General features: G+C 38.5%; 12 protein-coding genes and 3 long non-coding RNA genes across 43 annotated transcripts in view; 6 read left to right on the plus strand and 9 right to left on the minus strand.

Annotated features, from left to right (window-relative positions):
* The first annotated feature begins 2,146 nt into the window (after positions 1-2,146).
* On the plus strand, positions 2,147-14,282 carry LOC105384571 (collagen alpha-1(I) chain). The gene is made up of 24 exons (XM_048621669.1): positions 2,147-2,303; positions 2,659-2,703; positions 2,812-2,847; positions 3,202-3,339; positions 4,566-4,741; positions 4,922-5,039; positions 5,260-5,384; positions 5,512-5,718; positions 5,810-5,908; positions 6,045-6,341; positions 6,433-6,900; positions 7,039-7,200; positions 7,286-7,483; positions 7,691-7,835; positions 7,931-8,191; positions 8,395-8,528; positions 8,779-9,048; positions 10,922-11,137; positions 11,306-11,594; positions 11,809-11,994; positions 12,181-12,402; positions 12,663-12,835; positions 13,164-13,385; positions 13,719-14,282. The coding sequence occupies exons 1-24, from the start codon at positions 2,147-2,149 to the stop codon at positions 13,863-13,865; spliced, it is 4,491 nt and encodes a 1,496-aa protein (XP_048477626.1). The 3' UTR covers positions 13,866-14,282.
* Positions 14,283-14,422: 140 nt separating this feature from the next.
* On the minus strand, positions 14,423-27,164 carry LOC105385999. Its single transcript, XM_011556470.3, has 5 exons — positions 26,919-27,164; positions 25,588-25,741; positions 16,628-16,836; positions 15,962-16,207; positions 14,423-15,702 (listed from the first exon to the last, which is right to left on the minus strand). Exons 1-5 carry the CDS (start codon positions 26,950-26,952, stop codon positions 15,521-15,523), a joined length of 825 nt encoding a protein of 274 aa, XP_011554772.3. The 5' UTR covers positions 26,953-27,164; the 3' UTR covers positions 14,423-15,520.
* On the minus strand, positions 19,816-21,372 carry LOC125488619. The gene is made up of 2 exons (XR_007266353.1): positions 20,872-21,372; positions 19,816-20,518 (listed from the first exon to the last, which is right to left on the minus strand). It is a non-coding gene; the product is annotated as an uncharacterized LOC125488619 (long non-coding RNA).
* A 361-nt stretch (positions 27,165-27,525) lies between the features above and the next one.
* Positions 27,526-38,612, minus strand: LOC105384570. The gene is made up of 13 exons (XM_048621815.1): positions 38,503-38,612; positions 37,232-37,483; positions 36,280-36,485; positions 35,788-35,931; positions 35,319-35,403; positions 33,329-33,531; positions 32,990-33,136; positions 32,716-32,782; positions 31,800-31,961; positions 29,302-29,341; positions 28,903-29,071; positions 28,264-28,407; positions 27,526-27,642 (listed from the first exon to the last, which is right to left on the minus strand). Exons 1-13 carry the CDS (start codon positions 38,507-38,509, stop codon positions 27,556-27,558), a joined length of 1,713 nt encoding a protein of 570 aa, XP_048477772.1. The 5' UTR covers positions 38,510-38,612; the 3' UTR covers positions 27,526-27,555.
* On the minus strand, positions 32,648-33,103 carry LOC125488598. Its single transcript, XR_007266326.1, has 2 exons — positions 32,990-33,103; positions 32,648-32,782 (listed from the first exon to the last, which is right to left on the minus strand). It is a non-coding gene; the product is annotated as an uncharacterized LOC125488598 (long non-coding RNA).
* Positions 38,613-41,165: 2,553 nt separating the features above from the next.
* LOC105384552 (glutathione S-transferase 1) lies at positions 41,166-43,573 on the plus strand. 5 transcript variants are annotated; one of them, XM_038119549.2, is made up of 5 exons: positions 41,166-41,271; positions 42,014-42,162; positions 42,426-42,626; positions 42,779-42,984; positions 43,429-43,573. In XM_038119549.2, exons 2-5 carry the CDS (start codon positions 42,022-42,024, stop codon positions 43,538-43,540), a joined length of 660 nt encoding a protein of 219 aa, XP_037975477.2. In that variant the 5' UTR covers positions 41,166-41,271; positions 42,014-42,021; the 3' UTR covers positions 43,541-43,573.
* An 89-nt stretch (positions 43,574-43,662) lies between these two features.
* On the minus strand, positions 43,663-49,127 carry LOC105384553 (glutathione S-transferase 1-1). Its single transcript, XM_011554818.3, has 5 exons — positions 48,975-49,127; positions 46,501-46,642; positions 44,947-45,147; positions 44,387-44,592; positions 43,663-44,008 (listed from the first exon to the last, which is right to left on the minus strand). Exons 1-5 carry the CDS (start codon positions 49,076-49,078, stop codon positions 43,906-43,908), a joined length of 756 nt encoding a protein of 251 aa, XP_011553120.3. The 5' UTR covers positions 49,079-49,127; the 3' UTR covers positions 43,663-43,905.
* Positions 49,128-53,372: 4,245 nt separating this feature from the next.
* Positions 53,373-56,071, minus strand: LOC105384550 (pyrroline-5-carboxylate reductase 3). Its single transcript, XM_011554816.3, has 5 exons — positions 55,859-56,071; positions 55,494-55,750; positions 54,998-55,219; positions 54,299-54,510; positions 53,373-53,976 (listed from the first exon to the last, which is right to left on the minus strand). The coding sequence occupies exons 1-5, from the start codon at positions 55,953-55,955 to the stop codon at positions 53,913-53,915; spliced, it is 852 nt and encodes a 283-aa protein (XP_011553118.2). The 5' UTR covers positions 55,956-56,071; the 3' UTR covers positions 53,373-53,912.
* Positions 56,072-56,580: 509 nt separating this feature from the next.
* Positions 56,581-154,183, plus strand: LOC105384569 (protein lap4). Of its 18 annotated transcripts, XM_048621750.1 has the most exons (39): positions 56,581-56,918; positions 57,985-58,102; positions 77,075-77,243; positions 88,668-88,788; positions 90,537-90,829; positions 91,077-91,322; positions 91,630-91,799; positions 94,243-94,329; positions 95,208-95,320; positions 99,319-99,495; positions 102,518-102,661; positions 103,674-103,820; positions 107,016-107,097; positions 119,774-119,982; positions 125,643-125,776; positions 127,606-127,687; positions 127,973-128,186; positions 129,140-129,330; positions 129,852-129,963; positions 130,328-130,569; positions 130,843-130,932; positions 131,275-131,529; positions 134,523-134,633; positions 134,994-135,056; positions 135,430-135,546; positions 137,427-137,585; positions 137,976-138,119; positions 139,802-139,897; positions 140,111-140,197; positions 140,435-140,554; positions 146,791-147,897; positions 148,316-148,421; positions 148,635-148,746; positions 149,355-149,402; positions 149,767-149,887; positions 150,393-150,488; positions 151,224-151,403; positions 152,050-152,093; positions 152,572-152,709. In XM_048621750.1, the coding sequence occupies exons 1-38, from the start codon at positions 56,760-56,762 to the stop codon at positions 152,065-152,067; spliced, it is 6,240 nt and encodes a 2,079-aa protein (XP_048477707.1). In that variant the 5' UTR covers positions 56,581-56,759; the 3' UTR covers positions 152,068-152,093; positions 152,572-152,709. The 18 variants fall into 18 exon arrangements, with proteins under 18 accessions (XP_048477707.1, XP_048477697.1, XP_048477701.1 ...); XM_048621740.1 differs by lacking the exon at positions 152,050-152,093 and having other exon boundaries at positions 152,572-154,183; XM_048621744.1 differs by lacking the exons at positions 149,355-149,402; positions 152,050-152,093 and adding an exon at positions 148,837-148,912 and having other exon boundaries at positions 148,635-148,715; positions 152,572-154,183.
* Positions 154,184-155,238: 1,055 nt separating this feature from the next.
* Positions 155,239-157,745, minus strand: LOC105384548 (putative inner dynein arm light chain, axonemal). Its single transcript, XM_038119624.2, has 6 exons — positions 157,599-157,745; positions 157,083-157,214; positions 156,484-156,633; positions 155,913-156,041; positions 155,464-155,661; positions 155,239-155,274 (listed from the first exon to the last, which is right to left on the minus strand). Exons 1-6 carry the CDS (start codon positions 157,683-157,685, stop codon positions 155,239-155,241), a joined length of 732 nt encoding a protein of 243 aa, XP_037975552.1. The 5' UTR covers positions 157,686-157,745.
* A 231-nt stretch (positions 157,746-157,976) lies between these two features.
* LOC105384547 (mediator of RNA polymerase II transcription subunit 4) lies at positions 157,977-161,289 on the minus strand. The gene is made up of 5 exons (XM_011554813.3): positions 161,138-161,289; positions 160,882-161,062; positions 159,930-160,081; positions 159,305-159,483; positions 157,977-158,496 (listed from the first exon to the last, which is right to left on the minus strand). Exons 1-5 carry the CDS (start codon positions 161,203-161,205, stop codon positions 158,321-158,323), a joined length of 756 nt encoding a protein of 251 aa, XP_011553115.1. The 5' UTR covers positions 161,206-161,289; the 3' UTR covers positions 157,977-158,320.
* A 1,989-nt stretch (positions 161,290-163,278) lies between these two features.
* LOC105384546 (peroxidase) lies at positions 163,279-178,184 on the plus strand. 2 transcript variants are annotated; one of them, XM_011554811.3, is made up of 13 exons: positions 163,279-163,581; positions 165,519-165,628; positions 165,714-166,014; positions 166,128-166,365; positions 166,555-166,717; positions 166,999-167,195; positions 169,631-169,826; positions 172,895-173,092; positions 174,221-174,507; positions 175,113-175,268; positions 175,850-175,970; positions 176,835-177,015; positions 177,497-178,184. In XM_011554811.3, exons 1-13 carry the CDS (start codon positions 163,457-163,459, stop codon positions 177,642-177,644), a joined length of 2,421 nt encoding a protein of 806 aa, XP_011553113.3. In that variant the 5' UTR covers positions 163,279-163,456; the 3' UTR covers positions 177,645-178,184. The 2 variants fall into 2 exon arrangements, with proteins under 2 accessions (XP_011553113.3, XP_011553114.3); XM_011554812.3 differs by lacking the exon at positions 163,279-163,581 and adding an exon at positions 165,127-165,433.
* Positions 178,185-182,098: 3,914 nt separating this feature from the next.
* LOC105384545 (peroxidase) overlaps positions 182,099-288,358 on the plus strand; it is a 112,262-nt gene continuing 6,002 nt past the window's right edge. The window contains exons 1-15 of one of the 6 annotated variants that reach the window (XM_048633613.1): positions 182,099-182,259; positions 201,348-201,401; positions 246,542-246,587; positions 256,709-256,908; positions 261,222-261,269; positions 262,913-263,103; positions 264,161-264,337; positions 265,837-265,887; positions 267,367-267,563; positions 270,619-270,817; positions 273,332-273,529; positions 281,461-281,611; positions 282,050-282,226; positions 282,640-282,790; positions 285,028-285,229. In XM_048633613.1, the coding sequence (XP_048489570.1) occupies positions 256,712-256,908; positions 261,222-261,269; positions 262,913-263,103; positions 264,161-264,337; positions 265,837-265,887; positions 267,367-267,563; positions 270,619-270,817; positions 273,332-273,529; positions 281,461-281,611; positions 282,050-282,226; positions 282,640-282,790; positions 285,028-285,229 (1,939 nt within the window). In that variant the 5' untranslated portion in view covers positions 182,099-182,259; positions 201,348-201,401; positions 246,542-246,587; positions 256,709-256,711. Of the gene's footprint in view, positions 182,260-201,347; positions 201,402-224,230; positions 224,250-246,541; positions 246,588-253,636; positions 253,780-256,708; positions 256,909-261,221; positions 261,270-262,912; positions 263,104-264,160; positions 264,338-265,836; positions 265,888-267,366; positions 267,564-270,618; positions 270,818-273,331; positions 273,530-281,460; positions 281,612-282,049; positions 282,227-282,639; positions 282,791-285,027; positions 285,230-288,358 lie in introns of those variants that run through there. The other 5 variants (XM_048633616.1, XM_048633615.1, XM_048633614.1 and 2 more) reach the window with 5 other exon arrangements.
* On the plus strand, positions 184,271-186,997 carry LOC119692770. The gene has a single exon (XM_048621816.1). It carries the CDS (start codon positions 184,271-184,273, stop codon positions 186,995-186,997), a length of 2,727 nt encoding a protein of 908 aa, XP_048477773.1.
* LOC125488597 lies at positions 222,454-223,925 on the minus strand. Of its 2 annotated transcripts, XR_007268337.1 has the most exons (3): positions 223,374-223,925; positions 223,073-223,193; positions 222,454-222,618 (listed from the first exon to the last, which is right to left on the minus strand). It is a non-coding gene; the product is annotated as an uncharacterized LOC125488597 (long non-coding RNA). The 2 variants fall into 2 exon arrangements; XR_007268336.1 differs by lacking the exon at positions 223,374-223,925 and having other exon boundaries at positions 223,073-223,367.

Here is a 288,358-nt window from a genome sequence, read left to right on the forward strand (position 1 = left end):
AATTGAAAAGTGTTCGAGTGAAGAAAGAGCGAGTGATCGGGATCGCTATAACATCTAAATACATTAGTTCGCGGCCTAGTTATTAGCTGAAACAGGGACTCCCAACTTTATAGTCTAGGGGCTCTGAGGAAATTCGGAATTTGTCAAAAGACCTCGGACTGGTCTCTTACTTATCTAAAGGTGGCTCGGTGGCTGGTGGTGGAATATTTGTCTGCTTCCTAATGCTGTTAGTTTAATGATAAGTAATTTCCTCAGGTTCATCACTGAAGTGGGTAAGTACTTCTTTCATCTGTTTTTCATTATTCAGTAGCCACTGCTGGTTAGCTGAAGAATGCAATGTGTCTATCATTTTCAGAGATTCGTGGTGCTACAGACACATCAAGCTTACCCATTATACCTAGTAGCACCGTTACTTCAGTCGGGTATAGAAAAAGATACGTCCAAAAGCCCCATGTAAGCTCCCCTGGGACCCTAGTGTAGTGGTCCAGCGCGTGCGCATATTTATTCGTTATCTCCGGAGAGTGTTGCGCATTCGTCGCGGCGCAGGCCGGCGGCGATACCCTCCTTCAGCACTGAACAAAATTTTGGTAAGTAACTATGTATATAATATATTTTTTAAATAAGCACTACAGGTATCTCACATCAATATAGAATATATTCTTTTGTATCGAGGATTGCAACAACATATAATAATTATGAGGTTCCTATGGTGTGTTAGTTTCAGATACCTAACAAGTAAATAACAAAATTTAGGTACTAAGTAAACCATGAAATCGATACCTATTAATTTCTGAAAGTTTTCAGTCATGGTCGATGCGTTCTCTATACATAGTTAACTTTACTGAAAATAGGTAGCTGCAGAGCCTCATTAAGCATGATTCTAACGTTTGTAATCCTGCTTAGAATTATGCTAATCTCATAATCTAAGTTAGGTATGAAATGTATGAAATCTTGCATTGCGATCGATTACTTATATTATATTTAAAACAGTGCAAAAGAAGTAAGAATCACATGTTTAAGTACAGGCTTGATAGGTCATAAATTCATAATATTTCATTATATTGGCAATTTTAAAAATATTAGTGACTTTCTCAAGTACCTACTTTTGTTATAAGTAATTCTATTACTTAACTTATTAAGTTTCGGTACATGTGAATGTCGAACCAATGATGTGAAGTGTGTTATCAAAGGTAGGTAAGCCAAAATAGGTGACTCAGGACAGCATCAGGAATTCATTTGAAAATTTGCGAAAATTTTATTTTGCTTTGCTATGAAAACTGTTTTGGTCACGTGACTTTTTTACAATGACCTACATTATTTTTACTCAAATTACCTACTTAGAAGTCGTAAAACAAAAGTTATTTAGAACGACCCCCTGAGTCACCCCCTATCAGCTTGCCATACCACTTTTACAACCGTATAATCTATTAAGTAACTTAAACTAAACTTATTAAAGTACTTTCTCACCGAGATGTTTCTGCTGACGTAGTAGGTACCTTTATTTCTATAACTGAAAGGCATAGATCTCAACGTAGCACTTATGTCAATGCAATAAAAGCAACGGCCCCATAACTATTCATATCTATAACCCATTAAAGTCATTCAACCGAATAGCTACCGAAACAATTAAATTAATGGTGAGTGCCGAAATAGCGCAAACGAAAGTGTATCGTCCTGACAATTTTATTACCAATTATTATTGTCACAATAAACAATCAGAGCTAGTTCATTCACATCGTAGTTGCACCATTAGATCGGTTCGGTTGCTAAAATTAATTACACCGTAGCCACAAAATGGTCCCAAATTGGTGTCAAATCTATACAGAGACCTAAATATTGTGAGGGTCAGTAGATATTGCCATCGAATATAAATAAATATACAATAGTACTCAATGATCGATATTGCAGATTGATTCATCTAGATTCTAAACAGTGCAAGGTTTCGAGGCCTTATACCTACTTATATTTTTTGTCGTTGCAGAAATACCTCCTTTGATGCTAATAATTATATCCTAGATCTAGATACAAGACACTTATTTTCCCAAATTTCCTAAAGCTTTTAGAATGACCCCCTCAGTCACACTCTTTTGTGGCTTACTAATGCGCATTTGCAACACCTATACATCTGGCTTTTCCACCAGATATGATGCAGTGGCGCCTCCTCGTCCCCGGTCTGGCGCTGCTCCTCCTGCCGGCAGTGGCCAAGGAGCTCTCTGACGATGGCCACGACCAGCCGCAGGCGCAGCAGCCGGATGACGTGGCTAACTATGATGATTACGACCCTTTGGGGGAAGATGATAACGGTAAAAAAACATCCTACTTATTAATATTATAAATGCGAAAGTTTACGAGTATGTATGTTTGTTACTTTTTCACGTCAAAAAGGCTGAACCGATTGTAATGCATTTCGGTATGGAGCTGATTAACACATATTCTATTTAATTAACACATATATATACGACCATGGAAGTAGAAAAAAAGATATCTTTTAGAAAAAAAGATATCTTTTTTTCTACTTCCATGTATACGACTTTTTATCGGGGAATTCCCACGAGAAACTTTTTAAAGCTACAGCGGGAACAGCTAGTAATTACTAAAATATTAATAATGATGAATTGGAACGTTTGTTTTCTAATAATGACGTCGTCTCTTTTGCAGCTCTCTTGGCTGAAACTGATTTTAGAGCATCCAATATACCGCCAAGTAAGTAACTACATCGTGCACAGTTTGTTTTGAACGTATTTCTATAAGTATGTATAACAATTCGAGCTCTATTTCTACAAAAGTTTAATTTAATGTTATTTTTTGTAGATCCTCGGAGACCTTCGCAGTTTGCGACAGAGCGAGGTATGTAACTTCAAACTAGGTACTTAGAATCACCATCACCGTCATCAAGTCATCAGTCAGTGATCGATGATTGGTTAGTTATACCATTAATGATACTGATGGTTTTTGGGTCTTTTTGTTTATCATTATTGGCCATTCACTATGTTTCATCACAACCTCCATTGTCATCTACTGGCCTAGCATGGAACGCAACACGCGCACACCAAGATGTGACCAAAGTTCTCATCGATGTGAGTAAGCACGATGCAAAACTTTTGATACTTCTTACTACGTGCTAGCCTTGCAGACTATAGTATTCATTAACTCATCCTAAATTTTGATAATATCATCCTAATAAACTCACACTCTGCTCAGCGCCGGCGCCTGCTCCAAGATGTGTAGACCTGGGCCGCTACTGGCCGGAGGGCGCGCGGTGGCAGCGCGACAACTGCACCCTATGCCAGTGCTTCTCTGCCCGCATCAACTGCTCCGTGCTGCCGGCTTGCCTTACTGGTTAGTGGGATTGTTAATCCTTGATATTAGTGACGTTTATAAATACCACAAGGTCTTTATTGAACGTAGCCCGCTCGTATGGAAATAGAAAACTGATGGTGTAATATAGCATCCGAACAGTTTCTCGGTCCGTGAGTAAAGGTCCGTTATTTGCCTTTATCCAAAAAAATATTCAGAATGAGAAACAAAGTAGGTAACTTAAGGTAGGGGAGACCGGGGACAAAAGTAACAGTTTGTAGTTTCTGTCTGATTTCTCGTTATTAATAACATTTACGATAAAATAAATATAGTCACATAAAACTTTCGTATATAGTCTACAAATATCCATTATTACTTTACATAATACATCTCGAATTTTAGCATTTCTAAAGCCTCAAAAAAAAAAGGGAAATCGTTACTTTCGACCCCATGGTCAGGACGAAAGTAACAAGGCATGGGTCGAAAGTAACAACCCATAAATTCTGCCCAATGTTAAAAATACGATTCAAAAGAAAGAATCAAAAAAACAATCAAATTATTTAGTTAAGAAAACTTCTTAAAAAACTATCGAAACTAAAAAGAACTTATGACTTATTGACAAAACTAAAAAAAACTTCTTAATATAAACTGTAAATGAGAACCATCATTTAAACTGACTAACTGATAAGAAGTTGTTTTATTTGTGCCATAATATACAATATTATGACACAAATATCTAATCAAAACAACAAAAAATTTAAATTTATAATGTGACATGGCAAACTTACGTAAGTAATTCGTTACTTTTGTCCTGCCACGAGCTGTTACTTTTGTACCCATCCCCATTTTTGAAATATCAGGCGACATAACTTTAAAACAGCACGTGTTATTCGAAAACAATTTATGACATGCTACAGACAATCTTATAATGAATCAATGAACAAATAGTCATATGGTTTTTGGCATCTTAATTCTACGTAAACACTAAATGAATAAACACCAAAAAACTTACTTTGGGTGTGTAAAATCACGAAATGCTCACTAAATCAACCTTGCACCGCGGCACGGGCGCGGAAAATGATATGATGCGTGGGGGGCATCGCATGCTAACTACCAGCTGTCGCTTGGGACGTTAAGGCTATTGGGGAAGTCTACAGAGTCTTTGTTACTTTCTACCCGCTGTTACTTTTGTCCCCGGTCTCCCCTACAAGAATTTGTATATTTTGTATTGTATAACTTGTTCATTAAAATGCCCAAAACACCCACAGCTTCCACAACAAGACGTCCCACCTCCTACGGCGCGGGAGCAGCCCAGCTGCCCCCGGTGCGGGGCGCGGTGGGCGCGGCGGGGGAGGCGGGGCAGGCGGGGCCGCCGGGCGCTCCCGGGGCCAGCGGGGTGCCCGGCGCGCCAGGACTGCCCGGGAGTGCTGGACCTATGCCTGATGTGAGTTACAATTAATACTGGTTGTAGGAAGATAATATATATTCTAAATTAAGAACAGCCCTGCAGCTTATCCTTGACGTTTCGGCGGTGTTTCGACGATTTCACACCAAATAATTATGTGTGTCATAATATTTATACAAAGTCCTTGGCGTCATATTATTATTCGTTTATATGTTTTAGGTAAATGCCTATTTGTCACAACTGGCTGCCAGCTCCAGTGGAGACAAAGGTCCAGCATTCGACCCCTACCAGTACATGCAAGCTTCAGTCGGTGCCCCCGGAATTAGAGGAATACCAGGTAAAAAAACACAACCATTTCCATAGAGCTCTTCATTGACAATCTCTACCCCAAGTACCTATTGCATTTCCTTCTTAGGATATCTTCTAGATCAAGATCAAGACTCAAAAGCTAAAAATCTATAGACAAAGAGGTTTCAGGAAGTTACATTCCCTAGTAACCGTTCCACGAATACTTACTATTCTACATCCATTTCTACTCCCATTTTCTTTCCCTCCAGGACCTCAAGGGCCGCCTGGTCCGCAAGGGTTCCAAGGTCCGCGCGGGGAGCCGGGCGAGCCGGGGCTGCCGGGACCGCAGGGGCCGCAGGGGGAGAGGGGACCCGCAGGGGTGCCGGGGAAAGATGTGAGTGATCTTGAAGCTTGGTAGGTTGCAGACAGAGTCACATTGCCATTGAAGGATTGTTTTTTTTACGTTTCCGAAGGTTTATAATAAAGCGTTCACAAATCTTATGATTTATTTTTACTTTCAGGGTTCTCCTGGTGAAGACGGAGAGACGGGCCCTCAAGGAGTCATAGGTCAACCAGGCCCTCGAGGCACCCCGGGAGTACCAGGCATACAGGGGCTGAAGGGTCATCGTGGATTTGACGGGAAAGACGGAGCTAAAGGTGACCAAGGGCCCCAGGGAGAGAAAGGACCCACCGGATTACCTGGCCAAATGGGACCGACTGGACCTGTTGTAAGTAATTTAATTCTACATGATATTTAGGTATGATAAAACTGTGGTAAATGAATAGATGGCTATAATACCTTATTTTGTTTGATTCTAGGGTCCAGTAGGGCCTAGGGGTGAGAGGGGACGGGAAGGGCCATCGGGTCCGCCAGGAATTCGAGGTGTTGATGGAGCTTCCGGACCACCAGGACCTATGGTATGTAACTAACCTACAAAAAAATATTATTTATATTCATTTGGTATAATTCGTATTGTGCCCAGTCCAGATGATATTTTTTTACAAAAATTCTTATTTTAACAATGAATTACTCTAAACTGATTGTAATTTTTAGGGTAACGTTGGTAAACCCGGACCTCCCGGTTTTCCCGGCTCCCCTGGAATCAAAGGAGAACTAGGCAGTGTTGGGCCGAAGGGCAGTCAAGGGTTACAAGGTCCCCGAGGAGAGTCAGGTCGCCCCGGACAGCCCGGTGAAGCTGGAGCCCCAGGTCTTGCTGGAAGGGATGGGGTTCCCGGGGAAAAGGGAGTTTCAGGACAAGCTGGACCTCCGGGCCCCCAAGGGTTTCCCGGTCCTAGAGGAATTCAAGGATTAGCTGGAGACCCAGGTATACCTGGTGCTAAAGGAATGCCTGTAAGTACTTTGTTCAATGAAACGTTTATAACATTATTTGCAACTCAAACATTTACTTACTGTTTCTTTAATGCAAAAAAAACTATTTCAGGGTCAACCAGGAGAGAGAGGTCTTAAGGGTGATTCGGGAATAAGAGGTGAAAGTGGTTCTCCTGGGCCTCGAGGTTTACCAGGCTCAGTTGGACCTGAAGGGAAACGAGGCAAACGAGGTTTGAGAGGTCCTGCTGGTAGTGTCGGCCCTCAAGGTGAAAGAGGCCTTCAAGGCATGAGAGGCATACCTGGATCAGATGGACCAATGGGTTTGAAGGGACAACCTGGAGACCGAGGATCAGTTGGACTTCCGGGACCAAAAGGGAGTACTGGCGATGCGGGAAGACCAGGTCCGCAAGGGTTACTTGGACCAAGAGGTTTAGTTGGGAAACCGGGTATTGCGGGGAAGACTGGGCCTGCTGGAGAAAGAGGCATCCCTGGGGCTGATGGCAGACCGGGAGAACAAGGTCAGCAGGGAATACAAGGGCCGCCTGGTCCTATGGGATTGACTGGAGAACGGGGTCTGCAGGCAAGTTACTTTATAATATTTCCTACAGTATTATAAATTTGAATCAAGTATCGAGTAATTCCAGTACAAGTAAATATTTATGTACTTAATTATTTTAAATCAAAATTACTGAAGGTCAATAACATATTTTTATTTTAGGGAGAATCGGGTAAAGACGGCGAACCAGGGCAAGCTGGGCCGAGGGGACCTAAGGGTGATGCGGGGAGGGACGGTAGCCCCGGGCAGCAGGGGCCGCAGGGCGCGCCCGGCTCCACGGGAGAACGAGGACCTACCGGCCCTACTGGGCTTACTGGATATCCGGTGAGGATTTGGTTCTATTTTGATATTTTAGTAGTAGGCATGTCCATTTCAAAATACTCTAATCGTAAAACATTGATTTCTCCAGGGTTTACCCGGCTCAGCAGGTCAACCAGGGTCTCCGGGCAAGGAGGGTGAGCCGGGTGCAGCCGGACCAGCTGGACCTCCGGGAGCATCCGGGCCTAGGGGAGAAAGGGGATTCCCTGGTGAAAGAGGTCTGCCGGGACTGGTGGGGACGACAGGGGAGAAGGGAGAAGCTGGTGCGCAGGGTCAGGACGGACCACCGGTATGTTATGTTATGAAATAAAAGTATACATACTTCTATAGATTTTAATGTTGAGAATTATAAAAGGACTTTTAGTTCAATATAATTTAAGTACCTACCATGGCGTTTTAGATTCAATCTTTGTTTAGATTCAGTACCTACTATCTGAAAAAAACAATGTATGATTATTTGCTTATTATCTAACACGTGTGTCCGTTGTTCAATCAGGGCCCAGCCGGTCCTCAAGGAACGAAAGGTCACCCAGGTGCGCCGGGGGCCATGGGCTTGCCGGGACCTCGGGGCCTGACGGGCATGGCGGGAGACAAGGGAGACAGGGGTGGCCAAGGACCTCAGGGCAATGATGGACCTCCAGGTATGTTAGCGTGAAACGTGTTGAGTGTACATAAAGGCAGAAATGTGTAATAGAAACCCTTGCAATAATTTAACTTTCGTATTTCATTCCAACAGGTCGCCAAGGTGAACAAGGACCTCAAGGACCAATCGGACCATCTGGACCACCGGGCGAGCCGGCAGAACGAGGCGAGCCGGGTGTGGCCGGGGTCCCTGGAGAATCTGGGGCACCTGGCGCTCCCGGGGAGAGGGGGACCCCTGGTGCACAAGGCTCCCCAGGGTTCCCTGGACCTCCGGGGTTGACTGGCATGCCGGGGCTGAAGGGGGAGAGAGGATATGCTGGCGCGAAAGGAGAGCAAGGATCGGCTGGTGTTCCCGGTAAGTTGTAATTGTGCTATTTCATGAAAATATGTTTGTATGTACGACGGTCAGTATGTTTGTACGTAGACCCCCCTCTCATACTAACAATGCTACTGAGGGGGGTCAGGTTTATCTGCCCTTTACTGTACTTGTATTCAAGCCTAGTCTGTAACAGGTCATCACGATTAACTTAAATGAAACATCCTCACAATACTCACCAGGCAAGCAAGGAGAGCCGGGTCAGCGCGGGCTGCGCGGAGAGGCCGGTGCGAAGGGAGCTCGCGGGGACGCCGGACACAAGGGAGACGCGGGTCACGCAGGATTACCGGGACGACCAGGGGACTTGGGACCACCGGTAAGCACGACATTTAAGCAAGTTCACGTAGTCTGAGGGAATTGGCTTTAAATCGATTGGTAAAGATGGTAGAATTCGAGGTTTAAGTATAAAAATATTAGGTATATGGGACATTATGGGTTCCCAAAATTTGACCAACAATCCCAAGGAGGCAAAGTATTTACCCAAGTTAACAATATAATGAGGTGGGCATCAGCAATTTATTATCATCTACTTTAGGAGTAATAATAACGATAACATTTTATTCCAGGGTCCCCAAGGAAGTTCTGGCCCAGCTGGTACCCCGGGAATTCCTGGTGCTAAGGGAGCTACTGGAGACTCAGGACGTCCAGGACCTCCCGGCCCTATAGGCTTAACTGGCCCTCAGGGTCCAGATGGTCCTAAAGGTGAAAGGGGAAGCGAGGGAGAACAGGGCGCTCAAGGGCCCAGTGGACCAGCGGGCCCGCCCGGGGAAAGAGGCCCGAGTGGAATGCCGGGACAAATGGGACCGCCTGGACAGCAAGGGCTCAGAGGGCCTCAGGTAAGAAATAAAGAAGAGCATTAACTGTTTTTTGACAATGGTCTGAACTGAACCAAAGCTTAAATAGTTAATAAGCCTACATTGTTAATAATTTAATTAATTACCTATAATGTATTTTTTGGGAACACCCAAATATTCCGAAAAACTTTTTTCCGAATTTGATAACCCCGAATATGTAATTTACGAAATATTGCAATACCGATTTTTTAAAATACCGAATTATAATAATCACGAAAATTATAATTTCGAATATTATAATCACGAATATTGTTATTACGATTGTTAAATATACGAATGTTAAAAAATACGATTACTTAAATATACGAAAAATAAAATACCTATTTATTATAATCACGAAAAAGTCAAATCCCGATCGGAAATATGATAATTCGTGATTTTGACAAAAAAACATAAACGTATTTAAAACTTCAGAACCAAAACCAAAAGATAGGTGCGACGACGAGCAAAGCGAGGAGGAGCGTGTTAGGTGCACATAGATATCGAAAAACAAAGCGGAGCGCAGCGAAGCGGAGCGGAGCGTTTCAAATATAGAGCAAAACAATTGTTAGGATTTTTATGGTGTTTAAACTTAAAAACCTTAGGACCTAAACCTAAAGATAGGTGCGACGACGAGCAAAGCGAGGAGGAGCGTGTTAGGTGCACATAGATATCGAAAAACAAAGCGGAGCGCAGCGAAGCGGAGCGGAGCGTTTCAAATATAGAGCAAAACAATTGTTAGGATTTTTATGGTGTTTAAACTTAAAAACCTTAGGACCTAAACCTAAAGATAGGTGCGACGACGAGCAAAGCGAGGAGGAGCGTGTTAGGTGCACATAGATATCGAAAAACAAAGCGGAGCGCAGCGAAGCGGAGCGGAGCGTTTCAAATATAGAGCAAAACAATTGCTAGGATTTTTATGGTGTTTAAACTTAAAAACCTTAGGACCTAAACCTAAAGATAGGTGCGACGACGAGCAAAGCGAGGAGGAGCGTGTTAGGTGCACATAGATATCGAAAAACAAAGCGGAGCGCAGCGAAGCGGAGCGGAGCGTTTCAAATATAGAGCAAAACAATTGCTAGGATTTTTATGGTGTTTAAACTTAAAAACCTTAGGACTTAAACCTAAAGATAGGTGCGACGACGAGCAAAGCGAGGAGGAGCGTGTTAGGTGCACATTGATATCGAAAAACAAAGCGGAGCGCAGCGAAGCGGAGCGGAGCGTTTCACATAATATAGCTTAAAAAATATTGTTTTTATACGCATTATGCTGCATTATTCATAATAGATAACCATTTCTTGTTAACTAAGAAACATTCGGGAATTTGTATTTTCGGAATTTTAAAACTTCGGGATTCGTAATTTAAATAATTTGATATAATAAAAATCGTACTTTTGAAACATCGAAATAATAATATTCGGAAAATTGACTTTCGTCATTTTAATAAATGTGTTGTTTGAAATTTCGTTTATAAACTATTCGTGATTTTCGTTATTCGGAAACTTAAAATTCGGGATTGTGAATTATTCGGAACTATGAAATTCGAAATTTAAAAAATCGTTATTTTCATATTCGTAAAAAAGTAATTCGGAATTATGTAGTGTACCCGTATTTTTTCTTACTTGTCATAGATTTTGAGCAATCTTGGAGTGTCTTTTTATTTAAATTAATTCAAAAACTATGTTATAAAATAAAACATAATGCCAAATGAAATACTTACAAGCAAAAATGATTGATTTCGTAATAAAACCATTTATTTTGGCCGTAGTTTATTTGTTTAATAGTATTTTAATTAAAAAGACACACAAAGATTGTTTACATTTTTCGCCAAATAAGAATGAATACAGTATACACTAATGTCTTTCATCTTACCCAGGGTGACAGTGGCGCACCAGGGAAGCCTGGAGCAGATGGTTCACCCGGTCCGGTTGGAACACCAGGGCAGCAAGGACCACCCGGACCAATGGGTGAGCCGGGGCCGGAGGGACGGTCCGGGAAGCAGGGCCCAGCAGGTCTGTCGGGCAGGCCGGGAGACAAGGGGCCTATTGGGGCGCCGGGGCAGTCTGGACCTCCCGGACCACCAGGGTTGCAGGTGAATATGTTTTATGGATTCTCAGTATTTGAGAAAGAAAATAGTTTGCGCTCTGCAAAAATGCAAATCTAGTTCAACGTTGTTAACTTATTCAAAGTTATACTTACAGTTGTATGAGTTTATACTCTTTCATGCTACTAAAGTTTAATGTATTAAAATACTTCACAGGGTCAACCGGGTACAGCTGGGCCCCCAGGCCAGGCCGGCGAGCGCGGGCCCCGCGGTGAGACCGGGCCAGCGGGTGTGGATGGACCGGCCGGGCCAGCCGGTAAACCCGGGGCTCCCGGGGTCGACGGGGCTAAAGGAGACCGGGGAGAAATGGGACCGGAAGGACATAAGGGACACGCTGGGTTCCCCGGTCTACCGGGTATGGTTGGAGCCCCGGGCAGGCCTGGCGAGAGAGGCTTGCCCGGGCCGAGCGGGCCGCCTGGGAAGGACGGTGACACTGGAGCTAGAGGTTAGTTGACTGACTGGTGACTCTTTTGTCTTATTTTCTGGTAGGCAAATTATTTTAAACACTACGTACTTCTGAGTTCCTATAATAGAACTGTTACACTAAAGTTGGGTGACGACATCTAGGTAATATGAACATGAACAATAATGAAGTACAGTAAACGGGAAACATGTATTTTCAACACGCATCAAACTAAAACCCGATTCCATTGACCCAGGTGTACCAGGCCGCGACGGCAGCCCGGGTCCTCAAGGTCCACCTGGCCCTCAGGGCGGGCGCGGTCCACCCGGTGACGCGGGCCGCCACGGACCCCCCGGTCCATCCGGGCCGCCCGGGCCGCCTGGGCCCCCGGGCGAAGGACTTGCGTACGATGCCGCTGCCATCGCTGCTATGCTACAACAAGGTTAGTTGGCTGATTTCATTTTATAATTTTGAGGCTCCCATGATTCTATTATCTTTCATTATATTTGCAGCAGACGATGCGACTTCGTAACTATTAACGTACCAATTTGCACATTTAGAGAAAGCCTTCCAATATACTCCATTGTTCCGTAATTTAAATAAATAAATATTGTTTTTCATATTCTAGGTTCCATCAAAGGTCCTGACCCAATGGGCGATGATCCCAACTCGATGCCAGCGCGATTCTTCAAGGACGATATGACAGCTTCGGAAAGAAAGGAAATCGTGATGAAGGCTTATGAAAAACTGAAGGTATCGCTGAGCAAATTCCTGAAACCGGATGGCACAAAGGAAGCCCCGGCAAAAACATGCGGCGACATGAAACATCATCACCCAACCTTTGAGAGCGGTAAGTTAACTTTAGCTTAGATAAAATTGGGGTAGCAATCAGCAGAAAATTATCTTTATGTCGTAACATAATCGGTTGGAAAAAATAACGGTAGCCACTAGTCAAGGAAGGCATAGAAAAAAAAACTGGTTGTAGTAGGAAGAGTACTGCCAAAAATCAATACTCTTCCTTTAAATATAGACTGTCCATTTAGCTCCCGTAATATCTCTGACTGTAAAACAAAAGTTTCAAGTTACCCATTTCATATCGATTTCCAACAGGACAATACTGGATCGACCCTAACGGAGGCGACACAGCAGACTCGATCCTGGTGCACTGCGACATGGAGACAGGCGCCAGCTGCGTGTACCCCAAGCCGATGACGTCACAGGACATCTCGTACAGCGGCAAGGAGAAGGAAATCTGGCTGAGTGAAGTTGAGGAAGGATTTACGGTAAGAAATATTTTGTGTCTTCTGTCGGACCGAAATAGTGTAGTACGGCAAGCATGCAAGTATTTTTGCAAATATTCAACATGGATCAAAAATAAATATGAGTAACAATAACAAAGCTATGTCTTAATTAAATTGATTGGAGTAACGGTAGGTTGGTACGTTTGTAGTTAGGTACCATCTGGAAAAACTCGTCAACTAACGTTCAACAAATCAAAATATATTTATTGTAGGCAGCTATTAAAAATGTGCCCGTATTGTCCCTAGTAGAGACTCCCTACTACCATCCTAATCTGTAATACATATCAACATAACAATATTCTTCTTCCAGATCAATTACAAAGCGGACCAAAACCAGCTGACATTCCTGCAGCTGCTGTCGACGCGGGCCAGCCAGAACGTCACGTTCCATTGCTGGAATACCGTGGGCTACTTCGACCCTCAGACCAACAACCACCGCCATGGAATCAAACTACTCGCCTTCAACGACGCAGAGATCCTGCCGAAAGCCAATAATAAGCTGAGGTATAAGGCGCTTCTGGATGAGTGTCAGGTTCGTATTTTGTTTTTTTAGGATTAGAAAAAAATTTGCCCCGATTTTTTTATTTTATTTATTCTTTATGGATTCATTATACACACTAGACGACCCAGGATTCAGGGCTGAAAAGTCTAGTAAAACTGCTATCTTCTAACAGAAATGGTTCGTTGTAATTATTATCATTACCATAACGGTCATGTGTTACGCGTGTCGCTTTGTGTTATTATCTACAGTGATCAATTTTATTGTCTTCTAGATCTAAACCCAAGTGGTCGACATAATCCAGTGTAACTCAGAGACCTCAAATTAAACCAACTATTTCTATAACCTCCGTCTCTCCTTCAACAGTTCAAGAAGCAGGAGTGGGCGCGGACGGTGGTGCAGTACGACACTGACAAGTCGAACCGCCTGCCGCTGACAGACGTGGCCGTCAGGGACCTGGGCCGCCAGCGCCAGCAGTTCCGAGTGGAAGTGGGCCTCGCCTGCTTCAGCTAACTCAAAGGATATTGATGTACCTTGCGCTGTAAGGGACGGATGGTGAGAGGGGCGTAAATCGGCTACGAAAATAGTGCTCTCCACTTGATTGCATACTATCTATTCCAAGGCGCAAAGTATACGTACTTTCGACTTCATTGTATTAGTTTGTCACCTTGTCAAACTCAACAAACTTACTTTGAATCAGTTTGCGATTTTGACAATGTTATGATTAAGTAGTTAGCTAACTGTAACAAACTTAAAATTACAGACAGGAGTATCATAAATGATTGGCGGAACGTGGTCGATCGGACGAAAACGTTCGGCCAATCATACGACGAAATCCTTCATAATAAGCCCCAGTATAAACAAATATATTTCAGCGGGGCTGTATCTCCATTGCGATTGAATGATTATTGGGCATATTAAATGGGTAGTGTAGAGAGATAGGTACTGTAGTACAAAGTAACGATAACTAGGTAGTTACAGTTGATTGAATAGTACTAGAGTTAATTGGATGATTAGTTCCTCTTTAATAGTATAATCGAATTTACCTCGGAGGGTTCTTTAAATGATTTTTTTAATTAAGTACGTTACGTTTTTTACCACTTATGACTAAGTAAGCAACCAAAAAGATGATTGATAAGGGATGCATTTATTTTTACTATTTCTAAGTAAGTACCTAACTAGCTGCGTTGAATAGTTAAATATAATTTTAATTCTAAAAAGCTTCATATTAAAGCTTGTTATAATATTAACACATAATTATACGTAAACATTGTCAGTAAATAGTAGTAAGTAATAAATAGATCAAAGTGTAGCGTAATTAATTTACAAATATCTACTTTTGATTTGAAAGAGATTGTATAAAACTAAGTTAAGTCTAGTCTCGATAAGTACAATATAGATAAGAGTCGCAACATCCTTAAGTTTTAATTTATAAAGGTCATCAAGGCTGTGTACATAGTGTAAATAGATTTAATTATAACTAAATACAAAGATATATTTTTAATGTTTTTAACTTTTTATATAGCAAATAAATATTAAAGGAAACAGTATATGTAGCCGTATCACTATCCTTCAGGATATTCCTCATCATCGTCAGTCCAGCTCACCATCACAGCATGCTTTGTTTATTTTTATTATGAGTTTAATAGGTAATACTTATCCGCTTAGTTAACGATATTAAAATCGTCAGTAGAAAATGGAAGAACATAACTTTTCAAAACCGAAAGATCATCAGGTAAAAAAGCTTCTAAAATCCATTTCCCATAAACGGTGTTCAGATTGGGCACATACCTACTTTAAATACAGTAAATATTTATACAATGACTTTCATAACCAGAAACAGGCGGATTTATTTACTTTACTACAGCCTACAGCCAACATTGCATCACTGAGTAGATTTTATACACAGACTCATCTATCACGAGTTTCGCCGAACGCCCAACGCAGGCTAAACTAAGTAAGTTCAAGTTAGTTTAGCTTAGCTCGCATGATTGAGCCAGTTTTTCATATATAGTGCATAGTTTGCGGTGGACGCACAAGTCGCACATGTATGAAAAACTGGCTAAACTATGCAAGCTAAGCTAAACTAACTCAGTTTAGCCAGCGGTGGCCGTTCGGCCATCAACGCCGCCATAGACCTAGTCGTTGCAAGCGGTCTGCTTCTCCCCCTAGTTGTCGCAAGCGGTCTTCTTGATGCACGTGACGAAGGGCGGCACCTGGCAGGTGCAGATGGTGCAGGGCTCGTCGGCCACCAGCTCGTCTCCAATGGCCAGGGTCATGTTGCCGAAAACACACTCCGAGTCCGCCGCGCGCACGTTCAGGCCACGGATGATTTTGGACTTGGGCGTCTCTGGAAGAAACAGTCATAGTTAGGATTTGAACACTGAACGTGTTTCTCCCAACCACAGGTGTCTAGCGTAGAATCGTATCAAGAGGATTGTAACCGTAACCGACACGATAGAAAGTGAGAAGAAAGAAAATATTAATGTGGTTCTCTGGAAGAAATTCGGTACATTTAGTTAAACATTCTGTTTTGTGTTTCTGTTTGTGTGCAATACAAAGTATGTTATCGTTAAGTATCTTTAAAAATATCAAATTGTAAAACTTACGGCACTCAAAAGTGAAGGGGCATGATCGAGCGTTGACGAACACCGGCGCACAGCGGTTCATCAGCTTGTCCTGGTAGTGGATCTCGATGCCACAGTTCACCTCCCGGCAGTCGGCGGGGTTGTCGGTACTACCGTTCCACTGCGCTGAGCAGACGCAAGTCTTGTGCGATTTCTTGAAGGTCTGACCCTCGAGATAGACTTTGCCGTCCACTTCACATGTGCTCAGATTAGCGATCGCGTCTTTTCCTGGAAATGGTTTTGGGTTATGTTATGAGGAGTAGAGAACGCGTTGGTCTATGAGAAAGTTAAAGATGATAATGTATCGATCCGCCAATAATGTACGTACAGCGATATTTATATTGCTAGTGCACATGGTATTTAAAGATTCTCCAGGAAACACTTATGGTAGGTACCCAGTTAATAATGTGATTGAAAATTGAAATAAATTATGCATTAGGATGATACCATCGTTTCAGCCCATTGTTCCGCGGGAGGTAAGACAATACCGTCATAATAAATTTATAATAATTATGATAACCATAAGTAGCGCATATACGATCATCATGTTCTAGAACCTAAACGGTCAGTCTAAGTTTGATATGTAATGAGAAAATCAACCTCATCACTTATGCTATTTCGAATTGGTAATCAAAAGTTGCCTCTTACCACAAACTTTGGCCGTCGGACAGCACTCCATGGGCTGATACGTGTAGATACATTGCTCCTTCTCGTCAGAGTTGAAGAACTCTGGGCAGTCGACGGCCACGCAATGGAACTGTGGCGTGACGTCACGCAGCGAGCAACTGCAGTACATGGAGCAGGGGTTCCTGACGAGCGACTCGGGGATCATCGCGCCGTCCTTGTAAGCGACTCCTCTGGAAAGAGTTGGTGTTTTGATTGAGTTTTCTTTAAAGAAACTGTTATAGTCGACACCTAACATAGCTTTTTTTGGTCTGAAAAGTTTTGTCGTGGAAAGAGGATGAAAAGTACCCAATCCATTTAATTTCAAAATATTATTTATTTATTTAACTCTTTATTGTACAAATATTACAAATAAAAGTACAAAGGGTGGACTTAACGCTAAAAGCATTTTCTGCCAGTCAACCCGCAGGAGGTACAGGAAAAATAGGTAATAAGGTGTACAAAAAAAGAATTTAAAAAAAGGAAGAATTAAAAAAAAGGAAAAGAATAGTAAACCTAAGTCACTTAATATTATACCTAATTAACATATATAAATATGTAATGTAGCAGCTCGGCAGGAGCTGGTCTGGATCACCGGGGAGCGACCCCTGCTGGGTGATTTTCTATCTCGGGTGTCATGGACTCGCGATTTCCAACCGTATAAATCTATGATGGGTTTCTGACCATCTTTTGGCATCGGCTATCTCGGTCATGATCACTAAACGAATAGTGGGTATGAGATTTATCGATACACTAGAGGTTGCAAAATTTTTGTGAAAATATTCTGTGATTTGGTTAGCCGACTAAATGAAAACTTCATTTCACTTCAAACTACGACTACTGCATTTATCAAATCTTTAGTTTGCCGCATTATTTAGAAAAATGGTGATACTGGAAGCTATTGTCAAATGATTGTCAAAACAAACTGCAAGGAACCATGCAAAACAGAGATTGATTTTGGTGTGTGTTTTTTTATAATTACTTACCTGAATCCTGTATTTTAATTGTTCATTATATCTAAGGTAAGTACATAATTAACGTATTACTATTAAAATTTTAAACTTAGTCATACACAGAACGAAATATGGGAATTTTTTACAAAGTCGTGAAAAATGAACATTTATTGTTCTTAATAAAAGCATTGAGATCAATGATTTCTAGTACGATACGATAGTAATATAAGTCGATGATTGAGATCTAACACTTGGTACTGGGAACTCAGTTATTAAATGTAGATTGATCACTGAGCCATTAAATAATCTTCATATTTGTGCAGGTTGTGCTTGTTAGTAATATTTTTGTGAGGCATATATCATGTGCCAAGAAAAAAGATTGAATAGGCAATTAATATTGTATTTTATTTCCAGGATGGCACCTTTAAGAAAAGTCTCAGATCGACAAATGGACAATTTGTTGGAGTTCGTTGAAAGACATAAAGAGCTTGCTGTTGGCCGGTTCCCTCCCGGCCCACCAGGCATACAATCAGCACGTCGGCTATGGGGCAGTGCAGCATTACAATTATATGAATTATATTCAATTGGGTCTGGAGTTACAAAAACTGGTCAAAAATTCTGACGGGCATTCACATGTAAAGTGGCAATGTGCAATCATAACTTAAAGGTTAAAGTAGAAAAAATATTTTAATAATGATTATAGTAAGACTGGTAGAAGCAAAATGTGATGGAAAGTTTTGTGATTTAAAATCAAAAATGAAAGCCATTAATATAACTTGTGTTCTTTATTACTAAATTATACATATACAGCAAAAATCAGCCTATCAGAGTCAGGTTATTTTAGTTCCTTGAAATTCACAGCCTCTGGACAAGGTTGGCCCTCATGCGCCCTGCATCTGCATCAGCAGCACCATAAGCCACGTTACCAATATGCTGCACCCGAATGTTACCAGCAACAGGCAAGTTGTCGTCACTGGTATATTGTGTGCATTAGCTATATTCTGTAGTACACAGCAGTCATTTACTATTTTCGCAGCTTTGGTGGGCTCATAGTGAAGCACACGGTGTGCCAGCAAACATCTCCAGCGTGTTCTAAGGGCCCCAATGCACCGCTCCACAGTATTTCTGACACGGCAGTGTAGATCAGTGTAGTGTTCTTCTGGGGATCCTACAGCTGCATTGAGGATAGGTGTTAACATCCACGGCCGCAGAGCATAACCAGAGTCCCCTGAAACCAATTTTAAAACAACAGTTAGGTACCTATACTTACTGAAAAAAAACAAATACCTACTGAAATAATTTCCTTCTAACTAACTAATTACTTACTACGAGTATTTACTAATTATGGAAGACCAAAAATTTGCAAGATTCACAAAACAAACATCAAAGAAATATTATTTTGTTCAAGATCATAAGAACAAGAAAGAAGAAGAAGCCTCACAATTAAAAAAAAAAACGTTATTTTCTACATTCTATGGTGACTCTATGGTTTAAAAGCTACTATTTACTAGTTGCCCAAGACAAGACGGTTGGCCAACCCAAATTAGTACTTATGATTCCAACTATCCGATACAAAATACCAATCTCGGGTTTCGATAAAATATTCGCATACAAAATTTTAACAAGATGGCGGCCGGTGGGTATTGAAGCCCATACCAACTATGACGTCATTATTCAACCCCAACCGAACATACACAATACGAATAGTGTCAAAATTTGCTTTTTGACAGTAAGATCACGGTGAAGAGAGTTGTCAACGAGATAGAAAATAGCCCAGCTGGGCGAATCGACCTGCCTGGCCTTCCCCGAGAGTAGGGGTTGGGTGCTATATTGTAATATGATACTTACCCTTATGACTAACGTCCCTAGTGCTTAGGGCTGGTACCTACCTAATAACTCTCAAGTAATATGTACCGGGAAGCGGTCTTAGGCTAGCTCAGCTTGACGCCGGCCTCTGAAGGAGTGCCCGGTCGCCTGGGGGATCTACACTGACCGTGAAGCGGTCCTAACTACCCTGATCTTGGTCCTGAGGCCCCTGGAGGGAAATAACCTCGGTAGGTGTACGGGGTGAGAATTAATAATGCCGATTAATTAGTGTAACACAATTGAGGCGGCACTGGACCCGCTTTATTTACAATCAAGTTAACTTATATATCTAAGGTAGGTACTTACAGCTTACGTACTTAATATTAACACACTACACAAATGCACAAATACTTATCACGATTACTGATATTTATATTGGTCGGGCCCTGAAGGGGCCTACGCGGATGTTCCTATCTTAATAAGGGGAAGGATATAGGGTACAGGAGGTCGGGCGAATACCGGTGGTGCGTGTGGACTTGTTCCAGGGTTTGTGGAGTGTATTTGTGTCGACAAGAATGTGGCTGAGGGCCGGTGTGTGTTCGGTGATTGTATAGTTCGGTACTTACACAGATGCTTTAAACTAGGCAACCCAGGCATCCATGTACGTATCCGGGGGACCTCGCTCCGCTAATTAGGCAGCCCACTGTGTCGGGTCTAGTCGGGTATACGGATGCTTTAAACTAGGCACCCCAGGCATCCGTATAACCGAGAGGCCTCGGTCCGTTGAGCAACCTACCTCGCGGGGAGACCGGTGATGTGAGATTAGTGTGCGTGAATAGATTACTTGAATAGATATGGGTGCGGGGAGGGATCTCGGGAACGGAATGATCACTCGTCGGAATAGGAGGTGGCGAATGGTGCTCTAGCGGCGGTCCGGCGGCTATTTATAGGCGGGTCGCCCCGCGCCCCTTGTATTCTCCGGAGTCGTCTGTGTGGTGCCCCGCCTCGTCTCGCACACGCCGGGCGCTCTTGTGGCTGCGGTGTGAGGGTAGGTGTGTTGGACGGTTGGTTTGTAACGGCTCGTTACATTCTCCCCCCTCAGCAGAAGAATTTTTACCTGGTAAAAATTCACAGGTCATGTAGATACATACAAGGAAAAATTAAGAGAACGGTGCGTGTAGTGGTGCATTTGTTTACAAACGGGTTCCTACTTTATCATCTGGATTCAGGATATATTTTATTTACTTAGATATTTATATCAGGTTAATTTTACACAGTATAATATTATTAGCTTTGGTAAAAAAAAGTTACACGGTGTTGTCCATGAGCATTTCATCCCTGCTTGGTGCCGGTAAGTTCGGACGGAAACGGTATATTATATTCGGGATTCTTTTCTACATAAAAGATGTGAATATTTTGTTTTTTTACAAGACATGAGCAAGGATAAAATGCATGGTTGGTTTTACTTACATTGTAGGCTATGTGTATATTACTTATTGTGTACTGATATACATTTTCCTGTTATTTACATTAGGTATACGGTTTTAGCTTTACGGTTTTAAATTGTTTACATATCAAATAAATTAAAATTTATACGGCATGTGCCCTTGCGCTGAAATTTACTCGCTCGGTTTGACACTTGACATTGACTTGACAACTAAAATTCTAACCTGTGTACGTTCACAGAGTAACGTATTGGGCTGCGTTCAAAAATATAACAATCTTTATTCTAAGTCTGAGCAAAATTTTTACTTGTGACTTGGATGGAAAAAGGTGGATGTTATAAGTTTAACATGTCTGTGTGTCGATTATTTACTTATATTATATTATACTACGGACGGACGGTGTAAAATGTGTGCATTTGCGTTTACATTTTTACCTATTTCTATATTTTCAATATAGATTGCGGTTTTTCGGTTGTATATCTATAATTAAATTACAAATTATACATAATAAAGTTTTATGCGGTACGGTACGGGATGACTAGGTCATAAATATAAAAATGTTTAAACTTTTTATGGCTATTTGTCCTCAATCTTCATTATGTTGATGATTGAGGGTAGGTTTGGAATAATCGGTTCGTTCGGCATCGCATGAGTACCGCGGCTAGGCACATCTGGCGATGGGTGATGACGTAGTCGGTAGGTTATTACTGCTTCGGTTCGGTGGAATTTGGTTGCAGCAAGTTTGATAACAATGATTTTAGGCGTTCTTTGTACTTTTTCATGTGATGAAGAACATCTTTGTACATCCCGGGCCAATAATATGTTTCGGCAATGCTTTTTAGGATTTTTCCCGTGGTCACGTAGCCTGTTGTTGTCGGTTCATTAAGGTGTTGTTCGATAATCGACCTTCTCTTCAGTGTCGGAACGCATATTTTCCACTGCGATTGTGAATTGATCTTGACCCCGTACCTCGGATTTACAATTCGTTTATGGAGTGAGCCGTTTTTGATTGTAAATGTTGGGTCATTTTCTGGTGATTTTCGGGCTTCGGACATTTTTCTCTCGAACCATTCTTTTCGTTCCTGGATTGAAGCTGTGTCGGGATATCTTGGTGGCTGTTGTTGGTTAGGTTTTTTCTTTTGCTTGCGGGATTTTGATTTTCTAGGGCCGGTCAATTTATTATTGTTCGGTGGTGTTGTTTCTGGTGCGACGACTTCGGTGACTTTCGGTGTAGTTTCGGTGTTGTTGTTCCAGATTATTGTGGCTCCTGCCTTTCTTAGGAGGTCTATCCCTATGATAACTAGGTTTGGCGGTGAATAAGCTGGTAGCACGAAGAGTTCGTGTATTATTTTTCTCTGCCGTATCTCGATTTCTGGGTCTATTCTGAGCTTCACGTCCATGACTCTGCCGTCTGCGACGGTTACTCGCATCCCTGTTACTGTTTCTTTGTCGGCGTTTGTCGAGTTCTCTTCATAAATGTTTCTACTTATGTATGATCTGGTGGAGCCTGTATCAACTAACGCTCGGTATATGATTTTACCTATTTTTACGTCTTCAAAAATTCGTTGTTCTGGTCGGTTTTCTTCGGCGGTTATGTTCGTGTCTCCGAACTTGGTTTCTCTTCTGCAGCAGTTGCGCGTTAGTCTCCCGAGGACTCCGCATTGGCTACAGAATAGTACTTGCCTGCCCCGGCATTCCTTATGTGAGTGGCCTGCTTTGCCGCAGTTCCAACAGCATGTGGTCTTGTCGTATTTTTCATGTATTTTACGCGGTTCTGGTGATGCTTCTGGATAAACTTTCGGTGTTTGACGGTGTCGGTCTGGTCGGTGCTTCCACTGTTGAGGTGAGGATTCTTCTGTGATCTGCTCGTACTCGGCTGCCTGTTTTATTAATTCCCCGAGGCTGGTGAAGTCTTGCTTCTTGATGTAGTACTTGTAACTCGCGGTCATGTTCTCGTATATTCTTTCTTCTTTTTCTGTTTTGGTCATTTTTCCGTACCTTCTCATCAGGGTCTGTATGTCGGTCAGGTAATCGACGAAAGATTCACGGTAGTGTTGTTTTCGTGCGATGATCATCTCGAGCAGGTTCTTTTCGTATCCCGCCGGGTAGTAGAATAGTTTGAATTCATTTAGGAAGTCTTCCCACTTTTCCCAGTTGTCTGAGTTGTTTCTGTACCATAATAGCGGTTTACCTCTTAGTACCTTAGGTAGTACCTGGAGTAATCGGTCCTGCGGGACGTCACCTGATGACGTCAGTTCATCCAAACGCTCGATGAACTCAACCGGGTCGCATGCGGTGTCGAACGATATATTCCATTCCCTCACGATGGATGACAGGTTCAGCTGGCTCGCGGTTCTGGTCTGGTCTTCGGATGTCATCTCGAATGTCTCCTCCTCTTCTTCTCTGATGTAGTCGGACAGCTGCTTCCTCAGCTTGTCAACGGTTAAATTTACGGTCGGTAGCTTCCTTTCCCTACTTTCCCTTATTAATTCCTCTTTACTAAGGTTATAAATCCAAGAAGTTGGCATTTGATGCTGTATATTTACCTAATATAAAACGGGGCCAGTTTGCAATCGGTTACTACAACTTAAATAAAAATGACCAACAAAATTTTATTTGCTCTTTACTTTTGAATTGTAATTTTTGTGAAACGGGGTCGGTCGGTCGGTTGTCGGTCTATTTTTAGAATGATTACGGGTAGATATTTAAGTTGAACGGTTAGTCAGTCGGTTGGTTATTTCTAGTGAATTACGTGTTATTACGGGGGGCTAAATAGTATTAGATATTAATGAGAATATGTGGATTTTTCGTTGGGCGCCAAATGTAATGTAGCAGCTCGGCAGGAGCTGGTCTGGATCACCGGGGAGCGACCCCTGGGCGAATCGACCTGCCTGGCCTTCCCCGAGAGTAGGGGTTGGGTGCTATATTGTAATATGATACTTACCCTTATGACTAACGTCCCTAGTGCTTAGGGCTGGTACCTACCTAATAACTCTCAAGTAATATGTACCGGGAAGCGGTCTTAGGCTAGCTCAGCTTGACGCCGGCCTCTGAAGGAGTGCCCGGTCGCCTGGGGGATCTACACTGACCGTGAAGCGGTCCTAACTACCCTGATCTTGGTCCTGAGGCCCCTGGAGGGAAATAACCTCGGTAGGTGTACGGGGTGAGAATTAATAATGCCGATTAATTAGTGTAACACAATTGAGGCGGCACTGGACCCGCTTTATTTACAATCAAGTTAACTTATATATCTAAGGTAGGTACTTACAGCTTACGTACTTAATATTAACACACTACACAAATGCACAAATACTTATCACGATTACTGATATTTATATTGGTCGGGCCCTGAAGGGGCCTACGCGGATGTTCCTATCTTAATAAGGGGAAGGATATAGGGTACAGGAGGTCGGGCGAATACCGGTGGTGCGTGTGGACTTGTTCCAGGGTTTGTGGAGTGTATTTGTGTCGACAAGAATGTGGCTGAGGGCCGGTGTGTGTTCGGCGATTGTATAGTTCGGTACTTACACAGATGCTTTAAACTAGGCAACCCAGGCATCCATGTACGTATCCGGGGGACCTCGCTCCGCTAATTAGGCAGCCCACTGTGTCGGGTCTAGTCGGGTATACGGATGCTTTAAACTAGGCACCCCAGGCATCCGTATAACCGAGAGGCCTCGGTCCGTTGAGCAACCTACCTCGCGGGGAGACCGGTGATGTGAGATTAGTGTGCGTGAATAGATTACTTGAATAGATATGGGTGCGGGGAGGGATCTCGGGAACGGAATGATCACTCGTCGGAATAGGAGGTGGCGAATGGTGCTCTAGCGGCGGTCCGGCGGCTATTTATAGGCGGGTCGCCCCGCGCCCCTTGTATTCTCCGGAGTCGTCTGTGCGGTGCCCCGCCTCGTCTCGCACACGCCGGGCGCTCTTGTGGCTGCGGTGTGAGGGTAGGTGTGTTGGACGGTTGGTTTGTAACGGCTCGTTACAAATATATATACAAATATACCGATACATACAATATATTTTACATAATATATACACATAAGTATATCTAATACATACATAATAATATATACCTATAAAAATATACCTAAGCGGTTCAGGTTCATTATTCTTTTGTTTTAGGTCCTAATTGTTAGGCTTTGTCACCTTCAACTGTTTTAAGATGCATTATTACATAACTGTGTGGCTCTGGCTGATGTACTTAATGCAAACTCAGACCGACTCAGACTTTATAAAGTGTATGTATACATGAATCAATGCTATTTGTCTTTTTTAAACAAACTTGTAGGTAGGTTTCTCGGAGCATCTTGGAGGCCGAGTTTCCACATCGCTGGAGGAGGTCACGGTCCGATTTTGGTATTTGCGAACTTTTTTGTTGACCATTTCATTGGAAGGCTATTAAGTTTACTGATTAGGTGAAGGTGTGAAAAAACAAGGAGAGTGAGTTGGTTTTATTTTTAATTAAAATCAGCGATCCGATGAATATAGCTTAGCCTAAGGCTGCCTTATATGCTGTAAAGCTTTAAAGATGCTCTCGATCTCTTTAGTGAGTGAGATAAGTAAACGCATCACAACAATAAATCATTATACCTTGTCATTTGCCAGAATGACTGATGATTTGTCAAAAACCAACAGCGTGAAGTACTTAAATGGATTCTTCCTTATTCTTTACGACCAAGGGCAGTTGGCAGTCAGGAGTTTTTTATGATCTTTGTGTTATTCAGAGGGCACAAACCTGTAATAGCACATGGTGGGGTCAGGGTGCAGGTCGGGGCAGGTGAAGGCCTGCGGGCAGGTGCTGTTGTCAGCGGCTGACGGCGTGCAACCCAGCTCGAGGTAGAACGCCGCCATGTCGCAGTCCTGAGACATGTCCGAGTAGGCGCCGCCAGCTGGGGATATGTAGATTTGTGATCCTTTTGTTACGGGCTATCCAAATCTCAAAACATCCTCTCCTTAAACTGTTGGAACTGGCATAATTCGTAAACCGAACACTCTTTAGTTTTGCCTAAGATGGTTCAATGAACAACAAACAATTTGTAGGCATCCCAAGGATTTACTTAATTCAATTCCCGATAAATATTTTTCTCATTTTATTACATATTTTTCTATGATTTTGGGATATGATGTTTTGAAACGTATCTATAGCCCGTTTTAAAAGGTGTGGGATTTGATTGAAAGTATTAGTAGGTAAGTAACTACTTAGTGATTGGATGTATAAGACCAAGGTGGTGCTTATATTGGTAGCTATAGTATATGCAATAAAAATTTATATTAAAATAGTAACGTGTTATCTTTGATGTGCTTACTTTATAATTGTTAAATTATCAACAGATACATACTAGTTACCTTTCCGGTTCTACAATATGTTACCTTTATAACTGACCTATGTATAATTTAATAGGTTCTATGTATAACAGACACTCATCCAACACCTTATATCCTGCACCACCACAAGTAATCCTATATGCTGGTCACGACTCAGACATGCAGGCACCAGGTGCGTTATATAAAGCAAATTTATTATGTTACTCTTCCCATATTTCCAAAAGTCCATGATCCTCAAATTTTGTCTTCATGTAACTAAAAATTGGAACCTTCCAAGCCGCTGGGTTTGGCTTGGAAAATTCAAATTTTGAGCTAGTTTAATCAGTTCCTCGATATTGAAGTTAAAATGTGCTCAACCCTGGATCATCAACGTCAATACATCGGCCAATAGTCATCAATTCGTCATGAGAAATCCCGATTCCGTGATTAGATAGGTTACCATTACCTATTGGCCTATTGCTTCATTTGTTTAAGTAATCTTACACCAAACTGCGGTGCGACGTCGTCGCATAGCAAAATTTGCTCTGAAAAACTGTCTAAAACAGTCGCAGTTTTTTGCGATGCGACGTCGCAACGTAGTCCTGTGTACAACCCCTAACAGCTACCTATCATATTCATGACTATCCTCGCAGTATGGAGAGGCAGGAAGCTGAGCGGAAGCGGAAGGTTTCTTTCAACTGGTGTAAAATAAATTATTTGATTCGAATTTCGAACTATACAGAAAAAAAAAACAACACTTACCACACAATAGCAACAAAACCACTAACACCTTCATTTCAATGTTGACAATTTTATTATTCGCCTTCAACTCTACAATGTCAGAGGTAAACAATGTTGGGTAATATTGCACAAGATGCGACCGCTTCGGTCAACGTCTGAGTGTCGAGTGACCCTAACTACCGGTGGCGCGGCGCGTGCGCAGGAAAGATTTGTGTTTGCAGTGGTCCAGCCTTGACCGTGAGAAAACCAGTGGCTTCACAGTGAATCATGCTCATCCACCGGTTCGATTGTTTCTTTAATTCGTAATGGAAAACCAATTTTATTGGTTTTGGTTTCTACCAACCTACTTACTTACGTTTTATGTAACTACTTACTTATTCGGTTACGGATGAAATTCATTTTCAAGTTGGTTTGTATTAGCTAAAGTTTTCTAATTTGACAAAAACTTAAAAAAATATGTAGGTAGGTACACCTAGCCGGTAGTGGCTGGATGAGGAAGGAAGACAGAGTGTTATGGCACTTCTTGCCATAACACTCTGGAGAGGCCTATGTATGTCCAGTAGTGGACGATTACGGCCTGACTGATATAATGTCGATGATTGGTTTAAAGATAATAAAATAGAAAATGTGCGGGTAGCATTTGTTTTTATTGTATGTCTTATGTGTACACGAGCACTTCGTATTCCTTAGAGCTCATTTCCTCTCCGTTGAACGGGTAGTACACGCAGCCGTGCGATTGGTGAACCTGGAAAATACAATTAAGATTGATATAGGTAGTTAACTATATCCATATGAGTGATTGGTTCTAGCTATAATATAATAGACAGCTCTATTATCTTTACGGATTACTTAATGATTTATGACTCTAGATAAAATGTATGTGGTTCATGTGGTAGAATAGATTTTTTTAAGAATACATGAAAGAGTTTGAGTTATTTACTGAATTCAATTATTTTAAGTAGGTATGCATGAAAACGTAGGAGTGCACGAAAGGATAGTATCCCGGAGTGACCTATATATATGTATTATCATGTGCCTAACGTGTTCAGGTATGAAGACCCTGCGGGCAGTTATTGTCTGTCATATCAATGACTACTAATCTGACTGTCTCCTTCTACAGGTGACAAACACTACCACCCCTAGTGTCAGTCACGCATAGAAAGACACAGTGAATTTTACAATCATCAGCTCTAGTCTCATCCCCATACCTTCCCAGGCGTGATGCAGCCGTCGTGCAGCACCCGGCCCACGTACAGGGTCTACACGTACAGCATAATAAGGGGCAGCTTTTTAAGGGTGTTAAAAGGGGGTGCCTCAAGGAGTCATTCTGAACCGCTTTTGTTCCATGACATGAGTTACACGTTACCTTCCCAGGCGTGATGCAGCCATCATGCAGCACCCTGCCCACGTACAGCGTCTCCCCGTCGGCGGTGGTGCCGGCACTGATGGCGCCCTGCGGCACCGCGCCGTTGTCGCACGGCTGCCAGGATAACATGCCGGCTACCAGGAGCTGGTGGGAGAAAGTATTTTAGCTGGAGGTAAGGAGGAAGGAGGGCTTAAGGTAGGGATCTTCAAAATCGTGTAATAATCTCCCACCGCTAAAACTTGGAAGATTTTAGAGTCCTGTATGAATTTTGGATGGGTGCAAATACTTTATTTTTACATAATATATATAATATACGTAGTCATTACGAACTTAAGAACCTACAAGACACTATGTTCTCGGGCTTCCTCATCTAACTTCTACTAGCAAGCTAGAACATGGCCGAGTGGTGTGGCTAGGCGACCAAATGCCCAGCGGTTAGCATAGGAAATAAATAAGTCAGCAGTAATATTAAAATGTAGGACTTCTAATTAAAAATACTTAAACATATTCCGCGTGCTTATTTCGCTTCACAGCCATCTCCATTTGTCTTTGTAACTCCGTGGCTATTAACCAACACCACCAACACCAAACCACATCACACCACCACTAACCTCCCACAATCTCCTCCCAATCACTAACCTCCACATCGTCCTTGAACACCTCAGCGCCGTTGAAGGACACGTAAGCAGCACTCTTGGCGGGGATGACCTTGGCGGTGAGCAGGTCGCCCTCGTGCTGGGCGCGCCCCACGTAGATCTCGGAGCCGTCCGCGTCCACGCCCGCTGAGACCGCGCCTTGCGGGAACGCACTGGAATTGCAAGTGTGGGAGATGTTTAAATATACTTAATGCAGATTTAGGAGCGACGACTTTTAAATGAGCGCATTCAGTACTCTACTATAATAACTATATGGCCATGTCCATAAAGATTTAGCTTTGTACTAAAGTATTCCCTTCTCGCTTGTGGGGTAGACAGCGAGGTGTATTGTTGCATCTACTCATTACTTAAACCGCTATCTTAAATTAACTACAATACTCACACCCGCGAGTAGACGTTGAAGGGAACCCATCCGTATGCGGCTGAAAATTTATAACACACTTTAATTATTGATTTAGGAAAGTGATTCTTCTTCATCATCATTATTATCATCAGTCCACTGCTGGTCAACATATTAAACGGCAACCCTATCTGTAAAATCTTATTCCATTTAAAGTTGATAAAGTGGGGACCGGAGGCACGTCAGCTTTTTAAAGACATCAGCATCAGACTAATAGAAGTCTCAAGGGACCCTAGGGCTGGCTCTTACCTCGCACAAAGGCTAAGCATCGCTATACAGCGGGGTAACGCGGCCAGCGTCTTGGGTACCCTACCCGACAGTGGCAGCGATCTGGCCAGCATTTTCTTTTTAGTTTAATTTTAATTTTATATTAGTTAGTTTTAGTTAGGCATTAATTATTATTAAATTCTTTATTGCACATAAATTAATTTTGTACATAGGCGAACTTAATGCTAAAAGCATTCTCTTCCAGTTAACCTTGGGCGTTGTGGAGAAAGTGATAGGTAGTGCGAAAGACAATGAGGACAGTTTAATTTTGTTTAATATCTATATTGTGAAACACTAGAATATATACTTACTTATACATAATATTATAAAATAAACGTATACCTACATACATAATTTAAATATATAGTTACTATAACAAAAAATAATAATATCATCGTCTCACTTACATACTACAACAAAAACAGATAAACTATTTATTAGATCTGCTGCTGATTGTTCTGCTTCTGGAGGTAGTGCAGACGAACCTTAGACTTAAAGGTTTCTATGGACTGCGATTGCCTTATATGCAATGGTAACTGGTTCCACAAGCGAACCGCTGACACGGTGAAAGAATCCGAATACCCTGCCGCATTATGCTCTGGGGTACGAAAGAGCAAATTTCGACTTGACCGTTGAGGACGGTCAGTAAAGTCAAAGAATGAAAAGCGATCAGTTAAGTAAGAGGGGGCACAAGGATTATAAACTATACCATATACTAGGGAAACAATATGAGCATTCCTTCGATGACGGATGTTGAGCCTCTTGAGTTTATTACGAAAATCGGTGACATGGTCATACTTACGCAGGCCAAAAATATAGCGAATGCATAAGTTGAGCAGACGGTCGAGTTTATCAAGTAGCTCTTCGGTGAGATCAGGGTAGCACACATCTGCGTAGTCAATGATAGGGAGCAACAAGGAGTTGACTAGCGTAACTTTGGTCGAGTACGGCAGGAAGTTCTGCAACCGTTTTAGTCCATGCATCGAGGCATAGATCTTGCGACTAATTTCTGAGACATGCAATTCCCATGACAGGTTATTCTGGATATGAAGACCAAGGTTTTTAACACTGTCACAGTAAGGCAAAGTAACCCCATTGAAGATTACAGGTGGTAGTGGGCCGTTTCGCAGTCTAGCTAAGTGATACCTGCTGCCAACAAACATAACTTGGGTTTTAGAGGGATTGACTAGGAGACCGTAGTTTGCTGTCCAATTTTTGACTGCATCAAGATCAGCAGTCATCCTGTCAATAGCCTCCAAAACATCACCGGGACCACAGGAAACATACAATTGCAGATCGTCAGCGTACAAGTGGTAAGAGGTGAACTTAAGAACGGAGACAAGCGTATTGATAAAAACTGAAAAAAGGATAGGGGAAAGGACACCACCTTGGGGCACGCCGGCTGTGACATCACACCAGTCCGATTCAATGTCATCGGACCGGATGCGTTGTCGGCGACCGCTCAAGTAGGAAGAGAACCACTCGGCTACTGAGCCAGACATATTAAGAGAACGGAGTAAGGACAAGAGGATATCATGATCGACACAGTTGAAGGCGTTGCTAAAGTCAAGAAGTGTAAGGAGAGTAAGTTGGCTATCGTCCACGGCCTTACGAAGGTCATCAGTAATTTTAATGAGAGCGGAGCAAGTACTATGGGATGGACGAAATCCCGATTGAAGGGGGTTTAGGAGATTGTTAGAGGAGAGAAAATTCGAGAACTGCCGCAACACTACGCGTTCAAGCGTTCAGCAATTAATAATAATTTAACTAAGAAGTAGTATGTAAAATGAAGAGATTTAACCATTTAGATATATTGAACAGTGCAATAACCTTATGATTAAAGTGTCTATTTTATTTAAAAAAGTTGATAAATGTTATTAATTATAAATTAATTTTGCTTTATAAATTGAATTTAACAAATCGATTAAGTAGGATACGTGTACTAATTATACATATATAATTATGTGTTTCAAATGTTTGTAATTGTAACATTCGTAACGATACCACTTAGGTATTTTTGCACAAATACACAGTTGTGGAGTGATGAATCAGATTTACACGTAAGATAAACTATCGACCACTTTAAAATTACATCGATTTTCAATCGGCATTAAGTACCTAACTTGTTTTTTCATCTAATTAGAAACTCAACCACAAATTGCACTACAATCACTAAATATATAAATTAATATAACAAATATTTTTAAACTCACCAGCCATTTTTGACAAAGATTTCAGTTCGACTGATAGAGTTGTGAGAACGATTATCTGTGCAGCACCTAATTTGGATTCCGATAATGTGATAACGATAGATAATATGAAGTACTTTGGTAGGCTTTTAAGTATACCAATCGATATAAAATTGTGCATTAGAGCTTACTAAAAGAACTACTTAATGAAACATATACTATGTTTAAATAGCTCAAAAACAAATGGTGTAAAAGTTTTCAGAAAGTACCTATGTCAATGAATTCATCATACCTTCTAAAAAAAGTGGCTTTCTAAAATTATTATTTTAACACGTTTGATTCAGTTTCTTAAATTCCAAATTGCCTATTTACAAAAAAAAAGTCAACACTTATTACCTTTCTCATTACAATATAAAAAATATATACTTAGGTAGAGGCAGGGAGGGTACCTATTCCTCCGAAAATTTTCTTTGCTTCAAGAAATCCATCTTGGGTGTATTACTGTATTGTATGTCATACATGTTATCGGAAATGTTACATTTCATTATCAGATAAGTTAAGTTCCTATAACACTAAAATTATCTATCGGTCGCAAAAACTATGAAATCATATATTTCTTAGAAACAATCATAAACAACAATTATTATTCCATACAGTGATAAAAATTTGAAACTTATTTGTAAGTAACTAAGTAATTAAATTTATATTTATTAATCCCAAATTCTGTGAAATGGTTAGTTTATATACTTCTTCGAGCAATATAATCAAAGATATACTTATAGGGTGTTTGTATGTAAGTGAGTATAGGTCAGACCAATAATCAATTAAAAAACTATCATTTAAAGCCTCGTAAAAAATAATGAAACAACTCATCATAGTTATTACTGTATCATGAACAGATTTTATTTGTTCAATAAAATATATTACACGACGACGAGACACTCGTCCTCTGCCCTCCGCTCCTGTCCGTCGTAGGGGTAGTAGAGGCAGCCGTGAGACGGGTGCACCTGAGGACGAATATTATATCGAATATAATCTTCTTATTCGTGTGTCAGTGACCACTATGTAAATAGTAAAGCAAGTCTAGTCTAGGCCGGACGTATACATAAAGCACAGTTGATTGATACATCTCTCTTCCTGTGAACCACCCTTACGATTAATGGCAGTCCAAAATAGACTCACACAGCCCGTATAAAGAATTCCTAAGTAAGTACCTTCCCAACAGTAACAACTCCATCATCATGCGTGGTCCTGCCGAGGTACAGGGTCTCTCCGGCGACGGTGGCGCCGGCGGGGATTGCCTGCGCAGGCACCACGCCCCCGCTGCTGGGCTCCCAGGTGAACTTGCAGGGGACCAGCACCTGGGGTAAGCATCACGGATTAAATCAGTATGGAGGTACTTGAGTATGAAGAAAGATAATAGGAGAAAGATGGAACAATTAAAAGTGGCTATAACATCATGAGATTGACTTGTTGTCACGAAGTTTTGTCCCATGCTGTCGCTTTACTATGGGACGCAAAAAAGTTTCAACCTTCCCAAACCTACTACCCACCTCAACGTCTTCCTTAACGATCTCCTCGCCGCTGTAACAGACGTACGCGGCACTCTTGCACGGGATGACCTTAGCGGGTAGGCAGTCTCCCTCGTGTGTCGCTCTGCCCGCGTAGATCTCTGAGCCGTCGGCGTCCTTGCCGGCTCGGAGCGCCCCGGAGGGTAGGCGGCCCGTGCGCACGTTGAATGATACCCAGTTGTATGCTAGGGGCAATATTTAAAAAAGGTTTAAGTATAAGTAGGTACAGTTATAAATATCATTTGAATTAACTGCTGGTTGGATATTCACTCTATTCGCACTGTACAGTGTGCATATACGGGTACATGCACGAGAAGTTGTAGGTACATAAATACAGGATTATCAGTGATTTGGTCCCATGTGCTAGTTGGTTGAAACAATCCACTAGATGTGTTTTATGTTTATATCTAAGTAGGTACTTACTTATTTAATTAATGGATTAGGATTGAATTTATTTAATTAATTAAAAACATAGAAAAACATAATTAGATATTATACAAAATTATACAAATAGCCCGCCCCAGGACGCACCCGACCCAAAGGTTCCCATCACGCTGGCAGCATTACCGCGCTGCACTGCGAGGGAGATCCTCTGCATCAAGTACGCCCCAGAGCGCTTGTCATGTCCTCGATCTCTAAGACGACGCCCTAACTCTTTTATAAATGCCCTGCCCTGTGTTCCCCAGACCCCAGTTGTCTCCAATGCCAGAGGAACAAATGCGTATGTGGTCATGAGTGCGCGGTATTTGCCACATTTCTGCCTTGCCGCTGCCTCCGCTGCGGCACCAGCGGTTGCTGCAGTGAAGACTACGTGTGACTGCGCAAAAGTGCAGACACATGTCGCGTCCCACAACAGACATCGCCCTCTTTCCCACGGCACCAGCGTTAGACCATCAGGACGCTTGCCATCGGTACGTGACAGGCCGGGTGGCTCAAGCACGCTTGGAATGTTCGCAGAAACAAGAGGCCTCCGAAGTATGTCGTTTATGGAGTGGTGGCGCGAAAATCTGCCTGCAATTCTGACGCAGTACAAACCGTGATGCCCCTGTGCGTCCACCCATGCGCCGCACACACAGCGATGCGGTTCGCAAATGTTGCAGCCCAAATTAATTATAATAATTTTTTGTAATTAATGAATCATTCAATATTTACCGGCCATTTTCACTGTTGGACTGGATCTTGATAAACTCGTAGACTAGATTTGGGATTGACTGATGCCCTGCTTCTACTACACCATGCATTAAATACTAACTACTGACTCACCGTATGGTCTAGGTAATTAGGTATATTATGATGTTATTAATTTGTGGTAAGTATAATTTTTCAGGATCCCTTAGTATGAAAGTTAAACCATTTTAAATCCATAATATCTGGCTCCTGCAAAGCTTCACCACAAGGTGTTGTAAAGTACCTACATGCAAGATTATAATGTTTCTCATCCGGGAACTAAAAACAGAGATGTCATAACTCATAACTTCTGTTAATAAATAGCTGAAATTCCAAAGAAATCGAACAGTGGAATCCACTGAGAGGTTTTTTTTTATAAATTGCCTTTACCACGATTCGTCAATACGTTTTATAAAAATGTATGCGTTTGACCACAAAAGGTACCTCTATGACTGATTTATGTCGTATCTACTGAGTTTTATGAGGTTTCAGCATTTACTAGTGCCCCACGTATGGGTACATATAGGTATGTAGGTACTTAGATTAAATCCTAACAGAAAATGCAGGTAGTCAATTAATGAAAACTGAGTATTTTCATAATACGTAGGTATTTATAATATACTTACTTAAATTATTTATTTTGTAAGTATCATAAACATTATTGAATAATTAATTTGTTCAGTGCTCTAAATTACGTTTACAGCCAAATTGAGCTTTTTACTTAACAATAGTTTCATGTAAATCGGATATTGTGTTTTAAAATAAATAGTTGTTATTAAGATAGTAATATAGGTATATAAGGTCTACATTAGAACTAGGACTTCGTATTCAGAAGAGCTCCTCTCTTCTCCGTCGAAGGGGTAGTAGCAGGTTTCATGGGACGGGTGGATCTGAAATCACGAAACATTTTGATTAAATTTCCGAAATCTAATGTGTTAATCTCTTGGACATTTCCAATGAGCGAGTAATATATCGGTATGTCAGCATCGATCATCTCTTTTCAGTCAAACCTCACACTGCTTAAATCTTAACTTTGCCGTTCTTCTCAAGGTCGCTTTCCAGATCTAAATTTACTCATAGCTCTAGTATAATTTTTAGATTTATTTCTTTATAATCCGCCGTTATTTTACGGCCTGTATTTCCTGCCTACTGACCAGAGTAGCAGGACCTAAACCATTTTCTTTTTGTTTTAATCTTTCTATTTATTTTTGCTATGAGGTATCGGACACCACACTGATTCTTTTCATCGATCACGGTCATCATTCCTTCCCTACCTTCCCAGGAGTGGTGCAGCCATCGTGCGTGACCCGTCCGTAGTACAGCGTCTCCCCGTCAGCCGTGGTGCCGGCCACCACCGCGCCAGGAGGCACCGCGCCGTTGGTCGAGAACTGCCACGAGAACATGGCTGGGACTAGCAGCTGGAAGAGAGATAGAGACTGATGTAGATTATGAAGGTTTGTAGGTATAGTACTCTTATACTTTCTTATTCCGCTGGCATAGACTTCGCAGCTTTGCAGGTTTGACGTGAGTCACCACGAAGGCTTATAAATATGATCTTGCCATGGATTTTCGCCTGGATTTATAGGAGTACGAAGGTCATGGGGGAGATGAAAGGAAGATGTGGATTGATTTTCTATATACCCATTCTAGGATGAACCAGAAGTTCTGATACCACTTCATTACAATGAGCTGACTGACTGGTGTTGGTTGAACAGTCTACCAGCACCATAACTACAACAATCAAACAAAACAAAAAACAAACGAACCTCAAACTGGTCTTTGAAGACCTCCTCGCCTCCATAAGAAATATAGCAGGCGTTCTTCGACGGTATGACCTTGGCAGGTATGATGTCGCCCTCGTGGTGGCAGCGGCCGGCGTAGATCTCGGCCCCGTCCGCGTCCGAGCCCACTCGGAGAGCTCCGGGGGGAATGCTGCACTGGCTGATGCAGCCGGGGACCCAACGGTATGTGCCTGGAAACGGTATTGTGTTAAACAATGATCTCAAGACTTAAGGAGTCGTTCCAGTGCAAAATGAGAATGGCTTTCTGGAAAGACGCGCATGGAATCTTCGCGTATGTTTGTAGAATGGTCAGGTTCTGTAGCAAGTTCCGGTAAATGATTGTGGTAGTGATTGAGAGACTGGATACCATGTACAAGTAGCTTGATGATAAATATGATGCAAGCTATAAAATTTAGCTCTAGAAAGACCAAACCTCTGCACGCATTTTTTAACGTAAAATAAAGATCGTTTAAAGGTTCTACGTGTAGTAATCCTTAAAAAGGTAAAGGGAAGACATGAAAAGGGATGGGAAAACATGGAGAGACTTGGCCCAACTATCGCAGACAAACACCAAGCATGCAACGAAAAACGAATCATATTTTATCGGATTCAAAAGACAGCCACGTTATTTATATTTTTGTTTGCCACGTCAATTTACATTACCTACATTACTTCTGCAAAATAAAATTATCTTGGGATTAGGACTGTTCTGATATCGATAACCAAGATTTATGAGCTTCTATTTTCACTTGAAATTAAACACATTCCAAAAAAATGCGTACGTTAAACAAGCAAGCGCATACGCTCACGAGCAATGAAAAAGTTCCAGCGACATATGGAACATCAATAGCCCAGGTGGAACGGTTTCATTGCTCGTGAGTGTCGCTTACGAGCGAGGTGTGAGCCGTCTTTTGAAACCGAGTGTCTCAAGACTTACTATACGGCAGCTCTACAGTTTCACCAGGCAACTCGGGCACCATGGGTGCAGTGTCATCGACGATAGTGGGGCCGTGCTCTATGTTGGTTGGGGGTTGGTAGGGGGGGTAGAAGTAGGCGGGGTGCACAGGGTAGAAGGCTACGGGGGGGTACCCATAAGCGGGGGGATGGGGATAGCCCTGGCCGGGAGGAGGCACGGGGTAGGAGCCCGGCGGCGGCGGTGGAGGCCCACCGAAACCGTAATAGGGACGTCCTGTATAAGGGAAAATGCGTTTATTTGGGATGTCGTAATTACAATAAGAAGGCATATAATAGTACGTACTTTTTGTACGTAATTAAATTATGAATTTGCGACCGGATATGGCAATGAAAGTATTTATGATAGTGGCGATTACTATTTGATAAGAAGGAGTTTTGGATTGATAAACAATAAAAATAGTTTGAACATTGAACATAAGTACCTACGTTTTAAAATTTATTAATAGCTTGAAAAAAGAATGTACATTTAGCATAACTATCCAACATTCCGTGTGCGTCAAATTTTTTATTTGAGTTAATGCTGTATGGTACTATATCGAATAATGTAGCGTTGTTTGTTGACATGATAATTTCAATACAATGTCATCTGGGTATGTAGTGCTTTGTTCTCAGATATAGTATTCATTGCTAGCCTACCTAGGTACTTAATTTTGCAGCAGATTTCACGCTGACTGAAAGAAACCTAGACAAAGACCTACCTTGAAGCGTTTAGTATTTGCATGATAATGATAATACCCACTAGGTAAAGTATTTCTAGAGATTTTAGAAAAGTAATAAGTAACAATGTAGGATCATTAAGTATAAGAATTGGGATACACTACAATTGCAATAATAGTTAATTAGTTTATGTTCAGTAATAGAAAGCAACAAACAAACTAAACTAAAGAAACAACTTAATATTTTTTCAGTAAAATTAAAACTATACCTAGGTAGTTTATAGATTTATACGATTACGAGTGAATGGAGTCTTGCGCTCTTATAATAAGATACTTAAATTTATACTTACATATTAAACATAACTGTAAACTCTAATTGCTAGTGGATAAGACACATATTTATTATATTTGGATATGTATTACATTACCTAGTACAAACGATAATTTATGTATATTTCGTTATACTTAAAAGTTTTTTTTATAAATTTATTTTATAAAATAGAGGAGATTTTTGATTACAACACCATCATATTGTTCTTATCACTGTTAAAAATTATGATCTCAATTTTCCACTCACCTGCCATATCTCTGCTTCGACTGAAATCTGACTGATGTATCAACTTCACTCTACACGACTCGAGAAGTTTTATAAATACTTACACTTACACGCTGAAACTTTCAGACAACTAGTTGACTCTTAACATGAGTATCGTAAGGCCTAAAGTCGGTGTTCTAGAAGAAGTAGAGCTGATAAGATACTGGTTGAATGATAACGTGCGTATGACGATTACAACCAACTTGTGACTCACTGAAATAAGGACAATGAGAAATGAGCCTTTGCTGAATATGAATGGCTGAATTTGTTGTGTCTTATGTTAAGTTTGCATTGCATCAGCCAAGTGAGTCAATAAGCAGATAGGTTTTATGATTCTATCGTTTAAAATAGTCCTCAACAGTATACCTGAGGTATAGGTACCCTTAAGTGTAACTAAACCTAGTCAAATAGGTAGATGACCTGACTGAAGGCTTATACTTATGCTAATCTAAACCACTATTGTAGAACCGCTCTGGTGTGTGTCACTGACACGCTGAAGTGGAAGGATATCATACAGAGGTGCAGCTGTAGGTACGAAGTATGTAAGTTTCATAAGAGAATGAAGTTTCAGTTTCATGGAGAATGAAAAATTCTTGGAATTCCCCACGGAAATTACTTATTTTCATTTTCCCCTGATAGATATCCATCGGCCATAGCCGTAATACTCACTATCATACAGTTCTCAGAATTACATAGGAGTTATGTGATATACAGGGTGTCCCAAAAGTCAACGTCATCCCTTAAAGGGCTGATAGGTCAGCTCATGAGAGGCCAGAATATCACAATATGACCTTAGTAAAAACTCGATAATTATCGAGATATTGACACTTTTATAAATTTGCTGAAAATCGACACCTTGGATCAGGTTTTTGCGTGCCGCCGGTACAAAAATCCATATTGTTAGAATTTGTTTGGTGTTGCTTCACCCTGTATAGCCCTGCTATTGATCGCAGTAAAAAAATATATCGAGTAATGCTGTATGTTTAAAAAAAACACGGTTTTCAAAGTCATAAAAGGTAATCGTATTTTTTATAAACAACTTTGACTCTACATACTGTAAAAAAAATATACCACGCAAACCTGGCACCTTATTTGAAAAGATTGCTCATTTAATGCAGTTTCCAAAATGGTATGAAACGTTGCTATTGTTTCAATTAACAAAAAAGTTATTGCTATTTTAGTACAAAACGACCTCGATGTAAAATTGTTTGAAGGAAATTTATCTGACTGAATTTATTAAGGGTAAGTCAAGTTGGAATGAGTAAAAGTAAAATGGGTGGTGGGGTCAGCCGTGGCAACATAGATGACGCAAAAATAGCTAAGAAAAAACTTACCAAACTCTTATAAAACATATTTTGCGTTTTTTACACCTTATTTAAAAACTTCAAACATTTATTGACTTTTATTTTTATTTCTCAAAATTATAACATAATTTTGAGAGTTTGGTTTTGTTTAACAATAACTTTAAAATAAATAACAAGTAATTAGAGGGTATGTTAATGACAAACTGATCTGTCCTTTTTTTGGATACTGTGGGTGTACAATGTACACGTGTAAGCGTTTTACTTGTACAATATCACACATTAGCACTACTCAGGAATGTACGTTACCATGTGCTACATTTATGGGGAATGTGGAGTTGCTATAGTCCACTTTTCTCGAGAAAGATATTCAAAATGCGTTTTTTTAAATTCTGTGACAACGTTGTCTCTTTTCCCACTCCCGGCCACACCACCTATTTTACTTTTACTCATTCCAACATGACTTACCCTTAATAAATTCAGTCAGATAAATTTCCTTCAAACAATTTTACATCGAGGTCGTTTTGTACTAAAATAGCAATAACTTTTTGTAAATTGAAACAATAGCAACGTTTCATAACATTTTAAAAACTGCATTAAATGAGCAATCTTTTAAAATTAGGTGCCAGGTTTGCGTGGTATATTTTTTTTACAGTATGTAGAGTCAAAGTTGTTTATAAAAAAATACGATTACCTTTTATGACTTTGAAAACCGTATTTTTTTTAAACATACAGCATTACTCGATAATTTTTTTGACTGCGATCAATAGCAGGGCTATACAGGGTGATGCAACACTAAACAAATTCTAACAATATGGATTTTTGTACCGGCGGCACGCAAAAAACTGATCCAAGGTGTCGATTTTCAGCAAATTTATAAAAGTGTCAATATCTCGAAAATTATCGAGTTTTTACTAAGGTCATATTGTGATATTCTGGCCTCTCATGAGCTGACCTATCAGCCTTTTAAGGGATGACGTTGACTTTTGGGACACCCTGTATGTACCTAAGTATCTTATCATTGGTAGGCATAAGCATAATACCGTTTCGTACATTAAAATTTACAAAATAGTTTAGTCTAGATACCTAGGACTTACTCACTTAGGACTTTGGGCTCTTCATGTATAAAACGGTTATTACTTATCTACCTACAAAAAAAATGTTATACTTACTTACTTAATTTATTTTTGCCCGTTCAGCGGCAGCGTCGTCAATATTCTATTCGTTTCTAGTGAAGCGCCTCCTGTAGATATTGATGTAGCAAAGTCACTGATTGTAGCTATGTAGAACTAAAATAAAAGGGCGCTGTTTGGTATGCAATGCAATGCAATGCAGTCCACTTATTGAGGTCATCGATCAATCCGGTTTCAGTTGTCGTTCTTGGTCGCAGGAAATACTGTCGTAGATAGTGCATGGGACTGTGCTTATTTAAATACTAATAACTATAAAGGTATACCTAATAGGTAATACTTATTATCTATCGAGGACGTAACTAGGTGCATGAATATTATGATATTTCGTACTTACTTTTTATGATATACCTAAACTGACCTAAAGTAAGTAGTTAGGTAGTATAGGCATGTCTTAAATGATTGGTAATGAGTGATTTGGTATAAATTTGGTGCCTCATTCATATTTAATTATCATTTCTTTGTCACAAAAATCGTTTTTATTTCATTCATTCCCTATCAACTCGTTTCAAGGTCTAACCGGTTCAGTCAGTGTTGTACCACTACGTAAACAAGTGTATCTTTGAGCCGGTAAGATAAACTATAAACTAACACTGTAGTTAGGTACCCACTTATTTACTCAAATATTTATACTTTTCTATATTTAACACTTTTAGTTCTTTAGATACTTGCCAGTATATAACTTGCTAGAGTGGGTGCATTAGCCGGTGAGTTAGAGTTATTAATATTGTTCAGATAAGTGGTTAGGGACTTTACTGTGTTTGTGGCTCATTGTTATTGTTTGTTATATTTTCTCAGGACCTTCCAAGTGGTAAGTAGGTAATGGAAGTCTAAAGTGTGTAGTCACGGAAAAATCACAAAGCAAAACACTCCTCCACAAAACACATCAACTCAAAGGTCATTCTAGAAAAAACGAGTGCCCAGCAAATCATTAAAATGCCGGCCGGCCGGATTTTTTTGTCTAAAGCCCTCTTTCTTGCTGACTTGTCTGGTGATCCACAGAGTTACAAATGGCGATAGACCTGTACCTGACGCCGGGGTCGGCCCCGTGCCGCCTCGTGCTGCTCACGGCCGCGGCTCTGAACATCCAGCTCAACCTGAACCATGTCGACCTGAGGGCTGGCGAGCAGTTTTCTCCCGACTTTTTGAAGGTATTTTGGTTGTGTAGTAAGTTCTTGAGGATCTAAATTATTTTTGTTTGGTTTTTATACTTACCTATAAAACCACTAATAATTTTAGAACCTAACCTAAGTGAACAGCCCCCGAAAAATTATTAAATAGTGCCAAATAGTAATTTTTTGAAACATGCAACGACATGGAAAATTCCCTCTAAACCCCATTCAGTTTCAGTTAAAAATATTTTTATGTTGTAAGTTTTTTTTTAAATCTTCATTACGACAAATTAATTTTCCAGTTGAACCCGCAACACACAGTACCAACAATAGTGGACCAAGGATTCGCCCTGTGGGAGTCCCGTGCCATCAGCCGTTACCTCGTCAACAAGTACGGTCATGGCAGTACCCTGTACCCTGAGGACCCACAGGCTAGGGCTTTGGTGGACCAGCGACTAGACTTTGACCTGGGAACACTGTATCCCAAGTTTGCGGACTACTTCGTAAGTCTATCAGAAGCGTCAGACTCTGTTTCATATTATGTTAACAATAATTAGTCTTGTATGTTTCTTTGAAAACTTAAAATACTTACCTCTTATCATAATTTCAATTGATAGGTACCTAAATCAATTAAATGCAATTTATTCATCCCCAGTACCCCCAAGTATTTGGGTCAGCGCCAGCAGATCCAGAGAAACTGAAGAAGCTCCATGAAGTGTTGGGATTCCTCGACATATTCCTCGGAGATGAGAAGTATGCCGCTGGCACTGACCTCACCATAGCTGACCTCAGCCTCGTGGCCACAGTGTCCACCATTGAGGCTGCCGGCATCAGCTTGGATGATTTTCCTAATATTCACAGGTACTTATATTTTTCGTATATTAATCATTATTGATGATGTGATGATTTTAAACATACTTTAATAACCCACTGCTGTTACTCACAAACATGTAGAAATTTCGTAGAGTACTTACTTACCTAGAGTTATTTCTAGAATCTACAAATTTGATTGCAATTTAGTTTAGATTAGCAATTGAATCTAGTAAACGCTGTGTCCTAGACCTATAGATGGTGCCAGATATCCACACGCAAGACATCAATAAATGTACGTACCTACAGGTAACTGAATGCAATGTATACACGTAAGAACATTAACCACTAGGTAGAACACGAGAGAATTAATGTAGCCATGACCTAATGGGACCTAACTAGTCATTTGTTTTATTACCTTTGTAGTTAGGCTGTTCAGTGATACATACTATTTTATTGTTTAGCAAGTAATTTAAGTAAATCTTGTGTTTTCAGGTGGTTCGAGTTGGTCAAATCTACTGCACCTGATTATGAAAACGCGAACGGAAAAGGTATCAAAGCATTTAAAGAATTAGTTGCACAGTTGAAGGCTAAAACTGAGTTGTAAATATATTTTGTACCATTTGTGACCTAGGGTTTTGTACACCTTAGGTGTAACAGTGAAGAAAGATTTGGAAAGTTACTGTGGGTTTTTGTTAATAAATGTGTCGTCTCAAATAAACAAGCAAGCTTATTGTATTTAAATTAGTTTTATTGTGCCTTAATTATAGTTATACTAGCGTTCAAAATCTTACAAAAATTCAACATTTCAGTAAACTCTTTGAACAAAGTGTCAATAAAAATAGAATCACATACGATAAACAGACATGGCAGTTACAACGTAGCAAAAATATTTGTGCAGCTGAAAAATACCGATATAGTTTTTGTGCTACACACAGGAACCGAATTGGTGTGTTTGACTTTTTTTGTTTTTTACTTCTTCATGATGCTGTTGACAAGGCCCTTGAAAGCCTCCAGGCCCTTGCCATTAGCCTCTTCGTATCCGGGAGCTGTCGCCTTAACCGTCTCGTACCATCTGGAAATGTTGATAATGTCATATGATAAGAAAGAAAAGAAAGAAAGAATAACCGTGCCGTGGTATTTAATTCTTTGATAGAACACTTGTTTATTAAATATTAAAACCTATGATGATGATAGAGTTATGTATATCTATGAATGATCCTTAACTGTAGAGGTTCTTGGTAGTATAAGATAAGGGCTGATACGGTAGATACTATCTTGCATCTAAAGTTTTATCAATATTGCTCTGTTGTTTACTTCATTTTCAATCGGGCGTTTTACACAATATTTTAGCATGTCACTTTATGGTGCATATTATTAAAATAATGCGAATTGCAACATCTAAATCTACATCTTTGGACCTAATTAAGGCATACTACCAAATTCAACTGACCTTTTAACATTCCCGTACTTCAAGAAGTCAATGTTGGCGGCTTCGAAGCTGGACACGCTGGCGACGAGACTGAGGTCGGCCACAGTCAGGTTGTTGCCGGCAACGTACTTCTGTCCCTCAAGGAAGGTGTCCAGGAACTTCAGGGCCTCGTCTACCTTGGCTAACTTCTCCTTGTCCTCGGGAGCGCCTCCGAACAGCTGCGGGTACTGTATGGGGGAAAGTAGTGGGTTATTTATTGCTGTCATGCTTGCCAAGTCGTAGAGATAAATGGTATTTCTACAGAGTTATGCGTCCTGTATATTTGACGTATTGTAAAAGTTGGAATTGTACCTAGATGATGAGCTTGACTTATCATTCAAGATGTGGGCGTGGTTGTTATCGGTGTGGAATACAACTGGTGTCGGATTAAAACATCTATTTTAGTGATTACATAGATATGAGTACAAGATACGTTATAGCTTTCTGTTTGTTTATTTGATAGAATTGGGGAAATCCCAACATTTTCGTTATTTATCATGCTTGTATCCACTTTAGCAGTGATAGTTTAGTCAGGTACTTACAAAGTAGTCTCCGAATCTTTGGTACAGAGTTCCGATGTCGAAGTACAGTCTCTGGTCTACTATGGCCCTGGCTTTAGGGTCTTCTGGGTAGAGTGTGCTTCCCTTGCCGTATTTGTTGACGAGGTATGTGAGGATGGCCCTGGACTCTGCTATGGCCAGGCCGTCGTCGACCAGCGTGGGGACCGTGTGTTGAGGGTTGAGCTGCGGAAGAACAGGCACAATGATTAATAATTATTGAAAAAAGGGCGGTAGTTCAAATTATCTATGAATGAAATCACGTTTTATTCTATGAATGAAATCTCGCCATATTATGACAAGTGAGGCCTATCGGGAAATCCAAACAGGAAATACCTAATTAGTGTTAAATTCAATCGTTATTCATTAGCCGACTTCAAAAAAAGGAGGTTCTCAATTAAGTAGGTATACTTATGTATTTTTTATGTATAAGCCAGCAATAGATTTATATAGGTACGTATAAAGTAGTTTAAATGTTCTCTACACTACACGTCAACCTAAGTGCTAAGTAAATAATTTAATCTGAGCAAGTAAATACCTAAGCAAGTTATTACAATACTTAATACTTTATCTCCAGTGTGTGGGTACTTTACATCAAGTTAAATAACAGCACCAACAACATAGAGTGCATTGACCGTAAATTCCAACCAGAGATTACATCACTTGAAATATTGTTAGCCCTACATTGGTTAGTGGTACCAGCGACTCAAGGCCCATCTATGTTTAGTTAAAACGAGATACAATTTCTAGACCATAAAGTTCTATTTACTTTGAAATTATCAAGACTTTAGCCTTTTAAACTCTAGAATAGGATGACGGGAAACGCTGGCAAAATGCCATGACTATAAATGTACCTACTTATACAAGTTATATTTAGTTAGGTACTGTAGATTTTGTTAAGAACGCTTAGTTATAACCCATGTTTAATTAATTAAGTTAGTACTCGTAAGTACCCATATTTACTACAGGAAAATACTTTAATCATGTGTTCGTTAAACTGATTCCATTCTAAGCACAAAGACACAAGGAAAGGAAAAACATAAATCAATATAGTATATAAATATTTGATTCTATTTAAACACTATACCAACTATGTAGGTAAGTAATAAAAATATATATAAATTATTGTCTAGTTGTTCATGATTAATTACTTAATATTTTAACCACCGACACTACCAATGAATGTTCTAGCTAACTACTTATTTAATTCTAATTTATCAGAAATATACTTAGTTATAGGTTTTTCCTCTTGAAATAATGTGTTTGGTCGTTAAAATAGGGAAACTGTTCATAAAAAATGATGTTAGAGTTTATCTGAATAAAATGTTCGCAACGCTACCACCTTAGCATGGTGGTACCAGGTACATGAGCAGACCCTATAAATATTCCTTGCACTTGGAGATGTAAGTACATACAGTGTGGAATTTTATCCCTGGATCTCCTGCCAGCTGTTCAACGTCGCCGCCTTGATGAACTTCACCGATGATATATTATTCTCCGATAACTACACCTACCAAAATGAATCCCTCCAAAGCTTACCTTCAAGTACTCCGGCTTCATCTGCTCTCCATGGTGGAGGTCTACCAGCTTGAGGTTCAGGTTGAGGTTGAGGGCCTTGGCTGTGAGGAGCACGGCGCGGCACGGCGCTGACCCGGGCACGTAGTACAGGTCTGGCATTGTGCTGGTGGATAAAGGAACTCATTATAAACAGCCGGCAGCCGAGACACTAGTTATTATTCTGTGGTCGAGAGTAAAAAAAGGTAATTGGTTTGCCCGGTGCGCGGTGGTCGGGAGAAAGTTGGCCGTGGAGGTTTTTTTGGAGGAGTTGACTTGATGCTGTTCTGTCGATGTCAGTGAATATTTCGATACTTGTATCGGTAACGGTAGCTTGGTGCTTGTGATTGTAGTGTAACACAGTCATGTTTTCTCGTTCATGCGTAGACTGCAATGTGTTTCCTTTTGGGAAGTCATCTGACTGAGGTGAGGAAAGTACTGCTGATTAGATGCCTTCCTGAATGAAAGCCACATAGGTGGTAGCTGTTGTACTTAGGTACACGTATAAAAATTGTAGGTTTAAATTTTGAATATACTTACAGATAACTGTAAGGTTTTAAATTAGAATAAAAACTACTTATAAGTACTAACCTACATCTAACTTAGAACCCGTAGGTTTTAAATATAAGAAGAGTAGATAAATGCTTGTGTGTCAATAATTCAACACATAGCCAGTCTGTCTGTAATTAACTCAATTAAATTCCAACTTGCCGATGCGTCACTACTTCAGGGCATTAATCAATAACGATATTATTATTATGAACATCTTAATTATTGCAACTAATAACGGGAATAACAAAGGTTCTCTGGAAGAGATAAGCATCTGTAAGCGATAAGACTACCGTAAGTATATACTTTGTAAGTACTTAATTTGAAATTCGGTTAAGTACCTACTTACTGTTTTATAGTACCTACTTAACCACTTGTAGCTAACTACACCTATTTACTTAAGCATTCGTTATAAGTAATTTGTCGTGTCATGGTAGCCAGACACAAATTTAATCTTAGGGCAGCTTTTTAAAAACAATGTGTTTTATCTCACGCAATTGACGCAATACACAGGAATCATGGATGAATATTATAATAGGTACCATCGACAGGATTTTTATCGAAGTCTGGACAGTGGGCAGCACTATTGTTTAAAATTATGCGTTTTCGTGATGCACCTTGACTTGATAGTTGATTACTTTGGCCTTGGCTGATGCGTTAAGGGAGGCGGCTTAATAACGTTATGTTGAATAATTATTAAATAAGTACACAAAAAATCACTGCAGTATTCTAATTTGGCGTGGAATCTAAACAACTTTGGAAGGTGATCGTTCGTGGGAAGTAGTTAGAGTCGGTACGTGAGTAGCATGTTAAAATTTGTCATGGCATGGAAATGGTATGCAGTGAAGCAAGTGATCCAGATTCTGGCCTAAGAGTTTCCTTTCACTTTTGCACTTTATGAAACAGTGGGAGTCGGTTAGCGATCGACTGATAACAACTGACAATCAACTCTTTCTCTTCGCAACTTTCGATTCAAATAAGAATGAACTTGTTTATTATGGACTACTTTTATGAAAGCTTTGTTAGTGATGTTGAAATAATTAAATATTTACTTGTCAATATCACTAGTAGCTGTGGTGTTTTGGGATGAATAGAAGGAGAGCTGAGGTATCAGAGCATATGATCGGATTTACTGACTCCGTTGGTCTATAAATAAAACTATTTATTGATTTACTTATAATAAGTTCTTACTTACGTGAAACGTATTATTATTCACTCGGACTTTATGGGAACTACAAAACCTGACCTATATTTGGAACGATCGATGGGAAATAGCAGAGTTATGTAAACTGTACAATATACTTATATCAATGAAAAAAAAATTACAGTGGTAGTATTTGTGTATTTTGGATTGCAATTTTCTTAGAGTAGGTATATTTAACTATATGTATCTAGCATTAAATCAGGTATAAGTACCTATTTAGCTACCTTGTTTTGTGTAAGCTACTTAACTATAAGTACCTAGGTATACTTATTTTCTTATCTATAATTGAATAGGTAAGTAACTGAAGACAACAAGGTAAAGGTATACCATTATCATTTTCTTTGTTAGATATTGTACATGACTAGGTATACCTAACTATCAACTATGTAGTTTGGTACCTGAACTTCAGTTTGAATATTGCTAGATACCCTACTTATCTATAAGTAGCTATAATGATATAACTTTAAAGATATTTATTACAAAAAATGCCGGTTAGAAGACCGGTCTGTTTAGATAAACCTTTAATTTATTCACAACAACAACAAAAACTATCGATGAAAAAACATAGTTAACAAACGTGGCACAACACTATTCGCCGGCTTTAGCATAAGTTGACAAAAACACCTAAAACTATCCAAAGAAGTCGGTAGTTACTTAGTGCTTAATAGGTAAATAAATAAGTAATGAATTTGTGTGTAAAACTCACAGTTTAGTTGAAGGATAAATGGGGAGTGTGGAGACGTGGAGCTGGCGCGGCTCTTGCTGGACGACTGACGGTGACGGCTCTTCGCTCAACTGTTTTATTTCCATCGCCGGCCAAACGGAACTGATGCGATTCTACTAAACTAAATTTGACTAATCAACATGCGGGCGAGATTGAGATGAGCCAGCTAGGGAAACGAATTTTAATCATGTTAGTGGGCATGCAATTCCAATGAGATTTTCAACTATAAAATGGTATTAAAGGTGCTATAGGTACCTATTCAATATAGAACCATAAAATATGATGTAGGAGTAGCATTAAGTATATGCGTAGTAGAAACAGAAATGGGGCCAAAATGGTCAAACTTAGTATAAGTACCTAGGTACTTACCTATTTACTTATAAATAATACTTATTCATATATCTAAGTTCTGTTGTATTTGTAAATGACATGCTCCCCGTATCATTTGATGATCAAACAAGTTTCCTGAACCAATCTGAGTGGTTCACCATTCCACTACGGTAACAGCACTATCGTTACCGCAGCTCTACCTAGTGTTCGTCAGACACACGCTAACTAAGTTAGTTAGTAGAATGGGGCCATCGCGCTGATAAATGACTAATCAACAACAGATCCAGTTTTCCCACTGAATCAGTGCCTTCATACCGATTGCGGCACAACTGGCAAAGAATTATGAAGATATTTTGATAAGAAACTGCTGATTCAGACTGAATATGTCCTAAAACATACCTTCCTAGAAGTTGGAACTTTATCAGTGAGGTTCCCGTTGCCTATTCAATGTAAACAACATATGAAGGTTACAGTTGTAGGCTTACCTACTGAGCTTTATTATTATGGGACCATTCAAAGTTTATCAGTACTTAGGGACGTCCGGACTATTAGGTGCTATGTCCTATCCTATAAGTACCAACGGAAACGTCACAGTTGATTATTTTTCCTAGTTTTCCTAACTAAATATACCTAGTTAGGAAAATTTGGAAAAATAATCAACTGTGACGCCCATAATTTACGAACACCTCTTTTTGTACTACAAAGCGACCTCTACTAGCAGCAGTGCTTGGTTACCTTCTTATATTATTCAGTAAGTAAGTACCTATTAATTAGGTCGTATTACCTATCTGTGCCAAAATTGGTAAGTACCGACCTAATTAGTAGTTGTGTTTGATCTACCAGTTCCACGCCATCCTGTAGTCTAGGAAGGTGGCAGGTAGGTATACTTAACTAGTTAGTTATGTAGGTGCCTTATGAAAAACTACAAGTAGGTACTTACCTATCAGAATCTAGGATTATCTGCCTAGTTACTAGATAATAGGTATCTAATCTACCTGCTCTCAGGAAATAATATCATAGCGCATCAGACCGTTAAACTGAAACAAAAAACAAAAAACCATCTCACTTCATGCTTTTTGCACGTACCTACATAGGTGTAGGTATCTATAGCATTGTGTTCCACCTATTTCGTTAATAAAGGGATCCACGGGTGGTTGGTTGGAAGACACTGCCCTTGCGGGGCTCTAGGTCTGGGCTATTGCCTCGAGTATAGGGTTACAGTTGTATGGAACCAGTTGGATTCAGCGCTTTCAGTGACCGTGACGACATTTGTTATGGAAAAAATACAGTCGTGACACGAGTAGGTAGGTAAAGTAAGTAGCTACTCTTTCATAGGGATTAGTTTCAGAAGTGATCGTATCAAAACTCCATACTTAACTAGAGCTTCTGGGTACCTAACATTATATCTAATCCCTCTAGCATTTTTTATACAAAAACGATATATATTTGCTTTTGCTATTAATACGAATCTTTACTTTTACAAATTATAGATTTATCTGAGAAAATATCGAATGGATTAAGATCACGGTATTGAAACCGGCTGAAAGTTAGTAAGAATCTAGCATTGCAGGCATCAGCAAACAGTCTCGTGCACTCAGTGGCGGATTAACCTATAAGCACGACAAGCACGTGCTTGGGGCCCCGGGCCTCCAGGGGCCCCCATCCTCTGCTGCTGTTTCATTTTATGTTGTTGTTGTTCCTATGGCACCAGAGGTGCAGAGGGTCTCATTTTCATTTTATACATACATTTTATTCATCCACAATATGTCCGATGTAATGAGTTTGCTCTGATTAAAGGGCCTACCACACGCGCAAGCATCACCACAGTTTTGCCTGCGCAGGCCGGCTTAAACACGGATTACCGTGCGTGTGGTTGGTAAAGGGCCTACCACACGCGTAAGTATCACCACACGATACCCATTTTCGAACTACGTGATATATAGTGACCTGTAATTCCCGACGACTTAGTCATAATCTACAGGCACTATACCTTCAGTCAAGTGGCAGTCTGACATCAGGGATCCATGGAGCAGTGGATCTAGCCGCTGCAGCGTATAACCACAGTACTCACAAGGAGAGTCGCCTCGGGGTGGTGAGCGCCTGATGTCCTGACAGGTGCCGGAGCTGTTGATGGCACGCTCATTTCCCCTACTCCATCCGGATCCGGAGCACTCGTGTTTGGATCCACACTAGGGACAATGAAGAAGCCATTTGCCAGATCTCCATTCTGGTACCGGAGCTGTAATGCGCGCTCACCTCCCGACATGCAGACCTACATGTCTACCCATGGAGCCTACACAGCTGGGTCGGCCGGCGCATGCTATCTGTCACGCACTTCTTGATATCCAGTCAAGCACCGGAGATGTCGGTCCAACTGAGGTCGGACCAACTATAAGGGAAACTCACGTGCCCTGTGACTCTTTCGCATCAACGGCCCTCGTCCTAAACCGCTACTTGAGCCACTAGCTACGGGGAAGACGACCGGTGACAAGCTACCGGGCAGACGAACGTTGTCCCCCCCTGTAGCTAACCACGCGCCACTACGAATCCATACCCAAGTCCGGATCCACTAACAAGCTAGTGGAGGGCTCGAGATCCGGACGCCCGTAGTACCCTGGTCCAAACAGCCGGACTCGTAATTCCGGCTGCGCAACCCCGCACACCTCGGGTCCTGGTGGTGGGTGATCACCATTATCACCAGTATCACCACAGTTCCCAACTGCACAGGCCGGCTTGTACTGTAGGTACATGGAATACTATGGAATGGGTGGAAAAAGTGTATACCGCGCTAACCCCGCCGATTTTTGGGTATAGCAGGCAACTAGACTTTTTTCTATTGAAAAAACTCTAGTTGTTTGCAAACATTGAAAATATACCAGTAGAAGAAATACTTCCTCATTGGGAAACATTGTTTCCTGTTTCCACGCCGACGAATTTGACAATAAAATAATAATTTTTAAAAAATGATTGATAAGTAGTGGTTTTATGAAGTCGATTTTTTTTTAATTATTTAAGTATTATTTTATTTTATTGTTTTTAGTTTATTTGCAATAAAAATTGTCAATCAAAAGTAAGATGCAAATAAGTTCTACTAGTCAATACGAATCATTCAAGCCTAAACACGAGGTAGTTGCTATATACCGTTGAGGAGTTCCCTTGACTGCCTTCCGTTTCCATCATCAGATCAGCTCAAGGTCACCATAATATTATTTTTTAAAAGAACTATATTTACGTTCTAAACTTTATTAGAATCGGTTTATAGGTGCTCAAAATGGAAATTCATACCCTGTTTTTACCCCTTTACCCACCCTTGCGGGTAGAATAAAATTCTGAAAAAAGGGACCACCCCTGAGCTCAACCCAATACATCGAAAAAATAATTTTCGAAAACGGTCTATAAACGGCGGAGTAATCGGTAAACATAAATAAAAAAACATACAGACGAATTGAGAACCTTCTCCTTTTTTCGAAGTCGGTTAAAAATGAGGCTTGCGCGTACTTAAATGTGCCGTGTGATAGCCCGGCATATCTGCCATACTATCATATATATCATATCATATATATCATATCATATATATCATACTATCTGCATATCTGCCCGGCATATCCCGGCGTACCTGCGTAGTTGCAACTGTGGTGATACCCGCGCCTGCCGTAGGCCCTTAAGGCAAGTTCTAAATTAGGGGCCTACACAGGCTTTGTGCTTAGGGCCTCCGATGCTCTTAATCCGCCACTGCGTGCACTACTGGAGAAACGCACTGGAGTCGAGGACAAATTTCTAGAGATACTTTCGTTTCAAGACTGTTTTCGCCCTTTAGAAATAACAGATACCTCGGTCTCGAACAGTTGACTGTTCTATGTATACATATACCTACCGCTGGAGCAATGAAGTCGTCGGCAAGGATCACCGTGTACTACTGGCAGGCGACTGGAGAGCGACCGACCAACTACCGTACCACCACCGACACATTAGGAATTATCTGGCTATGTAAACAAGAAACGAAAACTGCTAAAAAAAATTAAAAGTAAAGGAAATGATTAAAAAACAAAAAAAAATATAACATCAATATTTTATTTCTTGTAATTTAATTACATAGTACGCTACTGTATACGCTACATAAGATTATTCTTATTTCAATATCGACCACATTTTGAAAATAATGGACATACTTAAGTGTTCAAAATTAACTTAGCTACTTTATAAGTATTTTTTTAAATCTTAAATAATGCAAAAGCATATAATAGCTAAAAGCGTATTAGTGTATGCAAGCCTAAAAATAACTTTCAACTAATAATATCGATGATTGAGCTTATTTTTTAAACGTACTCAGGTACTTTCCTAGTCAGCTATGCCAACCTTTTACATAAATACAAAAGTTACGCACTGCAATGTACTTAATAATGAACAACAATATTCCTAGCACGATAAATAATCATTAATACAAGAGAGAATTCAACAGAGGTAGGTTGTAATTATGGATTATATGCACTGGTTATAATTATTGTAAGTAAATGTTATGATAAAATACTATGTCAGAATACTATATAAAACATGGCTGAGGTTTTTCATCAGATCTTTGGTATTGTATATTCATTTCTTTCCCATTTCTTTATTTCTTTGTGTAGCAGCTTCCACAGCATTAATCAAAGTTGCTCTGAAAACATAAAAAGAAATGAAATTATGTATGAGTATAAGATGAACTTATAAGCATTATGTTACCGTGTTAAATAGTAAAAAGAAAATAAAGGCACTTATTTGTCATATCAGAACTAACTTTTTTTCCTAACATACTTAGACAACATTATTGAATCAGTCTATTTTATTATTGAATAGCCTATTTTATTATTTTTAGCCGGATATAGCAACAGCTGCTGAAGATTCACAAAGTGCTACTCTTTTTCTAACAGGCAAACAAGAAGAAACTATGAAGTCTGCATAAATAAAGCAAGCATACAATAAAAACCTAAAAAATATACCTGATTCCCCCATTCTCCAAAGCGGTGACTCCACATATAGTGGATCCTCCCGGCGAGCAGACCTCATCCTTGAGAAGGCCCGGGTGCTTGCCGCTCTGCAACACCATCTGTCCGCTGCCAACCACAGTCTGAGCTGCGAACCGCAGCGCCAGGGCCCGTGGGACGCCCTGCTTCACTGCACCATCCGCCAATGCTTCTATTATTATGTACATCTGGAAATATAGGTTAAAGTCTTTTTAGGAGTGAGCAAATTTTTTTTTGTTGTATATTGTGTTTTTTTATAAATACAGAATATTTACCACTGTTTTCAATCTTATATTACCTCTTTTTGTTTGTGGTTAAGAGAATGAATTTTATCTGTCTTTATCGGCAATCATGGGTGGCTTGTTTGTTATAGATAAAGTTTGCATAGCATAAATATTTTCGTTTTGTTCCTTGATATCAATCAGTTCAGATAACTGTAGTAAAATTTGTAGTGTAATGAGCACAAGGCATGAGTCACATGATGTCGTAATTTTACCAGACTTATCTTAACTTATATAAAAAATATCTTGAACACTACTAGGTAAGTACTTAATATTAGTGTTTGAGAATAACAGGTCAAATTATTCCTTTTGAAGTCTAATGCTGATTAAGTATACTTCCAGGAATATTTTTTACACTATGTAAGTGTAGTTAAATGAAATGAAATGAACTTACAAATGCTGGTCCACATCCACTGACTGCCCCGAGTGAGTCGATGAGATACTCGGGAACTCGCTCACATATTCCACAGCTGTTGAGCAGCTTTTCAACAATCTGGCATTCGTTTGCAAGCACACCGGCATCAGGGGTGTAAAGGCATGCCCCACTCCCAACAGCCATAGGGGTGTTAGGCATGGTCCGCACTACTTTAAACTTGATTGGCAGTATTTCAAGTGCCTGTAACAAATTGTATGATGATGATATTTGTTGATGAGGTTTACTTGAGTCTTGTGACGATTAGTAGATGTGTGTTGTAATGTTTTAGCCTTTGCTTAGCGTACAGTAGTGTAGACTTTGCGGAATGTACAAACAAGATAATAATCATACTTGAAACATAATGAGACATTGACACGGATTAAAGCATACTTTACCATCGGGTATATGAAAGCAGTTTGATGTTTGATCCAAGCATGAAACTTAATGAGCAAGAATGTCAATGCATCCCACACACCTTTTTCAAATCATCAATACAAATCCCAGCCAACATTGAAATAAACAACACATTCTTAGGAGATTGGTTATTGAAATCGGTAATACAGTCAGAAACAGCCCTGTGTAACATATTTGGCTTTACACCCAAAAATATGACATCACATTTACTGAGTAATTCACCATTTTTGTTTGTAATGTTAGTTCCCATCTGTTTCCAGTGTTGCAGGTTCTCTAGATGTGGTCCAGAAACCCATATTTTAGATGCAGGGTGGGTATCTGAAAGGTTTCATTAAAGTTTGAATTAGTACAGTATTTAAGAACATTTTAAAATCCACAAATATCTATAAAAGCTGTGCAAAAATAATCTTATAACTATTTGAGTACCATTTTTCAAAACTCCTTTGACGACAGCTGTGGACATATTTCCACCTCCTATGAAGCCAAGATTAAAATCCATTTTTAGGTCAAGATTAAAATCCATTCTTAGGACACAAATATACTGTTGGGAAATGAAATGGAAAGTTTTCAAAGATGTAAAATATAAAACAGCAGAATTTGGATACCCCTGCCTGCAAAATCAACACAATATAAAAATGACACTGACAGTGACAGGTCACTGACACATGCGTCACTGTCATATGTCACAGAGGCGGGAGTGACAGTGACGTTTTTTAACGAAGTCTCAGAACAATAACATCACTTAAATGTAATGCGAGGCTTGAGAATACGTTAAACACTTTTTTAAAATAAAATTAACACGGTTTCGGTTATTTTTCAGCTTATTTTGATTATAAATTTACATGATTTTATGACCCACACGCCACGTAGACATTAGACTTTTTATTTTACCTCTTACGCAACAGACCTAGCGGTTTTTAGTGCTGCCAGTATTTTAAAAATAATCTACTATTATTTTGAAGGTATCACTTTACTTTAACAATGTATTTTGTCATATACTATACGTATTTTAAACCTAGGTATTATAAATATTACTTAAATTTATGATGGTGGTGAGATTTATTTGAGTTTAAATGTTTAAAATTGATAGATCATAAAATCTCAACTTTTTAAAACGCCTCGTTTAAATATGTGGAGTAAATTATAGCAACACTGTCAGTTTGTGGCTTCACTTTCCGAGGGCGAGGTGCGGGATGTATTTTTACGTATTATTTTGATAACGTGATAAAAAAACGCTAAATCAGTGTTACATTCTTTGAAAGTGCTCAAATATGTGTGGTGTCAGTGCATTGTTAAAGTATAGTTTGTTTAAAGTGTAGTGTCCATCATGTTTCGGTGTATACCTTTGTTCAAATGTAATCGCCAAGTGGAATGTGTAGACAAGCGGCATTGCTCCTTGCCAACAGTACCTGAAGAAATTTTGCGATATTCCAGGAGTTTAGAAGAATTGTTTCTGGATGCTAATCACATACGGGATTTGCCGAAGGTAAGTGGTAGTGACACGGTTTTGATATTGTTAATATTTTGGCATCCGTGGGCGTTTGCCTTATCAGTGGAACGTTAAACAGGTGTAAATAAAGCATCCACGCAACTGTTGCATTAATTTTTCACGATTGAGGTGTAGATAAAGATGAAGTTGTACACCTTTGAGATTAATCTGTATGATTACCTGCACCGAATGTTTAGTAAATGCAATTCACTGATATGAAAAGTAAATATGCATTCAGTATTATACACATAGCATCAATCACTAAACAACAGTTTGTGATAACTGCAATTCTACCATTCTTATTATCCTGCCCTGTTTACTGGTACTGATCACCGCACTCCGCACCACAACATCACCTACACAATGTCTTAGGAATAAGTACCCTAATCTTCCATTGCCATTGTCCAGCAGAAATTAAGTATGGCATTCAGTGCCATGATTTGCTCAATTGTCATTCAGCAAGATCTTAGTTGATGCTTTGGTAGATAGGTATCTTAAGTGAGAAACTTATATGTTTTTTTAACATTAATGTGTAACAGAATCAGTATGAGTGGCGTTTCATGGTGTGTGGCATTGCAGGCACACACTCCCATCATGGGGTTGCCTTCTGATTCAATGGTCCTAAACTGTCCCTAATGTGCTTGCGTTGCAACTAAGCACTTTACTGCATACAGGGTTTAAAAGTACATCTAGGTACTTACGGCCCCGTCTCATAGGTCCCTTTATTCTAAGAGGGGACATTTTGTTCCTACATGGTCACTAGAATGGAATTGATGTGACTTTAAGGTGCAAACTTCCATTTTAATCCTGGATAATTTTCTTCTATTCCGCCAACAGCCACTGCAACTTGGTGGCTCCCTATGCTGGCACTGCAACTTCACATATCTAAGAGTTTTGATTCTTCTAGATTCTATGGCATATTGTCCATTTTTTATCTCATCAATTTTGTTTGGTGTTAGAGAGATGGTATTTCATATTTTTTTACAGAGTACTAAATAACAATAACAGTAGGTACTAAATAAAAATGAAAAAAATAAAATATAAAATTATTATTTTGTTTCAGAATTTCTTCAGACTCCACCGATTGAGAAGACTAGGACTTAGTGATAATGAAATACACAAACTTCCATCAGACATACAGAATTTCGAAAACTTGGTTGAACTTGATGTGTCACGAAATGGTAAGTACTTTATTTATTTGTATTTACTTACAAATGTAAACAATAAAAAAAAACAAAATAGAAAACCCATCCCTACATTCTTAGTTATCTGTTCATAATTGCCTCTAGGAATGACTAATAATAGCCATCATTACATCAGTAACTGCCCATTATGATTCGACAACAAATCAGTTTTTGTACCTACATACTACCATAATGGCGTACTTCCGGTCATAGTTCGGGGAAAGTGGTGTAATGTCCGTCTATCCGTCCCGGCCGCGGCTGAGGGTTACTCTATATGACGAAAATCTAAGTGTCGAAGCGCTGACTGAAGCACGACTTCATCTAGTTGTATTGAACGATTGCACGACAGCTCTCGTTCGTAATTTTTTCTTCAGTATAGAGTAACCCTCCTGGTTACATCAGGTCTGTGTCGTGACATGCCCCGGGCACCTCGCGCTGCCTCGAACTAGCAGACACGCTACCAGCCATTACCCAATGTAGGCCAGACGCATTTACTACGAACACTTAATCCGGTCTGAAATTACGTGTAAAAGATGGAGCGGCGGCATTGAAATGTAACGTTTGGGGATCGTTTTCCAGGGTCAACTGGAAACATGCCTAAAGAAATATATTTAAAGAGCTTCCGTATGACGGTGACAAATCCTAGTCTAGCTGTTTGTCACCGACACGCTAAGAAGAACAGGCATATCAGTATTAATTAATCCTAGCTTACTGACCTAATTTTGTTTGTCCAATCTACATAATCCCCCGTAATCCTGCGCGTATCCTTTGTCCCTATTCCCTATGTTCTATGTAAGCTGCACGTTTATACATAATCCCTCACATCCTTGATTGGATTGCCTAGTAGAGGTGCTATTTATAACTGTAACCGAAACCTGGTCATGCATATCATAAAGTACAGGGTTATAACTGTAATCAAGAACTGGCTTTGTCGACATATCTTTCGGCGTTTGAAATTGCATCGACGTTGGCCGAAAAGCTCCGATCCTTATAAAAAGGAGACATGAGGGCTACTCTTGACCAAACACGAAGTTTCGGCTTCCATCTGCGATAAACACGACTCTATCTCGTAGCATTACAGCTTACCAAAACTTCAACACTGTTTCGTCCAACAAGAGTAGCCCCACTGCTTCATCAGCATGCATGGCGTATGGTCGTGAGCTACCGGCATACCTCCACGTGCACAGGACAGGTGCAAACAGGGAACATGTTAGCACTACCCATTATGGCTGATAAAATGTCTCTGTTGTATTTAATTAATCATATTTTTTTCCTGTTATTTAGATCAGATTCTAAGCATTAGAGTTAGAGACGTTTGTTTTAAATAAAGCGAGCGAGACCCTAACATATAATTAAAGTAGTATGTATTGCCCGGCTCCTATGAAGGTCCACGTGGGATTAAGCCCAAGCTCAGAGGTAATCTCTTAATAACCTGGAGCTACAGACTTTTATGAGAACACTAGACGCTCTGTACAATAGGCACCCAAAACCTAGCGTTCATACTCAGGGCATACTAGCTCGTACGGCGAAAGAGCTAAGATCGCTACACATAAGGTTCAGAAACACTACATGAATACCCTTAGGCGATATGTGACCGTACAATATCGAACTTATTAACTGAGAATGCGACCTACTTACACCCAATGTATTTTTATAGTAGCTGTGAAATCACTTGATAACTGACTGAACCAAACAACGAATTATTAGTTCCTGAGAACAGTTTCATATGTTGATACAATTTCGACCAAACGCGGATTTCTCATGAATTTATATTAGGTACTTTACTTTATATTCCGTTCAAAAATAGCGCTTTATGAGTCACTCTATACCGTTAGCTCCGTTCGGATACGATGTTGCGAAAATCCGTGTTGAACATTAGTTTTACAAACAAGCTTCTGTTCCCAAGCTGAGTGTAGGCAATAACAGTGATCAAAATGATGCTTGGAGGCCCAATATGTCAGTGGTAATGACATGTTATTAGATGCTTATGCTACCGTGAATGAGTTTGATATTGAGTTACGGATACGGTCAGACACGTTAGTTTCAATGAGATCGATTGTGTACATATGAAGTTACATTCTACATTCATTATCCGACTGGGTCAATGTAGGAAGGTTTCAGTTTTTCGATTGTAGGTATGTTTGGTAAGAGTACAGTCCATCTATAAAGTCATGAAAACAGAAATGGATACTATCTAATTATTTACATAAGCGGTGTTTTGTTGATTTTCTACCTTTACTTAATAACAAATCTGTTCAATTATTTACCGTATTAGGAACACATACAATGCTTTTATTAATTACAATTCATAAGATACGATTCATTCATACAATATTATTGTAGATAGGCAAATTCGTTCGTTTAATTTCAATATGGGATATCTATAAGACAGTGCCAATTTCTCCATTGTCGGTTATCTAACCGACAGGGATTGATTTATAAATTAAACGTCATCTCCTTATAAAATTCATGACAGATGTGTAAAAAGTTATCCACTACTCCCTGGTGATGCTCTAACCGAGAATGGAGAAATTGGCACTAAAACTCCAAACATCACAGGAATAATCGTAGCTGAATGGTAGTATAGTGACGTAGCGACACGTCGTCTGCAGCAACCTCAGTCGTCCGCAACCAATTTCCACCCTAATGCTATTATTACATGTGTGTGTTCGCATGAGCCGTGGTTAGGCTGCATTATCGCCCTCGTGAGGTTTCTGCGGCGGCCTTGCAGGCGCATCGCTCGTGAGTTGTGCGTCAAATCTTCACGCCGACGCGACGCCCCTAATCTCTGCTCAATAATAAACAGATGTATGAATGAAATAAAGGTGTTCTATACTATTCTAAAGTACGTAGTACTATAGTATTTATTTCTTTTTTTGAATTTATTATAATTGACTATGAATACATGCGAGATATAAATAAACGTAACTAATTAATGGTAATCACTTAGACATTACAAAACATTTTATTAGATATCTGAAGTTTTGATTTATGACCATAATTTGAATTTTGGCACTCTCGGAACTTGGGAATATAGAAAATTTAAGTAACGCAGCAATCATTAAAATTCGAACCAAGAATTTGTATTTTATTTGTTTAACTTCTTATGTGCCGTTTATACCTCTAGTTTTGTATAGAAAGAACATACCTACAACTCACTCAGTCCGACATGTCACCGACAGCTCGCAAACAAACGAGCATCACAACAGCCATTTTCCTGTCGGTTTATTTTACATCTCTATTATCTTTAATTAGCGCATTCGTTTTGTTGTCATAACGACCCAAATGAATGCCATAATCGGTTAACAATGGTGCTTAGAGCGACATTTTGCAAAGTTTCGAATAGGTGCGGTGCATCAGGCTTTTCACGTAGGTACTTCTAATTTAGTTGACCATCCATACCTACATTGCATAAGTATTAAGTATTTTATGAATCTCCAACCTCAGAAGAAGAGCTTTGAAAGTTTTACGTGTTATTGATGCTCCGTAGCTTTTACTTTTTCGGATAAGAATTTCCTTTGTATTTAAGCCTAGAGATAAAGCTACTGTTTCAGTTTATTTTTCCACCCTCAAACACAATTAGAACATGGCTGTTTGTAGAATCCCGCTAAAGGAAATGTTTTCCAATTCGTTTGTTTAATTTACCCCAGTTGCTTTCAGTCTTGTCTACTGAAATTGTTTAATTTGTGCACAATTTCTGTAGATAAAAATCTAGGACGTCTTTTTATATCCACGTTTGTTTTAATTTCTAGGTTTGTTTCCACTAATGTATGTTTGCGGAAATCGTTATTTGAATTTATGAATAACATAATAAGTGGGACGAATTCGCAACATTGATTTAGAAACGGGGCGATAGTAGGTACGCGACAGAGTTTTGAATCTTGAATCGATTGCAATCAGTGTTGAATAATGAAGCTCGCAGCCGCAGCCCCGACGCCGTCTGAATGGCTTCAAGAACTAGTAACTAGTAAGTTTGCATGGATTCGCGTCTCCTTCACACGGCTCGCTAAATGCGGCCATTTAATATGCAGACTGTGTTATAAACTGTGTAGTTCTGCACAGCACCGGTATACATTGTACATGTACCGTTTCGCCTAGCGGCAAGGTCTCGCTGGCGTAGCAAAACAAAGCGGCAACGTTTTATTTAATTTCCAAATGGGTTTTCCACTTGCACAGTCCACTTGTACGAGTGTTGGGGCGAGTGTTCCCGCTAGCCCGTCACGGTGTGCGCACTGGGCCATTGTACTCAAAGTGAACACGCTAAACATCTTTCCCACATTAAGCGCTTACAGGCTAGACCAGGGGTTCTTAAACTTCCCTATAACGTTTTTTCTTTATTTGCGCTAATAATAATATGATTCTTCGGCAGGGGCAAATACAAGTAGGCGTTCGATGTTAAATATTTGTATTGTGTATATTTCTAACCCGTATGCTCATTATGGCAAAAACCCTCCAGTCTTGGAGGAGGCCCATGTCCAGCAGGACTTTAACGACGTATCATACCTAAACGTTAAGAGTAAACTAACCTACAGCGGGACCCCATACACATTTCTGCGAACAGGAATCCTTACAAGAGGTCCATAGACCACACTTTAAGAACCCGTGGTCTGGTGTCGTCGTACAATTAATGCACAAGACGAGGTGTGAGTGTCACGTTGAACAGGCCCCCGGAGCCTCATCCTCGCACGAAGAGTAATTCGCGCTAATTGCACGCTCATCTTGATGCCTTCACGTATGGTTTGCCCTAATTAGTTGTTTATGGTAAACTGTGCTAGGTTCAACTTACCGAGGCCCAATATAGGTAGATAGAAGACAGTAAGTATAGATAGATAGAATATTCTTTATTAACACAAGAAAAGTATTTAGAAAGCTTATTATACAAACACATAGGTACTTCTTATAAAATATTTTAACGTTTTATTTATTAAGGGGATCCCTAAAGCTAAAATGCTAAAGTCGGCTTGATATACTTGATTAGATTGGAAAAACGGTGGCTTCTATCACATTGATAAAAATATATTTTGTAGCAGAGGGTATACTGAACATGTTAGTTGCTTATAAATTGGTGCAGGATTATAATAAGTATGTTAAAAAAAATTGCAAACACACCATGTCTTTTGCCATTTTTTGACTTATTATGAAAAAACCCTCGAAATCAGAGGGCCCATTTTCATGGAATCTTATATGTATGTGTAGGTAATTAAATTCTTAACAAAGTTACCTTAAAGAGTTGGATTTAATGGACCAGAAGTCAACTTTTTTTGCAAAAAACTAATAAATTCCGGTTTAAAAATGATGACACCGTGACAGATTTCAGATTTCTTCAGTCGTCGCCCTGGTGGCGGCCTGTTAGGAGCGATACCCACGCCATTTTATTTTTTATCAAATATTTCACAAAAACTGATTAAATCAACAAATTATGACTACAAGTATTATAATACATATGCATTTGCTATGGAAAGTTAATTTTCTAATCATTTTAGATGCAGAAAAGCCGAAAATTCTTAGAAAACATTTCGCCTTTTCGATTTGTTTACATTTTTTACTATAGAGTTACAGATGCATAGATAAAGGTAAACATTGCACATAATGACACTTATTAGATTCTCCGTATAAGAACTATACGGTCAATGCAGTATGCCAAAGCGCGAGCCTGTTTATATTCTGAGGGGTAATTTATTTTATTTTAACTGTTGTGTATGGTAGGTAAGCTACACAATATACAGGGTGTTGAAAAGTAAGTTCATGATTTGTTTTATTTGAAACCAAAAACCGTAGTTAATTAAAAATATATATATTTTAAGATGTGGTAGTCTGTACACTACAGGTTGTTAAAAATAAGTAAGTATTTTTAAAAATTGAAGATCTAAAATTTACATAATTTTTTAAATCTATTTAACAAGCTTTGCAAAAAAGCGGTTAAGTGCGACTGTATCTCGCCATGAAAAAAATGAAATGTTTACTGTAGCTATGAATTTTATGCGTTACAAGTGGAATAAAATACCGCATATTATTATGTACAACTATGTAAGAGCCTAGTTTAAAAAAAAAAAAACTCATAAGAAAATATTAAATACACAGGTTTTTTAACCCCTGAAGGAAATAGAGGGGTGTTATAAGTTTAAAGTAAGGGCTGAATTTTTTTTTTAAATTAGGGTGATAGGTAATGTATATTTTTAATGATTTTTTCAAATAGATAAATGTTATACCATTTTTAAATTGCCATAAAATTACCTATAGTTATAGTTATAGAAAAGGGCAGGGCTACCAGTGCCCATTCGCCACTGCAACCTAAAAGATCTATAAATTATGACTCCCCATGCCGAGTCTCACTCTACAGGCCCAGGTCTTTTATAAACCTGATATTACCTATACAGGATGTTGCAAAAAGGGTATACTGTGCCGAAAGGGTTTGACTCAGGGGTTATTCTGAACAACTTTTGTTCTCCAAGTTTTGGAAATTCTCGAAAAATAAATTCGGTCTCTATAGTAAAAAGTCACGTGATCGAATAAGTTTCTATGTAAAAGGTTTTGTTACGTGAATTTTCAAAATTGTAGAAGAAAAGTGGATCAGAATGGCACCTAAATCCACTTTTGGCTAAGCTTTATACCCTTTTTTCAATACCTTGTATAAAATATCGTCAGCGTCACCTTAGATCGTAATCATCGTAACTCCTCGTGACCAAATTTTAGAGGAGACAAAAATACTGTTTTATTTGTAGTTATAGTTGGCATACTACCCACCTAAAGTTTTTTTTAACTAGCCTAAAAATGATTTGTTTAGACAGTCTATCTTCCTGTTCAACCGCAGCCTGAGTGCCAGTGACTCAATGACTGAAAGGAGGCCATTAGTGCTCCTAAATAAATAAAGCAGGCCTGTAGATTATCTTTCAGTGTACCGACACATCTGATTGCTGTAAGAGCCTGATAAGCTCTTCGAACGAGTCATACCCCTGTGGTGGTACGGTTTCGACCTTTCGGACAGTCAGTTTGGCATCCGAAATGCGGATTCGAATAGTGGGTACAATACTTTGCGTTCGTTCACTGTCGGAGCAGGATAAGAACCACGGGCGAGTTGTTGCGCTGGCTGTTTGCTTAAAAATAGTAACCGCGTTCAACTCTATCCCCTAGAGGGCGAACCTTTAGGGCGGCTCTTGTATACCATCACTTGTCTTCTTATCTGCAGAAAATTGACAGAGGTCATACGTGTCTAACAAGTACATTAAGGATGCGAAAAGAGAGGGTTTGTTTTCACTGAAGAAGTTCAGTTGCGGAGTTCCACAGCGGTAGGTCTTGGACCCCTCTGCTGTGGAACTTGGCATACAACGCGGTCCTGCAAATCAAGCTCGCAAACGGCGTTAGCACAGTGCATTTTTCTAATGTCACACAGGTCGTGAGGTAGGCTGAGAGCCTCCTTCGGGGATGACATCCCAATGATTCATTACGAAAAAATTGCTGCAGCTGTGCTCGCCATGCAGTGCATGGGCTACTTCCGAATCTGGGGGGCTGTTGCAAAGGAGTCCGTTGCCTCTATACGGTACGGGTTCCGTGCGATCTATGATCCTTCCGGGAGCACCTGTCTTGTCAAGTCGAAGAGAATGGCTCGTATTCGACGCAACCTGCAGTACTGGTGGGATTGGTTGGAGGACAGGACAGCAGGAAGCTGCAGCAGCCGTCATGCTGTGATTCGACGCATAAATGCAAAAAAAAGTTGAAAGTAACTTCATGTTAATAAAATATTAGATCTTAATTTAACAACATAACATTGCAAAAAAAAATTAACATTGTTGAGTAACATACTCAACAATGTTAATTTTTTTTTGTTGTTGTTAATTGTAATTTACTAAAGTAGTAATAAAAACAAAGGCTTATTGCATAGTTTTCGTTCACGTTCGCCTACATCGCACGTTGTATATGAGAATAAAGGGTATAATTACTAAGTTTTCTTGTTTAAAAATCACGGTTTGGGGTTTAGAGGAAAACAAATGGTAAAATGCGGAATACAGTTTTTTTTTTTCGAATAAAGAGGAAAACATGTGAATTCAAAAAACGTTTCTATTGACACCAAAGAGTACTTTTCGCCGAGAAAAGTGGATTTACAATGTTTGCGATCTAAAGTGATGATAGAACTAGAACTTATTTTTTCAGTTCACCTGCTGTTGAGTGAAATCGTAATTAGGTAAATGACTCCTTGACATGAAAATAACTTTTTTTTTATAATCGTTATAACAAAACCGTTTTTTTTAATACAGCAATATTTGTAGGTGTACTTACAGTGAGCAAAAGAGCGCAGCAAGGTGTAAATTTTTTGGTTTTTAAGAAACAAAAATATTATTTCTATCATATCCCAAATACACATAAGTACTTAAAAAAAAAATACACACTCTCGCCTTGTACTAATGTACTCCCTTGCGGGGGTACTTACATGTTATTATTTTTCTGGTGACCTCCCCATATCCCTTTGCCAGCTACGTAACCTTTTGTGACACCCTGTATATGCAGAGTTCTGCAAACTACTGTTCTGCTTTTGAAACACCAAAAAAAAAACAGGTCGTCTAACTAAAAGGTCACGTGACCAAAAAAAAATTATATGAAGAAGCGATTTTTTCATGAATATAAAAAATTACGTAGGATAAAAGTTTTTCAGAGTGACGCCTGAGTAACGCCCTTTCGGCTAACTATACTTTTTTTATTACACGGGGGCAGAGTTTAATACAACACCCTGAACTATTAAACTCTGATAATATTTTCGCGATTTTTTTACATTCTGATTTCATTTCCTGGCTTAGAAATAACATCAATAACATGCTGCACACGTAGGTTTCGGCATAGTATTAAACCCTTTTTGCAACAACCTGTATAAATATCGGCACGGGTACGACTTTATATATAATTAATTATTAAATATTAAAAATACTTTCAAATAAAAATAAATATTTTCGTATCACAAAACAATATTACTTACTTAGTATATTTTTAACAAAGTGGCATGTCTTCACTTTTATGTTTTCGAGTACTATGTTAAAATTTCATGTCATTGTCCGTAGAACGCCCCGCATACCTCAACCCCCCCTCACTAGATTTGACAGATTCTGATTTTCTTCCAGCTTTAGTGACAGCCTTAAAGTGTAATTGTACAGTATCGATTGCGCTATTACTTGGTGTCTTTTTCGTCGATAGCATAAGCAGAAGTAGAAAAGGTCCCCAATGTATTTGAGACAAATTTACATGTACTAAAATGATGAGTATGGGGTATGGATGATGATGAACACAGACCTAACAACCCTTTTACGTGCGCTGTGTTCTGTGAATAGTGGAAAATTTTATGTCCTAGACGTTGATTTTTTCTGAAAGAATAATAATATTATATGAAAATAATGTAGGTATGAGAGTTGTTGAAGGTTGTGGGAATATAAATAGAAATCCTTTTATGTAGTGAGCCTAATTGCAAGAAAATTGTTTTGTTGCTGAGAATTTACTTCACAATTTTGCAGTAAGTATCTTTTTTCTTGGAAAATCTTCTCATTGTCTGCGTAGTGGGTGTTTCAACCGAACCGGGTAATTTTACCAGCGACCTTTTATTTGTATTTTATGTTTTGATGCGAAAATTTTCCATTTCATAATTTTTCCATAAAAATCGAATCAGATTTTGGAAAATGTATTGTAATGTATATTTAATTAATTTGCAAAATATTGCATTGTATGAGAACTCAATTAAAATCTGTTCCAAATAGCTTAGCGGCGGCTATGACCAATGAGACATTCCTAGTCTTCCAAGTATTCATTCTTCGAAAACTGCATTATTGTTAGCTGCTGGGAAAATGTTAGCGGAATGTAGCTCGCATCGCATACACCGGCGCTCTTCTTTTGTTCTACTGCAGAATAAAAACACACAATAAAATAATATTTGACCCGGTTTCCGAACCGGCAGCCAGTGTACTCTGCTCCCATTGTTGCCAATTACAACTACCCGGTTGCCTTGTATTGTTTCACAATGACACATCAGAATTCAGGCAGCAGCGAATGGGAGCATCTAGATACGTGAACGAAATGGCCTGGCAAATCCATTATTAAGTCAGATGCAGCTACTGCCGCGACGCCGCGCTATCGCACCGGCAACGGAAGGCCCGGGCCCGGCGCAGACTTCGCTTCTACAAGTGTTACGAAACAGATAACGCTAAAATGTAGATAAAAACAACCGCCTTGCGTGCCAGTAAGCCACGACTTGCATTCCAAGATAAACTTGCCATAGAGCTCTGTGCGCTACCTGCCACATTTAGCATTCACTTCAGCTCGAGTAATTAAGCACCACATTATTCCATATGATTAAAAGCTTACTGCGCTCAATAGAATACGACTAGTACCGTCTGAAGTCAAAGCAAACAAAGCGAATATCTGCAAATAAGAGCTGATAGTGTCTAACGTTTATTATCAAAGGGAGCATCGTCTTGGTTGGCGGGTGTCTGGCCCTCGCTCCTCGATGGCTGATCACGGCTGTTGACCCCTCGCCCATTGTCCTGGCGGTCCCACGCCGCGGCATGCATGCCTGCACCCCGCCTCACGTCACATAACAGTTTCACCTACATTTTTAGAATAAAGCCGTGCTTCAACAAAGCCTTTTAAAAATGGAAACGGCTATTCTTCAGCTCAAATCTCGGCAATGACGTCATCCCGCGACCGGTTACTCTGAGCTCCTTTTTATTTTACACGGCTCGCGTACTTCGAGCTTCTTTTGAGGTGAATTTTGTGAGCTGAAAAGTAAATAAGCTTACGCGATGTTTCGCTCTCGAACGTTTGAATGACTATAGTCGCAGTCGTGAACTTTACATGGCGGTCATGGCTATCAATTGCTCCAGACATGATTGTATAGCATGTCTAGAAAAGAAAATGAATATTTCTCTAGTTGAATGTAAATCAGAATACTGAGATATTCCAACTTTTTCCATTTACTTACTGAAAATACTTTCATGCCAATGTCGCTTGCTCTTAGAGATTCTTGGTCCCGTCTGGATGGCTGGTTAATATGCGCCCCCGGTTGCGATCCCGCTAAAGAAATTCTGCATTGAACGGACATCCCCGTTCGGAGTGCAAAAGATAAATTACTTAATAATATTCTGGAAAAGCTACCTGAAAACTTCCACCGGCACCGTTCTCATTAGAGATTAAACTCGCAGCTCACAGTGAAGTTTATCTCTTAGTTCCCCTCAATCGTAAATATTATAATTAGTTTTACTACTACTACGAAGGAGAGGCATTAAAATGGCGAATTGGGGCGTTGAAATTAATAACTGTACGTCATCGGGAGTTCACTGCGCACATTGGCAGCCGCAGTGTGTCTGAGGCATACTGTTTACGAGCTATAATAGTCGCCACTGTGTCTGTACTGCATACTCTAATTGTAACATCAATATGAATCAGGCGGGTTATCACTAGTGTAAGTGTCTACCTAATTGTATAATTATTATACTAGATTTCTAATAAAATATGAATTAGGTATATTCTGCTATAATCAGAAGTTATGATAACATTGATAAGTGAACAGTGAATTCCGATTGGTTGCGCTACATAGTTTGCCAATTTCTCCTCGCGGCTAATTGGCGGCGGCGGCGGCGGCGGCGACTGCGCGCGCGCAAGTCGTGCAAACAATCCGTCGTCGCCCGCGGATTTGTTTACACTGACCGCTAGCACCTAGTGTTTCTTATTTTAAGTTTTTATGTTACCGCAGCAGTTTGCTCTATCGTTAAATGCGCCAGTTATGTTTGATGTGAGGTCGTGGGATTTGTTTTATCTTATGGAAGTTCTTTTTATTATTAATGAGTATGATATTTAGATTTTAATAATCAGTCTTACGTACAAGTTCACCCAAATCCAATATGTCAAAGAAATACATAATACATACAACATAAAATGATAAGCTCCATCGACGGCCTTATTGCTAAAAGTAATCTCTTCCAGACAGCCACAAATACATGGAAAATAAAGTTAAGAAAATTGGTAAAGTGAGAAGAGATAGCTATTTTCATGTGGAATGCGTAGCTCGTTCAAACTAAGTAGGTATTCTCAAAGGATTCCAAACAATATACATAGTTTCCCAATCGCTAACATACAACGGGAAGTTTCCATAAACAACTGACACGGATCTCATTTAACACCTCACTGATTCATGATCATGAATGTGTTTCGTGCGATTTAATCTGCAGGTTCATGCCGTTATTTACAATGCACACCCAATAAGCATACCTCATTGTTGCTTGTTACTGGCGAGGTTTTAAACAGTTTTCATAGGCGCTGACATTTTGGTTAGCTCCACAATGGATGGCCGATCGTTTAATTAAAGTATCAGGCGTGCGGGCTGCGTGTGGGCGATGGCTTTTGCAAATAGGAATTGAGAAGCCCATGTGCCGGCTGTGTGCGGACTATTCAATTACCGCGGGGGCACTGGGCCGGCACTCCGCCGCCCGGCCCTTTGTGCTTCGCCTCAAACACTGTAATGGGATTCGCAGCCACTGGACAACATGAACAGCGCCCCGATAATGCAACCTTTTTTACAACGCGCCCGGTTTACGAACCTTTAATTAATTCCTCGTTTATTTAATACTGCGCCATCGAGCTGTCCAATGTAGGACATCCAATGAATAATTAAAGAGGAAGGGAACAAGAACAGTAATAAACAGGCTCTGCAATAACGCTTTACTGTTGACGCTCTTTGAATCTGTCACCCGAGGAGACATTCGGGGCTTGATTATAGACATCTATTCAAAGTTGGAGAACATTTGATTATGGTTGATGTGTACGGAGCGACGAAAACGTATTTGTTTCGTTCGTAACGAAACAGTCAGCTGACATTCTGGAACGAGGGCCTTATCAGTTCAATTGCGAGACGCCATTAATCTGATTGAAGCGGAATCAGCGGCTGCCATCATCGATGTGTGCACTAAGAGGCCGGGGCTGCTTCCCCCGAGGCATTTCGAGATTTTCAATTTCCGGTTAGACGCTCAGACGAAGGAGCTCATAATGTGCGAAGTTATCGCATAAAGTTCTTTGCAGTTGTGCACCGCTAACCCGGCCCCGCGGGCACACTTATTACTTATAAGTTCTTCAAGTTGTGTTTGTAGAGTAAACAATACAGTCTGCTCCAGTGCGGCCTCATTCCGCAGAGACAGCAAATTGTTTCCGTACAATATTCTATCCACAAGCAATTTCCAACATCCAACAGCGTCGGTAACCTTACGGAAATTGTGTGCGCCGATGCCTCCGTATGATTGTGCCAGATGTTAATAACATTTCAGTCATGTTCAGCTGGTGGTTTGTGTGGAAATTATGTCGCTTGTTTAGCGACAACGACGACGCGGCGACGCGACGTGACTTTCAGTAATAATAAACATCACACGTTTGTCGAGCTGTTAGCTCGTTGGCTGTCGTATCATCCGCAGATTAATTCACAGAATTCGTAATTTGTTTTGCAGACTAATATATAGATTGACTTTTTAATTACATATCTAAGCTAAAATCAATAGTTGCATGCGATTTCTAATGTCTCAATTAGCCCAGTCTGCATTTGTAATCGGTCGTCGCTCTTTGGCACTGTTTTTTTTTCGGTAGCCGGATATTATTCGTGTCTAACTGTCTGTGCGTCCATCCGCTGCGGCCACCCAGGCGCGACGCCACCACGGGCCAGGCTCTAGGTCACCGATCGCCAAGATCAATCATTCAACTTGCGGGGAGCAGACCAACAAAACTATTCATTTTCCGTTCCGGTCTATTTAACGTCACAATTGGCTGCATCATCATAACAATGTCTGCGTCGGTTTGTTTCCGCGTGAGAGGGCAGAATTCACAGTTTACAGCGATCAGTCAATGTGACGTCCACACAATCCAGTGGGCACGATATAATACGATTTAATTAACAACGACTGCAGATGTAGAAGTTGCTTGCCACAAAATGTAAGGAATGCCTGAAATAAATACGGCAGTGGAGCTTCAAAAGGAATAGCGCAAAGCTATAACCCTCCGGAGCATTCTCTCCCTGAATGAATGGTCCGTTGCACCCGCCTCCTGATAAACAAACATCGGCACTTACTTTTACATTCCTGCGCCGCATGCTTGGCCCAAAATAGACATGACGACTCGGATGTACTTACATTAATTACCCACTCGTTTTAAATCGTAATCAGGTTTTAAAAAAATCCTGAGTAATGCAGCTGCTCCTTTAGGTGTTTCTGTTTTCGTTTTTCTAACGACGCGTAATAAAATATGTTTTATGTTGAAGAGTAAAACCACGTCAGCCTATAAGTATTATGCTCTCGACACATTACTTCTAAACAGGCGTGACCGGGCAAAGCTTACGCGGCTATATTTAGTTCAGCTTTTATTTCCTCTTCCACGAATGCATCCGTTTGACCTGAGTGTTCTGACATACTTAGTCGTTTGTGGCGTTAGAAATTATTAACAAACCTTGTACCATGCATGCTGGAGGCGTACAACGTATCCTGTGGCCCAGCGACGTACTAATTGATGACGTCACGCCCGGAATGTCAACCCGCGAACCGGAAAGCGGGCCGCACTACCGTTACCGGACTGGAAATTAGAAAACCGGTTTCGATGCGCGAATTAAAATACAAAGACTTAGTTTGTTTTACGGTGGTGCGTAATCTTTTAGAACGCTCTTCGGAACTAGGTTATCAGACGCCATCAGCCCGCTGTTGGTAACTGTTTATGTGCATTGTTGCAGCGAACATTGATCCACGGCTCACTTGCTCGTGCAGCTATAAACTCCAGATATGCATATCGGAGCCCGCAACCAATGTTAGCTCTGTCAGACTATTAAATGCAGTTCGTGTTTGCTCCACGGCTACAGTTTGACCTTTCCTATTAACTTGTATGTTACTGGGTTACGCTAACATGACATAACATAATACTCGATTGTGGCGGAATTTAAATTCATTTACACTATGTTTTTGTAGCCAATATGGATGTGACATTGCCGAAGAGAATAGGCGTCAGCGAAATTTATCGTCTTACGACAATAGCTAATTGAAAAACATTGATTCTGTGACGCACGGTATTTAATGGTTCTGTGTCGGATCGGTCTAATAGTCGCGCGCTGTTTCGACAACAGTTGAAATATGTATCCCCTGTTCTGTGTATGACGGGATTATAATCAAGTTTTGGAGACTGTCGTCACCGGAAAGGCGTATAAGCGTGGGTAGATACTTCAATAAGCATGTTTCAGGGAATACTTCCCCTTTTAGTATAGCTATATTTAATTTATTTAACCTATGACCTATTTAATCATGTTATCTTCCTAATTACGAGCAATTATCCACGAACATTAATAAGGTTGAAGGTTATATTTTGCTACCATTTAAAAGATTCTGAGTACATTATTTGTCTTCCATAAAGGTTTGATACCATTGTTATTTCAAAGATGAATAATTTTGAGATGTACGCCGTACGGTGCGGTGTGTTTGTGAAGCGCTGTATGCTAATTAGTGGCGACCTTCGTGGTTGGCCCTTAGGTAGGTACTTGTCGAGTTACCTACATGGTGTGCTAGGACCTCGACCGGAATATTCCCATCAATTTGGAGACTTTACAGAACCTAAATGTTGAAATTACCATACAAATGAACCATATTCATTCGGCATTCTATTATACTCAAGCCAAAATCTTAAATAAACTTTGATCGTATTATTAATTTGGTTTGCCTTATTTTCATCTCTCCTTTTACCAACCTAATTGGAGATATTTAATTATGTGAGTCCTGAAAATTACTTTATCAGTTAGGTTTCAAGGAAATGTTTGCTTAGAAAATTATACCGTATAATTTCAAGAATGTTGAATGATCAGCTATCTATATCTTCAAGTCATCATAGAGTGTCAGACTTAAGAGCCCATGATTTTTTTCAATTAAATAGCCTCTAGTATTAGCATATATATATACAATCGTTATGTTCCTTGTATATCTATTCTTGCTTCCTATAATTTTCCTATATACTTAACACTGTCATCATCACTCTTACAAAAACGTAGTTTTAATTATACACTCTGATTCTTACGTTGAGAAAATCTCATAGAACAGTAAAACAGTGCCTTTGGTTGACAAGTCGTGATGAAATGGAAGGGCATACGACCCAGAATATATTTCATGACCCTCTACTAAAGCCAAGTTTGGATTTTCAATGTCTTTTAAAATTTCGAAATGCTCCGTCTGTACTCGCCCTTTGGGCAGTGCCTTCTCAACTGGTTTCATATTGCCTGCACAACGTACCTTGCTTCGACCCCAACGTTGGAAGCTTGCATAATACGCGTGCTATTTCTGACGGGCATTGCCAATTATTAAACGTATCGACTGTTGACCGTCTTTATGTTGTCAGATAGAGCACAACACATTGGATGATCTGTACCAATTGCTGCTCTATTTCGAAAAGTTATAGGTAATTATGTCAATTAGCAAAACATTCGCTAAAGTGATGTAAAGCAGACATTCCGATTGCAAAATTAGCCATGGCCATTCATTACGCCGGTTATGTTTTGTATACATACAGACACACATACTGGTGTACTCGTAATAATAAAGAGCTAACAGTGCACATAATTCCACAATGAGTCGTCATTACCGAGTCGCTGGACTGACAACAATAACGGCTCCATAATGCCCTTTATTGCCACAATAACTGCGGTAGTCTAGTCGCACGCGACGCCATCGCGCCACGGCAATCACACCGGAATACCTCTCAGTCAAAACACTTATCTTCATTTCTCGGGGCTCCTCAAATAGCGTCGATTTATGCCCGCTTTTGATTTGACGCCCAAATGGATGTGAGATAGGGACTGACAACAATAACGGCTCCATAATGCCCTTTATTGCCACAATAACTGCGGTAGTCTAGTCGCACGCGACGCCATCGCGCCACGGCAATCACACCGGAATACCTCTCAGTCAAAACACTTATCTTCATTTCTCGGGGCTCAAATAAATAAATAAAAACGGTGATTACTGATTAGACGCTGTACCCTGAGGGGATGCGTGTAGCGTGGGCTATGGGAACGTACTTTCACGTATCGTAACACACATGTGTGTTACATTCCATGTTTTTATAACATTGTAATGTAGAGTATTGTATAGCTATGAGGCGTTTATGTGAAGAAGCGACTCCAAAGGTTATTTTATCATCATTTCTAACTTCCCTGAAGGCTTTTTATTCCAGAATTCCCACAGGGAATCCTTTAGAATTGACGGAAAAGAACGCGCGGTAAAGCTGCCTTCATTATATCTATAATGAACTGTGGTGTGGGTACTGAAAATATATATGAAATAACAAGTAGGTAATGGGATATTTGACCTATTTCTTACGATCAATTTCACTACAGTAATCTTGTACTTTACGCGCAGATTACACGAGTTTAACTTGCCCCAATTCGGTGTCTAATGGAGCTGAGGCTGAGTAATACTGTGGGGTTACTGACCCCTATAATTGCGAAGTAAAGGGTGCCTATAAAGTTTTAGAAAATATTTCCTCTTCATATCGATCGTGGCATTCGTGCCCAAATAGGTCAAACGTACTATGTACACTCAAACAGGTAGGGTAGGGTTTATTTCACCAATGGCTTGTATCAACAAAGGCTGAGCTCAACAAGTGTTACTACGGATAGAGTAAACCACACTAGCACTCGTTTCTAAATCTGAAACGTGAGCTTTTGAACACGAAGCTGCTGTGTAGGTATTCGTTACCTTTTAGAACGTAGTTACATTAAAATATAGATATAGGGTAGACATACATACATTTATTACATTTACAAACTATACATATGCCTGTTTCACAAAGTCTGAAACAGGACAGGTAAGATTTCAATAAAAACCAGAATTTCGTTCTACGGTAATTGGAATAGGTTACCTAACCAAATATTTACGTCAAAAACGATGTGAATAAAGTTTCATAATATCCACGACATTTTTAAACTACCCGGCACTTTATATAGACATCGTGAAACTGGCACATATAATTTGAAAATGGCGTTTGATAAATTACTCCGCGCAGCTACCGTGAAAAGTTAAAAGTGGTTATCTCTTAGAAATATACCATGAGGTTCAAACAAGGGCGGGATAATTTTCCTGAGAATTAAACGACCGTGTAGATTTTAAACCTCTTTCCGCTGGTTGGTTCACGGTACCTACAACTTGGGAACATTGCTACACAAAAGTTTTATCTGGCACCACCCATTGCTTCAGTTCAGACTACCGAAAAGTTTGGTGGGATTCGTAGTGTAGTTTAGTTTGTTGTTTCTCCACATAGCAAACAGCCCAAGTAAACAAAACTCCTTGTTCCACCTTGTTTTACACGTTGTTCCGTGCATTGTACTTACTCGTAAATATAAATATACTTAATTACTCCCTTGCAGAGTAGGCTTAAATGTAATATGTTGTAGTCCCATGACACCAAAATTTAATAGGACCAGACCCTCTGCACTTTTGGCCTCGCTCCAGCTGAGTCCAGACGTAACATACATAATACCCGCAATTTGTTGCATTGTTATGTCAAGGCTTTTCAGAAGCCTATTGTAGGTACTTTACAACAGTGGATTGTTGGTGGCTGATCATTATCAATATCCAATAAGGCCCTCCTGTCATCTTTCAGGCTCATCCAAGACCATACAATCTTAAAACATACACGTATTTATACACATCGAAATAAAGAACAAAGAAAATCGTATTTACAGGGTGTTGCCAAAGTGGTACACTAAGCGAAAAGGGACCCTTTCGGAGTGCCCCTCCTGCCATTCCCCTCAATAGATCTGAACAGTTTTTGTTATACGTCTTTGTAAATTCCCGAAAGAAAAGGTTCTCTATAGTAAAAAAGTCACGTGACTACCAAATTTTAGGGCGTATAGGGTTTAGGCTTAGTATACCACTTTCGCAACATGTATAGTCCTCAACGTGCAACAAAACCTAACACACCCTCTCCCCGCAGACATCCCGGACATCCCCGAGGACATCAAGAAGCTGCGCGCGCTGCAGATCGCGGACTTCAGCAGCAACCCCATCCCGCGGCTGCCGGCCGGGTTCAGCCAGCTGCGCGCGCTCACCGTGCTCGGCCTCAACGACATGTCGCTCACCAGCCTGCCCAGTGATTTCGGCAGGTCAGTAGAATGAGCGTCAGGGAACCAGAAGCGATGGGAGGCGGGCGAGTACTGTAGGAGCTGGTTCACATTGGCTTCGCGGGTGCGGTAGCGGGCGAGATAACCTAGCCATACGTTGTACGTGAAAAAATACATATACCGTCATTATTATATTATTATTTAGTATTTCGTAAGTTTAACGCGAATGAGCACTAGGTATAGGTATAGTATACCTACGTCTAGCGCACACTGGGCAGTCAGTGACAATTTACTTGTTTGAGTAATTCTTTCACCGCACCCGCTACACATAGATAGTTACACTTTTAACCTTCAAGCCGCGAAAGGGGTTGTAAATTGAGTTGTTAGAGGCAACCCACTTTTCGAGTCACATTATCCCTCCGTGTACCTGTAAAAATAGGTTATTTATTATATATTTTACTTACTAAATTAGCAATTCACCATCACCCAAATTTTGATTGGTTCGAACAGCATTTAATTTGTTTATTGAAATTTCTACAGATAAACTTTGCATTGAACAAAGCCAAAGGGAAAATACAATCAATTACAGCTAATCGACAGTTCACATTCAACAAAATAGTAGATGCGTCAAAGAAGTCTTGGAACAATGGCGGCTATTAGTCTTTCTACGCGGACAACCTTTTGTTCCAGCCTGTGCTAGTTGTAGTATATGAATGTTAATAGCCGCTTTTGTAGATAGGCTTTTATGTTGGCTAAGGTCGTATATTTAAACGGAATGAGTTACAGAGATTATGCAACTTATCTGAGCCGGGTTAAGGCGACAAGTAGAGGATGACTCATGAATTGAAAACAGTGAAAATGATGGCAGATGATGTTTTTATCTTAATGTAAATGTTCCTCACATTGCTAGGCTTCAGCAAAACTTATACATATTTACAAGGTAATAATCTACTTTCGCCTCAAACAAAATAACGATACAGAACGTGACACGTAGAAAATCTCATTTGGGGCATGAATATAAAATGTTTCTTATGAGGAGGCAATATTGCTACATTTCGTATTTTAAATTATTCAATAAACACCCTTAAGAGTGCTTGGAATACCTACAGGTACTGTGAATCTCATAAAGTATTTAGGAGCGAGCAGAATGCTCCCTTCTAGGAAATATCGCAATATTGCCTCTCGCAATATGCTAAGAAACTTTTCTAACAATGTTTTGCAATAAACGCTGTAGTACGTTCTTTAGAATAGGACTATTTTCGTTCAAGAAGTGAGTTTACGGTATTTTTTCTTAGAGGAGTTGGTTTCTTACTCACTGCTGTTTACTTTGAAGTGCTTCCTTCGCTGAGAATTATAAAATGAAAAGAAGCCATTTCTCTACATAATTTCCTTAATTGGTGCAAAACAATGTCTGTTTACTTCGTTCTGGTTTTCTGGATGGTTCTATTTTTAGAAATTAATTAGGATTCTGGTTCTGAAGTATTGTGTTGGGCTGTGAATGTGAGAATATTCGTGGAAAAGGATGAATATTTAGAGCATTCCGTAATTCCTGTTATTCTAGTTTGTTTACTACAAAACATACAGAGGGTACTATATTTCATAAAAGTTTGAGCTTTTTTATACCTAATAGCTATACCAGCGACCGCTGGTACATATCTACAGTTCAGACTAAATGCGATGAAATTTTCGAAGATTCCATATTGGTCTAATAGTAGGTATGGTATAGATAGGTTCGGTTCTTTCAATGGATCAAGTTATCGTTAGTTGAATCATTGTAGTGAGTCATCGCATTTGATGATAATTTTGCTTAAATTTCCTGATATTTTTGTAAACTGTGTTGAATTAGTTCAAACCTTGACCTCTTTTTAGTAATCATTTTATTTTCAATTACCTAACTGTTATAAAGTTTGATTACCCTAATGATCAGGAATAAAATCATCTGCTGATAAAAAAATGAGCGGTAAAGTTTACTTATTCTCAGGCTGAGAATCTCAGCGTGTCAATGACAAGCACTGGTGAACCAGGGTTTATCATTTTCTTTTGTTTTCCGTTTTGGTGAGGGGATTGGCCAGTCCAATCAGTATCACTGGAAGTTTTATTAATGTGGTCGTCAGTTTTATTACAAGTATGGTATAATATAATAAATTGACCAACATGCCTATTAGAGAAATGCTCTGACATTCGCAGCTTGATGACTAATGTTGTGTTTCCCTAGGATTACGTGTCGTGACCTTTGAAGGCATCCAATTACACAACCTCAATGACAAATATGCTTATAGTACCTAAAAGAAATATATTAGAACACCTATAAATGGACCATAATAATTTCATAAACAACGTGTCAATGTCCACTGCATAATATACGTCTATGCTGGAGTTATTAACAAAACGCCATAATTACTAGGAAGGTTGGTGATATTGACCTATCACAATTAAAAAGGGGGCAAGATGCAACCTATGGAACAAGAGGCAGTGTTGCTAACCGCTCTACCATCCGGTCATGATATTATATTTTTCAACGCAGCAAAATTTTGTATTTGTATAAAAACCTCTAGAATAAGAAAGAATCTCCATAACTAAACGCTCTACCATCAGATCATGATAGTATATTTTTCAACGCAGCAAAAATTTGTATTTGTACAAAAACCTCTAGAATAAGAAAGAATCTCCATAACTAAATTAAATTGATAAATGATTTATTTAATTTAGTTCGATTTGGAGCACAGCGCCAGACTAATTACAATGTCTAGGCTACAGTTAATAGCCTCGTTAATTCACTGCGAACCTATCAAAAGCTTTCTCACTGTGTTGGTTATTACAAAATGTAATTACTTTATTTGGTTTTAACAACTCAATTACTGATAAATATTGTTTGTGATTTCAAAGCTGAAATGATGATAATATTTTAACAAATATTCCTTTACTAAGATTTTTCAATAGATCGATAATACGATAGTTGTTATATGTTGAATCTCACACGCACACGTTGGTGTTAGCAACTTACTTATTAAAAACAATCTAATATGAGTATTTAAAGGGTTACGTGCCATACTTACTCGTAAACTCAGTTTAGGTACATTGAGTTTAAGCGTCAATTCACACGTACCACAACCACACCACGTCGCAGCGACAAAATGTGGTCAAGCTGTGGTTACGTGTGAATTGTGTGACAGCGGCTTTTTGCAGTTGCGTTGTGGCAGCGACAAAATGTCGATGTGGTTGCGTTGTCGCTGTCATTGCGATGTGGTAACCACGTCGTCGTGTGCAGTTAATACGGAAAACAGGTTGCCGCGGTGCCGCCGCCGCGTGGCGGCGTTGCCGTTGCGATGTGGTTGCGTTGTGGTTGCGATGTGGTTGCGATGTGGTCGTATTACACAGGTGGTCGATAACAACGGCAAAATGTGGCACGTGTGAATTGGATTATTCAATGTCAATACAAAATATACGCCCGACCACACCGCGTGGTTGTGGTGTGGTTGTGGCTGTGGTGTGGTTGTGGTACGTCTGAATTGACCCTAAGTTCAGCTAAGACATGGCTATTCTATAAAAATATCGTCGTTGAATTATATGATTTATAGGTGTTTAGCTATGTATAGACGAGGTATGCAGTATGCACTGAGATTAGTTAGCCGGTGGCAGATCGATTGCGGTAATAATTATGTACTCATACGGTGTCTTGGCGCGTGTGTGAACGAATCCAATCCAATCATATATTATTTACTTACCGACTTCCTTTTACTTTTCTGATTAAACTGATACATTTTACACTTATATTTTCGTTAAATTTGTACATACATAAGTGTTTAATTTTATTATGTTGTGTTGGTTTAGCTCCTCAGAAGGTGTTAATATTATATTATTCAGGATTACAGGTATCTCAGCTTTTCATAGTATTGGCATTGTTTTTATGTACAATTTAAGATTTTATTTTTACAATGATAATTATTAGTTCTTAAATAATGCATAAGACATCGGAATGCAAGCGTCTCTGAAACGGGGCAAGCTTCACGGTAGCACGGCGCCACTACAAAAAATTTACTATATGTCTGTACAGTGTACAAGGTTGAACTTTATCAGTCATTTACACAAAAAGTAACAGGACTGAAATAAAAAAACCGGCCAAGTGCGAGTCGGGCTCGCGCACAAAGGGTTCCGTAGCAGCAAAATTACTGTTAAATCAACCTATCTCAAAAACTATAAGAGATACTTTGATCAAACCAAAAATCGTTGAAAGAGTTAATTAGCATGCATCACCTCTATTTTTTTTAGAATTTTATACCCCGTAGTTATAAAAATAGAGGGGGGGGGACATACTTTTTACGACTTTGAGAGCTGATATCTCAAAAACCGTTCACTTTAAGAAAAATGTTTTTTAGAAAACTTTATATCATTTTAAAAGACCTTTCCATTGATACCCCACACGGGTATGTACATCGAAAAAAAAAATTTCATCCCTCAGTTACATGTATGGGGGGCCCCACCCCCAATTCTTTTTTTTACTATTTAGTGTCATATTTTTGTAGCGGTTCATACAACACATATTCCCATCAAATTTCATCACTGTAGTACTTATAGTTTCCGAGTAAATCGGCTGTGACAGACGGACAGACGGACAGACGGACAGACGGACATGACGAAACTATAAGGGTTCCGTTTTTGCCATTTTGGCTACGGAACCCTAAAAATACATATAACTTGTCTCATACCTTGTCTTGTGATATGTTTAGTTTACTTTGCTTTTTTACAATGTTCTTGGGCTTGCCTTCGGTTAAAGCACTGATAAAATGCCACCATGTGTGTGTATTATTATGTTATGTTACGAAGCCTTATCTGTAGCTTCACAGCCAGTGAGCAAGACGGTCGTTCGCTGCTGCGTTTGTTTTTATTTTTGTTTTAACTTTATTATTATCTCATACTCCCCGTATATACGCAGAGACAGTTTAACTTTGTAAGAGTCCTTATATCGTAAGCGGAACAGCTAAATTTAACTGCTTCTGTGTTAGTGGGTCCTCAACTGAACCAATTTAAGTAGCTAAGCGTGGTATCATTTCCTCTGAGTAAATGTAGTGACCAAGATGAGGATTATTGCACAAAATAAATAATTAAAACAAATATATTTTATTTAGTTCTCCATATTTCATTCCTGTTACTCCCATGTTGGTTAACCTGGCATAGCTTTCATGATCCCTATATTTTCTGCAGAGGCAGGAAAATCCAGAAGTTTTACCAACAGTAGGACACAATTACTATTTAAAAAATCAGTATCAGAATTATTTATTAAAGAAAGTGAAAGACACAAGGCTCGACAAATATTACAAACATCATTTGTGTTACACAAATCGCGATAGTACACGTATGTTTAAGTTTACATACTTTACTGCTAAGACGACATCACCTGAGGAATGCGGCTCCAAGGTCTGACAGCAAAGCGATTTCGTATTATCAGTAGACTCTTGCGCAAACACAACACAATACACATTTCAATTACAAAAGGTTCACCAATTATCCACGTGGCACATTATTATTAGGACGAAAACCATGATGAGTCGTCGGTCCTTGCCATTGTTTATGAAATTATGGGCGTGGCATGTTAGACATATTATAACGTGTTTATCGGTATGATATCATGGTACCAAAGATTCTGCTAAATAGGAAAAAAATAGCAGGTTTAGTCGTAGAAATAAAATGTCTGCAGGCTGGAAAACCTTAGCTAACTCAACACCGTAAATCTATATAATTAGGTAAAAAGAGACTTACAGATTTTGCAATTGAAGAAGAAGCCAAAATTCGGTTCCATATTAGATGTAATTTAAACTGCGCCCAGTAAAGCAAATTACAAAAAAAACAAGCGGATCGCGATGCTTGGCACGCGGGATGGATTGGCTTATTTAACTTTGCCCGTTTCAGTTGGAAACGCTCTCCGTATTTTAAAGAATTCTCATTTTGTAAGCTCACGGCCACCATTACGGAAAATTGAATTGGCGCGTTTCCTATTAGTCAAAACAGATACTTTATCTGGATGTTAAAATATGATTATAATATTATGTTGGAATTGGATTCTCGCTCTTTATCGAGTGACTGACACTGAAAAAGTGAAGTGGGGATTGTGAATCAAAGTAATTAGGACTCATGTACCGAAAGGATTATTATCACCCCCGTGCTCTGTACGTAATATGAAGTTGGCCACTGCTTGATATAAAGGGAGGCCGTTAAATGAGATCCCGTTGTATTAGTAGCAGAACTAATTATTGTTAATATTAATAACACAACGGTTCAGTCAGTTACTAGTTCACTGCGCTTTCAAAATAATTGAAAATACTATTGTGATATTTTATCTGTTATCAAAGCATAGCGTGCGTGCGTTATCAATGCAGGGCAATAGGTAAAGTATTGGTAAAACCGATATATTTCCATAATATAGTGATTATTATTAAAAATTATTGCTTGTTATATGGGCTGTTGCTATCACTATGATAAATTTAATGTGAAACGTAAGTAAAAGTATCGTAATCTCGAATATGTTAAGGTCACGTACCTACGTTAGAATGTCGACTCGTCCTTTTTTCCCTCTAGACAGTAGACGTGGAACCTGGTAGTAAAATACGAATTATGGCCGATCGGGACACTAAAAAAATCTGTTTCTAGAATAAAACTTGTATATTTTCACCTCACTACATTCTCTACATTCTTACACTCTGTTCAATAAAGGCTTAAGGCTTAGAAGAACAGGCCGTTGTAGGCGTTGTAGCCACAGCCGCAGCTAGGAATGACGGGGGCCGGCAGGTTGTACCCGCACCCGCAGCTCGGCACGACCGGCGCCGCTACGTTCACGATCTGAGGCAGCCCCAGGGGCAGCTTCTCGGCCAGCAGACTGCTGACAGTCAGCAGGGAGAGGGTGTCGGCTAACGACCCGGCGATGTCGGTAGGCGGCAGGGCGACCACGCTGGGGGCGGCCTGGTACACGCTGGGCACGGTCTGGATGACATTCGGCACGGTCTGGATGACGTTGGGCACGGACTGGATGACGACGGGAGAGGGGCCGGCGCACGGGGCCGGGGCGAGGATGGGCAGGCCCAGGTTGGAGCCGCAGCCGCACGACTTGATGTATTGGCCGAAGGCGCCCTGCAATATTCACATGTTTAGTTTCATTGCTTAGTATATTTTTACGTGCAGTTAAAGAACACAAAATCGTTTAAAATTGTACAGGAAAGTTGTGCTATGGGAGAATTCAGCTGTAGGTAGGCTAACTATAATGATGATGAGAATGTAATTTTTTCTAATATATTTTGAAAAGAAAGAAAAAAATTGTTTCACAAACTTACTTGGAGAAGCGCAGCCTGGGCGAAAAGGACGATGAAAGCGAAGGATTTCATTTTCAATGTTACTTTGTCTGAGACAAAATGAGAATGTTCATGTCAGGATTCCTTTACCTATTTATATGAAAATAGTTTCAAAACAATAATTGTGTGCTGTAACGAAATTTTGCAAACAGGTGCACTATCGATGGCCTATTTCATAAATAATTTCTTTCGATAAAATGATCAGGTGTATGCACTTTGTGTACAAAACAACGGTCGTCTAGACTCTAGACGCAAGCGGCCGTGTTGAAATGATAGCTATCGAAGAAGGTATGCACGCACGGTGGCGCCCTAAAGTCCTGGATATTTAACAATACACTATTCTTATAAGCAAACAGTATATTCTATCAATTTACTTCGTCATAATGAGTTTTGCTGTCGGCTAGTTGGTTCATTAAAATTAGGAACGATAGAGGGTTTAACTATGCCGAAGATTATTTCACCGGAAAAATTAAAACGCCGCCCTTGTTAGCGATGTTAAATCGATTCTGTCCACCGAAACCATTACTACACCCATATTGAATCCCACAGCCGTATTGCCATCGATATTGTTTATTGTGCCCTTATTTAGAATACATTTACACTTAATACGGTGGTATGAAACACTCTGTTATGATAATGGTCGATCCAGTATTCATCCATCTCAATAAGGCTGCTTAAACATCTGTTGCCACGAGCATTTATTCTTAATAATACATATTCAACTACCTGTTATCATCCCTTAGTGGGACCTAAACAACATTCCGAAACGGTCAATTTTCTGTCTGCCAGTTGCGTGCCGGGTAAAAATTATCCACGCCAATACTAAAACCGGTTTAGTTAATAACTAGTTCTAGATTGAACCCTGCCTCATATTATGTTGCAGCATCAGTATATTCAGCCACAACCGCCGACCACATGACCGTTTGTGCGATAACAGCTCTTAACCTCATGCGGTAAGAGCGTGTATCACCGTAGCCATGTTGTGTGGTTAACCTGTCCCAAACTATGTAATTTGAATTTCGTCAGGATTTAGATTAGAATGTAGAGATGTGATTTGCCACAGGAACTATGTTATTTATGAACTAACTTTTTAAGCAAAAGGAAGGCATGGCTTCCTTGTGTTTGTAGTTTTGTAAATTTCAGGGTTTTTTAAATTTTTTTTTTTGTATAAGTGTTTCAGTTAAAATTCTGCCTCAACTCTCGACGCTGATTAAATTTACTACATAGGTACCTAATTTCAGTTTTACACGCTCAAAATAATTACAACTATGTTACGCTCAGTTCAATGTTCCCACCAATCCTGCGTTACTGTGACGGATATTGACCTAACAGCGACAAAAAATATACGGATATTAATGTTTCGTGCAGTCGACGTCAAACCATTCCACTCATTACTTTCTGTGAGGTTGTCCGCGAGCGTGCAACCGAGACTGTCGCTTAGAGCAACTGTCAACTATAAAAATAAGAAGCACTTTTCTGTACAGCAACTTAAATGTTGTGTGTGTCTTCCGCGGCACTCGAGCGGCTAAGTGCCGTATGCAGGAGCACTTTTAAACTGAACAAACCTTTTAACTGGAGGTTGTTAAAGAAATAACTCGAGCAGCGACCGCAGTTGGCGACATTAAAGCTGTATAAAATAATCTCTCGTAAAATATTATTATGCGTCTTTCCTTATTTCGCTTTTATATGCGTGAGGAGTCTGCCGAGTGCGACAGAGATTCGATTCAATTCGAAATGCATATTTGAATATGGAATCGGATCGGGCTGCTCTCGAAAATTCCAAGTATTTGTCAAAGGTATTCCAACTCCAACGTTCACAGCATAGGTAGTAGGTACCAAGCGGTAGAATAATATGAACAATTCAGATCGTCGCAGAGTAATAAACTGTTTAGAAATTCATGTAATTTAATGTTGGCGCCCTAGAGGGACGGATATTATTATAGCTCTATGGATAGAGGAATAGAAAGTAGTTTGAACCTGCAACATTCGATACAATTTAACTACTATCAGTTGTTTGTTGTTTAATGTTAAAGTAATGGCGGTATTAATTAGTTTCATTTCCCTTAACATCATAATAGTATGCTACTATCTAGAGCTTATTAAAATGAATAAATAATGCAGTCTACATTTAAGTTTTATTTATTTCAACTGGATTTAAGTTGTAATACTTATTGTCATTATTATTATGTTATGTAGGACAAACTTACATAACATTATAATAAAATTAATGGGAACTATTGAAGTCATCATCACGACCCATTACGTCCCCACTGCTGGGGCACGGGTCTCCTTCCAATGAAGGAAGGGTTTAGGCCTAGTCCACCACGCTGGCCTAGTGCGGGTTGGTGGACTATTGAAGTAAGCTTCTAAAAATCATTTTTGTTAAACCTCTTGACCAGATGTTACTGCATAATTGAGTTGTTATATCTGTTGATAGGTCTGTCTCCGAAACAGGTGCTATCTAGTCTTCCACAGACAGTGCATAAATTTTATGTTAGCTAGTAGCCGCCTGAATGCAACATTAGTTAAACCCGAGTGAAACTCAGTGGGAAATTCAATAGAATTTGCGTAGTCCAGGCCAGGAGAAAGTTCAGTTGCAACTAAATTAAAAGCCAATCTGGGAAATGGTGTACTAAAAGTGTACTTAATTGAGCTTCTGATGATGTGGAGGAAGTTATTTTTGTTTACGACTGCGCCGCCAGAATGATTTCGGAGCTACGATGACACAAACACATAGGTACTTCATACTTATTCACACCCTCACAGTCGTGAGAAAATTAACACATACTTAATGTTTTAATTATATGTAGGTCATTCAGTAGCCTTAGCAAGGCTACTTTGAATTAACTTGAGATACATATATATATAATGTGAATATGGTAGTAGAATTAGAAACCTTCTAGGTATCGAATACGAAGTTTTGACCATTTAGATCAGAGGTAGGTACTCTATTCTATACTCTATGTATTAAGTACAAAAAAGCATGGTCTACTATTATAGATACACCGTTGATCGCGCCCCTTTTTAGAGTGTTGTTGTTGACAAATACTAGAATAAGACTAGGGTTTGCTTGGTGAAAGGCATAGGCAGCCAGATTAGCTCACTCGCTCAGAGATGCCTCTGAGGGCCTAGTGAGAGTTTTTATCACCGTCCTAGCAGGGTTTCTTCTTTTTTTATGGCGCAGAAGTACTACAGATGCGTCATACAAAGCGCTTACTTTTCACTCCCCGAACGGTGTAAATATGTTATAGTGTTGCAGTCGCAGTATGAATCCGTAGAGATTATAACACTGAGGCCGCGGCCTTGCAACGTTGCAGTGGAAGCCACGACGGCGACGTACTATTGTGTTTCCACGTCGTCTGCCCGTCCCGTCAAATTACATCTTATGTCATATCCATTTGAAGGCTACACACGCTGGGTTGGGCTGGGTGACTCGTATTAAATTGTGATTGGTTTGTTGGGTTGTGTTGTGGACTTGTGGTTAAGTGAAGGTTGAAAGCTATGGTGTGTGTTTTAGTAGTCTACTTTTCTGGTTTGTTATTTTATTTCGAAATGGTAGATGTTAGTAAAGTACCTATGTAAAAGATCGAGCAAACAATGTCATTCCGGACCTTGCCAATGCACTTTTATAGTACTTATACACAATATTATGTACTATGTACCATTATTTCAATTAGTCATACACGTGTATCTCCATCCAATACCACTTTACTCGATACTGATAAATTAAATTCGTTTTGATTTAAATCTGAAAATACCTGTAGCGTATACCTACGATGAAATGTTTTCGTAACGTAAAATATTGAAATTAATAAAGAGTATTTCGAGATAAATTTTATTCAAGGACTCAAGGCTACTTCAGTTTTTTTATCGAAGAAAGCTTTGCTTTCGCAATATTACTCGTACCTAATTAGTTACTCGTCGATTCCATCAAAGATTTAGATAGAAGATTAAAAATGCAGATGTGCAGAAAATATAAGTATTATAGAATGACGAATATCAACCATGCTACTTATAACGATTGCTTTACATGCCTTCTGTACAGGTAAACGTATTCCAAATGTGAGCTTTAGCTTATAGTTTCAGACATATGACGTCACTACAATTTTGCATTCATTTGTTTCAGTCTGATGTCGCTGCAGTCGCTGGAGCTCCGGGAGAACCTGCTGAAGTCCCTCCCGGAGTCGCTTAGGAACCTCACGAAGCTGGAGAGGCTCGACCTGGGAGACAACGAAATCGAAGAGCTGGTAAGTCATCATCATCACAACTTCACAACCACAAACGTGCTGCTACTAATATGTATCTGTGTTGAATGAAGGGTTTTGTATACTTGTACCCGAGGTAACAGTTTTATTGCTGTTTTAAACTTTTACTATTACTTTTTTTAAGGAAATCAATGTATTTGGGATTTTTACCCAAATTTTGCACCTGAAGTTTACCCTCCACCTGTAAGAGCAATGCAAAATTATTGAGTACATAATAACAAATAGCAAAGAAAATACTAGGAGCAGCAGATAAATATACTCCTTTCTAATGATGATAGAGAATTTAGCGAGTAGATTGGTCATCAATGTTATACGCCCAACTAGATAACAATACATAGAATAGATTCACGATGTAATGTTTAGCTAAATCACGGTTTTGCGAATTTGTAAGTCACGATGTAACTCTCGCTTCCATCTTTAGTATTTCTCATCTCATTAGCTGTTGAAGTTATGCCTAAGCAGCTTTCGTTTGGTATTTAAATTAATTATAAGTATAAAAAGCTCGTATCAATTATTCATTTGTGTACGTTTACTACGATTTAATTATACACATCTAGTGCCAGGTACCGTTCGCTCGGCTTTTGTTTCTGACAACCGGTTGTTAAGCTCCTTCCTATCAAACGAAATGATTTAAAATTAATTGCTATGTATTTAAATTGTGTTTTAATGTCGGGAATGGGTGGCACGAGTAAACTGTAAATTTCAGTACTTATTTTATAACTATGAAGGATAAAGAAATCTTCCTGAGTCACATTGTTTGTTGAAAAATGTTTTATGTAGGTCCTTAGGTAATAAAAGTGTTAGGAGGGCTCCTATTGCCAACATTCGGCCAGTGACCTGTGATAAAATATAAGTACATCTAAACAAAAAAGCTTCTAGCCGCAAATCAAAACCTGTACCTTCGGCGTAGCATCGTGTAGTGTTTTACCCTAAAATTTCTAATTAATATAGCTTTTGTATAAAGCACTTGTGATCGCGACATCACACCCGGTGATTGTTACGGAATCATACACCATAACATGTTGCAACGAACTGTATCGTTTCGTATCATATTCCGTAACTACAATACAATCATATTGCTTCCGATCTAATGATAATACATAATAGAAGTGAACTTTATTGTATTTTAATCAGCAGTGGGGAAATCTTGGGCTGGCACAGCTCTTAACGTATCACGAATAAAACCTACGTCTGTGGGTCGTTTAGAAGCTTAACAAATTCATGATAAATTAATTAAACCTTTAGTTAGTTAACTTATGTTCATGACGCTTGTTAAAATCACGGGTATACGGATGAATAATAATAGTAACGTAACGAAATGTTTGATAGGAACTTTATCGTGGTTAGCATAAAACCGCTCCGAAATGTTATTTGCCATGAATCATAAACGGCGGAAAATTTAGTTAATATTTTATGTAGACCTTTGCTTGCTAAATAATTTAATAGGTACATTATGTGGGGAAGTATAAACGTAACCTTATTAATAAATGTAAATTGATATTGAAATTAGGTCTATGTTCTGATAGTGTTTAAATGAGCTGGAAATGTATATTGTCTATTGGACTTTAGGGTCATACCGTATTAAAAAGCAATGTGATATTGTCTTTCAACTTTGCTGAAAGTATTCCTTGGTATACCTATTTAATTAATACCAAAAAAATTAGATTAATTCTGTATTTTTCTTCGAACAGATCCATTTTTTTAAACTCTTATTCAACCACTCATTTCAGCCGGGCTTCATCGGCGAGCTGCCAGCGTTAGAAGAGCTCTGGCTGGACCACAACAAGCTGCAGTACTTACCCCCAGAGATCGGCAACCTCAAGGCTCTCATATGTCTGGACGTGAGCGAGAACAAGCTGGAACGACTGCCGGAGGAGATCGGCGGTCTGACGTCACTGACGGACCTCCACCTGTCTCAGAACATGCTGGAGACTATACCTGATGGGACGGGCGATTTGGAGAAGCTCTGCATTTTTAAACTAGACCAGAACAGGTTGCATACGCTGAATGAGAGTGTTGGCAGGTAAGCGTTTTCAATACTCCATCGTTTGTTGCATCCATATCCACCTGCGTTGAATTAGGAACTTTATGTCTGTGAGTTTTGGTGAGGAAATTGTCAAGACACTGCATTGACTTGGAAAAATAAACTACAAATTTAAGAAAATTACTTTAATTACTTTTGGAGAGTGACAAACATTAAGATTAGTTACTTTCCGTTCGATGTAATTTTTTTACAATAACTATTTAACCATTACAATTCTCCTTTCCAGGTGCACAAGTCTCCAAGAGCTGATCTTAACGGAAAACTTCCTGATGGAGCTACCACACACGATAGGAAACCTGCAAGAACTGACAGTACTTAATGTAGATAGAAATTCACTCGGCGAGATCCCGCTAGAGATAGGCAACATGGGTCTGCTGGGGGTGCTCAGTTTGAGGGATAACAAGCTGACGCGGCTGCCTAATGAGCTGGGCAACTGTAAATCTTTGCACGTGCTCGATGTCAGTGGGAACAGGTGAGGATGGAGAGAAATTATTATTTTTCATTTCACAATATACTTTTAATGATTTTTCGATGGAAAGAAAGGTTTAATCTACAGTCAAAAGAGGGTGGCTTGGGGATTAATGTAGTTGTTAGCATAATAATTATGCATGAATTGTATGATGATGTTATTGACTATATTGAGAGTTGTGGACTCGTTGGGCACATAGTTTTATTGCATCAATCCGTTAACAGAAATTCTTCAGATATCCTTGAGATCCTTCAGATTTTTTTCTGCAAGACCTCTGAATCAATCTAATCCCAACTTTCTCCATTTACAGACTGCAATACCTTCCATACACACTAGTGAACCTCGAATTAAAAGCCGTGTGGCTCTCAGAGAACCAGGCGCAGCCTCTACTGACCTTCCAGACTGATAGAGACGAGACGACAGGAGAGAACGTTCTCACTTGCTTCCTACTGCCACAGCTGAGCTACACTCAGCAGCCAGGTATGTGGAATAAGGGAGTGGATGGCTGCTTGTGCATTTTATATTTGTTAGAATGGATTAATATTGATAAGTTGGTTTCTTTCACTGTACTGTTAACTTCTGGAATGCGTTCGCTAGATACGAAGTCAGATTTTTGTTTTTGCAAAAATATGATGAAGAAAAAATATGGATTTAAATTCATTGTGAACTGAATTCATTTAAGACCGTTGATCATTGTAGTAGATGAAATGTTTATCTAGCGGACGTATGTACATAAAAAAATTGAAAGATACAATTTTTATCCTGTTTTATTTAATGTTACATAATTAACAAAGTACTTAAAGTCTAGATTTTTTCATTTCGTCGTTAGACTAACTAACTATAGTCAATGTTTTGTTGTATATTTACGTCAAAAAATAATTTCAACTACATAATTCAACTCTCTAAAAATCTTCCACAATATGTGAGGCGAAAAGCCGCTATGTGGTTAGTTACTGTTTCATTTTATCTACAAGGCATACTTTACGATGCCATACGGTTTTATGGCCAAGGATGACCACAAATCTTCCTACGTCATCTTTTTATACTGTGTATATTTTTCTATTTCTCTATATTGACGCACATGGCTTGGATAATTTTAGACTGTATTATAGTTAGTATAATTCTTCCTGGTATTTATTGTGCACACTCTTATATCTAGCTGCTGGTAATAGGGTTAGGCGACTTGCACCATCTAATAAAATGGATTTAATGGGATTTTACGGGGACAGTTATGTGCTGTGATTTCATAAATTCTAAACTAAAGATTTCTTTCCAAAAGTTATACCTGTTTTATTGATAAGGAAGAGAGTATAAATCTGGTATTTTATCCGGGAATAAATTGAGTGACTAGCTGAAATGGCAGCCTGCTTATTATCATATCCCAAGAGAGTAATAAAAGTGAAAGAACATACCATTCTAAGTTTCTCAACAGTAGTTATTTTATACTATAAAGCAACTGCACCCAACAAACTGTTGTATACAGAAGTCTCTCGTACCAATGCTGGACATCGAGCTCCTATTAACCGGATATGCCAATCTCACAATGACAACTTTCTGTCAGTAGACTTGTTTAGCGTATCAAAAAATCGTTTAAAAAATATATTAAACGAACAATTATGCGGGTAACTCGTTATTTTGAAAAAAAAAAAATATTTTTAAATTCTCATTTTGAAACTTAATTCTTTTTATAAATAAGTATTATATATTGTTATGTACCTACTTAAGACTGCAAACTTTTTACTGTATACAAAAATCTTTATTCCATTTGATTTATGTTGAGTGTGTAAATCCTTATCTTTGATCGAGTATCGTTAGTCTATTTACAAAAATATTATGTTCTTAGTGGTAAACATATAAGGTAATAGACTAGTTATAAGATTATGTTTAGCTGTTAAGTTTCATGGTGTCTATTACTGTCGTTTATCCAATAAATAAAATAAAATAAAATAAAAAATAAAATAAACTGCAATTTTAAACTAACTCTGAATTCTGATAGTTTAAAGTAGTAACATAAAAGTTTAAACTTCGTCTTTCATTTACCGCGCAGCGTGCACGTCCATCGAACATGTAGTCACATATCAAAAAAAGTATATTTTGATTTAATTATTTAAGTGAACGGCTTCATCGAACTACAATAATGTGAACGATTATGTATTTCAGTATATTTTAAAGCTTTTACCAAGTTCGCATATTATTATTGCATTGCGGTAGGTTCCCATACCAGGCTTCTTTCAAAGGAGATTCCTCCATCAATCATCTCGAAGGTCAACATACTGTCAAACTGTTGATTCGTGTGTGTCAAAGCGATTTGGAACTTCGCCAATAATGTTTAGTGGACGTGTACGCTCCGCCATTGTTGTCAGTCTAAATGTGCATATGTTTTGGTATTTTTTGCATATGCTTTTTTGTGCTTCACTTTAATTTTGCCGGGTTCACTGACTGTTCCGTGTTTGTGTGTGTCGACTCATTAGTTGTGCGACGAATCGCGACTGCTTGGCTATCTGACAAGCGGAGTTGCGGTCAAAATTTACGTGCCATGTTTTTTTTTCATGATTCAAACTGACTTGATTGCCTCTAAAACCGATTGTAATGGATATTCAAGAATAGTATTTTTGTATTTTCCATTGCAACGTGTCTTCGATCATCGGCATTCATTCAACCAATCAGCGCTCACACATGACAGTCAGTAAGCCCAGTCGCCGTACCACCATCTCAAAGCGATACAGTCAAGATTCAACTTTTATCCTTTGCATATTGGGAGTACAGAACATGCATCCCGTTCATCATAGTTTTAGTAACCCATTGAGTTAAGGGCGCAAAAGCTCCCCTCAAGGCTTAATTCGCAGACAGATGGTGGTACGGTGGCCGTGTGTTTTACTTTGCCGTGTACATATTAATGAACGCCACACTTGTACAATGTTAGAGCTGGAACACGCGGACGTGGGCAGCTGCCACTGGCTCAGGGAGCACAGGTTTAATTCACAGTCGCAGGAGCTAGATAGAATACGAGGTAAGGATCACAGCTTTTAGAGCTTGTACACATTAGGAGTTTTGAAGCGCGCGCTTGGTTACGTACGCCTCTGATAGACTGCTATAATCTAAAGTGCGCGCTTCAAAACGCCTAATGTGTACCTGCTCTTAGGCGAGGCCCCATTGGTGCATTGAGTCGTCGCTGTCTAAAAAATTACAGTTTATTTGTGAAGACGCAACGCAGTAATGGGGCCTCACCCTTTGTGTTTGTAGTTTGCACCTTTGTGATTGATGTTCGCCCGATTTCTATCACGGATTCAGTTCATTTGAGTTTGAAGCGAGAGAGTGTAGTATTCCTTACACTCCTGAAATAAAATAATGAATATCAAATGCTACTTTAAACTTTACTCAAAGGTGCAAACTATCACAACACATATGATTTATTTTGTACACAATTTGGTTTCACTCACTTCTATACTTAACACACAATATATTTTAAGAAGCACTTTGAAATAGTGTATACAGTTTACACTATTGTTATACATACACTTTGGGAGGTATATTCGATACTGCTGGCATTGAAAATACACATTTTATACTGTGGTTTTGGGGAATCATCATCATATTCATTCATCATAGTATGAAGACAAAGTGTAGATGAAAAAATAGGACCTGAAAACACATGATCTCAAATCCACCAGCAGCTTTTGTTTGTTTTCTGTTCAGCTTTCAATGGTTCTGTCTTGTATTTGTGATAATTTATTATGTCTTTAGGTAATTTATAGTCCAGTATCAGGTGGTTTTATAGCCAATCAGAACAGAGTTTTTACGCCCAAGCAGCAGTGGCGCCCTCTGCAACTTTCTAACTTATGATTATTCTAAGACCAGACGATATTAACGCATTTACCCATTTAACAGAAGCAAGCGGGTCCCGCGAACAAGACTCTGACAATGACTCCAACTGGGAGGAGAAGGAAGCTTCCAGAACACACTCCGTCAAGTTCAAGGTCGACGACTCAGAGGCCAAAGAGGTGAGCTACTGTTGTGCCATATTCCCCAAACGATACTCTAGCATTAAGAACCCGGTAAAGACTGGAAAACTACGCTTGATACTGACCGCTAGCAAACTGCGTTGTCAAATACGCGATAGGGCTAGAGAATTTGGTGTAGGTTTTACAAATAGATGCCGCAATGGTAGGGCTTGGCTGAGACGGAATGTTACTGAGAAATTGTCGAGGCAAAGAGCTTACATGGCCATGAGTTCGTTATTAGTCGCTTTAGAATAGTGTTTTATTGGTTAATTTCTGTTGCCATAGTGATACCTATTTTGTTTCTAACTTTGTTGAACAAATTGCTCGACCTGTTTTTTTTTGTTTTCTGTGTATATTATGATTTTTCAGCACTGAAAAGTATTACTAGTTGTAAGGTAATATTGTATATTATTTTTAAATAAAACTTCCTTATGTGTATTTATGTTTTATTTTACTATTGCACGTATTTATGTCTATTAGAATTAGATTGTTTAATTTGTTTGAGTAAAAGTGGCAAGAACGATACCAAATTAATACAATTCCAACAAAATACAAAGTTGGCTAATATTATTAGGTATATACTGTATATTAAACTAAAAATTCCGCACACCAGTAATTAGTTTCAAACAAAGCGACAGGCAAATGCGCTTACACCTTACACCGGCTCAACATCCGCACTTAAGGCGCATACCTCCTAGCCTTTTCCTACATTTAAGGTGCAATCGATCCTCGACGCCGAAGAGGACGAGGACAAATTCTGCCAGCTCGAGTCGCAGAAGCGGCTGTCCCTGGCTGAGCTGAAGCATCCCATGAGTGTGGTCCGCAAGCTGGTGTCGGCCCAGCGCCGGACCTCGCTGCAGAGGCTCAGCGGCTCTGTGACCAACCTAGCCGAGGTACCCGGCGTCGAGTGCGTCCACAAGGTTGTTGTTTACGCTAGGCGTTGTTTGTTGGCTCGTAGGTAGTTGGTTGAGCTAGGGGTTTGAGGGGTGAACTACGGTTCTACCGCCTAAAATGATTTAGATTAGAGTGCTAGTTATTGATACTGCATTATTCGATATGCCACATAAGACTGATCAATGTAAATAATGGAATTATTCTTATTTACTCTAATTAAAAAAAACTTTTATTAAATAATTTACTATGGGTATTGTACCCTTTACTTATACATATTATTATTATTTATTATTTATTTATTAACAAACACATATTGGTACATATAATAACAGTATACAACACCACATAAGCCTTCAAAGGTTTGTGTGTGATGCGATTTTAATCTACCATACAAATGCTACATTAAATGCTACATTACCATATAAATGCTACATTTTCTCGGCGCTAGTTGGCCGTTGTTCGCCCCTTAAGCCGTGTGCGTTTAAACCTCCTTTCAACAGATACGTTTTCATTTTGTTAGTCATCTTGCCTATTGATAGTTACTTTTCTCGTATACTTACGTAGCTTATCGCTGGCGGTAGCTAGATTGCTATATAATTTACTTAGTACTCACCTGAATAAAATGTCAGTTGAAGATCAGTTCGGTTTTATATGTATTTATTGATTTAGGGTTTTTACTACTACCACTATGGATATGGTTAATGATTTGGCACGGATCTAACGCGGGTGACTAATATGGATAATTGTACCAAAAACTTACATGAGAATGAGCCTCTACATATAAACAACTCAAAAATATGATTGGGATAATTTAAAATACAAGCATAGTTTGAATTTATTTATTTATGTGTAATTTAGTAATATATCTTCCTAAATTATACTACATAGTTTAAATGAAGTAATTATATTTATGTAAAATGATTCACTGCAGAATGAAAGTGCTGTCCTCTTTGAACCCCAATCAATAGTTTCTTTTTGGGAAAATTTAGATGATCCTACCTATACCTAAGTACTGTTGGACCTCATATACATTATAAGCCAACTACCGCTAGACACAGCTAAACTTGAAAGCCTCCAAAGCGCCACCGCTATAGATACGTGCCGTTACCTGATCATATTTTTATAACACATACCTATGCATAATAATATACTCTACCTTCATGCTTTGGTTTTTGAGTCCGTTGTCAAATGAAACACGAAATATTCTGAAAATAAGAAATTATAACGTAGCGTAATTACTTACTAATTACAAAAAAAATGCTGTGACATAATCATTTCCGCGTTTCTGCTAAGTAGATTTTAAGCTCTTCAAACTTCTTTATCAGTGGGTAAACAATTTAAGAGATGGTGCCTTAAATTGCGTCAATCTGGCAAAATAAAACTGTAGGCCATACTTAATTATACTTACGGAGAGTTTTGTTACAAAACAAGCTTTGTGGATGCACTCCAAACATAAAGTATATTCATTAAATGCACAAACCGCCATGTTAGCTTTAGCTCGTTATAGTGATAATAAAATGTAATGTGTATTTAGCGATTAGTCCTTTTATTTACGCCGTTATTAGAGTAATGCAATTCTAGATAATTTCCACAGCATTATGAAACCTTTTCGAAACCTCCGATGAGACGTGCATTTCCTTCTTATTTTGAGAATGTATAACTTATGTAAGATTTCCGAAATTCTTATTGTATGTTAAGGACTTTTTGCACCATAGATTTGTTAAAAATTACGTTTACGAGTTATGTTAAATTATGAGGATTACGATTAAGTATTAATTTCTAGACAATTTGTTATATAGGTACTTACATAGATAGGTTTTCCTATTAGATTTTCCTTTCCAGCATGCGACAATACCTGGCGATTGAAAAAGTCAAATTAATAACATTAAAATACTAAATATTACTTGGATTAGCCCAAGATACCCATGATGTCATGAAATCAATCCTTGTCTGGACCTTGACACTAACAATTATTAAGTAATTAATATCACCAATTATAATGATTTGCCAAGATTTAAATAATTAATTAACAAATTTACACTAGCAACAACAAAGTTAATTTTTATAAACGATATTGCAAAATATCCCAAATTACACATCTGAAACTATTTTTTTTGTAATCACACCACAATTTTACGTTTTTCACTGCACATAGGTGATAAGATTCTACGATACGTGTGTCACAGGCAGAGATTCAGCAAGGTGTGATATCATGTTTGCATTCCTCTCCTGTCCTAGGCCTTCTGAATCACTCGACAAATACATGACAAAGATTACTAGGTTAAGTGCCTGTTAACATTTTTGAGGTCTGCCTTTTGAACTCGATTTTTGTGATGCTCTCTTAGTTGACGACAATTGTAAGTGGCCCTAGTGTGTTGTGTGCGTTTTTTTTACAGATTTTTTGTCATAGAATGTAAGCTGCATAGCTGATATGCCTATACTGTATTTTTATATCGACTTGTGCATTTTAGCTTTTAAGATTTTTTAATATATCGACTGTACTAAACTAGACCTAGATGAATCGCATGTGCATGTAGTTTAAAGCGCATATTAAGACTAGTTACTTTTCTCGTGTTAATATCATATTTATACTTGTGATAACGTAGCGAAACGCTGCTCGATCCTATGCTATCAATCCGACAAGATATCCGAGAGATTAAAATATAATTGCATCTGCGTGATCCATATTAACTGTTGATTTCCGTCCCGTCAAACCGCAATATTTTCTTATTAAAATTATATGAAACAGCCGGCGAACGGTGGGAAAACTAAATTATCAGATGCCGGATTAGAAATATTCCAGACACGACAAGATTAAATTGAAAAGGAAATTAACTTTCTGATCTATGAGGTGCATGTAATTGGTTGCACAGATTTGCGAAATTGAATGACCTATTCCATCCGTTTATTGGTTTTATGCATTTTTTCTTCTCGAACTATTGCATATCTAGCATTAGATGACGTAATATTACCTAAAACACTAGTTTCCGCTCAGCAACCTTCTATCAAGCTAATATCATCTATCTTACCTTACATTCCAAATAGCATCGCTTCATCTCCCAACCTTTTACACCTCAGAATACTAACTCAACTTTTATCCGCAGACGCCATTCGTCCGTCAAAACACGCCGCACCCCAAGGACCTCAAAGCCAAGGCTCACAAGCTACAGCTGGGCCGGTCTCCAGAAGCGACGCAGGTGGAAGCCAGCCACGTGAATGGTCTACCCACGTCGCCACCAGAGGTCGTCACTGCTGTGCCGGAGAAGATTGAGGTTGTTGAGGTTAGTTGAGATGTTATAGAGATATACATTCAGGGTGTCCACTTTCTGGAAAGTCAGGGATAGTCAGGGAAAAGTCAGGGAAGCTCAAGGTGTTCAGGGAAAGTCAGTGAAATTTATGAGCAATCTGGAAAGTCAGGGAAAATGACTTGTAAAGCATTTTATTTAGCAAAATTGTAGTTCTTTCCTTTACTAGTTATAATTTTCCTTCTTCTATTTTAAACGTAAAATACATAAGTAATAAAATAAAATCTCGTAAGCCAGATTCAAGACTCGGTTCATAGTTTGTCAAATAGTAAAATGATGTCCCCTTCATTCAATTTCTTTCAAAAGAGTGTGCTTCACTCAGCTTGCCACAACTTTTGTTTTAAGACTTTTAGAAATTCGGGATGAAAAATAAGTGCTCGTATAACGTGTTGGTGCAGACGCACTGTTTTGGCGCTCATTTCATCGATCAATTCTTATACTTTGCTCCTGCAGCGGGAGCGCATGCAGAAGCGCTGCCTCCACTTGTCACCTAATCAAAATTTTTAAGGCGTCGCGCCCATACGAAAATATTTAATTTCGGTCAAATTCAAATTCAAATGGTTTAATCGACGTAAAATTTTACAATTATTTGTCGATAGTCATCTACCACCATTTCACAAAGGCCCCGTCATTGAGAAGGAAAGAAATGGCGAAAGAAACTCCTCGAGCATCTTTTCAACTTGTTCCTTATAATCTATTACAATTTTTACTTATATCTAGTACCTACAATTTTACTTAAGTACCTATATCCATTTCATTTTTTCAATAGCCTTAGCTGAGGTGGACAAGACCACGCGTTTTTGTCGTTTAAATAATCATTTATACTATAGTAAGCTTTACTACATAATGTAGCTTTAACATAATTCTTAAATTTTTGCTCAGTAAGGTTTATTGCTTCATTTGATAATTTATTATAAAAACGTATACAGTTCCCCATGAATGATGTGTTTGTTTTCGAAAGTCTGAGTGTGGGGAAAAGCAACCTATTTTTGTTTCTGGTCTCAATACCGTGAGTGGCTCCTACTTTACTAAATGAATTTAAGTTTTTACTAATATACATAATATTTTCATAGATATATTGGCATGGAACAGTTAGTATACCTATTTCCTTAAACGTATCTCTTAATGAAATTCTAGACCCTAATACATATATGGCTCGAATTGCTCGTTTTTGCAGAACAAAGATTTGATTAATGTCAGCCGCTCGTCCCCACAATAGAATTCCGTAAGACATAACACTATGAAAATAACTAAAATACACAAGCCTGGCTGTATCTACATCTGTTAACTGTCTAATGGTTCTAACCGCATAAGCTGCAGAACTCAATCTACCGGCTATCCTCTCAATATGGGGTCCCCATTGCAACTTTGAGTCGGTTGTTTCGGTTTTGTTTTAACTAAATAAAATACGGTATTTTAAAAGCTACACACGCTTTATTTGAGTAAAATCGGTTTTGGAGGCCCTTAGATTACTGTACGATATACTACCTGCCACTAGTACAAGTTTTATTCACAAAATTAAAGAGTTAATTTTATCTAACTGCTTCCAACATTACATTTTTTTAAAAAATAAATCCGGAGCCGTACTTTTAAAGCGTCCTGTACTAATCCTACCATCAATAAAAGTGCTGTAAATTGTTCTAACTAACGTCTTTTGAAATAATAACCAATGGATCCCGCTTGGGTTTCCAAAATTTGGATGACTTTTATCAGTTTTATCAAAAGTTAAATTTCATTTTGAAAATTAAAAAAACATAATATGTTTTGATTGATTGTACAACAAAGATTAAATACGTTTATTTTGCCATAATGTGTAATTCTTTTTTGTATTTGCGAAATTCATTAATTTATTATATTAATGAATAATAATAATAATTATTAATATTATTAATTAATATATTATATTAATGAATAATAACATAAACACATTATGGCAAAATAAATGTATTTAAACTTTGTTGTACAAAAAAATCAAGTAGGTACTTATGTACTTATTTAAACTTAACCTCTCCTATGCTGAATCAACGACATTCTAAAGGTTAATCATTATTTTTTATATTATAATTTATCATTGCTTTCTATCCAAAATGTTGCAATAGTGGTGTACATAGCCGAAATGGGGTCTATTCTATTCTATTCTTTTTTCTACGAGTTTTTGAAATTTGCGAATATTTACAATAAAATATTTACACCAAAGGAAATAATACAAAAAAAACAACTAATAAACTTAAAAAAAAAACAGTTTAAAGGCGGCCTTATTGCTTAAAGCAATCTCTACCAGACAACCATTGGATGGAAGATTTGTATTTATTTTGTTTCTCAATATTAAAACTTCACCTGGCCATCAAAGTTTGTGGAAAAGCATTTTTTTTTCAGGAATTTTATGTCGCTTAAAATTACCTGCCCGAGTCATTCTCTTTGGCCTTAATATACACTTATTACAGCCCCTTGTATAAATAGTTATGCAGTCATTGATTTTTTAATAAGTATGAGGCAAATGAACGAAAAACTTACAAACCAAGCTTTTGTTTATTTTGATCTATGGTCAGGGAAATTTTCTGAAATGGTCAGGGAAAGTCAGGGAAAACTCAGGGATTTTTTTTGAGAATTTTGAGTGGACACCCTGACATTGCTTTTATGCATAAATACATAAGTGAGTTTACTCACGGCTGTAATCCCCGAAGGGGTAATCAGAGGTGGCCAAGTAAATGCATTCTAAGGGGCTATATTCTAGTTCTCTAGTGGAGACCACGAACAGGCAAACGCAGCGTGGGACGCCCTCCTGCCCGCTGGACTGACGACCTTAGGCGGGTAGCCGGTAGTGGTTGGATGAGGAAGGCCGAGGAACGAGTGTTGTGGCGCTCCTTGGGAGAGACCTATGTCCAGCAGTGGATGATTATTGGCTGATGATGATCATGATGATATTCTAGCAAATGATATGTCCATCACAATTCCTAGTAATTTACCAACATAGCTAACATTCCCACCTTCCCCCCAGCCTAAAGCCAACAACATCGCACCACCTCAACCCGAGCCGACAGCCGCCGAAGACAGCGACCGCGCGCCGAGCGCCACCGAACGAGAGTCCGACTACGAACACGAAGACATGGACGACTCCGCTGATGAAAGAGAGATGGAGGAGGTAAGAGATATAGTGGCCTCTCTTTCTTTCAACTTACCTCATGTGTGATGACCAGCCTCACAAGTAGCTATACTACTACTACTTGTTAGTTTGACAATCTACAAAACTGTATAGCTACTTATGTAGCTAACCGTACGTCATAGATGCGTAATGTCTAAAGTAGGGTCAAGGAACATACTTACTACTTTTCTTATGAGAGAAGGGTAAATTTTTGAGGCAACATATGACTGAACATTTCAAATACGTAAGCATATTTTTGGAATATAACATTTGCAATGTTTACCAATTTCACGCAGGTAAAATGGAGTTAAAGGGTTGCAAGCAATAACTTTACTTTTGTAATTTAAAGTGTAAAAAGGGTGCTTTCGCTATTAAAATTATAACTAGCTTTGAATAACAACAGTAGATATTTTATTTAACGTATTATATTGGGATCATTTAATTAACAATGCCTATAAGTAACTACATTTATGAATATGATAATATAACACCACTATAGTTTAAAGGGCACTTATGGGAGGTGTTTACATTGAATAGGATCCGCCTTAGTTTAGTTTTGGGTGGATGGATGTCATATCTGTCAACATAAATAAGAGTAAATGTAAGATAACTCTTATAGGGCAAGATGTGTTGGTTTCACTATACATAACGCCAACAATTGGGTCACATTTGACAAACTCGTCCTAGACGTCAAATGTGGCCTTTGCAATGGCCAAGTTTGTATTTATAAGCACAATACTAAGAATACTCCAGAAGAGGCTTTGAATGAATAAGACTCAAATATGTACCTACATACATTTCAATATAACTGAACTTCTCTAAGGGCCTCCTATGCGTTCAGCGGATACGCTTATCCCGTTGCAGAGATCTTTTTTCGTCGCCTGCGCCGCAGACAACATCAGCAGAAAATAGACATTCTGTACTTGCTTAACCCTTCGGAGGCCCAATCAAAGCTCAACTTAACCCTCCACCTCAGTCCTCTCTGGAGCTATTCTAACCCACTACTAACCAGGGCGAGGGACGGCGCGTGGCGTGGCGCGCCGGCGTCGAAGAGCCTCAGGTCGGGCCGCGCCTGCATCGCCGCGACACCCCGCACCATCTGAAGAACAAGAGGATCAACCAGCTCGACGCGAGCCGCGCCCGGGATATCATAGCTCAGGTGTGCGGTTACTAGGTGGTGAAGAGGGTGGCTTCGAATTTGCCGCGCGGAAGCAGCCGCGATACGGTTACAGTCCAACTATAAGTCAGGAAAACGGGAAGTGGATCCTTCCTAATTGTTGAAGACCGTATTTAATCGATAATATTTATTGAAGCACAAATCCGTAAAAAAATCAATCGGTATTTTCCTTTTAAAATGTAAATAACTGACAATGATAAATTGTTTGCAAAATGGGACTCTTTATTTTCATGACTTTATAGTTGGACTCTACTACCTATACTGTACATAATGCGCGATTCTTAGTTCATAGTTCTATTCTCAAACCTAGCGAAGGCAGCGCAACGACGCGGCAAATTTGAAGACCCCCTAACAATCAGTTTGCTTTATGTGCTTGACGCTCGATTAGTCATTTAACTAATTACTTTAATATCACATTTTATTTTATATATCTCAAAAACTAGAGGATCAAACAGCTGGAAGCGAGTCGCGAGAGGGATGAGATTGCTCAGGTGCTTTGTTGTTGCAGTTAGTTTGCTGTGTGTGGTAGATTGTGATGATAATGATGTCCATCTGCACGAAAGCCTTAGCCTTCATATTGTGTCACCTTAGAAACTATATTATAGAAAAGATCATCCAACTTGCTTTTACGTTGATTGTTTGCCATATAATTATACCTAGTTTTAGTAATTGTGTGTTAGCTTAGTGTACCTAATTACCTAGTTTTACATCAGCAGTTCATGCACATTTTATTAAAATCCTCGTGGAAAATGACTATCAACATAATAAACCAACATTTATATTCTAAAAGCCATATTTTCCCTCTTTAAGAGCCATAATGTCGATTACATGGACATTGGTGCATTCGATGGACTGTAACTACATAAAACATCATGTGGTCGTAACTAATCATTATTTGTGGGTTATATATAACTTACGTATTCATAGTAGGTGTACATCTTCATTTATCTTAATCGAAATCAACTTTACAAATAGTAAAAAAGTACTGAAACATAATTTATAATTACACAGTTTACACCCGTGTGTAAACCTGCAGCAATAAATGGTAAGTTGACTGGCTAAAAATATCCAAGGGAAAGTATCTTCATGGTTATATACATATTTATATAGAATCGAGGTATTTAATATCCATGTTTTCCAAGTACCTATCTTCTCAGAAATTATCATATTTTATATTACACACTTTACATTCCATAGATAAACGATGATAGCTTTTATATCTTGATCGACACCTTGTCAGACGCAAGAGATGTTAAAAGTGAGTGTGAGAGAAAATTGCCATAAAGTAACGAGCTATTACATGTAGATGTTAAGATAATAAATAAGTAATATTTGGGCATAGTAATATTAAACAACGGATAATTTGATGGTTCTCAATACATAGAGAATACTTTATTATGGATTTAGTTTAATTTTACCAGATCTTGTTCATCTTTTCTTCTCGATAAGTTTGTTTTATTCTATCAAGTCTTAATATGTTGTTTGAAATTATTGTATCTTATGATTTCATTAATTGCTGGCCTGTTTATTATGAATAATGATTATTTTATTTGCTTGCTTTACATAAACGGTGCATGTTGAAACATTTAACGGATGGTAGTCTTTGTTTTGCATGAGTTCCTTACTAACCTAATTACTGCTGTAGGTACGCGATAAGGGGAATGTTTTGATTTAAACGAATCTTGTGGTTATATTTATGTAACTACGGTTCGTTCATTGGTTATATGAAATGCTGCGGCTTTTCAGTTACAGCTAATTGATTTATAGCTGTGAGTAAATTTTATAGCTGTTACGAGGCACAATTGTGCATGGTGATCGTATTTATGAGTGTTGCACAATACTGTCTGGAAGATAAATAAAATATTTCCTGTAACAATATTATGAAAGAGTGCAGATGAGTGACGGCATCGGTATTTTCCATAGGTACTCGTAGAATACTGAACTTTTATAACTCAATTTCTCGCAACCTCTAATGAGTCGCGTTGATACGGATACAAAACAATGGGGCATTATTCTGATTTAATATAATTGAATGAAAATCAATATTGAAACTCCCATGTAACACAAACGTTACATTCGTGTATTTGACCTCAAACGAAAAGTTCGTCAACAACACCTTAAAACCTCTTCGTAAAGTAGAATAATGGTGATAATAAATTAAAAAGCGCTGCTCATGACCGTCAAGATGTAATCTGCACGTAATTGAAAGGGTAAAAGCGGCGTGTGTATCGAGTGTTGTGTTGTTTCTCGGAGAATCACAGACAATGGCGGCGTGAGATCTGTCTCACATCGCGCAGAGGCTACGGTCATGTTGGAATTATATTTATTTACTATCAAATGATATTTAGTTAAAGGTGTTAAATAATAATTGAAAATCCCGCCTGGGACTAACTAAGGAGCTTACTTTTCTACAACTATATTTCGCCGTTGTAACTTAGACCAAATATAGGGAAATCATATTTTGTATACAACTTAAAATTGTCATTGTGCTCAGTAAAAAGTAAACTACTTTAAAGGTTTCGAGAAGGTTACAGTATGCAAGTCATGTTCTGCAGCTTCCAATTTACCGCTCCGCCTTCGAAAACGACGGCCACTTACCCTTGTTACAAACATTGAAAGTAAATATTTTCCTCATCAACAAAACGGTTTCCCATCAATACAACTAGCTCAGCTATTTCAATTCACGGTCGCAGCATAACTCATAAAATTTCGGTGCAAATGAAATAGTCGTTTAAGTATTTGTGTGAGGTAATAAAGAGGTTTGAAAATCGCTTGACGGTCCGCTCTGCTGCCGTGGCCGCGGCGTGCCTCTGTAATTGTTGTTACGCTCTTGTGCCCCGGCCCTCGCACCTTACTGCTGCCCCGACGTACTAGTGTTCGCGGCTCCGTGGCCAGGAATGTCGCCTCTCATAGTGAAATGAGGTGCTTGAGAGCGGCCGGGGGATGGCTGGCGCGGGTGAGATAACGACACATTCCCCGCGAGATTTCAATTAAGATTCGGAAACATTTCGTGTGCCGCGCTTTGCATTGTGCATTTAATAACGTCCGTGTATTTGTAATGTAATTTGCCCCGTCGTTGTCGATGTCGTGATAAATTTGTCCGTTTATTGGCTGCATGGCGCTGATTCTAGTTAAGATTCGCTCGTAGCGGTGTTTTGAACGGCGGTTCTGTTGCAGGCGATAAAGAAACGCGACCAGCCCGAGCGGGAGGAGGCCAAGACTGATGATGATGAGGAGCTGGCGGAAGACACGCACGATGGTGAGTACCTTGGCTTTATACATTTTCAGACCATTTTCCCGTATACTTTCTAAATGTCAGATGTGTTTGTAGTGCACGGGACATATGCAAATAAGAATCTACTTTGTATACTCGTGTACTAATGATCCTAGACGGCACCTAACGGACATAGACAAGAATCCTTCTAACATCGTGTAACATGATACTTCCCGCGACGTGCGCCGTACTCAGACAGTTTTTATACCCTCGCCGGTAACACTAGATACAATCTCCCCCCGTTTCCTACATTCCCGTTCTCTTTTACGTGCAAAGCTGTCTATTACTATAAACAAGACACGCTCGCTAGTTTAACACTCAGTGCAAACCGAGTCATGCTCACGCCGTTTGAATCAATTAACAGGCAACGAGCACCCCTAGTCGTAGCCCGCTCTCAGTTGCACCACTATATAACTCGCTCGTGACTGCAGCGATCACGAGCGTGCATCGCATCCCTCCACACTGTGCCATCTCTATGGCAACGAGAGAACCACGGCACTGTGAGAACGCAAAGCAGCTTTCTTTTCGGCCCCTATAGGTATACGTGTGTTTTGGAACGCAACACAAATAAGGAAGGCATTACGATCACGGCGATTATAATCTTGGCTTCGGTGTTTTGGTTTCGCCTCACGGTTATGGATTGTCTGTCTAGACGGATGACGTAGCTTTTTGTTCGGATAATCTCGCCCAATACGGCTCTGTCTAGAATGGATGCCAATATCTCTATTGATTGCGGTGCACTTGGCAAACATTAGTTGGCTAGGGAGAGGGTTGCCCACAGCTAGTAGCGCGATCAATATTGGCGAATAGTGTTGCCCAAATTCAGTCTTGGTCTTGCAGTCTTGGTCTTGTTCTTGCGTTTTTGCAAGACCAAGACCAAGAACAAGACCGCGTATTTTTAGCAAGACCAAGACCAAGACTGACCGTGCAAGACTTGAGCAAGAACAAGACATAGCCTGCAAGACTCTTGCGTCTCGCAGAGCGCTATTTCACTGAGTAGTTAGGTGTAACAGTTCGGTGTATAGGTAAGTACGCTTAGGAATTCTATGAGATGCAAAAAACTGTATCAAAGAAAATGAAAAACTGGACCTATGCGCATTACGACTAATACCATAAACATAGCGAATAAAAAAATATCTATTAAAATCAAAAAGTAAACTTTAATAAATAGTAATAGACTAATAGGTAATTGCAAGACTTGCAAGACTCTTGCTGCAAGACCAAGACCAAGACCAAGACCAAGACCAAGACTGGGAGCGCAAGACCAAGACCAAGACCAAGACCAGGTGTTGTGGCGCAAGACCAAGACCAAGACCAAGACCAGGTGTATTGGCGCAAGACCAAGACCAAGACTGGCTAAGTCTCGTCTTGTTCTTGCATTTGGGCAACACTATTGGCGAAAGATAACCTACAAATCCCGACTTCCTGCCGTGAGTAATCGGTTGCTCACTCGTTAAAAAAACACAATCGCGAGTTTATCAGCTTATCAGCGCGTGGCGCTGCTCGCCGAATGCGAAGCCCCGCAGTCCCCGAGCCTCCACCGCGACACACACATCCCTGGTTTGTGAAACGTAATAACAGGTGGCTATTAGTGTTCAAGGCGCGTGACATATGGTCGCCATAGCAGAAACCTCTTGGAGTGTAACCGGGCTACCGAGTTGGTTCTCTCAGTGTGTACGACGAATGCCCTAAATTACAGTGCAATGTCCGAAGAATATTCCTATGTTTAAAGTGCGCTTGTGTTTTGAATCGTATTTGCATAGTGCTGGAATTAGATTGCTTTGTTTTCGTTGTCACCGCGTCGCGTCTAATTTGATTACTTTAATTGCCAAGACCATGTACTTATATTTAGTATTTTATATATCAATATACAACAAAACATATTTATGATCGTAATGAAAATGTAAGTGATGAATTTCCATAAACGACGATAATTTTCATACCTGTATGATGAAACATTACAGTAGTTGTGCTATGTTGACGTATGAAGGTCAAGCGCATGTATTGTTTCATAATGTACATAATGTAACTACGGCCGTCGTGTGCTCGTTTACAGCTGAAAGCAAGATTTGAATAATCTGAAATACGCGGCTAAAGTCCACGGAATTTCCACCCAATAGTTAAAACTGCTGTTTCAATGTCCTACTGTGTGAAATAGATACTTCGTTACCTTGGTTAACGTATCCTATCTTATCAAGTATCATGTTGAGTTATCATAGGGAATCGATCGTCACGTCATATGACAAACTCGAATCCACACAGGACGAAGTATGTACCTACCTAGGGTATCATCCACTTTATACTTTATTTCCAATCTTAATGGCACTATAAAAAGGTCTAGAGTGAATACCACCCATAAAATCTTATAGCTACTCTCCATCCATATTATAAAGTAATTCAGATTATTTAACCGTAAAGTGCTCATGACCATACTATACCGATTCACAAGCATCTCATTTGCATAAGAGAGAAAGCGTTCGACAAATTTCGAGATTCTACATAATTGGAGCAAAAATTTGGAGCCCTGCAACGCAGCAGTGGCGATCCTTTGGACGAAGATAAGATTGGTAACAAACATACCATATAAAACTCCGTTGTGTCGAAACGTTTACATTTCGCGCTTGTCTGATACGCGATAAAATTCTCATGCTGATACGCCATTCATCATGCTTTATACTCCTAAATGGGTTAACTTCAATGCTCTAGTAGAGTCTTGGGCTTCACTTCCCATAACATTCCTTTCATTGTCTGTGTTGTTTTAGATACCTACGTACAATTCATTCTGAAACATGTGCCAGCTCCAGTAATTAATGGTCATTAGGCGGAACACGCAAAACGGCGTTCACACAATAATACGAACAAATAGTTCTAATGAGGCGGGACCGCACTATCAATGAGATCTGCGTGCACGGGTTATGTTGAGGTATAGAGCAGACAAGCGCTTGCCGTATACTTCATTGTACAGAACACAGTGGATCCTTGACCTACAAGGTCGGTTTTCCTCTAGTGACGAACCCAAGGAGTCTCTGTGCAGGTGTTCAGTGTTGACAAACGTGATCCACATTCCGATTACTTGTGGATTACAAAACAATAACAGCTAAACATTGCATTATAAGAAACGGTAGGATGTACCCGGTATTGTATGCATTTATTTGCTGCCGATACGAGTTATTGAACTGACGGCATTATCTTATCGACCAGTAATAATGATGATTGGTGAGCAATACCTCTGTTGCTTCAGTTGAGGACTGGACGTTACCTAAGCGAGTTTCGGGCTAGGATTCTAGTGGTTTATTTGTGTTTTTTTTTCGCGTGCGCTTTAAAATTTATCGACTCATAGTCTGACAGTTCAAGTATTTTATCAGTTGAATCTAAATAATGCGTGCGGGTTTTTTGCTACGTGCCTCTTGACATCCATCAATTTCTAATAAAAAATATTAAGTTTTCTTTTTACGAAGTACATCGCACAAATTGTTTTCTTTGGTGTATCGCTCGGCCGTATTGTTATTTTGATAGCCGTGGCCGCGGGACGACTCTATCGATTACTTTTTGCTGTCAATTTCATACAAATTTGTCGGTGTGGTTTTCGCTGAGTAATAGTGGAATGGCGCCGGCATTGTTGCGGCGGAGTGCAGGCCGAGTCGGGCGGTCTCACGAGGGAATCGCTAAATGCTAATACCATCACGATCCACATTCCATAATTTCTCCCGTCAATTTCACATTGTTACCAACATGCAGCTATTGACAGCCTCCGTCGACCCATCGTGTGTTCCGTAACTCCTCTAGCCTCAATTAACTCGGACACAGTGGTGCCGTAACCTCCTGATCATTCACTAATGCGTCTACGGTCATTACTCATCGGCCACAGAGCGCGCTGTTAACGTCATTTACTTTCTTCGAGATGATATGTTACTTTGTTACATGATGTATACGCTGTTATTTATAAATAAAGTGTAATGCTCGAAAGCGTTTCTAATTCCAGCACTTAAAATGTCAAAGTGTGATGTATAGAAATTAGCTAATGGCCAGTGAGTAAAATTGTTAATGATGAAAGACAAAAGACTGGAGGTTAAGCTGAGCGTGCGGGGGGACGGCTCTCTGTCTAGAAACCACCTGAGGAGCAGCAACCGGAGTAACCGCAGCACTGAGAGCAGCCGCAGTGAGGGGCTTCCTGTCAGCGAGATATTCGCCCTGGACCGCTACGGCGCCCCGCACAAGCGGCCCTTCGACGTCGTCGACCGGTACCGAAGAGTATACCCCGCCCAGAGCCTCCAAGCACTCAACCAGTACGACGAGCGAGATAACGGCTACCGACTGCAGAGAAGCATCCCGAATATTTACGAGGAAGAATCCAGGTTTCACGAGCCCGGAACTTTCACACGCCAGTATGAACCGTATTCGCGGCGGCAAGACCCATACGATGGGCCACGACATCAGCCGTATGCCGGCCAACATGAGCCTTATTCCCGGCAGTATGGCCCTGGAAGCGTGTATGCAACATTGCCGAGGAATGCCCAACAGTATAGACCGCAGGGAAACGAGGGTCTCTACACCCTGCCCGCCAGGCCTGGCCCGCGCCGCGTCAGAATCAGCGAGCTGCAACCGACTGTTTATGGTATGTTGTGTACAGTTACATCCGTATATGCTAATACTATGTCGCACTTTGTTTCTCACTATTCTGAATTCCTCTAACATATTGAGAAAATACTTATGTATTTTGCAGTCTAGCATTTCCGTTATGATAAAATGTATATTAGGTGTATTTATTATAACACTACAGGTCGATATAGCAGTGAAGTGCGAAGATTTTAGTTTTATTAGAAGCTGTTAAAGTTGAATGCGCAATTTCCCCCCTGAGGAGAAAACTACGTTGGAAAGTCACTTTAAATAGATACCTGTGAACTAGCCAACCCGCAATACATCAGGCTAACAAGACTATGCGTCCGCCCACTACGCCACTTGCAATTATTTAATCTTAGGTTCTAATTAAATTTCTCATAACAATAACAACATCTATACATATTCCCGTAAGATATGTATTTTTGTAATCTAAATGTCGTGTTTAAGCTTAATTTTAAAGACCCGTTATTCAAGCTACAGATATGTATAAACAGAAGAACACGTTTTGCTCATTATAATCCGCACTGTCGCGAATCGAGATACGTGCTACCCGTATTTATTTATCTCTGACATTTAGCGGGATTACTATTAAAATATGAAGCTCTCTGTCAGTACTGTCGTCCACAAAACAAACACCCATCAATCTTGTCCGATTTAAAATTTCTCTCCTTTCATCGAGCCAATCGATCGCCTCCACAAGCAATATGCAAGTTGCAAGTTTACTTATGATAATGAAAGGCAATCTCCATGTAGCAGTTACTTTACAATGTGCATAAAAACACCGACTCCACATGCTTCGCTTTAAACTTCGATTAGACGACATTCTGTGTCTAGAAAATGTAAATTTCAACCAATAGACGAGGCAGCAAAAAGTGATGTCCGCAATCTTAGTCCGCATCGCTGTCTGATAAATAAAACATTGTGCGGCATTGTGGAGTGTGCGTAACTGGGGCGACGCGAGTGGCTCCCCCGGGACCGACAACAATAGCAGCATCAGGAGACGGCTCTCACGCCCTCCGCACACTGTTGCGCCTCACTGAACCACATACCGACGCACTGCCTACAAACACATCCCTGCCGCAAGGACACACGGCTCACTTTGCCCCGTGGCGTCCGGTCCACGCCTGGTCAGACTTCACCTCCTCGGGCCCGCACACCCGCCCTCGCTCACAGTATCACTTCACACCCAGTGACAAACACTAGACATGATCTAAACACGTATCGGTTCTCACGGGCCCTCGCGATGGCGTTGACGAAGTCAGCCGTCCGCGGCATCATGTGCTCCATCATGGAATTCACATTCAGAGCAAGTAAGATATTTTACGCAAAAAAAGAGAAACGTCCATTGTTTTGATTGCTATTCAAATTTCTAGCTGATTCTGTGATTGTCTTTAATTTCTCGTACAATCTGTCTGATGCCGTTACAAAATTACGTTCCGCTTGATTTTAGAAGTCATCTTTATGGTATCTGCACAAAAGGTATACATACCGGTTTCGAGACATATGCGGCCGGTGGCTGATTTATAACATGTTTGTATTCGGCACGACTATTAACTATTAATGACGTTCTTCTGAATGGGCGTCTAATTTTATTTTTATTTCTCATAATCATTCTTACTCTTTGACATCGAGGCAGACGCACACAGGCCGGTCAATTGTGCTAACGTTCTTAGCAACTTGTAAAGCAATCATGTCCAGTATAATGAGATTATTGTTGTGTTTGACGTTATCAGATAGAAAGGCCAATAACAAGAGGTTTAGGTCCGTTGTTGAGGGAATTGTAACGGATGATGGTTCGTGGGGCGAGCGTGCGCGTCGTGCCTCGATGGCCGATAGACGCGCGCACGACCAGCGCACCTCCAGCCCCAGCTCCACAACCATCCTACTTCATCGCCTTGCCATTTTAACCTGACACTTCGTGAGAGCCACCGCACAAGGATGCTCTAACTGGCTACAACTTACGACCGCCGCCTTCGAATTCAACACTATTTGTATAACGGTCCGTGTTTAAGGCGCGATCGCCGCAGCTCTGGTTTAAATTGACCTGTCAAGCCGTATCACTTACATGGCCAATTATCGGCTCCACGCGACGCATAATAATTTCGTATTTACAATAATTATGTGATACACAAAACACCTTTCTCTGAACTATAATTACCTTAAGTACAGTTACATACTGCACTCACTTTTTTTTTCGTTATCTATCATCGCTGCATCCGCCTCTTATTCAACATCGTGAAAGTATTCTTTTTGTTAGCCGGACTTATGAGCTCATTGATTAGATTTATTATCATTACATTAGCCATTACCGTGCCATGTAATTACGTACAGCTTTCTGCCCTTAGCGCGTTCCAGCCACATAGCGTTGTGTTCTCTCTATTTAATTATAATTATGTGCGCGGCTAATCGAAATGTTGTATTTTCATTCAAATCACTTGTACTCCACTACTTTATAGTCTCGGCTAGACAATCGGCTCTTCATCAACTTTCACCTTATTGTCGCAATCATTAGATCCAGCTGATTGATGAGAACGAGTAATTCTATTACAATATCAACATCGGAAACCCTATCTCGAGTTTCTCCTTCGGCTTTCATGAGATCGGAAGGCCTGACCACAACGCCGTGTTAGCACACAATCAACATCGAATGCAATTCACTGGGAACATTTGTTGTTTGCGGTTTCTCGATCACCCCCGAGTGTTCGCCCGCAGAGCTCGAAAGTGAACCTGTGCAGAGTACATGAGTTATTGTACCGCGACGCAACGCGATACTCACGAGACACGACTGCAAATTAATAATAACCTACACCAGCCCTTTATCTACTTCCTATAAATCATTTAGATTAACTATCTGCGAGCTCCTTGCCGTTTAATTAATATTTTATAACTGTAACAGTCGGTCACGATTATTCCTAACGATAGCTTATTGCACTTCATCCATTGTGAGTTTAACGGGTTCGACTCGTTAAGTTTTGGTCTACATCAAACGATGATCTCACCTATATGATATGAGGTTTCCTCTCAATGACCAGTTTGTGCCAGAAAGTAGTCGCAAAAAGCAAGTTTCTTTTACATAACGCCCACGCTTACCAGATGCAGCCTAAATCCTTATTTTAATTCAATAACATACCTACATTAAGACATTCACTTTAAGTGTCCTCACATTAAGTTAAGTAGGTATATATTAATCGAAAAATACTGACAGCGATACCTGAATAAATGCTTCAATTTACATACATTCACCAAAAGAAACTACGTATCCTTTACCAACACGTTCTGCTACCATAAGTGAGCAATAGGCCTGTCGCGTGCCGTATCTAATTGGCATCTTTGCATGCATTAATCATATGACCTGGTAGGAGTGCATAAATCAGACCTGCATGTAGATCGCCACTTGCCCGCTTGAAAGCCGAGATCCCCCCTGTATTACACGCAAGCCCTTTCTTAATAGACAACTGTTAAATAGATTGCATTGCGCCTATCGAGATCGGGCTCTATTTTCTTTCACTCGGCGCTCTAGTAAATTGACGGGCATGGCAATTTTCTGTAGCACATTATCTACAGAATGAAGAAAATTGGTACTGCAACCGTGTGGGCTACTACATTTTTTCCACCTTTCTATTGAGCTTTAATAAAGCTCGTGCATTTTCTCTCGCGGGTCTTCAATCACTTTCAAAAGCGTGCCGTGTCAATAAATTCTTACGTGACGTGAACTTTACTATTTTTGTTTATTTCGGTCGACATTTAGTCTGCGATCGTATCGCATAGTCTATGGGCCTCGTTTTGGAGATTAACATCGAGAATCGAAAGTGTTGCGGCGGCGATACGGCATCGAAGCGATCTATCGCCGCTGATAATGGGCAGGTATCTCGGGGGTAAAAAGAAAAGGAGTGCGGCTTCGGGTTGGTACTTTCTATTTTTAATGCGGCGGCGCCCCGTTGCCGACCCCGGCGCCGCAGCCTCCGCCCGGGCCCGGTGGAGCGCGCATTCCGCGACTCACAGCGCCGCGGGCTGCGCGTACGCACGCGCCCTTCTCGATTAGATCATTCCGTGTTTGCGTCCGGAGCTTCGCGCTTCACTTTTCGTTTCGATCGTCCCTACCGATCGATTTAAACTTTTTCAACTCAGTGCAACCACTTTATAAACTTTAAATAGCCTGTAGATTGCACCAGGCTATTATTGTAGTTGGACAATGACCGTAGCGGTATGCGGCGGGAAGTACACAAGTGATCTCCGGCCGGCACTGGAAGTTGATTGACGTGCGATATTGTCCAGATACGATCAGTCGGACGCCAGCCCGTGGGCCTCCACTCTCGTCACTAACCCTGCCTTATCGGGAACCGGCTGTTAGCTCACGCACGAGGAAATGGGCGTAATACGCAGGAAAAAGCGTAAGTTCACTTTCTTTCAAGCTTGTTATAGCATTTAATCGCCTGTTACGGGAAAACTTAATTGCAGCGGCGGTACTAATGAAAAATTAAACGCCATTTCCTTTTTATAATGTTCGCTAAGCTGTTAAAACTATTTCTGTAATCTGCTGCCCAGAAGCTTATTAGTTAATTCTTCGTGGAAGGGTTTATTAACTCTTGGTTTTTATGTTATTGACCAATGAGTGTTTCTACTGTTTATTACGTATTTCACAACCAACCAGCTTTGGTCCAATCATTTCAAATTGCATCCCAAAGCAGTATCGTTAAATTCATGGTCGACTAAGCTAAGCCAGTTTATATTCTGATTCAAACTTGTATTTGCACCGGATATTTTGACCCAATATTATGCAGAAACCGATTCAAGGTGCCTTAGGTATTGTTTTTCGCGGAGGTTACTGCGATATGCAAATTATGTTTTGATTTGCGCTCGACCGTTTAATGAAAGGCTTTGTGCTCTATAAATTGTGACTAAACCATCACTATTACCTCTGGCCACTATTGTTGCTTCGATGCAGTCTGGTTTTATTTATTTCAATCTCCAGCCATAAAGAAATACATCCATCATGTTCTATCTTAAGCCCGAGCCATATCTGTAAGCTTTAAAGCCCTCTTAACACAAATAGCGCCTTAAAGTAACTTCATTATAGTTTTCTGCCATATTTATTACGGCAAAGTTGTCTGGTTGCATTTCAATAGCCTATGTACATGTTATGTTTTATAGCCTTCGCTCTAGAATTGCCATCCTCGTGCGAAGGTGAACAGTAGTAAACAACACTAGATACTATGTATGCTATGCGGTCATCGATTATGAATTTGGGCGCGACCTGATCTCAACAGTCACAAGTACTTCTGGTGTTTCGCAATTTGTGTTTGCAGTCACGTTATTTATTGACGGCGTTATTTAACCGGCTTCGACGCTGCCTTACTTCACTCGGAGATACTAATTGGGTGACCTTCTCATATTAAATCATCGTTTAGAATAATCCATGTACTTGTACTCTTGAAATTCCGTCCTTCACGGTCAAATGCGATAATAAAGTCCTTTAATGATGGCCGAATGTTATGATAATATTTTTGCTGGGGAATATTCAAATAAGCTAAACTGGTAGGCACTCGATGTTATTGTCATTATTAGAATAGTGCTGTCGGCTATGAAGTCATCTCAGTTTATGGCTCTTGCCACCGACGAGGCCACTTGCACAGCACAAGGTGTACTTATGTACCTTTTCAATGAACGTTTCCACATTAGGTACGGCTGCCTCTATTAAATGATATCATTTCGCTAATTCAACTTTAACTGTACATTTCGAATTAAGTTCATTTCACCCATCATGGGAACAATTTCTATGATTGCGACTGCTTTCCTCCTGTGAGATATGAGTGCCTATCATGCGCGCACCGTTGTAATGCAATGCAGATACAATGCACAGAGTATTATTTATGCAAATAGTCGATAATGTCACCGACAAGGCTTTCACCTGCAGTTGAGCCGCGGCTAGATTAGATAAATTCTCAATATGCTGCAATAAAACAGTCTACTTTAGAGCGACGTTCACGAATCCCTTTTGTGCTTTATCACGACTTGTTCAGTTACAATCAGAGTTCTGTTAAATCGTAGTCGTTATTCCATTAAGGATGCCCGGGTGAAAGTATCTGATTGGCCATTATGGCGGCGGCTAGGGACGCCTCGACGCGTCTGGATCTTGATTTCTCCGGGACCCATTCATTCGTCTTGACATGTTGATTCTCGTGCGAATGTCGAGCGCGGTTCACACTCATTTGTTTGTTATTCAATTCCATTTGACGAGTGCGTTATGGTTTCAGAAATAGAAACGGTGTTTTTCCCCATCTCTTTGTTTATCACGTTCGTTCCGCGTCTCATTATTAGTCTCTAACACAATTACGGAACCTGCGACGTGCAATTTGTTTGCGTCTGGAGATGAAGAAAACGATTAACTTTCGTCATTCGTGAAGTCGCTCCAAACTTTGATTGTATCAATTCAAATGTCAGAGGTTTACGATTTTGGCTTTTGTGCAGTCGTGAAAGTATAAATGGGCGAGTAAATGGTGAATGGTGTGTCACGGTAATTCGTGACAATAGATTATTTGCTCGCGATGACGGAATGTCGGGCGACCTTGCCACGTGCAGCATGTGGATGCAACAGTATGTTGCGCAGTAGCCGCTTCAATTATTCGCCGGCTTTTTTTGTACACCCACCGGCAATTATCTCAAGATCGTGGTCATGTGGCGCGGCCGGCCCTTGTTCATCTCCCTAATGAACATCCTGTGTTGCAAGCTCGCACGCACTGTTACCGTTACTACATACTCTTCGATTTTATATTCCCTTTAATTGTTTATAGCTGATGAAGTTATGTTAACTGCCGCCTTCTATCATTCACTCAATGTACTTAAAACAGGTTCTGCTACAGTAGCAAACAGTGGTTCAATACAGTTGTTAGTAAGGTACCTTTTATAGGAAAACCATAGAATTTACCTGACCTTCGCACATGTAAATGCGCAGTAGGCTGTGTGCCCAACCAATTGTATTGAACTACGTAAAGAGGCTGTGGTTATCAGCAAGAAACAATCGCGTTACATAATTCACGATAACAGGTTGTATTGAGAAGTCTGTTACGATTGTTATATTTACTCGTCATTGTTTGCGTAATCGGTATTTCGGACACACATAGACTGCCCAATGAAGACTATTATTTCCGACGCCGCGGGCTATTGCGAAATGTTATTAAATAGATGAGTAATAACAGTACCCTCCGTTTTGATGCGCCGTTTTTTCGGTATACAGCTTAATTGGTTTCGCTTTCGGATAGTCACGAACTTAGGTAGGCTGCGTGTTGCAAATATGCAAAAATAATACGTAATTTACATACGTAACCATTATAGGATCTTGTAACTGTGTTTTTGCTATACGTTTGAAATTTATAAACGTGGCTATAAGTATCGTTGATTTATTGGGTGTCAATAAAGTGTATTTTATGACTCCTAAATGTTAATGTGAGAGGTGATGGTACAGGCACGACTTCTCAAGAACCAGTCTGTCGGCCGAAAAGCCATTGCACTACGCCGCCAGTCTCTTAGCATAACAACTCTGTGACAATGGCGGTTTCGCGGATTTTCGCACAATATTCTCCTTATCTTAAAAATATATTCATGATAACGATAAGTAAACTTGAACTGTTATACCTACATAATAATCTATACTTAGTAGGTTTGGTAAAGGTTAATCATTGTTTATATGTGAATTTTTTTTAAGTCGCTGTGCCACTATAACATTAAACAACCAATTCAGAGCATACTAGGTATCTATTATGAGCCATACATTACGTTACGAAAGACGTTATTATATTTATATTACCTTCATCATCTTACAACATGGTGCACAGTGCACACCCATATGGAGCGCCACAGCACTGTCCTCCACCCTTCTCATCTATATCCATATTATGTTATTCTATGTATCTTATGTTCATATTTTTATTGGCAGTCCTGCCAGGTAAAGATGGCTGGGTCCGGCTTGTCGAGGTCAGGACTCAGTCCGGTCGCTCCACTACCGCTACCAGCAATACCATAACTAACCCATGACTCTCTCCAGGTGAATCCGTGATATCTGAGCGCGCGGACAGCGAAGCTCGCGTGGTAAGCGACCAGCGATGCATCGAGGTCCGCATAGCGCGAGCTGCCGGCGGCCTCGGGCTCAGCATAGCTGGCGGCCGCGGCTCCACGCCGTACGTCGGCGACGATGACGGCATCTTCATATCGAGGGTCACGCCGAACGGGCCGGCCTACCTCGCCGGGTTGAGGGTGAGTTTTGAACGTGTTTTTAGTGTAAAACTGAGCCATCAGCATCATAAGGCTGTTTTTAACAGCATGCGGATTTTATCACGCACGCGGGATTGCCCCGCATGCGTTCATATATGAGTATTCATTGTAACGCGTGGAATATGCACACGAGACGCGGGAAAATGGCATGCAATCCCGTGTGCGTGATGAAATCTGCAAACTGTTAAAAAGAGCCTAAGCCCGTAGTCTTCGTGTGATGAACATAATTATGTAGTCTTTTCCAAGGAACGCCACAATATTGTCGTCGGCCTTCCTCATTCACCACTACCGTCTACCGGTCTTACACTGAGTTGCAGAAAGGATCTTTAAGTTAATGTCGGCATTAAATGTATTGTTGCCTTGCTTTGACAGTATACGGACAGAAAGAGACAGACATAGATTTAATGTCGACATTAGCTTAAAGTCCCTTTCTGCAACTCGGCATTAAAGTACTATCTGGGCAAATCCTACTCAACTTATCATAAAGCCTTTGTGCAGATTTACTGTGTACGTCCTCTTAATTGGGGCCTAAAATATCACCAGCAGTATATTAATTATTAGTACTGCAATTGCAATATCATGTGCCATATTCCGCTTTGAAATCTCAGTTAACTGCCATTTAAGTATTCGACCCTACACGTAAAATCGATTAAGGGCCCGTACAGGGTGACGTGCCGCGCCAATTTTGGGTTTTCAATGCTCTTCACACAGCACACGCAGTGACACGCACACATGTAAGTTTGCACAGTGGGTCGATAAACTTTTACTCGCCAACTTTATTGACAATTATTTTCAAGTAGTGATTTGAGGGTAAGTTTCATTTTTAATTACACTGGTAAGCACCAGGAAAGAGTAGAAATTAATAGGGGTGCCACTTTTCTCCATACTCGGAACCCGATTAGATTTCTAAACAAATGTGGTACCTATTTACTTGTAGAAAGGTAACTACAGGTATTAAAGTGTAGATAATAAGTTATACTAAGGATATACTAAGCCCAAAGGGGATGACTCAAGGGGTCATTCTGAACAACTTTAGTTCTACGAGTTTTGCAAAAACGCGAAAAAAAAAAATCGTTTTCCATGGTAAAAAGTCACGTGTCAACAAAGTTTATATGATAAAGGTTTTTTTTGGTTAATTTTTAAAACTCGTAGAACAAAAGTTCAGAATCAGTCTCACTTGTTTTAACCCGACTGCCGAAGGAGGAAAGTAATGTTTTTTGATTGTATGTATGTATGTTTGTAAGTATATTTTTTGGTGGCAGAATAATATTTTTTCATATTTTTAGAGTTTTGTACCTCAAAAGGAAAAAAGCAACCGTTATAAGATCTCTTTGTTGTCCGTCTGTCTGACTGACTGTCTGTCACTGCCCTTTTTCTCAGAAACGGGTAAAGATATCAAGCTGATATTTCGCATGGATATGAGGAGTACCCAAAAAAAATTGGGGTACTCCCTCTCCCATACAAGTAAATTGGGGCTGATATTTTTTCCGGTTATTTTGATGGTGTAGGTAGGGTATCGTTGAATAGGTCTTTTAATATAATAGGTATAAAAAAAGGTTAAAATATAATTATTTGGCTTTTACCCTTAAATTTGGGGACCACACCATAGACAAATCCTAATTTAAAAAATGATTTCAATAGATGGCGTGATTTTATGTTGGGTAACTCAGAATAAGAAGTGATGATATCTCAGAATAATAATGGTTAATGGTGCTATTCCGCTGAGCATCGAAACCGGTGGGACGCTGATGAAAAGTGGTCATGGAAATGCACCAGGGTAGACCCTGCTCCTAGAACAAGGCATGAGTTTGTGATTTGTGTGCGTGAAAAGCGAGGATGGAAACTTTGGATATTTTTTATTATTGATGCAATAACATATAATTAGTATTATTCTGAGTTACCCACCGAAGTCACCCCGTGGCAGGTTGACTAGATAGGTACTTTTGCAAATCACGCCATATATCGTTGTTTTTATTAGTGGCTACTGTCTATAGAAGAAATTCCGTCATTGACAATTTTACGTTACGAATGAATTTAGTAAACCCAGTAAACCTAACTAATCCAGAGGAAACCTAAAATATCTTTCTCTCTCTCTTTGAAAAACATACTTAATAGCCCAAACTCGATTCTATTCTATTCTCTGTGGGGGTGTAAGTACCTGCACCTGGCTCTCTCGAGTGGAACCTTTGTGCATATCCCCAAGGTCTAAACTGCCTTCCTAAGCTTGAACCATTTCCCACCACGCTGGTCCACTGCGGGTTGGTGGGTTCACATATCTAGATGTGCTAAATCTAGATATGCAGGTTTCCTCACGATGTTTTCCTTCACCGTTAGAGCGATTGTATACATTGTACTTAAGTTAAAAGAACTCATTGGTACATGTCAGCGCCGTGATTCGAACCCGCATCTCTTGCGTGAGAAGCGGGCGCTTACCCGACTGAGCTACCACCGCGCCCAAACTCGATGCTTTTAGCTATTAAATCTTTGAAATAAAATTCAGTCACCTCCGTGTTACTGCCCTCATCAGATCCTCACGAGACCATGCCTCAACCAGCACCATGAGACTGTGTTTTTGAATCCTAACCTAATCTTCCTACGTATTGTCATCACTTAGATCCATTCACTATATTCCTGCTCCTCATCCCAGGGCCGTGGGGAGGCACGTCAGCTTTTTAAAGACATCAGCAGCAGACTAATAGAAGTCTCAAGGGACCCTAGGGCTGGCACTTACCTATCACAAAGGCTAAGCATCGCTATATAGCGGGGTAACGCGGCCAGCGTCTTGGGTACCCTACCCGACAGTGGCAGCGATCTGGCCAGCATCTTCTTTTTAGTTTAATTTTAATTTTATATTAGTGAGTTTTAGTTAGGCATTAATAATTATAATTTAATCAAGAAGTACCATGGACTTAACTAATAAAAAACATTATCATTTAATTTATTGAATATAGTATAAGAATTATGCTTCCTCAATTTCAAATCAAATTATGTTGGTGTCATAAAAGTTGAAAAAGTGCAATGACAACCAATGTGCAGTGATTTTGTGTCTGTACACAATTAGATCGCGAGCTGTCAGTGCCGCCTAAACCGACGTGACCCTTCTTTGGAGGCCACCGGCCGACTGAGTCAAACGTCGCTTGTGTTTATGATTTTATAACACAGAAAGCCGCCATAGATATTTGTATGAAGATTTGAGGGAAAAAAATTGCTCAAGTTTGGGATTAATTTACACAAAATAGGTGTGTGTTTATTAAAAAACAAGGTATTTAGCGCCTAGTCCAAGCATTTATCTTTATAATTTGATAAGAATCATATGAAAATTCTTGATAATTACGACACAGTTGTTACAATACGGGAGTGTGATTTACTGGTTTTTCGTAATTAATTTACAGTTATCCATAAGCATTTACTTAAATTCGAATGATTCAGCACCTAGCTAGACTCTTCGGCTACCTGTGTGATTTTTTTCAAGGCTGTAGAGCATCATTTACTACATAATTCTATGACAATGCCAACCCTCGATTGCCTATTGCCGACCCTTAAGTTGACACGAGATCGTTAAAATGATGCATATAGATAGTTAAACAAGCAGGCTTTCGACAAATTGGTTTATTTTATGGCTTAAGCCTACACGGATTTGTATTTATGTATGTAGGCGTTGAACCGTTGCCCCGTATGCAATATTGTACTTTATTTTTCATACACTTCATTTACCTTTTTCATCGTAAGCATTTTCATTGTGAAATATTTCGATTCTTCCGTTAGATTCCTATTTAATCTAACTTTAGTGGTAACTTATTCGTAATGCAATCTTCCAGTTAAGTACCTGCACGATGGCAATAAAATTAAAATTACCAATAGATTTACAAACTGACTGGCTGTTAACTTTGTATAGTGCGGTCATAGTTAGTCCTCCATTACATAGTATATGTTTAAGTATATAGGTACATTACACATGTAATCATGTCTTGGTAGTAAGGTAGTATCTAGCATACAAATCCAATTCGATAGTATTATAATGTTGCTTATAGTTAGGTACTCAACTATCATTGAATAAAATACTGTATTTTAAAATAATGTTGGTAAGTAATATTTATTTTGAGCGGATATTAAACCATTATATCCTAAGTTTTTGTCCCACACTCACTAAACTATATGCATAGGAATCCTATAAATAAAAAATCTATAACAACTGGTTTATAAAACTAATGCCCGAAGTCATAGCCTACGGATTGTGCTAAAATATATGTTATTTTCCGTGTATAAATAACATAAAGATAATAACATTATGGTTTGTAAACTTTAGTTTTATGAATTAATAACACTTAACGATACGTTTCAAACTAGACCAAATGATAAATTGCCATTCTCCTAACTATAACAATATTATTAAACACTTTTAAATGTTTTCTTTAACCCCACAAATCATTGGATGAAAGTTCTTTTAGATGAATGAGTTAATCGCTGGCTTTATTGTACCAACCGAGATTGACACCCGAATGGCTTGAATTATGTAATTATGTTGGTCTACTATGTAATTTAACAATTACAATGCGTGGTTACTGTACGTAATGGTAACAAATAGTAATTCTGATGACAGATTTGATACTGGTAAATGGAAAGTATCTGCAGTCTAAAGTATGGTTTAAAAAATCGTGCATTACTTAATATCCACTCGTAACATTGATAAGGTATACTATTCAGAACCTTCTAATATCAGATGCTGGTACAATTACACTTTTTATTATGACTAGATATTTTGCGCCCGACCCTACGTAACTATGTAATCTCAAATGTCAAGAAATGGCCAGTGATACTTATCTTTAAAATAGATTAGAAAGTGCTTAATAAGTGTACCTCTGCAACAGTAATGATACATCTCCGTATTGGCAATTATATTCTCGTATATCACCCCGCGATGCAATCTCCGAATATAATAGCTGGCTTCTTATTGAGATTAGTTACATATTACATGTAATTGGGACCCTTTACCGCTCTTATATCTGGCGTCGTAAGAGTTAAATTCAACTGTCAGTGTGGGATTTACAGTGGCGTCTACCGTGGGTAGAGTGGTAATCTATTTATCATTATTTTATGGTTATCGCATCTTGCTACTGGTATGCCGTCTAAGTGTGGAAACTTTATAGTGCTCATCGGCCATTTGATGCTATCGAGTGTTGTTACCAACTTTGTAAGCACTCTTTCAGACTACCGTTACATCCGTATGGACTATACAGATTCCTGGTTTACAGGTGAAATTGGCCACTTTCACCAATTATTTTATAATTCAAATTTATCACTTGTGCTAATTAAGTATATAAGTACAATCGCAATATCTATGCTGGCCTTATTTTTAAATATTTCGTGCACAACTCTATCTACAAAATATTCATATACCATCACTAGACCTCCCAAGCAGCGGCAAAACACTATCCTACATCATATTGTACAATGTACAATATGATGTAGGATAGCAACGGACGATTACAGGATTCTTAGCGTGTCAGTGTCACACACCAGGACTAGAATTTGTCACTCAGTGCCTGTGAGAGGACTAAGCCAGGCACATCAGTTAACCCGGACGTCTATAAGTGGCCGGTGATGACGATAGCCAGATTATAACGCAATACTTTCCTTCCCAGGTCGGCGACAAGGTGCTCTCAGTGAACGGCACGTCGGTGGTGGAGGTGGACCACTACTACGCCGTGGAGGTGCTGAAGGCGAGCGGCGCCGCGCTTACGCTCGTCGTCACCAGGGACTCGCCCAACTCCACCAGGTAATGAGACTGTAGTGACAAATAGCGAGCGGGTGATATAGCGAGCGCCAATAGCGAGCCACCGCGGCATAGGACGCACCAATCTGCTGATGCTGTAGTGGCCGGGGTATATAGAAGGATAGCGAGCGGGCGACATAGCGAGCCCCAATGGTGTGATATCTGCAGCATAGCGCGCACCAATGATGACGCTCCGTCTTGCTGTAATAGACTAATAGCGAGCTGGCAACATAGAGCTTACCAGTAGAGTATCTCCGTCTTGAAATTATGGTAAAATAGCGACCGGGCGCGCCCGCCTGGGCGGTATGGCGTGACACAGCAGCATAGCGCATACCAATGCTATCGCTCCGTTTTGAAGAGACTGGAGTGTTTCTCTAGCTTGACAAAAACCATCGAACGAAATCTGTAGAGTTACTCACGTCTTGACAGTATATTGTCCGAAAAGTGGTTAACACAAACTACACCATTAAAGATCTAGTCGGAAATTGCGGCACTAAATCATTCTCTCTTACTCATAGGTATTTACTATATTAGGGCTATCAGTCGTCTTTACAGCACATAACAGTTTCACGACTCGCAAACGACATCATACCAAGCCAGTGACAGCTCGTAACATCAATATTGAATGCAGAGTGGGCACCGACGCAGACATTCGAATTTATTTGATGCGATTTTAATGCACTCCCATAAAGCCACCGATAAATCCTATTTGAATACGCTCAGCAATCCAATATACAGAGGAGAAAGCGCCCTTACAATACAGTAAAAGAAAATCTATTTTCAGAAGTGGCTAAGTGGGCAGCATAATAAATATGCACTTATGACCACGTTTCACCTAATCCCTTAACTTAAATGGGTCTTAAAGCATTGCAACGTGTACTTAGAGGCACTTTACTGGGCTTAGAAAGTGTGCACTGCATCCGTTAGGTTATAATCCCCATGAAATTAACAGTGGCAAGTTGAGATTGCGAATGCTCATTCAAAACTAGACGTTAGGATCGCATGACTTCATGTAGCTGTATAGAACGCGTAATCGGATAAGATTCGTCGGTCGTTGAACTCTTTATGCAGGATCCAGGTTTTGTTTTTATTGTTATAATCGTCGATGATTGGTCAGAGATTGCGCTTTAGCCGTTAAGATGGATTCCTTGCAATTAGTCGGGTTGTAACTCAGTTTATTGAATTAGACTCGGTTTGCAGAAGCAAGTGATTGTTTTTAATTGTCGTTACGTTGGTTTTAAATGTTTTATTAATCCGTTATATTATAATCATTCGTAGTTTATCGAAGTATAATCTATCTATGACATAACATAACATAACATAACTGTGGCATAATTAAATACTGTAACTATAGTTTATAATAGGTAGGTATGTTTAGGGAAGATGTGAAACATGTCAACCTCTATCATCTACACTACAGGAAACGTTGTGATGTTAGGGTCTCTGCCCAAACAATACCTGTCTTTCGTATCAATCAACACAATGCCATATTCAGGACAACTCAGCGATTCTGAAGTGATATAGTATCCTTAATATATTTGCCAGTGCCCACTCGCAAATCAATATTTGAGGGTCGGCCTTGTACTTCGAAAACAATACGGCGCATACCTATTTCCGCCTATATTTTATAAATGATGTCCACTCACATAATTATTTTATTATAACCACCCCACATGCCCATAACATAATATTCAATGTTCAATAGATCTTACCGAAAACTTTCCGCTTTCCACGAACAAAATTATTTCCACCCGAACACGTCCGCTCTATCGTGTCCACCTGTCATGTATTTGTCTACAACTTCTATAATAAACATGTAAATTCTCTCACAGAACCCACAGCAGGGCGCCGAGTGGCGCGAGCCATCACTCTGTGAGTACTACGGACACCGTGTCTACGTTGGAGAATGGACAGGTTGGTCAAATACTTGTATATACTTTTATAAATAAATTGTATTATTCCAATCCACGGAACTCGTCACTATGAACAGTTCTTATCACCCTGTATGACAACCTGAAAATTATTTAATACAAAATGAAAAAATTGAATTGAATACTATACCCACTCAAGACAGTTATGGCGATTTTAATTTGCTTTTCTGTTTAAAATGAAAGTTTTAAAATATTATATTCTCGTACATTTTGTTATGTTCGTCGATAATCTTTGAGGTAGATTTCAATAAAACATTTTCTCTTGCAGATCCCAACCGGCCGCGGCGTGCCCAAGAAGAACCTGATCATCAGCAACCAATACGCGCAAGACTACGAGGCCAACATCAAGGAGGTGATCAGCTCCGCCACGCCGCTGGTCATCACGAGCCAGGCCAGCCAGCCGCCGGTCAACTTCAGTGGACAGGACAATAGGCTGTCGCAAGCGTCGCCCACGCCGCCGGTGCAGCCTTATGTTCCGCCTAGTGAGTTTGTTTTTTCAATAACTTAATGGTAGCTATTCTGAAGGCAGAAATGCTAATTTTAAACGCTGTAAAACTATAAATTTTGCAAGCAAAAAATGGGATTTACGTTGACACGCATAGAGACAAATTTTAATTAAAGAAATTAAGGTTTTGACAGAACCAGAATTTGTGCCTTTATAAACGACATCATTGTATGAAATACTGGTAGTTGTGAATAAGTTTTTGAAAAGTCAAAAAGGTCAAGTTTTTCATTAAAAACAGGGCAAAATATTGGTAGAGAGGCCATATAAATACACCCTATAGACAAATGTTATGGTGGAACAGGTATTCCAAGTATTTTTTACAAAGCTCGCGTTGAGTGAATGAGAATGATTTTATAATTATTGAACAGACAATGCCAATACGATGCAAAATACAAGGAAAACGGTTTTGAATCACTGGCTCTTACTTTAAATATGCAGAACAGTATCAATTATAAGTTTGAAGTGGCATTATGGCTTCAGATTAAATATCTCTAAAATCTAACAATGCTTAATTACAACTTGGAAACAATATGCACTTAACATTTTATGTTCCGATGCCGACAGTAATTATCTCTAGATCTCTTTTCCATTGCACATTAGAATGTATGTACATGAATGAATCGTCTAACTATGAATTACAATTGAGTTTGCCTCAATAAGCCACTGCCTTGACATAATATCATGGACATTGACCTAGTTTGTCATTTTTTTCCTACATAAACAAAAGGTGTAAAATTACAATATACTTAACTATTTACCCTGTCAAACGTCAAATTTAGACAAAATAGTGTCTACGAAATTCAGTCATAAACCGTTTTTTTTTTGCAACCAATCCTAGATTATCATAATAAAATGCCAATTAATCTCTGTTCTCCAAATTCATAATTGCATTTTACACACTCATACTCACCTCACCCCTATCCCTTCCAGCGTACCAACAAAAGATCCTAGTCCACACAACTCTAATCCGCGACGGGGCGGGCCTGGGCTTCAGCATAGCCGGCGGGAAGGGCTCCCCTCCGTACAGAGAGGACAGTGACGCCATCTACATATCCCGCATCTCACCGCAAGGCGCCGCGGCTAAGGATGGCAAGATGATGGTCGGGGATAAGGTTGTTTCGGTGAGTGAATTGGTTAACTGTGATGGTAGATTATGTCTCGATTATTATTTACAAGTACGCGAGATGAGCGTGAGCGATTGGGTAGATACTTGATATAAGAATTCTAATTATAGCAACGTGGAAGCGCGTCGCAGTGAATTTGAGTCTTATATCATAAGTGGTATAATTGATAAAAGTTCTATTAACGTGAAGTTAGATACAGCTTTATAGAAAATTCAAAATTGATAGTAAGACTGAATGAAAATACACACATAGGTATATTGTTCGGTATTATAATTTGTATAATATGGCATTTGTTCTATGACGTTTCATTGAGTCGTATGCTAGGTAAATAAAGTTGGTTTTCCCTAGAAAACGAACAAATGAAAAATAAAAGGGATTTGGCAGCTGTCATAGGGCTCATGCTATATTTGTATAGTGATGCATTCTTTGAACATTAGTCTTAGGTCCGCTTCCATCTAATAAATGTAACAACAAACAACTTTCAACTTTATTAACACATACAACAACGCTCATTCCAGATCAACGGCGTGGACATGGAGAGCGCGCGGCACGAGGCGGCTGTCGCGCTGCTCACGGGGCACGAGCGGTTCGTGCGGCTCGTGCTGCAGCGGACCGTCACCGGCGAAGCAGGTAATATTGCCAGAAAGTAATAGTAGTTAATTGGTCTTCGAACATCGACAGCAAGGTCTTCAGCTATTAGGGCGTCTATAATCGGGATTGCCCCGTACGCGTGACAAGCCCAAGTGTGCTTTTCATACAAGTAGTCTTTGTAAGTTACAATTTGTAACGCGTGCGCGACTAAACCCGCACGCTATTAAAATGCCCTATAGGCGAGCCTCCTCTACTTATCTCCCATTTCTGTGACTTTCAGCATTCAGCTGTATGTAGCGCTCGATAGTCGTAATAAGTCGCCATGCACAGACTCTAAATTCGTTTCTAATTCATTGTCTGTATTGGAGCGTAGTAATATAGGTAGATAAAATCTTCTCCCCAGGACAAACGCCGCCAAGGAAATCGACATCAGAAGAAGTGAGAGAGCCAATCAAGACGAGCGTGCCTTTGAATGCAGTGCCGAAACCGACGGCCAATCACGTCGCACCCACCGCACCGTCCACCAATCACAACGCACCGAAAGTGTCGCACATTACCGCACCGAAACAAACGAGCTTTGCACCGCCCCCCACTGTCGTGCCACCGCAGCCGGCGCCCAGGAAACTGAGCCAAACAAATGGGCAGGTGAGGGCCGAAGCTTGAATAGTAGTGCTATAGCTTAATGTCTAAGAAATTTGGGGTATTTTGGTATTTGGAGATAGTATAAGTTGTTGTATGTGTTGAAGGGTTCCAAGGTTTGCACAGTTGTTTAAGTAATCGGTTGTGAAAGTTACAGTTATGTCGATTAAGTGTAAAGAAACCCCGCATAGTTAAGACGTTAAGTCACGGCACGAATGACCCCTTTACCAAGCATCAGAAGCCCAGCTTACCCCCATTCTAACGTTGGCCACTCCGCAGGCGTACCCGAAGCCAGCCACTAACAGCACCAACACGCCAGCCGCCAATAACGTCCATAGCTCAGCCGACGACGTGTTCGAGGATATCCAGGTAAGCCGCATCCAAACTGCCGCATCCACACGCATCACACAGGTGTTGGTCCGTTTAACACGTTCACATCCGTGCTTATCGTACATTCCGCTTTACCATTTTAGATTAGGCTGTCTTTTTTGGTTTTTGTTTACACACTTGTTTTGTTTGTTAATTGTTTTTGTCTACACAGGTTTTTCTTTTTGTTTCTGTTTCACTCATTTGTCTTTAACGTCGAACGTACATATTTTCGTAAAGTACCGAGCTCATACTTTACGACGATTTTGCGTTTGACCTTAAGCATCACTCACACAAACCTCACCAATTTAAAAACCAACTGATGTGAGCGTGTTAAACCGCTAGCCGCGGCCGATCACGAACGAGGACTTCGTCGCCATGATACCGGCGCACTTCCTGGGCGGTCCGAGGCGACCGTCGCCGTCGGTGGCCGACGGCGGAGTGCGGGTGACAGTGGAGCGGCCCGGCGCCGGCGTGGTGCTCCCCCCGCCCCCCTCCGCGCTCGGCCGCGTCACCGAGACCATCACCAAGTCGACCTTCACCGAGACGACGGTCACACGCATCACGGACAACCAGCTGGTCGCGCCCGTGATTGTCGAAGTAAGAACTGTTGATGTTGAGACGCCAAGAGTGGGTTTGTAGTGTAGACGGTTTTTTTGTTTTGTCTGGAGGCGGGTGAAATATGTATGTGAAATCTGAGGTGTGCACGGCAGTGCACTTCCAAAAGTATACTTGCATAGTCATTAATGATCTAACACAGGTTCAACATTAGTTGACGTTTAGTGCTATCAAATATCTTATGAACCTAAATTACTTAATTATTTTCAGTAACTTTATCAACACCATTATTATATTGTTACATAGGTATATACCCCATTTAGTGTTATTCCAAATTTTCTCCCCGTATCTAATATTTTCATGTGTTACATTTTCACTCGCCTCACACTCACATAAGATGAAAGCAGGTTCAGGATAGTCATATTTGAAGTGTTTTTTGAATCATAAATAAATATGTATTGCAGTGTATACCTATATATTGCTGTCAGATTTTGTGTATACTTACGTATTTTGTGAATTTAAAATTTATATTGATGTACATATTTTAAACCTCAATAAATAAATAGTGTATTTGTTTTTTTATGCGTGATGTATTTATAATACTTTTATGTAGGTATATTTCTGTAAAAAGTACTTTGTGTTTCCAAAATGCACATATTGCACTTTATCGCCCAGTTACAAAAGCTTAAATTTTTTTATAAAAAGCTAAACAATATTTTGTACGAAGTATCCACGCCGATTAATGACCCTTATGGAAATTTAAATCTTACTTTAAAGCCTTACTTTATTGCTATTGCTTTCTGTCTGTACATAAAATCAAAGGGCCTAAAGAAACGGAAATATTTTTTATGACTGTTCTTTTGGGACGACGCGATGCAATGCACCAAAAGGGCCTCACTCGTAGCTCTCCTTAAATAAATCTGACCGACAGCAATGTATACAAAAAGCTTATATATTATGTATATTACACGATATATTTATAAGGACACATTTATTTATAAGCACATTATGGTTGATGGCAGCTGAAAATCACAGGTGTAAGTTAGAAATTCCATGACAATTAGAAATAAGTTCAGCAAAAACTTATTGTTTCCGACCGAACAACTTCTTTTGTGTTTCATTTACCTACCCAATTTCTTGAATATGAATTATGTACAATACTGAGCTTACATTTCTCGTGCTATGTCCATTTTATGATCGTCATAATCTTGTAGTTTTTTATTCATAAAATCAGAAGACTAAATACATATTATTATATAATACATAATATTCTAAATACATATTTGTCACAACCGTGTAAACGATCCTTTAAAAAAATATATACATATATAATTTTGTTCAATCATTCATTACAAAATAAGACTTTAAATTTTAATTAATTTTGACCAATAACTGAAGATTCGGACTAGATGTAATTAACGGTTTCAGTTATTAAATAAATAAATATTTTACGACCACTTCTTGAGTCATCTAAGAATTCACGCCTAACGTTGAACGTATTTTTCTCTCAGATGCCTATACAATATAGGTATCTTCGGCTATTTTCATCGAACGAGCAACCTGCCTACGTATCTCTTTAAACTTTTGATACCCATCCCTTTTCATTTTCCCCAGCATCCTATGATACTATATTTTTTTGAGACTGCCACTTCTTCGAAGTTCTAGTAGAATATCTTTAGTTCTAGGGAAATTGGGGAAATACACTCACGGGCAATGAAAAGATTCCACTGAGAAAAGCACCAAATTACTTCTAAACGGAAAAGGCTAGCTTAATGCCGTCTTCTGCAACATTGAAGTACATTTTACAGAGCATCAGGATATTACCAACTAAAATCGGTAATATTTTGTTACAATTTTAAATTAAATCTTTGATAAAATGGACAACATTTCATTTTCTTTGCCCTATATTTTTATTAGTTATTCGGAAAGTTTATAGAAAATTAGTGGAACCGTATTTTTTTATTTTGTATATACATAAATTTTTGCATGTTATTTTTAACTTTAAAGTTAATTATTTTAAAACCGGAAGTGACGTCACATATTAGGCTCAATTTTTATTTTTGTCTATTGCCTGAGTCTCAAAAAAAACATAAATGACACTGACAAGTGACATTTAAACTTTGTTTACATGCCAACCAACAAATGGGTCATTTTCAAATGACCTTGATATTTCTGATGATGGAAAGTAGGTACTTATCATGTAAAAAAATAAGCAGAAGCATTTTTTCAGCTGTGTAGGCAGTGGCATGCTCTGGGACATATTATATAGAGGTCATCTCTTAATAATAAATAAAAAAAATGTCAGAAAGTGTCCGAACCGAATTAATGAAAATGACCCAAATAAACAACAACGTCACGATAAAACGTCAACGTCAATCAAAAATGAAAGTGACAGTTACTTTGTTTTTAAATCTATAGGCTTTGATCATCAAAATGCATCGCACCTGATGCATGACGTCATCAGCACTTTTTTACTATTTTATGATTTTCTCGAAAATGATACATCCAAAAAATACAAAACCATTTTTTTTGTGGCCTTTAGAGCTAAATCTCGAAATGGTTTTCGATTTATAGCAGCTTTAGTTTTTTGAAATGTTGTCCATTGGGATCATTTGTTGTCGCCATTTTGTGAGTGGAACTTTTTCATTGCCCAGCAGTGTAGTATGTAACTGACCATAGCAAATACATAGATTGATAACCATATTACATTAGTCGGTCTCACTTCATGGAATTTCATTCTTACGTTTGAGCTTACCTGTGATTTCACGATGTACATATTGCTATTTAGTTTTAGATAGGAAGCTGATTTGATAGATACTGATCCTGAACACTTGAACAATATATTGTCAGTACCGAGGGAAAAAACTGAAAATTATTTAGACATATTCTTAACTATTTATTCAGCATCTTTCAAAGTAGCTGACCTATTATTAAATTAAGGTGTGTACAAAACAATCATTCGCTTACCGCCTGATTGCTCGCCATTACCACCGCATATCCCACTTACTGACGTTCAGATGTATCTTTTGTTATAGGAAGTTTCACTACTGAAGGAAGGCGGGTCTCTAGGGTTCAGTATCATCGGAGGCACGGACCACTCGTGTGTGCCCTTCGGAGGAAAGGAACCCGGGATATTCATATCACATGTAAGTTATAGTTGGATTTAGTGTGAGAATGTAGATTGAGAAGTTTTGCAGGGTATTGCATAAGCGGTATAGTAAGCTGAAAGGGGGTTCTAAGGACTCACGAGTTTGAAAAGTCGTAGAAAAGAATTTCGGAATGAGCCGCTCTCAGCTTTCTATACCACTTTTGTGAGTAAATGAGTTAGCGTTCGCTCGTTAGCGAGATGCAAAAGAACTCAAACGCCCAAAGGTACAAAACCTTTTCGTATTTTTTCTTGAAAAATGTATGAATTGTCTTCAGATTGTCTTCATGGCATCGTCATGTCGGATCAAATCACTAAATAACAGTGAAGTTGTAGTTGTATTATGCTTGATGTTCTACAGGTGGTGCCCGGAGGCGTGGCGGCGCGGTCAGGGAAACTCCGCATGGGTGACCGTCTCGTCAAGGTATGAAAAGATTTGGACACTGCTAAGTTCTGTAAAAATCATGAATTATGTTGGTGTGTTTTACTGGAGAGTAGATAAACCACTATTCTTCCACTTAAATATAATTCAGAAGATATGATGTCTAGGCGACTAGGTAGTAGTGCTTCTAGTTAGCAGTAAAAAAAACGCTATTGTAAATGGCGTTTCACAGGCAACTGTGCTTGAGCCTGTACTATTTTCTTACTACATAAAATAATACATTATAATTTTATTTATGACTTGTCCCCAAATATAACGCCAAACAGTATATTTTAATCAACCCTTCCTTTAAAGAAAATGGACTCCGCAACTCCTTAAAACAAATACATATCATACATCTAACACATGTTCACAGGTAAACGGCAACGAGCTAACTGGCGCCACCCACCGGGACGCTGTCCAGTTGCTGCTCCAGCCAGGGTCTACTCTGACGCTGTCCGTCCGGCACGACCCACTGCCGCAGGGCTTCCAGGTGAGGGGATAAGTCAATGTTGGGGACGGGAGCGGGTAGTTAGGGAGCAGTGGAGTGGGAGTGGCTGGTCTTAGGGTTTAGTTGTGATTTATCTGCCGTCTTGTCGTGTGTATCAAATTCTGTCAAACTCAAATTATAGGCGGCGGTAAAGCTTCGTTTTTTTAATCCCACCCTACTGCTCCTGTATTGCCTTGCTTCAACAATAGGTCTGATATTATTGCTCGATCTTGAAGATATTTTGGAAGTCGATTGACCGAATTGAAAATGTGTTACGATTAATGATGCGATGGTTTTATGTAACAGGTTGAGATTACAGCAGATTTGATTGCAAAATGTATTGTTTTATGGAATTTCTTATAAGAAGCGAGGAATTTTGATGCATGTTTGATATGACAACAGAAGAGAGTAGATTAAAGTGTCAAAAACACAAGGTATAAAGTCAGAGTAGAAAAGTTGGGATCTTTGTCGCTTAACGTAGTATTTGGCGTACTAAAATTGGAAGAATGCAATAACGCTTTGAATTTGAGTATACGAGTATATATTTGTATGGATTTAATTACGCTGATAGGCTGATGATCGTGTATATCTAATATTATTATTGATAGAATTAAATAATTATAAAATATCATGTCGCATTTGAAAATATATTTACTTACGCCATTCACATATATCTATATTTAACAGTGTAATACAACGTACATAATAATATATAATTTATAACAAGAAAGTTGAAATTATCATAATTTTTGCATTAATTTTACATTATTTGTTTTGCTGAAGCAATATTCGAGATCGTACTAATATTTTTCCTCGCAAAACTCGTGATAATTTCGCAAACTCACACCAACGAAATTGATATTTTATATGCATATGCCACCAAATATATTTGTCAAAATTGATGAATTGATCACCACATTAAAACACAAACCGTTTCTTTCCACATTCGCGTCAACGGCGGCCACTCAGGGTCTCATACAAGTTGAGATTGTTAACACAACTGTAAGTGACCGGCGAACGATACATCTGTGTGTTTAAACCAAAATCGACAACCCTAGTCCGTGTGTCATACGAAATCTGTGGTTCTTCTGTAGCGACCAAGCTTGATCGAGTCTCAAGTTTCTTTACGTAGTTAGCCCCCATTTCGATTATACCTCCCCATCTTTTAAGCTTCGGTAATAGAACCCCGTTTTTTATCGAACATTTCTGATACTCCCCTGTTTACTATAAGCTAGGACCCCTATTCTTTTATCGCTAGGATAATTGAGAAGTTTTATCCTATATGTATTTTAGTTATATGCATGAGAGTTTGCTTTGCATGTCAGGTGTGAGTCCTGTATTGTAACTGTTGTCAAGTGATTGTAAGTTTTATTGGTAAGGAATTTTAGTTTCGTCACGTCTCGATGTGTTTTATTTAATGAAACAAGGTTTTATACGTCTTTTACAATTTTATTTCTTGTATTTTTTCCGGAAACCTCTTTGAACGCGTACATACCGTTGTTTATCATCTGTGTTTTCTAAATCGACCCATCTATATTTTTATTATGTCTTGAAATTTTCTTCTAAGTAAAATATTTCTTCAACCACAACGATTAATTTCACCACAAAGTACTAAACTTGTTAAGAACCGCAAATTATTTAATTTTAAACTTGCACCAAACATTTAAACATCTATTGCTGTCCTGCTCTGTCAATATAATATGAGAGCAAGAGAGAAAAAAGATTTAATTTCATTTAAATGTCTGGTCCAAGTCACCCAAGTTATTAACTTCCGCAGTTTCCAAAAGTTATCGTAACTTTGTTTTTTTTTAATTTCTGGTGATGGATACCAAACCAAAAATCCCTTTTTAAATCTTAAACTAATATCCCTTGAACACAACCAGGACTTGACGATCGTGAAGCAAGAGGGCGAGAAGCTCGGGATGCACATCAAGGGCGGCCTGAACGGGCAGCGCGGGAACCCCAACGACCCTAATGATGAGGGCGTCTTCATATCCAAGATCAACAGTGGAGGGGCGGCTAGGAGGGACGGTAGACTGAAGGTACGTCTTGGAGTTTCTATGGTTTCTGGGTCTAGCTACACAATGATTTTTAAGTTCAAATATTACATATTCAGAAGCCAATAGCATAATGGGTACCACATTGGTGGTTAGCCAGCGATTTTCTCCCATTGCATTATTAAAGGGTTAAGTTTTGTTGCTTTGAAAATATCCAATTGGAACTTCTAATATATCCATTATAAGTATAATGTATCTCAGTATCCATTACGCCTTTAATGTATCCATCATACCTCTACTGTGTGCATCGTATAAGTATGTACCTATGATACTTAATAGGTATAATGTATCCATAAGCATGCCGTTACCGCCTGTTGATTCAAACTCCAAATTCACCCAATGTTACAATCCTAACCCAACCGTCTATTCTACCAGGTCGGCATGCGTCTACTAGAAGTCAACGGCGTCTCCCTCCTAGGAGCCACCCACAACGAGGCGGTGAACGCGCTGCGCTCGGCCACGCACGCGCCGCTGCACCTGGTCGTGTGCCACGGCTACGCACGCGCCGAGAAGTACACTGTGAGTATTGAGTGCAATAACTACCAGGAGGGCATGCGTCTACTGGAGGTGTCGCTACTGGGCGCGACTCACAACGAGGCGGGGAACATTGAGGGGAATAACTACCAGGAGAGCATGCGTCTACTTGAGGTCAACGGGGTATCGCTGAGAAATGATTTTGATGACGTTTGTACTGGCCGGATGATTTAAAATCACTGTACAAGATATATTCTGGGGATTTCTATGAAATATTGCTTCAAAAATGAGGTTATTCTTCATAGAACTAAATATACAGTATTGTGCAATTTAATGTGAACACGAATGAAAATTAGAAAAAAATACATTTATTAGTTCTAAAATAAAAAAAACAGAGATATATTAATACAATTTAAGTTGTTTTAATAGAAAATGTGTCCTCCCTGGTTTTTATAACTTCTTCAACACGTTTTGGCATAGAATCGACAAGGTTTTAACAGTTTTCTGATATTTACTGGCCTAAAAAACTTGTATGAATTACAGCCTCAATCATTTTAGTTTTTCTTGTGCAATCCATTTTACGAAGTCTAACTTTCATGATGGCCCACTTATTTTCAATGGGATTAAGTGCCGGTGAGTTCTCTGGCCATCCAAAGGCATGATATCTTGTTGTCCTTGAAATATTTAAGCATAATCGTGGACACGTGGAATGGAGCCGAATTTTGTTGAAAAACGTATTGACCGTTATCATCAAATTTTCTTAGTTCAACTTCTAATCTCCGTTCTAGCAAGTCACTGTATTTTAGCGAGTCCATCATCCTTTCGAAGGGCACAAGTCATTCGGTACCTATATAAGAAAAACAGCCCCAAACTAAGAAAAGTTGATGCTAACGGTCAATAAGTTTTTCAACATAATTCGGCTCCATTCCACGTGTCCACGCTTATGCTTAAATATTTCAAGGACAACAAGATATCATGCCTTTGGATGGCCAGAGAACTCACCGGCACTTAATCCCATTGAAAATAAGTGGGCCATCATGAAAGTTAGACTTCGTAAAACGGATAGCACAAGAAAAACTAAAATGATTGAGGCTGTAATTCATACAATTTTTTTAGACCAGTAAATATCAGAAAACTGTTAAAACCTTGTCGATTCTATGCCAAAACGTGTTGAAGAAGTTATAAAAGCCAGGGAGGACACATTTTCTATTAAAACAACTTAAATTGTATTAATATATCTCTGTTTTTTTTATTTTAGAACTAATAAGTGTATTTTTTTCTAATTTTCACCCGTGTTCACATTAATTTGCACAATACTGTACCCTTAAAATTTGTGAGGTGTAATGGCAGTTGGTCTGTCATTTTTGTTGGAGAACCTATAAATAATTCTTGGGCTAGATTAGTCCTCGAGTTGAGATGACGCTGGAGTGACGACCTAAGACAGCGGAAGGCCATGTCCAGCAGTTGATGATTATTGGTTGATGATGATAATGGCCCGCCTATGAAAGCCGAAAAGTAATACTTTATCAGATGAAAATGTTTCTATATTTGTAGCGTTTTTGTAGCTGCATCACAGCTTTAGATGCTAGCCAACACTCTTGCAATCCACAACACGTTGAAATTCACGCTATATATTCATAACTTTCTAGATTTTCACCCTTTTTACTTTGCTCGCATATATCTGCCACTTGCTAGACAGAGATAGCTACAGCACGTATTTTAAACAGACCGGCAGCGAGAGCGGGACAGCTGATACCGGCGGTTCTCTGTCGCACTCAACGTCGAGCCTGGATCGGGAAGAAACGCTGAACCATTCACAGCAGGTGGGATTTTCAACCTTAGCTAAAAGCTTATAGAGTCTAATTTAGATGGACCTCATTGTACCTAATATATGCAGTAACATTCAGTTAGATTCATGATTAGTATGCTTGTTTCTAAGCTATTTTAATTTACAAACACGCAAAGCACTTTTTTTTTATTAAATTTTCCATTATTTACCTACCTTTTTCTAACAATATTTTTATTGTTTTGATTAACAGGAACAGCATTTCCAACAGGACTTAGTTGAGTATGAACATGAGAAGGAAGTCGCCGAAATCAGAGGAAAGACCACTCCTGAAAAGGTCAGCTTTTGCAGATGTACTTATGTCGACATAGTATATTCAAAAGATAAGTGTGTAATACCCAAACCAAGAGTAAGAAAGGCATAAATCGTTAAACATAATATCTTATTATTTAACCTCAAAACTCAGTCGGTTGACCCTAGGTTTAACGGATGGCCTCATATTGTGCAAACTTTTTCAACAAAACCCAATGGACTCTAGAAGAGAAAGCTTAACACAACGTAACCCCGTCAACAGGTGCTAGACATAGTGCACGCGGTGGAAACCATGGCTCTGGAGCCTGCGCCACCCACGTCGCCAGAACCGCACCACAAGACTACCACCGTCGTCATGAGCAAACACACACTCCAACCTCAGGTATGTACCCCCTAGCGACCGCGGTACCGCCTCTTATACCATAGAGCATTTGATGCTATAACCCTTGTGTCCTGCACTCGGGAAGATTTGCCGGAAGGCCAATAAAAATGCCAGCAAAGAAGCTTTTTGGTCTGGAAAAATTTAGTTAGCATTCACGACACTAGATTAGAGATTAGTATGGTCACTGACTGGATAAGTGGATAGGGTGCGCCGGACGTATGTAAGGTACAGTTGATACGTCACTCCTTAACTTCTTATTTGATCTGGAGAGAGTTTTCATATTCATGTCTGATACATGTCAAATGTTTATTCCGGATTTTTCTATGAATCTATATTTTAGTTACCTCCTTGCTATTGATGTTTTTCGTGTATATCCTTATAGTAGAATAACGAACTTCCTTTAAAATACACGTAATTCTACTAAAGAACCTACTTATTCTATGATGCTAGTACTTATGTGCGCTTACGCAAAGTGAGATTACATATTTATGGCTGCATCCAAATCATTCTAATGTTGTATAAAGTACCGTAAAACTCACTTTTCGTATTCGCTGCCCCCTTCCCAAAGTAACGAATTCTGCCCCTTTGTAGTTATTAAGTATGTATTTAGATTATGTTTAGTCTTACCTTTTGAATATTGCCCCTATTCTATATCCAATGTGCATGCATGAGTTTTATTTGGATCGAATATTTTGTAAACTATGGTATTTTCTGCTTCATATTTTGTAACTTCTATTTTTGAGCGAAGCATGGTTGAGTGTCTTTGAATTAACACTTTAATACGGTAAAATTACTTAAATAAGTATATACCTACTTATTTTATTATATTTTGAAATTTGGAAGCATGCCCTTTGTATATATCTGTAGTTTGAACCCAATGCTTGCATGAAAATATACCTACCTACTTACTATGAAATATTTATTCGTAAATCGAAACCGATATTTTTATTTTATTATTTCTTCCAAAATAAATGTTACTACTATATTATTATGCTATAATTCTTAACTGTAGATTGTCCTGCGCCCGGGACGGTGGCACTTCCTATTAGGAAAAACCTAATTATTTCCAACACATAAATATATTTAATTAAACCGATTGTAATTCTGTTGTCATCACTATTAGCGTACCTACTTTATGTTTGTTACTTTGCATGTACAATCATGTTTTAGACTAAATAAACGGTAGCTTTAAAAAAAAATATTGTTCATCTACGGAAATAAGATTGTATTTAGGTTTGCTGTATTCAAAGTGTAAACTAGTTGTTTTGTTAACACTATCCAATACTATCTATAATCATATTTCCGTAGCGTATTTAAAGTCAATGACTTTACTGATAATACTTACTTTCTTTAAATATAAGTACTTAAATGTTCCAACAATCTGTTGTATGTAGCTTTAGATAAATGTCGTCATGTGTTAGCTTCCGTATTGGTTGTACCCTGCTTGAAACATATGAGGAATAATGTTGAGTTACACCTGTAGGGATCACAGCAGAGGTGAAATGATGGCAGATATATTTTGCTAAGAAAGTACATCATTTTAGTCTATAAATGCAAACATCGCACCTCTATACAGTAACGACCTAACTCAAAAACCGGCTTTTTGGGAAAATACTAAAAAAATATACAAAGTAATAAGATAACTACTTAAGTGAGTTTAATGACGGTCCAATCCAAAAAACTAAATTTAGAGTTGAGTCGATACTGTACCAAAGTTGCGATGTTCAGCCTGAGTACTCAACTGAGATCCCGACAGATATACAATTGACGTAATGTATTCGATCGTTACAGAGTCCAGATGAACATGAAAAGAATCCATAGTACGTCAGAGACGCAACTGTCCATATTGTGTAAATATAAGTTAAAGACTATAGAAAATAATTATTAATATGATAAAACGTATATTTCTTAAAATGCGTAAGTGTGTGAATGTTCGAATCAAGTAAATGTTCTGTGTAAATTCAGTGTTCATAATTATTATAGCATTATAAAAGTATATAAGACAGAAGTGAAATATTCAAATTTTATTCAACGTTTAAATCTGATCATTCAGTAAGTTTCGTATCAAATACATAGATAGGTATTACTTGTTTAAATAAACAGTAGGACTGTGTTTCAACTTTGCCTCATTCTAAATGTCCAATAAATATGACTGTATTATTACGTAACTTTTCCAAAACTTCATTGCATCTACCAAAATCATAGTGCAGACGAACAATAGGCATTATTTCTCTATTGTCATTAAACTCATTTCTTAAGTGCCAAATCAGAATGTAATTTCAACAAACACTTATATATCAATCTGTTTTTAGTATCCTTCGTACGTACTATCGCATTTTACTACTAAATGTGATAAATAGAAATCTGAATAAGTAAATAATTTAAAAATCCGTTGTTGCTAACTAAACAACTTTGACCTAATTCAGGTTATTCTTATAAATAAGAAATCGTTAAATTAGATAACAAATAATTGAATTTCTCTCGAAAAAGGGTATTAAACCTAAGATAAAAATTACTAATTAATTTCGTGGTTACATAGATTGATTCAGTTTGAATAGTAAAAAATATACTTATAATAGTTATCAAATCAATTGCACTACATCGTACGCCTTCTGTTAGTGTAATATTTAATATATTTTATATTAAAATTAACACCTGTCTTGTCGTCGCGGTTTACAAATATGAGCATATTTATTATAATTATAAATAATGAAATTATAAATGAAATCAAGCTAGCTCGCTAGCCATCGCTATAATATCTGTAGATTTATGTGTGTTCACTATCAAAAACTTATCTGTGTATGCAAAAAAGTATTATTTTTCGAAGGAGTCATGTATGTATGAATGTGTAATGTGTTATATGCGTGTGACATACCCGAAACTTTTATACTCCAAATGTCTGATCTTTGTCGATACATCTTTATATCTTAGAGGACTTGTGAACGGCTGCATTTTGCATGCATTCAGTATATGCCAGTGCTGCTTTATCGAAATATAATTTTAAATTGAAGTAATTTTTTTATTTACTTCAGTGTGCAATTTGCCTGTACGTTATTTGCGGTAAGTTAACTGAATCGATTTGTTGTGGTTTTCCCTTTAGATTCACTACGGTGGGAATAATTGAATGTGGGATAAATGGTGTAAAATGTAGTCGTCTACAAGGTTCACTCTATACCTTCTGGGTGAAATTTAAATGATCACAAGTACGTATTTATTGGTTAGGACTTCGTTTTATTTTAGTAACACTAGCAATTTATTGAGTATACATACACTATTTTTTTATCCACACTACATTAACGTACTTTTGACCGATTTCAAAGTCGGTGTTTTTATCCAATTTTTATATAAGTTAGTAATTTCCAAAAACGGTTAACATTAACATTACAATGAAGTAGATAGAAATTTGCATGAGACGGGCAATGTAATGTTTCAGTACTTTCAGTGTTGGAGTACTCGGCTGTCCCATTTTAAAACACAGTAACAGCCATGAGACAAAATGTTCAGGAGAGCCAAAAAACATTTTTGTCCCTTCATTTCAATGCCCTGGTAAAACTATGACAGATATCTGAACAAATGTAAGCTTAAAAGAAGCGGCAGAACCTAGGCTTTACATACAATACTATTTCATTTAAATATAACTAAAATTGTTGCTGTAATGCACAAAAGAAAACACTTACTAGGTTTTATTTATTTATTTATTTATTTATTTCAACTGGAACACCAGCAGCTTATACAACTAACATTTATATGGTTTTCTCACCCTAAAACCGCCCTCACTGACCATTTCAAAACCTAGTAAGAGCCATTATTGTGTAATTTAAGACAAGTTAAGTATATTGAAATTGCAATAATTGCGTAATAATTTCATTTTTTATATGTTTGGGATCCTTCACATATTATAAATCCAATTTTGCAGCACTTTTACACGACGGCACTATATATAAGTAATAGCTGAAATACGGGCATATTTTTATGTTTTTTTTTTGTTTTATGTAAATGAATTAAATAGCCATATTAAGAAGGCTCTAACATGAAAATTATTTATGGCTGCCTTCAATTAGACAATATTTCCTAAATTTCTATCTAAAAATCAGTTTTCTCTTATTTATAACTTGTTTTTTTTTTTGGTTTATGCAAAATAGGGCTAGTAGAAAGGTTCTGACGAGAAAGGTCTCTATGGCTTTTATATAAAAGACAAAATTTACTTATGTTCTACTTTTAATTCAACTCTCTAGGTCTCATTGGTGCAAAGATACAGGTTCTGAAATGTCTGATATTTTGTTCGAAAAAAGTGTTAGTAATAATGTATGCCATTTGTGACTTACTAAAATTAACGGACGAAAATTGTCCTTTGCTGACCATTTCAAAACCTAGTAAGCGCCATTGACCATTTTAAAACCTAGTATTAAGTCATTTTCACTTACTGTGTTTTAAAATGGTTGGTGGCTCTTACTATGTTTTGAAATGGTTTTCGTGGCATTTTTGATTTCGCAGGGTGGAGTTACTAGGTTTTTAGAAATTTTATTTTCGTTTCTAAGCGGTTTTTTGATATTCTGACAATGCAGTTTTGTGCGGAATCGCCTAAAATAATATATAAATCAAAGACCCGTTTTTTTTTAAAGTTGGCGGTTACTGTGTTTTGAAATGGGACAGCCGTACTTTTGTGATTATTTAAATTTCGCCCTTTAGTTAATTTTGTAAGAATGTTCTCATATACTGTACTGAGTAGCCCTTTAGTAGGAGGAGACCAATTTTATACCATGATGTACTCGTATTTATCAATTTTATAACCCAGGTATTTAAAAAAGGGAATGAAACATATTTTTTGTCTTACAAATACAAACATTTAGGGGATGTAAAAAATATAACAATGACACTTTTTAAATCACTGGGTTATTTATTATATATAAACAATTAAACAGTCTTGTATCAATCCATTGTCCTACTATACACATTATAATTCATTCGTAACATTACGTCAATTTGATTGAATATCTTTATTTTATTAAAAGTTTTTAAAATCATGAGTCTCATTTCAAAATTTCAATGTATTAAACCCATAATTATAATGTTATACAGCATTAATTACATTGTAATAATAATTGACAACATTTCAAAATTTAATACAGTTGAAATTCGAAAACCATTTAGAGATATGGCTCTAATATTCACAAAAAAAAATGTTTCCGATTTTTCTATTGATTTATTTCAGAGAAAAACATAAAAATCTAAATTATCATTCGTGACATCACGATGTGGCATAATAATTAAACGCGCTTTTACTTCTAAAACATGAACAACAAAAAAACATGTTATGTCACTTTGACAATGACAATGACAAACATCACTCAAATGTCTGTCACTTTTATGTGTCCTTGTCAATGACGAAAGTTCGTGATTGGTTCTTGCCACAAAATAAAGTTGAAGTTGAAGTTGATTGGTCCTTGTTCACGTCAAGTTAATGTCATCCAACATTTTTTTTTTTAGGTTAGGCAAGCAACGAAAATATTTTTATCCCAAGCCTCGGCGTGACGTCACTCATATTATAAATATTTTGAACTTTGAAATTCAAAAAATATATTAAAACATAAAAATATTAAGAAATAAAAAAATACGGGTCATCTAAATTTGTGATATCTCGTCGAAAATAAAATAAAATCGGTGAGCATTTTATTTGAAATGTTGTCAATTGACCGAACAGAAATTATTTATATAGGTACATTTTCATCTTGATTCCCGCTATCCTGTCTTCTATTTTCTTATTATCCTGTCTCCGTGTATCAAAATGAATGCTTAGTATGTTTGTCGTCATTTTATGTTTAAAATAAATATAGGTACTTACTTTAAAAAACATTGGCCAAATTCAGTGTTCACAACTGCCAATTGATATTTTAAGGTTTGATAAAGAACTGTACTCTATGAAATTAAATTACATTTAATGTACAAACATATTCTAATTGGCGTTATTGTTTATGGTGTTACCTTTAAATACATGATGTTTCTGAGAGCCTTTTCGTTTTATTCATATTATTTTATGTTTGTACCAGTCGACATTTATTTTGGAAGAATTTCAGTTGCCTTCGGTTCGGCTTTGTTTAGTTTTAAGTTGGCAGGTACATTTAATTTTACTTACAACTATGTTTTCGTGCAAGGACATACAACTGGAGGTAAAAAGTGAGCTAGAGAAGTAGCGTGTAGTGAGCTAAGCTCGTGTAGTGACATGATGGTTTGGTCAGTCGTCTAGTACCGGGGCGCCCCCGTCGCCGCTCCCCGCGCCCTCGCCGCCCGCCGCCTCGCCCGCCCCGCCGCCCCCGCCCGCCCCCGCCGTAGCCAGGAAGGCCCCGCCCCCACCGCCAGCCAAACCCAAACCCCAAGTGCCGCGCAAACCGCAAACGAAACGAGTTAGTTTCACGCAAGACGACCAAAGAAAACCCACCCCGCCGCCGCATGAAGAGACGAAGCTTAAAGATACCAAAGATACTAACCAAGCATGCGGGAAGCCCGGCTCTCCACTAATCCGGCCGACGAACGCGCCCCCCGCGCCCCCCGCCGTCCCCGACGTCATCATCCCTCCTCCGCCCCTGTTCGATACGAACGTAAGTGAGGCCGCAGTGCTGCCCCCTATCACCGTGGTGCCGCAGCGGCTAGTGCTGCCCGCGCCCGCCGAGCCCGAGCCAAGCGTGCAGTCCACCGGCTCCACCACCTCCCCCGAGACTGAGCTGCCTCCGCCCGTCAACTATAGCGCTCATCCGATAGTTGCCTCTTTATCTGTCCCTCTGGATGCTTCCCACCCGGTCATATCCGAGGTGCCTCCCACACAACTGTTCCGGCATAGCGGGCCGGACTCCCTCTGTAGCGAGGAGTACCGTGAACTCTGTGCCAGCCCCCGCCTCCCGGCTGACCCGCCGGAACTATTGCACGCGCACTACGGAACCCTGCCCACCGTGTCGCACGTGCCCCGCTCCCCGTGCTACCTGCACCCCGACCAAACCTTCTCCGAGCCGGAATACTACGTCCCCTCACCCAGATTCTTCTCGGAGAGCCACGAGAATCTTCCAAAGAGTGTGACCGCAAATATGGTGCATTCGGCGACGTATCCGTCGATAAATCCGTACCCTTGTTTGACGACAGTCGCGGGCACGTACAACCCGTATACCTGCGAGCATCACGTGTGCGCCGCCCGCGCCCCTCTAGTCACTTCCTCGTCCCCCGACCCTCATGGTGCCAAAACTGAGAGAAGAGTCCGCTTCGGCGAAGCGGTGGCCACCGATCTCTCGAACATTCCAGAAGAGCTGGCGAGGCCCGCCTGGAGCAGCCAAATAAAAGCCTTCGCCATCGGCGAGGTAATGATCAGTGTACGGCACCTCACCCACACACACATGCTTCTTATGATTGTGTTCGTCGACTGTTTAATGAACATCCCAGATGTCACTAAAACCCTCTGTCCTTATATCTTCTCCCATCCCTAAACACTCCCATACGATAATCCAATCAAATTATGGTACAACTAACTTGCAGTTTATTTTTATTTTGCATGTTTAATTTACATATTCATATTTGCTGATATTTTAATATATTTTTAAAGGTTTTTGATTGCATGGTTTTTACAGATTAACCGCTTGGAGAAGGGTTTATGTATGTACGATTGCTTGTAAGATATCATATTATGCTTTTTACCTCATGTCCCGTGTCATTGTTCATCGTTATTTGTATCGATGTGTTTGTTTATATTGTTGTCGTAACTTTTGAATGATTCCGCAGGCTTCCCCACCTCATTCTGGGAATTTAGTGAAAGCGTCTGTTAGCGATAAGAAAAAGTTCTTCGAGAATGCCATGGAAGAAAGTCACAAACCTTCAGCTAAGCAAGGTAAGACTACTTTTATCTCACATTCTCACTCTATTTACATATATTATTACCACCGCAACTCGTGTCTCGCTGTAATGCAAATAGGATGATGAGAATAACTTACATCGCGCGGCTTCGAGTGCGAATGCAACGAAAGCTTTAGTGCTAGGCCTTCTGATCTTTATATGTTTTTTGTGTTTCGTATACTGATAAACGATTTCTTACCCTCCACAGACAAAGTATTCACGTTCCTATCAGCGGATGAGGTGGAGAAATTGAAGCAGGAAGAGGAACGGAAGATGGCGTCCATGACCCGCAGCGAGCTGTCTTGGTCCGGGGAGGACCACGAGCCCAGCGAATCCGACGACGAGCCGCGCGAGAACGGACACAGGTGAGTGTGCACCTTATTGTCACACGCGCAGGGTCGCTTGTTGCAGCAGCGAGCTGTCCTGGTCCGGGGAGGAGCGCGAGCCCAGCGAGTCCGACGACGAGCCGCGCGAGAACGGACACAGGTGAGTGTGCACCCTATTGTCACACGCGCAGGGTCGCTTGTTGCAGCAGCGAGCTGTCCTGGTCCGGGGAGGAGCGCGAGCCCAGCGGCGACTCCGACGACGAGCCGCGCGAGAACGGACACAGGTGAGTGTGCACCCTATTGTCACACGCGCAGGGTCGCTTGTTGCAGCAGCGAGCTGTCCTGGTCCGGGGAGGAGCGCGAGCCGCGCGAGTCCGACGACGAGCCGCGCGAGAACGGACACAGGTGAGTGTGCACCCTATTGTCACACGCGCAGGGTCGCTTGTTGCAGCAGCGAGCTGTCCTGGTCCGGGGAGGAGCGCGAGCCCAGCGAGTCCGACGACGAGCCGCGCGAGAACGGACACAGGTGAGTGTGCACCCTATTGTCACACGCGCAGGGTCGCTTGTTGCAGCAGCGAGCTGTCCTGGTCCGGGGAGGAGCGCGAGCCCAGCGGCGACTCCGACGACGAGCCGCGCGAGAACGGACACAGGTGAGTGTGCACCCTATATTGTAATAAGATGAATCTTTAAGCAGCAGATGGCAGCAAAATTTTATGATAAAAAGCTGCCCAAGTGTCATATTCAAAATCATAGATCCTTGTGCTTTCCATACATCAGTTCATCAGCGTTCCATAGAATATCTGTAACAATTTGGAACCACGCACAAAGTGTAGTTATATTTATTTGTGATCCAAGACAGAATGAGCCCCTTATCCGAACACTCTCCGTTTGTAAAAATTGAAGTCCATCAGAAAAAATTATATTTATACGATGAATAAAAATTTTGAAAGGTACAAGTCATAGTACATAGTACAGGTCACAATCAACTAAACCTCCCCTATCTATACATTCCAGTGTGTCTTCAGCCAGCCCGTCAGCCAAGTCGAGCCGGCGGCGCGGCGACCCGGCCGACGCCGCCTCCCGCGCCGCGCGCCGCGCCGCCTGGCGAGCCGCGAGGCTGCGCTCGCTTGAACAGGTTAGTCAATTACTATAGTATGTTGTTTATTTGTACACACACATGAACATAATTGACTAAGGTTATATAGAATATTATTTATTTGTTCACAAACAGAAAAGAAATGACAAAACCTATACTAACCACAAAGGTACAAAAATAGCGGTCTTATAGCTAAGTTTTTTCAAGACAACCCCAGAGATTGTAGAAGCATATTTTATTATCAAGGTTAGCCGTAGTGTATTCAAGCAATATTTGACCATACAAGCTGTAAGAGCCCTACCTCACTAGGAGTCCATGGCGATGTCGCCAGCTACGGAATAAGTTAAACACAGGGTGGTGTACCATACATTTCAATGCTAACTGTCTAGATACCGGCGACGACGTTATGTCAGTATTTTTTCTTATTTTATACATAGGTACATATAAATGGTTTAAAACTTTTGACCAGGACTATGATCGGTTACTTGCATTTAACGTGCATACCTACACCCAAATTAACTTCTTTCCATCCATTACTTTTCAGGAGGCGATCCAGTCACAAATGATGATAAAGAACATGGTGGGCCCCGCCAACGACATCATCGGCGAGTCCCAGCGCCGCGACCACTCGCCCTCCGAGGTAAGCCGCTATTCTCATACACGCTGAATGTCTGTTGTTACATGTGAGGTGCAGAATAACCCCACTGCTGCAGGTGGAACGAACGAATGCATTCAAATGTTGACTTGAAATTCCCCAGTTGAGATTCATGTTTAATTCGTAGCGTAAACTTTGCAATATAAACTTGATTACAGACTAGGATTTTGAAAGTGGAGATACTTACAGTAGAATATTTTGCATAACGTGGCAGTAAAAGTACTTTCGTACAAAGTTATATAAGTACTTTCAAAATCCTGTGAAACCTATATTGTCTAAAAGTATGCTACAAAAGGCTTACTTAGGCACTGGGCGGGTATGGTCACGCCAGCTGAACATTACACTGCGCTGTTTGCAGAAAACAAAATTTAAAAGGTCACGCTGTACCTACAATGTCCATTTGTAATAAATAGATCATAGCATGATATCTACTATGCTTCTTTCTTTCCACCTGCCCCTGAGAATGTTGTTATGTTCTAATAACTTGTTTGTACTTGTAACCTATAACATCCATGGTCATTAACACTATACATGAAATACATATTGGTGTTTCGACTCTCTGGCAAAACGAATACAGTTCGACAAAACTTACCTTCACCTGTCGAGTCCTAATCGTATGTTGTGCCTTAAACTGTAATGTGTGGTTAATCAATGTATGGGTACGGGATCCGTCGCTTCGTGTCTGTCCATACTGGGTGTGAAAATTGGCTTTACTTATAGCAATGGCCCCTGCCGCGTATCGCGTTGCGTACAAAGCCGGGCCAGATACTCGCCGTCAAGGAAAAAGAGAAACTGTTAGACGAGCGAATAACGTTCCGAGCCGAGGAGTATGTTTGCCCGACCACCGGCGAGACCAAACTACGAACCGTCGAGTTGATCGAAAAACTTATCGAGAAAGAGGTATGAGCGTCAAGCTCCCACTGTATAAACCGCAAAGCCGCTGTACACAAGCAACGCTCTTTACGTGTGTGGTGTTATTATTTTTATGTCTGTTTGTATTATTTGTTTTTTTTTATGACGAGGCTTAGCTTTTACGTGCATCTAGATTTTGACGGGACGATTTGAAACGACTATATACGACGAAATGACGTGACAACCGAACCGTGACAAGAATACAAAGACTTGACTGAGAATTACGTGTAAAATATTAATATAATTATGATAATGATATTTGGGGTCCTTACGCACAATATCTGGCACTGTGAAACATGAAACACCATAGATTGTACACAAGTAGAGAAAGTAGATACCATACCTACATTACTAATTCTAACATTAACATTAACAAACGCTTTCAATCTTTTATGTGTTTATTTCGCAGTAGGTGAACGTTTATTATAGAATTCCTTATGTGTTATTCAATCCCATTATAATGTTATGTAACAGGAAATGACACTTGCATTTGCAGTACCTATACCTATCATACAAACTAAAGTCATATTATTTCTTCAATACTGGCCCTTTTTATATATTTAAATAACTTCCCTCGTGTGTTGCATGACAATATTATAGGCATGGCATGCTAATTTTACTGTGTATTTGTCAGACCATCCCCGGATACTAGAAATGGCCCCTTCACCAGTCACTACGGTTTGTGTCCTTTAGCTTATATTTAACTAACAATTTCATTCATTTATTCAAAGCTTACTAAGCTAGACTGTCTTAGATACTTAAAATTTCAAAAGTGTCCCTAGAATTGTAGAGCATAAAAGTTAGCATACAAATAAGTAATTACTAAGGTCTTATTGCATGCTTATCCGGGAATTAACAAACCTTAACATATCTTCCATTTTACTAATCTTAACAACACTACCTAATAATTGAATGTGCATGGTGTGTTGGAGTTTTTTTTACTAACATTATTTTAAACTTTTTAAAAAATACCTATGGTAAGATATCATTTTTTTTATTCAATCTAAAATAAAATTTAATTAATAAAAGTAATATACCTACCAAAATTTGAGTCGTTCATACTTGGTAGGTACACTTCGAAAAGGCAACCAAAAACAACTAACAGCTATCCCTCAATCCCCCCTATATCTACCAATAACACCACCCATTCAAACAGGTGGAGACCACGCAAGAGAAGATCATATCCCTCGAACTGACCACCAGCCCTAGCAGCGAGACGGCCCCGAGCGAGCTCGACGGCGCAATGAGCCTGGGGGAAGGGGAAGGGGAGGGCGAGGGGCACTCTCTTCAGCCAGATATAGTGCAAGTGGTCAACCCGCTGCTTGACGGGGGGGCTGGTCAAGTGACGGCTATAGCTGTGGGACCATCGGAGCGAGTGACGACATACACTGAAACCGCGCAGTGAAGGGAACAACTGCCGCAATCTCCGCATGTTTGCTATTGGTTACATTGATTATAACTACCGAGTAGAGTGGCAATTGCTGGCCGCTCATTGGTCGAGGATCGGCATGTGTCACTCTGCACGGTAGGTGTAACAAGGGTAGTAGGGTGGTCTGAATTGGACCAATAAGAACTCGACAGTAGATTTCTTCAATACGAACCACGATATTTCCATATTTGTTTTGTTTGTCGTAAACTGTGATAATAAGTTTAAAATTCCACCGACTTATTTTTATTATGATGATGATTGTAGAACTGCATGCGTTGAAGAAATGTACTAGCGAGCGGCTGAAGGCATTTTTTATTTTATCGCAATCACAATTTTATTTTTCTATTTCAATTTTGCAACGGAGATTGTAGTTTTACTTGTAGACAATTATTATGCTATTTTGATAAATGTTTTATTCTTTAAATACTTTACGTATTTTGATTATTTCCATTCCGTGCGAGTTTTTTAATGTTTTGACTATTTCTTGGATAAACTGTGTTTTAAGTATTTATTGATGCTGTACCTGGTAAGAGAAGATGTATGGAATACGACTGGATAGTTGACATTTTGAGATTATATGAAATGTACATACTACGTCATAAAACACAAGAATGTATGTTCAAGGAGATAATTAGATAAATTATGTACAAATGAAAATTTGCATCACATTTTGAAGGACGTGACATAGGTACCTATTGTGTAATGGTTGAGCTTATTCATAATAAATTAATAAATATTAATTTCTAGATTACTTTAATTACATACATTTTAACTGTGAAGTGTTAAATTACATGCGGTATTTTTGTTTTACTGATGTATTACGTTTTGATATAATTTTACTAGTTTTTATTTTTTATGTATGTGGTGCCTTAATTTTTTCTCAAATGGATTTATTTAATGTTATGATTCAATTCTGATTGTGTTTTTACGTTCAATTTAAGTTCTGTGTATCCATGCGAGTACCTACTTAATGATATTGTGATTGTAGCCTTATTTCTATATACATTTGTATGTGAAGGCATTTAGTTTTATTATTTTGAAATATATTGACTATTTAAACAAATTGTAATCCGTGCGTGTTATCTCGAAATATTGTACATTTTCATCACTTTTTGTATCAAAAGAAATTGTATTCTTCAGTGTTTAATGTAATAATTATAACGAATAGAGCGAACGATTTTGTATTGGATTGTATTGAAGTGGCGACCGGATGAATCATTTATGGTATGCGTGTGTCCTTTATACATAGTAAGACCCTTAGATATGTGAACTGTAAACTAATGAAAATATTGTATGTTTGTCCCAATTAAATGGTTTAATATATATTTTAATAAAATTATTTCAATGTGTTTATTTCATCTCTTTCACAGAGTTATATTAGTATACCCTTTATCAAAAGCCTTAAATTAAGTTGTTGGGGTCGAAAGGTGATAATAGTCCTTTAGGTACGTGCACAATCAACAGATGACAGGTACAGATAGATGTTGGATGTCACTCATCTACATACTGGTAGTATGTAGATGAGTGACATACCTATAGTGTCACAAACTTATCTGTTCCGGTGAGAGCTCACGTAAATGTCTAATATTTCTTAATTCTTTAAGATGTTAAGTTTTCCCGTAATGGTAATTTACCCTTGCGGTTTTCATAAACCCATCTAATCTATATCAATATATAATTTATTAGTAAATAATGAGATATGGACCAATTTAGTAAACTGTCACCGGAACAGATAAGTTTGTCGCACTCTACCATATTTATTTCTATCTAATTCTATGGCATCTTGATGGCACCTTATAGAAACTGCGGGTAGATCATTGACAAAAGAATAAAGAGGACTTGGCATAAAAATCGGTACTTAAAAATATATCGTCGTCTCTTTTTAACTTATTGGTGTTATCGTACGTAAAAAAGGACAACAGTAGTTTTGTCTTTGCCTAAAATTACAACATTGCGATCGGTCGCCATGTTGATTGACCAAGATTGACATCCAAACACAAGGTACTTCAGCTGTCAAATAATTTGTTTGTTTACATTTTTCAAGAAAAAAGCCGCCATTTTAATTGACACCAAAGTTTAGGTAAGCGCATTTTTTTCGTTGAATTTCGGTTTATTCTTTTGTCAATGGGGTAGATGGACACTAGCCGGTGACAGCTCGTGTCATCTACGATCCTCAACGGCCACCCTAGTCCCTAATAATACATTTCCTCACTTCCTTGCGGAAATTTTCGTCCATAAGTAAAATAAGCAAAGTTTATGAGTGAATTTTATTGTGAGTGGTTTTTGAACAATGCATAAACAAAATTAACTTTTAATGATAATTATATGTGACAATTTAAGTAAAAAACTTATAATTAGGTAACATTTTGGTGGTTATGGGGTCACAAGACTTGTTCACTTCTTTGGAGCTATGATACCCTCCAATTGAGCCTGAAATTCAAGTAAGTACAATATTATACATATCGTTATTAATGTGTAGGTAGCGTATTACAATAGCAAAGCAGTTTATAGAGCTTTTAAAAAAATACTTAAAGTGCACAGCTCAGCATTTTGACTCGATAGCCCCTGAAGGCATAACAGTAGACCCAAGAACAAGACAGAGTAAAACAGAGAACCCACCTTAAGCTGAGCATTAGTCTTCTTCAAAGCCAGTAGTTCTTCCTGGTGACGTTTCTCTTCAGCCGCCCTCAACTCAGCGGCGCGACGCTCCAGTTGCTCCGTCTTTTGTTTCAACTCTAGACTCGTCTTCTCTAGCTCGGCCCGTTCAGCCTCGAGTCTTGCTACCTGGTCCATGAGGTCCGATTTCCCTTGCTCCGACTGTGGAGAAATGTTAGTGTGAACAAGAGTTTTAGGTAATAAAATTCATTATAATCAGTTCAGTTCATAATCATTAAATTATTTCTCCCGCATTCGGCCAGTGCCTGCTACCTGTCTAAGGCCGTTAGTTGGTCCCTGGTTAGATACGCTAAGCTATCCATATCCTGTAGGTACTTCAAGGGGGCTCAGACCCCAACTCGTCGTAGTTTATTGTCACCTGTTCCCGCTACACGAGTCCGATTTATGCTGACCTGCAGTGCCTTCCTCATGCCGAACGCGATGGAGCTGCAGTACAGCGTCTGGTACGCCTCCATGGTGACTCGGGCCTCGTCGCGCACGCGCAGCAGCAGGAGACCGCGCTCGCCGCAGTTTATTGTCACCTGTAAGAGGATACAGCATGGAGGTAACATTGGAATTTCCATTCGGTTAATCCTACTTCCTACTAATATTATAAATGCGAAAGTTTGTGATGTATGTGTCCACGCAACGACCACACGTTGTCCACGCAACGACTATGAGTTACTATGCGTAAGCAATACGACTTCTTTGGTCAAAATTCAACCGAAAACGAGGTTAGACGAGTTGTCTGTTGAATAACCCACGCGTTGGCACCGCGTTGTCCACTCGTTGACACCGCGTTGTCCACTAGTGACCATTGGGTGGATCAAATAGTTGACTACTCATCGAGAGTGTAAGTAGAGTTGCTGCCGCGTTGGCGTGGAGTTGTTATAATGTGCGAAGACCTTAAGACACAACGAAATGGTGTCCGTGTGAGCTTCATCAACCTATCTATAATCCGTTCTTAAAGCGGCAACCTCTTACCTGTCTAATAAGTTCATCGAAGCACTGCGTGTACAGCTGTCTCCTGACGGGACAGATGCCGGTCTCTCGCGCCTGGCGCTGCTGCAGCCGCGTGTCCAGCATCTCCTGCAGGTTGATCACGTCGAGACGGGTGGCTGGGGTTGAGGATATCTGGGGGTGGTGGAAGCTTTGGATAAGCGATGACTTCGAGTCTAGCTGTTAGGCCCGAAGTGTAGTTACCGACCTTCCTAGCTGTATTATCGTGATCATTATAAGTAAGTATATTTTTTTCTAAATAAGTTGTTCAAGATGTGGAGATTTAAATTGACTTGGAGAAAGTACTTAATAAGTATCTTATAAAATTCCAACTTATATATATTATATACTTAGGTACTTAAATTAAAGCAAAACTTTTGTCTTTTATTCTTTCTCGTAGCAACAGAAGAGGGTAGTGTACGGTAGGTAGGTTATGTTAGTAGGCAGTTTCTCTAGAATGAGATTCCTTTCCGCAATAGGTACCTACCGATTCCATATTCACTAGAAACTAGAAACCTAACAAAACACTAACATATAATATCGCCTCACTAAGAATAGCCAACAAATTAAATTTATACAATTACCTTCTGCGTCCATATCTGCCCCTCCTCCTCCCACTCCTTGGGCGGCAGGATGGCGTCGAGGATCTCCTCCGTCTCCCGCTTGGCCTCCGTCGGCATGCACGGCGCCGCCGCCGCCGCCCCGCGCGGGGAGAGCTGTGGAGAATGGAAATCATAGGAGAAACATAAAATAAATCTTCCAGTACCATACCTACATACATAACGATCACAACTGTAGAAGGGGCCACCATGACCATCCCCGAAGGGGTAGTCAGAGGTGACTCGCAAGAGTCATCTTTGTGAATTTATGAGAGAAACAAAGCTTCATAATTAGGGCTCCCACACATTAACAGGATACGTTGCGTTGTGTAAGATCCCCTATCTCTGTGGTCCAGGCAAATCGTGGGCTATACAATGTCTGCTGGGTAGTCGGAATATAGTAAGACATGCAGGAATTAGGAATCCTGCGGCTTTTAGAAGTTCTATTAGATGGTAAATCAGATAAGCAAAGCATGGTCAATGGAGTAAAGTACAACTTACCTCTTTATCAGGTTTCTTCGTGAGTAACACCGGGTTATCATACCGAACTAGAGTGTCCTCAGTAGACGATGATGTCCTTTCAGCCATTTTACCGTATTAACACTTCTTTTACAACTGTGCGAATCCCGGAAGGCAAAATTGTTTACTTTTTAATGACAGGTAGCTTCTTTCATATCAAAACAATCAACAGTTTCCATGGAAACGGCATCAAATTGAGATTGGTTTATCAACCACAGCATAACATGGATAACATGCAACTAATCGTTATTCTGATGTCACTAATTAGAACAGGAGGGATTTTATCAGTGATCAATCGAAAGTCCTTTTTTTTCGTTACATTTTCATGAAATACTAACTTAAATAATAAATAAAAAGTACTTTCGTAGCAAATATTTATTTACATTTCTTAAATGACTAACTTAATATCTATCTTGTTAACTTAAATTACAATAACAACTAATATACAGCCTTTTCAATTTACTGTAACTTCAACCGTACACATCAGACGCCGCCGTACCAGTATTTCAAAGCAATTAAGTTTCGATTCGTATGATATAAAAGTGGGAATTTACTTAAGTCTTTGCACTTACAGTAAGTATTCTTAAAACTTATGTGAACACACATTAAGTAATTAGACCCAACTTTAAATTACCACCACTCAACCACTACAAGTTGGCACGGGGCCATTCTACTACCCACAGCCCCACTCAACACACCCCGTTTCACTGAGAATCGCTGCTAGAGCTGGAACTCGAGTCAGTGGACATGACCTCGACATCTTCTTGCCCTGGCCCATCCTTGCTGCGTCCGTCTATGGCGACCGAGTTGCCGCCCCCTACTGACATGTGGAGCTCGCCTGAGGGGTGCCACGTGAACTGGCTCGCAGCTGATGCCGCCACTGCAAGAGGGATAGGTGGTTAGAGGAAATAATAAAGTTGTATTGTGTGTGTGTGTGTGTGTACGTGTGTGTCAGGAGGAGGTATGTAAGTTACAAATATAAGGTAGACATATAAAAAGTTACCGGCTTTTGGATTAGGTATTTAATATCAACAATTTTTTTTTAGTTAAAATGAATACCCATTTAGGCATTTTAGGCGACGCGTTTATTTATAACTTACGTACGCCAGCATTGGCCAGCATTACCATTTTTAAACGCTTAATAACAAATTAGTTTAAGTAGGTAGATATTAGTTATCATTGTAGGGTATAAGGTTGACCAAGCAAGAATTGAGTCATCATAAGTAACTCATTAGCATCCAACCACAAAGACATTGTCTTTAGACTTGAGGAAGATACAAGAAATAATATTGCTCATATAAAATTACTTCACCTAAACAGCTGTTGGAAAAACACAGGCGTGAGTTGGTCACCTAATTGTTGGATAAAAATTGTGACTACATCAACAGTAGCAACTTCAATAAGTAGTGTATGCTGTTGCTTATGCTGTGTATGTGTATGCTGTTTGTGTGAAATATAATTATGTTGTTTACGTTGTGATATGAAACAATAACTTAGTCTGAGCTTATCGCTTATAAGTGTCAGTACCAATAACACATTCATAAGTATAATAAGCTCCTCAGTTCAACTTATATTGTGAGTGTAAAGTGCATAAAGTAAACCAGAGTGGTTGTTGTTTTTCCTCTAACTGTGGAAAGTGTTTGTGTCATACAAGTGAACATCCAAAAACAACAAGATCATCCACATACCTCCACCAGTGGTGATCCTGTGCAGCTCATTCAGTGTAGAAGGTGTATGCCCGTTGAGGGGCAAGTCGCAGAGGCGGCCAAGCATCCCAAGCCTCATCTCCAGGTCGGTGGGGTACGGCCGCCGAGGGTCCCCCGGCTGCCACGATAGTGGGGCGCTAACTGCGTTGGATGCACTGATTCTGAGGGTTGATGAGATTCCCGGGTCAGTCAAGGTAAGAGTTAATAGAAATTTTCAAGTTTTACTGTGAGGAATCAATTATATTTTTTCCAGAAACTATCTTCTTCTTAAAGTTCCTCTCCATCATTGGAGGTTGGCAGTCAGTTCTTTGCAGGGCTCTCTACTATGATTAAGTTCAATGAATTTATTCCCAATACAAAGTTCTATAACTCATTCATTGGTGAATGTATCAGTTTGATGAATTCAGTTGTTTGAGCCACCAAGAGTAGTTAGACCAAGGAGTAACTAACTAAAAAATCCTTACATAATAAGTGCAATAAAGTATCAAATAAATAAATACATCATGATGGTACAAAATATCAATCAAAATACAAACACAAATACCCTGAAATACTGAAAAGTTCCATTAAGTTGGCCTCAATAAGACATAGAACAATAATCACTAACCTGTGAGCAAATTTGACCAGCTCTTCAGAGGGCACTGGCCTCTTCCGTGACTTGACAATAGATGCAAGCTTCTGCCTCGCCTGGTACAGCGACGTGGCGAGGATCTGCTCTGCTTCCTTCAGCTGTCTCTGTAGTGTGTAGATGTCTTGATCCTGGAATTTAAAGGTTATGGATTTGGAGCTTATTGGTAGTTCCTTCTTCTGATTGTATTGGTGATAATCAGCTAATTGTAGATTGGGGTTTGTCTCTGTGGTGTATGAATATTAAGAAAAACTTTAACATGCCCTGTCAGGTCTAAGGGGCCGTCCATTAATCACGTGAGGTCGTTTTTCTCATTTTTTGACCCCCCCCTCCCCCCTGGTGATATTTGGTGAGGTTTGGGACAACCCCCCCCCCTTTCCCACCTGAATCACGTGTATTTTTTTGGTAAATGATAAGTCTGTGTAAAGGCTATTTTTGACTAGATTTTTTTTTTCGAAAATAGCGTTTTGAATTGAAAACATATTTTATTTACACATTCATAATGTGTATTGGCAATAAAATTTATTATTTTAGAAAATTTTGTGCCGTTCAAAATTTTGGTTCAGAAATACCTAGTGCTTTTTGTCAAAAAATTAATACGCGTGATGTCTAACGAGACCCCCCCTCCCCCCTCGTGATGTTAAGTGAGGTTTTCCGGACCCCCTCCCCCCCCCTTTGAGCCTCACGTGATTAATGGACGGCCCCTAACTATGAACACCCTCATATTGGTTGAGGGGTTGAAAATAAGGCAATGACGACGTATACTTCAGATAATATGCTTAACCAATATAGATAATAAGTTACACTAGTAGCTAAGTTTTTTTGTTTAGGTATTATAAATGTAGTGTTGGGCAAGAATGAGGTTAAGTCACTTATTTTGAAACTAAATGCATAATATAAATGATAATGGTGTTCAGGCCATCAATTATACCTTACTGTCTACTTCTGCCTTCAGTTCATTCATCTTTTGCTGTATCTTGGCTTGTTCTTCAGCTAGTTCCAAAGTCTTCTTTAGTTCAGCGTCTTTTGAAAGTAAGAGATCAGTCAACTGGGCATGATCTGCAGCTGAAAGCTTCTGAGATTTTGGGGCTATTGAAACTTCTATCATCTCTCTGAAATCAACAAGAAAATAATAAAACATTTCTTACTACAGCTTTTACAGTTACCAAGTTTATTGTGTTACTCACTTCGCGATTAGCTCTATATCATCTATTAGAGATAGTAGACGGTCTTTAGTGCTTAAGTGGGACGCCATTTCTTAATGTTTATAATATAAATAATAAACTAAATAATCTTTATTTTTCAACTTTAGAAATTTTGCGGTCGAAGATGCGAAGCGAAGCGAAATTTAGCGAAACATAAGTTGTCAATCTTGTCAAATTTTACGAATACTTGAATAAAGATACTACACAAACGTTGCATTAAACAAACATTATTTCGAAAAACAAGACTATCTGTTTTCCAACAGTTGTTTCAACGTTCGTTGAGTATCGTCATTTAACTGTCAAGTTGTGTGACGTGACTGTGTTTTTTTTTTTTTTGGTAGGTGACTGTGTTTACAGTGTAAAAAAAATGTTGTCAAAGCCTCAGAATACTAATATTACAGGCTGCCATATTATCGTTATTGATGGCATTTTGATGGTGCCTTACGCGGACTCGGTTGACCATTCATACTCAATGGTGCCTGCGCTTCTTGAGAGAAGATTTTTTTTCTGGTGTATGCGTATACCCGGTCCACATACGGTTATCCATGTCGGTGCCTGAAAACCTATATAGAGCATAAATCAAAAGCGGCGTACCTTTACATCGGGCGCACAGGCCCGTGGACTTAGGGTTTCCTGGCAAGCTATGAGTGACGCACAGTTCACAAGGCCTCGCCCGGTTGGCAATGATGCTATGACTACAGATGAAAAAAGCGTGTATGGCTACAACCTACAACGGTGCCTTTACCATTATGGTGAGGTAAAGTGGGGTGATGCCTTCCTCAGACTTCCATAGAATAGACATAGACTGACAGAATCCCATTATAAAGAGATCTAGAAGGCGGATTCAGCTGAGATTAGGGCTGCCATCCGGTAGAGATAGCCAAATTTTGGACTGGATCGAACTAAGTGTTCCATGTCGGTTGGTACTCTGGGTTATATTCAACAGCGGGCGATCGAGTGCTGGGGCTGGTAGGTAGTTAATGTAGTGATGGAGATGATGATTTTATTGCTTAAGTACTTACCTACCTACCTATGCAAATACACCTAAGGCTCGCAAATCTACTGGTTGGCTGAAATAGCATAATGTTTATAAAAACAATCGAGCCTTGAGTCTTGAGCAAACCCGCATCGCATGTCTGTTATACTATCCGACTAAGGTAAAGACCACGGTTACTGGACCTATGTAAATCAGCCAGTAGGAATTCCAAGATAGGTCTTGTTATTCTGGTCGCGTGGTATTTGCGATCATAACATTCAATGTTATGCCAGAACCGGCTTTTTAGCACGCGGTGGAAGCGTGATCAGCTGAGCGGGCGTCGGAGGGGGGCGGCGGTCAGAGGGGCGCGGGGGGCGACCACGAGGTGAGCATGCGCACTACACGTGCTCAAGAGACTTTATTCGTGTGCATTTTATTTATTGACGCTGTATTTATTGAAGCTAGAAAATAACTTTACATTTTTTTTCGCGATTTCGATATGTAGCTTGTTGGCCGTAGTCGTGCAGGTTATACTTACTGAAAATGGAAAGTTCCTTGATAAAATTCCACACTCTAAATTATCATAGAAGTATAGAAAACGTAAGAAGGCATAGGCCGCTCCTGTGACTTGGTTAATAGTGTTAATACTTGAAAACAAACAGGTCACTGGCTAAATACACTTTCGATCTTAGTTTTCGCTTTGAAAGCTACCATTACACATACCAAAAATATATGAAAGCTTTCTTCTTCTTCTTCCCTACCTAAGTCGAATACACAATCACATTCAACTTGTTATAAGTATTAACAATGCTGAGTAAGAAAAAAGGCTCACTAATAAAGGTCCCCGGTACATTCTAGAGTCCACAGACTAAAAAAATGCAGTACCCAAGACTCGTACTACTCCACGGATTTTGACTTTAAAATTAACTCACAACTTTAGAAAGCGTTTTATTCATCCCGTTTTACGCATTAAACGTATTTATCCTCGTACAAAGTTAAATTTTAGACTATTTCCAGTACTTTACCTGCAGTTACTGTGGTTACCGCTTTAAACATAACAATAGTTTTTCTAGTCTTTGGTATAGTTTCATTCAAGTGAGTGTACAGAGGGGCGGCGGCGGGTAGCGGGGGGTGCCCCGCGCGGCGGCCGCGGAGCCACCGCCCCGCGCCACTCAGTGCAAGCTTGGCAGTAGAGGCGAAATTGGCTCCTCTGCCAATCTAATGGAAAATCGCTCCTACCAAGTGCCATCGCCAGTGCTAAACAAACCCAACATTCGCCACAAACGAGACTGCTGTAGGAAACAACAGATCCTGCTGCTGCTATTATGTTGTTTAAACGGTTCATTGAAGGAAAGTCCATGTTGAACGCGGACGCTAAAAACAAAAACAAAACAATCGAGAAATGTTCTAGAAGGAGGTCGGAATGCGACGGCTGTGTCGAGCACTCCACGTAAGTTTCAGCTTCACGAACTTCATGGAGCTTTTCAGATTACTTACCTACTGACATACATTACATAGATACTATGTAAGAATCTCTAACAACGAGTCGCTTCTCTTAACTAACTAACTCTTTAAATGACACGCTTTAGTGAAAGGGTATTTTCGAATCGCACACTTTCCAATTACTTAACTTGACGGAGCGTTAAATAAATATTGATATCTACTGCTTAACGCTGCCGCTGCGTCTATAAGTACAGCTGCTCTTCTCTGGCAGTTTGCAGTGTAACTATTAATAGATGCTACATAAGTTAGTTATGCACCACTTACTTAATCAAGTAAGATTTCAACGTAGATTGTATGCCTCTATTAAGTGCTTTAGGTAACAGTACCTAATTAAGTACAAAAATATTATTATAATTAATGCAAATAATATTTATTATTTTGATTGATCGTTGGCATATTGCTATCACGAATACTACTGTAGGTGCCCAGATAATTAAGTAAAATGATTACATGGTCATTAACTTTTGCACGTAAATAACAACATTAAATCCGAAATTAACGCAAGGTAGTCTAAGAAAATCTGTCAATACTTCAACAGGCACCCTGACATAGCCAAAGTCATCATAACTTTTGAAATCGACATCCCTTTTCTTCAAGTAAGTAAAGGTCGGAATCCTAACCCTAACGTATCAAAAACTAATACTAATACTTGTATACTAACATGTCGGTAAATACTTGCTAATTGAACTAATATACTAGATATACATACTTATATCCATAAGTGTAGCATCTAAACTGTAACGTAAATATTTACAAATTTTCAAAACCCGATCTAAGGAGGTCACACACCTGATTGTTGTTGTTTGAGGTCGTGCACCTATCCCAAACATTTTGGTTTTCATAATCCGCACATGGTAAAGGGTCAAAGAACTGGAAAACAAGTTTTTAGCATCAGTTAGTCCCCGTTAGGGCTGTGCTAATATTGGAGATGCAATATAAACCGGTGCATAGGCTGTTTATCGCACAAACCACTTTTACCTGTCCCCATTGCAGGTCCTTCCTTATCCTTTGCATTCGCGTTCTGTTGTCCTCTTTCATTGTTTACTCGTACGCCTTAATATTGCAGGTGAGGATAGTTTTCATTTTTATTATTGTTAAACATCACTTAATTGAGTGCTATTTTTTACGATCCGATGTTGCGTATTTAACTTCGAAAATGTCTTAATTTCCAAACAGCTGTTATGGAAATGTTATGGAATGAAATCCAATCCATAACATTTCCTGTTGGAATCATTGTTTAAGACCATTGTTCCAATTCTAATAGGTATGTACCATGTATAGACTACTATCCACATACCTGTATACCAGCCTACCTAGGCACATTAGATCTGTAAATGAATGATAATTTTGCAGGTTAATTATATTTACAAACATGGTACAGTGATAATGATAAGAATATGCTTTCTATTGACTTATATCATTTCAATAAATTATGTTATCGCAAACACACACAACAAACCAATCAGACAATCACTTCAAGAAACAACAACGCAGAATCTAAATAAATACTCTTATCTAGCCATAATTTCTAGAAAGTGAGCTCACACATCCAGAGGTCTTTATCACGGATGTGGGGGCTTGGCCTAGCGTAAATAAGACACCCACTTATACATCGTGACGACACAGATAAAACCCCGACAGTTTTAGGGTCAAATAGCCAAAGGTCTCCCTGATACCCTCAGTCAATATGGATCTTTATATAAACTACTTCGCATCCCATTTACCAGCAGTTTATCATCATCCTTTCAAGGGATACGTTGTTGTCAATTCTACATGTGGACAAATAGGCAGAGGTTCTGGTTAGTGGTCAGCAAACAAATCACGTATTTATGTAAATGGATCTCGCAAATGTGTTTAAATATACGAGTCTTTGTTTTGTTGCAGCATTTTAGAAGAAACCATGAAGATGGTTCTACTGGGAGTGGTCCTGTGGGCTGGGGTGACTTTTGGAAGCCAGGTAGCTCCTTACCCCTTCAATCTGTTCATGTCAAGTGGTACGTGGCCGAAAACTTTTCAGTTTATTATATTTTTTGCACATTGTTTAAAATAGTTATGATAACATTGAACTTTGTGTTTTAGACATAACCCACCCGCCGCCGATGTATGACTTCCCATTTCCAAGTGCACAAATGTTGAAAAGATTACCCCCTGTGACAACAGCACAGACGAACAAGTCAATCACCATAAGCAAGATGACAATATCGATGTTGAAAAGGCTAGAAGAAAACCTGGACGTATCTGGAATCAAGCCAAAACCTGGATCCGCTGCTCAAGGTCTCCTCATAAATGGATATCCGTCAGACGATGCAATGCATTATGAAAAATCATCGATGACGATCACAAAGGCATCGCAGAACCTAGTTGTCACAAGATGTACAAGGTATGTACTTCGTTAAAAACAGTATAAGGTATTATGATATGTAACTTCCATTATGGTTCTCTGGATTGCAAAGGGGTCAACATTTTAATAAAAAAAATATTTTTTCCAAATAGGTATGGATTGCCCAATGATGAGTGTGCGAGCTATATCAGCACATTAAATTTGCGTGAATCTGAATATGGAGGCGAGTGTGCTGCGTTGGAAAGGTTCACTTGTCGAACGCAGAAGACGTCATCCAAATACCGATCATTTGACGGTTCCTGCAACAACCCCATGAGATCGTCTTGGGGCCAAGCACTTACTGGCTACAAGAGGATCCTTCATCCAAGATACCACGATGGTATTGAAGAGGTAGGTTTTTGAAACACACATTCTATAAATATGGCAGTTCTAGTTGTAGGTCAATCCGCAAAAATCGCAAAGCAAAATCAAGACCCAAAAATACTTTCGCTTAGCCTTATTAAAATGTTGATTTATTCAAAACTCTGTTCCTTATGCAATTTTCTGATTAGTATTTAAACCAGTTATTTAATTCTGTAGCCGCGTCGCGCGGTGAGCCACGGTCCGTTGCCCTCGTCCCGAGTCATCAGCATGAAGCTCGGAGACAACCTGGATGTGCCCGAGGAGAAGAAAACTATGGCCTTAGCTGTCTTCTCTCAGTTCATATACCATGATCTCGTCCATACTCCAGTGAGGAAGACAAGTAAGTATTTGATACTTGGTAATAATACTCACTAATCTTATACCCATGTTAGTAATTTATAAGACCTACATAAGGTACTCAGATTGAGTTAGATACTTGTTGACCTGCTTAGAGACCCAGTTGTTTATTATCTTTCAAGGTAACTAATAACTTGATAAATATCAGTGAACTAAAAATATATAATGTCATGATGACTCCAAAATCCGCATTTTCATATTTTTTTTATGTTTTTGCAATTACTTCTATAAAAGTATCTATTATTAACTCATCTTTGTTCACAGTCCACACAGACAAGCCAATCAGATGCTGTGAAAACTCTGGCCACAACCTGACTCCGCGTTACATCCACCCGAGTTGCATGCCGATATCCATACCCTCTGATGACCCTTTCTTCAAGAGCAAGGAAGCGACCTGCATGGAGTATACTCGCTCGGTCACCACCTACCGTGGAGATTGCACCTTTGGAGCTGCTGAGCAGGTAAGAGTTCAAATGGTATATATTTCTCCTAGTATGTAGTAGGTACCATATCCTAAGGTTTTTCTGCAATGATCTTTCCGAACTTAGTCTCGATGTCTCGTATCTTGATTTGAATGCCTTTAGGGTCCTTGACTTTAAGGAGTCCTGTTTGTTACGTCGTATGCGTTAAAGTGATACCTGTACCGTTTTATTTATTTTGGGAGTACCCCAGTACTTAACGGTAAACGAGGTTTAAGGGTATTTACCTGTAGGATTATATTTAAGTAAATATCATTACTAACGTGCAGTGTAGTAAGTTTGCTAATTACTTTGAGCTGTTATGCTTCTGTTTTTCCAGTTGAATTAATGAAAAGCTATGATTTAGTCGGTAGTTATATTTTACTATCTAACAGTAAAATAATGGTTATCTATTATGTTTATAATTCATCAAATCTTCAAATAGACACAACAAATATATTCTCAGTACTATATCACAAGTGACAATAGTATTTCTTGTCTTTCTCATTATTAATTAGATAGTTAATTAGCTATTTATTTGTTTATCACCATTCATTTAAGTCTGCACGTGCCAATACGATTCTGAACTCTCATACTTGTGATATCTTGGACATGTTTATGTTGTTGATCTCATTTTGTTGTGTTTTATGAATTTCCTTGAATACATTTTACATTGATTACGAATCTTAACGATGTGTTGTATCCGGTTTGAGAATTCATGCATTTACACCGATCGTTCAGTTTGTTATTGTTATTGAACTTAGCTTTTCCGTTTTATATCTTGGCATACTTATTTAGCTGATTTTATAATTCAAAAGATATTACATACAGTATTTTAGTAAACATGATTATTATTTCACTTATTTAAACTGCGAATAGAGGAGTAGGTTTATTTTTATGCATTAAGTATTCATTCAACAATTGGTATTGTTGGTACCAGTTAATCATTCTATTCACGATCACTATAAAATTTGAGTAGGTAGGTATGTAGATGTAGTAGTCTTAATAATTCAAATAATTCTTGTGTGTAATGTATAATTGATACCAATATTTAAGTATTTAGTTATATCAATTTATTCATTTTATAGGAATTGATATTGATATGCGGCCTATGACATTGAAAGATTATTCATAGTTATGGTTTGTTTGAGAACGTATCTTTCAAGGTGAGTCGACTTGGTGGCTAGGGCTGGGTGCGTCACAGCTTCTTTGTTACGTAAGCAGCTTACTTAAGCCTGATATTACATTAGATTGTATTGATAACTCTCTGTTTATTATTTTAATTAAGTAGGTACTTGAGTTGTATGAATGAATCTATGGTTGCATCAAATCGTAATCATAATATTCCTTGAAACGTTTTTTATTACGTGATATTATTGTAGGTTTACAATCTAGACTATCATAATTTATAATCATACAACGGAAAATCCTATGAGGGTTTCCATTAAACAAATGCTTACGTGTATATCAACACGTAGCTTCATTTTAATCTCACTATAGTTTTTCATTCATGTAACGGACTACTCATGTTTTTATTTGAACTTATTAGATACGTTTCAATAGCATATTTTAGTACGTATAGGTAGGTAGGTACTGTTTGTTTTCTTTTTATTTAGTTCGCTTTTTTACCGTCTATTTGTTAATGAATTAGTATGGTACCTAGGTACCAACCTGTTTCACCTAAGTATTTCTAAATTATAAACATTGCCATATCGTATTACGTTATTAAAGTATTATACAAAAGATCTCTTACTCAAGTTGACCTTAGAGTTGTAAGCAGGATAAGTTAACAAAGAATAAAGGCGGAAAATCATTGGACAGAGCAGAAATACCTATATGACCAGTTTTGGAAAATTTTAATATGACGTGTAGGTACTAAATGGGTAATCATTGTATATCATTCTCATATTGATTTGTGGATGCACGGTTCTGAAACAACGAACGGACATTCAAATTGCTGCATTGTTTTCACCGCGTTTTCATCGGTAGCACTCAAATTACACTGTTTGATTAATAGATGAGCATTGTGGGCCTTGATCAAGCAATCAATTTGTTTTTCCAGACTTTAGACCTTACGAAGTTCAATTGATGAAGTCCCTATGCACTAATAGAAGGTACTTGGGGTAAAAGAGTTCCAGAGTTTAAACATCTTAGTCGTATGTTATCCAGGTTTTTGATCTTCATTCATAGGTATCTAATAGATGCGATTTCTTGAATTTTGATTTGCATGTACCTACGTGCAACTGTACTAAGTACTATTCTATTCTATTATAATCTATTCTACTGTGTGTCGGTCATCGCTAATCAGACCTATAGGGTAGGTAGATAGTCATCCATGTAAATTCTGCGATAAACAAGACAAATTACGCGCTTACTTGTTTGGTCAGAAGGTTTTTTTGCGATATCAGGATATAAGTAAACCAAAATTTTGTTTCCAGATGAACCAAGCCACTCACTTCCTGGACGGGTCTCTCATCTACGGCACCAACAGCCGTGAGGCGGCGGCGCTGCGGGAGACCAGCGGGGGCCTGCTGAAGACCTCCGTCATTGATGATGAGGAGCATCTTCCACTGGCCGCCAACCCCGCCGAGAGGTGCCTGGTGCAGGGGGATGCGGCTACCTGCTTTAGTACTGGTGAGTGAGGAGTGAGATCCCTTTTTCTACATCTCGGCATTAAGATTTCTTACAGTTTAATAACCGTTTTGTTTGATACAAGCATCGGAGTTTGATTTGGTGGAATTTTACATGGTTTAGTAAGCAAACTGTTGAAAATTGGCTTCAAGACCACAACCTTAATATAAATTATAAAAAAACTAAAATAATACAATTCAGATCTTACCAAAAACCTAATTTAGACATTAACTTACAAATAAAAAATACAAACATTGACACAACAAATTCATTCTGTCTACTAGGCATCAATATAGACACTCACCTAAATTGGAAGAGTCATATTCATAAAATTAAATCCAAACTATCGCAATTCATATATGCATTGTATCAAATAGAACGTAGTACAGATTACAGATACCGCCACGGCTCTGACGGCGTACTATGCGTACGCTTACTCCCTGCTCCGATATGGAGTCATGCTGTGGGGAAATAGTGTAGATGCAGCAATGATTTCAAAAGGAAGGATAGGCCCTTCAGAACATTTTACTCAAACCTTCTTCATACAAGCAAAATAACTGTCATCTGTCATAATTTGTTTGAACTATGTCAGTGCCTAGCAACTATCTTGACGACGTAACCTTGTACCTGCGTTAATAATTTACCATCCCGGACATTGTTTTATTATTTGCAGGCGCCATATCAATAATTTAAGACAAATCCAACTAGGTACCTACTAAAATTAAAACTGTTTTGGGCTGTAGACCTGTAGAGCGTCCCGTACAAATGGACTAAAAACCACGCTCCAAAACGTAAGTGTGTGCAACAAAAAAATGTTCTCGGAGGATTAAAAAAAAACACGCACTCACGCCTTGTACTAATGTACTCCCTTGCGGGGTAGGCAGGGGTGCATTGCTGCACCCACTTTTCGCCAGAGTGTTATGTTAGTCCCAATGTAATAGGGGGCGGGCCTATTGCCATTTAACGAGCACATCCAAGACCCGAGAACAAATATCTGCCCCAGCCGGGAATCGAACTCGGGACCATCGGCTCAGTAGTCAGGGTCACTAACCACTACACCATTCGGCCGTCTCGGAGGATAGTCAACAAAAAATGACGTCCGCACAAGGTTACAGCGCGCGGCCATTGTAGACTTTGGTAGTAAAATAATTATCACTTTATAATGTGTTTATTACTTAATTTAATGGTAATTACCGATGATACGATATTCGATGTTTCTTTTTGACCTTCGTATAATGGTTTTTGCAGCCTTTCACAACACAACTACATATTTATCACAAGATTCACAAGACCATCTCTCGGCCACAGACAACTGTCGACTGAGGAGCGTTGGCCCTAAAATTACGATTTTAGGGCCAACGCGCGGGTGCCATTTTTTTGAGTCGGAGGCCCTGTCCTTACGCTAGTAATATATATGTCAATGAGATGCAGACCAACTTTTTATAATCCAAAAGAAAATCATCCGAATAATATCCCACATAAAAAATACACAAAGCTGTAAACCGTATTTCAAAAAACTACATATTCTTACTCTTCCATGTATTTACATATACGATATCAGTACTTTTGTATTTAAAAATAAAGAAAAATTTCAACAGTTTCGTGATACACACAACATTAATACCAGGAACAAAAACAAACTCTATCTGCCACCTTCTAGAATAAAAATGCTTAACGAGAGTCCATATTATATGGCTATCAAAATATATAACAATCTTCCCATAGAAATCACATCCGAAACCAATAGCTCAAAATTCCACAGTAGACTTAAAACTTTTCTCTTAGACCGTTGCTTCTACTCGATCCAAGATTACATAAGATATAAAAGTTCAGATAAATATGATGTACTCTCTTAATAAGTTGATTATCTAAATTTATTATATGTTTTATTATTGTGTTTACATTGAATTGTTCTTTTTTTTTTTTGTTAGATTGTAAATGCTAAGTATAACTATCTTCTTTAGATATAAGGACAGACAACACTGTCACTTTGCAGTGCCCAATATGGGTAATCAAGTATTAAGCACATCCCTATATTGAAGATCTAATGTACACTTGATTGCAATAAATATTTTGATTTTGATTTTGAACCTTTGATCACGTTATGATAAAGTGAGTAGCTACAAAAATGCATGAATTTGTCAAAAATACGTAATTACTGACGTCTTCGCTTAAAATTGTTTATTGTTTAATTTATATTACGTTGCTTGTTTGGTTTGAGATTTATTCCGCTGAGCTGTAGGTGATTTGAAGAATATCTACGATAATAGTTTTAGTTTCATGTTTTTGTATGCTGTGTTATGTTATGATGATTAGGTACACAGTCTAGCCTAGATTTGACATGTACTTAATGAGGATACCTACCTACTTAAGATAAAACTTTGATAACGATAAGATAAAGGTGTAGGCAGAATAAAGTATAAAAATGTAGATAAGTACCTAAACATTGGGTGTTGGTACTTTCTTAATAAATTTACACCAGAACTAGCAGCCAAGTAAGTAAGTTGTACTTAACTAGTGCCTCTATTATTTCCATTCGAAGTAGGTACCTAATGGTCTTCCTATAAATAAACTTGGATGCGGTGCGTTCCCTATAAAGTTGCTGACTGACCGGTTTAACCGGTTGTGGATCCCTTACGATCTAAGAATAGCCCAGGCAAGCCTATTCTACTAAGTGCATTCAACTGTTAAGTTAGCTATGCCTTGCGCATAAGTATTTGCACTAGATAGGTATGTAAGTCCTCTTTAAGATACTTACCTAACTACTGGTAGGTAACTAAAAGGGATACAAATACAAAGCGTAAAACACACGAATATCTTAATTTAATCTTAATACAGTACTTATATGTAGAAGCTCTAAACTTTGTAACAATATCCACCAATTGTTAACCTGATTTGAGTTAAATTACAAAAAACGAAACCAGCCCGCTTAACTATCGCAATGAAGGCTCGAAATTTTGTTCCCACCTAAACAATATTAGTAACGACTTCTAAAAACGCTCCCTTTTACTCTTGTTAAAAACTAAATATATTACTTACCACTTCTAAAACCCTCCCTTTCACCCCCCCAGGAGACTCCCGCTCCAACCAGAACCCGTGGCTCTCCAGCCTCCACGCTCTCTGGGTCCGGGAGCACAACCGCGTCGCCCGAGCCCTGGCCAGCCTGAACCCGGGCTGGGGCGCCGACAAGCTGTACCACGAGGCTCGGCGCGTGGTGGTGGCTGAGCTGCAGCATGTGACCTACAAGCACTGGGTGCCGGCTGTACTTGGTAAGTGATGGTGGTTTACTCACTCACGTATAAACTGCATTCATTCTTACTTGACACACAAATATTGTTCACCTTTTGTGCCAGGTAAGGATAAATAAATGGATTATAGTTACTTACTTCAAAATTGCAGACGGGGCTTCATAAAATGGCCTCCTCCGTTTAGGAGTAATTTGGTGCCATTTGTCATAGGAACTTTTTCATTGCTCGCGAGTGTAGTTTAATATTTCAGGAAGTTAAAAAGTTAAGCGTTCCTAAAACATTTTATCGATTGAATTTTTGCATTATTTGTTAAGTGACGCCACTGAAAAGTATGAAAAGTCTCTATGAGTATAATTTATTATGAATACCTAAGTAGATAAGTACTTAAATAAATATGTATCAATAGGTATAAACTGTAGGTACTTACTTATACTACATAAAGACTGAGTCAGTGCCATCTTTGTGTTTATGTAAATAAATAATTGAATTCATCTGATGAAGCTACCTACTTATAATAATTTTGCAATTTATGTGCAATCAATTTTAGTGTTTCATTGGTAAGCAAAATAAAACTTGGCTCATAAATAGCATCTTATCTAGGTAAGTATCTACTAATCTTCATGTTACTTACCATGAAATTATAACGTAGATGTACCTACCTAGTTACCTAGGTTCTTCCACAATAATAAATACTGATAAAGCTATATTTCTTATACGTAGCATATAGGGACCTATACCTACATGCTTTTATCTATGTAAAATATAGTACTAACCTATTAACTCCGTCGTAAGCTCGTGTAGAGGGCCACGTGGAGCGATGGTGCAAAGTCTCGTATTACATTACAATGTAACAATGTTTCTCTTGATAGCAATTAACTAACGGCATTATTATGAAGTGTACTAGATCCATAAATAGATTGTCTACATAATTGATTGGTATAGCCATCGATTTCTCCCCTTCTTTGCTATTGTGTGCTATAACAAACATCAATACTGACTGGTTATTCTGACGCAGGTGTAATAGTCAACAATTACGAGTACCTTTACCTCGGCTCAGAGGCGTGTCCTGCCCTTCAATAACATCAATCAATAAAAACATCAATCAACAAACAAACTTCATGTTCATGACACCTCACATCTAACTTGCAGGCAAACAGTTCGACGACCTCTACACCAGCTATGACATTGGCTACAACTCGGAAACCGACCCGACAATCACCAACTCCTTCGCTACGGCAGCCTTCCACTTCATCAGCAGTCTCATGGATAAAGACATCACGCTGATGGATGGACAGAACCAAGTGACGGGGACCCATAGGCTGATGAACTACTTCTTTAACCCAGAGCTGGTGGCCAAGAAGGGAAGCTTGGAGCAGATCTTGAGAGGAATGGTCAGCGAGAAGAGTCAAGGGTTGGACTTCAATTATGATGATGATGTGAGTTGTGTTTTGTTTATAAAAATACATCTTATGAGGCAGAAATCTGAGAATACTTACTAAATTGTTGTGGTGGTAGCTACTTTAGCAAAAAAATACGAATGTGGAATAAATTTCACAATGAAATGGCCTGATGTTTTTGGAAATGGTTATTCAGCGATTGTTCGAACAATGGCGTCTGATTTTTGTCCTTTTGTTATTGTAATTTACATTTTATTAGTCATACATAATTTTTATTACTGCTGTTGACATTGACTGTTTTCTTTATTCATGCCTACCTAAAATGGTAATACACTGTTTTATGTCTTCCAGATAGGTACTTCCAGGTTATTGCTATTGCAGCCAGAGATAACACTCACTATTAGCTAGAATGTTCATAAGTCATAAGGCAATAGCTGATTTACCTATTCCTACTCTACTTATCTATCGTCGGTCAATTTCAGTCAACCACTATCGGCTACCTTAGGATCCTACTATAAGAACCAGCAATACGCGCGACGTCACGCTACTCCTACCAATCACCTAAGAGAGGGAATGAGACTAGTATCCTAGAGGGCTTATCGAACTTCTTTCCTATACTAAAGTCACCCTTTCCTTCTCATCAGATCCGCCACCACTGGCTCGGAGGTCTGGACGCCCTGGCTATAGACGTGCAGCGCGGGCGCGACCACGGGCTGCCTGGCTACATCCAGTACCGCACGCTCTGCGGCCTGCCCTCCGCGAGCAGCTTCCAGCAGCTGGCTGATGTTATACCTGAGGAGGTGAGTGGGTTTAGAAGCTTTTAGTTGGAATTCTGCCATATAAGCTTGTGATCTCTATGGGCGAGGTAGACTTATGCTTTAGCTGCTAAGTATAAAGTCTATTTATATGCATAATCTGAGCTTCTGTGAGCTACATATCTACTGCACCTTATATATCTTACGCAGTCTGGGCCTGAAGTGCAGCGTGGGTTGCATCCAGTTTAAGTCCAAGTTCGCTATAAATGTCTTATTTGTTATATTGTACCGAATGCCCACACAATAAAAGTGCAGTTTATGAATGAGGATATGAAATTTTCGTCAAATATGGCGTCGTATACGCCTTAAAAAATATTTTTTGAAGTAATTGTCTGACACGGAAGTGTTACCCTTCCTGTTGACCATGATCATCTTCATATAAGGTTTGGCTCATCAAAAGTGAAATGGCTTGTAGGAAGCGCTGTTCATGTCGAAAGTATGACGTAGGTAGCGGTTATCGATTTTCCTTATAATCCCCAATGTCAAGCATCCGACAAGGCAATCCACCAAAACTTACCCGTATTACCACCCCACAAGGTTTATAACCTTCCTTCTTCACATTCCAGTTGGTAGAGAAGCTGTCTCAAGTATACGCTGATCCTCACGACATCGACCTGGTTGTTGGAGCGATGGCGGAGAGGCCTCTACAGGGCGCGCTACTGGGACCCACGTTTACTTGCTTAATTAGTAAGTAGTTTGATTTGATTCTTAAAGTTATTTATTGACATATATCTAAGTAGTACAACAGTACAACTTAAGACCTAGTTAATATTTTTTATCCTAAGTTTAAGTAACACTTGGTTAATGTTTTTAAGCACTGAAGCTTCTTATAACTTAAGTAAGTAAAGTAGTTTAAGAGTTACTTTGGATATCTGTGCGGACTGATATAAATAGATGCTGATTCTGTTGAACAAAAGATTAAAACATTTGAACTAATACAGATGCGCGGTGTAAACAGCTCACGTGATTATGAATAAGTACCTACATAATGATATATTTTACATTGTATCCTTTTCCATTGTACCAATGGTAGACCAATCTTTGTTATTTTGTCTTTATTGTTAGTATTTTGGTCCTCGTCCTTATCTTCACTCAGCAACTAGGGGTTACCTATCTAAGGTTGACGGTCCAGTAGACCGAAGGGCGTCCCACACTACGGTTGCGAGTTCGTAACCTCCACTCGAGAACTCACTTCTTTGCTTAATTTCTGCCTTTGAATTAAACTATGCCACCTAATTCACAACTAAGTACATTTAAATTTAAATTTCAAATTGTTAAACTACGCTACCTGACTATATTTAAACAAATTGTTAAAAACCTCTTTACTGGCTGTCCACGACACAGGCCTAGCCTAGTGTGGAAGCCCTTGCTATATCACCACCTTTAAATAGTTACCAAACACTGCAACCTGTATTTTTTGTATCATAATCTTAAATTGAGATAAATATTTTTTCATTTTTTTCATTCTAAGATAGAGAGCTGATGAGTAAAAGAACGAATATCCACAAATCCTTCCACAAATCCCCAACTAACCTCCCATCACCTCCACAGAGGAGCAACTCTGGCGTACTCGCATTGGTGACCGCTACTTCTACAGCCACCCCGACGAGGCCGGCAGCTTCTCCAAGAAGCAGCTGGTGGAGGTCCGACGGGCCTCGCTGGCGAGACTGCTGTGTGACAATGCAGGGTTTACGAGGGTACAGAGGGACGTGTTCCAGCCCGCTTCTGAGAGGTACGTTGCTGTTGTTAACTTGTTATTAGCAGACTGTGGCGCCAGCTATAGGGTGCCTGTTCACCAGAGCGGAGTGGGGTAGCGGAGCGGTGCAAAAATCTACCTATTAAATTGCATAAAAACTTTGCTCCTGCAATTTCGTTGGACGATTATTGCCTCGCACACCGCTCCGCTAGCCCGCTCCACTCAGTTAGACAGGCAGCCTTAGCAGCGTATCAAACAAAATAATTAAGTTATGTATATTCATTATACGTTTGGCGCTCTCTGGGAAACGAATTTGACCAGCAAATCTTTTAACATCGTGTAAATCCCTTTATCTAGGTGAGCATGCTAGAAAAATGAGATATAAAATTTACAGATCTACAGAGAGAGAGTGTTATTCCCATCAGTTAGACAAGAAACACAATTACCGATGCTCCCGATTTACGGTCGAATTATCTCTTCATTAAACAAAACTGAACTTTATCTTTCTTCTTTACAGCAACCCAGTAGTCCCATGCGAGGAAATCAAGAAGGTGAACTTAGAGGCATGGCAAGACCCGGCGCAGCGACCAGACATCCTGACCCGCACCAACAAGTGGATCAAGACCAAAGTCAGCTCCGACAAAACTGGCAACGACACCAAATAGCCATCCCCTAACTGATCCTTCGAGCCGCAGCAATAATAGTTCAGTTTGGCTTAAAGGAGAGGATCTTGATTCAGCTTACGTGAACGTAGCTCTGTGTGTGTGTTTTAGTTAGAGTATTCTGTTTGCATTTGTATAGGGATTTACTCGGACGATTTATCAGTCGATTGTCGTATTTTTAACTAGAATTTGCAGAAGCAGTTTCATAGAGTAGAGCGATTGTTTCAGTATTGTGTAGGAGGTCGAAGCGTGCGTAGATAAGTAGATAGACTTCATACATTTGTGTAGAGTTAAGTGTTTAGTGATAAGCTCAATAGGACTTAAAAGTGTCCATACGAGAAATAGTAACTCTAATCACCATGAATTGAGAACCGGAAGTGGATTACTGCTTTTCACCTCTTCTAAATTAATAATGAAATGGTCGATGATAATGAGAAACGTTGGTTGAAAATATTGTATGGACATACGCACCAAAAGGCTGTGATGTGATACGTTGAAATTGAGACTAGAAAATTAAATGTGATCGTTTAGAAGTCCTTTGCTAGCTAGCTAGTCCATATGTTAAAAGTTGTGAAGGACTTCGAATCATTTGATTAAATTTAACCCTAAATATGGGATACTTATTGATTCTAAATTCATATAGGCTAGAGCGGACTTTTTGATCTGCAATAATAACAGGGAGTTAATTTACTTTTTTATTTCGGCATTTAATCCATTGTAAAAGTATCATTCGTATCATCCTCCATATTTAAATATTATTTAAGACCCTATGTAATTAATAAGTTATACTCAGCAGACAATATTTTAATTTTTAATCTCAGTCAGTGCACTCTATTCTGTACCTAAAACAATGTTTGATTGAAATTCTCGTGTCAGATTTCATCCTGTATATTATAAGTTTTTCGCACAAGTTTGTCATTGTCAATAAAAGTGTTGATATTTTTAACTTTCATGTATTTTGAAATTAAAAATGAGACAAATAATGTGTCATAAATACAACCAAAGACTGGATCATTATATAACACCCTCTTTTTACGTCAAGGGTTCAAAACAGAAACTATCATTTTGAAAATATATGAAATTAAAATGAAATAAATTGCGTTTTTGTTCGTCTTGATAGAACTTTAATTATTGAGTGAGAGTCCGAAGAGTAAAATTCATTTGGTTGGCATTTTATGCCTAAGTCCGGCGCACCCTGGGCATTCAGTGACTGTCGCTATATTATTATAATCTGACTCTATCCTAGGCTAGGATAGATAAAAACTAAAGAGCTAGGATTCCTAGCTGTCCCTCCAGCTGTAATCCTCATATTATTTCTCTCCACACCACATAGGCCAGACCTGAAAGGCTAGCACGGGGCGCCAAAAGTTTTTCTTCGCGCTCACTCACATCGCGCAGCCTCAAGAGCGAGCGCGACGGAAAACTTTTATCACGTCTAAAATGCGCCTCGTGCTAGCCCTTCAGGCTGTGTTATTTTATTATAGCCATGTCCACCGCGGTCCGTGACAAGTCAGTTACCTTTACCTCATTCTTCAGTTGGTCTACATAACTTACATAAGGCATCTAAGTAAAAATTGTTCATGGTACATGTTGTAAGACGGAATAACTTTACCCTACTTAAAATCAATATAATATTAATAATAGATAATAATAATATTCATTTTCATTCTAAGACGTAAATATCATAAATACTTACGTAGGTACCTATCCTGAGTTTATCGATATCGAGTGTCGCGCGAAGCAGTCTCTTTTGTGTTTAGAGTTTCAGCGTTCAGAAACTGCCAATAAATAATAAATAATAATCCTGCGTACATTTTACCTTTAGCTAGGAATTAATGAGGAAAATCAGTGAGGCGGCTAAGTTGGTAAGTACCTGCAACATCTTCGAGATACAGTGTAGATTTAGAAATTTAATAAATAACGACTTTTCATCTGACTGTATCAGAATGTGTAAAATAAAATATAAGTAGGTACCTACCTAGGCACTTATTACCTAACTATGTGAAGAAATTTTCTTATCGTATCGGTGAAAGACACAAGTGTTAGACTGTAGGGTTTGTCAGTTGTCGCCGTGGTGAAAGGATGGCCAGGTATGTACCTACCTTTCATTATCAGCTCACAATCTTCCACTGCTGGACATAGGCCTTTCAATGGCTGGACATAGAGCTCATTCTCCATGGGAGGTGTTGCCATAATCTCCACACTTGGCAGTGTGAATCGGTGATGCTGATGCCCATCACCGGACTGTTCGTTTTAGAGTATGCGAATTGGAAGGTTATACCAGTTATATCAGCTGGTAGTCTTCTCTGCAGAGGTTGTACATACACAATAATTTCTCATACCGCTACCTACTCAAAATAATCTAAAGAGCTAAGTTCCTGTGTTATTAATAATAGCAGACTTTACTAAACAATCCATTGCTAAAGTACTGCTGCATGTTTATAATCTAACTTACTCTTATAATATGAATCTGGCTGAAGTCTAAGAAAGACAGATGGTGCTATTTTTGCCCAAAAGGACTAAACATGATAATCAATTTTCTTGTTTTATGCATAGCCGAGTAAAACTATCTACCTACCTACTTATCTGTCCCAGGCTACAGAAGATTCGTCTCCGATAGACCTATAGGTACTTACATGGTTCTATCTACATAATTATTGTGCTTAGTGTTACTAACACCACTGTTAATTAATTTGTCACAATCGTAAGAGTTAAATAGGTACAAATAGTATTTGGTATCATCAACTGCACATACCTACTTACGGTAATAAAACTGTACAAGTCCTAATGAGGTTAAGATAGACTAATTAGTATGACTTTCCGCTATTTAATTATGTAATTCACGTTTAATCATTGTTAGATACTGCAGTAAGGTAGCTGCACCTTCCACGATGTTTAATTGTTCTGGTATTTATTTAATGCTGTATAATGAATGACAGAACTATGATTGCTATTATCTCTCGTATCAAAATGCAGTCACGAATACAGTCATGCCCTTCGTCGGCTCAACAGGATCTATGGGTCGGCACTTATTGCGGAAAGTAACTACAGTTATGGATCTTGGGCTCTAGAATCAGGGGCCATATCGCGAATTCAAAACGAACAATTTACAATAATTAGTGTCAAATTCAATACATTTAGAAGTTCGCGATACAGAGTATTTACAATAAATAACGGTTGATTCTGGAGCTTGTGCAGACAAAACTCAAAATTCTGGATATAGGATATTAAAAAAAGGGTAGTTTAAGCCTATGAGTCATATGGATCATGCATGTCATTATTTGTTTTACGACGATAAAAAAACCCAGAAATGTGTTAATATTTGGTAATCTAGTATGGAAAATAATGTCTAATATTTTTTGGGATGAATTCAACAACTACACATTCACGTTTCAGAAAAAGAGCGAAAGTTTAGCCCTAATTAGCATACCCATTTCGATAACTTCCATTAAATAATAATTTTAATTCAGTTGGTAAATTATTTGCATACCCAGGTACTTAATTAAGTTTTACTAATAATAATTATATAGATTTGATGTCACCTTATTGAGAGCAACCTTTCTGTTGATCTTACACGTGTTAGAGATTTTTTTGATAAATCAATATACTTCATATATTTTTATTTATGATATCGCTTTAATTGTGATAAACTAAATATATATGTCATGAAATAAATAGGTGCAGCAGTAGTAAATAATATTCAGATTTTATTCTTTCCTGGCTAAAGTAGACGATAACGAAAATTTTGAACTTGGTGGATTTTTGAAAATTTCATAATATGGAAAACAATTGTTATCTGAATATTATTTTCTAGACCAGGTACTTTTATATTTAGAGTAAGTAGTCCATTTGCACCACTTGTGTCAAATATTAAAAAAATTTAACCCCTAACTAAAACTAACTAATATAAAATTAAAATGAAACTAAAAAGAAGATGCTGGCCAGATCGCTGCCACTGTCGGGTAGGGTACCCAAGACGCTGGCCGCGTTACCTCGCTGTATGGCGATGCTTATCCTTTGAGCGAGGTACGAGCCAGCCCTAGGGTCCCATGTGACTTCTTTGAGCCTGCTGCTAATTTCTTTTAGCAGCCGACGCGCCTCCGGTCCCCACGGCCCTAGGGTCTCGACTCCGAAAGGCACAAACATGTACCCCTCTCCTAGGGATGCATATTTGCGGCCTTTCATCGTTTCCGCCCGCCCGGCCGCAGCGCCAGCCTCTGTGGAGGTAGATGGAAGATGGGACGGTATTAAAAATATATTCTGCACTACCTACTTTTTGGTAACAATAACAAACATCGGTGGATTAGACTAACACGTTACCACGTTAGCTAGGCTAGACCATTCCCAAGATCTTTTACCTCAAGTAGGGTCACATTCAGCGATTGAGCTGAGATAAAATTGTCTTTACGTGTATCCCCGCTTCAAGACTGTATAAATGAGTTAGTGTGCCTTTCCCGCGGTTAGTAGCGGCTCCATGTTGAATGCGCGCGCGCGACTGCGATTGGCGCGATTATGAAATTCGAATGCGGTGACGGTTACGTTTGAATTTTATATTTTTTTGTAACTCACCAGTGTCAAGTGTGGATTTCTGTGGTTTCCGGCTGTTTACGGAGTTTCGGTAAGTAGTACTTAATTTAAATTAGGTATTTATCTCATTCATTTATTTCAGTCTCTTTATTTATATTATACGCATTGAACTTCAGTTAGTCTATGACTTAAGTATATATTTTGTTCGTATCAGTCCAATGTTTACACTGCGTGATATTAATAAATACTTAATAACTTTTTTCACATACGTAAGACGTCATTAGCATAAATTAAATTAAGTATTTACCTAGGTGCATAACGACAAATGATAGGTACTTAACATATACTCTGATTCGCTCTGCCTTTCTTAGTTGACTATGTCACTGACACTACATGGTGAAGATTCAGCCAGATCTAGCGACTTCAGGCGAACGCAACTCAGTGATCCATCCTTTCAGAGAAGTTGTATGGCGATTTAGTTAAGTACTGTCTATAACTTATTATCTCTCATACTTACATGTTTGTAAAAGATATAAATCAATTAATTGCTGAGCTAAATGGTAATGACTTCGAATGTACAATCGATGTTGTAAAAGTGGCATAACAATCCACCCCTTTTCGGCTTAATATACCTACCAATGTAACAGCCTATAGTAGTGTATAGGTAATTAAAATATATCGAACTCATACTTTAAAATATTACACTAAGGGCCTGTTTCACAATGTCTGGATGGCTACCTATCGGTTAAAAGACATGGTGTCACTGTCTAAAAAATAATGACAGAGTGCCCTAAACATTTGGAATCCTTATTTTTGTGTCTGTAAAAAGTCGTTTTTAAGATTAATACGCTACCCGGTATATACCAAACCTACATTACCAACAGATGTTTCAGTAAACTTAATTTGAATAAATTAACATCGTCGGTAGGCGTGTAGACAGGGTTCCGCTCATCTCGCATAATCTTTATTGACCAAAACTCATTTCGCATAACTCGTATGGTCAAAACTTTTTTGGCCGAACCATCACTTTGTCGAGACTTATGTGGCATAAGGCTCGTTTCGTCTAAAACTCTTTAGGCACAATCTTTAAACACCTAAGTTTCGTTTGCTCAAATTTATGTTCGTCTATACCTATGTATAATCTTGTTTCTCCTAATGTTATCTTGATAAATAATATATTAAGTATGTAGTAAATGTACAAATTGTGGTATTTTTCTCCTACATCCCGAAAATCACGATATTGTATGATCAAAAAATCGAAAGTTAACGACCAATATAATTATTACAAACCCCATGGGATCGAAACCTAAAAATAGGTGCGACGACGAGCAAAGCGAGGAGGAGCGTGTTAGGTGCACATGTTCATCAAAACCAAAGCGGAGCGTAGCGAAGCGGAGCGGAGCGTTTTCCAAACATCGGAAACAATACAAGGCACCAGTTTGCGCTATGTAGGGAGACGCTCCGTCAAAGTTAAAGCCAAACGAATATTGTACGGAACGACTAAAAGAAGTTTTGTTTTATTTGTAAAGAGCGCTAAGATAAATACTTACTTATGTGTGTGTATAGATATAGATATAGTTTAAGTATGTACCTACCTACTAGTTGTTCGAGCACCTACCTACTTTAGTAATAATAATAAATAAATAGTGAGGAGGCCAGCGCCATCTAGTAGGAAATAGCATAACGAAGTAGAACAATAGTGCACTAAATAGACCATGTAGTTCACCTACTCGACAACAGATGGCAGCCCCATCTAGAACATTCTACTTCTTATGAGTCTTTTCTAGAGCTTCCTGGAATTTTCTATCTTCGGTAGAGATTAGTATAAAAGGCAGACGCCAACACCTCACAGCAAGTCAGTTTAATAGAAAGAGTGAAACAATAAACATCTCCAGTGAATTGTGAACAATAATACCAGTGTTTTATTTCGAAGACTCAACAGGCTAATATATAGCTACCTCTACGTCAGTGGCATTTCCTCATCTTCCTGAAGAACCAAACAGGTGCACCCGCCACTTCCTTCGCACCGTATAGTAATAGTTCGTGAAACGGTCGAAGTGATCCGCACATTTGGTCCTTCGAGCCGGATTGAAGACTTTGGAATGCCTGTAACGAGGTCCACGACAGGGAGGCTACAGCGCGGCGGCCTAGAACAGAGGCCTACTGAAGAATCGTCGGCCGCCGGCGCCACCGCCTCCACCGCCACCGCTACAGACTCCGACACGCAAACGCCGTCAACCGCCGTGACAGCATCAACATCGACGGGTGTGTCCACCGGAGTATCGACGCCGCCCTCGTCTGCCGCCAGGGTGGATAGCGCCTCGCCCCCCATAACAGGGGGGGCACCGCTCCCTGTGTTCGGGGGAGTACCGCCACCGCCCTCCACTGCCGCGAGGGTGGTTACAGCTGCTGCCGGAACGCCCTGCCCACCGTCATGCATCCGGGCTACTCCGCCAGCGTCTACAGCAAGATCGAAGGCCAAGTCATTAAAGGCACGCCGCATCGCCGAAGCGAAAGAAGAATTAGCGTGTCGTCAAGTTGAAATCGCCGAAGCAAAAGAAGAAATAGCACGTAGTAAAGAAGAAATAGCACGTCGTAAAGCTGAACTCGCCGCCGCCCGTCTCGCAGTTATTGAAGCTGAATCCGACACCGATGATGACGACGGCAGCATCAGTACCGAGATGGAGAGTACGCTCAAGGTCGACTCGTGGCTCAAGACACAGCAGAATGTACTGGCCATCAAGAACGAGCCTCACTCCGCGTCAGCAGCACCACCACCGCCAACAGAAGCTGCTGAGGAGTCCAGACAGCATGATGAGGACTACGTTCTACCGCCGCCAGTCGCCACCGCCGTCGACCCTGCCTCCACTGCCGCCGTCCCTGTCGCTCAGCCGCGGACAAGCGACTCTGTGAGCCTCACTGCCCTCGCCGAAGCTATTGCTCTAGCTGCAAGAGCCGGGGCGCCGCCGCCACCACCACCGCCACCGGCTCCGCGTCACATTAGTGAGCTACCGTACTTTAGTGGCGCGCCGCACGAGTGGCTACAGTTCAAGACCGCCTACTACGAGTCCGCCGCATCACTCGCGCCCTGCGACAACATGGGGCGCCTACGTCGATGCCTGAAAGGAAGAGCGAAGGAAGCTGTCAGCCGCCTGCTCATCACCAGCACGACGCCCGAGAACGTGATGAAGTCACTCGAATTGTGCTTCGGGCGCCCGGACAGCATCGCGCTCGCCGAGTTGGAACGTCTGCGCGCACTACGCCGGCCTACGGATATCGCTACAGAGTTCTGCTTCTTTGCAAACGAAGTAAGCAACATTGTGACGACACTTCAAGAGCTGCACCGCGACCGCTACCTCAACAATCCCGAGATCACGCAGCTCACAGTCGAGAAGCTCACAGCCGCCCACAAGCTTCGCTGGTTCGACTTCTCCGCCGCACAGTCGCCCGAGGAACCCGACCTGCTGAAGCTCAGCCGCTTCCTCACTCGGGAAGCCTCGATATGCGGGCCGCACGCACATGAGAAGACGTCGAGCATCGCCTACGAACCGAAGCAGCAGCAACAGCAGCAGCAGCCGCACCGCGCACAATGGACATACGCAACAACAGAACAGAAACCTACGTGTCCAGTGTGCTGCAACAGGGGCCACAACCCAACAGAATGCCGCAAGTTCGTCGAAAGTGACGTCGACTCACGCTGGCACCTAGCGAAACAGAGAAGGCTCTGCTTTAGCTGTCTACGCTACCACAGCAAGACGCACCGATGCAGAAGGAAGAAATGTGGCGTCGACGGCTGCGAGAGGTTACATAACCGACTGCTACACTTCGTGCGAGCCGACAAGCCCGAAGCCAAGAAAACAGACGCAGTCGCCTCTACGTGGACACCAATGCGAACGAAAGCGTATCGCAAAATAGTAAAGGTCCAAGTCTCCGGACCGGCGGGAGCGGTCGACACATGCGCGCTCCTAGACGACGGATCTACAGTAACGCTCGTCGACAGTGAAATAGTACAGAAAATCGGAGCCAGGGGGCCCATAGACCCTCTCTATATAGAAGGTGTCTCCGACACAAGCGTCGACGAGTCCGCATCGCGTCGCGTCGCACTCACTCTCACGGGTGCGAGCGAGACGCATATAGTCAACGCACGCACAGTACAGAAGCTGCACCTCGCCGCACAGCGTGTCACCGAGCGAGACCTCGCCGGCTGCCCTCACCTGGAAGACATCCAGCACGAGCTGAAGTACACAGACATGAAGCCAGGTCTGCTCATCGGGCAAGACAACTGGCACCTGCTGATGGCGGCAGAAGTACGAGCGGGACAGCGACACCAACCAGTGGCTTCACGCACACCACTGGGCTGGGTGTTACACGGTGCACACACAAGCACAGTGGGACAGCGTGTGCACTACGTGAACAACATCGTCAGCATCGAAGACAGCATGGACGAGCAGCTGAAGAGACACTTCGCGCTCGACTCACTGACGATCACATCGAAGAAACCGAAGCCCGATACAGAAGAGCGAAAACTCCAGGAGCCTACTACCTGGCACGGCGGTCAAGGTTTGCGACGTCATCATGGTGGCAGACAGCAACCTACCACGCAAGACGTGGCCGAAAGACTTGGTCGCGGCTGCCTACCTAGGAGAAGACGTTATCGTACGAACAGCCGACGTCCAGACCTACGGAAGGACCCTCAGAAGACCAACCAAGCAGCTGGTGATCCTGCCTACAGCTCCAGTCGTTTCGACCGAAGAGTTCAACGCCCTGCAGGCGATGACCGGCGGGAGAGATGTACGGAACGACTAAAAGAAGTTTTGTTTTATTTGTAAAGAGCGCTAAGATAAATACTTACTTATGTGTGTGTATAGATATAGATATAGTTTAAGTATGTACCTACCTACTAGTTGTTCGAGCACCTACCTACTTTAGTAATAATAATAAATAAATAGTGAGGAGGCCAGCGCCATCTAGTAGGAAATAGCATAACGAAGTAGAACAATAGTGCACTAAATAGACCATGTAGTTCACCTACTCGACAACAGATGGCAGCCCCATCTAGAACATTCTACTTCTTATGAGTCTTTTCTAGAGCTTCCTGGAATTTTCTATCTTCGGTAGAGATTAGTATAAAAGGCAGACGCCAACACCTCACAGCAAGTCAGTTTAATAGAAAGAGTGAAACAATAAACATCTCCAGTGAATTGTGAACAATAATACCAGTGTTTTATTTCGAAGACTCAACAGGCTAATATATAGCTACCTCTACGTCAGTGGCATTTCCTCATCTTCCTGAAGAACCAAACAGGTGCACCCGCCACTTCCTTCGCACCGTATAGTAATAGTTCGTGAAACGGTCGAAGTGATCCGCACATTTGGTGCAATGTCACTGTCGATGAGCGTAACAGTAAACATCTCCAGTGAATTGTGAACAATAATACTAGTGTTTTATTTCGAAGACTCAACAGGCTAATATATAGCTACCTCTACGTCAGTGGCATTTCCTCATCTTCCTGAAGAACCAAACAGGTGCAACCGCCACTTCCTTCGCACCGTATAGTAATAGTTCATGAAACGGTCGAAGTGATCCGCACAAATATTATTACTTTGTATAAACCTATGCCATAGCATTATTAGGCTATTCAAGATTTGGCCATACCATTATTAGGCTAAACAATGTTATGCGAAATAACTTTTTACTAAACGAGATTTATGCCATACGATTTTCGGCGTAACGAGACTTTGACCAAACGTTACTATGCAATACGAGATTAGGCAAATAAATCTTATACCAAAAAAGGTAGAACCGTGTAGACACAACGGTAACTATTTGTTTTTCATTTAAAATATATTGAGTGTACAGAATAGGCAAATAAATTCGTCTCCTTTGATTTTAAATTTAAATGTGGCACTCTGTAGTTAATAATTAGTATTTTTGGCGAACGATATACTATGGAATCCAGCCAAAATATAAAAATATTTTACGAATATTATTAATAAGTAGATACTTATAATACTTACTGTAAAATAACAAGGCAAAAATTTAATGTTACATTACAACCATTTTGAAACAGGAGTTGTGCCTATAAATTAAATTAAGTCGTAAACTATGTACCTTCTCAATGACGAGGAAATATCGTTGTTATTGGTCGCTAGACTAAAGGCATATATTATCCTTTCTTTCAATCCCCTGTTGTTTTTCCGGTAGATCAGCACTAAACCTAATAACACGGCTAGAGTGTAGTTATTGCTAAAGTTTTGCCAATACAGGGTAAGAAAAAATTACTTCTTCCCGATAAGGACCCTGAAGCCTCAAGGAAACATGAATAAACACTTAACACCACACGTACACTCGAACAAACGAGAATGTGAGGACTCAACCAAATTTCAGCCCAATGTTCTCGTTAATAAGGGTTCTACCCTACAGGAAAACATTAAGCGGAATCGGAAAGTACATTCATTTTATTTGTTTTAATACCATTTTTCGCCAACGACCCAGTAAGTGGCCTCAACCTCGGTTGTCCTTCAAAGAGACTTTCCAAATTTTTCGAAGGTTATATTTTTATAAGGGTTCCCTGTTCGATGATATGTAACATGACAAGACCGATCTGAATTTCAGATAAACCTGAGGCTTCTTATATATAGGAAAAAAATAAACCGCGTACTTAGAACGGTGGGTATTTTAAAACAAAAAAATGTGACTTTTAATAACATCTGACTTTTGATATTTAATTTTAATTAGGTACATGAGTACGATTAATATTGCATTACATTGGCAATGGAAGGTAAAATAAAATATCATAAAATTAACTAATTTTATTAATGTAACTAATTACAATAACTGTATTGTTAGCTTCAGTTTCAGGATACGAGTCATTGCACTTGACCGCGCCACATTAGCCAATGTAATGCAATAAACAATAATTAATAATTGTAGTCATGTAATTTGGTTCATCGTACCTAGGTTCACTATTATTGATTGTCTGATCCAGTTGCGTAGGCTTACTATCTATTTATGTCGAACATAATATCCATTCAGAGTCTGACAAATTTATCTCATTGGCTTAGCCCCAATTTCGCCATACTCGGTTAGATAATAACCAGGGATTGGTTCATCAATTATTCTTCATCTCCATTTCATGAAAATTATGTGTCAAAAGTTAACCACTACTCCCTGGTTATGAACTAAACGAGAATGGAGAAATTGGCACTTATTCTTGCACGAGCATGGCGACAAACGCTTAAACAGCTTAAGGGTGGGTTGCACCATTTAACTTTAACTATAACAAACGTCAAATCTCTTGAAGATTGATCTCTCTCGTCAAGGGATTTGACGTTTGTAATAGTTAAAGTTAAATGGTGCAACCCACACTAAGGGCGTCTTGCACAACAAAGTAAAATAAAATTAAATCTATGACCTCTTGCTCTGACATTATTATACTGTCAGAGCAAGAGACAAACTATTTAATTTTATTTAACTTTGTTGTGCAAGACGCCCTTAGTGTTTGTCACGGACACGCTAAGAAAAATACTTCCCTACAGGTAGGAATTTCCTCTTTTCGCTATTTTTTTATATTCTTTAAGTGCATTATACCTAAAACCTTTTGCAACAATGTCATTATCAAGGGGTATGCACGTACAGTTACAGAACAGCCTAACCCAAATAACCGGCTTCACAGGAAAACGCTAAAAACAAGAGAGTTTTAAGTAAAGTTGATTTTCTTGCTCTCAATAGTCTCAATAAGTCAAACCATTTTTTTTTGTTTTTTTGGGGTCGATACTGTACCAAAAAGTTGTGATATATTCGTTATGGATCGTTTCTCTGTAATCCGTATAACACCCAAAAATTTAGTGTATGTTTCTTCTGTTCGTACCTAAGTGGTTTTAAGACTATCCTCATCCGAATTTATAACGGTGTTTATTTTTTTATAAATACTTACTAAATAATTTGCTTTGTAGGTATTATGCACTTAACGACTTAACTAAGTAGGATGTAAATTTGATCGGGATGGAAGTGTATAGATGGGTAGTTAAAGTAGTTATGTACTTACCGTGTTCAGTCTGTTGCAAGGAAGTATGCGCGGTATAATAAAATAATTATTGTACGAAGAGCTAATTAAAATTAGACCGAGCAATGAAGCAACCACGGTAACATACACATAATACATGTAATAGTGAATATGCATGCATCTTGGGTGTGAGAGACAGTGGTTCTTCGATTAACAATACAGGGTGTTGCAAAAAGGGTATACTAAGCCGAAACCAGCATGTTATATCTAAGCCCAAATCTGAAATCAGAATTTCAAAATTCGCGAAAAAAAATAATTCAAAAAAATAATAACTTGCTGCACATGCTGGCTTCGGCTTAGTGTACCCTTTTTGCAACATCCTGTATACGAAACAAAATAAGATTTCAGTGCCACAAGTGAGGTGTTATTTCGTCTAGACGATTCTTTTGCACTGACACTCCATCTTTTTCGAATATTGTTAATCTTAGACCATGTTAATTCAAACTATAAGGGCATGTTCTCACATAAACATAATAACATAGAAGACATTCTGGCGAGCATAGTGGTCGCGCAATTGAAAGTACAGTCAAGTACCGGGGAAAATATAGTTAGGCGTTACATTTACATCGTTCATAATTCTTGCACCGTAAGGGTTATAATCTTCTAGTTTAGTTACAATCCGGGACTTACGTTACAAGTTACAAGGCATTGTCAATCGTTGCTTGTAAGTATAAGTATCTATTGCATTTGGCCACAGAGTAACAAGTCACAATGCCTTATTATATTTTAACTCTCGCACGGTTTTCCTCGACATAGTTACTCGGGCGAAGGAAAAAAAGCGATTGTTGTGAAAGAACCCAATGTAAGTAGCTGTTGTGTGTCCCGAAGATTCGCCACGTCACAGATATTGAAACTAGACAATGGAAACGATTTCATTCTAAAGGCTCAAACTTTAACAATTATTACACAGTGAAACATTTCATTTGTCTATTGGATTTTTGTTAAGGCGAGCTCGAGCTAAATTATATTTTAAATTTAATTAACTGATGTGCTTAGCTCTAAAGTCGTGATAAAAATGTTTAGATGAAGCATGATCAATGACATTTTAATTAGGTAAGGCAATTATATACAAATATAAGTATAATGAATTGACAGCTATTGTAGATAACCCGGTAGTATCATACTATTACATATTTTAGTACCTTTAAAAATCATCAAAATCATGCTCTCTTATTACCTGATGGCCACTGATACTTGTCCAAGGGTATACATAAGAAATATAAAAAAACATTTCGTGAACTATGCTTTGATTGCCGGTTGTAACTATCAAAAATTTTCAATTATTAACGGTACTTAGTTAGTCATGATGAAATGATCATACACATAGGTGATAGAAGAAGGCCTATACAATTTAAGTACCCTACCTATTAGTTCACGCTTCAAAACCGATAGTTAGTAATTAAGGAGTTATTAATTTGCTTCCTTGTTAATGATGTTAATTTTGATTTCAATTAGTAATTAGATTTTGTACTCAAAAATAATATATAAATTACTTACTAATACTTGATAATTGTTAGGGGTCGTTATCGTAAATGTCTCCTTTGTTTCTTAAACATAAAATATCTATTCCATCGTAGGGCCCCATTTCTCACGCAATGATAAGGCTGCAGAGTGGGTTCATAATAAATGTATTGCATACATATTACTATGTCCCGCGAAGGGGTCACTTTTTAAATTGACGAACGAGAATTGTCTCTCAAAACAAAACTGCATTCCTAACTATACAGGGTGTTGCAAAAAGCGTATACTAAGCCGAAATGGGGTGACTCAGGGGGTCATCCTGAACAACTTTTGTTATACGAATTTTGAAAATTCACGAAAAATATATTTTATTTGCATATTAGAAACTTTGTTGGTCACGTGACTTTTTTACTATGGAGAACCAATTTTTTTTTTGCAAATTTCCAAAACTCGTAGTACAAAAGTTATTCAGAATGACCACCTGCGAGTCACCCTTACCATACCCTTTTTACAATACCCTGTATAACAGGCGGAATTATTTCCAAGAAGGGTTTTCTAGCAGCCAACCTTTGAATGGTGTGTAAGAAATGAGTTACTAGTAGAAAATAAAATGATTGTGAACGTGAATAGGTTCTAGCAACCATTGTGTGTACAGCAATTGTTTCATTGAAGGTTAATATTCCTTATGTGTGCTGTGCGTACACATTTATGTTAAGTTGTTGGTGCAGGTAGGTACTTATTCAGTATTTTATTAATTACATGTATGACTAAATTCACTAGATTCTTACCTATTTTTTATACTTAAGTACTTGTACAAACATCTTATTGAGAACACAATATTTACATTAATTAATTTAATCCAATTAAAACAAAATAAGTGATTTAGGTATAAGTAGTAATGATTATTTGTACGGCTGCCTTGGAAAAATACTTGACTTATCCCAATAATCCGGAGAAAATATTTTGTAAATTATAAATCATTATAAGCTCATTATTTTTTCCACGCATTAACTACCCTTCAAGTAGTCATTAGTTAATTGTTATACAATACTTTACTACAGTTGTTTTTGTAAATAACTACTACTTATATGATGTAAAAAAATGCGAATGTAATAAGTAGGTACGTGCAAAATTATATGTTTTTATTTGTACTCAATTACTCATTGCTTTGCTTATTGCAAAATTTGATTCAATCTTAATATTATCATTAGTGTAATTTTACTTGTTGTGATATCAACTTAATGATATATTTTTTTACCGTTTGCGAGAAATTGGAAATACCTTGACAATATAACCTACATACGCAGTTATGGCTTTATATAATTTTGCGGTACTTTTTTATCAGTTCATATGGTTATTGGATAATTCCAAAAAGGTAGGTACTATAAGACAAGCTAAAGTGATTATACAATCTAGGTACACTAAGTACAGTGTGGAATTCTTAACCTGCGCTTACGAGATCAAATCGAAAATTTAATAGTAACAAAGTATAAGAATTTGTGAGGAATCTGGGGCTAATTTTGTTTAAGACTGTGCAAACTCATTAACTTTGAAGAAATTGGGCCTAAAAGAAGATTAAAGCTAAGTGTGTAAAATCGTAAATTTCATGAACTTTTTGATAGCCTCGGAATAATTACTTAAGTAAGAAAATTATATTATTAAGCTTGATACCTACTGGGTATGAGACACATTATAAAACCATACACCAAGAGCGGGTTTTTGATCCTTAGTTTACTCAACTACCTGTAAAAAACAATGTATTTGTTAAAAACCTATATTATGTTGATGTGTACAATTACCTAAATAGCAGAGTTAACTACGCTACGGATCAAAACAAAATGACTTGGTACTTACTTAAATATTTAAGGTTATTGAAGGACATGATAATAATAAAATTACCAGTAGATTTTTCAGGTTAATCAAATTGTGTAGTTGACATTGTTCTAATTCACATACTTAATAGTATAATATAGTATAACTTATAAATATTATAAACAATGCTATGGACACTTACTTATAGCAGATCTGATTATATCTTAATGTTTTAAGATTTTATCGGAAAAGACCGAATTCTGTTCATTTGGTTATGGAGGGGTAATAGAATAGAATAGAATAGAATACTCTTTATTTTGCACCATTAAAGACACATTACAATTCACAACTTATATACATAAAATAGTACAAAAAAGGCGGCATTATTGCTTAAAGCAATCTTTACCAGACAACCTTTGGATGGAAGAGACAATTTTAACATAATTAATGGGAGTAGAGGTGCAAGGTATACTACTTAAACAGTACATACTATATAAATAAATAAAACAACACAATATAAAATATATATATCTTTACCTATAATAAACTTACATATTATATATTACATAAACTCGTTTACATAAATACATAAATAAATACTAACTACTTATATTTATAATCAACTGTTCAGTGAATTCAAATATAATAGATAGTTATTTTGTGAACAGCATATTTGAGATAATCGTTAGATTAACGATCTACTCAACTTGCAGATTTGTGTTGTATACATACATGTACCTAGCAAGGAGTTTGCGTAACGTGTCTCTATGTTACTCTCCGCGAAGGTCGCATTGCGAAAGTTAATGTTTTTTTTTGCACGATCAATTGTTTTGATCGTGCGTGTGCCGCGTGACCCGGTTCCGATTGTAATAAAGAGCAGTGTACGATTTATTTGGAGGTAGTTATATGTGTATTAAAAAATATCGTGGTCTTTGAGCGCCTCACTATTATCCTTAGTTACTCATTAAAAATATACATATTAAAATTCAAACATAGTTGTCATCCTGATGATAGACAAAATAAGTGCAATAGACATCCAAAGATTAAAACTGGCTAGTGCGCCGTAGAGCGCACCCCTGCGAGATGGACGAACCATCTAGTCGGTAAGCACTGAATGCTGGCCGCCTCCGAAGCCTATGTTTATTATTCCTATGCCTAGTTGAGATGATAACCTTAACATCTACCTACTTACTTAGTCTTTATTAAGCTTGGTACCCATTTAAATCACGATAGTACTCATTACTCTCTAAACAAAATTATTTATAAAATTATTATTTAGTCTTTCAGAATAATATTAGCTTATGCAAAATATCTCATTTTTAAACTAACCTGAATAGCTAATTGTTTCTTCTGTATATACGACAGCGTATTTTCACTTTATAAACAGAATAAATTAGATTGCGAATGCGAATTAAGAAATATTTCGGTAACTATTTACTTAGCATAGATGGTATAGTCAAGTAGGCTTTTAAATTTAATTAAACATTATGTTAAAAGGAAGTCAAATTTCCGCAATAACTTTATTACCTGTGAATGTCCTAGTTATTATTCTTAAAAGATTAGATAACAATTAGGTAGTATGTATATTATGTGTAACTAAATACCTGCTATTTTAGCTAATACCTGTTTTTTTACTTACATATACCTAGGTATTATGTTGGAAGTCTCATCATCTCAGGCCTTGTACAAACAGAGCAGCGATTACAAGATTTTCGAACCTCCGTTGCGTATTGTCAACTGTCACTGTCAAAATGTAAGGCAAATTTGTTAGTTCCAAAAGTGACTACGTTAGCGCTGTTCTTTGTCCATAAGTATGTTTGCGTAGTATCGAAAATAGTATCGAATTGCCACGTTAGCCCACGATAGGCCCTCAGGTTCGAAAAACGCTTATAAAACGCTTTAAATAAGGTGTGTTGTTCACCCATCCATGACAGAACAGCAGCAAAGGCGGTTGAACCAACCGTACGTATATTATTGTGGGTGTGTAAGAATCTTTCGTCATCATAATGAACTGTTGACGTTGATATGTTGACTTAGATTACTATTAGTGTAATAGTCCATTTATTGCTTGTTTGATTATGATATGATAAAACCAGTTCGTGGTTTTTGGAAGGTGCCTGCATGTTGCTTAGTTTTGTGGCTTACTATTGTAGACATACTAGTAAAAGGTACATCCGATAAAAACAATTATGAATTTTGATGTTATGATTGAGTAAATATTATTTCATAAACAAAACATTAAATTTACTGCAGTAGATAGAGTAAATTTAAACAATGCCAATTTTATTATTACCATTCCATTTAAATATCGGTTAAACTGTCAATATGTAAGCAATTGTGGGTATAATGGTAGGTTTAACACTAACAGTTTGTTGATTCGCCTTTTCTAAATCCTAAAAAATCCTGAGATTAAGGTTGCATCCACATACAATATGTCGCCTGAAGTTCTAGATACTCGAGCCGTCTAGAGTGGTCTAGACTGAACCCTTGAAGGCTTTACTTAAAGCCTTAGAGCTAGTACCTATGTAGTGTTTCAATAACTAGGTGCCAAATAGCACGAAAAGGGACGTATCTATATTGTGAAAATGATTAATGCCGCTCTTCAAATATTACAAAACATCGGGTCTATATGTATAACTAAGTAGGTACCTACTAGTATAGTTTTGTTGATGTTTACTTATTAAAATCCGTGACACACACGGTATGTTTACAAAAGTATCTACTATACATAAACGATGACGCTGCAGTGATTCCTTAAATATACCTAATAAAAATCAACAATTGTTAATCAATTTGAAACCTAAATTTGATAATAATAAGCTACACATCTTTGTACCGATGTGTGAACACGATGAAAGCAATTTTCTTTTATCAGTGTCAATGGCGGTTATAATGTCGTTCGTAACTTGGCTTCCCATCGTTAGATAACTTAATAAAGACCGCTTCGATTTCCGGGTTAACCATAGACCCAGAGCTATATTGGATAATATACAGACAAGATATGATAAGATCACCCACACCCGACCGGCAGATAGCTACCATAAATTAAATTTATAGCTCCATTTAGGCTACGCTCAAAATTTTGGATCATCATTCGTGGTTTGGTTAATATCTAGACTTGTGTTAATGTAGACAACTAGACATAGTATTAATTTCTGGAAATTTCGAATTTATTTGTGAAAAGGAGTTGATATACCTTATAATCCCTTTGGGATCATGGTGCAAAATTAAATATAGTACCTACCTATTCATATTCACTTACACCTTCATACAGTGCTTATCTTACCTTTTCATTATGAAGTTAACTATTAATGGCCATGATTAATAGAATATGTGACGCTGTTTGACCGAAATTAAAAGTGATTTAAAATACCGCGTTCTACATCCGAATTGGCTAAAAGTGTTCCGTTCAACATTTTCGATAAAATTTATTACAGACAGGATTTTTATTTACGTGAAAAGTTGGAACATTACCTCCCTTGATACTGCCCCGTAATTTTTTCTTTATCTTTGAATTCTTTTCCTGTAACCTCATAGAATAAATACTCACCATACCCATGCCTCCATATTCGTTTTGTTATAAAGTTTAGCACGAGTAGATACCATTAGTCTTCATCTAGATCGGTAATTATCTCTGTGAAAGTAATTTTGTTTTAGTTCTGCGACCCAGCAATAATGGGAATGTCAGAGACAAAATCTTTTTTCAAGAATTGTAATTAGCGTAGGAAATGAAGTAGGTATAGGTACGTACTATAGGTACCTACTTACTGGAGCCGCCCATAAACTGAGCCACAATTGGGCGCCCTCAGAAGCCATTACCGTTTCACAAAACAACGATTAAGATTTTTTGTTTTTCAGCATAATTTTGTCTTTTGTGCGGCTTTCGTTTCATGAAGGCGACCACAAAAATGATCGTTCTTATAGCATTAGCATTCTTATTACTTACATCATTAGCGTAGAAATCACGCCATGTGTTCATTAATTTACAAATCCAAATGTTGAGTGAATGTTATTGTATGTAACAACAATACAGCGGTTCTCACGGGCTGACTAGAAATTCTCTATTCATGCCTCGCAGTGACAGGGGGTCACTCTACAGGGTGTTGCAAATGTATATGTGATGGTATATCTAAGCCCGAAACTGAAATCAGAAATTCAAAATTCGCGAAAAAAAAAGTCATTCTCCATAGTAAAAAGTCACGTGACCAACATAGTGTCTATGGAAAATGTAGGTATTTATATATACTTAATATTTTTTTTGCAACACCCTGTATATTATGTATGACGAAAACCTAAGTTTCGGAGCGCTGCCGCTTGAGCCACGACTCTTATCTTGTTGCATTAAACGTGCCGCTTGCGCGACAACTCTCGTTCGTTCGTTTTTCGTCAATATAGAGTGACCCTACTGAGACAGTTTGTTTAGAATTTATCGAGAGCAGGTGTAACTATCAAGGTCTGTTTCCTAATAACATGATAATGCAACACAATGCTCTGAGGTCGGTGCTTATACTGCTTATCTATGTTCTTGTACTTCTGGGCACAATCTGAACTATAATGCATTTTATGTTCGCGATTTTCAACGGTTGTTTATCATGTATTATAGTTGTATACTCTAATCAGTCTACGGATGCAGATTCCGAAGGATTTTGTTTCGTCTTTGGGAGGTTTAAAATCATGAGATGTAAAATGTAATTGCCAAAAATACTTATTTACTATTTACCATAATTACTTATCTCTATAAAATGATTTACATCGTTTACCTTTTACCCTTATTAGATTAAAAACATAGAGAACTAATAGTCTTAAGACGTATTGAGGGAGATCAGGAATGCCTGAATGAGGTCCGAGTGAGGATATTGAAAATGCCTCTTTCCAGTGGCAGACGTGCGATAGCTTGCTAATGTGAATGTATCATAATTTGGAAACAACCAACGAATTACAACGTTTCTATCGCAACTGCAGCCTAAATTCACACTTCATTAGCATTAAATTAGGTACCTGTTTAGATACGGTAGTTAATTTAGGTTTATTCTTCTTTTCGCGTTGTTTGAAACAGCACATTATAAGATACCTAACTACTCCTGCATTTCTTAAGTCTCAGACAACCTAGGTCAGTCAAGTATTGCATCTAAGGCACGTGAAAACAATACATCATGTTGGCTATTTCTTGACAGTAGGGTCTCTCTAGCTAGCAATACTTAGGGCGTCTTGCACAACAAGCTTAATCAAAATTAAATAGTTTGTCTCTTGCTCTGATAGTATAATGTCAGAGCAAGAGGTCATAGATTTAATTTTGTTTATCTTTGTTGTGCAAGACGCCCTTAACTGTACAACTATAAAAAAAATTAACTGTTCTACCACAAAACATTTTAAACGCTGTGTTTAACTAGTGTTTAAAACTAAATTTGACAGATTTTGTAGGCTTTGACAGCGCTAAACATCTGTTAAAAACTCTCTAAGTATTAATGGTGGCCCTAAATGTTTAAAAAAATGACACATTTTAACGCGTTTGACAGCCAATTGACAGCTTTTAGCATGTGTCTAAGTTTTGTTTCAGACCGTTATTGCGCTAGCTACGACTCTATCTCGTTGTGGTTAACGTCGTTAAACGTACCATCGCTCGTTCTTATTTCATCAAGCTAAATTAACCCTCCATCAGTGATTGTAGAAAATATCGTTCATTCATTCATAACAATATAACACTGCATTTCTACAGGTACGGCACAAAATGTTACTCAACAATATCAAAGTAGATAAGTAAGTGTACAGTTCCGTTTCAGTTGGGAATTGTGATTGATGAGATCATTGTTGTAATAATGGTTAGTCTTGAAAGAGTAACAATACTGTGGAAAAAGCAATGTCGTAATCATAAAATAATTGATTCATTTGTAGAAGGATAATGACGGCGCTATCACGACAAGGATAAAATCCTTTCCGGTAAAAGTATATTTTATACCGGATGCTTAATCTTAGTAGATTGTTATGATATAATTTCGCCATAATTATCCTCTTCTATCTATGTAAATGACCAATTAACTGAATTTCCTTTGACTCACAGTAATCAGGCCATTTATGTCATTCGCTTTAGGGCTAGGGGTTAATTATAATTTTGTTAATTATTATCATTATTATTGAAAGCAATTTGGGTAAAAATTTCAGATTTTTATACATCCCATATTATTCATGAATAATAATATGATTATTGTTAACTAAACATTTATAAATTAGACTCCGCTCGCGAAAATGGCCGAATTCATCACTTGAAACTGAATTCTTTAGAATTTAACATTTCGCCATAAGAAACTGGGTTTTTCTCGTCGTAAAACTATTCTCGAGGCAATGAGGCTGGCGCTATTGCTTCTATCACTAACACATACACTATATTTGTGAAACGAGTTAATAAGTGTGAGAACTACAGTTATGTCACTGGCTTTGTAAGAATGTGACGCAAGTTCCTGTTCCGATAGTCTCTCAGTGACAATCTGTTCAACACTTATTTTTCTTACTGTTACTGTTATTTTCTTAGTTAGTCACAGTCAGTGTCAATCCTTATAAATTATGACTTGTAATGTGTACAATTTACCACTGCTCTATTGTAAGTGAGATTCTCTACAGTCTATAGGTTTTGATGTGAGATTATTATATTACCATGGAAGTACTTATTACTTCCATGGATATTAGCGATTGTGCAATATATTTGACGTTACTTCCATTTACATTAACTATGCCTGTGCTACCACAAAAAACTTTAAACACTGTTTAACCAATGTTTAAAACAAAATTTGACAGATTTTGTAGGCGTTTGACAGCGCTAAACATCTATTAAATACTGTCTAAGTTTTTGTGGTAAGGCCCTGCATCTTTAACGATTACTGCCAGTTATTTTTTATGTAATTTTTTTTCACCAAAAAAAACTACTTTTATAAGGCGTTTGACAGTTTTAGCCCCTGTTCCACAATGTCTGGTTAGTGGCTACCTGTGAGATAAAATACATGCTGTCACTTTCTGTTATTATTTTCTTGACAGTGACAGCATGTATTTTATCTCACAAGTAGCCACTAACCAGACATTGTGGAACAAGGCCTTAGTATTTGACTTAGTTTTCATGGATGTTAAGAGTCTTTATCACAAACTAATGATTCATTCGGTCGTGAACCTTATCCTCCATGATATGGAAAGATAATATTCAATTAAGTGTCAGTAGACACATTAAATAAAACCAGTTATATATTGCTGTCTGGTGAGTTTCCTTTACAGTACCTATTTACAGTGCATTTTAGTTCTATACTAGTGACGTTATTTTAGTAGAAAAAAGACATGATAGGATGATTTGTTTTTAGATGTAATGATCAGGTATACTTAGGGTTCCAGTAGGTGGACAGTCCAGCAAATAAACAAAATAACGAACACACCAAATAACAACAATAGGGAATATACAAGTGATTCAAATAAAGGTCAAATATTATTTTTAATAAACTTTGTTATTTCAGAATTATGCCTCCATCAATATTTTTGATTATAATTCATTTTTGAGCGAATAAATAATTGTTGAAAAGAACAAAAAACTTCGGTAACTTTAAATCTTAACGTGACGTTCTTTTTCTACTGTAACTATGTACGTACTTACCTATAATGTTGTTGCGTGCGCTATTGATCATTTAATTTCTTAGTAGCCATTCATATTACATAGGTACTTACTGTTACAATAGTATTAATTCATTATGCGCTTAATGGTTTAATAGTATGAAATGTTGTGTTTTCCACAACAATTATATTTACCTTATACCAATAATGTTTTGAACATAGCATTATAATCATCTTTGTTGTTTTTTTTTTTCAGGTGTACCTGCCTTAGTGGCGTCTAGTACCTACAGAGATATCTACACAATACTCGGTATGTACCCACCTGTAATTAAGTACTTTTATTTTATTTACTACTTGTGTTTGTAAAGAATGTTTAATATTTTATTTATCTAGATTTTTGCATGTGTCCGGTGCATATTTCATGGGTCACATTCAAGGAACATAATACTCTACATCTGGAGAGGTCACATCGGACAGTACATTATAATCCACTGCAGAAAATAAACCTTCTCAAAGACTGGAAGGCTATTGACATAATCTATACGCTTTGCAGGCGTGTTTGAGATATCACACAACACAAACTCGAAAGACCCTAGTAAAATATCAGTCTTTAAACAAATATCTTCCCCGGCCCAGTAATCAGGTCCTTCGGCATATCAGTAGGGCTAGTACGGGGCGCATTTAAGACGTGACAAAAGTTCTCCGTCGCGCTCGCTCTTTAGGCTACGCGATGTGAGTGAGCGCGATGCAAAACTTATGTCACGTTTAAATGAGCCCCGTGCTACTTGCCCAGTTTGTGTAGCTAACCAACCACTTACGTATTCGGACGTCTAATCTATGGTTACATTTTTTTTTATTTTTTTTTTTATGCAGCCTGTGTCGTGTCCCAGTGCTGGGCAAAGGCCTCCTTATAAACTGACCACCGTTCCCGATCATGTGCTTCCTTCGGCCATTGAGGCAAAAACCTGTCGAGGTCGTCCCGCCATCTCCGCCTGGGTCTTCCGCGTCGCCGACGTCCATCACTGGGCACCCACTCGGTGACAATTCTGGCCCACCGGTCCGGGTGCATGCGACAGACGTGGCCTGCCCAGGCCCACTTCAGCTTCGCAGTCTGTGCGCCCACATCAGTGATACGAGTCGAGGAGCGTAGCGTGGTGTTCCGGATTCTGTCTATCCTTTGTACACCAAGTATAGTACGCTCCATCGCTCTTTGGCAAACCTTGAGTTTGGACTTCTGATGTTCGGTCAGAGACCAAGTCTGTGCGCCGTAGGTTAGGACAGGCAGTATACACATGTCGATGAGTCGGCGTTTGAGTGTGAGAGGGAGAGTGCCCTTCATTAGATCTTTCATGGACCAGAAGCTCTTCCAGGCGTTGTTAATGCGTCTTTCGACTTCTTTGTCTTGCCTGTTCTCGAAGGATGCTATCTGGCCCAAGTAGATATACTCATCGACATATCCTATTTCCTGCCCGTCTACCACGACCCTACTTTTGGCGCTATTGGTCATGACTTGAGTCTTAGACCTATTCATCTTCAGTCCCACCTCAAGGCTCGCCGTGCTAAGGTCTTGAAGCATTTGTGTCAATTCTGATGCGGACGAAGCAAACAAGACTATATCGTCGGCGAAGCGTAGGTTTGTTAGCATTCTGCCACCAACGTCTATACCCTTCCGCTCCCACGAGACCGCTAGCTTTTTGAAGACTTCTTCCAGTGTGGCAGTAAACAGCTTCGGAGACAGCGGGTCGCCCTGCTTCACACCCTTCTCTATATTGAATAGTGGACCTGGATTCTGAAGTTTGATATCTGCAGTGCTATTGTTATAAATCTTTTTCAGTATTTGTATGTAGGTAGGGTCCACGTCTTGGTTTTGCAATGCTGTGAATATGGAGTTGTGGGTGATGCTATCAAAGGCCTTGCTGTAGTCTACAAAACCAAGGTAAAGAGGTTTGTTGAACTCACTATGTTTTTCTATTATCTGATTTAGGGTGTGAAGATGGTCAGTCGTAGAAAATCCAGGTCGAAATCCTGCTTGTTCCGGTGGTTGATGGGAGTCAAGTTTAGCAGAAATACGGTTTTCAATTACTTTAATAAATATTTTATAAATATGGGAAATTAAACTAATGGGACGATAGTTTCCAATATCAGACCTATCACCTTTTTTATGGAGAAGAATAATATTTGCGTGACATAGTTTGACAGGAAGTTGGCCTTTGTAAAGTATGGTGTTGCACAAGTTGGTTATATGAGGGATGAGAGTATTTTTACCTACTTTCAGTGCTTCGGTTGTGATCCCATCTTCTCCTGGGCTTTTATCGTATTTCATACTTTTAAGGGCTGTGTAAACTTTCTGCCCTGTTATTGGTGGGATAGTGTCGGGGCACGTATATTCTATGTCAGGAAGTTCATTTTTATTGGCATCCGAATAAAGGTTCTTGTAGAATGTGGTACATATGGTGGTTATATTATCTCTATGGCTGTGTTTAACACCGTTCTCATCTTTGAGGCAATTTATCCGTTTTGGTCCTGTTGGCTCCCATTTTGGCATTACGAAGAGAATGGTGTTTTTCTATTGCAATCTGAACTAATTTGGTGTTATATGATCTAATGTCTTTTCTGATGCTACGTTTAACTATTCTGTCAATATGATTGTATTCAGGAGAACATCTTGCGTATGATTCTCTTTCATTGATTAGGGCTATTGTTTCAGTGGTGAGTTTATTGTCGTTAATCCTGTTCTGTTTTACTTTTTTACTTGCATCATAAATACTCTTCTTTATATTATTAAACTGATTGTCTACATCTTCTATATCTATTTCTAGACATTTAAATTAATTTGAAAGTTCGAGGTTAAATTGATCGGCATTTTGGATGAGGGTATGTTTGTTGAGCCTTTTTATTTGTTTGGTGAATAGTAGTTTCCGGTGAATTTTTATATCGAAGGAAACTCTCGCACGTAAGGGTCTATGGTCGGAACTGCATTTAAATTTGTTAATAACGGATACGTCTTTGATAATTGATTGATTTGATGACAGGATGAAATCTATTTCGTTTTTGGTTATGGAGTCGAGAGAGACCCACGTCCAACGACGTTGTGCTTTTTTATAGAAAAAGCTATTACTAACTTTCAGGCTTTGACCGAAGGCGAACTGAAGCAGACGCGTGCCACGTTCATTACGGCATCCAAGCCCGTGTGGTCCGAGTGTATCTGCGTTGTCCAGTTCTTGCCTTTTGCCCAACTTAGCATTGAAGTCACCGAGAACCATGGTCCATGTGCCCCGGTGCTCGACACAGGCCTTGTTCAGAAGGTCGTAGTAGCTCTCTACTTCGTCGTCCGTATGCGAAGATGTTGGTGCATATGTTTGGATGAGGGTCAGTGTATGTTTTTGTGATATTTGAAATTTGGTTACATTAGGGCAAAACACCCAGTAACTGACCACCTTAAGGGAGTTGTTCCAGTAATTTGTCTGTAGCGGGCTCAATTCTTATCGCTTATTAAATCCGATTTTTGTTTTAAAAACTAGAATAACAGAGCTACATTCCTGAGTAAATAGCAAACATGTAGAAGTTACTCATTTTTTTATATATTTTTGCAAACAAAAAGTAGTGATTTTCCCAGTAACTGACCACTAAAATCTAGTTACTGACCACACACGATGCCAGTAACTGACCACCAATTTAAAATGGTTTAAAAATGGAATTATCATTAAATCTTATCATTATTTATTTATTTGATTACTTCATGTAATAGTACCGATCCTCTGGTCTCTTTTAATGTGTGACACATCACTATTGCTCAAGGTTTCTTAACTGAAAAGTGCATTAAATTAATTCATCAGCTTAATGCATAATTCAAATGATATTATATCCTAATAATCAACCATTTATTTATTATAAACACAAGTTTATGCATTTTGTTAAATACTAAAAACAAAGAAGTAAACACACATGCACATAGTGAGCACGCATTTTAAATTTACAGCTTTCAGGGAGATTAAGAGGCCCCAATGTAGTACCTTCAGATAAGTCATAGAAAGGGCGATTTTGTTTGTCTGGAACAAGCCAGGATCAGTGGGACAGGCCCATGAAGCATTCATGGTGCCAAAACGAGCATTTTCTTAAATATAAAGTAGCGAATCCAAGCGCTAAAGCGGGTCTTTTCCATATTCGGTATCAACTGATGAGGAGGAGGAATCGTGGCGGATTGTATTGTCGACCTGGGAAAATATGAATTTCCCCAGGTAGGTCCTTTCAGGGATGTAGGACCAGAGACAGATGATTTCATTATTGCTGAAACCCCACCCAGAGACTTTCAGTGCGGGTATAAGAGTCATTGAGGCTAGCCATTGTAATTTTGACTGAATCAGATATTGGAGGTTAGTTTTTCAGGATACAAAGATGGATGCCTTGACGAACGGGATTTCAATGACTTTGTTGACTATTTAACTGGAATATTTATGATGCTGTTGAAACGTGCTTTCGTAGGTAAGTATTTTGCCAAAGACATGAGTAGTCATTTCTGCAAGGGGGACAGGGAATCTTTGCCTGGTTGAAGAGGCGTCACTGAAACAGAACATCGCTGTACTTTCTGCATTTTCCGCTGCTGGACTAATGTGTCCGCCAATGATGCTATAACGTTGCCAGTGGATTCCGGATAGTTGTGGTATCGGTTCCAAATGGCTGGGGTGTTGGTCGTGGTAACAACTTATAGAAGAATGCCACATTTCTTGTGTGCCAATTTTACCGTTCTGTTTGAAATCCGTTGGCCGTTCATAATGCCATTGAAGGGCGTGTTGGTGCACCAGCTGAGGGTGCTAGCATTGTAGTGATGCTTTCTTTTTCCTATTTTGCTGAAGTGGCTCTACCTGTCTTAGGACAAATGTGTAGGCGCGTTTCGTCGGTAACGTATATTCTGGTTGGGTCATTAATAGCGTCATTGAGGTCTTGTTCGCCAAGTGCTTTTGTGCTTGGGGAACCAATTTCATCTGGTTCACAAGCGCTGGCATTGGTTAGGTACGCCTTCAGCTGTTCTGAAGATAGCATTTGAGTATCTTTTCATAGAGTGAGATGGTGAAAGCCATTTGTCGCCTGGTCTTGCATTCTTGAAGGGACTGCTCCAAGGATTATCTTTAAGGAAAAATGGTGACATCTGTCTTTATCCTGGAGAATCCACATTATCCTAGGCTGATAGTATGCTCCACTAGCGTTTTTATCTTCCTCATCAGCTAATACCGAATCTGGAACAAACTTGGACTTTGTGTTTGAATTTCCTATATTTTAAAAGGTGCTTACATGTCACCCTGAATTATTTTGGAATGTCTTGTTGATCCTAGTTTGTCTCAGACAAGTGGAATTGCCTTTTCTATACTTTTTTTGCTATCTTGGCGCTTCTTCATCTCGCTGAAAGCTGTAAAAATATGTCATATATAATAATACCAGTAACTGACCACCAATTTACCCAATAACTGACCACCTATGTCAGTAAATGGAAGGAGTAAAGATAGAATGCTCATATTTTGACACAAGAAAATGGCACATATGAGCTATAATATTACGTACTTATTTTGCCTAAATTCGGCTTCAAGCAAAAATCCCAATAACCGACATAGGTGGTCAGTTATTGGAAAATCGCTGTTTTGTCGTCCAGTAACTGTCAACCCCATTAAATACAATCAAACGGGAAATAACAAGCTGAATCTTATCAAAAACGTAATCTTTATAATTAAATCTATATGGTATAATTTTTTCTTTTATTGATTTCAATATTTTTCATGGTAAAATTTACGATCAAAAAATTCACTTACCTTAACAAATACGTTAGTCACAACTGCAATTTACTCGGTTCGCGCGCCAACTGAACTTTTTCGATCGCTCACTATCCATCTGTTGGCGGCTGGCAAAATCTTTTGTATCAGTAATGCTCTCAATGAACCACTAAATAGACTGGATGTTCACTAGATGGCCCTGCTTGGCTACATTTCTTATTTATTGGAGTTGAAGAGGAAGGTGGTCAGTTACTGGCACATGGTCAGTTACTGGGTGTTTTGCCCTATCTATCACTAATTAGCTAAAAGTAGGTACTTACTGAGATAGTATGCAAAAATACACTCTACTCTTCTGGCAATCTTTGCAGGTCCAAGAGATTATGGATTTCTTATTAATTTTAGAAATACACTCCTTCTGCTTGAGTTAATTGTAATTATACCCACAGATCGGATCGTCTCACGAAACACAATTGTACAATAAATAGGTATTGTGTAACTACAGTAATTGTTCGCCAAGACCATAAGTAACTCATTATATCATTATATCACAAATTTTAAATACGAGTAGGTATAACCCGTTATTAATGGTCAAAGCGAAGGTAGAATACATTTCAATTAAATGTTCCATGATCACGCCAACTGTTAAGTACCTACCTAATTACAAAGGCATTAAGTAACGACACTTTGGGAAACCGCCTGATATTATAGTGGAAAATGAAGTTGTGCAGAATGACTTTCGGCTATCTCATTGTTGAAAAATTATGTTGCTTTAGGGCTGATTTTTCAATGGTCAGATAAGTGTTATCTGAAGAATAAATTTGTTGCTGTCATTGTCTAATACAAACATTCAGATGTGACAGCAACAGTTTTATTCCTCAGATAACACTTATCTGACTATTGAAAAATCAGCCCTTAGTTAATCTTCCTTTCCATCGTCGATATAATTATTATTATGATACTGGTTATAATATTCTAGTCTTTGGTTCGGATATAATGATAATGTAAGTAGGTACCTTTACAAAGTGTAAAGGTACCTACTAACCCGATTTATTGGGTATACTTACCGAATATTCTTCCATTCAATTCGACCCGGCACTTTTCACCACTTCAGCCAATTATTATGATTGCTACGAACCACTGTCGTGGAATGGGATTGGTTATCAACATAATCAGTACATATACTTGTGCACTGCCGATTATGCTTCAACCCTGGTCGGAGTGCGGTTGTTTCCGTAGTATGCGGTGGCTAACTTGGCAATTAGTGTATTATAAGTTCTTGGATTAGCCTGCTTGTAGTTGTGGATTTGTAGAGTTGTGAATCCATACGTGTAGGTATAGGGCCTGTCGTAGTGACTAATATTTATCCTAATCCTAACTGTAACTGTCTGTCTGTCTGTCTGTCTGTCTGTCTGTTACTCTTTCACGCCAAAACTACTGAACGGATTTGAATGAAATTTGGTATACATACGGTCTAGACCCTAGGATAGAACATAGGCTACTTTTTATCCCGGAATTCCCACGGGAAAACTTTTTAAGGCGAAGCGAAGCGCGCGGGAACAGCTAGTATTCCTATAATTTAAAATCAATAATACCGCCCCGGAAATACTTTAATTCCCATGAAAATTGCCGCTCTACATTTTTTGTCCCAGCAATTAAGTTGTTATTGGTGTGCCTGAGCAAATAGAGAGTAATTTCCACTGATTTTCCTTCCTTTTGTCTGCGATCGTGACCTCTAAGTGTCAATACTTTCTGTCGCAATGTCTGCCCATCTGTGCCCCTCTTCCGGTCTTTGTGAGATCCGGCGAAATTAATTTACCTCAATATAGTTGCCTTTTTTATTCACTTTTGCCTTTTCTGTTCCTTTCTGTTTAAGTAACCTACATTACACCAGACTGGTGACACAAAAAGTTCATGTTGGATTTTTTTATCTGCACTCTATACAGGGTGTTGCAAAAAGGGTATACTGATCCGAAACGTACATGTGCAGCATGTTATATCTAAGCCCTAAGAACGGAGAGTAGTTTGTAAAAATTGACGTTCATCAGAAAATTTTATATTTATACGATGAATAAAAATATTTGATTTTGACTTTGACTTTGCCGGAAAATTTAATCAGAATTTTGAAATGGTTTCGGCTAAGTATACCCTTTTAGCAACACCCTGTATATATATCATTATAATCTTTGTTGTGGCTCTTTACAATAATTGATTATTTAGAATCGATACGAATAGCATAAAATAACACTTTGAGGTTATTAACTCCCAGTCTTCTTAGCGAATCGGTGAAAAACACTAGCTCTAGCTATTGCCTAGGGCACTCTCAGTGAGCACATACCATATTTAAACATCAGACTTCATAGATCTCTGAAATGAGAAATTTTCAAGTAAATTTTCTAGCGTCACTCTGGATTTCACTGAAAGTATATCATTCGTAGTAGCTAAGGTACCAAGCGGAATTTCAGGCTATTGTGTAAACTTATTTCACTTCAGCTAACCGTGTGATATATTGACTTTTATATAAACCTACTTACATTTTCGCGCGCGCCATTTTAAGTTAGGTAACGTAATGTGTCAGAGTCAAAGTTAAACTTATGTGCTTTGAGAGGGAAAACTAGAAAATATTAGATTTTGAGTCGAAAAACCCGTGGTACGTATAACTAGGAATTAACTAAATACCTGACTGAAGAATATTTTTTTAGAAGAGAACTGCTTACAAAGCTCGTATACACAGCTTCTGTTGTTCATAATATCGATATCGGGTAAATTATAACACTGTGTTGGATCGAACACTCTTAAAAACATCCACCCAATATACCTACCTCACATAGAAAAAATATAAAACACCTTTTTCGGGTCATTTTCCTTTAAAAACGGTTTTCCCGTTTCTACACCATTCGGCCGTGTAATCAACTAATTGGGAAAACGGCAAGAACGACTCATGCTATACAAGGGGATTACTACAGCTTACAAAAATTTAACTAATATTATGAGTTTTCACGTAAAATTGTTTCGTTTAATGCAACGTGGTTAGCGCAACAACTCTTCTGAACTTTGTTTTTTCCTTCGGATCCACGACTCTACCTCGTTACGTACCTACATAGGTATTGCATGACAGCTTTCTCACGTAAATTTTTCGAAATCTATACAGAATGTTTAAAAAATAAAAGGTTCTGAACCAATTTTTGACTACAATTTTTTTTTCATTATCGCTAAATTTATTATAAGAGGTGAGATTTCCTTTCGTTTATTGAAACCCGCCCGTGTGTTCACTACTAATCGTCAAGTAAATAAATATGTGGGGACACGACGGTAGGTACCTAGTAGTTCAGCTGCACCTTATACATGTTTGCTTTACGGAATTAACATGATTATTCAGCTCGTGCGGGTCGTATAGCGGCAATAGTGTGGACCTTATTGTAGGCTTTTTTTACATGTTGCTATCACATAACTATGTAGCTAAGTTATTTTTTTATTTATGGACGGCAACGTAGGTATGTACTCATATATAGAACCTACTGTAAACTCATTCATACGTGACTAACACTATGGATAACATCTGGTAGAAAAACAACTAACTATCTAATTTGCAGATGTAAGTATAAATACGTATACTTACACATATTGATGTCGATTCAGAAACCACAAAATTACACTCATAGGCTATGAAAAAGTTCCACCCACAAGATCCCGCCAACAAACGACCCCAATTTTTTCAAACATCTTATTTAAATTTTTAACAAAATGTTACCGTTTTTCAATATCTTGATATTCTGTTAAATGTACTTCAATATTGCAGAAGGCGTCATTAAGCTAGCCTTTACCGTTAGGGAATAATTTGGGTTTTTTTCATTGGAACCTTTTCATTGCCCGTGAGTGTATTTTCAGCAATGTCAAACTATTAATTTCGCCAGTAGAAAATGAAATGTTTTTTTGAAGGTTTGTGTCGTGAGAATCGACGTTATCTACGCAAAATTTTACAATTCCCGACAAATTGAAAGTGATTGCGATGGATATAACAGCGATAAGGCAGTCGTTAGTTTTAATATTTTAACACCAAAACCAAGTTCGTCAGCACTACCTCCAAGTGCAAAACGATCAACAAAATTGATTTTAAATAATAATAATAATAATAATGTCCTCCTAGCCGAATTTCGACCACGGCGGCCAATCTCAATTGAGATCAGCCATCCACGCAGGAGTAGATTATAGTGCCCAAGTGTGTGCGCAGTACACAGGAGCACTCTCTGTTCCATCACTCTCATAACCCAACGGGACGGATTGACCGACACGACTGGAGAGAGCTAGGCGCAGGACCGACTGCTTTACATCCATCCGACAGCATGGATCGTTTCACTGTTTCGGACATCAGGTGATCAGCCTTCTATGTCCTAACCAAACTTAGAACCACAATTTAGAAACACAAATTGATGGTCCCACCCGGGAATCGAACCCGGGACCTCTGGGTCATGAAGCGAAGCTTCTACCACTAGACCACAGAGGCAGTCAAGTGATTTTAAATATGTTTTATTTGATGATGATGATAATAAATTATAGTTTATTATATTTTGTATTATTAGTATGTAGGTATTAGGTATATTATTATATAATTTAGGAATTTATTTATATGTATATATTATATATATAGTAGGTATATAATTTGTATAGTTATTGTGTACAAGTAAGTATATCTGTTTCTCGATTAAAGTAAATAAACTTATCTCCTCTCAGCCTATCGCACTACCAACCACTTTCTCGACATCACCAAAGGTTAACTGGTAGAGAATGCTACTAGCATTAAGTTCGCCTTTGTACAATGTTTTTTTTATGTGTAATAAAGAAATTATAATAGTAATTTAACCGCACTAGGTACAGCTAATCATAAGTTCAAGGAAAATGGCCGCAGCCTTCCTTTAAATTTGCCTCATAGCAAACAATTTTAATGGAATGGTCGGGTCTTTGTTGATAATATTTAATGAATATTAATAGGATATGGGGCCCCTCTGTCTTTTGGGACTCTCCTCATTTCGTAAGTAATTATTTACATGTCCTTTAACTGTGATCTCTTAATTAAAGAGGCGTATATTTTTATTAAAATGCAGTTTATATAGGGGTGTTATTTATTCGTGATTTTCCTGAAGGTCCATAGGAACTCGATATATTGATAACTAAAGGAAGATATATGAAATTAAGTGTTGAAGGAGTTTGTAAACTCAGCCAATGGTTTAGTTTTCTATTGTCTATAGTAGATAATTATGTCAATAAAAAAAAGTCACTTTGTACTTCCTCTAATACTTTCATGTCTCGTGTATGAAACTAATCTTCAATATATCTTTACAATCCTTTGGAATCCACTGGTTTTTCTTATAAAACCCAACATTAAGAAAATAAACATGGAACAGCTGTTTATTGTTTTCTTTCTCTTGAAATTAAAACGTAAACTAAAGTTGGTTTTTTAATATCAGGTACTAAATGGACAGATTCTGAACGGTTCATCAACAATCGATTGTCCCGCGATTAAGTGACGCATCGTTCTATTGGCGGGACAATCGACTGTTGATGAAGACTTCAGAATCTGTCAATTTAGTATCTGAGACTGAGATGAAAATCAGACTTTAGTATAACCTACTATAGGAGCACCAAGAAACTCCGCCCCTGGCCTTCCTCATTTAACTAACTAATATTTATAGGTTTATAGGTTCGTTTAAACACCCTTGACCTGGTCTTAGAAGCATTATTTGCTGGATATTACTAGTAATATAAAATAAAGCACTTTAAATAAAACATAACTTTTATTATCTAAAAGTACCAATAAAATAAATAGAAAAAACAAAAATAATTGAAGGTTAATAGTACTACCACGACAGTACATAATAATAATCTAACAACATCTCATAACTTTTGGCAAATGCGATTTTGTATGAAGTCATATTGCCCTTGCCCTCTTAACTTGATAAAGGAAGTATTATTACTTATAAGCTTAATTAGAGCTCCAAAACGGAAGGACTGATTTGGATGAATATGATGTAATCCAGTAGCGGTAAAATGTACATAATTATATGTATAAGTATTAAGCAATAGCAGAAACCGTAGTAATGCTTATAACTATGATAGATATGTAGGTAGAGGATAATACAGTGGTTGAAATAGGCCCTAAAGTCTGTTTATGTATGCGTTTACCTGGCGTTACATGTTTCCAATTTCTTCAATGACTCTGATTACTTAATTTGATTAAAAAATCCAATATACCACTTGATTGGTTATTCATTGCGGGTTTTTGCTCTTACTGACTATGAGTGGACTGCATTCATGATTGAATTTTAGCTACGATAGATCTTTTTACGATATTTTTGTTACGATAGATCCTGTGAACTTTATTCTTAACTAGCTGTTCCCGCGAGCTTCGCTTTAAAAAGTTTTCCCGTGGGAAAACCGCGATAAAAACCTATGTTCTTTCTCAGGGTCTAGACTATCTGCATACCAAATTTCATTCAAATCCGTTCAGTAGTTTTGGCGTGAAAGAGTAACAGACACACAGACAGACACAGTTACTTTCGCATTTATAATATTAGTTAGGATATGAGGTGCACTAACTTTTGCCGCCTGTCTCCGTGTTGCCTTAATTGTCTAGGCTTGAATGGCTTGTGTGTTAGTACAATTGAAGATAATTATCTGAAATGTAGGTATATTCAAGACCAAAGAACACAAAATATATTTTTCTCTGTTTGTCTTAGAAAGAGAGAATAAGAATTTTATTTTATCTAATTAATTTGATATCAGCAGAATCAACTGAATATATGTGTCAGCCTGAAACTTTCAGGGTCAAAAACCTTATTTACCAGAGAAGATATATGTTAGGTAAGAAAAGTTTTATTTTGCCAAAGGGTCGGGTCACGACACTCACGATGAAATGGGCTGAAGGAAAAACTGCCATTGTTCCCTACGTGAGAGCATTATGAAAGCCGAAGTTAATCCGCCGATTAAGGCGAAAAATAGTTTAATAGCACATCCATATAATAAGTATGTACAGTACACATATTATGTATTTATTTTAATTTATTTTTTCAATTCTTTATTGTCTTACCATCATAACATCTGGTGTTGCTGTTTTTTTATTCCGGTTACTCTGCTGCTTAAATTGACCCTGAAAACACAAATTATATTTATTATATTCTATTTTATGTTGAGTACCTATACACAATATTTTTTATAATATATTAATGTCCACTAATATAATTATAGTCCATACTGTTTAGATATCTATTTATATTTTACCCGTCGTCGACATGACTTATTAATTATTTACCTACTACTTATTTCTAATTTCTGTGTTCCTATTGTCTTTTATTGCACCACAGTAATAATATTATTATTCTCTTACCTTTTATTTTGGTCAACGCAGCCTTCATCACGTAATGAAATTAACATTATGTATCACTTTAGGTACTTATACACTGGAGCATAATGATTGTTGCTAGCTGTTCGTGGGGTACTTCATATGGTAGGTATCCGGGCTGGGTGCGCGGGCGCCGCCTCGTCCCGTTATCTACGCACGGCTGGCGGGATGACGCGGGCACACTGAACGGGTCACGCCCGGATACTGAAAAATATTTTCACGCTGCAGGCTGTGGCTGTGGGTGCCGTTTCATAATGGCTACCCGCCAATGCTTATAAGTAAGTAGGCGGTACCATGATCGGCTGGCATTGTAAACCGGCTAATAGTACCTACTACTATTGTGCACTTTTATTTACTTTTAGTTTATGTTTTGTATTTCTACTCATTCTACCCTTTCTAATATTTATATTTATTACTTAATACAGATTGTACATATTACATTTTATCTATATACCTACCTACCTTACACAAACACTGTCTCACCCACTATTTATTTATTTCTTTCCACAATTATAACCTATGTAATTATTAATATCTTATCACATAACACAACTCATCATAATTAATATATATATACCAACTTCGCGTTTGTGACTGAGGTCAACACAAGGGCCAGCTGAAAACCAGCGCTGTGGCCTCACTGTCCATAGCATATGCTGAGCTGGTGCCGTTTTGACACTCTGGACAGTAACCTTTATTTGTTTTGTTTGTTCTATATTAAGTTTTCTTTTTATTTTGTTGTTGTTTCTTTTTATTTATTTTTTGTCTTATTATTCTGTCTCAGTGTGTCAAATAAATGTATCTTTCTTTCTTTCTTTCTTCTTTCTATTGCACAAATATAATATAATATATGCACAAAATGTGGGCTTAATGCTAAGAGCATTTTCTACCAGCCAACCTACAGGAGGTACAGGAAAAATGGTACAAAGATGTGCAATGCAATGCATAAACATACTCTATAATTTTTTTATGGAAATAATATTTTGGTTTTATACGAAGGAACGAAGGGTCAAATTATTATGTTTCAAATACGTATTTGTTGAAAGAAAATCAATAGCTGCTGCAATATCGTAAAATGATGAAATGATTAAAAACGTTTTAGTAGTTATAAGAGTGACTTTATTGGTAAGGTAGTGTAGTTAATCAAGTCATATCCGCCCTTTACCACACTACCGGTCCTACTGATAGAAATATGCACGTAAATTAAGTAACTTTAACTTGTTATCAATAGATAAAACTCAGTTAAGTGCCTACGAAAATTATACAAACCAACTTCATGTGTACAGTGTAAGGGGAAAACCTGACCCTTTCAGCAAGTATATCACACTGAGAGTGGTCAAGTTTATGTGCTACACACTGTACATAATCCTAAAGGTACTCCAGTTCTCGCACAATAAAACATTGAAACATTTATCACTTTTAGGTCGGCTCGGATTTCCTCAGGGACGTTATCAGAAGGAATCCTATCATTCCCTTTATACATAATTGAAAGAAACCACAGTAGAAATGAATATAGACAGAATATAGTAGATATGGCTATGTCGAATATCGGTCAGGCACGTTATTCTGGGACAATTGGCGTTTACAATGCGATAGTTCCTGGAGGGTTACTCTTTACAAACGAAAGACAAATGAACGATAGATGTCGTGCAATCTGCACAACGAGATAAAGTCGGTCGGTCGTGGCTCGCGATGCAGCGCACCAAATCTTCGTTTTTCATCATATAAGTGACAGTGTCAGTCTTGTGCGCGTTTCAAATACGTCGTGTGCTATGCCTTTAAGAGCTGATTTTTCAATGGGCAGATAAACGTTATCTGAGGAATACAATTATTGCTGTCACTGTCTAATATAAATATTCAGATGTGACAGTATCACGACAATTCCTCAGATAACGTTTATCCATTGAAAAATCAACCCTAAAGCGTTCGAATTAATTCAAATAGATATACGTATAGGTGTACCGAGACGTCTTGGGTCTTTGGGGAAAAAACATCCTAATCGTTCGATATTTACGAGAACATTGGGTCTTGAGTTTTAGGGATAAAATATTTTCTAACTTTGCAATGGGTAAAATATGCCACTTAGATATTTTTTCTCAAAAATAAATGAAGAGTAAGATCGTATCGCGCCAGTCAGTGTTAGAAATTACAAAGAATAATAAAATTGTGGTAGGGCCACGATAAACCATTTTTAATTTTTAACAGACTTCAAGAAAAGGAGAACATGGTCAATCCGTCTGTATGTATGTTTTTTATGTTCGTCCACCGATTTCTTTGGTGTTATCTTGTGGCACTTGTTTCTGTTGCAAAGTTAGCCTTCACAGACACTACAGCCTCCACCCCTGTATGTCCGTCACACTGAGCTATATACCTGTGTCAATTTGAGAATAATTTATGGACGAATTACAAAATAAAATGTTGAGCATAACAACGTAACAGCCCGCCTAGCCGGTTATCAATCAATCAGAAACTTATTAAATTGAAATAGTTTAGTTTAGGGTTGCTACATAGGGCCACTTCACTTTCGAATGTGGAAATGTCATTAATATGCAGTTATTGACAGTTGTAGAGTATATCTTTTGGTCACGAACGGTGGGTCACAGACTTTGTTCTTACGCAATAGGGCACCCTACATACACTTTGCTGTGGCAGACAAACCGTTTCTAGGGCTTTATCTGTTTTTACTATCTGAATGTCCTTTAAGTTTATAGCCAGTGCTGAGTGGTGGGTTCCTTGTCTAAGGTCTATTGTTAGTCGCGAAAGGCAGCGACGACCCGGGGCAATCTGTGGGGTTACCACCACCGAAAATTTGCAATTAACTAGCAGCGTCGCTCTCTTATCAAATCTGACGTAACTTGTATGGATCTGACAGAGGTTTGGTAAGCGGATGGCGCTGCTTATGGATTATTAACTGCTAATGTATCAGTTATGGTACGGTTACTGGTGGTTATAGGTACGTAGAGAGAGCGTTTACTTTTGTGCCGGGTTCGAATCCCAGTGACCAGCGTGTGTGCCGCTTTGTGTCGGTGTCTTTACACTCATTGATATAACCCAAAAATTTGGGCTTGTAAAAGAAATAGGTAACCTAGCTTTATTTTGTGTCGAAACAAGAAGACACGAAAGAATTCAATCAAACCTACATACCTATACCTACGTAAGGCCTACATCATGTAGGTCACATTTGGCGAGGCCGAGGGTAAGAAATGTACCTACATCTTGTAACTTTTTGGAAATAACTTTAAAGAGTCATGTAATTATTCTTCTGTTTGAAACCGACAGGGATTGATTTATAAATTAAACATCATCTCCATATAAAATTCATGACAGATGTGTCAAAAGTCAATCAGTACTCCCTGGTTATGCTCTAACCGACTATGGAGAAATTGACACTTATTCTACTCTTCTGATTCTGAACAGTACCTATACCTACATGTATACAAAATGTTTTATATGTCAATATTATCAATTAATATGTCATATTTGTGCTCTGGAGACAATAAATCAGTCATTTGATCATGAAAGCGTTAGTGATGCTTCCGGAGTGAGGATTAGCAATTGACTGCGCAATCCATCACATCACACAACACACACGTATTCGTGAATGAGAGACGACAGACGGATAGGTTTAGCCAACTGATGAAGGCTTTAAATATTCGTAGTGAAGGTGATAAAACAGACCAACAAAATAGTTTTTCTTTCTTTCTACTAAATGCTGGCGCATTTTATCAAAGTCAAAGTCAAATATTTTTATTCATCGTAAAAATAAAAAAAATTCTGATGAACGTCAATTTTTACAAACTACTCTCGTTTTTACTATAGTAGTTAGGACATTAGTGAGAATAATAAATTTTACTTATTACCTACATACCTTCGCATGTTATTTTGAGTTAGCAGAATATGAGTACTTTTGGATATAAGACAAACTAAGTCTATAGATCTTTTTAAATCTAAAGTTCGTCTCCACTACCTCCAAGAGCAGAACATTCTGCCTAACTGATCCCTATCTGTGTGATGATGATGATGATAGTAATTTTATGTATGTATTTATGTAATGTATTTTATTTAGGTATCATGTCTATATTTATATTGTATAGATAGGTATATATTAAGATATTAATATTTCGGTTAAGTACTCAATATAAACCATCTTCTTTCTTCAAAGCCTTAAGCACTACCAATCACTTTTTCAACATCACCAAAGGTTAACTGGTAGAAAATGCTGCTAGCATTAAGTTCGCCTTTGTACCAATTTACTTTGTGCAATAAAGAATTTAATAATAATAATGAGTATACTTCGTTTCATCGAAATCCGAAAACAGGAAAAAAAGTTATCGTAACCTATTTTATTTTGATTCCGGAAATTCCACAGGCGAACCTTTTAGCTCAAATACAGGCAGCACACACATCTAGCGGTGTTTGCTATTATACAGTTGCGAAAACAACTAATTTTACGTTTCAGTATCAGTTTCAGTGAATACGGCTCATAATGACATTGTTCTAGTGCCGGATAGTTCCGTGATTTCATGAAATGTTTCACTAAAATTGAATAGGCCGAAATAGCTCAGCAATAACCAATTTTTATTTTTTTAGTTTCACAGTGGTAAAAATATACCTACATACTTACCGACAAACTACTGTTATACCAGACCTATACCTATTTAATTTGTAATAATATTGACAGTATAGTGTGTTTTATTCAATGACAAAAGAAAAAAATCGTCATTGGTTTTATTATCATGCGTCTCACTCTCCAGTAAAATTATTTATGCTCAAAAATATTACACGTCACGACCCACAGTCAAATATATTTTTTCCTACTTGAAACGGTTCTCAGTTTAAACCATTCTATAACTGGATCTAAAGCTTTTTATTACTTAACTTATCTAATTATAAAACAAATTACAAAGTTAGATTATATTTTTGTGCCGTTTCCCGTGGATTTGTCTGATGTATGGGGAGCGATGGGGAAGGGATGAGGATTGCTTTACGATTCGAACTTTCAGGTTCAGTCCTGGCCAGAGCCAGTTGAACATTGTTCTTATGTTGGAATGGTAATTAATTTGTTAAGTTGAACTCGTGAAAAAAAGCCACAGTAAATTTTAATAAAATTTATTTTTGTATTTTTTTTTTATGTAAAAGTATGTTATTTTTAAAATTTTGCGGGCAGTTTACCTATTGGCCATTATAAACAAGACTCTAAGGGTGCTTTTCCACCAGAGATGTGCTATGCTACGATGCTATGGATGCGTTTGATATCCACCAATCATATTATTGGTGCACATAGCTTAGCACTGGTGGAAACGGATTCAACTAAGATATGTTTTTTGTATGGAATGATGCGTGCTATGGATGTGTGCTATGGATGCGTGCTATGGATATGTGCTATGGACCATCGCGAGTGGTGTAGCTATGGCGCCGCCGCCCCCGTCGTTTCCCTACTATCGATACATAGCATAGCTCGAGATGCGCATCTTTCTCGCACAGCTACTTTGCGGCGGCGCATCTTCGTAGCGCATCTTCCTCGCACAGCTACCTAGCGTAGTATTGGTGGAAACGGTCACATATTTTCGTAGCGTAGATATCACATCTTCGCAGCATAGCTGCATAGCACATCTCTGGTGGAAAAGCACCCTAAAAATTTCTAGCGGAGATGGCAAAGGCTTATTTACAAGTTTCAATACCTAGCCTAAATAAACAAAGGTAAAGCCTAAATAAAGAAAGAAAAGTAAATAAAAAATACTGGATCGGTAATAAAACTGTGGAAAAAAATCCTCTGGAGTCTCGTTTATTGACGGATCGAAAGGTGTCTCAGAATTCATTTTCCACGTCAGGGAACTTCAATGGCCGATAATTTAACGTCCCACGTGTTGGCATATTCCTTACCGTTTTAAATCGATTAGTGAATGTGTGGTGCATTGTCGCACGGAAAGCTGGTTTCTAATCACCACATAACGTATGTATTTTCAGAGCTTCAAGTTTGAAAGTGAAGTCAGATTCGAATGTAATTAGGATTCAAATTTCACCTCGTTATTGTCGGTCAGTCTTGATTGACATAATGTATAGACAGACATAAGTACATAGGGCAATAAATTTATGCCATCAGTCTCATTTTTACCTTCGCGGTAGGTACGTAACTCTAAAAGGGTCTGCTTTTGGACCAACGCACCTTAATATTCTACAAAGTCAAAGACACCTACTTTTATCTTATAGCGTTTTATGAAATATGAAAAGTGTTTCAGTATCTTTGAGATCCCGAGCACGTACCTACAACAAAGACGGCTCGTCCAGTGGCCCGCTCATTTTACCTGTCATATTTAAAATTTCCAATATCACTTTTTAATAATTCTTTACCGCTTGTCCAAATCTACGTGCTTCCCAGGCCACAATTCTACTTAATAGGGCTTCTGCTTCATAATAAGGAGTAAACTTTCAACTTATTTTGATAGCGTATACGATTAAATATTGAATTTGCCAGCTATAACCACGTCCCCTATATAATAATTCAAAATTCAGAAAAATAATTAATGGGTCCATGAGATACAAACACACAAATATCCCTTATTGATCGGTTGTTCAAATGAAAACTCTTTTCATAAATAGAAGGTGGTATGTGCTCATCATCATGACACAACTCAGGATTTGAGATATGCATAATAAATGTCCACCAGTGATGTGATGTGATTGTGATGATGATGATAAACCTTCCAAGCCTGTGTGGTGGGCCTCAACATGGTGGTTGTTGCAGTATCGTTGCAGTGGCGATGGCGTGGCTCTAAAATTATAAGAGAAGACTTGACCCCCAGACAAAATGAAAAAGTCTAGCCAGCTGCTATAAAGAGTAGTCGTCTTCAAAGGATATTTTGTAAAATATTCTCTATTGAAATTTTAAACTAGCATAGACGATATTGTAGAGATCAAACACTGGTATCGATTCTGAAGGGCACATTCTAATTTTAACGCTGTCAAAAAACGCTTACATTCCCTCTAAATTTATTTGGCATTCTGAAGGCACCGTTTATCTCCAAAATTAGAGACGTCACTTTAAATTTTGAATCTGACAGCGTTAAAACTATTCAACTTAGGTTAGATGGTCGAATTGGTATTCTGAAGGTCGCATTTTTAGCGATGTCAACGTAAAATTAGCAACTTTCTTCCTAAATTTAAAAGGGGTCTGGAAAGGTGCCTCTTAAAATTATACTAAAATTTCTAAAAGTAAAACCGTGAAATATATGGGAAATCGTTGTTGTAGGTGCATAAATATGGATTTAATCTGGAGTTTAGGTCTTCCTTAAGTAAGTTAAGCAAATTTCAGTGATATAAGTGTACTGTTTTATGAAGAAATAAATATGTGAAATTACCCCTTATTTGTGTTATTTTTACCAACCCTGAGAGTACAAATTGTGACGAAAATCAACCAAAGTAGGGCTCTTGTTGATAGGATGCTTCCTTATAAGCACCTAGTAAGTACCTTATTAGGTAGGTACAATAAAACTTAATTATTCCTTGTGTACAGGTAGAATATATTTAATCTATTTACTAACCTAAAATATGGTTATAAACCAAAAATAAAGCTGAAAATGGATTAAACTATGTATCTAAGTATAGGTAAGAAGTTGCTTACAATCAACAGGCTACGTAGGTACTTTAAAAAGGTATGTAAGTAGGAGAAATCATTAAGTTTAGGTTACCTATCTTGATTACTGAAATAGAGGTGAGTACCTAGGTAAGTAGGTTTTTTTATTATTACTCATGTAAGTATCATAGGACTCTACATCTCTTCTCAAAGAAAAGTACCTACTTACTACAAAACTTCTTATCAAAATCCTGTTGCCTATGATAAGATGAACAGTAGGGCTAATTCTTAATAATTGTAATGATTATGATCAGTACATATCTTTCTAACTAGCTAATAATAAAGCAGGTAGATGTACTTGGCTCAATTTGAGTATTCTTACCTAAGTATAATGATTATCATAACATAGGAACTAAAGAGTTAAGTAATGGGAACCTATACTGATCAGGTCATCTCCCCTCTATCCAAACAAATTAATGGTTATGATGTTGGCAGCAATAAAACTTTTTGCATTGTTAAAGTAACCAAAAGTCAATCTTTGAAATAATTAATAGAGGGGGTTTGTTAGCTTTACTAACTAAGTTTATTCACTGCCAACTAAGTTTTATTACCACTAGAAAATGAAAGTAACACAATTTAGAGAAGCTTTATTTCATTTTATAACATAGTCACATGTATCTATCAAAGTTCTTTTGTATGAAATATAATAATCTTGTTTATTATATGCACTGACGAGTCTTGGAAGAGGTCGCTTCGAGAAGACAAGATTTTATAATCCTTCCTGGGTTTCAATTTAGTTCTGTAACAATAATAATATGATAAGTATATGAATAACATTAACTAAATTGAATAATTTATAATATTTTTCACTACACCACATAGTGCACTGCATAAAACAAACTGTATGTATAGGTAGGTTGGTACCAAGATAGACTTTGATGCAATCAGCGGTAGACAATTAATGAGACTGGCTAATCGTCTCCTGCCCACTGGCCCGACGACCTTAGGCGGGTAGCCAGTAGTGGCTGGATGAGGAAGGCCGAGGACAGAGTGTTGTGGCGCTCCTTGGGAGAGGCCTATGTCCAGCAGTGGATGATTATGGGCTGATGATGAATCGTTTCACCGCTAAGAGAGATTGAAGTACTTAAGTATCTTTAACACTCAATCATTTAATTTTGTAAATTTTGTAAGTAAGTACTTACATGGGTTTTTCTTTTTTTTCACTCTATTACATAGTAAGTATAAATACTAACCTTCTGTTTAGGTAACTTAGATAGTCCGAACGGGAATGCGACTGGATCCTTTCATACTTGTTGATGCAGGTGTTGTGTTTCATATAACTTGCTGGCTGATGTTTTAAGGTTATGTTTGCATCTGAAATTATAAAATATTTCGTAAGCAAATATACACGAATAAGCAGAATATGAATAAGGTGCGAATTTCTCATTTTATATAATGGATTTGCACAAAATCTTCGTAACAATCAACACGAATTCCAAAGACGAATCCGTCAAGTTACATGTACTTAAACATTTCACTATGTTTATGGCTTACCTTATAGGAAAACTTGTGTAAATTAATGAAAACCTTTGTAAGCAAGTAGCTATCACGGATAATTTAAGATCTTTCGTATCGTATTTATCACCATCGAATTTTTTCCCGGCAATCGGAGAAAGAAAACAATGAAAAAGTCAATGTATTTTTTTGGGGTTGCCAGTAATTTATTTCTAAATTACCTATAATGAGTCACATTGGAAACACTAATAGTTATGCTTTTCACGATAATAATAGGCTGTAAATGCATTTAGTATATTTTTAAATATATTTTTAACATGTTTTTATGTATTTAAAGTAAAATAAGATTAAAAAAATAAAATAACGACTATATTTCCATGATATCTATATTTCGCTGCCATCATTTGGTATTTGTCCTAAGTATGGGAACACTCATTTTAAAGACGTCAAATCAGCCTATTAAATTTAGTTGGCCGTTAAAATCGTTGCCTTCAGAATAGCAAAAATTAGCGCTGTCAGTTAAATTTAGAAATTTTAGCTCATTTTAAAATTAGGAAGTGTGCCCTTCAGAATCGATACCACTGTAAAGGTTATAAAGTTTTTAGATGAAAACTAATTTGAATTCAAATTTAAATAGACGTGTTTCTGGGTATTTTCAGCGTGTTATTTTTGGGAGTGTTGTTACTTTGAGATAATCATTTCTACATAATATCCGTTTAGATAGGACTATGCCATCCAAAATACAGGTTTCCGTTGTAGTTTAGTTCCTAAACTTTATAGGTAGATACTATTACGGGTATAATATTATCTATTTCAAATAAGATACCTAATCTTAATACTTAAATATATATATTTTTTTTTCAGGTAAGTTGAAAGAGCTGACCTACAGTTTTATAAATAAAAAAACCGATATCAGTAAGTAATACAAAATAATTAATTTATGTGCTTTTCTTTGAGTTTTTTTGTTATGAATTAGATAAAGAGTCGATATATGTGTACATAATACTTTCTGGCAACGGCGTTTAATACATAGTTCATAAATAAAACCCTCGTTCGACCCTTACAGAATCAATTTCGTATTACAAAGGGCTGCAGGATTAAAGATAAGTCCACTTGTACTTATCTGTCGATGGGATGACTCGGGATGAGCAACACTTTAGCTAAGTGAACGTGTTTTTATTTTTAAAATACTAAGTTACATCATATATAATACGTCCACCAATAACAGCACCGTATTTATGGCTAAACGCGATATCTATGTTGATAACGAACCCGTGCAGCAGCAGCTGAGTAATACATATATAACAACAACATTGGCTCACTACTAACTATTTCTGTTAATAACACTTAATACACAATTCGATGAGGTATAGAAAGTAATCAAGGCCCTTTAGTGGTCCAGACTTAGGCGAAACTTATATAAGTTGGAACTGGGCCAAGGATTTAGTGGTTCTTGGACGAGTACCTTACCTATGTTCTATCAAAATGGATGTGAAATCAGTTTATTGGTGCGGAACAGTTGAGATAAAAGCACCCGGAGCTACGGAAATTTATTATTAATAGCTGTAATCGAAAAATCAACATGTATACCAGTGTTAGATTACATTATAATTCTTTATATGTAAAACCAATAGCCTAACTCGTTGAATAACCCCGCCATCATGAAGAAATGGCTCACGGGGTTGATTTTATTGAAATAACTCTTTTTTACTTTACTTTACTCGCGGCCATGTAGGTAATTCCCCTATATTTCGCATCGAGGGCATAAATTAAGACAGTGCCAATATACACTACATAATTTGTGGTAATTTAACGATAAAAAAGGTTCTTTGAAAAACAGATTGGTAATTACGAAATGATCCCCTGAGGGACCGTAACGAACCGTCAAATGTACCTATAGTCTATCGAAAATTTCAATCGATATCTGTTATTCCTCCTAGCTCTATTGCCAATTTTAATAATTTGAAACGAATGGTTATTTATTGAATAAAAAACATGCTGCCAATCTCTGTAATAATAATTAGATGATGCCATGATTTTATAACTTTTATACCTAACTGTACCTACCCAATTACCCATGGATAACCCACAACGAAAAAAAACATCCCCTAAGAAAATATGTTTTCTTTTTACTTGATGTGAATCGATCCACCCATTTCTGCCTCACAAATACACCCATCAAACCCATAACCTCCTTCTTTTCTAACAGCTGTTAAAAAAAAAGGCTAACATACATTACATTACATTTTACGGTACATTTTAATAGACTGGTGATACAAAGAGTGTCTATAAATGTAAGTCGCGCTATTTAGCCGTTGAAACTTTCTTGTTCGCGTCTTGTTTCTATGACATCCACGTTTCTTAATAACTTGACAAAATCCCCTGAGAATGGAAGGTACAGTTCAAGTCAAAACGATTTTAGTCCCAATTTAAATGTTCATGCATAAATTAGATGTTTACAAAAACAATAAGTACGTGACCTTAGTTATAATAATATTATAATACTTACCTATAAACCAAAATATAATATGAAGTATAGTTTGGATATTAATCATCAAAGTCAAGTTCCAGTTGATAAAAAAATGACAAGAAATCAAAAAGTAGAAGTACCAAATATTTATTTCGTCTTTGCGCAACATTATGCATTGTCCAGCCTTTGTCCAGCAATGTAGGTATGTAACTGTACTATTCTAACTTGTTGTAAGTTTATGTGAGCAAAGCCGCTGCAATATAATGGATACGTAAATTATCTTGGCTATCTTACTGACTGTACCTGACTTTTGTAGTTGGAATGGTCTCGGGAGTAATATTGGCAAAGTTCGAAGGAAGCACGTCTCTCTAGCAAGTCTATGATAAAAAATGTAATTCTTTCAGTCCCGTGTATCAGTGGAGTGATGTTGGAAGCCCTTTTATGGTAATGGCGCTTCGATGAGTTGACGTTATTAGAAACTTGAACAGTTAGGGTATCAATTGGCTACCGACGACGTTAGCTTGTAGCCAATAGCAGACAACGTCGTACCGCTATAATATGACAACTGCTGGACCATAGACTAATATTAGTGTATTAGTCTATGGCTGGACTATTCTTCTACTTAAAAAACTGTCACATAAAATCGCAATGTCATTTTCTTAGGCTTCGGCACTTTCATTCTTTAATTTTATTTTCATTTATTTTTCAGATAATTTATTTCCATTCATTGCAATATCGTCTAAATTTGTATGAGGAATCGAAATAACTAGTATAACTAGCCTATTAATTTCTTAATGGCATTAAGTTTTATATTACTGCTCCATAGGATATCCTGTGACTTTTTAGGACATCTGTAGAATGCGACAGCACTGCTATTTAGGTACAGTCACAGCCATATATTGCAACGTGCGGCACTCGTACATTTCCGTGATTGGTTAACTATTTGGATTGAATTTATCGTTGTAAGAGTTGACAGCCCAATTGAACTGTCAGCGCTCTAGTTCGAAGCCAATTTTCTTCTTGTTGGTAGAAATAATCTACAAACTTCTGAGAAAGACTGATGCCACACTGGCCCCGCGCGAACTTGTTAAGACAACCATTTTCGGATTCAAATTGTATTGCATTTGACACTAATTACTTCGTAAATGTTACTTCCTTTTTGACTTCGAGACAGGGCCCCTGGCTGGTTGTTGTGTGTTCGTTGCGTTTGCGTTGCGTCGACTGAGCGGTGGCGTTACGATGCGATGCGTTGCCGTGCCGTACTTCATTAAAAAGCCTAGAACGCGAGCCTACTTACCTACTACTTAGAGTTATTAATCCGGTCAAAAGTTGAAGTAGCAGCAGATTAGAGTAAAATTTAAATTATATTATTTTAAAACGAAGTGGCTCCCTACCACGGCCATTAATTTACTTTTTTGCTGCGTAAATTTTTCGTGAGTTATGATATTTTTTATCAAAGAAGAGATTAAAAGTGACGAAGCTCCGAACCTTTTATAATTAACGGAAACCTACCTATTTAATTGGAAGGGAAATTCAATGTTATCTAGAGTAGCTATGGTTTATTAAATAAAATTAATTAAGTAACAACTTATAAGCAGTATACAATATTTTAAAATTATAAAAGTGATCATTTAAAAAAAACATATCCTCCCAGTGTTGGTTCCAGTGTTGGCTCTTTGGAGTAAAATTTATCTCACAGAAAATGAAAGTGTACCTCACAGAGTGAACTACATATACTCGTACATATAATTGTATATTTAAAAAGTCGTCTAACCAGTTTGTCTGTCCTTGAAACGAAAAAACGTGCAATAACATCGACCATGTGCTTGTCCATTACATAAAACTATTACTATTGAAGTCGGCTGATCAAGCCAAGTTCAACCTTTCTCGAATAATTATTTTATTATGATATTGTGCTTAAAAGCTCTTACGGGGTGTCAGAAAAAGTGTAAGTAAGATAATACGATTATTAATTGTATTAATCAACATCGCCCTTGTCAATTCTGTCATATTAATGTTAAAATCACCTAAAAAGTATACATAAGTACTAGTAACTAAAGGTTACCCACGGCACAGGCTTAGCCAAGTGTGCTAAACTAAAATTATTGTATTTGCACACTTTACAATTTACAATTTTATGTAAAAGTTTATTTTCATTTTTGCACGTATCGTTTCAAGAAGTACCTACCTAGGGTCGTACAAAATGTATATTACATATACAGTTAAAACCAATATAATGTAAGTATTATAAAACAGCACTAACATAAAAGGGTTTAGCATTTTCAGTCGATAAAACAAAGGACGATACTTACTTACACCAGCAACAACATTAACCGTGAGATCCAGTCTGATATGAAATAGGTTTGCAAGCAAGTTGACTTTATCGTATTTACGTAGTCGACAGGGTCCCCGATAGAATTATGTTTGCATTTACGAAGAAGGTGTGAATACGAACAGAGGGGTTACTCTCTAAATCAACGAACGAACGAACGAGAACTATCACGCAATCGGCACGCTTAATACAACGAGAAAGAGTCACGGTTCGCGGTGCAGTTTTGTTTTCTGAAGCTTAGGAGCACTGCGACAACCACGACTCTACCTAATTGTGTTAAGGGGCCGTCCATTAATCACGTGAGGCTCAAAGGCGGGGGGGGGAGGAGGTACAGAAAACCTCACGAAACATCACGAGGGGGGAAGGGGGGTCTGGTTAGACATCACGTGTATTAACTTTTTGTCAAAAAGCGCTCTCTAAAATCTGGTCCCAAACCTCACCAAATATCACCAGGGGGGAGGGGGGGGTCAAAAAATGAGAAAAACGACCTCACGTGATTAATGGACGGCCCCTAAGCGTGCCGACTGCGTGACCATTTTTGTCCGTTTGTTCGTCGATTTAGAAAGTGACCCCCCCAGGTCAGGAGGGTCACTTTACAGGGTGACAAATGTGGAGTTACGGAGTGTTCTACATGACTCTATCTCGATGCATTAAACGTAAGTATTTCCTACTATATCTCCTTCTTATTTCGTCAAGCAAGAGTAGCCCTGAGTCTATATGGGAATGTACCAACTACCGATGTATAAAGCTATGTGACACTATTTAATACGAAGATTACGAGTACGACTACGAGAAATATTATTTTAGTCTCCTGTTATGTTTAAATGACTTGCCTATACTGCTATACTAATACAGACAATAGTTATTGTATTATTAAATCAACGGTTATTTGCTAGTCTGCCATCGTGGTTCGAATGATAGTGAATGCCAGGCGAGCTCCGGGCTAACATTAGCCCATTTACTAACTTTAGGGTGGCATTTAGGCTCTAGGTCTAGACTCTGCACAGTTTGTAGCTCTCAGCTTTCTTTATATTTACCCAAACAGTTAGTCTAATTAGTATAGATGTCTCTGGGCTTTCTTATCTAAGCTTTTAAGTTTCGTCACTGTAACTAAGTATTAAAATAAATTATGAGTTGTATCTTTCATTTGTTCCGTAAAATCTATGTTTTGTGTTTGTGTCAGTATAATGGCATTGAAGATGCATTTTTTTTATTCACTCCTGGGCAATGAAAAGATTCCTGAGAAAATCACCAAAATTACCCATAAATGGAAAAGGCTTAAACTTAATGACGCCTTCTGCAAGATTGAAATACATTTAACAGAGCATCAGGATATTACCTACCAACTAAAAACGGTAATATTTTGTTCGAATTTTAAATTAAATGTTTGCAAAAAATGAGGTCGTTTGGTGTCGGCATTTTGTGAGTGGAACTTTTTCATTGCCCGTGAGTGTGATAAAAATTACCTAATAGAGTTTCAAGTGTTTATATGCATAAAAAGAAGGATACATTTTTCGTGTTTTGGGTACAATAATTATAACGTAATTTTATTTATATAAAGCCTAGTCAAGTGAATAGTAACAGCCAATCGACTATTACTGTATCTATAATATTAGCGCGCTCTGATAAAAATAAGTTTAAGTACTTATATGACCAGGAAATTAAAAGTATTGTTACAGCAAAAACACCATGAAATGGTACCAAGGTCTTTAAAGTGTGTACCTACACTTTTTTCAACTTTTAATTATTGAAATGACACATTTTTAGAACTTTATCAGTAAATCCGAATCAGTGATCAAACAATTTTAAGCGATTAGAAATATTATACCTAATTAAGTTAGTGTCGTTGTGCATTCGTCACACAAAGAAGAATTCGTCACGACGTAAAAACAAACATTATCAAAATATAGTCTTGTCACCTTGATTTCCGGTTGGCCAGTCAGAATTGAGTTAGAGTGGTTTTGAGGTTTACATAAATGTAGTAAAGAAGGTAATTAAATCGATTAATTAGTTATGTGCATCGATTGAAAATTAATTTGGTTATGGGCATAGGCGATAGGATGACAATTTTATAGTCGGTTTTTTGATTTATGTGTAAGGTTGCTTGTAAGAGATAGCTCTAATTCTATTCTATTCTCTGAGGGGGTGTAAGAACCTGCACCTGGCTCTCTCGAGTGGAACCTTTGTGCATATCCTCAAGGTCTAAACTGCCTTCTTAACCTTGGACCATTTCCCACCACGCTGGTCCACTGCGGGTTGGTGGGTTCACATATCTAGATGTGCTAAATCTAGACATGCAGGTTTTTTTTAATTTTTATTTTACTATATTAGGAAAACTTAACTAATTTATTTAGTAGATAACAATAACAGGGTAGCTTATGTTGTACAAGTTTCCACCTCTAGGTAGATTAGTTAGGTAGTATAGGGAGGGTTAACTAAAGCTATAATTAGACTTAATCTAATCGCAAATACACATAACTTTATAACAAATAGAGGGAGTTAAATTATAAAACAAAAAACAAAGAAATCAAACTAAATTAAATTAATCGTGTTTCCTCACGATGTTTTCCTTCACCGTAAGAGCGATGGTATACATTGTACTTAAGTCAAAAGAACTCATTGGTACATGTCAGCGCCGGGATTCGAACCCGCATCTCTGGCGTGAGAAGCGGGCTCTTACCCGACTGAGCTACCACCTCTCTCAGAGAGATAGCTCTCAGCGATAAGCATTTTTCCTAGTTGGTATCCATATTTTGTAAGTTTTATTTAAGTGTTTTCAATAAAGTTATTACATCCTATTCCAATCTAATTTTAGCGTTTCAATTCAAAAACTGTTTTAATAATGAATGCTTGCTTTTGCTAAATATATTACGAACTAGCTGTTCCCGCGCGCTTCGCTTCGCCTTAAAAAGTTTTCCCGTGGGAATTCCGGGATAAAAAGTAGCCTATGTTCTTTTCCAGGGTCTAGACCGTATGTATACCAAATTTCATTCAAATCCGTTCAGTAGTTTTGGCGTGAAAGAGTAACAGACAGACAGACAGACAGACACAGTTACTTTCGCATTTATAATATTTAGTTAGGATAATTATTATAAGTTTCGTAACTATACCTACGCAAACAGAAAATACTCTTCCGGGAAACTACCAAGTTACAGTTGCCCAAACAATAACAAACCTACGTAAGTATGTCTTTATGAAGAAACTATGAACTTTTCATCCCTGTGTTTTGATGAATAATATCATTTTCCTTTTGTGAAAATATGTTATTTCCTTTTAGGCTTCTGTAGATACCTCAAACTTATAAATGGAAGCCTTATAGGATCAGTTTATTGCCTGTGTGTCTGTCAGTCAAGACCGTTTATTTTTACCTTAATGCAATGTTAAAGATAAAGGTAATGACATGACATGACCACGATTTGACGTATAATGTATTTTTTCTTACTTGTCGTAGATTTTGAGCAATCTTGGAGTGTCTTTTTATTTGAATTAATTTAAAAACTAAGTTATAAAATAAAACATAATGAAAAATGAAATATTTACAAGCAAAAATGATTGATTTCGTAATTAGACCATTTTCGTTGGCGATACAGCGCGGTAATGCGGCTGGCTTATTGGGCACTTTCGAGCCAGGAACGATACGAGGCGGCATCTTTGACTAGTTAGACTAAGTTTGAGGCGAATACTTTGAATTTGTAAAATTTTATCTTTCAGTTTTCATAATTTTATTTACAATTAGGTTAGGCTTCATTAGTTAAATGTTAATTTATATTATAACCTTGAATAAATGATTGAAGTTTATTTTGGCCGTAGTTTATTTGTTTCATAGTATTTTAATAAAAAAGACACACAAAGATTGTTTCACCTTTTTCGCCAAATAAGAATGAATACAGTATACCTAATTTTGCTAACACCCCGCGGGTTAGATTAATTTTTTTCGTCATTGTCATTTGTTTATTGGATGAAGGCATACAAAAATACATTTATTTCACACACAAATATATAACGTAACCCTTCTGAAACGAGTTCTAAACTGGTTACAAATATGTATTTGGGTGAATTTCCCGCGGCCAAAAATTGCGTGGCATCAATGAAATCGGTACTAAAAAACCAAGTTATAATTTTCTAATATTTTTTTCCGGTTAAGTGAAATAGTTATCTATGTGTAGCACTAAATATTTTATTAATAGGATTAATGGATATTTTTAAAAAAAATATTAAACCCCCAAATCTTTCATTGCCGTGTCTGTCCCCACGTTACCACGTTTTGTACTATTCTTCATTGATGAAAAAATATTGAGTATTGATAGTTAAACTTAGTTTCATTTGATACCTTAATAGTTAAAGTATTGTTACGGAATACATTTATTGAAATATATAAAGAATATAACGAACGGTAAGTGAAAATTCATGTGTCCCAGAACTTCTGTTCATCGCCGTGTCCTAAACATGATCAAGGCTATTGTTTTACCTATGAACTTGGGTGCCCCCCTCAGTACGCTAATCGTTTCTTACAAGTGTCGCCTAACTGCTCGACGTGGAAGGAGGTACATCGGTGCCCGCGTTTTTGCGCTATAGTGAAAATCAGTAAAAATTTTGGGGACTGGACATTTTTTCTTTCATTGCCGTTGATAGATATAACTTCTATAAAATTAAGTTTGTCTTCTAGAGTAAGCATTCAAAAGAAAGCTTTTTGAAAATATTTACCTTATAAAGTGTTTATTTCTTCGAATAGTTAATACTTTTTTAGTTATTTATATTTAATGCCTTGATTCTCATCGCCGTGCTTTCATTTCCGTGGCTTCCGTGGCCAATATTTGCTATGGCAATGAAAAAAAAGCCACGGCAATGAAAAAAATTTCATTGCCATGTCTTGTAAAATAATTTGTATTCATTGCCGTGGTTATGTTATTCATTTCCGTGGCCAGGTTATTCATTTCCGTGACTTATGTTTTCATCGCCGTGGTATGTATGATTAGGCAAAGTAACAATATCTTTTACCTGTAATACAGGTAATACCGATCACTGACATTACCTACAGAACTAGTCAAATTACCTCTTTTTGCAGTGCGTTAAAACGGGTGCGTATCGCGATGTATAAAAACGAAATATATAATATTACATTAATAATAACAATCACAACAATTTGTTTAAACACAGATATTTGTTCTCGGGTCTTTGATGTGCCCATAAAATGGCAATAGGCCCGCCCCCTATTACATAGTCATAGCTCAGTCGGGTAAGCGCCCGCTTCCCACTCCAATAATGCGGGTGCGAATTCCGGCGCTGACATGTACCAATGTGTTCCTTAAAATTTAAATACAATGTATACCATCGCTCTTACGGTGAAGGAAAACATCGTGAAGAACCCTGCATATCTACCTATAGATTTAGCACATCTAGATAATATGTGAACCCACCAACTCGCTGTGGACCAGCGTGGTGGGAAATGGTCCAAGCTTAGAAAGGCAGCAGCTTAGACCTTGGGGATATGCACATTGCACAAAGGTCCCATTCAAGAGAGCCAGATGCAGGTACTTACACCTCCCACAGATAGTAGAATAGAATAAAATAGAACATACATCTCTGCAGGAACTCATCTGGATGCTAAGTGGCCTTAATGCTGCTTGCAACGTGTAGGCCTCCGTATGAACTTGGGCAAGACAAAAGTCATGTAGAATGTTCACATAAAACCGGAGCCGGTGATCGTTCGTGAGACAACTATCGAAGTTGTGCAATAATATGACTACTTGAGGCAGACTATTCGGCTAGGCAGAAGCAACTTCGACAAGGAGGCTGAAAGGCGCATCCACCAGTCTTCAACCATTGCGCCCTGCCAGTTATGACATATGGTGCAGAGGGTTTTACCTTTTTTGGCCTAAGATTTATTTGCCTAATCTCGTATTGCATAGTAACGTTTGGTCAAAGTCTCGTTTCGCCGAAAATTGTATGGCATAAATCTCGTTTAGTAAAAAATTATTTCGGTATGGTCAAATCTCAAATAGCCTAACAATACTATGGCATAGCTTATAAAAACTACTAATATTCATTTGGCTTTAACTTTGACGAAGCGTCTCCCTATATAGCGCAAACTAGTGCCTTGCATTAGGTATTTAATTTTCCGCTATGTGGGTAACGCTCCGCTCGGCTTCGCAATTATAATGGTCATTCACTTTCGATATTTTGATCATTCATTTTCGGGATGTAGGAGAAAAATACCACAATTTGTACATTTAAAACATACTGAATATAGTATTTATTAAGATAATATTAGGAGAAACAAGATTATACCAATACGAACAATTTGAGCAAACGAGACTTAGATGTTTCAAGTTTGTGCCAAAAGAGTTTTAGACGAAACGAGTCTTATGCCACATAAGTCTTGGCAAAGTGATGATTCTACCAAAAAAGTTTAGACCGAAGCGAACCGAGTTAGGCGAAATGAGTTTAGGATAATAAAGATTAGGTGAGATGAGGGGAACCCGGTGCAGAGACCTGGACACTGATGGTGGGACTGGTCCACCGATTTAAAGTCACTCAGCGTGCTATGGAGAGAGCTATGCTTGGGGTTTCTCTAATGGATGGTATCAGAAAAGAAGTTATACGTCAGAGGACTAAGGTTACCAACATAGCTGTCAATATATGCAAGTATAGGCAGGTAGCCGGTAGTGGCTGGATTCGGAAGACCGAGGACCGAGTGTTGTGGCGCTCCTTGGGAGAGGCCTATGTCCAGCATTGGATGATTATAGGCTGATGATGATAACATGTACATTTCATATTATTATACCAATTAAAATATACTATGATTTAGCATAAAGTTCATAAAATATTCTATCATATCACATAATGTGTGTTAAATGAACAGAATACATATTGGGTATTATACCTTATAAAAATATAGATGTTAAAGGTAAGGTTTATTATATGTTGTGAACGTTATTAGTGTGAAATGAAACATTTTGTTTTATACGTCGCAATACGGACCCCACAATGCTACTTAGAGAATTCCATACTATATTCTTATTTTTTTATACATACTGTCGTTCTTTCTTTCGTTCCAATATCTATCCAAATATTTCTGCCATACATGCCTGTCTAAGCAGTGGATTGATTCTTTCATTTCCATTGTATACAGTTCTTTCATTGCCGTGGAAGTTTGTTTCATTGCCGTGGGCCTTTGTTTCATTGCCGTGGACGCTTGTTTCATTGCCGTGAACGCATGTTTCATCGCCGTGGCACGAAATTTTTAATCATCCGTATCTCGTTAAGTTTTTAACTTATCTGCTACCCATTTAGTAAGAACACTAACATTAACAAAAACTTTAATAAAAGCGTTTTACTAATATAAAAAACCTTAAGATAAAAAAGTCCACGGAAATGAAGATTTTTTAGGACTTGTTGAAATCCACCCATTTATGCTATTATTATGGGTTTTTAAGTTAATTAGGTTATTGGTAATAGTTATTTCCGTACGGACACTAGAACAATAGGGGCAGCCATTGTTGCACATTGTATCCGATTGCCGTTATCAAGTAACAGACACAAGGTTATTGGGCAAGTAAAGGTCCAGTCAAGGATGTAGTGTAGCACTTGTTCCCTTAGTTATCTATGATTTATATTGATGTTTTTTTTTTGTTTATAGGTACCTATAATGTATAAAATGTGCCTTCATACTTTGCTCTACAGGCGAGAACATAAGTACTTACTAGTTAACTATTTTAAATATTTTACAAAGTACAATGATAGATTCAGAGTACTATACTTAATAGGCCCCCTATATAGACTTGTTCGGACCCATCAGAATTACTCTAATTCTAATTAAGTACTTACCTATCTAAACCGTAAAGACCTACTATTGAACCATCAGTCAGAGTAGAGACAAAGGGTAGTAACTGGTATTTAAGCACCTATGAACCCAGTGAGTGGCGACCTCTAGTGCCGCTGCACGAACTATTTGTCGTGACTAGCGAAGGCTCCAATATATCCGCACTAACAAAAGTATTTAGATCAAGAATAAACACCCCCGTTAAGTAGAAAACTATTCTACAGGGTGTTGCAAAAAGAAATGGTAAGTATACATACTAAGCCGAAACCTACATGTGCAGCATGTTATATCTAAGCCTATAATAAAGAAAATCAGAATTTCAAAATTCGAAAAAACAATTGTAAAAAGTCACGTGACCATAAAGTTTCTATGCAAAATGAATGTTTTGCAACACCCTGTAAATGTTCATTCAGAAATGAAAGATTTAGACACAGTTGTTATCACTTTGTAATGTGAAGCAATGACATGAAGTCCGTGGAAGACAGTCAGATATTTTTAACCCTTGACAAAAAAGAGGGTTGTTACAAGTTTAAAGTATCGATGTATCAGCTTTCTGAGGTAGCGTAGCTTCTAATCAGTCAAACCGATTTTCGATTTGTTTCTTTTGGGTCATAGGTAAGGTTACCCCGAGTATTCTTAGCCATCATTTCAAATTTGGCTTAGCCGTTCAAAACTTATATTAGTGTTGAATGAATTCAAAACCCCCCGTCGTTTTCTCAAATTCAATAGTAACAGAAACCCACGAATTATGAATTATGACCGATATGAAACCGTGCAACTTTACAAGGACAAATTTTGAAAACGGCGGGCTGGTGGCACCGATAATAAATCTTATTGCAATAAATAAAACTGTCAATAGGTCGCGTCAAACATGGCGTGAAGATTTATACCACGTAGAATAGAATAGAATAGAATATTGCTTTATTGAACACCACATAAATCAGACATACAAAAAACATACTTATAGACTAGAACTAATGTACAATAGGCGGCCTTATCGCTGAGAGCTATCTCTTACAGGCACAGGCAACCTTATATATTGCGGAAACAAAGTGACAAATTAGAGGGCGGTGTACCAATAATAACAAAATAATCCAATTTACACTTCTTTGAATATCCACTGTACGGTATGGATCTCATGTTTCAATAATACTTACCTTTTAGGTACTTTATAACATGATAAGCAACGTTCAATTAGACAGGGTAATAATTATAATTAAATTGAAATATTACCTATGACTAACTGAAACATGGTAAAATCATAATCAATGTTGATTGTTGGTGTAGTGTATACCTTTTAAAAGTTGTATTCCGAATTAAATGTAAGTACTTATAATGTAGTTTGATTGAATTACTTACACTTTTGTATGATGAAAGATTGCATTTTGGTTACGAATATACATATTAAACAATAAATTTAAATTAACACGAGACACCCAGGTAATTAAAAAAAACAAAGTAAGTACCTAGGTACCTATGGATAATATAACAATGTGACACTACAAAATAATTATAGAAAAAATTATACTTCGTAATTTATGTTGGACTAATTTTTCGTGACGTACACATTCCAAAATCGGTAAACTGTAATGTTTGTGTGACTGTACCTATGGAAATAAATTAATACCCAATGAACAGTTCCCGCTAATTGGTAATAAAGCAAATTAGTACAGACACATCACTCTATCCACCCGTAATGCGATTATGGCCGATTATTCGAAGAATCTATTTGAACTGCATGACTCGCTTGAAGCTACCACCATCCACAATGACGCAGCACTTTCTCACTCTGCAGCTTCCAAGCAAACTTCGACTTTGTTTACATAGGGTCCTCATTAATTAACGACGGTAATCCTTCGCCTTCTCTTGTCTTAAGACTTTTTCTTTTTTTTTACAAATTAAGTTAGTTTTGGCACGAAAACAAATGGTTTTCCGGGTAGTGTGTTCTGTGCAGCGATCACAGGATTCGATGCTATTTTCGAATTTATACAAACATATGGAAAAAAACAAATGTCACTTTTGGAACTGACAAATTTTCCTTACATTTTGAGAGTGACAGTTTACGATACTCTTCTTTTTCCATATGTTTGTGTAGTTTAGAAAATAGTATCAAATCCTGTGATCGCTGCACATGTTGTGAAGTAAACATAGGATATAATATTATATCTTTGGTTTTACAGTTTCAGTTACATTTTGAACTAAGTTAAAGTATTTGTAATGTTGACCTCTCGCAAACCAAAAACCTGTCGTTATACCTACATATAACAATATTACTACAATTAGTGATTACATGAGGACCAGATTATTTATCTGGCTAACTTACGTTTACGTTTTACTGATAAAAAAATATAGTTTTGATGCCATAATTTAGTGGCCATGACTTAATTATCGAGGCGTTTTTCTATTGCTATGGATTGAACTGGAAAACTTCATTTAGGTACAGATCTGTAAACTGTAATCAAATTTTTTACGTTCATTTTCTTAAGACGTAGAACTAAATTGAATGTGGTCTACATAGAATCTCTCTCTCAGCCTTCTGTAGTCCACTGTTGGACATAGGCCTCTCCTAACGATCGCCACCCCAAACGGTCACCCGCCATCCGGGTCAACGCCTACATAGAATGAAGGCATCTTATTATCATTCTCTAGAATGTAAAAGGAATGTAAGGTAGGTCTAGTAAGTTTTAATTATTTATACATATATTTATTCTAATATACTGCCGGGCAACGAAAAGGTTCCACTAAGAAAATCACCAAATTACTCCAAAACAGAAATGACTGGCTTAATGCCGTCTTCTGCAACATTGAAGTACATTTAACAGAGCATCAGGATATTACCAACTAAAATCGGTAATATTTCGTTCCAAATTAAAATTAAATCTTTGAAAAAATTGGGGTCGTTTGTTGTCAGAACTTAGTGAGTGGAACTTTTTCATTGCCCGGTAGTGTATTTTGTTAGTACCTACCTCGATTCAGTTTGCATAAAAGCGATGACGTTATATTATTAAATCAACAGCAAAACGTTAGTAGCTAGACAACCACAGTACCTTGTGTTCAGACTCCAGACTTCCAGTTCGGCAAATATCTCTCCTTTACACAGTTTCCTCTGTTGACTATGCACTCTAACAATAAACAGGGTGTTCGGCGTATAGACCAAAGAGTGTATGCATCGGACATACTGTAAAATAATACTACCTAGAGTCCGTCAACGCTAACTATGCAAAAGTAACAAGTGCCAACAAAAATTAATGTTTGTAATAAGAAATTATTCAAGGTGAAGAAGTTTAACCCATTCATTCAAGTCGTGCCAGAAATTACGGTGAACATTTTTTTTTAATTGTTATATGTGTTTTAGCATAAATCGTTATCACAATTGTTACAAATAGAATCATTTTCCCAGAGTCCCACTGGAAAATCATTAAATATTATAACTAACGAAACAATAGTCTTAAGAATTTTTACCCATTCGAATTCCATTCCTAGGTTCCTAATAGTTACCGCACAAGGCCATTTAAATGGACAGCACCCGATGCAATGTAAATTTAATTCGATTCTGATCTAGTTACGATACGATTATAAGGTAGCTTACAGTTTATCAGCCGTGTCCTTATTCCGAAATCGTGAGCTACAATACCTTACTACTCGTACCTACAAATGTAGGTGGTTAAAGGTACCTAAACAGCTCAGAGAGGCACAATTTACATCGGTATGCTGAGTGTGGGATAGTGGGATTTGATAATTAACGAAAACTTGGTATGGTTATAAGTATGGTTTAAATTTGTTTATGTAATAGGAGCGGTGGTAGCTCAGTCGGGTAAGCGCCCGCTTCTCACGCCAGAGATGCGGGTTCGAATCCCGGCGCTGACATGTACCAATGAGTTCTTTTCTGAATTTAAGTACAATGTATACCATCGCTCTTACGGTGAAGGAAAACATCGTGAGGAAACCTGCATATCTAGATTTAGCACATCTAGATATGTGAACCCACCAACCCGCAGTGGACCAGCGTGGTGGGAAAATGGTCCAAGCTTAGGAAGGCAGTTTAGACCTTGGGGATATGCACAAAGGTTCCATTCGAGAGAGCCAGGTGCAGGTACTGTTACCCCCACAGAGAATAGAATAGAATAGAATAGAATAGAAATATGTTTAAAAAACTAAAAAAAGATTGTTGATTTTAAAAACTTCAGATTATTTCAGATTTAATATTTATCTAAAGAGATTAAAAGCTATTGATATTGACACGCGTGTATGACGTTATCTCTTTCAGAGATAGATTATATATCACTAATCTTTATCCATTTAGCTTATTGCCTCAATGCTTTTATAAGTTTATTGGAACGATGTGATAGTTCAATAACTATTCCAGAAGTCATATAATTATGTACTTACGCATACGTTTCTAATAGATTTAGGCCCTGTTTCACAATGTCTGGTTAATGGCTACCTGTGAGATAAAATACATGCTGTCACTGTCAAAAAAATAATAACAGAGAGTGACAGGATGTATTTTATCTCACAGGTAGCCACTAACCAGACATTGTGAAACAGGGCCTTAGTCAAATGTTGTCATGTTTAATTATGATTACTATAGAGTCACAAGTAGAGCTATAAAGTTAAGCGTCTCCCTATCGGTATCGGACCAAACGGATTTTCATAAATGGACGGAGTAACGCCGTACCTAGGCTTCGTTTCTTGTAAGAAAACTGTTCGGTGCCGACTAATTTAAGGGGTATCGGTTTTAAAAAGTAAGTAGAAGGCATGTGGGAATTGCGGAGTGTGCACAGATTGCTACTTTGCAATCACTCTACGGGAGAACACTTTGCACACTGGGAACGCAGTGTAAACACAATGTCACAATCAGAGCGGATTAGGACCACAATTAAATGAATGTCGTTAGAAATAGAATAGCAATATTATGGTAATTGAGTCCGGGATCGATAACTAATTTAAATATAACCTTAGAATTAAGCTGGTTCACTGAGTTAAGTACTTAAAGTACGCTTTGATAGCCAAAACTAGTGTTTGTTACGAAGTGCAAAACTTGCTTACCAATAATATTGTTAAACGTTAAAGTTTGGGATGTTCAGTTGGTAGTGGGTTGAAATTTTTCAGTCATAGCACTAAACTTTATCTAAATTTCAAGTTCAATAATAATGACTTCTGTCATACGAGTATTATTGAAAAGGATAAGGAATCGAAAGATATTAGGATATACCAAATATAAGCAAATAATAAGCTGTTGATAAAAGTTTAGGATATATTATTATCGAGCTCGCTATCAAGGCCAGGCAATGGGAGGTTGCTGTAACAAGACTTTCTGTCACGCGCAAGTTTAACCTGCCATACATGCCGAACAACATGACCAGTTATGGTGAATGTGTATACAGAGTTAGAGACTTTTGGTTGTGAAGCTTAGTCCAGACTTAGGTTGTTGCTTGAACCGAGCAAGGGGGCCACTTGCTCGGTTCAAGCAACAACCTAAGTCTGGAAACTCGTCCCACTCCATACTTTACAAGGGGTTTTGACTCGGGTCTCGAAAAATTTATTCACTAATAAAACTAAAGGCGTGACCTGCTTCTTGTGTAGTTTTGTCGAGGGACGCTAGCATGAGGGAAGAGTATAAGTACTTACCTATTTTTAATCGCTTAGCTGCTAGCCGCGTTTTTATCGATGTGGGCAACATGCAGCAACAAACGCTGGCATTTTTTTACCTAGACTCTTGCTGGCTTCAACACGTCTTGGATTCTTCCACCAGTTCCACCATGTAGAGTTGTGTATGTTTGCATTATTTTGGAAATAATTTGCAGAATTACGTTGGTCCAGGCTTGACCGATGATAGCCAACATGTAAAGCGAGCTTTAGGGCAGCACAGCAAATCTGGTGAAAGGATCAGTCACCAACCCATTGCGCAACATTGTAATTCGATAGGACAGTTAAATTACGAGTATACATGTAAACCAATTTAAAGCTTTTGTACACCAATTTGGCTGTGTGGCTAAAACTACATTGCACTAATCGTTTTTTTTATAAACTGCAAATCTATTTTTTACGACAATTTTTTTTTTTGACTGAATAATTAGATGACGAAATGAAAAGCACCTAAATATTCCAACTTTTGTATACGATGACGAGGTAAAAATGTTGAATAGGTATTATGGAGTGGTGAGACGGCACATTTTAGCCGACCTATCGTTACATAACTCCAAAATGTTTATTGTGGAATATGGCTCCACCTGACTGCATGCACTGCAATCTAAATACATAACTCTAATAGGGTTTTAGCCATTCACCTACGGAACTCTAAAAACAGATATCGAACGTGACAGAATCAGCCACGGGTCCAATTTGCTCAGCGACTCAAGGGGCCACTTTATCTTACGAAAAACGAAGTAGTTTTTAACTTTCTTATAGCACGAAAGCTCTCGTAGATTCATTTTTTGCCTAGCTAGAGCTGCCCTCCAGTAGCTCAAATAATTCGTCCAAATAGAGTGGTCGGTCGTGGGAATTTCAACGGGCTCTTTCATTCGCAGACTAATCCTGGCGGCTCGCACCTCGCATGCCTCGCGGAGTCCCCACTAACGACCTTTATGGATCGCCTAACTTGGCTAGTGACTGTGGTCTAAGTTTGTACTCTACATGATAAGGTATATTTAAATTATATCAATAATAATGAACTTGTGGCGGCTGAACCGTTTTAAGAATGAACGTACTGAAAAAATAAACTCTACTCGCCGCTCCCATATAAGTAATGTTAGCTCGTGACCTAAACTGAGTTGGGCAGTAAGTAGCATTGACTCCTCTCTAGAAAAAGTTCATAGTTCGTTACGCTTTAGATTAGACCACAACGTAAACGGCAATGCTGAATGTTGAATCGGCAAATTTACAACCGCTTTTGTCTTCCTTTAGTCGCTTTTTGATTTTACTTGCACCAAACATCTACACAAAGTGTACCAGTAAAGTGTAAAACGCTCGATCTACCTCAACCAGTGTAAATAATGTGGAACGTTTGACAGCTCAGGTCAAAATCTATGTTGTTATTGTAGGAACCGACCGACACACCACAAAATGTAGTGGCATAAAATCGATGGCTATCTATCAATCAGTTGTTTATCTATTGAGATCGGCTGTTAACATAGTGACCGGTAGTTTGTTAACCGGAATTCAAATACCCGTTTTTTTAAATTGTTACTTTGTGTTGGGTTCAGTAGTAGTGTTTATGAACGAACGGTTAAGAGAGTGATTCTGCTGTCATGGTCACTATAGTTACTGGTGAAGTAACAGTGGATTAAATGAGTCAATTATAAGCATTAAGATGAGCATTATACCTGGACCAAGTATGTCCATACCGTGTACATACCCAATTATATTAAGGGCCCGTACAGGGTGACGTGCCGCGCCAATTTTGGGTTTTCAATGCTCTTCACACAGCACACGCAGTGACACGCACACATGTTAGTTTGCACAGTGGGTCGATAAACTTTTACTCGCCAACTTAATTGACAATTATGTTCAAGTACATTTTGGGTGATTTTAGGGTAAGTAAGTATAATTCTTACTTACACTGGTAGGCACCAGGAAAGAGTAGAAATTAATAGGGGTGCCACTTTTCTCCATACTCGGAACCCGATTAGATTTCTAAACAAATGTGGTATTTACTTGTAGAAAGGTAACTACAGGTATTAAAGTGTAGATAATAAGTTATACTAAGGGTATACTAAGCCGAAAGGGGATGACTCAAGGGGTCATTCTGAACAACTTTAGTTCTAGGAGTTTTGCAAAAACGCGAAAAAAAAAATCGTTTTCCATGGTAAAAAGTCACGTGTCAACAAAGTTTCTATGATAAAGTTTTTTTTGGTTAATTTTTAAAACTCGTAGAACAAAAGTTCAGAATCAGTCTCACTTGTTTTAACCCGACTGCCGAAGGAGGAGAGTAATGTTTTTTGATTGTATGTATGTATGTTTGTAAGTATATTTTTTGGTGGCAGAATAATATTTTTTCATATTTTTAGAGTTTCGTACCTCAAAAGGAAAAAAGCAACCGTTATAAGATCTCTTTGTTGTCCGTCTGTCTGACTGACTGTCTGTCACTGCCCTTTTTCTCAGAAACGGGTAAAGATATCAAGCTGATATTTCGCATAGATATGAGGAGTACCCAAAAAAAATTGGGGTACTCCCTCTCCCATACAAGTAAATTGGGGCTGATATTTTTTCCGGTTATTTTGATGGTGTAGGTAGGGTATCGTTGAATAGGTCTTTTAATATAATAGGTATAAAAAAAGGTTAAAATATAATTATTTGGCTTTTACCCTTAAATTTGGGGACCACACCATAGACAAATCCTAATTTACAAAATGATTTCAATAGATGGCGTCATTTTATGTTGGGTAACTCAGAATAAGAAGTGATGATATCTCAGAATAATAATGGTTAATGGTGCTTTTCCGCTGAGCATCGAAACCGGTGGGACGCTAATGAAAAGTGGTCATGGAAATGCACCAGGGTAGACCCTGCTCCTAGAACAAGGCATGAGTTTGTGATTTGTGTGCGTGAAAAGCGAGGATGGAAACTTTGAATATTTTCTTGATTTTTTTATTATTGATGCAATAACATATAATTAGTATTATTCTGAGTTACCCACCGAAGTCACCCCGTGGCAGGTTGACTAGACAGGTACTTTTGCAAATCACGCCATATATCGTTGTTTTTATTAGTGGCTACTGTCTATAGAAGAAATTCCGTCATTGACAATTTTACGTTACGAAAGAATTTAGTAAACCCAGTAAACCTAACTAATCCAGAGGAAACCTAAAATATCTTTCTCTCTCTCTTTGAAAAACATACTTAATAGCCCAAACTCGATTCTATTCTATTCTTTGTGGGGGTGTAAGTACCTGCACCTGGCTCTCTCGAGTGGAACCTTTGTGCATATCCCCAAGGTCTAAACTGCCTTCCTAAGCTTGAACCATTTCCCACCACGCTGGTCCACTGCGGGTCGGTGGGTTCACATATCTAGATGTGCTAAATCTAGATATGCAGGTTTCCTCACGATGTTTTCCTTCACCGTTAGAGCGATGGTATACATTGTACTTAAGTTAAAAGAACTCATTGGTACATGTCAGCGCCGTGATTCGAACCCGCAACTCTTGCGTGAGAAGCGGGCGCTTACCCGACTGAGCTACCACCTTGCCCAAACTCGATGCTTTTAGCTATTAAATCTTTGAAATAAAATTCAATCACCTCCGTGTTACTGCCCTCATCAGATCCTCACGAGACCATGCCTCAACCAGCACCATGAGACTGTGTTTTTGAATCCTAATCTAATCTTCCTACGTATTGTCATCACTTAGATCCATTCACTATATTCCTGCTCCTCATCCCAGGGCCGTGGGGAGGCACGTCAGCTTTTTAAAGACATCAGCAGCAGACTAATAAAAGTCTCAAGGGACCCTAGGGCTGGCACTTACCTATCACAAAGGCTAAGCATCGCTATATAGCGGGGTAACGCGGCCAGCGTCTTGGGTACCCTACCCGACAGTGGCAGCGATCTTGCCAGCATCTTCTTTTTAGTTTAATTTTAATTTTATATTAGTGAGTTTTAGTTAGGCATTAATAATTATAATTTAATCAAGAAGTACCATGGACTTAACTAATAAAAAACATTATCATTTAATTTATTGAATATAAAATAAGAATTATGCTTCCTCAATTTCAAATCAAATTATGTTGGTGTCATAAAAGTTGAAAAAGTGCAATGACAACCAATGTGCAGTGATTTTGTGTCTGTACACAATTAGATCGCGAGCTGTCAGTGCCGCCTAAACCGACGTGACCCTTCTTTGGAGGCCACCGGCCGACTGAGTCAAACGTCGCTTGTGTTTATGATTTTATAACACAGAAAGCCGCCATAGATATTTGTATGAAGATTTGAGGGAAAAAAATTGCTCAAGTTTGGGATTAATTTACACAAAATAGGTGTGTGTTTATTAAAAAACAAGGTATTTAGCGCCTAGTCCAAGCATTTATCTTTATAATTTGATAAGAATCATATAAAAATTCTTGATAATTACGACACAGTTGTTACAATACGGGAGTGTGATTTACTGGTTTTTCGTAATTAATTTACAGTTATCCATAAGCATTTACTTGAATTCGAATGATTCAGCACCTAGCTAGACTCTTCGGCTACCTGTGTGATTTTTTTCAAGGCTGTAGAGCATCATTTACTACATAATTCTATGACAATGCCAACCCTCGATTGCCTATTGCTGACCCTTAAATTAATGTCATCCAACTTTATGCGTGATAGCTATTATTTTATACTTCTTACTTGGTTCTCTTCTTAGCCATGTTTAATAATACGACACACCTTTTTCGTGAGTGTATTGCATGTAACAATATTAAAAAAAATCCCATTTTCCTAATTTTGTAACATTCTTCAGATTTATGTGGTTTGGTGTATATGGCAGATACAATCTAAAGCAATTACATGTCCATTCTATTAAATACCTACGCCCATTCACACTGTTTTACTAACGACAGTGTTTTGCCTCACTGTAAGTAATTAATTATCTTGATTGTTTTAGGTACATTTTCCTGTCGACAACATCAAGGTCTTTGAACCCAGCGATAGTAAGTAACGTATGATAATTGTACCTATAAGTATACCCGCCCACAGTACGTTCACGGTAATTGCCTTAAATACTATAATGTAATTATAATATATAATAAGCCTACTTAATTATTTTCTATAATGTTAGATACGCCTTCTTTATGCATAAGGTTATAGATAAATCAATGTCAGTAAAATATGAGCCTAATAAATCTCTATTGTTTTGGTAGCTACTTATATGTACATATAAACAAACCGATTCAGCTGTTTTGGAGCAATGCTACCACAGACAGAAACACAAATAAACAGTGACACCGACACGTTAAACTTAAAATATCCCTCGTTTTCCGTCGGATGTTAAAAGTATTGTTTCATACAGAAATAAATAACATTATAATATAGTATTATCAGTACCTAATTTCATTTTATTGAAATTTATGTTTATTTGATAGTAGGTACTTATTCTACTTATATAATTTCGAATAACGCACAACATTGATAGAATGTTTGTTAAACTATATTTTTTTAACACTTTAAAATCTGACTAACCTACCTTTTAAACTACATACCTATAAATGTCGTGCATATTGCACAACCTTTTTGGTTACCTTTGTTCGAAAGCCTTTGTAGAACCTCAATACGAGTTCAGCGCGCTTAGAACTTTACTGGAAAAAAATGTTAGTTGCCACTTCTACCCAAGAGACTACACAACTCAACCAAGAGAAAAAATGCTCTCGGGTTGGTCTTAAAACTTAAGTAACAGCTAACTTTTCAGAAAAAAAAACAAAATTAACTATATGGCTTCAATTAATTAGGCAGAAGTGTAAAGTAAGGCATCAAAGAGATAGGGGGCAAGCCTTATTGCATGTTTTGTGTGCAACTTTGGTTGATAAAGACCGTTGAAAATAAAAGATCATGACCATTGTAAACAAATCTGCCCCGGCAGAAATCAAACGGGCACTCTTCTAACATTACTTACTAGTTATGATGAATGAGCTAATTTCTTATTACACTCACGGGCAATGAAAAGATTCCACTTACAAAATGCCGACACCAAAAGAACCCATTTTTTTAAAACATTTAATGAAATATTTGAACAAAATATTACCTTTTTTAGTTGGTAATATCCTGATGCTCTTTTAAATGTACTTCAATGTTACAGAAGGCGTCATTAAGCTAGCCTTTTCCGTTTAGGAATATTCTTGTGATTTTCTCAGTGGAACCTTTTCATTGCCCGTAAGTACACTTACGGGCAATGAAAAGGTTCCACTGAGAAAGTTTTAAAAAAGGTTTTATAACTACTTGAACAGGTTATGCAAAGCGTTCGTTATTTATTAATAACGCAGAAGTTTAAATAGGAACGTTTCCAATATCAAAGTTATTTCCGATCACATAATTTATGGAGGAAATTCAAGTGTCGATATCAAGTTGTTGCTGATACATTACTTGTGATACTTATTTCATGATATGAATCCCGAACTTGCACAGCGTGGCACGACTTTCCCTAAAAACATAAATATGTAACTAAGTATTAAATATTTTTCAGTAAATCAAATCCAACTAATGTTATAAATGTGAAAGTTTGTATATAATGGATGGATGGATTTCTTATGGAACGGAATACGGCTAGACCGCGTGTTTTGAAACTATACAAGGCCAGAACGCACCCATAGTGTACTAGCACTGTATAGTTTCAAGTGAAAAAAAAATATTTTCCTTGAAAATATACACGGTTTGTGCGTACCTACTAATCGCGTATACTTTCAAGTTGGGATTTACTGAATCGTGCTTGAAAATATACATTGCTATTACGCACATTGCTTGTTTGGCGTACTTGTCGCATATAATTTATACCTACATGCTGATTGTGTTTTACTTAACTATTTCGGTAAATGTGTACACATGACTACAATTTACTTGTTCTGACTGTCATACGTATAGAATGTTATTAAATAAAGATGAACAAGCTCTAATTTGTTTGATAAATTTGATATTTATAGCAATCATACTTGCAAGTAAGAATACTAATATCTTATTATTTATATGAATTAAGAGTAATACCTACGACACTCACGAGAAATGAAAAAGTTCCAGTGGCGATAGCTCCTGAACGGAAAAGACTAGCTTAATGACGCCGTCGGCAATATTAAAGTACATTTAACAGCGCATCAAAATATTATCACAACCAACTAAAAACGTAAATTTTGATCAAATTCTATATTAAATGTTTAAAAAAGTTTTGGTAATTTATTTATTTATTTATATACACTTTATTGCACACATAAAACAAATTTTAGACAGAAGCATTTTAAAACATAGTTAATAGTTAATAAGGCGGACTTATTGCTAAAAAGCAATTTCTACCAACCAACCTTTGATTGGTAGTTATCGGTTGAATATAATGTAGGTAAGCTCTTAAAATAAAATTGGTGTTCACATTTTGCAATTTCGACTTATTGATTGCTCGTGAGTATATTACTCTATAGACCTATTAGGGACATATTTTTCATCAAGTTTTGGGGAGCCTACCCTATCTATCTATGGGTATTAAATGGACGTAGTTACGCAGAAAGGCCTCAATCCACAACTTCATCAAAATTGAGTTATATACTAGAACATGCTATTTAATGTAGGGTCTACCTGTCAAGAAAACAAACACAGTAAAAAACCAACTACAACATACTTTTTTGATGTGGGGGACCAACCCACATTGTATGAAACACACATTTTTTAGTTTCACATAAAGGACTCAAACTGTTTGAGTCCTTTTACAGAAACGCATTTCCTATGAAACCATGAAAAATTTAGTTTTTCATAAAAGACTCAAGCGCTCTGAGTCGTTTTAGAGAAATACGTATTCATTAAAAAAAGACAATTAAAATTTGTATTTAGCAGAAAGGACTCAACCCGTCTGAGTCGTTTTAGAGGAATACTTATTCATTGAAAAAAGACAATTAGTATTTAGCAGAAAGGACTCAAACCGTCTTGAGTCGTTTTAGCGTAATACTTATTGATTGAAAGAAGTCAATTTGTATTTAGCAGAAAGGACTGAAACTGTCCGAGTTGTTTCATAGAATATAAGTTTTTAATAAAACAGTTCAAATTTTATTTGGCAGAAAGGATTCAAACTGTTTTTGTTCCGTCTCTTGGCCACTATTCTGTCAGCACATTTTTCCACCTTCCGTCCCCCCACGAGCCAAGTGTCCTGCCACTCCCATTTCAGTTCGGCGACCCGCATACCGACGTTGAAAACTTTCCTCTTTTGACGGATCACCACGTTGGGACGGATCAATACGTCTAAGCGAAATACTTAACATGGCTCGCTCTATAGCTCTTTGTGGAACTCTGATTCGGTGCACAGTTTCGTTGGTCATCGTCCATGTATCGGCACCGTGTGGGCAAGTCACATTAGCAATTAACATCGACTCGACTCTCAAACATCTATCAGATTCATACAAGTTACGCCCGATTTGATAAGCGAGCGACGATGCCTAAGGATTGTTAATGGTAAATTTTCGGTGGTGGTAACTCCAAAGGAATGTCACAAGGTGACTTGGTTCTCACACGACTGTCGGACCGGGAACCAAATCGACCACATTTTGATTATTCGAAAATGAAGACATTCACTTCTAGATGTTAGAAATACTTAAGAAGGGTTGCTAAAGTCAAGAGTGATCACCACTTAGTGGTTGGAAAAATCTGCTTGACGATAGCGGGAGCTCAGAAGCAGGCCACAAGATCTGCCAAAGATGTCGCTGTAAATAAGCTGCAGGACCCAGAAGTCAGAAGATAACTTAGTATCCAGATCCACAACAAATACCATCAACCTACTAAGTGTGGGCGACGCGCCTCAATCAAAGATAACTGCACTGGCATTAAAGACATGTTTTAAAAAAGTTGCGAAGAAATAATAAGGCACAAGGAACACTTAAAGAAAGAATGGATGTCTAAAGGAACATGGCATATGATCAACTCTCCAAGGAAGACTTAACATCGAACTAGACTACCATTCTAAAGAAGCACGAGTTGCGTACGAGTATTTTCTTTGTGAACAAAATATCAAACGTAATTTAAAAAAGGACCAACGCTGTTAGTCTGATTCTATATCTTGGAGAAAACAAACAGCGGCTGCCATGAAGGATCTATAGAAAGAATCAAAAAACGTTGCAACAAACCCCAGGATATCTCCTTGTTACTATGGAAGACCACATTGCCGAAGTTTTTAAAGATCTAAACCAGTCTGCATCTGAGGAGTTGGATGCAGATTCAATAAACCAGGAGCATCTTGTATATCCAGATCTTGATGTATGTCAAGAAGCATACCTAATCGTAATCATTATGATTATAATAAAATCGATAGCAGTCGTTAAGCCTACTCAGAGACCTTCGGGCGGCTTGAAAACATCCGACAGTCGGTTTGCCCAATTACCCGTCAACTCTGTCAGCACAAGCTTGCTTGTGTTGGGGTCCACTAACCCACACTGGGACAGAGTAGTGGACTAGGCCTAATCCCTTCCTTCATTGGAAGGAGACCCATGCCCCGGCAGTTGAGATGTGACGGGTCGTGACGTGATGATGGTTAATGATTACTTATGAGATTTATAATTATTACGCAAAGTAAAGTCGAAGTGTAACTTACGGACCATACGATCGCTGAAATCCCACTTTTCAGCGATCGTATGGTATGCACAGGGAACGACGGATAGTTGCAATATACCGAGGATGATGAAGTGAAGTTAGAGTAAAAGAGAATTTTATTTATGTCCAACTTTATCCTTTGAGGTTTGCTTATGTTCATATTGCTTTATTCTGAAAATTATGGGATAATATGGGATGGGACACTTACTAAAAAAGTGGGCTTCTATTTCGTAAAAAAATATATCAAAATCGGTTAAGTTGATTCAGAGTTTTGCTCTTGGGAACACATTTCCGGTTAGAATTTTATTCATGCCCAACTTTTTTCTATGAGGATTGCTTTCCGTCAAAATGCCTTATCCTGAAAATTATGGGATACAAACGGGTTGTAGAGACTCACTAAAAACGTAGGCTTCTATTTTGTAAAAAAAATATCAAAATCGGTTAAGTTGATCCAGAGTTTTGCGCTTGGGAACACATTTCCGGTTAGAATTTTATTCATGCCCAACTTTTTTCTATGAGGTTTGCTTTCCGTCAAAATGCTTTATCCTGAAAATTATGGGATACAAACGGGTCGTAGATAGTCAAGAAAAAGGTAGGCTTCTATTTTGTAAAAAAAATATCAAAATCGGTTAAGTTGATCCAGAGTTTTGCGCTTGGGAATACAGTTCCGGTTAGATTTTTATATAGATGTGAAATGTTGTTTCCGATTACATTTCAATATAAATTATATGGTATAATAATAGGTTTACTTTTGATATATAATTTTTATTTTGTGTAAAAAAGTAATGTCTTGTGTCTACAATATAAATATTTTACTTTAAAAACCATATTGTTATTTAAAAAAATATTTTATAAAAATAAATATTTGGTTGGATCCTTTCTGCGAAACGTTGAATTTCCCTGCTTGCATAGAAAAAGCAATTTAGGAGAAAGGATCCAAGTGCATATTTTCATTAATAACTCAATAAATATTCGTTATAGCATAATTTAAGAAAATTTCCACATATAAGATGCTTTTCATTGCTGAAGAATACCGATTAGAACTTAAAACGTCTATATCTCAGAACTAGGTTTGTGTGGGTTGAGTCCTTTCTGCGTAACTACGTCCAAATATAAAACCTACTACCTGGTAACTAATCACGTATAGTTTCAAGTGTAGGCATTGCCGCGTGGCATTTGAAAATATACACGATTAGTACGCAGTGGTAACTGCTGCTGCTGCAGTATATTTTCAAGCCATAATCTTGGCCAAACTTACTGGAAAATATACGCGATTAGTGCGTTGCCTTGTATACTTTCAAAACACCCGGCTAGACCATAATTTTTTCAAGCTACTGCACATAATTGATTAATTTTATCCCCTATTTCCTATGGGAGAAACTTTTAAGGCGAATCGAAGCAAACCTAACCGGATCTTTTCAAAAACAACGCTAATAGGAACTTCAGATTAAGTATGACATACGTAACGACAATTAAATGTAATGACAGTTCATCTTACTCTTACGTAAGTACCTACTTAGGTATGTTTTCGGTCTATAGATTTTGGATATTAATTCCACTTCAGTTAAGATACATAATAATATACTCAATTGATCCTGTACCGTGAAAGGGCCTGAAATATCCCTTCAGCTATATTAATGAGGGTCGCTACTGTTCTAAAGCGTTTTCAGTGTGCGGTAGATATGTCATATACCTACCGTATCCCACGTTTCAATTTCAGTTAGCGGTCGAACAGAGCCCGTTTCTCACACCGAACGCCGTTCTATCCACACTGGAGTATCATAAAATAGACCCAAAACTTTCCAGCTTTTGTGCTAACATTTGTTTTTGGCAGCTGACAAAAAAGGTGTCACATTCTCTTCCTCGAATAGTTTCTTAGTGTAGCATCTGTTCGCATGAAATAGGAAATCAATACTTAAGTATTTAATAGTCTTAACAAATATGAAAAATATAAATTAATGCAATCAGCTGCTATGTAAAGGTTGCTAATGCTCATGTTTAGTACTTAAGACTTAAAGACTGAAAACATCCTACTAACTAATATTATAAATGCGAAAGTAACTGTGTCTGTCTGTATGTCTGCCTGTCTGTTACTCTTTCACGTCAAAACTACGGAACGGATTTGGATGAAATTTGGTATACATATGGTCTAGACACTGAGAAAGAACATAGGCTACTTTTTATCCCGGAATTCCCACGGGAAAACTTTTTAAGGCGAAGCGAAGCTCGCGGGAACAGCCAGTTTTATAGAAGTACCTCTTGTAGGTAAAGGTTAGAAGTATCAAATTACTATCGATACCGATACATTAAAAAAACTGTAACATAATCTACGCTGAAAGCTTCATATCCTTGCAGCTAATATAAACGAGGTGTTAAGAAAGCGAATTGGTATATAAGTGACTGATAGGTTCACTTGCCTAGTAATTGTTCTCGGGTGTTGTTACGAAGTGGCAGGGTCAGACAAGGTCAAACCAATTACTTTTTGTTGTTATTTATTTAATGAAAATAGTGTTAGCAGAAAAATAATAGTGAGCTTCTTAGTTGAGTGGCCAAGTTGCCATAAAATTAGGGCAGGTATGTGATTAATAATTAATTAATGTCTCCGTTATATTATATTTATTAAACAGTGTAAAAAGTGTTAACCTGAACTGAACTAGCATCACTCAAGCGGATTAAGCCTAAGTGGTCTAACAATAGACGGATCAGGCTATAATCCAAATCCCAGGTATTTCCAAAAAAGCATCAGTAATTCCTACAAATAAATATTTATGAGCTGGGTACAGCTTATTTAGTGGAAAAATGCGCACTTGTCGTGACTGACTGACTTTATAAAGCAATGTTTTGATTTTGATTCAATTTGTGCATTGATTTGATTCGATTTTACTCGGCGGTACACGTATGGGGGTCACTAAGATCAAAAACTAAGTTTCGTAGCGCTTTTTCGCGAGCCACGACTCTGTATCGTTGTTTTAAACAGGCCGATTGCACGACAGCTCTCGTTCGTTAATTTTTCGTCAATATAGAGTAACCCTGCAGAAGCTGTTACCGTCCTGAAGTTTGCTTCTCGAAACTGTTCGCTCGTCTCGTGCACAAGTAATTCTGTGAGTACAGTTTGAAAGTGTTTGCACAAGGGATGCAGTATGCACAGGAAATGCCATTTTCACTTATGTAATATTATAATAATATGATGTAGATAGTGCAAGACAATGTAATGTTAAATTGCACGTTATCATTTGTGTAATTTTATTTATGTATATCACCTCAAATACATATTATGCTCACGACTGGTAATCCGCGAAGGGGCGGTCAGAGGTGACTTGCAAGCGAGTCACAGGCTTTAAATTTTGTACTCACGTAATGTCATACCCTGTCGGTTATAACCGACAGGGATTGATTTATAAATTAAACGTCATCTCCATATAAAATTCATGACAGATGTGTCAAAAGTCAACCACTACTCCCTGGTTATGCTCTCATCGACTATGGAGAAATTGGTACTTATCTTCTCTAAATGACAGTTAGGAAATAATGGCCATCTTGTTTTTTGGTGATATTTTAGTAGCATTAAGGCCCCATCCTTTATTAAATTGTGGTTTAAGTGGAGATAGGCATTTACGACGCTAACACACATCATGTAATAAAGGGAACCCCCATTAACTTATACGAAAAGAACATTTTAGTAGCTTCGTAGGCATACTTGGGAGCAGAAATAATAGTTATATTACCTACTTATTTTTTACAGAATGGTGATGATGTTTACGACCGAATAGACGAATGGTGTATATAAGTTAATTTATATACGTATAAAGATCTTAGAGTAATATGGAGTTTGTTATCAAATAAATCAGTTAGTAATCGTGGCATTAAAATATTTATAACTCCGGACAGAAAAAAATGACAGAAAATGTAATGCCCTACAAATCATACTATGTGAATAAATCGTTTTCAAATATTTTTCTCATAACTTCCGGAAAAAAAATCCACACAAATTGAAATTGTATGCAGATTTTCCAGTTCTAAATTAATATCTATCAGATAAATGTCAATCAAATCGGTGATACCAAACACATAGATAAATTATCTCAAAATGGTTAGTCAATAACAGCTTCACTTTTTTGAAATGCTGTCCATTGTTCATTATTTGCATTTTTTGCACCACTAACATTTTTGACTACATGTCTTTAATACAATGTGTGTGTGTCAATCTATTTTCTAGAATTATCAAAAAAAAACACGCACTCACGCCTTGTACTAATGTACTCCCTTGCGGTGCATTGCTGCACCCACTTTTCGCCAGAGTGTTATGTCAGTCCCAATGTAATAGGGGGCGGGCCTATTGCCATTTTACGGGCACATCCAAGACCCGAGAACAAATATTTGTGTTTAATCGAACCCGGGACCATCGGCTCAGTAGTGAGGTCACTAACCACTACGCCATTCGGTCGTCAAATTATCAAAATCGCAGAATAAAATAAATAAGTTGCTTACAAACGGGCTGACTCACTGTGTCCACCTCTCTCGGTTACAATACCACTTTAGCAACAACCTGTAAGTATAAGTTATAGTAAAAATAAGGCATGGTGTACTGCCGTGAAGTACACATACATTATGTTCGGTCATAAATAACTTTCTAATCGACAGTTGCCTGTACGTGTCTGAAATATTCAGTTGCTACGTTATTGAAAGGTGAGGGCTGAAAGGATATATTGATATTTGCTATGTTAGCATTACCAGATAGTCGTATTGCGGAAAATGTTATAATAACACCTTAAAAATATACCGATACATTTTTAGATGCTTTCACCAGTATACATTACCAATTTATTTGACTAAAATAACGATGGACGCTGTTAAAAGAGCGCCACAAACTTCAAAACTCTTTACTCGGGTTTCCTAATACACTCACGACTCTCACGAGCAATAAAAAAGTTCCAGAGACAATAGCGCCTAATTACTCCTAAACGGAAAAGACTAGCATAATGACGCCGTCTGATTAGAATATTACCAACAGTACGTAAATATTGTGACCATATTCTAAAATAACGGTTTAAAAAAATTGGGTCCAAAAGACATTTTCTAACGGAAAATTTTTCATTGCTCCTGAGTGTACAATAAGTTCTAATTACTTATCTGCTAACTTTATATTTTCTTGTTACTGTGGTACTCGTATTGTATATTATTATTGGCTGTATTAAGGCTTTGGTTCCGAGAATCCATTATTGAATTTATTTAGATTTTCTTGTGTAAACCTATAAAAGTACTTATAACTAGTGATTTTTCCGTTAGTGAATTAGGTAGGTAACTGTACGAGTAATAATAAAAGTGATATTCGGATCACTCTGGGCAGTCAGCGACTGAGATGTGAATCCTCTAATCACGGTGACAAACCACACGTAGTCCAGCTGTAACATCTGTCAAAGTTTGTAATGTTAAGAATAAATCTTCGACCAGTCAAACCTCAACCCCTACAGTTTTTTTCTAACCCTAACTTCTTCTTCCTCAGACGATGTCTCGCACGCCGCTTCTCCTGTTGGCCGTGGCTGCCGTCACTCAGGGTGTCTTCGTGACGCTGCCGGCCAACCCTGGCCAAGGGCAGGTGTTCTTCCAGTCTGCCCCCCCTCAGTTCTCCTCACAGTCAGCGGCTCAGGGACTCCAGGGGTTCTTGCAGTTCCCTTCACAACGTCGGCCGGTCAACGGCTTTGGGTGAGCTTGTGATGATGGTGATGAAATGCAGCATGGATTGTTGTTTGAAGTCGTGAAGATGGGTCCAGATATTGTGTGGCATTGACATGCAGTATGTCCAGTGCTGCGATCTCGAATAATTTATGCACTTCTCTATAGGTTTTCGATACGCAATTCACAGGCGCGCCCTGTCGGTAAAGTTTGAGACTTATAACGCAATGAAACGCAGATCCAAGTGAACCTATCGACTGAAAATGTGTGTGTCAAAATTATTTTGCAATCGAATCGCAGTACTTTGGCAAAATGATGCCGCGCTCTACTTATAAATTGTACCTACTCACGTTTTTCCTAATTTCCGCATCCGCCGCACAATATGTGAACTCACCTTTATGGGCTATTATTTCTAACTACAAAGCACGGTGAAGATTTGGATTTTATTCCACACAGTTTTACAAATTCAATACAGATTCGTTAGGAGGAGGAAATAGGAAGTGTGCATATTGTGTCTTTTTTTTGACCACCAATAGGAAAATATTGGAATTCGTCCCTACAACACAATGGCGAAAACCATAGGTACCTACTTTGGCGATTTCATAATGTGATATTGATTATTATTTTTTTTTATTTTGAAACTAGTTTTGTGTTTCCTAATCCCTTGTCCTAATTTTGCGTATTTATTTAATCTTAACCTACGTAATAAAATTTAATGTTGTTTATTTTTAATTTTGTAAAGGTAAGATAATATTGAAACGAGATATGTTTCAGTTTAAAATCAACAAGTATTCCACATTAATTTCCATAAATGATAATAAGGCAGATTTGTTACAGAATTCATGATGGTATTTGTACTAAGAATAGATCTAAAATACCTATCCAAAAAATTACAATTAGTTATTGTATTGTTATAACTATAGGCATGAAAAACACAACATCTCAATATTATTTACTAGACCCTTAGTTCTATAATTGCACTGTAATTAGTAACATACCAATATAGCATGAGGTCCCTGCTAACTTAAAATGTAATCTAACTTCACTATGTAAACTAGATATTATGCACCCCCGTACCTACGTGTATAAAACTACCACATAGACACAATTAAAATACCTGCTGAAATTAAAATCCAGTTTACCTAATCGTAGTTCGTACCTATAAGTGTAGGTTAGGATATTTCACGAAAACGGAAATAAAAAAAAAATCGTGCCTCTTTATTTTGATGAAACAAATGACAGAAGATTTAGACAGATGACAGATGAAGGCGCTTAATGGCAAATCCCTTAAAATCATTGACAAAAGAATAAAGAGAGGACCTGGCATAAAAATCGGTACTTAAAAATATATCGTCGTCTCTTTTTAACTTATTGGTGTTATCCTACGTAAAAAAGGACAACAGTAGTTTTGTCTTTGCCTAAAATTACAACATTGCGACCGGTCGCCATGTTGATTGATATCCAAACACAAGGTACTTCAGCTGTCAAACAATTTGTTTGTTTACATTTTTCAAGAAAAAAGCCGCCATTTTAATTGACACCAAAGTTTAGGTAGGCGCATTTTTTTCGTGGATATGCCATGTCCTCTCTTTATTCTTTCTGAGACGACCGAATGGCGCAGTGGTTAGTGACCCTGACTACTGAGCCGAAGGTCCCGGGTTCGAATGCCGGCTGGGGCAGATATTTGTTTAAACACAGATATTTGTACTCGGGTCTTGGGTGTTGATATTTATATTTAGTATCTATCTATATATGTATTTGTGTAGATATATCAGCTGTCCGACACCCATAACACAGGTTCTGCCTAGCTTGGGGTCGGATGGCCGTGTGTGAGATGTCCCCACATATTATTATTATTATGTTGTGTCTTTACCATCTCGGGACCATGGGGTCCCGGGCATTTGGAAGGCGTGCATGGGGCCGAAGTAGGGTTTCGTTTTTCCCGACCTTTTTCTGTTCCCGGGAAACGGGAATTCTTTTCTAGATTTCCCGGGAATTCCCGGGAAACGGGAATTTATTTTTGATGCTTGTTTTTGCTATTTTCTGGTATTAAAAGTCTTACACTTGAGGTAATGTTTTAGAAAAATTAATTCATTTAACGATTTTCGCTCAACCTACATCTTATTTTGGTTTTTTCTATGCGATAGTAATTTTAAAGCGACTTCAAAAAAAGGAGGAGGTTCTCAATTCGTCGGGATTTTTTTTTATGTATGTTCACCGATTACTCCGCCGTTTATGAACCGATTTTTTGTTGTATTGGGTTGAGCTCCCAGGTGGTCCCATTTTTTTTTCAGAATTTTATCTCACCCCTAACGGTCGGTAAAGGGGTAAAAACAGGATATGAATTTCCATTTTGGACACATATTAACCGATTCTAATGAAATTAAGAACGTAAATATAGTTCTTATAACAAAAAAATATGATGGTGACCTTGAGCTTATCTGATGATGGAAACGGAAGGCAGTCAAGGGAACTCCTCAACGGTATATAGCAACTACCTCGTGTTTAGGCTTGAATGATTCGTATTGATTAGTAGGACTTTTTGGTATCATTTGCATCTTACTTTTGATTAAAAATTATTGCAAATAAACTTAAAACTATAAAATAAAATAATAATAAAAAAATTAAAAAACTAGTGGTTTTTTGAAGTCGGTTTTTTAATTTTTTTTTATTATTATTTTATCTAAAAAATAAACGCGGACACAAAACGGGGACATAAAAAAATATGACAGGCGTCACACTAGCGTTAGCTTTTACAATACATACTCTTTGGTCACATATGTAAAAAGCCGATCAATTGTTTGGTAGGCGGTAGGACCAACAGATAAATAAAGATGAAAATATTGAATCAGGAAGAGGTGAAACAAGGTGATGTAGATGAGTCATTTATCTTTGCAATGCAGCTGCGCAAAAACAATAACACGTATGATTTTCCAATAATTTACAACAAAACCGAGTTTCTGATCGTAGACGACAAGCTTGCCAATATTTTTTTTTGGTTTAAGGTAGGAGAAACAGATAAATAAAGATGAAAATATAGCATAGAATCGATTCAAAATCAAACCCGGGAATTCCCGGGAATGCTAATTTTTTTCCCGGTATCGGGAAAGACAAATTTCCCGGGAATTCCCGGGAACGGGAAATCCCGGGAACACGGGAACGAAACCCTAGGCCGAAGCCAACATGTAGAGGCCCGTTTGACAACATTAATCTATATGAAATGTGACACCAACCGACGATTTTCCCTGTTTAGACTATAGAAGTAAACCCAAGGAAAATCCCCGGTGAGTGCAGGACTATTGTAGGATATGGAGAAAACGAATTCAGGGTTATGGAATGGGGTGCTAAATGGACTGGGTATCTGGGACTATGGAAGGATTATGGCCCCTGCCTGGACCTATATGTTTCACATACGGATAAAAAGGCAGGGGGTGACTCGCACACACATTAAATGGGCCCCCCAAAACAGTCGCTAGCACATTACAGTGACGTAGCAACAAGGGGGCAACATGGCATGAGGTGCTGAGGGTGGAGAGGTATACCAAGGCTCTCAGAGCAATCGCGGATGCCGGTCAAGACCCCTACAAGCACTTACTGGATATACTTCCTTCCTCCGAGCATTTCTGCTCTAGCGGTACACCACTCAAGCCAGCCAATGAAGGCAAGCAAGAGGTGGGAGATCCTGTTCCTCGTCAGTGTTCACTCTGGACAACCAATAAAGGCAAGCCGAGATGAGGAACAGGGGTTCTCCCCGGCATCGGGTGGGTGGGGTCGCTAATGCCCAACAGCTCGCCACAAGCTGCCCTGCCGCGTTATTATTATTATTATTATTATTACCTAATGTTGAATGTCCATTAGTAAAAATAAATATTGCTTTCCATGCAGTCTTAGCGTAGGCCATAGTGCTTCCGTTTGTTAAATTGTCTAAACCTACACTCCAGGCACTGATTTAAACATTTTATTATGTAATGTAATCACAATCTGCCCCCGTATTTTGTAACTTTTTGAGAGTTAGCAATCGGTGATAATTGGTATCAACTTAGAGACTTATTAACCGAAAACACCAAAAATCTTAGTGAAAGAAATATGGAAGAAGCCTAACAATATATCCTTACATTGAACATAAAAGTTTGTGAAATCAGATAAGTTAGTAAAAAGTTATTAATTAATAATGCTCTAAGTTGGCAGCCATTTTATACCAACCAACCCCACTCGGAGTTACATAATACGGGGGCAGACATCTTGTTCGAGTTAGTGAACTATTTTTAATTGTGTCTATCCAACGTTGCCAATTAACTTGAATGTTGCATGTTTCCTTACCCCTGTGTCAACTCTTTCCTCAGCCACGCCGCGGCCGCGCCACAAGCAGCGCCCACCGGACACACCACAAGGTTACACACATACAATCATACAGTACAATTCATTATACAACTACTTACTTAAACCTTTAAAGTAAGCGTCCACCTTTCAGCATCGTAAGGAACGGACCCATCTTATTCAGTATTTTTTGTATTCTATACCTTTTGTATTAAATTTCTATATCACAAGTGTGTTAATCCGTTTGGTGCGATACGTACGATACTGATAGGTGGGTGCTTACCTTAAGGTGGCGTTAGACATGAAATATTCGGCTTATGTGAGCACGTTATAATTGGAATATTCGACATGTCAGTAGCTCGATAGAAATATAAAAAATACATAAGAGGTTGAAAAATATTCATGTTCAGATAGACCGAATATTCAGTCGCCACCTTTTACACTATGAACTTTCTTGAGCAATTTTCAGCGGCAAAAATAATCGTTAATACGCGTAGGTCTGATGACTACAGTAGAAAGTTAAAAATAATTTAAACATAAACAAAATTACCGGGACTTTCTTCCGGAACCTCCAACCCTTTTCTTAATAAATAATTATTGTTGAACGGGTTTATTAAACATTATTTTTAGTAACCGCAAATTCTTTCGTAACTTTGTCTCCGTCACTTCAGACAGAGATTAAGTTGACACTTTTAAATAAACTCAAAGACTTAATTGTTTTAGCGAGCATTAGCCAAGAATAAATGTGGCATTAAACCCGAAGATTTCTTTTTAAAACCAAATAATCTCCCCATTAGCGGCGCCGTCCGATAGAACTCGTTTAATTTTCACTAACGGCGATAATGTCACGATAATTTACATTTCTTACCCCGCTGTCTAAAACGAAGGAAAATCCATTATTATCTCAAAAAACTTTTACTTATTTGCCCAACAGATTGTACTTGAAAAATATGTAAAGCTACTTAATGGTTTGTTTTAATGGACATGTTTTATCGTAGTTTAAGCCACAGCTATTTATTTCTACACTAAATTCATATACTTACACAAAGACTACAAAGAACGAATAACAAGACTAAAGTGTTCTGCTTAACATCACTACATAGTTAGCACAAAAAACTTTGTTTGTTGTCTGTTGTTTCTCACTAAAAGCCAACCAAACAAAAACGTAAGTTTCGCCACAGTCGCTCAGTCAACCGCAAGCATGCGTTGTGTGGAACCATGTCGCTTTATGTAAATAACAACCATTCCTACGAAGCACAGAAATGTTGGCATATAAGATTCATACGTTATTGTAAGTGTAGAAAGGTATTTGCATAAAAAGGATGCGTTGGCTTTGTTACAATTTGCTCTCTTTATTTGAATATCTAGGCTGGAGATAGCGGAGGTATATTTTTATTGTAAATATTTTTGGCGAAAACACAAAGACGAATAAATCAACCAGAAAAAAAGGAACTGTGTTCGGTCTTGGGCCACTTACTTTCATATGCATCGGTGCCTTACTATCTATCGTTTTCTTTACTATCTATTGTAAAGAACATCATGATATCTATAATTGATGCTCGACAAACTCCTACTCGCAGCTTCCAATCACCAAAAACCTCAACCATTAAGAACGTTCACTAAAAGTATTTCTTCTGTATTTTCTTCTGCCTTTCTCTACCTACGCTTTACTCCTGTACATCATCTTACAGACTTTAACCCTTCACCTGCCCCACAGCTTCAGCAACCCTCCCCCGCCGCTGGGATCAGCCCAAGACCCGGCGACGCAGACCTGCGGGCTGGCCCCACCAGGGTGCGTCAACTCTCGCTACAGGAGCATCGATGGAACCTGTAACAACCTGAGGAGACCCGCGTGGGGGGTCCCCCAGACGCCTTACGGACGCCTGTTGCCGTATAATTATGCTGATGGTGAGTGGTTTTTAACTCCTGACAGGAAAAGAGGGGCACTGTGAGTGTGTGTGTATCTGTCTGTGGTAGCGTAGTTCCCAAACGATTAAACCGATTTCTGTATAGTTTTTAGCGTGATTGATATTGTTACCCCGACAATTCTTAGCCCTATTTTATGAAAATAAGTTTAGCCATTGAAAAGTTATGCGACTTGAATGTCGGGCGTTTTTAACGTTGCGTTGGTTAGGTTAATTTATTGACTATGGTAGGTATATCTCTATAGTTTTTAATACGTGCTTATCTAAAATCAATCTTGAAGTGGTGTAACATGAAGCGCGATGCGACACGAGTGCCAGTGACATCAAACATAAGTTAATGTATATGAGCTTTTATTATGTTGTAAATTTGATTAGGTATATTTGTAAGTAGGTAAGAAGGTTTGGGTAAAATGGCTCTTACAATGCACCAACTTGTCAACGAGCCATGAAATTGACTTCTTCAGAAATCTTTATAATATTAGTCTGTATTTGTGATTGATCATATTTTTATAGATTTGAATGTCAATCTCAGTAGGTAAATTTAATGATATTGAGAAAGGGAAGCTTACCCGTCGTCTACCTACTTAAAAGGCCTCTCGTACCCAAACTCAATTAACTCCCACTTTTATTACCCTTCAATGTAAATCTACCTGAAATCCTTATTTAAAACCGAACCGTACATTTGCTAGGTAATTAATAATTAAAGGAAGATGTTCCTAACAAAAGTAAAATTCAACCTTTACGGGTTGCAACCTTTTCGCTCGTAATTCCATTATGATGAAAACTAACACGAAACGTACCCACACCTTTTGTACGCATTTGTTATCTAAATACAAAACAAAATAGGGCAGTCTTTCTCCGAATTAAACTCAACACTTGAAAAGTCCGGAGCATAACAAAGGGCAGGAAATGAAAAGGGACTTCAGAAATATGAGCCAAACGCAGAAATGGCTTTGGAATCTCCGAAATTACGCTGTAATGTTCGTCTGAGTATGTTTTTTAAAAGTGGGAGCGTATATGACTATGTCTGTCTCTTTCAGGTGTATCTGCGTTGCCCGTGTCGGTGACGGGACAGCCTCTGCCGAACCCGAGAGAAATAAGCCTTCAATTGTTCCCCGAGAAGTTATTAGTGGACCCTATTTGGAACCTGAACGCTATGCAGTGGGGGCAGATCATCACCCACGACATGTCTCTCACTGCTGGAGTTACTCAGTCCCGTAAGTATTACATTTTTGCGGCCTGAAATTCTTGAAAACTATATAGGTATTTTTAAATTAAAGAGAACATTTCCAAACTTAACAACACACAACATAGGTAAATTTTATAACGTATCATACCCGTGTCGTTAAATAACAATCTGGATAAACTCCTGAACGTAATGTAGTCATGAGGGACAAAGTTTGATTCCGACAAATTCTAATCAACTATTTCGATTTTGTGGTATAATTAGCTTACATGTAAGTATCCTTTTAGTATTCCAACATAGGTATCTTATTAATAAGTCTACATTGCCTGGGATTATACCCGACAAGTATATTGTAAAGCGAAGGAACCCAAGGCCTCGTAATGCCCAAAGTTACGACGATTTTGTTAGGATAAAGAAAACGTTTTATTGTTGCACCCAATTGATGTTGAGTAGGATTTTTACTACGCTGAATAAACGTGGAAAGCTTCCGGTTAGCTTGAGTGAGTAAACAGTAAACACATTGTGTTAGTTAAATATTTACCCTCACTTATTTTTAGCTGTAAGTAGCCATTTTATTTTCAGCCTCAGATCCTTTTTGTATGTTTGCAATAAATAACGGAACGGACTTGTGTCAATCTAGTAAAAACTCTGAATAGATCAAAATTGTAGCAACAAACTAGGAATCACGTGTGCAACACCGAATGTCATCAAGTCATATTTTAATCATCATCAGAAAACAAGCATTAATTTGATGCAGTTGAATATGACATTCTCATGAAGCGCCACAATACTATAAGTGCCAATTTCTCCATAGTGGGTTAGAGCATAACCAGGGATTTATTGCTTGACTTTTGACACATCTGTCAAGAATTTCATATGAAGATGACGTCGTATAATTGATCAACCTTTCCCTGGTTACGATCTAACCGACTATGGAGAAATTGGACCTAATCATTTCTAACCATGATCATTTGATCATCCAGCCGCAGCCCAGTGAGTAAGTACTTCCCTAGTGACGCTACGTATCACCTGTATGCCAATCACGAATATTTTCGACTATCGTCGATAGGTAATTCAATCAGCGCCCCTGTCGGTAACGTTAGAAACTAATAAAACGGATACAAACTCCTATCGAATGACCTATCGACTAGAGTCGACGATATTGTTGCAACTGCTGGGCCTCGAGTGCGAGTTTTTTCACCTATCTAAAAGTGAAATTGAAACGCAAATTTGTATGGCGCGGGAGACACGCCACCTAGCGGTAAGTGGCTGTACTAGCTCCGCGCCATACAAATTTGCGTTTTCGATTTCACTTCTCGATAGGTGAAAAAAATCGCACTCGAGGCCCCTGGTCAGTAAGCGACCTGGCTAATCCTTTCGCCACGGTGACAAACGATGATCTCGAATATTAACCTGCGCTTCTTAACACTTATCTCGAGAATTTATCTAATTATCTATGTACCTATATGTGTATGTATATTATTATGTACTGTAGTAATAACATAGTATGTTTGTACTTACGTGGACTAGAGGGCCCGGGCGGCCAGGCTGCGGGGACCACACTGCAGGGCTTCGGCAGTGGTACAGTATTCTAGACCCACATCTAGATGGGGAAGTTCGTTGTCAATAAACCTATCTATGTTTACTGAAGGGTAATTTTATTGCAAGTTGCTCTTTTAAAGTATATATTGATTCATGCTATTCAGTGTTTATAAAAATAGATAAAATACCATGGGAAGTCTAGTTCATTATTGTATTCACGTGGTTTGCCTACATACATTTTTAAAGTTTAACGTGCATTTTTCCAACGCCGGAAAACAAAATCGACGATCCAAATAACTCTATCAACTTCCAACTTGCAATAAAAATATTGCTTCCGTTAAGCTTATGTGTGAGTGGCTAAAGTGAAACGTTTGTTTTTATACAGGGTGTTTGTTTACCTGAGTCATATGGACTGGTTTCGGCAAAATAATGTTTTGTTTTTATTTCATGATTGAGTTTGTGTATCTCTGTGTTGTCCCGGATTATTTTTCTGTTTCGTTTGTTTTTGTTGAATTATCATTATTTCTAGATTGGCATTGGTTCATACTTCAAACTGATCATCATTGTACTTTTACTAAAGACTCCACAACCAAAGGTCTTCCTTATGTCATTATCATTCATTTTCCAACCAATACCTACACACTCATTATTTTGGCCTTTGTTTCGCAAACCATTTTAAATTCATTATTCAGTTATCATAATATCATATTACTATCACACTTCAATATTTTTCCGCGTCATAAAATTCAGTGATGCTGAAATATTGTAAATTGTGAAGCAATTTAAATTTAAAGCTGTTCCGGTACAAACTTGCTTATTTGAGAACAATATATTTTTGTTTTTTTTGACATTTCTGTCAGCTCTAAAGGACAATGGGCGTTTTGGGACCTATGTCCAATAAAGATGAGACATACATCGTTGGATAGCTCTTTTCAAGTGAGCAAAAAAGTATTATGGCGACAAATCCGTATAAGTTGTCCATTTTGAAATATATTCGTCGGAAGGAAGTATTTTTCTATGGCATTGCAGTCTCTCTCCTGATGACAGTTAGGGCGTAATACACGTAAACACGTATTATTGAAATTGGAGAAATTACTTTCAACTGGTTTTATTTACTGAGATAAAAAACAAATATAATATTATATGAAATATGATCATTTTGTTATAAAAATTAAAAATGAATGTGAAAAACTAACAAAAACATTAAAATTACAGAAATAAAATATAAAATCTTTCAAGGTACGATTATTCTAATTGGACAGTAAATCAAGACTAGCGCTTCCGTTATTCATATTCTGCAAAAAAATACCTTTTCAACGATGTATCTCTCATTTCTATTGGTGCTGGTCCCAGCTTCCATATATTGGTGCCCATCATCATTTAAATTGTTTGCTTCAGAATCACTTTCATTCCTGAAACACATCCATCATCCATCACCATAAAAACACCATAAGCTTTGTGTGTCATTAATCAGCCACCTCACCTGTACCTTTCACTCACTCACCCATACCTCCACAGACAAGGAATCCGTGACATGTTGCGACGACAGCGGGCAGCTGACCAGCGACGCCGTCACCAACCCCGCGTGTGCCCCCATCCTGGTGCCGCCCACCGATCCCATCCAGGTCCCGCTCGGGGGGCAGTGCCTCAACTTCGTGAGGACCGCCACCACCAGAGACCGGAGGTGCACGCCGCCGCAGGCGCCCGCTGAGCCGGTAACTAGCATTTATTATAATAATATGTGGGGTTGTGGGGACATCAGGAGCGGTGGTAGCTCAGTCGGGTGAGCGCCCGCTTCTCAATCAAGAGATGTGGGTTCGAATCCCGGCGCTGACATGTACCAATGAGTTCTTTTCTGAATTTAAGTACAATGTATACCATCGCTCTTACGGTGAAGGAAAACATCGTGAGGAAACCTGCATATCTAGATTTAGCACATCTAGATATGTGAACCCACCAACCCGCAGTGGACCAGCGTGGTGGGAAAATGGTCCAAGCTTAGGAAGGCAGTTTAGACCTTGGGGATATGCACAAAGGTTCCACTCGAGAGAGCCAGGTGCAGGTACTGTTACCCCCACAGAGAATAGAATAGAATAGAATAGTGGGGACATCTCACACACAGCGGATGGACCCCAAACTTAGAGCCTACTGTAATTCATTCAATAAGTGAAAAGAAAGTGGCTTCTTCCAGTAATCCTGACTACTCATCTGACTGGCTAATCTCACCACGGTGAAAACCCAGCTGTAGTGTTTATCACCGACACGCTAAGAGAAAATAAAGGGATCCTTAGATATTATAGTAAGATATTATCAAATTTGAACTCTTTTAATAGTCCATAGTGTGGAGTGGTTTTTAAATATGCGGCTATTTCAGAGAAACATTGAGTTACAATAGAAGAAATACCAGTGAATTTATTAAATCCAGTGTCGCGCTGTTTTTGTATTGCAGTCTAGACTAGTGTTGCGTTTTTTTCATACAGGAGCGCTACAAGTGTTCATGAATTTTTTATAACAAGGCCAAAAAGAACTGGGATAAAAAACATACTAAGAAAGTTGAAATCTATTTGTTAATTTGAGTCCATTTCCTAGAAGTAGAATAATGGAACTTTTACCCTCAGGTCAAAATAGTTATGTAGGAAAACTTTGGAGATTGTTATCTACTGCCTATAACTAAGATGGGGCACTGACCTATACTGTCTGAGTCTCGACGATGGGTTTACGTCAACATGGGAAATATCAAATAGAACAAGTAAAGTAAGTCAGCCCTGACGTCACTTGACAGGTCTACGTTATCTATTTTAGGGACGACAGTCGACGAAGTTTCAGAATGGAAATGAATTCGGAGATATCTAGATTATCTAGGTTAGACAGTAAGGAACTTTCCAAAAGACGAGATGTTATTCAAGAGCCTACTTCTAGGTATGTTTGAAAAAACGTTTCATTTGTAGAAAACAAGTACGTAAGTAATTTCTTAAAAGTTCATAAAAATACAACTGGATGAAAAGACTATTACCGAAAATAAGTGACATACTTTTTTAATATTTGCAAAAGTGGTACTGAGCCTAAAGGGAGTTACTCTCTTTGCAACACCCAACAACACTTAATTTTTTTAATCTGTTATGTACTCACATTATACAATTTAAATAAATTGCGTAGATTAGAACGCAAGTGTGACGGCACCAGAGCCGCGAGCACAGGATTTGATACTATTTTCGAATCTACACAAACTGGAAAAAACAAATGCCACTTTTGGAACTAACAAGCCTTACATTTTGACATTGACATTTGACGATACGCAACGTAAAAAGAGGTTTCGAATCCTATGCTCGCGGCTCAGATAACAGACAGATCCGACCGAAAGCTCAACAGCTGACGAAAGCTATTTATTTCCGTCAGCGTAATCGAATTTTATCAGTTCACAGACTTCGAATTTCGAGTCCAGGGAGTAAGTCAATTGAGAAATTACTGGAAAACTCCGCCGAGTGATGGCTTGTAACGAAATATCCCCAGAATATCTCAGATTTGATCAGTAATTGGCTAGAAGGCAATCTTAAGTTTTAGACTAGTTTTGCCCGCGTGCTTTGCTTCTTGTCAAAAAGTACCCGTGGGAATTTATTGACCAAAAGTACCCGTTGCAGAGATTATTCCGGTCTAAATTAATAAAAGTAGGTAATGTTACTAAAAAGTGTTTGCGTGAAAATACTTTTTCACATACGAACAAACATAGTTTTAATTTTACAATAATATTAGTATGATAATCCAAATATGATACCTGCTTAGGTAGGTATAATACCAGAAAACATCGCTCTATTATTCTCATTTAATGAAATTAAGATTTCGTTACAAATTACGGTTCTAAATAATGAAATACAGACCGTAAATATCTATTGTATTAAAATAATATTAAGATTGGATAAACCTTTATTCTAATCAACGTTACCCGAACCATTGCTAATATAATTCTATTGTCTTCAGCCGGAGTGTTGTGTTTTTGAATACACAATATTGTTCCATCCATGCATGAATAAAATTAATTAAAAGGCTCAACTTTACTGAGAGTTCTAAGTGATTTGCTGAAATTGACACTTTATTCGATCTGAAACAAAATTTAGACACTGATTAAAAAATATATAATTATTATCTATTTTTAAAGAGTACGCGTAACTATAGATACGATTGTATACATATAGATGTAGAATTCAGACTCCTAGGCCCTAGCTTCCTGACTGTCATGTCAGAAATGTTATGAACGCAAAGAGCTGAGTTTTTCCTACTTGTAAAGTTCTCTGCACTTGTTGAAGCTAATGGATTATGAAATGCGCCGACAACTCTTTGTGTTTTTCATAAAAAGCTTCAGATGAAGTTGGCATTTAAATTGAATAGCGAGAAGAGGGAGATGTTAAGTTATTTTTGAACTTACTCAATGTTATTTAAATTCTACTTACTGTATGCCCACATCTGGAAACTTAACAACAGATGTTGTTTTCAGTTTCCTAAACGCGAAAACTTTTAATTAGCGCCTCGTTACGTACAAGACAAGTAATTTAGAACGGAACATACCTACATTTGCGTTTATGGAAAACGAAACCTTGGTACCTACCTACCGCTCTTTAGTTTATATTTTTTATCTGAAAATTATAAAACAGTTAACAGAATTTTTGAATAAAACTGCTGTAACTAGTACGTACAGACAAGGCGTCACACACACACATACACACACACACTATATACGGCTTCCTTATTCTTAAAATAAATATTTTCTCCCGCCAGCTCTCCGTCGTGACAGCCTACATGGACCTGTCTCTGGTCTACGGCAGCAGCCAGGGCCAGGCTCAGCCAATCAGGGCGTACCAGGGGGGCCGGCTAGTGACGCTGGTGCGGGGGGGACAGGAGTGGCCCCCGCAGGACCCCAATGTCACCCAGACCTGCGAGTCGGCGCAGTCACCCAACGAGCCCTGTTATTTGACTGGTAAGATAAAACTACTAACGTAAAAAAGTTAACACTTACTACTGAAAGTGAGGGATGTCAACTGGACACTGGCTGTTTATATCAATAGCCTGTAGACGAAACGCGATGCAATGCACCTATGGGGCTTTACCCTCAGTGGCCATTACACGGGTTCGTTATCGACATCGATAAACGCGTGTTCCACCAATCAGTAACGTTTAGCGAACCTGTGTACCGGCAGCAGTGTTGCTACTCTACATTCGTGTCTTTGAAACTACTTCCGAATGTAATCAGGTACTCTCTGCGATTCAGTTTTTGAAGTCTCATGTTAGTAACGATGTAATAGGTGTGACGATAATTATGATGCATTATAGGCCCGTGAATAAAACAAATATTTTTGCGGCATAATAATTAATCTAGCCCACAATTCAATTTATTGGTCTTCAGGGCGACGAAATACCTATCTGTAACCATAAAAAAAACGTAACCCGGCTGTGAATCGAAATTTTGATTCCCTGCATAAAAAAACGTCATAAATAAGTGTTACATAGGAACCGAATTTTATCCACCAAAAGATCAGTGTCCTTAGACATCTTTAAGTAGATGGAGATCTGATAAGTAACAGATCGGTTTATTTAGGAATTTATGACTCATATGATATGACTTGTGACCTAGATATCTAGATTGAAAGTGATAAATGGAGAAAATTGGTATTTGATTCATCCTTTCCACATAAAATTTACATTTCAATATCCAAATCTATTCCTTAGAGATATGATAGAAGATTCTTCAAAATGTTATTTTTCTTTCGTAATATTCTTAATATTTCAGATAAATATAAGTTCTCAGTTGAATCAAATCTCACAGGAATCCTACTATCAGACTTTTTAATAAATCATATCACAATCTATGATGAAAAAAAACTGTATTTTTTACTTGCGTGTAGCATAAGAAAGGTAATGTTTTGTGCTCTGCGTTTTATCACAATTCCTATAAGCTTGTATAAAGAGAGCTTTTGTTTATTACCCAGTGTTGTCTCATAAGGCCTTTTATCTTTATTGCCTTACGCGTACATGTTTGTGATACATCTGTTCTAAGGAAATGGATTGCCTTGGAACGAAATAAATAATACCTAGCACGCGGTTTAATGCATTGTGAGATGATTAATGAAATTGCTTTTCACATATTTTTCTATAAGTGACAGGTTTCCAAAATTTCCACACTTCCACAACATATACAACTTGGTCATATTACTTGAACAATTAAGTACAACAAGCAACCTTTCTTTATTTTTATCAGTGTGTAAAACTGAATAAGAAAATAATTCCTTCTTTCGGAAAATGGAAGGAACAAAGTTTCCCACCTGTACTTAACTTAATTTATATTAAAAGGACCGACGTTTTGTAAATAACTTTAAGTAGGGTTTTATGCGTGTCGCGCCATTTATCCTGTTCAAAACAAAATGAAGATAACGGCGAGCAGTATCCAGCCTGTTTGGAAATGTCTTGAAATAAATTAGGTATCGATACCAAATTTTACACGGCATTCCCAGGTTGATTACAGAATATACACATCTATAACATAGAAGTAGACATTTTTTAAGAACTTCAGAGAAAAAATACAGACATAGGCGTATACACGTAGAAAGATGGTTTCGAGCACGAATTTCTATATCTATGGCAAATTTTACAGCAGCGCCGTATATATATCAGCGCTGGTTGGATCAAAGTATGAGACCCACAGATCAGCGCTTGTAGCCAGCCACTATTCTACGTGTTTATATACGCTTTATATCTCTCAGTTACTTTTCTTACACGTTCCGGTATTATGTTCAAGTTATTTCGAGTAGTTTTTCTGCGCCTTGCCAGTTACATTTTCCTTGTTTCATGCGTATTGATTAACGATTCCATTCGTAACAGATGTCTCAATTTTCCTTGCCCCAGAGAACTGGAATCCTGTTACTGGGACATCTCCCCAGCTTTTGTTTTTATCCTTCAAGGACTGTGTACTTTACTTACATGGCGTGGAAAAACGAATTTGTCGAATATTGATTATTCGTTGGCCTCGAAAAAGCGGCGTTTTATTTTGAAAATTGGACCTTTTGTGACAAATTTCAATTAAAATTATCGAGAGTATGTCAAGCGGATGAATTAATATTGAAAAAGTTCGGATGATAGACTTTTTCTGTTAGGTATTACTTAATTGATATTTTTTTCACATTATTGCCTAACTTAGCCCTTATCTATAACCTATCAACTGTAATTATTATAATTATGTTAGTCAATGTTTATGATGTACATACGTATATGATACATACACTCAATCATTACTATACTGTTAGCGATCTGCACACAGATGCATAGCCCAGTTTAGGTGAGCCATTACCATCCTTTGGGCACTACTAAGACCTAAGACCATTGACATCGAACCCGGGACCCTACACTCATCAGTCATTGTCACTAACACTGCAATTACAGTCGTCAATGATGATGATACTGATTTAAAAAAACCCTAACACCATCAACCTTCCCGCAGGTGACATCCGCACGAACCAGAACCCGCAATTGGCTCTGCTCCAGATCATTCTGCTGAGAGAACACAACCGATTGGCAGACACGCTCGCGCACCTCAACCCCCATTGGTCGGACGAGATCGTGTTCCAGGAGGCGAGGAGGATCAACATCGCGCAGAACCAGCACATCAACTACTACGAATACTTACCCATATTCCTTGGTAAGTGATTCATAATTATCATAACCCATGATTTTCCCACTGCTAGGGCTCGGGTCTCCTTTCAATGAAGGAAGGGTTTTAGGCCTAGTCCACCACGCTGGCCTAGTGCGGCTTAGTGGTGATAAGTCTTTGCAATGTTTATTTTCAATTTGTTTTGTCATTCATCTTTTTCGAAACGGATTGGATGGATGGGAATTTTGTAAAAGGTTTCCATTTACCATGGGATGCAATGTATATGTACTTTGGAAATACGCACATGACATTCTGATACGGGTAGGGAGGTAGATAGACTTTTTAGACCCTTGCCTACTAATAATAAGGCAACATGTCGTTTTACTCATCAGTAAGTAGCAGTGGCAGACAAAAATCACGACTTAATTTCTGTTTAAAGTTAGATATTTAATTGCCAAACCTTTACCCAAGATTTAATAGAAAACCGTACCTTCTTAGATTAATAAAACGTTCCTCTTCTTGCGTAAGGCTTATAAAACATTTATTATGGTAATCTCAACACACTTTCAATCTTTTTACGATATTTAAGTTCCAGCCATCGCACTCGCTTTACGGCCGTGGCATAAATTCATTTTTGCGTCCTCATATTTTGCGATAGCCTAGTTCACGCTCGTAACGACCAAGTATCCACTTACTGCCGGTTTCAATATCTGACCCTTAACGAACTTGTATTGACAACGATTTTCGGATTCAAAATGTTATGTTGAATTTTACACTAATTACTTCGTAAATGTTAGGTACTATGGTTTGACTTCGCGATACCCCCTCTGTAACTACCGACTGTAAGTTACGCTGTAACTGACTTGTAACTTTCGACTTAAAAAGTCGCAATCAGGCAATTAGCGAATATCGTTAACTGTCTATCATCGATATATAAATAACTTTAACGGGACACATTTCAGGATTAAGATACATTGAGGGTGGAGGGTGGTGCACGTTGTGCTATATACATAATACCTATATACACTACAGTCAAAAGCATTAGATATCAAATAAAGGAATCTAACTCGTGCACTAAAAATAAACTTTGTTGCTCGTAAAGGGTCATAATTTGGAGTTGCACCATTAAACTGTAGTGTAACTGCAAATCTCACATCGTATTTGAAGTTAAAGTTTTAGTAATTCCCTGAATCTTCTCCATTAGACTTTGTTTCACGCAATAATGCCTGTGTCAAAACTGTAAGTTCTGAAACACATGTGAATAAGGGTCATTTCTGCTTGTATCGCTAACATTCTTACATGAAACGCTCTCTAGTGGTCGTTTGGCGAGAATCTCACGGGTGTTATAAAGCTGCCATAAAACTATAACAAGAAGTTATGCTGTAGTAACTGTAATTCTAATGCAGAGGCCAGGTTGTTGCAAGATAAAAGCACAATGTTTGCATTAGCGTAGAACTGTCGCGTAGTAGGTAATAATAAAAATACTTTATTGCAAGAGTTAGTTCACAAAACAGTATAGAGTACACGTTCTGGTTACAATTGATGTTGGTGCCTAGTTGCAGTAAGGTTAGTTTTAGCGTGTGGCTTTGATGATTTACATTAAATTTTATCACAATGCCCTTAATAATATGAGTTTTAATTGAAACAAAAAAAAACTGTAGGCCATTTCTTTATCACCCTTCACTCATCATTATAATTTATAACGCAATATCAGTACAGTACTAACAATTATTGCAAGAGTTCTAACAAATTACGCGAAAAGGGATTTGTTGAGAATTTTGGCTACCTGCACATTTTTTTCAGTAGCATTTATAAATGTGTAGTCATGTTAGGCCTTACACCGAATAGTCACCATACTATCACCATCACAAGTTTTTCCTTATGCATGCTTTGTTCCGTCGGTCGCAACTGGAAAATTCAGCCAGCACAGTCATGTCATGTGAGCGACTGTACACAATGCTCAACTATTCAATACAAGTTAGGAAAAGTTGCTCGACACAGCATGTGTTACATGGCGCATACAACAGCAGTCTATCTGCAATATGTCTGGGTTTTAAAATGTTCGAAATAAAACTTGCGATACAACTTTGGAGACTTGTTTATTCGTGAATGTTTACTGTAGTGTGTCAGCGGATTGAAACCAAAAAATGCTGTCTTTTTTTATTTCTTGTTGGCATTAAATATATCAGTCGGAATACCGAATATATAATAGTATCTGCCAATAAGGATTGACGGACGCAGGTTTTTAAGGTGTCTTAAATAGCGTGTAGACGCATTTCTTTCATAGAAATTTCTTTCTACTCCTAATTTGATACAATGCGCATTATGTATGTGGGACCAGGCGGTGGAAATGAAAACCAAAAGTATTTAAACACTGAATCACGTTTATTCCAGTATTACATCGTTTAAAACAATTTTATGTTGAGCACAACAACCTTTTCTTATCCTCCATCTTTTCTTAATCCTTTCACTCACTCATTCTTCGTTCCTTTCATAGACAATACTTCCTTTCATAGATAATACTCGCTTTCATAGACAATAGTTCCTATCATACACTCTGCACTATCAAATATTATTAAACGATAATGTTACATTCCTACAACTTGGCCATCCTGTATAGTAGTCTGACCTCAGGCTACTCTAAATAATCTAACACAACTTTAACTTCAATAACAAACAACAGTTAAATAACTTTACAATTTTTCAACAACAAAAAATATTAATCTAACAGTTAAGTATAACTTTCCCTAAGTGACTCTAATCATCCACACAAAAAAACAAATTTAAGTGCAGTTTCAGAATAGACCTCTACCTAAATTACACAAACATTTAAAATAAACAAATTACCTTACTCTTAAATAAGAAAGTTATGTTAATGTTAACATCAGCTAGGGAATAAACACCACCCTTAAAACACAACAAGCACTTCAACAAAAGTATGAACTTCTTAACATCTAACACAAAAAAAAAACATTCTTTACCATAAAATGATAGTAAGTAGTTACAGAATAACACTGCAAAAAAAATCTTTAAGTTAAATCAATAGTATTTACCTTGTTAAACTACATAGCTACTTATTACACATAACATAGCACACCCTTACTTAGACTTCAGTAAACACAAGCTTATTATGATATTAAACACAACATTTAAATACCAATATAAACATTTTATATCCCTACCTAACAAAATAACAGCTGTAACTTTATTTTTCTGAAAATAAAGTTATTATTATTGAAACAATGTTACATATTTAAAGATGTTAACTACTCTTACTCAACACATAAAAATACAGTTAAACTTTATCTTATTTTAAATTTAAGCACAATAGAAATTTAAATAACAGCTGATACCTATACCAAATCATATTGGGTAAACCTCTTTCAACCAAACTGTTATGAAATTAAAATCATGGCCACATTTTCATGTAGTCTACACCCGTTGAGGTTTTCCTAGGTCCTTCAGTATTAAGATCAACTTTCTCTACATGGTACCTACCTTTACCTACTTTCTTTACTACTTGATAAGGTCCGAGAAATTTTGGTTTAAGCTTCAAAGTATTACCGAATTGAGTTCTCTGTATGGCTACAATATCCCCAACTACATAGTCCTGAGCTTCTTTCCTTTTCCTATTATAAGTTCTTCTGTTCTCTTCTTGAACCTTCAATATCTGTACTTTAGCTGCTTGTCTTACATTGTCTCTCCTTTCCATGAAATGTTGTCTGCATTCTTCATCTAATAATTCTATGAGCTTTATATCTTCTTTCTGCTTCAGCTTTGTACCGGTAAGCAAGTTAAATGGTGATGTGTTAATCGACCTTTGATAAGTACCATTTATCACTCTTTGCAACTTACTAACATGTTTATACCAGTGAGTAGGTTCTTCAATGCACATCTTGGTCAAAACAGATATGATAATCCTGTGGATGCGTTCTACTTGGCCGTTTCCTCTTGGTATACCAGTTGTTACAGCATGATGTTGAATCCCTTCTTCTTGGCAGTAATCTTTAAATTCTTGTCCAGTAAAGGCAGCTCCCTTATCAGTAATATACCTCGTTGGATTACCATAGTCCTTCTGATGTAGGCTCAGCTTCTCTACAGTTTCCTTTGCAGTCAACGTCTTAGTAGGGTAAATCCAGACAAACTTCGTGAATGCATCTACTACTGTTAAGATATAGTTGTACATTTTCTTGGTTGCATCCAATGGTCCAAGATGATCAATATGTAACGTCTCTAGTGGCAGCTCTACTTTGTCTATTGGACTGAGAAATCCTTCTTGTTTCCCTTCCTTCTTGCTTGCTAATATGCATGGTACACATCCTAAAATCACTCTATCTATCTTCTTGGCTAGGTCTTTTATGTAGTAGTCTTTATCTATCATGTCCATGGTCTTCTTTTTTCCAAAATGTCCAATTTCATGTGCTCTCTTTATGATTTCGGTCTCCATGATGTCAGGTATTACCAACTTTTTCTCTACACCTTTGTATATCAAGTCATTTTCTATGTAGAAATCCTTGTATTCTGTCTTCTCATTCAGTACTTCTCTTAACACACTTAAGTCGCTGTCTTCTTTTTGTGCTTTACATATCCGTGCATGTAATTCTGAATGTATCAGATAACAGTGAGGGTTTCTGCTTAATGAATCCACATGAGACATCTTAGCTCCAGCTCGGTGTTCCACTTCATAATCAAAATCTTGTAGGAATAAAACCCATCTTGCCACCTTGGCTGATACTTCTTTCTTATAAAGCGTCTTCTGAAATGCTGCACAATCAGTGACTATCTTGAAGTGTATTCCAAACAAATACTTCCTGAATTTTCTCACTCCTTCGACAACTGCTAGAGCTTCGAGTTCATAACTTGTATAGTTTCTTTGTTCCGTCTCGCTAGTCTTTCTACTCATGTAGTGTACTGGATGTAACTTCCCATCTTTCTCCTTCTGCATCAAAATGGCTGCATATCCATATTTTGAGGCATCTGTGTGCATCTCCGTGTCAAGACCAACTTCATATATCTTCAGTACGGGTTCACTACATAGTTTAGTCTTCAATACTTCAAAAGCGTGTCTTTCCTCTTCACCAAAGTAGAATTCTTTCTCCTTCTTAAGTAAGTCTGTGAGAGGCCTCGCTATCACTGCATAATTCTTAATGTACTTCCTGAAGTATGAGGTAAGACCTACAAAACTATGAACTTGCTTTACTGTCTTTGGCTCTGGGAAACATCTGACTGCTTCTGTTTTGCTTGGTGAAGGCTTCACTGTACCATCTTCAATGACATGACCCAAATATTCAACTTTTCTTTGTAATAACTGTGTCTTCTTCCAATTAATTTCAAGTCCGTACTCAGACGACACTTTCAATACTATCTTTAGTCTTTCAATAGCTTCTTCTTCATTCTCTGCCAGAATTATAACATCGTCGATGAATATTAGCACTATTCCACTAGCAATCTGCTCTCTGAAAATGATGTTAATAAATCGGCTGAAGTATTTAGGACATATAGAAAGTCCAAAAGGAGCTCGGAGGAACTCATACTGTCCTTCAGGGCTGCTTGTCACAAACGCCGTGTATTTAACTGACTCTTCTTCTACTGGCAGATGAAAAAATCCGTTTTTCAAGTCTAAAGTACTAAATACCCTAGAATTACTCAGCTTGTCTATGTGATCATCTATAACCGGCAATGGGTATTCATCTTTAATCATCTTTTGGTTAATTTTCCTATAGTCTACGCAAACCCTAATACTACCATCTTTCTTTGTAACCAATACTAATGGACTTGCATACTCAGAATAACTAGGTCTTATTATCTCCTTAGCTAACCACTCTTCCACCTGACGCCTAACAACTTCTTCCTCTTTGATAGCTAACCTTCGTGGACGCTGAGCTACAGGCACTTCATCTTTTAAAATAATCTTCAACTTTATTGGAGCCTCTTTAGTAAACATGGGCTTGTAACTAGCAACAAGTTCCTGTACCTCTGGATTACTACATAAAGGTTCATCAGCCTCAATAGGTAAACACAACATGTACTGACCACCTTCAGTTTGTGCCATGAGCTTAACTGTACCCTTGTCTAACAACACAGTTGTATTCAACAGAAATGGTTGACCCAATATGACTTCGTATGGCATAACACCGCATGGAACAATATAGAATACAGTATCAAAATATTTACCATCAACTTTGATCGTAGTATGGAACTTTCCCACGGAACATACCCTAGATGCACCCAGTCCAGTGAGCACCACCTTGTCCTCGTTGTCCTCGTCATGTCCAGCTTTGTTAAGCCGGGACAACAGCTCCGACGACATCAGGTTGACATCGCTGCCCGAGTCTATCAAGGCCTCAACGTCTACATCACTTATTTTGACTAATTTCACTGATTTATTCGAATTACACAGAGATTCACTGACCGCACTGTTTGTGTTTACATTTACTCGCATGACACTTTGACTTTGACATTGACAGTTACACGATCCCGTTCCTTCGGCTTCGTTCACTTCGTTCATTCCGCGTCGTTCCCGTTCACCGTTCACTGCAGCGGCAGCGCCATCTTCTGGAATGACCGATACGCACATCGTCCGCTGACCGGAGGCGCCGTTTCCGCTTCCGCGGCTCCCGCCCTGTTGTTGTTGATGCCTCGTCGTAGTAGAAGATCGGCATTCCGTTCCAATATGGCCGAAATTGTTGCAACGAAAACATTTCACGCCATTGGGACACCGATTTGCGAGATGATTCTTGTCTCCGCAGTTGTAGCAACTGCGACCATCGGGTCTCGCCGTCTCTTTCTTCTCACGTGAAGATGAAAACACATTTTGCGTCTTACTTTCGACTTCAGTCTTCTTTACCGTCTTGGATTTCATCTTCTCGTAAATGGCCAACTTCTCCTTTAGAACAGAATAGGTAGTGACACCGTATAAGATAGCCTTGTTATTCTCATAGTCAGTAATGCCGTCAACGATATATTGAATCGCGACGTAGTCGGCAAACTTGGCTCTTTTGCCCAACTCCTTCATAGTTAGCATATACTGGTAGTACGTCTCATCTTTCTTCTTCTTCCTCGTAGCCATCAGCTCGTGCATTTCCTTGCTGTTCAACGCATCGGGAAACTCCTTTTGTAAGGCAGCACTCAGTTCATCGAATGTTTTAAACGTCTTCTCCGTCCTCAGCCACAACTCAGCCGTACCAACAAGCGACCGTCGAGCGACAATGAGCTTCTGCTGGGCAGTCCATCCGAATATCTCGGCATTATCCTCTATGTCGGCGGCCCACTTCGCCGAGGAATACGTCTTGTCTTCGCCATTAAATTTGGTGATTCCGCTGAATCCGTCGTTTGACGCCATGCTACCAAGCATCGCGTTGCTGCTTGCGTCGTTTTTTGTTGTCGTCGTCATTTTCCGTCTTCTTCTTCTTATATTCTTCTTATATTTAGTGACTAGTGACCAATCACTTTTTCAACTTTTATTTTATTTCGTCGTAGGTTTTTGATTTCCGTCTTTAATGGCCGTCGTCGTCCTGTGTGCTCATCATCATCACGCGTCGTTTTTTTTTTGCATTTCCACGCTCGATCCCGGACGAGCCCCCAAAATTGTGGGACCAGGCGGTGGAAATGAAAACCAAAAGTATTTAAACACTGAATCACGTTTATTCCAGTATTACATCGTTTAAAACAATTTTATGTTGAGCACAACAACCTTTTCTTATCCTCCATCTTTTCTTAATCCTTTCACTCACTCATTCTTCGTTCCTTTCATAGACAATACTTCCTTTCATAGATAATACTCGCTTTCATAGACAATAGTTCCTATCATACACTCTGCACTATCAAATATTATTAAACGATAATGTTACATTCCTACATGTATTTAAAGTTGACTTTTCTTAAAACCTTTTATTTTAATTCTAGGCTAAGATTGTATACTATTTGTTCTGATCCAAATAAATCTATACTATTATTATTAATCTGTTTCCCCCCGCCAGGCTACGAGAACATGATAAAGAACAAGCTGATCTACCCCGGGGCGAAGGGCTACATCAACGACTACAACCCGAGTGTAGACCCGGCCATCCTCGACGAGCACGCCACGGCCGCCTTCCGACACTTCCACACGCTCATCCGGGGATATCTGTCGTGAGTTGAGGAATAAAATAGTGTCAGTTGCATAGCAGTATGGTGAATACAGGTCTGATAAATACAGGAAATATAAATACAGAACATTACGTAAAAGATTGCTGCCTAGAGCGTCAAAAATGCATCATGTGCTGTTGACAATAATGCATTTTTGCGGTGCGGTGCCGCAACACATTATTGCCTCCGCAAGGTAGGCAGCATTAAGGGCGCAATTGGCAGTAGGAAAACTCCGCAGCTGTCTACCGCTGACTGAGTTAGCAGCACCGGTTTATTTAGTACGCCGAATATTCACAGTTTACTAGTTTTGCGCTCACTTTGCAGCGTGCCGTGTGTCTATTAAAGAAACAGAATACCCACTGTTTTATAACCAACAGCTGATTATACTTTTCTTTAAAACCTCTCCAAAATGTCTACTTAAATCTTCATTCTCCCCACCAGCTACATCAGCCAAGACCGTCAGCTGATCGGCGCCGTCCGCCTTTCTGATTGGTTCAACCGCCCGCTCATCCTCGAGCTCGGGAACAGCTTCAACGACCTCACCCGAGGACTCACCGTCGACAACATGGACTTCAGCGACCAGTTCTGGACCAGCGAGATCACTCAGTTCTTGTTCAAGTGAGTTTTCTGACGACTCTTCTTTAAAGAATATTCTTTATCTTCTTATAACAATTTTCAGCTTATGATGGGCGCAGGAGGAAGAGATGTTGCAGTCAGTTCATTAGACCTCTCGTTTATGATGTGCTGACGTTTGATGTACGAGAGTATTATCTAGTTTTTCTATAAATTTAAACTTATTTGAAAATCTACTAGGTATAATTAATCTGCACCCTGAATTTCGTTTCTTTTTTCAAACGTGCACACTTAAGATTCCACCAGTCAGCTTCAGGGTCATCAGCAACTGCAACTGGCTCTATCGATTGGCACCAACCGATTTGTCCTGGGTCCGAGGGGCAGAGGGGGAGAGCTCAGGCGCTGTGTATATCGGCATTTGTACATACATAGCCATCTTAAACCGCAATACCTTACAGGCGCAACAACACGTTCGGCGGTGACCTCCGCGCCACGGACATCCAGCGAGGCAGGGACCACGGCTTGCCGACCTACGTGGCTGCACGAGGCGCCTGCGGTCTGCCCGTGCCGCACTCCTTCCATGACATGACGGACTACATCTCTGAGGAGGTGAGAGATCAAGCAGTAAATAAGGATTAAAAGTTTAAGGACGCAACTCTAAGGGTTTATTTATTTATTTATTTATTTACAGAAATAGACACACCAACAGTACATTAGATAAAAAATTGTTCAGACACAGTATATGTTGCTTATCCTATCCATGCACCAATTATAGGTGTGCAACAGCATTCAAAAATTTTATCTTATAAATAACTAATTTAAATTCTAACATGCAATCATGCATACAATGCTTACATCTAAACTAAATTAGGTATAATATTGTACAATGAAATTTATATTGATTTGATTACAGAAAATAATTACAAAATAATACAAAAATTAATTACAAAATAATACAAACATTAATTACAAATTAATAACACCAATACAATAATTGACAGAAATTATATATATTATATTATGTCATAAAATATAATTTGAATGTAGAAATGTAGAAATAGGAGGTATATATGTAGTTGAAATTAGAATTGATGAATGATTGATTAATTAAGTTCTATTTAGTTTGCAGCAGTTTACGTTTCCAAGAAAGTGGGGAGTCATTATAAATGTCCAAGCTCAATGTCGACTCGAGATCATTGTAGCTCATCTGGAAACGATTGAGAGGCGAAAATTTACCTAGTTGGGTACGGGAAAAAAGTGGAGCAAATGTTTTAATAACCTGACATTTACGGTGATTCAACTTCGGAACTTTAAAGTTGAGTCGAGTTAATAAATCTGGTTCCGTCAATTCGCCTCTGACCAGTTTGTGTAGACTTTTGAGATCCTGGTACTGTCTTCGTTGTTCAAGGGAACACATTTTAAAATACTTTAATCTCTCCTCGTAGGGAACGCGACTATTAATATCGGAGCTGTTGGTTTTGTACGCTAGAAACCTGGTAAAGGATCTCTGCACCCTCTCTAACCGATCTATGTGCACCTGGTATGTAGGGTTCCAAACCTGGCTACAGTATTCGAGTCGAGACAAAACGAGAGCATTATAAAGTAACTTAAAACTTTCAATTTTTTTAAAACTCTTAGCCATGCGTTTTATAAATCCCAACATTTTGTTACTTGTATTAGCAACGTGCTCAATTTGACTTATAAAATTTAAGTTGGAGTCAAAAATTACACCCAGGTCTCTTATTGTTCGAACTTCTTCTAAGTTTGTACCATCTAAAGTATAGTTAGAGCAAACGGGACGTTTTTTCCGCGTAAATTTGATATGAAAGCATTTGCTAGCATTCAGTGTCATGCGATTAATAGTACACCATTTTTTTATATTATTTAAGTCAATCTGAAGTAGTTGAGAATCAGAGTCCGAATTAATTTGTTTATATAATTTCAAGTCATCAGCAAATAAAAGGCATTTGCTATGCTTAATAACTGAAACTATGTCGTTAATAAACATATTAAACAATAATGGCCCGAGGTGGGAGCCTTGCGGTACACCCGATGTCGAAAAATATGACTCTGAGTTAAAACCATCTTTGGCTACACGTTGATTGCGATCTGATAGATATGATTTAAACCAGCCCCACATCTCACCAGTAATCCCGAATTGGTAGCGCATTTTGTGTAAAAGCAGGTCGTGGTCGACCTTATCGAAGGCACTACTGAAATCCGTGTAGATTGCGTCGATCTGATTACCAGAATCAACAGTATGCGTAAGGTCAGACACATAGGTCAATAAATTAGTTGTTGTTGACTTTCTAGGCATAAAACCGTGTTGTAGAGGGGAAAGCAATAATCTGACATGACCATGTAACACCGGGTAAACAAGACTCTCGAAAACCTTGGAAAATATTGATAGGAGTGAAACTGGTCTGTAATTTCCCACAATGGAAGTATCACCTTTTTTATAAATAGGTACCACCATAGCTTCCTTCCAGACCTAAGGGTTTCCTCAGACGCAGCAGACAACACAAAAAACTGGTAAACGTGAAGCTATTCACAATCTGTCTGATCTGGCTATAAGCTGCCTTTGAAGCTTAGCTTATCGTATCCAGATAGACAAATCCAAATAGGTACTATTCTTTTTGTTGCTCGTTTCCTGCATCATATCTCATTGCTGGGAAAACTACTTCGACTTACCTGATCATGATTACTTATCCTTATGATATCTCTTCTGCCTTTCACGCCACAATTCTAGTTTCTAACCAAGAATTAACTATGTTACTACTACTCCTAGATTCTAGATTGCTTTATCATGAACCAGTAACGGCACTAAAACCCCTTCTGCTCCACAGAACGTGCGAATCATGGAGTCCATATACGCGAGCCCAGCAGACGTGGAGCTGGTGGTGGCCGGGTCCCTCGAGCGGCTGGTGCCGGGCGCGCAGGCTGGGCCCACCTTCCTGTGCATCCTCACTGAACAGTTCTACAGGACCAGGGTGGCTGATCGCTACTTCTATGAGAATGGAGCGGAGCGCGAGATCGCTTTTAGCCCGAGTGAGTTTCTGGATTTTGATATACTTGCGAGCAATGGAAAAGTTTCAGTCACAAAATGTCGACCTAATACTTTCGTTAGTAATAATTATTCTGATGCGCTGTTAAATCTACTTCAATTATGCCGTTTCGAAGAAAGAATTGCCGTCCTGTTTTTCCGTTTAGAAATAACTTGGTGGTATTGCTATGTCACTGGAACAATTTTTAATACGTGAATTTCAGTTTCGCTTTCTACGTCAATATTATTTTGCACAGTTAAGTGGTTCGCTTTGTTGAGGTAGTGATGAATACAAACATTCATTTGGATTGCTCATAAATCATAGAGACTTTGTAAGTTATAGTTCCTAGTTACATATTTCTCATTTTATGCAACACAAGTTCCCAAAATAGGTATTTTACGTACTTAAAAATTCTGCAAAATCTCGTTGAAGTCGTAAAAAAAACAAAACACTTCTACATTCTCTCTCTCTCTCTCTCTCAGCCTTCTGTAGTCCACTGTTGGACATAGGCCTCTCCTAACGATCGCCACCCCAAACGGTCACCCGCCATCTGCATCCAGCGGCTTCCCGCTACCTTCCGCAGATCATCAGACCAACGGGTTGGGGGGCGACCGACACGCCGTTTGCCGACACGGGGTCTCCACTCCAGAACCTTTCTACTCCAGCGGTCGTCGGCTCTGCGGGCTACGTGGCCAGCCCATTGCCACTTCAGCGTGCTAATCCTTTTGGCTATGTCGGTAACTTTAGTTCTCCTGCGGATTTCTTCATTACGAATCCTATCTCGCAGGGACACGCCTAACATAGCCCTTTCCATAGCACGCTGAGCAACTCTGAGCTTGTGGATAAGCCCTTTGGTGAAGCACCACGTCTCGGCTCCGTAAGTCATCACTGGCAACACGCACTGATTGAAAACTTTTGTTTTCAGACACTGAGGTATGTTTTCAGTGAAGATGTGTCGTAATTTCCCGAACGCTGCCCATCCGAGTTGTATTCTACGAGCTACCTCTTTATCGAAGTTGGATTTACCTAATCGGATCACTTGTCCTAGGTAGGGATACTGATCGACAACTTCGATGGTGACACCTCCTACAGTTACGGGCGATGATGAAACATGTTCGTTCGACATGACCTTTGTCTTGTCCATGTTCATTTTCAGCCCAACTTGTTTAGAGGCATCATTGAGGTCTGTGAGCATTTCGCCTAACTCCTCCAGCGTTTCCGCCATAATAACTATGTCATCAGCAAATCGTAGATGAGAGATATATTCGCCATTGACGTTAATGCCCAGTCTTTTCCACTCTACAAGCTTAAAAACATCTTCCAGTGCACAGGTGAACAGTTTCGGAGAAATAACATCTCCCTGTCTCACGCCCCTTTGCAACTGGATCGGTTTTGTGCTATGTTCGTGTAATCGAACTGACATTGTGGCAGCATTGTACATACATCTCAACACCTCGATATAGCGATAGTCTATATGGCACCGCTGAAGGGATTGAAGCATCGCCCAGAGCTCAATAGAATCAAAGGCTTTCTCATAGTCCACAAACGCTAGACATAAAGGTAGATTATACTCCTCGGTCTTCTGTATAACCTGCCGAAGCGTGTGTATATGATCTATGGTACTATAGCCTTTTCGGAACCCGGCTTGTTCGGGTGGCTGGAAGTCGTCGAGTCTTTGCTCGAGACGATTCGTAATAACTCTCGAAAACAGCTTGTACACATGGCTCAGAAGTGCAATGGGTCTATAATTCTTCAATAGGGCTTTGTTGCCTTTCTTGAAGAACAAAGTCACTACACTTCTGCTCCATGCCTCCGGGCTTGTGCCTTCGAGTATGACGGAATTAAACAGCCTCCGAAGTGCTATTAAAATCAGTCTACCGCCGGCTTTCAGAAGTTCTGTCGTTATTCCATCATCTCCCGGAGCTTTGTTGTTTTTTAGCTGTTTGAGAGCTATACTAATCTCGTCTAGACTGACGTCCGGAATATCTTCGGTATAGTGTCGGGTGAGTGGCGCTCGGCTGTCGTGAGCACCGCTGGTAATAGGGTTTTGTGTTGTGGTGTATAACTGTCCGTAGAATCTCTCAATTTCTCCCAGAATTTCGGGCACTGATGAAACGGTGTTGCCAGTGTCGGTCTTCAGTTGGGTCAACAGAGTCTGCCGAACAGGTCGATCTCTAGCAAAGACTTTGGAGCCCTTGTTTTGCTCTATTGCGTCTTGAATGCGCTTGCAATTGTAGCGTCTCATATCGCAACGTCTTGCTTTGGCGATCTGTCTGTTTAGACGTCTGTATTCGACCATATCAACTGAAGACTGCAACCTCATTTCTCTCCGTTCTCTTATGAGACTCAGAGTCCCATCTGAGAGTTTTTGAGGTCCTCGGTTGGTTCGGGACGAAAAATATTTCGATCCTACCTCTCGGACAGTTTCCACAAACCTATTATTTAAATCGTCAACTGTAACGCAATTCTCTAAACATATCAGGCGGTCGCAAAGCTCAGACTGGAAGCTTTCGGGATCCTGGATTTGAGCAGGAGTAGGACGGAGCGTGGACTTCATTAGACGGGAGCGTTCTATTTTGCAGTTTATATTCAAAGTGCCTCTTACGAGTCGGTGATCGCTGCCGGTCTTAACCCTACTGATCACTGAGACATCATTGAATATGTGCTTCTTATCCGTCAATATGAAGTCGATCTCGTTTTTAGTCTTCCCATCGGGGCTAATCCACGTCCACTTCCTTTGAGGCTTCTTCTTGTAGAAGGAGTTCATCATATAGAGGCCCTCCTTCTCCAAGAAGTCAGCCAGCATTTGCCCACGATGGTTCCGGACTCCAAATCCATGTGACCCCACTTTCGTCTCACCGCCTTCTTGTTTTCCGAGTTTCGCGTTAAAGTCTCCCATCACCACCGTGAAATGAGTAGTGAGCTTACGCAGGGCAGACGATACGTCTTCATACGCAAGTTCGACCTCATCATCGATGTGCTTAGATGTGGGTGCGTAAACCTGTATGACCTTCATTGAGTATCGTTTAGATATTCTCAGGATGAGGTACGCAACCCGTGTCGACACACTTCCGATTTCAACGATGTTGTTGACGAGGGACTTGTTGACGATGAACCCGACACCCCCTTGGGA

Source organism: Plutella xylostella, chromosome 6 (genome assembly GCF_932276165.1).
Source record: "Plutella xylostella chromosome 6, ilPluXylo3.1, whole genome shotgun sequence".
In the NCBI taxonomy this organism is placed as follows: domain Eukaryota; kingdom Metazoa; phylum Arthropoda; class Insecta; order Lepidoptera; family Plutellidae; genus Plutella; species Plutella xylostella.

Coding starts and splice junctions, on each gene's coding strand:
- LOC105384550 (XM_011554816.3), bottom strand. CDS start 55,955: ATGGATTTTAATCTTGACCTAAAAATGGATTTTAATCTTGGCTTCATA. Junction 54,511..54,997: donor GTGGATGTGGACCAGCATTT/GTAAGTTCATTT, acceptor CTATATTTCCAG/ATGTACATAATAATAGAAGC. Junction 53,977..54,298: donor TTGGAGAATGGGGGAATCAG/GTATATTTTTTA, acceptor TTATGTTTTCAG/AGCAACTTTGATTAATGCTG.
- LOC105385999 (XM_011556470.3), bottom strand. CDS start 26,952: ATGAAGGTGTTAGTGGTTTTGTTGCTATTGTGTG. Junction 25,742..26,918: donor GGTTTTGTTGCTATTGTGTG/GTAAGTGTTGTT, acceptor ACATATCCCCAG/CTGGCGGCGCCTACTCGGAC. Junction 15,703..15,961: donor CCCCTTCACTTTTGAGTGCC/GTAAGTTTTACA, acceptor TGTTTCTTCCAG/AGACGCCCAAGTCCAAAATC.
- LOC105384569 (XM_048621740.1), top strand. CDS start 56,760: ATGTTTCGGTGTATACCTTTGTTCAAATGTAATCGCCAAGTGGAATGT. Junction 77,244..88,667: donor CTGCCCAGTGATTTCGGCAG/GTCAGTAGAATG, acceptor CATTTGTTTCAG/TCTGATGTCGCTGCAGTCGC. Junction 95,321..99,318: donor ACGACTCAGAGGCCAAAGAG/GTGAGCTACTGT, acceptor TTTTATCCGCAG/ACGCCATTCGTCCGTCAAAA.
- LOC105384553 (XM_011554818.3), bottom strand. CDS start 49,078: ATGGAAATAAAACAGTTGAGCGAAGAGCCGTCACCGTCAGTCGTCCAG. Junction 46,643..48,974: donor ATTTATCCTTCAACTAAACT/GTGAGTTTTACA, acceptor TTTATCCACCAG/CACAATGCCAGACCTGTACT. Junction 44,593..44,946: donor AAAGATTCGGAGACTACTTT/GTAAGTACCTGA, acceptor TCCCCCATACAG/TACCCGCAGCTGTTCGGAGG.
- LOC119692770 (XM_048621816.1), top strand. CDS start 184,271: ATGCCTGTAACGAGGTCCACGACAGGGAGGCTACAGCGCGGCGGCCTA.
- LOC105384570 (XM_048621815.1), bottom strand. Junction 33,532..35,318: donor CGAAGTCCTAGTTCTAATGT/AGACCTTATATA, acceptor TATTGCCCCTAG/CATACAACTGGGTATCATTC. Junction 33,137..33,328: donor TCGTTAAGGAAGACGTTGAG/GTGGGTAGTAGG, acceptor TGCTTACCCCAG/GTGCTGGTCCCCTGCAAGTT.
- LOC105384548 (XM_038119624.2), bottom strand. CDS start 157,685: ATGGCTGAAAGGACATCATCGTCTACTGAGGACACTCTAGTTCGGTAT. Junction 156,634..157,082: donor GGCAGATATGGACGCAGAAG/GTAATTGTATAA, acceptor CACCACCCCCAG/ATATCCTCAACCCCAGCCAC. Junction 156,042..156,483: donor TCGATGAACTTATTAGACAG/GTAAGAGGTTGC, acceptor ATCCTCTTACAG/GTGACAATAAACTGCGGCGA.
- LOC105384552 (XM_038119549.2), top strand. CDS start 42,022: ATGGCGATAGACCTGTACCTGACGCCGGGGTCGGCCCCGTGCCGCCTC. Junction 42,163..42,425: donor TTTCTCCCGACTTTTTGAAG/GTATTTTGGTTG, acceptor TTAATTTTCCAG/TTGAACCCGCAACACACAGT. Junction 42,985..43,428: donor GATTTTCCTAATATTCACAG/GTACTTATATTT, acceptor TTGTGTTTTCAG/GTGGTTCGAGTTGGTCAAAT.
- LOC105384546 (XM_011554811.3), top strand. CDS start 163,457: ATGTTGTTTAAACGGTTCATTGAAGGAAAGTCCATGTTGAACGCGGAC. Junction 163,582..165,518: donor GGCTGTGTCGAGCACTCCAC/GTAAGTTTCAGC, acceptor GTTTTGTTGCAG/CATTTTAGAAGAAACCATGA. Junction 169,827..172,894: donor GGCTACCTGCTTTAGTACTG/GTGAGTGAGGAG, acceptor TCACCCCCCCAG/GAGACTCCCGCTCCAACCAG.
- LOC105384571 (XM_048621669.1), top strand. CDS start 2,147: ATGCAGTGGCGCCTCCTCGTCCCCGGTCTGGCGCTGCTCCTCCTGCCG. Junction 6,342..6,432: donor CTGGTGCTAAAGGAATGCCT/GTAAGTACTTTG, acceptor AAACTATTTCAG/GGTCAACCAGGAGAGAGAGG. Junction 7,484..7,690: donor AGGGTCAGGACGGACCACCG/GTATGTTATGTT, acceptor TTGTTCAATCAG/GGCCCAGCCGGTCCTCAAGG.
- LOC105384547 (XM_011554813.3), bottom strand. CDS start 161,205: ATGGCGTCCCACTTAAGCACTAAAGACCGTCTACTATCTCTAATAGAT. Junction 160,082..160,881: donor AGGCAGAAGTAGACAGTAAG/GTATAATTGATG, acceptor TTTAAATTCCAG/GATCAAGACATCTACACACT. Junction 158,497..159,304: donor CAGGATCACCACTGGTGGAG/GTATGTGGATGA, acceptor TCCCTCTTGCAG/TGGCGGCATCAGCTGCGAGC.